This window comes from Lepidochelys olivacea (genome assembly GCF_965140295.1).
Source record: "Lepidochelys olivacea isolate rLepOli2 genome assembly, chromosome: 11".
Classification (NCBI taxonomy): domain Eukaryota; kingdom Metazoa; phylum Chordata; order Testudines; family Cheloniidae; genus Lepidochelys; species Lepidochelys olivacea.
Window position 1 is genome coordinate 32,432,602 of NC_140421.1, and position 242,102 is coordinate 32,674,703.

At 42.1% G+C, this 242,102-nt stretch overlaps 1 protein-coding gene and 1 long non-coding RNA gene across 5 annotated transcripts; one reads left to right on the plus strand and one right to left on the minus strand.

The window, feature by feature from the left end:
- Positions 1-491: 491 nt before the first annotated feature.
- LOC311528010 lies at positions 492-16,528 on the minus strand. The gene is made up of 3 exons (XR_014713492.1): positions 16,182-16,528; positions 7,020-7,183; positions 492-799 (listed from the first exon to the last, which is right to left on the minus strand). It is a non-coding gene; the product is annotated as an uncharacterized lncRNA (long non-coding RNA).
- Positions 16,529-16,659: 131 nt separating this feature from the next.
- On the plus strand, positions 16,660-233,171 carry TANC1 (tetratricopeptide repeat, ankyrin repeat and coiled-coil containing 1). Of its 4 annotated transcripts, none has more exons than XM_084642572.1 (26): positions 16,660-16,805; positions 70,332-70,405; positions 102,627-102,830; positions 127,584-127,688; positions 135,860-135,990; positions 136,876-137,065; positions 149,449-149,709; positions 157,894-158,019; positions 159,673-159,954; positions 160,936-161,087; positions 170,224-170,455; positions 173,026-173,192; positions 174,357-174,964; positions 176,594-176,702; positions 176,932-177,054; positions 181,260-181,496; positions 185,870-186,055; positions 197,906-197,984; positions 212,028-212,161; positions 212,660-212,783; positions 213,086-213,261; positions 222,805-222,937; positions 225,948-226,039; positions 228,127-228,273; positions 229,073-229,173; positions 230,443-233,171. In XM_084642572.1, the coding sequence occupies exons 2-26, from the start codon at positions 70,345-70,347 to the stop codon at positions 231,875-231,877; spliced, it is 5,595 nt and encodes a 1,864-aa protein (XP_084498698.1). In that variant the 5' UTR covers positions 16,660-16,805; positions 70,332-70,344; the 3' UTR covers positions 231,878-233,171. The 4 variants fall into 4 exon arrangements, with proteins under 4 accessions (XP_084498698.1, XP_084498699.1, XP_084498701.1 ...); XM_084642573.1 differs by having other exon boundaries at positions 102,630-102,830; XM_084642575.1 differs by lacking the exon at positions 149,449-149,709.
- Positions 233,172-242,102: the final 8,931 nt, after the last annotated feature.

The following is a 242,102-nucleotide window of genomic DNA, read 5'->3' on the forward strand; positions in this document are numbered from 1 at the left end:
ATACCCCTTCCTCCCCTTGCTCTCTATATTGGAGGAGGAGGGGACCACAAGCAAAGAAGCTAGCTGCATGCAATTATACATTGCAAGGAATTCCCCTTCAGAAGGGGAATTACCTGATGGGCATTTGTGGCCAGATTATGGTCACTGTGTGCACCCTGAGAAGTACGAAGGGGCTGTAATGCAGTAGAGATTCAGTCCCAGTAATGACCCCTCCCACCACCCACAACCTAGCCTCCACTGTCCAAAGAGGGGGTGAGATGGGATAGACGTTTCAGTCAAAGGATGGGCACAAGTGTCCCAGTCTCGACTCACTTCTGCTAAATCACTAATTGCAGTAGAGCTGGTTGAACTTTTTTCACAATTAATATAAATCAGAAGCTAGGAACTGTAGAAAATTGATAAGGGAAGCAAAGGGACACAAGGAGAACCATATGCCAACAGAATTAAGGGCATAAGGACTTTATTATTTATTTATATTACTTAAAATAATAACTAAACAACTTATTGACAATGTATGAAAATGACAGAGAAATTTGCATATTTTTTGAACTTCCAGGATTGTTCAGCTCTTCTCCCTGTTCCTGGCCAATGGGAGCTTCAGGGGCGGTGCTTGCAGGCAGGAGCAGTGCGCGGAGGGAGACCCCTGCCTCCCCCCCCACAGGACCGCGTTTGCCACTTCCAGGAGCGGTGTGGGGCTGGGGCAGTCAGGGAGCCCAGCTGCACCACCGGAGATCACAATTGACTGGGAGATTCTTTAGGATTGACCAGTTGATTGCGATCAGCTGGTTGGTGACCATTGCTATAAACAATGCAGAGTGAACAAAAATGAAATATTCTTGTCAATGTCCTTTTCATTTTTAACTTTTCATGACAAATATATTTCCCCCTGCCTGATTTTCTTTCATCATCTTGACAGATGGAATAACAGCAATATATTATAGTTTAATTCTTATAGTGGTTTGTCATCTATAAACCTCAAAACACTTTACACAAATGGGTAAGACCTCAAGCCAAGTACCAATGAATTCCATGGAAAAAACCGCCAAGGGAATTCAGTAAATACTGAGTTGGTTACTGAAGGTGAAATTTACCTCTGTTCAGAGGGTCTGCTTAATTCCCTCATTAGTCCTGTTTGAAGATTTTAAGTGATGCATAGGCCTTGTGCTGGCCTTATGCACAAGTATGAATTTTACCCTTTACAAGGCAATGGCTCTGTCTCTAAGCTCAGGGAATTCATAGTTTAGTCAGTTCATGATGGAGATATGATGGAGTATGGCAGCAACCATAAAACTATGCTTTTAGTAATATTGGAATAAGTCTTTGATTCATATGTAATATTGTAATTTAAGTGTATGGATTCATTGAAGACTTATAGAAGAATAGACAACAATTTGACATTCTCCCACAGATGGAATGAGAAAAAAAATCTAAGTCATGAAACTATTAATAAAAAAATATAAACAGCTTTACATAAGAACGTATCCCCTTGAGTCTGTCAAGCTCATGCTTCCAACCTTGAAAAAATGAACACCAAAGTACAAAGCCATTCCCAGCATATGAACCTTCCCCCAATATTAAAAATATATATACAGATCAAGATACACTGTAAAGTGTGTGTTACATCATCTTCTAGTGACTGGTCCACATACGTATAAGATAAGGCACCTGTTATAACTCCCAACTAAGCTCTCCTTTAGTTGAAGTGGCAGGGGTCTGGTTTTGGATCTCAATCAGGGTTCTAATTCCAGTTTTTTCTGTGTAATTTATATTGTAATTGTGTCTCTTGTTACATAACCCCCATAAAAAGTTCACAGTCAAGCAGGTAAATATGCTTTGAGAGCCCAATAATGCATTCTTGCAAAAATGTCTGTCCTCCCTGGTTGACACTCCTTGGGGTGCTGCTGTTCCTTATTTTCCCTTTCTGCAGCTCATAGACTACCCTCTCCTGTCCTCTTTGGTATTTACAGGATGAGTGCTGGTCTAGCAGACTTCCCAGTGGTCATTTTTGTATTGCCATGATACATAGTTTTTCTGGTGTAGGGTGTGTACGGTGGGATCTTTCACATACTTCCAATGATCTATCAGTCTTGCCTCTGGTTTTCTAGCTTTCCAGGGCGTCAAGCTTTCTGGATAGAGAGGGAGCCGCCAAGTCAGTTTTCTACAGAAGACTTTATTATACTAGGCAGGTACTTGGTATCCATTTTCACAGTCATCTGCAACTACTGAGACAAAGAAATTATAGTCTTCCTTTTACTCAGTAGCTGGTTTCCTCTTATGCAGTGGACACATGCTGAGATTGATGGATTCAGCTCTCTGACAGCCCTGTTTATTATTGATGGTACTGGATACACACTGTTAACTGACTCCATATCTCACTGATCTCAAGATCTTACATGATCTTGAGAGGTCTAGGTCTTCATATTCAGTATTTAACAAATACTCTGGTGTTCATTATTAGTTTGGGGATATGGAAAATATATATTCTGATTATACAACAATACAATTTACTCTTCACTGGAGCATAAATGATTAATTAAACAATTTATTTCACCTTCAAATATTAGGGCACTTTCTATATCTTATTGTGTTTGTCATGGAAAATTACTTTTGGAAGGTTCAGTCTAGTGCTCCAGAAGCCTTTGTTAACAAGAGATTGGAAAATGGAAGGACAGTCTTTTTATTCTGCGTTTGTACAGTGCCTACTACAACAAGGACCTGGTCTGTGAGTAGGGCCCTAAGGTGCTACATTAATAAAGTGGATTGAGGGGAATGGAGGGAAGGGGAAAGGAGACTAAGAAAAGAGGAGAGGCTAAGATTCTGAAGTTTTTGGGAGCACTTCAGACTCTAGCAGAGGCTAATTTTAAACTTGTTTTTCTTATTTACTGAGAGTTAAGTGGACATTATTCAAAGGACATGTTATTGATTCAGTCATGTCTAAAGAATCTTTTGATAAAAGATTAGAGAGACAAGGTGGGTGAGGTAATATCTTTCACTGGATCAACGAAATATATTATCTCACCCACATTGTCTCTTTAAAGTGCTGGAACCCACATGGCTATAACTGCACTTCAGAGAAGATTAACATTAGCTGTTAATTATACCTGCCTTTTTTATGCCACAAGATGTTGCTGTTCGCCTACAATTTATACAGCTTCCACCAGTTGAGCTGTCCAGTGATGACATTATAGTATCCTCCTATCACTGAGCCATTCTTTTTAATCCACACACCAATTTTATTGCAACAATTTTAAAGAGCAAGCATTAAAAGGAAAGATGTAGTTCTTTCAGTATCATGCTAGGGTTTACACAAACCACAGAGGACTTGACCCAAAAAATGAAATATAAACCTATATACCACATCATTTATGGGGGGGGGGGGGGGGAGGGGAAGGGGGAAATCACATTTCTTCTTACCATTCCTAGTATCTACCCACACATACAATCTTCATATTTGAACAAGTTAATTACAAATGAAATATGATCCAAATAAATTAGTGGCAAACATACTACACTGGCACTGAATTCAGAGGAGTAGATTTCAGAATCATGCTATTTTGCAGATCCCATTGTATTATACATTTCTAACAGAACAATCTCAACACCAAACTATTTGAATATAATACAGGTATTTTGGAGGGAGATGCAGGCAGTGAGATTTTAGGAGATTTATGAAAACGCAAAATAAAATGTTTGTGTGCAGTGTTGTGGTATCAGTGTTGGTTCCAGGATATTAGAAACAAGGATGAGGTAATGTCTTTTATTGGACCAACTTCTGTTAGTGAGAGAGACAAGCTATTGAGCTTGCACAGAGCTCTTCTATGGGTCTCTCTCCCCAACATAAGTTGGTCCAATAAAAGATATTACTTCACACACTTCGTGCCTATAATAAATATGTACATTTTAAAAGGCAAAATGATTTCTCAGCAGCACTTCTTCATAATCTGCTCTAGTCACTATCAGAGTTAACATAGACTGGTGCATGTAGATCTATTGAAGGTTGGATATAGCAGTTCAAAGTCAACACTGATGTAAACAGACACAACTTCATTGACTGCACCCATTTACACCAAGTCTGAATTTGGTCCAGTTTCTCCTCTGCCATTAATTTATTTCTAACTGTTGTTTCAGAAGTTCTTTTTTGTAACATCAAGATACAAAAGTGCAAGTGCTTTGGAGGATAGCATTAAAATTCAAAATGATCTGGACAAACTGGAGAAATGGTCTGAAATAAATAGGATTAAATTCAATAAGGACAAATGCAAAGTACTCCACCTAGAAGGGAACAATCAGTTGTACACTTACAAAATGGGAAATGACTGCCTAGGAAGGAATACTGTGGAAAGGGATCTCAGGGTCATAGTGGATCACAAGGATCACACAATATGAGTCAACAGTGTAACACTGTTGCAAAAAAAGCAAACATCATTCTGGGATGTATTAGCAGGAGTTTTGTAAGCAAGACACAAGTAGTAATTCTTTCGCTCTACTCCACGCTGATTAGGCCTCAGCTGGAGTATTGTGTCCAGTTCTGGGAGCCACATTTTAGGAAAGATGTGGACAAATTGGAGAAAGTCTGGAGAAGAGAAATAAAAATGATTAAAGGTCTAGAAAACATGACCTATGAGGGAAGATTGAAAAAAATGGGTTTGTTTAGTCTGGAGAAGAGAAGACTGAGAGGGGACATGATGACAGTTTTCAAGTACATAAAAGGTTGTTACAAGGGGGAGGGAGAAAAATTGTTCTCCTTAACTTCTGAGGATAGGACAAGAAGCAATCGGCTTAAATTGCAGCAAGGGAGGTTTAGGTTGAACAGTTAGGAAAAACTTCCTGTCAGGGTAATTAAGCACTGCAATAAAGTGCCTTAGAATCTCCATCATTGAAGATTTTTAAAAGCAGGTTAGACAAACACCTGTCAGGAATAGTCTAGATAATACTTAGTCCTCTTCATGTCCCTTCCAGTCCTATGATTCTATGTATTTGTATGACGCATTTTCAGTCTGGCTGCATTCAGGAGGTCGGGCTTCAAGATGGTTGTGTTGAAGGGAGGCCTTTGTTAACTTCAGAAACTACATGGATCTGACATCAGCAGCTCTACAGGACCGAAGATGCCCTCTGGTTAAGGGATTTAGAAGACTTGTTGGAAAACTGGAATTTATATTTTCTAAAGTTAGTAGGTCAAAATTGGCTTGTCTACACTACACAGCTTTTAGCAACACGGCTGTGTCGTTACAGCCATGCCGCTAAAAATTGGGCAGTATAGCACTGTTTGTCGGCTCTCCTGCCAACAAAAAACTTCCTCCCCCCAATGAGTGGTGTTTGCGTTGTTGGCAGGAGAGTGCTCCTGCCAACAATGCACTGTTCATACCAGCACTTGTCGCGGCAAAACTTCTGTCTTCTGGGGGGTGGAGGGAAGGTTTAACTCCTCTGAAAGACAAAAGTTTTGTCATTCAATTGCCATTGTAGACATAGCCTAAGAGCTTCACTGAGGAAGCTAGTAGAATTAGTAAGATGATGATGATCTCTCTCTATATATCAGAAACAATGGCGTCCAAGGTCTGTATTAGCAGCTAAGAAGATCAGTCTTTCCTTCAAGACTAATAAATTTCTAGATACATCTCAGTGGAGCAACGGACTAAATATTGCAAGTAGCTATTTATAATCGTATATGGGACCTTATTGCAGATACGCATGTGGACTGATGATTAAAGAAATTAATGGTGCTCTTGATAAACTTCTTAATCAAACAGAAACACTAACATAGGATTAAAAATTGTGTGGGAGTTTGATGTAATTAATGGAATCTTTGCAATGATGGAAAGTCATCTTAAATACCATTAAGAAGATTCTGAAGCTAACTTAGATTAGATGATTTTTGGATACAATAGATGTGGTGTCACTTCTTACATTCAGCAACATATTTTCTCCAGATTTGATGGCACATTTATTTAAAAAAGCCACAGAAGGAAAGAAAGACTGAGCAAGACTATATGGCACTTTTCCTTTCACATTTCCTGGCTGCATTTATCTTGTCTTTCTATTTATGTATTTAAATTTGGTACTAAAAAAAGCACTGAAACAGAAGGTGCAAGCAACCTGGCAATAACTAGACTTACAGTAACCACCCTACACCATTAATACTGGTACACAAATCAAACTAATTCTCCAAGAGAGTAGCATAGAATAATCAAATAGAAGTATCTGTCAAGAATGATGGCTTGCAGCTGCACCTACCTAGTCTCTAGGCACAGTGCCACCCAGAGGATTCAGGGGACCTGGGGCAAAGCAATTTCGCAGGCCCCTTCCACAAAAAAAAGTTGCAATACTTTTGTATAGTATAGTATATTGCCCTGGGGCCTGGGGCAAATTGCCCCACTTGCCCCCGAGCGGCTCTGTCTAGGCAGCCTATGAGCACAGCTGAGCCACAGCAGGGCTGTCTTATTGGCTGCTGAAGTCAGCAAGTCCACTTTTAAGCCCAACAGCAACAACCAATCTCTGGCTGCTTAATGCCCATGCCTGCAGCTGTGATCTCTTCTGTGTCTGTCTTCCCCAGCCCTGATCCTGCCTTGTTGCCAGCCTTGTTCCCGCCTAGCCCAGCCTAGTCCAGTCCATTCCACTCCACTCCAGCCCTGATTCCCGGTTCCTGACTCTGACATTTGGCGCTGTTCCTGGACGCTGACTCCAGCTCTGACTAGTAGGCAAGACTGCCTATGTCTTGGTTTGTGACAGTAACAACTAATCTCAGCCAGCAGACAACAGAAAAGGAAAACTCAAGAAAAAATTCCACCCCCAAACCTTACCCAGGAACTTCCCCCATCCATCTTTAAGAACATGGTTTTTGGTCCTGTCGACTGAGTTTTGTGTGTCACAGACTGTGTTTAAGGGCTTAGATCCTGGTGGTGTCTATTGCTGTTAAACATAGTATAGAGGACTGTGTGTGAGTGCGCTGGGGGCATGCCTATGACTTTCCTTCCACTGTGACCAGCTGTGTCAAACTGTACTGGGAGGAGAGAATGCTACACCTTTTCAGAAGGAGCAGCAGGGATCATTGCTGTGTGCGCTTTCCCCAGCTCACTTGAAGGATTTCTTCTGCCCTACATAGACATCATGCCTCCAGCCATCACCAAAAGGGCACTGAACTTTCTCTTTCCCGTGCAGCTTACGATCTGGGATCCTTCATTTGTCCCTAAAATCAAAAACAAATATAAAAAAAACACAAAGTATTTGTAACAAATCTTTGAAAGAATACTCCCCAACCCTCATTTATTTCCAGTATGGCTTTCTGATGGACACAATCACTGGCAGGGAGGAAGGATCATGGTAGCAATGAACTTCTCAACTACACCCTGATAGGACTAAATTAACATAACCATAAGAATGGATTATCATTTGTTACATCTGAGAAAGTCCAAAGGGCCCTTTTTGAGACCTTCTTTCTCTAGAGACTCTTAGAAATCTAAATGAACACATCTACCCTGCCCATCTGTATGTTGGACCCATGCCACAGATGTGGCTAATTCCTGAAAGGCAAAAATGAAATTGTAGGAATTATAAAACATCATTGTTCATAAGCATGGTTGTCCTTGTTAACAGTTTTACCGATTATTTTTTCAGTTAAATGTTTCCAGTGCTTCTAATTTTTCAAGGAGACTCAAAGATTTTTTTACATCTGGGGAATTTCCTCAGGATAGGGCTTAATTTTCTACTAATCAAAATCATTTGGCACTACTGAAAATAAATTGGAAGCAGAGTTTTCCACTTATTAATTGATTTCCAGACATATATCTGGTGCTTCTTCAAATTGAAAACATTTGCCTTTCCATTACTCTGATGTTTATCCATCAGTCTTCACTATTCTTTGAGTACTTATAAAAATGTCACATACAGTAAGTTTGTGATAAACTTTGGGTTCAAGAAATTCCTCCTGTTTGGAGCATGACTTTCTTCTAAACTCTGTACCATGGATGTTCTTCTGTAATCTGCTCATCTCTTAGATATGTGTGTTTGGTATGTCCCAAAGCAGAAACTTTGAGCTAGTACTACTGACACTCTTCACTAAGGCCTCACTTTTACAAAGCACTTAAGCACCTTCTTAAGATTAAGCACATTTTAAGTCTATCTCTATTCAGCAAAGCATTTAAGCACATGCTTCAGAATATTGCTGAACTGGGGCCAATGCTAAGTAAATGCACTGCTTTTGCCGTGTATGTACCATCCATAAGCAATGAAATTCTGCAAGTCACTAGATCTTATACATCTCTTATTTCCTCCTTAGATATCAATCATTCCTTGTGAAATCAGATTCATAAGTGAGAGACTGCCAAGATAAAATATAGGGCAAAGTTCATCTAATAATTTCTGTCTCCTGATCAAGATTCTAGATATAATCAGTTTTTTGATACTGAGAAGAGGATACGGAACGGAAAGGAGAGGAAGGGAGCCTAGCAAAGCATAATGACAAGTTTCAGAGTAGCAGCCATGTCAGCTCTCGTCCCCTAATGCCCCTACTCTACTTGCGCTACGTTGATGACATCTTCATCATCTGGACCCATGGAAAAGAAGCCCTTGAGGAATTCCACCATGATTTCAACAATTTCCATCCCACCATCAACCTCAGCCTGGACCAGTCCACACAAGAGATCCACTTCCTGGACACTATGGTGCTAATAAGCGATGGTCACATAAACACCACCCTATATCAAACCTACTGACCGCTATTCCTACCTACATGCCTCCAGCTTTCATCCAGACCACACCACACGATCCATTGTCTACAGCCAAGCTCTACGATACAACCGCATTTGCTCCAACCCCTCAGACAGAGACAAACACCTATAAGATCTCTATCAAGCGTTCTTACAACTGCAATACCCACCTGCTGAAGTGAAGAAACAGACTGACAGAGCCAGAAGAGTACCCAGAAGTCACCTACTACAGGACAGGCCCAACAAAGAAAGTAACAGAACGCCACTAGCCATCACCTTCAGCCCCCAACTAAAACCTCTGCAGCGCATCATCAAAGATCTACAACTTATCCTGAAGGATGACCCATCACTCTCACAGATCTTGGGAGACAGGCCAGTCCTTGCTTAAAGACAGCCCCCCAACCTGAAGCAAATACTCACCAGCAACCACATACCACACAACAGAACCACTAACCCAGGAACCTTGCAACAAAGCCCATTGCCAACTGTGTCCACATAACTATTCAGGGGACACCATCATAGGGCCTAATCACATCAGCCACACTATCAGAGGCTCGTTCACCTGCACATCTACCAATGTGATATATGCCATCATGTGCCAGCAATGCCCCCCTGCCATGTACATTGGTCAAACTGGACAGTCTCTACGTAAAAGAATAAATGGACACAAATCAGACGTCAAGAATTATAACATTCAAAAACCAGTCGGAGAACACTTCAATCTCTCTGGTCACTCGATTTCTGACCTAAAAGTGACTATTCTTCAACAAAAAAACTTCAAAAACAGACTCCAGCGAGAGACTGCTGAATTGGAATTAATTTGCAAACTGGATACAATTAACTTAGGCTTGAATAAAGACTGGGAGTGGATGGGTCATTACACAATGTAAAACTATTTCCTCATGTTTATTCCCCTCCACCCAACTGTTCCTCAGACGTTCTTGTCAACTGCTGGAAATGGCCCAGCTTGATTATCACTACAAAAGGTCCCCCCCCCCGCCCGCCCGTGTCCTGCTGGAAATAGCCCACCTTAAGTGATCACTCTGGTTACAGTGTGTATGGTAACACCCATTGTTTCATGTTCTCTATGTATATAAATCTCCCCACTGTATTTTCCACTGAATGCATCCGATGAAGTGAGCTGTAGCTCACGAAAGCTTATGCTCAAATAAATTTGTTAGTCTCTAAGGTGCCACAAGTACTCCTTTTCTTTTAGCAAAGCATAGAATCTGGATGACTCCAGTCGATTGGCTTGATCATGTTCTTGATATCTTGTTGTTATAGCCTTATTTTGTAATAACTTTGCTGCCACTAATTGTGTTGTTATATTGCTTTTTCTTCTAGTAGCCCTTCCAAAGCGATGGAATCTCTAGAGTGGCAAAAGGCAATAGATTAACTACTCTAGCAGGAATAGGGAAAGCCATGCAATCACTGGAGATAAAAGGACTTTAAAATCAGTGAGCCAAATCCTGTCCTCAGATAATCACCTACAGCAAAATTTAGCCCACTTAGTCCTTTAGGAATCTGAGCACCCAGATCAGCCCTTACTGACTGAATACAGAAAGGATGTAGCTTTGTCCTTAGGACTCATGGATTCAATGATTTTCACATTTTAAAATATTTATTAATGATTTTTACCGCTTAAAGACTCTTGCATCTAGGCAAGCAGATATAACAGTGTCAGGTGATCCATTTGATGAGGCAGATGAGGGCTGCCAAGTTAAAACCTGAGCTGCGTGGAAAAACTAAGAGTAAGTAGGAAATCTCACAGACCCCATGATTTGTCACAGGGGCTCATGTATTCCAAGCAGGAGGCTACTGGTGGTGCGTTCATTAACAGGCAGCTGCCATGAGTTACATGCAATCAAGTATATCTTAACAATTTAATTTTCCAATAAAAAGAGATTTTAATTAAAATAATGGTATCTATGAATTAGTATTTTTTACAATAAATTCATTATTTTTGTCTTTTTCCATAACAGACTAACTTATGTAAATTGCCACCACAAACCAGTCCCCCTACTAGGATGTTATTTAGTCCCACTGCAGAAAGTGAGCAAGAACTTCTGTAATCAACTAGCTTTTTTGCACTCCCTCTACTGGATGGAAGGTGAGAAATTTGTTAAAGTGTTTACAGTGTAATATATTGATGGTCACCTAGGAATTTAGGGTTGTGGTCACTATGCTGCAAACCATGGCCTCTTGGAGCTTCACCCTGGAATAGAACCCACATCCCACTTGCTCTGGAAGTACAGGTCCTGCTACTTTAACTAAAGTGTCAGCAGTATGTAGGACATGTGACACACTGTCCAGCAACTCTTACTCCATCCAATAGTGGGTAGTGGAGTACATATACACTCTAGCCAGTTCATTATATGTTCCCTGTGTGACCAGGTAAATTAGAGGATTTACTCTAGCCTGCTGCGGTAGATCCCTATAATATCTGGAACTTAAGATCGTGGGTTCTGTTTCTCACGCTTTATGTGTGTATTTGGCTGTTTCTGACCAGAATATCTCTGGCTGTATGTGTTCATGGATTGTAACACTTGCATGAACTGAATAGTGACACTTAATTTCTTTTTTTTTTTTTCAGAGAAGTTTAGTACTCATTGCTTCTTTTCTGGTTCATAAGAGCAACAACAACAAAAAACACCACTGCCTACCCCACCCCCAACCCAGCCTACAAAAAATGTACAAAAGTTAAATAAAGAATTAACATTAATGTGCAATTAACTCAAAAAAGGAAAAAGAGAATATGACGGGCCACTTAAGTCTCATCTTGCAGTACAGTATTTCTGACTTGACTTTGCTTTAAGCGCCATATTCATTGTCAGCTTTTGTTCTGGAGCATTTTATGAGGTTTTCAGTTTTCTTAGTTTATTTCCAAGCACTGACTGTTCCAGTGTGTGATCATTGATGTTGACCCTAGCTCAAGATGAGTTTTTAAATAGAAAAATGTAAGAACTTGGGTGTAGGCAGGCATACACACCCACAAAATACAGTTTTATCCCCTAAGGGCAACAATTCCTGTGGTGTAATGACAGGGTTTTATTTGTTATCTTTCCTCTGTATGCCTTGCAGAAATGAAGTGCTGGCAGACTGGCAGTAAAGCAAAATTTACTAGCACCCTGTTCTCTGAAGTGCTGTCTGCCAGGCCAGGCCTTGCACAGAGGTCAAGTTTCTGGTAAATTTCACTTTGCTGCCAACCTGTACACAGAGCAAACAGAACAGAGAACTGGAGGGGGTTGGGAAAGAGTAGACATAACAGGAGCAAGGGTTGGGAGAGGAGAAGCAACAGAGGTATCAGAACTGGAAAAGAGAGGATGAAAGAAACTGTAGGGAGCACATTATTAATTGGAAAAAATTATCAAACAGAGTGACATTTAGAGTTTTTTAGTTAATGTTTATTATTTTTATTATTTATACAGTGCCATAGGTTTGCATGGTATGCTAAAGCCAAAAAAGATAAATTCTGCCTCCAGGAGCTTAAAATTTGCTGCCTGTTCCTGCAAACACTTACTCATATACATAATTATTTGCGTGTATTCTGTATAGAGAAAGTGTTGCAGGAGATGAATTGCAATTCTGCAAATCCTCATGCATATGACTCACTTGATATGTGTGACTGGTGTTACTACTGAAGTCACTGAGACTCTGCACAGGGATCTGGTCATGCAGAAGAGCTTTCAGGATTGGAGTCATAGTATTTACCGATCACAAAGTAGTTTAACAAAGATATTATTTGTAACTTTATTTTATGTTTTATTTTCATTTTTGTGTTTTTCTCTTGTAAAGTCAATAAAAATATATTTTATTAAGAAATTTTCAGTAAGTCAACAATCTTCTAACAAAAAGTACATAGATGGGGTGGAACTAGGCAGAATAAAGCAGCTGCATCTAAAAAATAGCCCAACAAAACCAAAAGAAATAGAACTGAAACAGCAGCTAAAGATGTGAGCCCAAAATCAGAAGCAAAAATTTAGTGAAAATGGACAAAGACAGAGCAAAGAAATCCGATTTCTTAGCTCCCTGGGCCCCCATGTTGCTAGTCAGTCTGCTGCAGTATTTATCATCTCAGGATGAGGCTCTTGGTGATCAGAACAGCTCTTTAAAAACCTTGAGAGCTTGCATAATAAATTTGAGGATATAAGGGGAGCCATAACCTCTGTGGAACAAAGCTGGAAAATCCATTGGCTCAGACAAATTATCTGAACAACTGAGTTGAAGGGGCAGACGGGGAAATAGTGCAAGTGGAAAAACAGCTTTGGACACAACTCCTCCCATGAGGAAGCTACTGATGAGAGGAAAGATTTTTTTTTTTTTGTGGTCAAACGTATTACTGTACTGAAAGACAAGTAGAGAACCTTCACAATCAAGCTACAGCTAAAAATATCTGGTCTTGAGCTTCCCTGTGGAACAGCAGGACCTAAATCCAATTGACTTTATTCTTAATAGTATCCCAAAGCTCCTTGACTTAGATAGAGAGGACTATCACATTATTCAGCAATACTTCAGGATCCTGACCAGGAACACATCACAGAACACTGGACTTGTAAGTCTCGTGGTTTCTTGTTTCAGATTTCAGACACAAAGAATTGTAAAGGCTGCCAGATCCAAGAAAGACATCTCCTTTGAGGGACAGAAAATCTCCTTTTTTCCAGAGATAGGCCCAATCACACAAGCAAAATGGAGGGAATGGAATGTGATCAACAATGATTCTCTACAGGAAGGAAGAGAAGCTGATGTACTGTATCCAGCCATATGGTGAGTTGTGCACAACAACCTGTCCTTATTTTGGGATAATTTTTCAGCTACTAAGCTGTTAGAGAAAGTCAAAATGAAAACACAAGCAGCAGATAAAATTTAACTGCATCATGGTTAGGACACTAACACTCCTTGTTTCTATTTTGTTTTGTTTTTCTATTACCACATATGGCATTCATGTTTAAATATTCTGGTGGGGTGTAACTTTTGTAAATAATCCTATGACATGTTTATCAACACATCCATGGGCTCTATCCTAAACCTTTTACTGGCATAGTGGAAAGGCTATGTGTACACTGTGGCAAACTGGATGTTTTGGCACTCTAATGGTTATTCAGCAGCTTCATTAAGATTAAAAAAGTATGTTTTTAATTAATTAAAGATGAAAATTAATAACTCAGTCTGCACAGGAATCCCCTATTTTTTATATTAAATTCAGTTTATTTTCCTCTGTTTCCACATTTTCAAGGTCCTGCAAAATTTTTTATTGATAATGAATAATAGCATAATAGTAGAAATTGCATGGGGTGAAATTGGTATCTAGGCAGGGAATAGTTGGGGTTTGTGGTACCTGCAGAGGTGTGGGAGGCAGTTTGGGATTGTGGGATTAGAACATTAGATGGATGTTTCTGCTAAAATTATCAACTATGAAATAGCTAATGATGACATTTAAATTGCCATCACTAACATTATGTTTTCACTGTACAAAAAAGATGTTTTACATCAAGATCTAGCTCGAAATAGCTATCCTGATGTAAATCCTAGTGCAGATAAATCATAGAATCTCAGGGTTAGAAGGGACCTCAGGAGGTCATCTAGTCCAACCCCCTGCTCAAAGCAAGACCAATCCCCAATTTTTGCTCTAGATCCCTAAATGGCCCCCTCAAGGATTGAACTCAGAACCCTGGGTTTAGCAGGCCAACACTCAACCCACTGAACTATCCCTCCCCATCACCTGCTGATAAGGCACTATAGTGTTTATCTTGTTTAAAGTAACCCGCAGATGGGGGTACAGAGTTGGCCTCTACTTGTTACATTGAGGTAAAAGCTACCTATACCTTGTTTACACAAGGATTTTACATCAAAATAGCTATCTCGAGTTAGATATCTCAATGTAAAAACACACCTATTTTTGCAGTAAAGATGTAGCTTGTGTTTCAGAGTTAAAACCTTACTAGAATGATTGTAGCAATTCACGCCCTGGGCTCAGACTGTTTTAGGCTGTCCTTAGATACATCCGTACATCAGTACGTTCAGAATAGTGCTCCCCTTGACCTCAGTTGCAGTTGTGAAGGCTCAGTACTTCTGCAAATCAGACCAGGAGTCTCAAGTTGGGCATTCAGAAAATGAGGAGAACACAGATAGTGGCCATTTGTGGAATGTCTAGTTCGAGCAACTTGCTCAGCAGCACACAGGAACTTTGCAGCGGAGGCAATGATAGAATCCAGTTCTCCAGCATGGCATTCAACTCTCACACACACATTCCCAGCCCCGCTAACTCTCTACAAATCCACTCTCTGGCTTATCCTTTCTCTTCCTTCAGCTCTCTTATTCGCTACACACCTTCCAATTTCTGCAACAAATGAAGGAAGGGGTGTACAGATAATAGCCTCAATAACTACATGACCTCATTTCATTCCGTGACCACTGTCCATTCTGTGCAGTGAAAATAAAGTGTTGGGCAATCTTAGCCATAGGTCATCACTGCCTCTGCCAACTATAATAGCTACATGGTAGGTCAAACCCACCTTCTTCAATGTTCAGTGTAACAGAGTAATTCCAACCTGTGGGTTGTGACCCCAAATGGTGTTGAAGTATCAGGAGATGAGGTTTTGATGATCCTCAGTGTGCAGAGGATGCCATTTTGCTCCACTCAGCATGACTTCTCTTGTGTGGTGCCTGTGAGGTCATACTCTGTGGAAGACACCATTTTCCTCTACCAAATGGCATCCTCCACAGAGCTTGACATCACGTGCACCTTACATATGAGGTCATGCTATGTGGAAGATGCCATTTTGAAGGGGAAAATGGTGTCCTACATGAGGTGTCACCTCACACATACAGTGCATGTGAGGTCATACTGTACAGCGGATGCCATGTAGTTCGTCTAAATGGTGTCCTCCCTAGTGTCTAGGGTCCCAGGAGGAAATAATTAATTAAAATGGGGTCAGGCCAGCAAAAGCTTTGGGAACCCCTGCAAAGCTTCCTACTTGCTTTCAAACAAACAAAAATAAAAATGGGAGAAAACAGGATTATAGAATAAAAAGTATTAAGACGTTATGAAAGGTGATACAAATATATTTGAATTGAAACAGAAACAAACAGCATAGGCCTGTGAAGACTCAGTGATTGGAGGGAGATACCATCACATTTGGGTTGATTTTAAAGCAGTTTTTGAAGTTTCATCCTCTAATAATGAAGAATTTTTGCACTGTATTTCACAGAGACTTTAAAAATCTTCCCTTTTTTGTAATCTGCACTATCCAAATTATCTGGCTATGGTGTAGTACTTTATAGCACTGATAATGTGTGACATATGACAGCAGTGAACACCAGGGCACACACACCAGTTAGAACACAGATATAACATACAACACACACCTGAACAAGAACATGCAGTGCAGGAAAGTTAAGAAGGTATAATTACAACAAGCATCATACACAAGTTCATAACATGGAACACTGAGAGAAGGTAACAACAACATGATAACTCACAGATTAACAGCAGCGGGCAACCCACAAGTCCGGGTGCAAATGATTTTTTCCCCGGTGACCCCATCGGCTAGCCTTATTCTTTTAAATTTGCATTTGGCTTCTGTTTTGCATTGCTGATGTTAAGGATAGGAGGACGGGCAAGGCAAACCCTAGCTGGGACCCTCGCTACAGCAAAACCAGCCTGGCTGAGTCCCACTAGCGCTGCTCATCGCTCCCAATAGCTCCCTTATGGGTTGCCTCTTTCCAAGCAGTAGTAACTTTGGACCCTGAGGGCAGGGCTCTGTTTGCAGACGCAGCCCCGCAGAGGGGCTGCTCAGGGATCTCACGGGCCCAGCCCCGGACCGGAGGTGGGAGGCTGCAAGGCAGAGCATCGGGCGTATTTGGCGTAAGCTGGGTGCTATTCAGGAGCTCTCTCCCCTCCCCCAGCAGGAGTCTGTCCGTTCGGGGGAGGGAGGCGGCCGTAGGGAGACTGCGTAAGGCGGCGGTTGTTGTTGCCGCCTGCTTCCAATGAGCTCATCCCGCTGGCTGCCTGCGGAGGAGCCCAGCTCGGGACGCACCGAGGGCCCGGCAGAGGGGCCCGAGGTGGCAGAGGGGTTGAGGAGGCGGCCCCCGCGGGGAAGGGAGGTAAGTGCCCTCGCCGCCGCTCGAGCGGTGCCCCTCGCCGCGGAGGGTTTGCCGGGGCTGGGTGGGGCTGGAAAGTGTGTGTGAAAGTTTCAGGCTGGGAATGTGCATGGGCAAGTCTGTGCCCCTGGGAGCCCGGCTCCGCCGCTTCCTGCCCCGCCGCGGCTCCGCGCGTGGGGCCCCGGCCTGGGCGGGGGAGGAGGAAACCTGAGGGGGCTCCTGGCGCTTAACAGCAGGGCGCTCTGCTAACAGGTAACTGGCGGGTGGAGGCGCTAAGCTCTGACTCTGCTGAGCGGCAACGCTGGGCACGGGCCTGGGGGGGCCTGGGGCTGGCGCCTGGGCACGGGTCTGGGGGGGGCCTGGGGCTGGCGCCTGGGCACGGGTCTGGGGGGGGCCTGGGGCTGGCGCCTGGGCACGGGTCTGGGGGGGGGGCTGGGGCTGGCGCCTGGGCACGGATCGGGGGGGGGGCTGGGGCTGGCGCCTGGGCACGGGTCTGGGGGTGGGGCTGGGGCTGGCGCCTGGGCACGGGTCTGGGGGGGCCTGGGGCTGGCGCCTGGGCACGGATCGGGGGGGGGGCTGGGGCTGGCGCCTGGGCACGGGTCTGGGGGGGGGGGCTGGGGCTGGCGCCTGGGCACGGATCGGGGGGGGGGCTGGGGCTGGCGCCTGGGCACGGGTCTGGGGGTGGGGCTGGGGCTGGGGCTGGCGCCTGGGCACGGGTCTGGGGGTGGGGCTGAGGCTGGGGCTGGCGCCTGGGCACGGGTCTGGGGGTGGGGCTGAGGCTGGGGCTGGCGCCTGGGCACGGGTCTGGGGGTGGGGCTGGGTCTGGCGCCTGGGCACGGGTCTGGGGGGGGGGGCTGGCGCCTGGGTACGATATGGGTGAGTGGTCTGGGGAGCCTGGGCACGGTGTGGGGGGGCTGGGGCTGTCACCTGGGCACGGTATTGGAAGGAAGAGGGTGGGTGAGGGCAGTGGCTGGCCCCTGCACTTGGGATGGGCCAGGCTGGGCTGGAGTTGGCATGTGGACACTGTATGGGCCTGGCCTCAGACTGGAGGGTGGACATAGTATATGGGGGGCAGACACATGGACAAAGTTTTGCGGCAGAGGATAGGTTGGGGCTGACCTCTGGACGTAGTACTGGTGGGAAGCCGGGCTGGTACCTTTACCCTGTTTGTTTGTTTTTTGGCGGGGGGGGGGGGGAGGGGAGTGTTGGGGCTGACACCTGGGCAGAATTTGGGGGTTGGGGAGTTGAGCTCTGCCTGGCGTTTTGGCATAGGTGGGATATGGGAAAGGGAAAAGGAGGGCCATTGATGGAAATAGCCTTGCCTTTGCTCAAGCATTGTTGGGATGGGGGGCAAAAAAGCAGGTGTTGGTTGTAGCTTGGACTGGCATCTGGTGCAGTGAGGGAACAGTGATGTTAAGAAGCCTTGTCCCTTTCCAAACTGAAAGCTGAAGGCTCCTATTTGTGCAGTTTTTATAGAATCATCGTGTCCATGGATTTTACTCACAAGGACATGGCTTACCCCTATCTTTTAGTTCAGGATTTTTCTGATGTTTCCAGGAGAACAAATAAAATCTACTTTCTGCTTAGCCTGGGAACGACTCTGAAATCAAGAAATCTTGGTCTGATAATGTTTGCTCTGTTTTTAATTGATATTTGAGGGAGGGGTAGTTAAGAAGCTTACAAAATTGCTTTGCATTTGTTTCATCAAGTATATACAGCAACTGCAGCCACATAGAAAGAATGGGCATATGCCACCATGCCATGTGACATGCTGCTGTCTTTCCCTATTGTTAAAAGATAAACTGAGCTACCCCAAAGGAGGATATGAAGTGTTTTGTGGCAGCATGGGGGAGAAGGCAGGACTTTCAGTTAGTACCATCTCTTAATAAAGAAAAAGGTGAATATCAAAGATGGCTTTGTTGCCTGAATTTGTGAATCCAGGTCTCATAATCTCATCCTAACTAAAAAGAATAAAAAGATATGTTAGCTGATGAGTTACTGTGCATTTGCGGCTCTCAACATAATCTTCCATGAACTGAAAGGCATGGCATGAAACCAAATAGGAATAGAAATCATATTGGATTTGTTTCTTTAACATGTATTTCACATAATTTTCTGTAACCTCATTGTAATGACTTAACACTTCTGATGTCAGTAACTGGCATAGAAAGAGTGAAATAACTCTCTTTGTGTGGTGGATGGAGGGAAATCTGGGTTTTATGTGAATAAGTGTACTTGGAAATAGAACACAGCTGAAAGGTGTACTTCTGTGGGAAGGGGGCTAGGAAGAAGGGAGTCCGGCTCATCTAGTTTTTGATACTGATTTTGTTCCTGTCATGTGACATCTGCCAAAGTGACACTTTCGTAATCTACTTTGGAAGCGAATTATCCTGGTTGGCAAAGCAAGTGTGCTACTGCTTTACTACTGGGAAACCTGAGATTTCTTTTTACAGAAGACTTGTATGATTGGTAGGAGTGAAAGAATTTGCAAGCGACAGGAAGGTGCTCATTTATAGTATTTGAGTCCTTTACTCATCCAGACTATTTAAAGAGTCTTAAACTGGGTAATCACGTTGCATGTCAATTGTTTTTAAAGTTCCTACATCAGCCAAAAATTTTGGTGGCTATTGTCTTTAAATATATCCTGATGGCTTTAATTTTAAAAGTATCTGGAAGTAAGGGAAATAAATGTGGTATCTTACATCCTTCAGAATTTCCTCCCAGTGTAGTTTCTGATACATAACTGCCAAAAATGAACCTATTCAGAGATTTCCTAATTGTTGTGATTTGACAATAGGTGATGGGGAAATAGTGTCATTATTAAATTATGTTAGGAAAGCAAGTGAATACATGTGAATAAGCTTTAGGTTATCTGTGTAAACATACAGGTATGGGAATGTATATGCGGTTTCAGAGTAGCAGCTGTGTTAGTCCGTATCTGCAAAAAGAAAGAGAGTACTTGTGGCACCTTAGAGACTAACAAATTTATTTGAGCATAAGCTTTCGTGAGCTGCAGCTCTGATGAATCCGATGAAGTGAGCTGTAGCTCACGAAAGCTTATGCTCAAATAAATGTTAGTCTCTAAGGTGCCACAAGTACTCCTTTTCTTTTTATATGAGGTTTGTTTATCTGAATGCTATAATGTGCGAGCTGTCCAGCTTTCTTGGTTTAGTTAACCAGTGGAATGTCCAAATGATGATAAATTATGTCCACTCTAGAGCCCAAACATATTTGGTTCATAGCCAAGCTTGCTCAGCTTCCCATAACAGCTTGTATAAAGAGACATTTTGTCTCTCCAACCACAGTCTTGTAGTTGGTGCCATGGCAACTTTGTGATCTGATGGTATTATTTTAAAGACATCTGAGCAATCTCCACTGAATGCATCCGATGAAGTGAGCTGTAGCTCACGAAAGCTTATGCTCAAATAAATTTGTTAGTCTCTGAGGTGCCACAAGTACTCCTTTTCTTTTTGCGAATACAGACTAACACGGCTGCTACTCTGAATCGTTTTCTTAACTGAACTGTTCACTTTTTCTTTTATAGAATTTCATATTATCAGGATGAATACTTTCCTTGGCAACAAAATGTTAATCAACAACTCTTCAAACTCACATCTTTATAAGAATATGATCATGGCCTGTTGTGACTCCTATTAACACTGCTAGAAGTTAAAGTTTATGTCAGCGGTAGTATTCTAAACACCTAATTTTGCTCTAAAGGTTTTCTTTCGGCTAAAAGATGGTATTCAAAGCCTCTAACACTGTTTTTTCTTTTATCTTCTAGAAAATGGGAGGAAAAGTCAGTTCAGATGTTAATTACGAGAGTGTGCCTCACCCCTCCCCAAAAAAACAAAATAGATAATGGATGGATTGGTTGTTTGGGGTGGTGGTGGTTTTTTTGTTTTTTTTTGGTATTGCTCTGTGTTCTTTTGCCTTAACATGAAGGTTGGCAAGCTATTTATCCTGCACACTATAGTAATTGGGTATAAAAATACACATATATATCCTTTTACCTAACAAATATCTAATTTTTTTATATTTAAAGTAGTGTGCAGATACAAGAGGCATTGTCATGCTTCAGATTGTAGGCACTCCAAAGTAGTCATTGGGGCTTACTGTATCTCTAGTTTGTGGATGAAGAAAAGGAATGATGTGAAACAAGGACTGAATCACACCAACAAGTGGATAATTCTCAGAGACCATTTCATTTTTTATTTAACTACTCTTTTTGAAATGGGGGATTTTAAAAACTATCTGGGTACAAAGGGATTGTAAACTCTGATCTCGCCTCATGCCCTCCTAAAGAAGGGAGGTAGATAGAGGCATCAGTTTCCTAATATGCACAATAATCAACACTTTCTATTGCACTGGCAACTTTAGGGTGCCTACTCTTTATTGTATTGTTTTTATTGCTCTTTCACGATTGTTTTTTAACGCGTTTGGTGGAGCCTTTTGTCACTGTAAATCAGAGAAATTTTGTAAGGAGACACTCCAACACTTGTACCTGGTTATAATATAATTCATGGTTGTATGGTGCTGAAACATACATCCAAGGATCTCAAAATGCTCTGTCAACATCAATAACTTAAGTTTCGCAGCACCCCTTTTAGATATCCCTAATTTATATTGGATGAAACCAAGGGACATTGGCTAAGTGACTTGCCCAAGGTCTCTCAGTCTGTGGCAGAATCTAAAGTAGAACCCAGATTACCTTGAGTCCAATAATTCAGCAAAATACCATCTTTTCCCCTTGATCTCTTCATTTTTGAATTTTATTGCAACACCTAAACTAACATCCTGCCTTTTGCTTTTCTGTCCAATGGCTTCATAAAGAGACCGGTCCAGTAAAAAAATCGGAAATACATTACAAGCAGATTTTTCAGATCAGATGATACACATATTGTGGGCTTTTTAATTTGTTTTTAAAAATTCCTTTTCATTGGACTAATACAGTTGCTTGCCACTTTTACATCTTAAACCGGAAAACTTATCCATCTTATCTTAGTGTACATTTATACAACTTGATTTGGTGGTATGCCATCAGCACTTTCTATTTTTTTTTTTTTTTTTTTACTATCAGTATAAAATAAAATTATGATATGGTTTATCTAGCTAAATGCTCTACATTTCTACAAGGTAACTTTTTGATTGTTAAACTTTTAAAAGACATGCTTGATGCTTAAAGTATTTTGGAAGTATGACACCAGTGGAGGTAACACTAGCATTGGAAAACTAGGCGATTCCATTAAAGGGACACCTTAAACTAACCTTTAGCAATCAGCTAACTGCTTTATCAGAAACTGGATTTTTGTATTCTCTAAGTAATGTCCTGAACTACTTTATTAAAAATTCCTTTTTAAAAAAAAGTTGTTCTCTGCTTCCCTGCTGGTGTTCATAAGAGGTTTTTATAATTAATTTTTTCCCTCCAGCAAGGGAGAGAGTGACTGTATCCAAAGTGGTGTCAAATATGTAAAACTGGGATTTTATCAAAGGAGTGGAAGAAAGTTAGGCTCCCTGCTCTCATTGAACACCCTTTTAGGCTCCTTAGAAAATCCCTGCCAAAACTGTAAGCTCTTGAGGCCAGGGACTCTCATCATTTTGTGTTTGTACAGTGACTAACATAATGGAATCCTGGTCTGTGACTGGAGTTTCTAAGCCCCACTGCAATACAAACAATAGGTGAAAATAAGAAAGTAAATGGAAAATAGGGACCTTTTTAAATCTAATTTTCAGTTCTAGTAATCTTTGGTGTTATATAGAACCACAGTGGATACAAAATTACAATAAAGTGTGGATTTGTGGTCTCCCCCCTTTCCCTTCCACTGTTCTGTGTTTCTTTAAAAGCTGGAACTGGTAAATTATGTAACTCTGCTGATTCTGTGTTGCGCGTTTCCTAGATTCACTCTGAAGTCAGTGAAGTTACACCCACTTGCAACAGTGGAATTATGTTAGTTCTGAATTGGGCCTTTGGTATATATGTTGCTTTCTGACTGGAGTCCCAAGCATTGTTTCATTTACATCTTTTTTTTGTTTGTTTTCAAGCAGTTCTTCCACAAAGACTGTCAGTGTTAATCTACCAAAGAAAAGTGTACAACATAAAAATGAATAAGTGATATCTACTCGACTATGAGATTTGATTATCATGTCAGCAGTACTGCTGTTGAGTCAGTAGAAATTACTTGTATGAGTAGGGGCTACTCATGTGTGATAAGGGCCTACTTCTGCAGCCCCTTAAATCATAAGCACCTTGGGACAGTGATAGTGTGTGTCTTTGTGTTTACTCCACACTGAGCACACTAGTATTGCAATAATCAGACCACAGAAGGGTAAAATGAGTTGTTCTGACATCCACTGTGAATTTCTTTAACTTCAAGTTGGGCTGTGTGCGTGCATGTGTGCAGGTTGTTATGGTTTACTTTATTGTGTGTATGGCATTATGATAGATCTCTAAAAGTTACAATTTTGAAATGCGGGAGAGAATGATTGATTTATAAGGAATGTAGCCATTTACTTTAATTCTGCTGCTTTCCATAAAAAGCCATTTTAAACTAATAGTGTGGGGAAAATACATCAGCATTTAAAAATTCTAAGTGAAAGTATAACAAAATCTGAAGACCTTGTAAGGAGGGTCGTCGTCACCCCCCCGGCTTAAGTAAATGGATCTACTCTTGGAACTCACTGGTGACTCAGGTTTTGCTTGCACCTCTGACTTCCTTCTGCAAAGTTCATTCATTCACCTTTACATGTCTAATTAAACAAAGTGAATGCCAGTACTAGCTGCACATACTGGTATATAAAACACAGCATTGGGTGGTGATGGAGTAACTTTGCTATTTACTGAATCTCTTACAGGGACATACATGTAATAAATTGCAAAGAAGAAAACAGGGTAGCCAGTAAGATGGGATGTTTGTGTTGCTGTTGTAGGGCTTTTTTTTAAATTGACTAAATGTTAGTTTTGGTTAAATTTAGATCTTAAAAGAGAGAAGCTGAAACTTGTTACTAACATAGGAAACGCCCTGAAAGAAAGTTTGTTTGTTTAGTGTGTGAATGTAAACTTTGCAGTTTTATGGCTGAAGGCAAACTATAGGGAGCCCTGATTACTTTAGCAAAGTTTTGAAACTTCTTGTGTTGTATTGGCTTCTAGTAGTTTTGCTGAAGCATATTTAATGCACTTAATTTAGTTTTAACAAACCATAGGTATTACATACATTAAAAAACTGACAGCTAATAGTTCTGAAATTGACTTAGCACTTAAACTGCAAAAGTCTTTAATTGCTGGAAAATCTGGAGACTGAGAGTTTGGCTCAGAATTACTACAATTTTGCTTCATTTGAAGAATTCTTTACAATGCGAACTAATCTAAAGACTTTGAATTGTGCCCTTAACTATTTCATTCACTTACAATAAGATAAATTTGTTTCTTTCATTGCAAGTTTGTTTTCTTTTTTTGCTTTTAAGAGATGGGCCTGAACCAAAACTGTGAACACCCCTAAACTTCTGAGAAGTTAAGATCTGAATGATGGTGCTTGAGCCCATCACTAGTTTCTACATATTAAGACTTTTTAAAAAAAAGTTGCTTGGAGAAGTTATTGATAGGTAGAGCTGGCTGAAACTTGGAATTCCCAGTTTGCAGTAAATTTTGAAATTTGGTTTTATTCTGATTTGATCTCAAGCTGGGTTCCCTCAGGTTTTTAGGTTCCTTGCTGCGCAGCTGGAACCCAGAACACCTGGGGACCCTGTCCCTGGGCAATCTGCATTTCAGGGTTACCCCAGTCCCCAGCAGTCTGTGAGGTGAGATGGCAGGATACCAGGCTGGGTTCTGTCGGAGACCTGCCTGTGGTTCATTGGAAGTTCGTTGAATCCACTCTTGCTATATCTGTGACCATTTCTGGTTTGAGAAATCAGTGTTTTCCAATGAAACCCTGGTTTATCAGAAAATTCCCAGCCAGTGCTAGTGATAAGACCAATGTGTTCTGACTATTTTAAATTAAAGTGGAAAAAGGATTATTGGAAGCAGTTTGACATTTTTTGTGAAGTCACTCCATATGCACAGAACATTCTAAATGTGAAATTTGAAGAGGTGCTTCTTTTTTTGTGGTTTGCACCAGAAATATCTTTGTGATGAATCTCTATTCTTATTAATATACTTGGAGCACCATTTCACACTTGGACTAAACTCACTTTGAAGTCAGAGTGAGAGTTTTTTCTTAGTAAGAACAGGGTTCCTGGACTCTTCTAAAATGTTGGCCAGCAATTAACATAAAATAAATATGAAAAAGTAAGGGTCGGGTGAGGGGAGAAACCCCACAACAGTTCAGACTGTTGATAATTTCTAATCAGCTTTTATCGCTATAAAATAACAAATTAAATTCTCAGTAATTTTCTACTTCCTGTTCTATAAAATCCTTGCAAACATGAAAGAATTAGCTTTAAAAGTTGTGTGTAAGGGGCTGTCATAAATATAAAGGGAAGGGTAACCATCTTTCTGTACACAGTGCTATAAAACCCTCCTGGCCAGAGGCAAAGTCCTTTTACCTGTAAAGGGTTAAGAAGCTCAGGTAACCTGGCTGGCACCTGACCCAAAATGACCGATTTGGGGACAAGATACTTTCAAATCTGAGAGGGGGGAAAAGGCTTTTGTTTGTCTGTGTGATACCTTTGCTGGGAACAGATCAAGGTACCTCCAACTCCTGTAAAGTTAGTAAGTAATCTAGCTAGAAAATGCATTAGGTTTTCTTTGTTTTGGCTTGTGAAATTCGCTGTGCTGGAGGAAATGCGTATTCCTGTTTTTGTGTCTTTTTGTAACTTAAGGTTTTGACTAGAGGTATTCTCTATGTTTTGAATCTGACTGCCTGTAAGATTATCTTCCATTCTGATCTTACAGAGTTGTTCTGTTATGTTTTTTTTGTTCTTCTAATAAAGTTCTGTTTTTAAGAATCTGATTGGGTTTTTTGGGTCTTAAAAATCCAAGACTGGTCTGTGCTCATCTTGTTTATTCTCACACCTCCCCAGGAAAGGGGGTGTAAAGGCTTGGGGGGATATTTTGGGGAAATAAGAATCCAAGTGGTCCTTTCCCTGATTGTTTATTAAATCACTTGGTGGTGGCAGTGTTTTACCTAATCCAAGGGCAAAGACTTTGTGCCTTGGAGAAGTTTTAACCTAAGCTGGTAGAAATAAGCTATTTGTGCACAAAGCTATGGCCATTAACTATATTGTGAACCACTTACTGAGACGGAAAGACTTCAGGGCACAGATTCCGTGTTGCGCCTCCAAGAGGCACAGCACAACAGGAAGGGGTGCAAAGGTGGCTTTAAAGTAAACCACCTTTTTGTGCCAATTTCTTTCTGGGCTGTTGCAGGAGCTCAGAATCTTCACAGCAGCTTGCACCATGGAAATGCGCCAATACACTCCTTCTGCTAGGCTTTGCAAAGGTTGGGGGGTAATGCAGAGCTTATGGTGGTCCTGAGCTGTGCCTACACTGGGGAAATTCTTCTCTGATCCCTTGCAGTGCCTTTTCAGCTCCGTCTACTGCTGGAGTGGCACATAGGGATTGAAACAGGGGCAAGAGGCTTCTTGGGGGAGACTTTGTTTTATTAATTAGGTGCTCTGCTCTGGTCCTTCTCAGCAGTTTCATTTTCCATAACAGCTTCTGGCAGGTAGGTATATGATAAATCTAAAGGCTGCATTCTTCTGTCTGGCAGAAATTAGAAGAAACTCTTTCCTCATCCTCCTGTTGGTGGAAGTGGGAAGAGGGGATGCTTGCTCATACTTTGCCCACTATTGCAGCTTTTTTTTGGGGGAGAAGGGAGGAATCCATCCTGCCCCTGCCCCTACTTCATTTAATAGCTTTACCCAGGAGCAGAATTAAATTGATGTGATTTGTGCCAGTTTCTCTGTTGCCCGTGTACAGTTCCATCTGAGTCGATAGGTGAGTACTTGAGGATGGTTAGTTCCTCCTGCTGCTTGTGCCATCGTCCCCACATTTCTATTTTTAGCACACTAGATCAATCAGAGCAGTCTTGAGCTGGTCATCCAGGTCTAATGTAGACATACCCTCATCAGACTCCTAAGGGCTGAAATGCTTTAGGTCATGTCTATACTACGCTGTTTATGTTGGCATAGCTATGCCGGCATGGCCCCCTAGTGTAGATGTTGTGTATACTGACAGAAGGAGTTCTTCTGCTGACATGGTTATACCACCTCCCTAAATGTCATTAGCTAAGCTGACAAGCACTCTTCAGAGGGTTCTACCTGCAAAACTATGTCACCTAAGGGGTCTGAATTTTTTACACTCCTTCTTGACATAGTTATGCCAGCACAACTTTGTAATGTAGACCATTCCTTAGTCTAATCCAAGTTATTCTACTCAATGTACTCAAATGTAATGGCCTGTGATATACAGGAGGTCAGACTACCATCAGGGGTGCCCAGCCTGTGCTCGCTGGCTGTACACAGCCCACCAGAATATTTCATAAAGCCCTGCAGCCTGCTTCGTTACAGTATACTAAAGGCCAGTTCATCAGCGTTTTGACGCCATGTTTATACCATTTTAGTTTACGCAAGTGTATAAATAGGTTGTTTCTATGTACAGTGTCATCTGTCTAAATACATACAAAACAAATTGAACTTAAAATGTAAATCAGGTGACTTTAAATCTTTTTAAAATATGTGGAATCAGTTTGGCCCACACAAGATTGTGCTTAGGCTATATGTCCTTTCTGTGTAATAAAGTTGGGTAATACTGATTTTTATCCAGTGATCCCTTCTGGCTTAAGCTCTATAAAATCTGCCTTGCAGACATTGATTTCAAGGGGTTAATTATCCATCATACACTGAAAGTTGCTGGACAAATCTAAAACTTAGATAAAAAGTGGGCATGCCAGATATTCCATTTTCTGGTATGTGCATGTTAGTTTTTTTCCTCAAGCCGTTTCTGGACATTACACTTAAATTTGAAATTGGGGACATGAATATGTTGTTCATGTCCTGCAGGAGAGGAAAAATAATTGAAGCACATGTATAGCTTTACTAATGTGAATAATTTCACTGACTTCACTTGCTCACTTATGTGAGTAGTGTTCTGTAGTTAAAAGTTGTAGGATCAGAGGTTGGATTTTAAGATCTTTGGGGCTTATACTGTCTCAAAGTATTTGTACAGTGCTTAGCATAGTATAATATGGCTGCTGTATGCTACCTCAATATAAATTAGTTTACACAAATAATTGCAGTGAAGAGAGCTAGAAGGCAAATGAACTAGGAAGAACAGTGTATTGGAACTTTCCTTCTTAGGTTACACTATTGAGGTGGATATTTAAGTCTCTCACAAAATATAGTATAGTTGGATGGTAAATGCTTACTCTTGACAAGGACAGGAAAACAGACAATTGTCTTTAGTGTGCTACATTTAAATTTTACTGGCTGAATATTAAAAAAAATCAGACTATTTTGCCCCTTCCCACCTCTTCCCTATTGTAAAAGGTACTTAATAAAATATAATTAGAACAATAAACCTTTCTCAGATTGAAGAGCCCATTATATTTAATCAAATATTTAATTGTTGTCCATGTAGATACTTCTTCTCTGAACCCTCTCCAGTTTATCAATATCCTTCTTGAATTGTGGGCACCAGAGCTGGACACAGTATTCCAGCAGCAGTCGTACCAGTGTTAAATACAGAGGTAAAATAACCTCTCTACTCCTATTTAAGATTCCTCTGCTTATGCATCCAAGGATTGCATACGGTCTTCTGGCCACAGCATTGCACTACGAGCTCATGTACCGCTGATTATCCACTGTGACCCCCAAATCTTTTTCAGTCATGGCTTTCCATGCTAGAGTCCTGATTGTTTTGGTCAAATTGCCATCTCAGAATGGGCAGAAGCCTGCCTTTTATATAATGATGGTATTAGTTTTGCCAGTGTAAGCTTCCATTAAGAGGAATAAAAGACTTTGCAGTTTAAAAGAGAAATTGTCAACAGCCTAATTTTCAAATGTGTACCTTAATCAGGTGTCCAGACTCCATATTTTGACACCTAGATGCGTAAATTCTATTTTATATCTCATAGATCTTGAAAACATTTTAGAAAATAAATTAAGTAATTTTATCCAGAGAGATAAGACTGCAGGCAAATAAGTGTTTTGTGGTGATAACTCTTCATTTAGGGTAAATAACTTTGTCTGGGCTGTTTAACACAGGGGTTCTCAACCTTTTTCCTTTCTGAGGCCCCTCCCCAACGTGCTATAAAAACTCCAGGGCCCAGCCAGGGGGGCGTGGAGGGGGACTCAGGGCTTCTGCCCCATGGGTCACCAGGGCTTGGGGCTTCTGCTCTGCGTACAGTTACTGTGTTTCAGGTTCCCCAAAAGAGGACACTGCCAGAGGGGGAAGGGGAGCCAGGAGAGGAGGAATTGGAGGGGGGGTTCCTGTAACCCATCCAGCACCCCCTCCTCCCCTAACCCCTGCACTCCCTCATGGCTCTAGCCCCCTGCACTCCCTCCACCCACCCTCCAGGCACTCGGTGCAGCCTGTCTCTTACCTCCAGCAGCTGCACGTAGCTCCTCCCTGGGAAACAGCTGCACAGCCTGTCCTCCTTTTGTCCTTCCCACTGGGCCTGCAGCATGGGGATCAGCTCTCCCACCGCGAAGCACCGCCCCAGTCAGAGCCACTTCTAGCATGATAAAAAAAGAGCAAATGAACACGTGTTCCTGCAATATCAAAGCAAACTGTATACTTACCAGAGGTTCCTTCCCCTGCATCAGGCTCGCCTGTGCTGGTCTGGAGGGACTGGCTCGACTGCTCTGGAGTCAAAATAGATCCTGGCTTGCTGTTCCTCATACTCCTCTCCACCTCTTCCTTGTCCAACAGCACCTCCTTACAGTTCACTCCGGGGGCCTGTGACTCCAGCTCCCCGAAAGTATCCACAGGGTCTTGGTGGTGGTAGCGTCTTTGCCAAGGATGGCATGCAGCTCTTAGTAAAAGAGCAACTGTTAGCCTCCCTTGCCTTCTGGTATGCCTGCCAGAGGTTCTTGGCTTTCACACAGCACTGCTGTGGGTCCCTCTTGTAGCCCCTCTCCCCCATGCCCCGAACAATCTGCTCATAGATATTTATGTTCCTGTTGCTCTCTCAAAGCTGTGCCTGCACAGCCTCTTCTCTTCACAGACTCGGGAGATCCACAACCTCCTGTGTACTCAGGCAGGAGTGTGTCTGCAGTATGGTCAGCTGGGCAGTTTCAAGGTGAGCTCTCCAAGGCCAGCAAACAGGAAATAGAATTTCAAAAATGCATGGGGCTTTAAAAGGGGAGGGTCATGTACCTGTGTACCTGGCCGCCAGGCAGCGGAGTACAGAGCTTTCATGGTGGGGCATTATGGGACACCTCCTGGAGGCCACTAAAGTCGACATAAGTAACGCTGACACTGCATCAACATAAGTGCTACACCTCTTGTGGAGGTGGAGTTATTAATTCGGTGCAGTGGGCGAGTTACAACATTTTAATGTGGATGCTGAGAGCAGGGGTTCTCAAACTGAGTGTCGGGACCTGTTAGGGGGTCACAAGGTTTTTACATGGGGGGTCGTGAGCTGTCAGCCTCTACCCCAAACCCTGCTTTGCCTCCAGCATTTATAATGGTGTTAAATATATAAAAAGTGTTTTTAATTTATAAGGGGGGGTCACACTCAGAGACTTGCTATGTGAAAGGGGTCACCAGTACAAAAGTTTGAGAACCACTGGCTTAGAGAGTTAGGTCGACGGAAGCTGCCTTGCGCCGACTTAACTCCGTAGTGTAGACCAGGCCTAATCTCAAATGAGATTTGTCTCCTCCTCTGTATGTGAGTAATAGTGTTCCCTCAGAAGAAAGGTTCTCAGGTTCTACTCCCATCTTTATCGTTCAGAAGCATATAGGGGGAATCTGAGCAATTCTAGATCTCAAAAGGCTCAACCAATGGATAAAGGAAATGAAGTCCCAATGGAGACCCTAACCTCTACAGTGTCAACTCTGTCCCAGGTGGATTTTCCGACTTCAGTGGATCTACTGGATGCATATCTCCACATCCCTATCAGACCTGGTCAACACAGGTATTTAAGGTTTGCCTATGACAGGAAGCATTATCAGTATTGGAAGCTCCCATTTGGCTTGTCCGTGGTTTGCCTGGGTCTTCACAAAGATGTTGATGATAATTATAATTGGACTCAGATCACAGGGGATCCACCTATATTCCTTCCTGGATGACATCTTAGTCAGAGCTCCATCCTCTGTAATGGTTAACAGAGCTACAGTCCTTTTCCTTGAATCTCCTGCAGGTGCATGGTTTATCATCATAGTCAATAAAAGCTCCTCAATTCTGTTCACTCAAACAGCTCATTGGGAGTGGCCATAGACACCTCGGTAGCAGGGACATACCCATCTCTAGAGAGATTCCAGAAGATTCAAGACCTTCTTGCATTGTTTTGAAACTGCAAGATTGCTCATTATTGCATTGAGCCTTCAACAGCTAGGTCTGCAAGTATCATGCACAGGGATCACTCCATAGCTGCAGTCACACATCAGGTACCTTCAGGGCTTCATCTTAAAGGCATGGGACCACTCCTTGGAACATATGAAAGATCAAGTGAGAGTTCTGGCACAAGTGATCAGCCCCGTGTAATGTCCGCAAGGGCATGCCCATATGCCTTCCGGATCCCCTGATTCTCACCAATGTCAGCCTGTCAGGCTGGGGAGCACACTTCGGGTCCCAAACAGTTCAAGGAATCTGGAATCATAGAATATTAGGGTTGGAAGGGACCTCAGGAGGTCATCTAGTCCAACCCCCTGCTCAAAGCAGGACCATTCCCCAACTAAATCATCCCAGCCAGGGCTTTGTCAAGCCTGACCTTAAAAATATCTAAGGAAGGAGATTCCACCACCTCCCTAGGTAATGCATTCCAGTGTTTCACCACCCTCCTAGTGAAAAAGTTTTTCCTAATATCCAACCTAAACCTCACCCACTGCAACTTGAGACCATTACTCCTTTTTCTGTCATCTGCTACCACTGAGAACAGTCTAGATCCATCCTCTTTGGAACCCCCATTCAGGTAGTTGAAAGCAGCTATCAAATCCCCCCTCATTCTTCTCTTCCGCAGACTAAACAATCCCAGTTCCCTCAGCCTCTCCTCATAAGTCATGTGTTCCAGTCCCCTAATAATTTTTGTTGCCCTCCGCTGGACATTTTCCAATTTTTCCACATCCTTCTTGTAGTGTGGGGCCCCAAACTGGACACAGTACTCCAGATGTGGCCTCACCAATGTCGAATAGAGGGGAACGATCACATCCCTCGATCTGCTGGCAATGCCCCTACTTATACATCCCAAAATGCCATTGGCCTTCTTGGCAACAAGGGCACACTGTTGACTCATATCCAGCTTCTTGTCCACTGTAATCCCTGGGCCCTTTTCTGCAGAACTGCTGCCTAGCCATTCGGTCCCTAGTCTGTAACGGTGCATGGGGTTCTTCCGTCCTAAGGTGCAGGACTCTGCACTTGTCCTTGTTGAACCTCATCAGATTTCTTTTGTCCCAATCCTCTAATTTGTCTAGGTCCCTCTGTATCCTATCCCTACCCTCCAGTTTATCTACCTCTCCTCCCAGTTTAGTGTCATCTGCAGACTTGCTGAGGGTGCAATCCACACCATCCTCCAGATCATTGAAGATATTGAACAAAACAGGCCCGAGGACCGACCCTTGGGGCACTCCACTTGATACCGGCTGCCAACTAGACATGGAGCCATTGATCACTACCCGTTGAGCCCAACAATCTAGCCAACTTTCTATCCACCTTATAGTCCATTCATCCAGCCCATACTTCTTTAACTTCTGGCAAGAATACTGTGGGAGACCATGTCAAAAGCTTTGCTAAAGTCAAGGAACAACACGTCCACTGCTTTCCCCTCATCCACAGAGCCAGTTATCTCGTCATAGAAGGCAATTAGATTAGTCAGGCATGACTTGCCCTTGGTGAATCCATGCTGACTGTTCCTGATCACTTTCCTCTCCTCTAAGTGCTTCAGAATGGATTCCTTGAGGACCTGCTCCATGATTTTTCCAGGGCCTGAGGTGAGGCTGACTGGCCTGTAGTTCCCAGGATCCTCCTCCTTCCCTTTTTTAAAGATTGGCACTACATTAGCCTTTTTCCAGTCATCCAGGACTTCCCCAGATCGCCATGAGTTTTCAAAGATAATGGCCAATGGCTCTGCAATCACAGCCGCCAACTTCTTTAGCACTCTCAGATGCAGCGCATCCAGCCCCATGGACTTGTGCTCGTCCAGCTTTTCTAAATAGTCCCGAACCACGTCTTTCTCCACAGAGGGCTGGTCCCCTCCTCCCCATGTTGTGCTGCCCAGTGCAGTAGTCTGGGAGCTGACCTTGTTCGTGAAGACAGAGGCAAAAAAAGCATTGAGTACATTAGCTTTTTCCACATCCTCTGTCACCTAGGTTGCCTCCCTCATTCAGTAAGGGGCCCACACTTTCCTTGACTTTCTTCTTGTTGCTAACATACTTGAAGAAGCCCTTCTTGTTACTCTTAACATCTCTTGCTAGCTGCAACTCCAAACGTGATTTGGCCTTCCTGATTTCACTCCTGCATCCCCGAGCAAAATTTTTATACTCTTCCCTGGTCATTTGTCCAATCTTCCACTTCTTGTAAGCTTCTTTTTTGTGTTCAAGACCAGCAAGGATTTCACTGTTAAGCCATGGTCGCCTGCCATATTTACTATTCTTTCTACACATCGGGATGGTTTTTCCCTGTAACCTCAATAAGGATTCTTTAAAATACAGCCAGCTCTCCTGGATTCCTTTCCCCCTCATGTTATTCTCCCAGGGGATCCTGCCCATCAGTTCCCTGAGGGAGTCAAAGTCTGCTGAATCTGGAAGAAAGGACTCACAGCATAAACCCCATAGAATTAAGAGTGGTCAAGCTGATGCTATGAAGGTTCTAGTTCAGCCTAGAAGCGAACCATGTCCTGATTCAGTAAGACAACACGACCGTGGTCGCATATGGGAAAACAAGAAGCCCAGTGCTATATGCTGAAGCTGTAAAAATCATGCAGTGGATGGAGCATTCTCTCCTTTCTCTTAGGGCAGTTCACGTAAAGGGAGACCTGAACTAGAAAGCAGACTGGCTTAGTAAGTGGAAAGGAGAACTGCTCCTAATGGTGCCTGAATCAGGAAATCTGCAAGTTAATATTTCAGTTTTTCAGCTTGCCTTCAAAAGACCTATTCACAAATCACATGAATACGAAGAGACCAAAGTACTTTACTAGGGAAGTGGACCCCAGAGCCGGGGTACAGATACCCTATTACACAGATGGCCGCAGAGACTCCTCTGTTCGTCTTCACCATTCCCATTATTAGGGAAAGTGGTCCAGAAAATAAAACATGAAGAGGTGATGGTAATGGTAAAACCACATTGATGATAAGATCCTGGTTTTCAGACCTGATAGAGATGAATTTGGGGCCACCACTGTATCCCAAAGACACAGGCTATCCTCCACAAGGGCCTCTACTTCATTTGGTCCCAAACTGGTTGCATCTAACAGGCTGGATATTGAAAGGGAAGCAGTAGTAACACTGGGTCTGTCTTCCAAAGTCATCAGAATAAGTCTGTCATCGAGAAGAGTATCAACCTTGAGAGCATACTCCTCTCTCTAGACCAAGTTTCGCAGCTGGTGGCAGGAACATAAAGCAAATATTAGAAGTCCAGCAATTCCAGCTATCCTGGATTTTCTCCAATAAGGTTTTGACAGAGGTCTCCAACCCAACACCATTGCACGTCATGTGTCAGCCCTTAGTAATGTGGTGTTTGTAAGATCCATGGGTTCTCTGGCAGAGAACCCTGAAGTAGCCAGATTCCTCAGAGCAATCCAGTTGGCCAAGTTGGTGATTAGACCTGTGTTTCCTAAATGGACTATACTGAGAGGCCTAACATCCCTTCGAACCATTTACATCAATGTTTTATTTAGCCAGCAAAAATTGTTTTCTGATTGCATCTGCCAGGCGAGAGTCAGAGTGGGTGGTGCTCTCTAAGGAGGAACCTTACTGCGTGTTTCACGAGGATAGGGTGGTGCTAAGAACTTGGGAATTGTTTATGCTGACGATGAACTCTCCTTGGAGAGATGGAACACCTTTAGAAGTCAGAAGGGCTCTGAAAAATTACTTCAAGTGTATCCTTCCATATGAAATGCTAAGGACTCAGAGCTTGCACATTTTCTATTGCTAGGTGAATTAGTCTATATGTATTGTGGAAGTGTACAAACCATTGGAAATTGTAGTTCCAGAAGGGGTCAGGGAATGCTCCAAATGATCCCTGGAGACCTTGTGGGCAGAAAGAACTAATGCATCCACAGCAGAAATTAGAGAGGTAGCCACCTGGTCAAATGCTATCATCTTTATCAAATATTACAAGATGGACTTCCTGTCCTCTGCAGAGGCATCCTTTGGTGGCAGGAAGGCACTGTAGATGATGGCCTGGAAATGATTTTGCCATGTGAGCAGATATTTTAGAAGGGGAGGGATACCTTTTTCCTTGTGAACATTTCCATAAACCTTCCCATGTCTGTTCACTGCTTGCTATTCCCAGATGACAACAATTGTGGGAGATGCTGGGCCGCAGAATGGAAAATTTTTTTACTGATCATTTCCTTTCTGCTAGTAGCATTTCCCACAATCCTACCCACTCTGGATGGCTCATGAGTCAAAGATCAGATATTAAGTGGAATCATTACCATGTGACAGTTTCCTTTAGTCTAATGTACATAGGTATTTCATTATCTCTGGGATATTTATTAATGATATGCAAGTTTTACATCTCGGGAACAATTTATTTGGAAGCAAGCCGAGGCTGAGGGGATGTGGCCAGACCATGCAGCTCCAAAACTGTGATAGCCTCCATGAGCTGTAGAGAACAGCCCAGATGTCAAGACTTGTGGGAGATGCTTCTAGTGGAAAGGAAATTATCAATAAGAAATTTTCTGTTCCTTCTCTTGTCCCCTCATTTCCCAGTCTGACCAGCTGTTAAACTCCTTTGTGTGTCCTACAGCAGGTCGTTCTCACTCCTGTTCTACTTCCTGTGAAGATCCAGAAGCCTCTGGCTCACCATTAGTGATCCCCTCAGAGGATGCCTTCCCTCCCTTTGTATTTTAGGATGTTGGAAAGCAATAAGACTGTTTTTGAGTTCCTCAGAGAAAGTTTCTCCCTTTACTTTCTGCATCATTGCACAACAGAAATACAACTTGTATCTCACTTTTTTTCCTTTCCATTCCATTTCATTCGTACATTTCACCATTTGCGGCCTGCTCCTTCTTCTCAACAATAAAGGAGAAGAAGCACATGCGCACACACACGGTTGTAACTTCTATATGGCAGACTGACACAGTTTCCAGATCTGGAAAGAGGAGAAGCAGAACAGTACTGGTGATGATTTTAACATGATTTTAGGTTAGAGTAGGCTGATGTGAACTTGCTGAAGATCCCAGACTGGAAAAGAGAACAGCTCCATCCATCTATGCCATGGAATTTTTTTTGTCAACTGATGAGCAGATTAATGACTGGAGTGGACTAATGAGCTACAGGGATGAGAGGGGGAGTTAGCCTTTCCAGAAACCTGTCTGACTGGAGTAACTGTTGAATGAAAATTCCCTTGCATCATTCCATAAGAGAGGTCCAAAATTTCAACATATAGAAATGAGCTAGTGGCTTCATGCAAAAGCAGAGAATCACCATAAGTGGCTTGCAACCCCTCATCCCCACTCTGCAGTGTGAAATCAGGGTCCATAGTTGGGGCACTGCTAGGAGATCTGTCTAATAATAGTATAGGCATGTTCTCAGAATATTATTAGACAGGTGGTTATATTACTTGACCTTCCAGTTAGCGCATCTTAATTCCTCTGATTTTTCTCCTGGCACTGAAGTTCCATTCAATGGATTTCATGATCAGCCACCTTATTTGAAATGTCCTCATGCAGCTTGGTATTTCAATTCTTGCTCCCTAAACTGTGGATCCTGGAAGCATCACACCAAAGATCCACCAGTACCTTGATGCTGCCTCTGGTCAGCTTTCGGCACATTGAGATTATATCTTGTTGAAGGCTATCCTAAAAAAAACAGAGGTGTGTACTTGCTGTTGTTTAATGCTGCGTGCAAAAGGAGGGGGAAAATTCTGAGCAGGCCTATCTGCAGTGGTAGGGGACTTCCAGTTAGGAAACAAAATAGGTAGATGGCAAGAAAAGAGCATGGGGTCCTTGTGTTTTGTATGACTAGCAGCCTTTTTTTCTGGATGCAGGCTAGCACTACAAGTCTGCCCTATATCCCAGTCACGTGAACCAACTTGTAGTACTATATACTGCTACCACCGCTACACACAAGTGATGGGTTTTTGTGTGTTGATAGGGGTTGAGCAGAGGATGGGACTGAAAGTTCCTGAGAAATTGTGGACATTGATGACCGGGAGATATTTATCATGCTCATGGTGGCAATCCTTGTGGACACACGCCAAAGTGGGTAGTCAACAATAGGATAAAATAACAGCAGAGTAGAAAACTGGGTTACTGGTAGATAAAAGAAATATATAAAATCTGGGAAACCAAATCTAAAACCAGGCTGGTGTGAAAAGTGCTGTTGCAGTGCTTTCTTCTAGTTAACATGAGAGTGAGAGGAGGTTTTTCTCAGGATTCCTCATCTTTTCCCTCTTTCATTGTAGTTTAATACTGCATCAGGGTCTAATTCTCCTTTCAGTAGCTGTAGTGGTATATTGGAAGCCTCTGTCTTTCTAATTCTGAAGTCAGCAATCTGCTATTGAATTGAGGAATAGCTTTCATGTGTCAGTGAAGTGCTGGGAAGGTGGCATAGCTCATAGGCAAGGTTAATGGTTAGGTTGTTGAGTGAACAAAAACACAGAATTCCAGCATGGGATGTAATTTTAGTGTCTGTGTAAGTATCAGTCTTAGTATCTGATCTTGAGAAACATCTGCAAAATGTAAATATTTGACTATATGAATGTGTTTAAGAAAAAATGACCACCTATGAAACTACAAATAGTTATTAATACCCATTTTACAACAGTGGGTTTGTTTTGGTTTTGGCAGAATGCAGCCTGTCATGCAGTTATAGAAGTGCATTAGATGTTTCTGACTTTTAGTGCATGGAGCTTTTTTTCTGCATGTCTATAGCAGTTTTTGTTCATTGAATGAGGAATAAAGGATGCAGCTCATCAGATGTGGTGCCTTTTTTAAAATGAATAACTTTTTGTGAGTTACCCATTTGTTCCTGAAAGATGTGGGATTGACAGCTCTAGAAACAGGTCCTCTGTTTATCTATCATATATCAAAAGATTATGGCAACTTGATGTCTAATGAATTTCAAAAAGTGAATTTCAGGTACTACAGTTACCCCTGACTGCCTTGGCCAGTTATGGATTTTTTTTATTTTAAAATGTTTTTCTCTTCCCTCTTGATTTAACTATACAGGGGAAGCTATGAAACTGACTACACATAAGGAATGAAATGCTGGTCCCGTTGAAGTCAGTGGGAGTTGTCACTGACTTCAGCGAGGCAAGGATTTTGCCCAAATGCTTTGGAGTCCTATGGCTGTGCCTTAACCAGAATATCAGTAGCTCTGCCTCGTGATCTTATGTGACATTTTAAAGCTTTACTGAAATGTGTTACAAATATTTCTCATGACCCTATAGTACTTAAAGTAGTTCTGTTACTTGCTGGCTTCTGCTGGTATTTTTAGACTTGGGAAATCTCTCAAACTGTTGAAATGAAGGGAGTTAGAGCAGGAGAGTCTTCTGATGTCAAACTTTCCATTGTTTCTGTATGAGTTCTGGCTATAGTTTTTCTATTTAAACAAAAACAGTATAAAAATGTAGTGGGCCAGCCACACTAGTCTAGGAGACTTCCAAAAGTTGTATGATAGTTTGACTGATCATTGCTTGAAAACATATTTTTATCTAATCCAATGCTGCTTATTTGGATACTGGGCATGGGGGGAAAAGGGGATGTCCCTTTTTAAATATAGGACAGATGGGGTGCCCCTGAACCTTCAATTCTAAAGATATTTGATTGTGTTAAGTGCTCTGTTGCCACCAATAGCAAGACCAAGAGGGATATTCAGCATATGCCTTTTTTCCAAAGTAAAATCAGTTATTTACAAATTGCTTGTAATGATTTAGGAATGGAGAGGAGTTTAAAGTAGTAGAGATTGAGAAGCTAGCGAAATCCAGGAGGAAGCACAGCACTTTTGTGAGGGAGGATTTGCTAGTCGGTGAAATGGAATATTTGTGAGAGAGTGGTCATGTAGTAAAGCCTTTAATTATGAAGCCATGATAGTGACTCCGTAGGTGAGACTGTAGCTAGCTTTCTGTTATAAATCAATGTGATTTTATTTATTTATTTTTGGATCCCCATCAACAACCTCAAAAAAAATAAAAATAATAAAGCTGCTGCTTTTCTCTTGAAATTTCTCATACATGTTCTTTAGGGTAAATCTACACTGCACCTGGGAGTGTGTTAGATGATCGGATGTTTGAGAATGAGCTAGTAACAGGAGTAGGATTTGGACTCCTTGTCCAAATACTTATAGAATATTAAATGAAAATTCAGATACAAAGTATATATAAAAATATTGCTTATATCAGAATCTTATACTTTCCTACTCGTAGAAAGACAATGAATAAGTGGTATAAGGTAATGGAAAAGACAGAGCTAAATTACAGTGGCATCTGGAGTGGGAAAGGAGAGTGATCACAAAAAATATATAAGCTAACGTCTAAAGGCCTCTAACTTTGTAAACTTTGGTAGGGTATCTGATTTTTAAGAATACTTAATGAGTGTCTAAATCGTAAGGGAAAATTAATATTGTATGTTAAGGTAGTATGTGTCATTTCTCCCATTAATTAAAAATACTATAGGGCTGAATTACTTGGATGAATAAAAATGTAATCAAAACTTTATCATATGTGAAGATGTTTAATAATTACGCAGATTTAAAAAGTGTTAACATGTTCAATGTGGTAGAGTATTTGGTGCAGTAATAAATCACAAGAAAGTCTATTAATATAAAAAGGAAGTTAGGAGACAGTGGGTTACTAAAGGAGATGAGTGGGCTGTAGTGATTGAATAACATTCTTAAGAGCTTGAATGATTGCTTTGCCTCAGTATTCACCAGGGAAGCTGCATAGTGCTACATCAAAAATAGAGCAGAGGGCCAACAAATAAACTTATACAAAGGAAACTAAAACTCCGAATTTGGTTATTGCAATTCAGGCTAGCTACTTTAAACTCAGATTGGAGAGAATATGATTTTAAAGCTACAGTCATAAGGGTAGCAAAATACAGACCAATTCAGGGAGGGGAGAGAGAAATTTTCTGTTCTATATCAGTTTTTGGTAAAGGATGATATGGTTAAAGTATAGTATGGAAGGCATATTAAAATAGGACAAAGTTTTGGCTGTTTAAACTTTTTTACAATCGCCAATTCTGAAAGTCTTGGATTGAAAGTGATGGGGGAGGGGAAAAGGGGCATAGTGTACAAGTATTGTAGACTGAATTTTTTTAACTCAGGGTTTTCTGAAAAAATCCATTTGCTAAAGGTATCAGTGGAAGCAAGTAGTTTGATGAAGAAATGTTCAGTATTGACTTTAACTGAGGAACAGTTATTTTGTTGGATTAAAGTGCTAACAGCTGCTGGTCTCCTGGGCTAAATGTGGTCTCTGATAAATTGTATTGTCTTGGGCTGTCTCTTAAATGTTCTTGTATTTGTATTTTAACACTATTGTAAACCCTATGGAAATAAAGAAATGTAGCGTGTGGAGCGGGAAGCGTTGCCTCAGGCCTGGTGTACACTGGAAACTCTCGGTAGTATAGCAGTGTCAGGTGGGGGTGTGGCATTTTTGTGTTTTGCTACATTCTGTACTGATAAAAATCGTAATGTAGATGCAATTATAATGGCATAAAAGTGCTTTTGCAGTTATAGCTTATTTCTCTAGGGGAACTAGGATAAGTTATACCACCAAACCATTTTTAGTGTAAGAGCTACTTTAAGATGAGAGCAGGAGATGGAGTCAGGAGACTGAGAGTATGTCTACGCTGCATTTAAACACCTATGACTGATCCATATCTACTGGCTTGGGCTCAAGTTACTGGTCTGTAAAACTGTGGTGAAGACATTCAGGCTTGGACTCCACCTGGACCCTTGTGGGGTTCCAGCGCTCAGATTCCAGCCAGAGCCCAGACAACTACACTACAGTTTTACAGCCCCGTAGCTCAAGCCTGAGTCAGCTGACATGGGCCAGCTACTGAATTAATTGCAGTGTAGACAGTGGTGTTGGAACAATTTTTATAGTGGGGGTGCTGAAAGTTATTGAACAAAACTGTAAACCCTGAATATGATGGAAACCACTTCAAGCCAAGAGTTGCTGCTGCTCGCCTAGTTCCAGCATCTTTGAGTATATACATATCTCAAGGATCTTCCCACCTCTGTTGTTGGCTTTGTGTGAACTGGGCGAGTGGGGGGCTGTCACTAAACATGTCTGTTTCTGTTCCCATTCTATAAAGTGGAAATAACACCTTCCCTGCTCAGAGCTTTAGATGTAAATCACAAACCAATTAATGCTATGTTTCATATATCTAGTGCTCTTCATCCTCTTTAAAATGTTGTTGCCTACCTTTGTGCTAATATTTTTGTGAGAAGAACCTGCCATGATTGAATGGGTAAGAGAACTAATCAGGAGTGGATATTAGTCTGGCATTTCAGCCATCAGCCGCAGCATGTAATAAAATTTTAACTATTTAACAAGGCTCAGGAGGCTGTGATCAGCCACAGGGTTTTCAGAGGGAAACATGTGGCTGCTGGGTTCCCAGAAAGCAACTAGGAAAGAGAGAGTAGTATCTGTGTGAGGTAAGTTCTGAAGCAAGCTCAGGAAGTGTGCTGCCCACTGGCTGGCTGGCTAAAATCCACCTTAGCATTTTTACAGGTCTATTAAAAACTTTGGGGCAGACCAAGACAGTTGAGGGAAAGACTGTCCGAGAGAGTGTGATATGAGTTCCTGGACTGTGGGCATGATTTATGTTGCCAGACTACTGTTAAAGAGAAGTGGAACCTCATTGCTAAAGGTGACATTTACCAGGAAGCTGGCCAAAAGAAGTCTTGGCTCTTAAGACCCACATTTATATCTAGAAATAGTTATTTTCTGTTTGTGACCTTTGTGCAACAATATACTACTTCTGCAAATAAAATGGCTTACCTGAAGGACTCTTTCAAACCAAGACTCTCAAACTTCTTTGGGGAGGAGGAGGAGAGAGAGACATTCTGAAGATTATTTTATGTGGACACTGCAAAACTTGTGGCGCAAAGAGGGATTCATAGAGAGATGATGAGTATCTCAATTGGGAAAACAATAGGAGTCATTCTTAGTCATTGTTTCTGTAAGTGGATGCAAAATTTTAGAATTGATGTTTTCCATTAAAGGAGGCGATGGGGTGGGGGTGTATGAGGTGAATAGAGAATATGCAAAATATAAATCTGTACATTCAGCTGATGGTCTGTAAACTAACTCTAGTGTTCTGTGACAACAGCAAAAGAAATTCCACCAAGTGGATTAAAGATGCCATTTCAAACTTTGTTAGAACTAGAGCATAATTTCTAGTACTTAAAACATTGTTTTTAAGCACTTTATGTAAAAGAATTATATGCAATTTAAAACTTTCATTCACCAAAGACAGACAAACCATTTTCAATTAATGTTTGTTATGATTCATGTTTTTTGTTTTTTGTTTTTTTTTAATACAGTCATTGGGAGGGAAACTATCTCCAATTCAACGGGTTAATCATTAATATTTGGGGGATTTTCTTTCCATGCAGTATTAGGAGGAGAACATCACCAGACACACACTTAAATTGTTTTATTTAACTAAAACAACAACGTTATGTATTCTGGATTTTTTTCTTCAACAACAAACACCTAATATTTTAACAAAACAAGCATATGAATCTTTGAATTTAGTTAAACATTTGTTTTTTAAAATCAGGTTTGTTTTTGTTAAAATTGTTTTTAACTACAATAGTTAAATGAAATATTAAAAAAAAATTTAGTTGACTGTGTCGGCCAGGTCAACATGAGAAACTTAAAATATTGGCTTCTGCAGCTAATTCAGTAGTCTTCACCTTCATTTTCCTGTTGGTTCATAATCTGGGAAAAAAGAACAAGCTTTTCTGCTTTTTCAGGTCCCAAACGATTTTTCAATTTGGAATGAATTAGTCTGTCACGGTTCCTCCCCCACTCTGAACTCTAGGGTACAGATGTGGGGACCTGCATGAAAAACCTCCTAAGCTTATCTTTACCAGCTTAGGTCAAAACTTCCCCAAGGTACAAAATATTACATCCGTTATCCTTGGACTGGCCGCTACCACCACCAAACTAATACTGGTTACTGGGGAAGAGCTGTTTGGACGCGTCCTTCCCCCCAAAATACTTCCCAAAACCTTGCACCCCACTTCCTGGACAAGGTTTGGTAAAAAGCCTCACCAATTTGCCTAGGTGACTACAGACCCAGACCCTTGGATCTTAAGAACAATGAACAATCCTCCCAACACTTGCACCCCCCCTTTCCTGGGAAATGTTGGATAAAAAGCCTCACCAATTTGCATAGGTGACCACAGACCCAGACCCTTGGATCTGAGAACAATGAAAAAGCATTCAGTGTTTTACAAGAAGACTTTTAATAAAAAATAGAAGTAAATAGAAATAAAGAAATTCCCCCTGTAAAATCAGGATGGTAGATATCTTACAGGGTAATTAGATTCAAAAACATAGAGAACCCCTCTAGGCAAAACCTTAAGTTACAAAAAAGATACACAGACAGAAATAGTTATTCTATTCAGCACAATTCTTTTCTCAGCCATTTAAAGAAATCATAATCTAACACATACCTAGCTAGATTACTTACTAAAAGTTCTAAGACTCCATTCCTGTTCTGTCCCTGGCCAAGACGACTACAGACAGACACAGACCCTTTGTTTCTCTCCCTCCTCCCAGCTTTTGAAAGTATCTTGTCTCCTCATTGGTCATTTTGGTCAGGTGCCAGCGAGGTTACCTTTAGCTTCTTAACCCTTTACAGGTGAGAGGAGCTTTCCCCTGGCCAGGAGGGATTTCAAAGGGGTTTACCCTTCCCTTTATATTTATGACATAGTCTAAAGAAAGAAAATATCCTTTCTACACCAGCAGAAGAAGTTACTGCTGTTAAAAGTGAGATAATCACTTCAACAGTCTCTGAATCCAAGTGCTTAAGTGACTTCCATCAGTTCACTGGTGTGACTTTCTTTAAACATCATCAGCAAATATATATTTCTTGAATGGTTCTTATTCCCAAACTGGGTTTCTTTTACGGCCTGCTGCCATTATAGGTTTTCCTTTCTCGTGAGAGAAAGGTATGGTAGATCTCAAATCAATGAAGGTTACGCTCAGAAAGACCTCAAGACTTCTGGAATGTGCTGCTCAAACAGTTTTACTTTTGTTTCTACTGCCTGTCCCTCCCTTCTCACGTTTATCTCCAGACTTTTCTCCTTGTCCAGATCTATTCCGCTCCCAACAATCTTCTGTTCCGGGGCCAGCTCTAGGTGCCAGCTCTAGGCACCAGCTAAGGAAGCAGGTGCCTGGGGTGGCAAATCAGAAGGGGCAGGACTTCGACCGTTCTTGGGAGGCACTCCTTCCTCAGTGGCACTTCGGCAGCAGCCTTTTCATTTTCCCTTCCTCGGCAGCACTTCGGCAGCAGCCTTTTCATTTTCCCTTCCTCGGCAGCACTTCGGCAGCAGCTTTTTTATTTTTTCTTGTTCGGCAGCTGCTTTTTATTTATTTATTTAATTTAATTTAATTTATTTTATTTTATTTTTGCTTCGCTGCTTGGGGCGGCAAAAATGGTAGAGTGGGCCCTGTTCTATTCATTGAACTTTTTGAAGTTTTGCACTTTTAGAGAGAGGTAAGGGATTGCCTCTGTGTACACAAATTTGCATAGGGACCCATAGGGTTGAGGTCTGTTGTTTCTCACCTCTATAGATTTATTTATTTATTTTAAATCATTTTTGCTGTTAAGAAGCATGTTATCTCTGGTGACACAAATCTACAGTTTGAGAACTGCAAAACTAAGCATCTCTGATGGTTTCTTCTAGACTGAGCACCGAGTCCCATTGGGTAGATAGAAAGATTAACCTAAATAATCTATACAGAAGCCCCAGGAACCCCATAAAATTGGGTCCCTAATCCATGAGCTATTGGAACTTATTTACAAAATTTTTCTTAAACGTTACATGACTATATTGTCTCATACTATAGAATTAGAATTTATAATCCCTATTCCATGATGAGATATGTCTGAGCTATAATGTATCTTAATTAAAACTATCTTTAGATTGCTTTTTTCCTCAAAAAGCATTTTATCATAAAATTCCGATTTAAATAAAAAAAAATCTGTTTGTTTATTTTAAATCATTGATTTTTATCCACCCTAGATAAATCAAACAATAAAAATGTGAGTCTTACTCTAGGAAGTTAATAATAAATTCTGATATTTTAAAAAAGAAATGAAAGTAGGGCAAAAGGGAAAAATTACCATCACAAAAGTGAAAGCGAATTGTGGGGGTGGGGGTAAATAGGGGGAAAAAGTGGATTTTTGAGGAATGAGTTGAAGTAGGGGCCTTATTTCAGGGGAAAAAAAAAAACGGGAGTGGGGGGAGTTGCCAGCATATAGAACTTACTCTGTTCCAAAAAGCATGATGAATGAAAAGAACTAGGCAATTATTGGTTTCCTAATGACTGCATTTTAAGTCTGGGTGGGTGGCGATGCAACTGTCCCCATTGCTTCATACAAATGATGCCCCTGGATTTGAAAGACGATGGCTGATGCACAGGAAGAGTGATGTCCTTCCAGGTTTAGGGAGCAACATGGAAAAAGGTATGAAGGCAATTTTTTAAACAAAATCTATTCCTACAAGTATTTGGACATTATTCAAACATACATTCCTCATTCGAAGCAACAACTGTTGTAGCTGAAATATTTTTCTCTTCAGATGTAGTGAGTCATTGAATATAGTTTAATTGTGGGCAGAAGAGAAATAACATGGGCTTAAACAAAGACAAGCTTCCATTGCCAGCGGGAAAACATTTCCTACCAACATAACTATTAAAACATTTTTAAAAATATAGTACTCTGTCCTGCATTGGTTTCAAGGCATAAATCAGTGTGGACACACAGCATTGCTGTCAGTGTTGTTAAACCTCTTTCCCAAAGCTCAAATAGGGGCAGGAGGCGTTGGAAGAAAAATCTTTTCCTGATGCTAAAATTGCTGCTTATGAAAATATTTGCAAAAATGTTTCCCTAACCATACACACAAGTAGGATTTTTAATAGTTTGCAGTTCCTTTGTAATAAAAGTCTAAGATATTGCTTTGAAGCTGTCTCCTAAAATGTACGCAATTCAGCTACTAATAAAATATAAATGTTGTAAAATAACTAATATCTTGGCCTTAATAGAACAGTTCTTGTAACTATAGTGACTTCTGTTTCCATCTATTAGCATGTCAATTCATGGTAAATTTTCACTGCTTCTGTTTTGTTGATGAGAACCCTGATCAGTAAAGTCTGCTTCAGAATGTTATTAGCATATTAGAACTCTGACAGAATAATTTTGGAAATAGTTAAATTTGAGCTGTCAGTCGATTAAAAAAAATTAATCACAATTAATCGTGAGATTAATTGCACTGTTAATAATACAATACCATTTATGTAAATATTTTTGGATGTTATCTACATTTTAAAATACATTTATTTCAATTACAACACAGAATACAAAGTGTACTGTGCTCACTTTATAATTATTTTTGACCTCAAGTATTTGCACTGTAAAAAACCAAAAGAAATAGTATTTTTCAGTTCACCTAATCCAAGTGCTGTAGTGCAATCTCTTTATCATGAAACTTGAATTTACAAACATAGAAATATGTAAAAACAAAACCAAAAAACTGCATTCAAAAACAAAGCAGTGTAAAACATTAGCCTACAAGTCCACTCAGTCCTAATGTATTATTTTTTTAGCGAGCATCATCAGCGTGGAAGCATGTCCTCTGGAATGGTGGCTGAAGCATGAAGGGGCATATGAATGTTTAGCATATCTGGCACATAAATATCTTGCAATGCCGGTGAGAAAAGTGCCAAGTGAATGCCTGTTCTCGCTTTCAGGTGGCATTGTAAATAATAAAGTGGGCAGCATTGTTTCCCATAAATGTAAACAAAGTAGTTTTTCTGAGCAACTGGCTGAACAAGAAGTAGAACTGAGTGGGCTTGTAGGCTCTAAAAGTTTTACATTGTTTTGTTTTTGAGTTCAGTTAGGTAACAAAAGTCTACATTTGTAAGTTGCACTTTCATGATAAAGAGATCACATTATAGTACTTGTGTGAGGTGAATTGAAAAATACTATCTTTTGTTGTTTTTACAAGCAAGTATTTGTAATAAAAAATAATATAAAATGAGCACTGTACATTTTGTATTGTTTCATAATTGAAATCAATATATTTACAAATGTAGAAAAACATCCAAAAATATTTAATAAATTTCAGTTGGTATTCTACTGTTTAACAGTGTGATTAAAACTGCGATTAATCGTGATAAATTTTTTTTAATCACGAGTAATTTTTTTGAGTTAATTGCATGAGGTAACTGTGATTAATCGGCAACCTTAGTTAAAATAGATCTCCACGCTGTTGTCCTGGGCAACACAGTATGAGAAGGAGGTGAGCAGCCTTCAGTGGTGAAAGAACAGGTTAAAGACTATTTAGAAAAGCTGGACATGCACAAGTCCATGGGTCCAGATCTAATGCATCCGAGGGTGCTGAGGGAATTGGCTGATGTGATTGCAGAGCCATTGGCCACTATCTTTTAAAACTTGTGGCGATCGGGGGAGGTCCTGGATGATTGGAAACAGGCAAATTATAATTCCCATCTTTAAAAAAGGGAAGAAGGAGAACCCGGGTAACTAGACCTGTCAGCCACGCCTCAGTCCCTGGAAAAATCAAGTAGCAGGTCCTCAAGGAAACCATTTTGAAGCACTTGGAGGAGAAGAAGGTGATCAGGAACAGTCAGCATGGATTCACCAAGGGCAAGTCATGCCTGACCAAACTGATTGCCTTCTCTGATGAGATAACTGGTTCTGTGGCTATGGGGAAAGTGGTGGACGAGATATATCTTGACTTTAGCAAAGCTTTTTATACGGTCTCCCACAGTATTCTTTTCCAGCAAGTTAAAGTATGGATTGGATGAATGGACTATAAGGTGGACAGAAACCTGGCTAGATTGTCGGGCTCAAAGGGTAGTGATCAACGGCTTGATGTCTAGTTGGCAGCCGGTATCAAGCGGAGTGCCCCAGGGGTTGGTCCTGGGGCTGGTTTTGTTCAACATCTTTATTTATGATCTGGATGATGGGATAGATTGTACCCTCAGCAAGTTCGCAGCTGACACTAAGCTTGGGGGAGAGGTAGATACGCTGGAGGTTAGGGATAGGGTCCAGAGTGACCTAGACAAATTGGAGGATTGGGCCAAAAGAAATCTGATGAGGTTCAACAAGGACAAGTGCAGAGTCCTGCACTTAAGATGGAAGAATCCCATGAACTGCTACAGGCTGGGGACTGACTGGCTAAGCAGCAGTTATGCAGAAAAGGACCTGGGGATTACAGTGGATGTGAAGCTAGATATGAGTTAACAGTGTGCCCTTGTTGCCAAGAAGGCTAGCAGCATGTTGGGCTGCATTAGTAGGAACATTGCTAGCAGATCAAGGGAAGTGATTATTCCCCGCTATTTGGCACTGGTGAGACCACATCTGGAATATTGCATCAAGTTTTGGGCCCCCCACTGCAGAAAGGATGTGGACAAATTGGAGAGAGTCCAGCGGAGGGCAATGGGAACTGGGATTGTTTAGTCTGTAGAAGAGAGTAGTGAGGGGAGATTTGATAGCAGCCTTCAACTACCTGAAGTGGGGTTCCAAAGAGGACGGAGCTCAGCTGTTCTCAGTGCTGGCAGATGACAGAACAAGGAGCAATGGTCTCAAGTTGCAGTTGGGGAGGTTTAGGTTGGATGTTAGGAGACATTGTTTCGCTAGGAGGGTGGTGAAGCACTGGAATGGGTTACCTAGGGAGGTGGTGGAATCTCCATTCTTAGAGGTTTTTAAGGCCTGGCTTGACAAAGCCCTAGCTAGGATGTTGGTCCTGCTTTGAGCAGGGGGTTGGACTAGATGACCTCCTGAGGTCTCTTCCAACCCTAATCTTCTGTTGGACTATGACTATCACTTGTCATTTTAGTGGGGAGAGGAAGGGAAATGGACAGTATTGCCAAGTCTCTGTATAGTCTTGAAGTTATGGATTACTGGGTACCTTATGTGTATTATCTGAATAGCATTGCCCTCGTCTTCCAAATAGGAGCAAGAAGCTAGCATTTGTCCTTTTGGATCTTTTATTGTAAGGGTGGAATGGGCCTTGATTTTTTTAAATAAAGATTGGGTAAACACAGAAGTGGGAAACTCAAAACAGAATTATTCAAAGTTTTGCTGATTTAATGCCACATTGCCCCACACCTCCATCTTCTTATCTCTGTCAGACATGCCGGATGTAAAGAATTTGTTTTGTAATGATAGCTCAGGATTGTATAATAACTTCAGATTCCAGCTAAGTATCGAGCTTCTGCATTCATGGCAATAGAAATTGTACACCTGGCACACTCCTGAAGTAAAAAGTGAATTAAACAGAGTATGCAACTCTTTCTGTTCTTTCACTGTGTCACCAGCTTGGTTTTGTCATTCACAATATTGCTGTCAGATTCAATGAGACTGTTTTGTGATTAGGTAATGCAGGTTTTCTACAATACTTTTTTCTTTCAGCCAAGTTATTTAAAACAATCCTGTGAAAACCAAAAAGGTTCACTTTTTTTTTTTATTTTAAAAGATTGTGAAATAGGCATTTTATTCTTGTTGCTATAGCTTATGAGGCTATCCCATAGTTTGTAGGCAAAAATGTTCTAGTTCTTTATTTCTACCTTTTTTTCATTGGAATATGATACTGACACTTGGCATAGTATTTGGAGTCTTAAAAAAATTAAAAATGGGGATGGATGGGGCATGTACATTTCACTAGAGTACAAATAGTTTCTGTAGTGTTTCTTATTCTAGTCTGTCCCTTAAGGTTTTTCCCCTATTTCTGCCAATGGGACACAGACATTCTCTTCTCTCCTCAAGCCCTTAAGTTATTTTCTATCTCCATTTAGAATCAGACCCAAAGAGAGACTGCTTGGACACAAGAAACAATTTACTTCACATTTGAACCAAAGTAAGAGCCAGGGTCAGCATCAGCTATGAGGATTGGTCAGTTTTTCTATGTAAAATACATTCAGAGGCCCTTTTCTTTTCAGTATGTGTGCAGCACATTGTCCCTTCTACCAGTAAAGACTGATTAAAACAAGGAAGACAATGTCTTCTGACATTTGCAAGGTTAGAAAAGAAGTAGGAAATGCCATCCCACTCTATTTTTTTGAGAGTTGAGAAAAGCATTCAGGGCTGCTACCTATGCATTAAGAAGCAAAAAAGAAGACATGCACACTTCCTGTTTCATCCATGTCATTGTTTAATTAAACATTGAGTGCAGCATATCTTTGAAATGATAGTAAAGATGAATCTAACTTACTATTTATCACCTCTTACTGTAGTGGCTATAGGCCCTGTGACTGGGGACCCCAGTATAACTATCTGTTAGTAAGAGGCAGTCCCTGCCCCCAGTAGCTTACTGTATACATAGAGAAGACCTACAAAAGGCAGTTTTGTTAACACCATTCTATTGAGGCACAGAGAGAGTAATTGATTTGCCAAAGATCACACAAGAAGTCTGTGGCAGAGCTGGAAATTTTACCTGGATATCCTGAGTCCCAAATCGAATGCCTTATGCACAAGGTGATCTTTCCTGTCTTTTTGTTTTGTTTTAAAAGTTAGTGTCAGAGGGCTTATTTAAAATTGAAATTGTTCCTTTCTTTGCTGCTTTATGGTGTGTGAAGCAAGCCTGGCAGTTTGTCTGTCTGTGTGGTGGTTTATTCATTTGATTGTTTTTTCTCGGCTTGTTGTTTATCATGGCAATATTAGGTCTGGTTTTACTTGAAAACATCTTGTTTGTTGTGAGTTCTAACATTTTAATTGAGGGATTGGGAGTGCTGAATCTTGAACAAAGATATCCTATATCCAAGCTGTTTAGTATGAAGGTAAAACAGTTGCTAACAAAAGCAAACAAGAGTTGGAAACTAAAAATCCCTTCCCCTTCAAATTGTTCAACTTTCATTCTTGAGTTGCGATATGATGAAATCACTGGTTCTCTAATCTTTATTAGGGGATGCTTATTGTAGTGAACACTTTTTGTTATATTACTTATTCAGCCTTACCATCCTTAGTAATGTTGTGAACCTTATGCAGCTAGGATGCTGGCTGTTACAAGCATTCTAACTGATGTAGTTAAAATATCTGCAGCAGCTAGTGACCTCTCAATACAAGGGCTCCCAAAATTGCTGACACAGCTGGAGCAGAAAGCATTGGCAATGATGGGGAAACTTTTTTGAAAAATTTGTCAGTGGAAACATTTGTGAAGCATCTTCTAAAACTGACTGTACCTGAATTTGTAAGGTTTCGAAATAAGTAGAAAAAAAATCTTTTGAAAGTAGTCATTCAGGTCCACTATGTAAAGAAGCAAAAAAGGACAAAAATCCACATTTTCTATTTGTAGATCACCACTGAACAGACTGCTATCATGTCACTACTGAGTCAGGATTCAGAATAGGCTCCTTCAGTCTGAACTGTCTGAACAAAGACAGGAAAAGTCTAAAAGTCCACCCTACAATTCAGAAACTAATAATTTTAAGCAGTGGGCATGACCAGATTAATGCTTTCCCCAACCTTAATCCTTTATCAGAACTACTAGCTAACAAATGGATACTTTGTTGTTGAGTCTCTGTCCCCAGTGTAAATGCTGTCATTTCTGAACTGCGTTGGGGCTACTGATTTGGAGAAGGGTTTGGACTGAAATTTGTGTGCTTAAATACATGTTACTTCTATGCTCTCCATAAAAGCTGAGTTAAGCAAAGGATGTCAGCACAATTTTCAGTGCCCTTTTGAGTTCCATTTTTATTGCTTTCTTCAGTGCTCAATTTTCTCCTCATTTGTAAGCCTATTCTTAGTGGCCACTGTTTGGTCAAGTGTGTCTCACTAAGCTGCTGGCTCTCTGCTTTTTTGCAGGTCTTGCCAGACCATGTATCAGGGTGGAATCAAGCTTTGAGCTTTAAATTCCTACTGTTTTTCTACAAATAGGAAATTATATTTCACTCCATTGTATCCTAGATATTATACCCTTCTGCCTTGAGCCAAGATGCATTTCTTGGATGTTAATAGAACAATAAAGACTTGGCTACCTGTATAAAATGCTGGGGCCACATTTTCATAAGTGACTAATGATTTTGGATGCCCAAATTGATATGTTTTAAAGGACCCTGATTTTTAAGAAACTGGTGAATCCCTATCTTCTGAATATCCGGCCTCTTGAACATGTCTCCACTTAGGCACACAAAATCACTAGTCACTTCTGAAAACTTGGACTTAGGACTTCAGGAACTTGGAGAGATACTGTGATATAAAAAGATTCCTCAGGGCGTATGAGAAGGTTTACTGCCTCCGCCCCTCTTCCTGAATAAGGGTGCGATTTTCAAAAACACTCAGCATTGGTTTACTCTGCATTGACTTCAGAAGGAGCAGAGTTAGGTATGGCAATATTTATAAATCATATGAGCAAGTGGCGTTCAGCAGACACAGAATTTATCAGAGTCCCACATTTAATGACTGGTGTATTTTTCTCTTACTAAAATGTTAGTCTAGGTTTTTTGGGACCCCCCCAAAATGTGTAAGGTACAATCCAACTATTTTTTGTATTAACTAATGTACCATTTTAGACCAGTCCTCCCTCAAAAACAAATAAATGTCTTTTGTGTATATTGGCATACCTTTATTTTAGAAGGGTGTTTCTCATGTTTAGAAAAATAATTATCTATAATATCTATAATAACTTTATGGGTTTTATTTCTAATAATCTTCTGTGGAATGGATATCAGCTAGTGATCTGGAATGGAGGTGCAATGGGACCATCTTTTTCTACATGCTTGAAAGTAGTTTCTACATGCTGAATATTCAAAATGTGTATAAGCTAGCATGCTTGAAAATGTTCCTATAAACATTGTCATTGACAAGAAGCTATAGTCCTTTATTGGCATTTTATATAACTTTAAGTATTAATGGTGACCTGCAGAGGATTTTTTTTTTTAAATGTAGTTGGTACATTTTTGTGAGGGTACACTTTTTAAAAATTGTTGCTGCTTCACAATGAAAAAAGAAGACATGAAAGGGTAAGGGGTTGGGTTAATTTTTTCTTTTTTAAAGATTAAAACCCATTAAGTGACCATGACCAGAATCGTCACATAAGTGTTTAAAAATTTAAAACAGTCTCATTAAACAATACCTTACCATCACAGTATATGAATCTTCACTCTCTTGGCTTTTGTGGTGTTGTCATTTCACTAGTTCTTTTTCCCCCTTTTCTTTCAGTCATCATACAGTCTTCCAGGCTAGACAGGATCTGAATTTGCAATCTTAACCTTCGCAACCCCCCCCCCCCCCCAAAAAAAAAAAAAAGGGCAGTTTGTAATAGGCTCTGATAATGCAGAACTTTTTTGCAATTGACTTTTCATCTAAGGAACCTTGTTATCAGACTCCCTAACATTAGGTTGTCACTCTGTCCACCTCAATACCTCCATTGTGCCATAATGGACTTGGAGCAGTTTTGTGCTATGTCTTGCAATAATTAAGCTAATATGTGGACAAAGTTGAAACTTCAACTCAGAATATTCTGGTTTAAACTAGAAGCTGTCCAGAACCAAAGCTCTGGATCCAAACAGTCCTGACCTTTGTGGTTCAGGCCAGTTTACAATGACTGAGCTAATCCGGGGGAGGAGAGCATTTTGCAAAATATCACTTAAGTGTGTACTCTTATGAGGTACTGGAAGAGAAAATGGATGCTCCACTCAGGATGCTACTAAGAAAGCCAGAAAGTTCTATTAAAAATGTGTTTGTGAACTGGCAGGCTCTCATTAAGCAGCTCTCCAGTACTTCTTGATGTAAAGGGAATGGTTTCTTTCCTGAAAAATGCTATTGATTCATATCCTCGTTCACAAGATGGCGTGATCCTGTTGGGAATCCCCAAATGCTAAGCTGACTTTGGCTAAATGTTGGAAAGACTTAAAAGATAACCACAGAAGATAATTCCTTGTGGTTGAAACTCCCAAGGCTTGACTTTACAGTTTCAGCCTGTGCTAAATTCTCCTCTCATCCCCTGGACTCCAGTGTCTTGCCTAAAGATTCATTAGACCATAAAACTGAGTAAAATCTGAGGCACAAAAATAAGTTAGTGACCATTTAGCTTGCCACGAACACTAGCTACTTTTATATTTTTCTAGAGTGGCTTAAGCCTGGAAGGGGAATATTCAGGCAGATGAAATAGCATGTGCTCCATTACCCAAATAAGTCATAATTTTCCCCCACCTCTTATTAACCTTTGTCATAATGGTAGCAGCAATCACAGCGAAGATCTCTAGTGTCCTACTTATGATAACTGGCTTTTCCAGTCTCTATGAGCAGTTATCACCAAAGAAGAACTCCAGAAGTCTTTGACTTCAAAGTCCCATGCCTGAAACAGATTCAGTCCACAGAAATTCTTTCGGAAACAGGTTTCAGAGTAGCAGCCGTGTTAGTCTGTATTCGCAAAAGGAAAAGGAGGACTTGTGGCACCTTAGAGACGAACAAATTTATTTGAGCATAAGCTTTCGTGAGCTACAGCTCACTTCATCGGATGCATTCAGTGAAAAATACAGTGGGGAGATTTATATACATAGAGAACATGAAACAATGGGCGTTACCATACACTCTGTAACGAGAGTGATCAGGAAAGGTGAGCTATTACCAGCAGGAGAGCGGGGTGGAGGGACCTTTTGTAGTGATAAACAAGGTGGGCCATTTCCAGCAGTTGACAAGAATGTCTGAGGAACAGTGGGGGGGGGGGGGAATAAACATGGGGAAATAGTTTTACTTTGTGTAATGACCCATCCATTCCCAGTCTCTCTTCAAGCCTAAATTAATTGTATCCAGTTTGCAAATTAATTCCAATTCAGCAGTCTCTATTTGGAGTCTGTTTTTGAAGTTTTTTTGTTGAAGAATTGCCACTTTTAGGTCTGTAATCGAGTGACCAAAGAGTGTTTGAAGTGTTCTCCGACTGGTTTTTGAATGTTGTAATTCTTGACGTCTGATTTGTGTCCATTTATTCTTTTACGTAGAGACTGTCCAGTTTGACCAATGTATGAATAAATGGACACAAATCAGATGTCAAGAAGTCTTAATCTTGGAACAGCCAAGCAGGTGAAATCCCCTGAATGTACTATGGGATTTGGGAAGAATGCATCAAACTCCAAATGCTAGCTGGAGAGTTCACAGGGGCACCTGGATGGTGCAGATGATATGGTGTTGCTGGAAGAAATGACACACAAACATATTGTAGAGCAGGGGTGGGCAAACTTTTTGTCCTGAGGGCCACATCGGGGTTGTGAAACGGTATGGAGGGCTGGGTAGGGAAGGCTGTGCCTCCCAAAAACAGCCTGGCCACCGCCTCCTAACTGTCCCCCTCAGAACCCACGACCCATCCAACTCCCCCTGCCCCTAACCAGGACCCCACCTGCTATCCATCCACCCCCTGCTCCCTGTCTCCTGACTGCCCCGACTCCTATCCACACCCCCGCCCCCTGACAGGCCCCCCAGGACTCCCATTCCTATCCAACCCCCCCCAGCTCCTTGTACCTTGACTGCCCCAACTCCTGTCCACATCCCCGCCCCGTGACAGGTCCCCCGGGACTCCCACGCCTATCCAACACCCCTGTTCTGCATCCCCTGACTACCCGAACCCCTATCCACACCCCGGCCCCTGACAGGCCCCCTGGTATTCCCACACCTATGCAACATCCCCCCATTCCCTGACTGCCCCCCCCAGAACCTCCGCCCCATCCAACGCCCCCCCCCATCCCTTGACCATCCCCTCACCAGAACCTCCACCCCATCCAACTGCTCCCTGTCCCCTGACTAACACCTGGGATCCCCTGCCCCTTATCCAACACCTGCCCCCTTACCATACTGCTCAGAGCATCATGTCTGGCAGTTGCGCCGCCCGGACGGAGCCAGCCACGCTGCCCACACAGCGGCATGGCTGTGGGGGAAGGGGTAAAGCGGGGGAGGGGTCAGGGGCTAGCCTCCCTGGCCAGGAGCTCAAGGGCCAGGCAGGACAGTCCCGTGGGCCTAAGTTTGCCCACCTCTTTTCTACAGGGTGATGTTGCTAGTGATGCTAGCTGTCTTTAGCATGGCATGTGACTGCCAGAAACCAACACCTTTGGGTTGGACAGTTGCGGCTTCTGTAAATAGTGGCACACAAAGAGCAGAATGGTCCTGTCCTTTTAGGTGGGCAGAAAGAAGTCTAAACTCTGCATCAGTGATACTCAATTAGATCTACCCGTAGGTTGATTTGAGAATTTTATGACACGAAGCAGGCCGTTTGCATAGAATGCTGACAGCAACAAAAATTAGCTGCCAATAAAGACCTTTATTGCAACATAAGTATTAGTGTTTCTGTCTTTTAACCAAGTTTATAAATCAACATTATTACCTGTGTTTGTGACAATATCTGATGGGAGAGGTGACATCGTTGATCTCTGGCAAGTTTTTGAAGAATGATTTATAAAAGGTCAGGGAAAGGCACAGGTGAAGATGCTCATCTGTCAGGTGATTGCAGTATTGTTTTTTCTATGTTCATGGTAGAAAACCCAGATTCTCAGAGACACATTGATCCAAACATTGTTAAAAGATAGATGGCTAGATTCTGGCTATTCTGAAACTGGTCAGCATATTGAGTCCAGAAATCACAAAGTCCCACTTCTCTGAATTTTGCCTTCAAGGCATCTGAGCTCTGGAGCCTTATAATTTCTAATTGAAAGGCACCTTCATCAGTTGACTCAAGAATGGCCTTTGCTTCAGAAGGGCAAAGTCCATTGGCAGAGACAACAAATGGATCATGAACAAACAAAACCGAATCCTTTGGAATTTTAAAATTTCTCAAATCTCATTTTAAAATTTTTGATCAGATTGTTTAGGAATTCTTGCTTCGTTTTCATATAAGTTTCATGTGTAGTGACAACAGACGGTGTGGGAAAGTGCAACATCTTTCCTGTTAAGTCTGGCTGAAAGATTTCAAGATTCCTCTGAAAGGCGTGCACTTTTTCAAACAGATCCCCAATGTTGCTTGCATGGCCTTAGAGCTGCAAGTTGAGGGAATTCAAGTGACCAGTAATATCACACAGAAAAGCTACCTGTGACACAGAGGGGATATCCTTCATAAATTCCAGGAACTCACAAGCCATATTGGTCTTGTGGTTTAAAAGAAATTATATTATTTCAAAGCTTCACAGCCTCTCTAACACACTTAAGCAGCAAATGTCACTGTGCTGCAAGAGGTCACTGTTTTTGGCTGAAATGTCTTGTAAAGGAGCTTTAAAAAGATGATGTAGAAAGCTAGAAGTTGAGCGTATGTAGTTCCTTAATCTCATCACAATACTCATGGTTAGTCCCAGACAACTTAGGGTATGTCTACACTACGGAATAAGGTCGAATTTATAGAAGTCGTTTTTTTAGAAATCAGTTTTATATATTCGAGTGTGTCCCCCCACAGAAAATGCTCTTAGTGCATTAAGTGCATTAACTTGGCGGAGTGCTTCCACAGTACCGAGGCAAGCGTCGACTTCCGGAGCGTTGCACTGTGGGTAGCTATCCCACAGTTCCCGCAGTCTCCGCTGCCCATTGGAATTCTGGGTTGAGATCCCAATGCCTGATGGGGCTAAAACATTGTCGCGGGTGGTTCTGGGTACATATCGTCAGGCCCCCGTTCCCTCCTTCCCTCTGTGAAAGCAAGGGCAGACAATTGTTTCGCGCCTTTTTTCCTGAGTTACCTGTGCAGACGCCATACCACGGCAAGCATGGAGCCCACTCAGGTAACCGTCACCCTATGTCTCCTGGGTGCTGGTAGACGCAGTACTGCATTGCTACACAGTAGCAGCAACCCATTGCCTTCTGGCAGCAGACGGTGCAATATGGCTGGTAGCCGTCATCGTCATGTCCAAGGTGCTCCTGGCCACGTCGGCCAGGAGCACCTGGGCAGACATGGGCTCAGGGACTAAATTTGGAGTGACTTGACCAGGTCATTCTCTTTAGTCCTGCAGTCAGTCCTATTGAACCGTCTTATGGTGAGCAGGCAGGCGATACGGATTGCTAGCAGTCGTATTGCACCATCTTCTGCCGAGCAGCCATGAGATGTGGATGGCATGCAGTCCTTGTGCACCGTCTGCTGCCAGCCAAAGATGTAAAAGATAGATGGAGTGGATCAAAACAAGAAATAGAGCAGATTTGTTTTGTACCCATTTGCTTCCCCCTGCACCCGTCTAGGGAACTCATTCCTCTAGGTTACACTGCAGTCACTCACAGAGAAGGTGCAGCAAGGTAAATCTAGCCATGTATCAATCAGAGGCCAGACTAACCTCCTTGTTCCAATAAGAACAATAACTTAGGTGCACCATTTCTTATTGGAACCCTCCGTGAAGTCCTGCCTGAAATACTCCTTGATGTAAAGCCACCCCCTTTGTTGATTTTAGCTCCCTGAAGCCAACCCTGTAAGCCATGTCATCAGATGCCTCTCCCTCCGTCAGAGCAACAGCAGACAATCGTTCCGCGCCTTTTTTCTGTGTGGACGCCATTCCAAGGCAAGCATGGAGGCCGCTCAGCTCACTTTGGCAATTAGGAGCACATTAAACACCACACGCATTATCCAGCAGTATATGCAGCACCAGAACCTGGCAGAGCGATACCGGGCGAGGAGGCGACGTCAGTGCGGTCACGTGAGTGATCAGGACATGGACACAGATTTCTCTGAAAGCATGGGCCCTGCCAATGCATGCATCATGGTGCTAATGGGGCAGGTTCATGCTGTGGAATGCCAATTCTGGGCTCGGGAAACAAGCACAGACTGGTGGGACCGCATAGTGTTGCAGGTCTGGGACGATTCCCAGTGGCTGCAAAACTTTCGCATGCGTAAGGGCACTTTCATGGAACTTTGTGACTTGCTGTCTCGTGCCCTGAAGCGCATGAATACCAAGATGAGAGCAGCCCTCACAGTTGAGAAGCGAGTGGCGATAGCCCTGTGGAAGCTTGCAACTCCAGACAGCTACCGGTCAGTTGGGAATCAATTTGGAGTGGGCAAGTCTACTGTTGGGGCTGCTGTGATGCAAGTAGCCCACGCAATCAAAGATCTGCTGATATCAAGGGTAGTGACCCTGGGAAATGTGCAGGTCATAGTGGATGGCTTTGCTGCAATGGGATTCCCTAACTGTGGTGGGGCCATAGACGGAACTCATATCCCTATCTTGGCACCAGAGCACCAAGCCGGTGAGTACATAAACCGCAAGGGGTACTTTTCAATAGTGCTGCAAGCCCTGGTGGATCACAAGGGACATTTCACCAACATCAACGTGGGATGGCCGGGAAAGGTACATGACACTCGCATCTTCAGGAACTCTGGTCTGTTTCTAAAGCTGCAGGAAGGGACTTTATTCCCAGACCAGAAAATAACTGTTGGGGACGTTGAAATGCCTATATGTATCCTTGGGGACCCAGCCTACCCCTTAGTGCCATGGCTCATGAAGCTGTCCACAGGCTGCCCGGACAGTAGTCAGGAGCTGTTCAACTACCGGCTGAGCAAGTGCAGAATGGTGGTAGAATGTGCATTTGGACGTTTAAAGGTGCGCTGGTGCAGTTTACTGACTCGCTTAGACCTCAGCGAAACCAACATTCCCACTGTTATTACTGCTTGCTGTGTGCTCCACAATATCTGTGAGAGTAAGGGGGAGACGTTTATGGCGGGGTGGGAGGTTGAGGCAAATCGCCTGGCTGCTGGTTACGCGCAGCCGGACACCAGGGCGGTTAGAAGAGCACAGGAGGGCGTGGTACGCATCAGAGAAGCTTTGAAAACCAGTTTCATGTGTGGCCAGGCTATGGTGTGAAAGTTCTCTTTGTTTCTCCTTGATGAAACCCCCGCCCCTTGGTTCACTCTACTTCCCTGCAAGCTAACCACCCTCCCCTCCTCCCTTTAATCATTGCTTGCAGAGGCAATAAAGTCATTGTTGCTTCACATTCATGCATTCTTTATTCATTCATCACACAAATAGGGGAACGACTACCGAGGTAGCCCAGGAGGGGTGGTGGAGGAGGGAAGGAAAATGCCACACAGCACTTTAAAAGTTTACAACTTTAAAATTTATTGAATGCCAGCCTTCTTTTTTTTGGGCAATCCTCTGTGGCGGAGTGACTGATTGGCCGGTGGCCCCCCCACCGCGTTCTTGGGCATCTGGGTGTGGCGGCTATGGAACTTGGGGAGGAGGGCGGTTGGTTACACAGGGGCTGTAGTGGCAGTCTGTGCTCCAGCTGCCTTTGCTGCAGTTCAACCATACACTGGAGCATACTGGTTTGGTCCTCCAGCAGTCTCACCATTGAATCCTGCCTCCTCTCATCACGCTGCCGCCACATTTGAGCTTCAGCCCTGTCTTCAGCCTGCCACTTGCTCTCTTCAGCCCGCCACCTCTCCTCCTGGTCATTTTGTGCTTTCCTGCACTCTGACATTATTTGCCTCCACCATTCGTCCGTGCTCTGTCAGTGTGGGAGGACTGCATGAGCTCAGAGAACATTTCATCACGAGTGCGTTTTTTTTTTCTTTCTAATCTTCACTAGCCTCTGGGAAGGAGAAGATCCTGTGATAATTGAAACACATGCAGCTGGTGGAGAAAAAAAAAAAGGGACAGTGGTATTTAAAAAGACACATTTTATAAAACAGTGGCTACACTCTTTCAGGGTAAACCTTGCTGTTAACATTAGATACATAGCACATGTGCTTTCATTACAAGGTCTCATTTTGCCTCCCCCCACCGCGTGGCTACCCCCTCAACCCTCCCCCCTGGCCGTAGCTAACAACGGGGAACATTTCTGTTCAGCCGCAGGCAAACAGCTCAGCAGGAATGGGCTCCTCTGAATGTCCCCTGAAGAAAAGCACTCTATTTCAACCAGGAGACCATGAATGATGTCTCACTCTCCTGAGGATAACACAGAGAGATAAAGAACGGATGTTGTTTGAACGCCAGCAAACATACACTGCAATGCTTTGTTGTACAATGATTCCTGAGTACGTGTAACTGGCCTGGAGTGGTAAAGTGTCCTACCATGAAGGACGCAATAAGGCTGCCCTCCCCAGAAACCTTTTGCAAAGGCTTTGGGAGTACATCCAGGGAGAGCCGCAAATGCCAGGGCAAATTAATCCTTTCACATGCTTGCTTTTAAACCATGTATAGTATTTTAAAAGGTACACTCACTGGAGGTCCCTTTTCTGCCTGTCGGGTCCAGGAGGCAGCCTTGGGTGGGTTCAGGGGGTACTGGCTCCAGGTCCAGGGTGAGAAACAGTTCCTGGCTGTCGGGAAAACCGGTTTCTCCGCCTGCTTGCTGTGAGCTATCTACAATCTCATCATCATCATAATCTTCTTCATCCCCAAAACCTGCTTCCGTGTTGCCTCCATCTCCATTGAAGGAGTCAAACAACACGGCTGGGGTAGTGGTGGCTGAACCCCCTAAAATGGCATGCAGCTCATCATAGAAGCGGCGTGTTTGGGGCTCTGATCCGGAGCGGCCGTTCACCCCTCTGGTTTTCTGGTAGGCTTGCCTCAGCTCCTTAAGGTTCACGCGGCACTGCTTCGGATCCCTGTTTTGGCCTCTGTCCTTCATGCCCTGGGAGATATTGACAAAGGTTTTGGCATTTCGAAAACTGGAAAGGAGTTCGGATAGCACGGATTCCTCTCCCCACACAGCGATCAGATCCCGTTCAGTCCATGCTGGAGCTCTTTTGCGATTCTGGGACTCCCTCATGGTCACCTCTGCTGATGAGCTCTGCATGGTCACCTGCAGCTTGCCACGCTGGCCAAACAGGAAATGAGATTCAAAAGTTCGCAGTTCTTTTCCTGTCTACCTGGCCAGTGCATTTGAGTTGAGAGTGCTGTCCAGAGCAGTCACAATGGAGCACTCTGGGATAGCTCCCGGAGGCCAATACCGTCGAATTGTGTCCACAGTACCCCAAATTTGACCCGGCAAGGCCGATTTAAGCGCTAATCCACTTGTCGGGGTGGAGTACGGAAATCGATTTTAAGACCCCTTTAAGTCGAACTAAAGATCTTCATCTTGTGGACGGGTGCAAGTTTACTTCGATTTAACGCTGCTAAATTCGACCTAAAGTCCTAGTGTAGACCAGGGCTTAGTGTACAAGGCAGTCTCGTGAATGATGCAGTGATATATATTGAATGAAGGGTGTATTGCTGCCAAATGGGAAGCAAAGCCCACAATCATGGAGAGACCTCTGTCTGTAACAAGCAAGTTTACTTTCTGCCGATCTAAACCATTTTTTTCTCCCAAAAAGCCTTTTACCTTTTCAAAAATGATCTCTCCTGTGGTGTATGTTTCTAATGGTATTTAGCACAAAAATCTTCCTTGAAAAATTTCACCATCATAAAATCTAACAAACGGTGATTGCTGGGCAGTGTCACTTAAATCACTTTGTCTGTCCACTGCAAGAGACACATATTTGGCGTTTTTCAAATTGAAAAGCAGTGCTGATAAACAATCCTTGTAAATTACTTCCAAACTTTGCACTGCTATCAAATCAGATGGGAACTTGCTTTGCATGGTTCACAATGGCATCTTTGTTTTTATCTCCAGCAAAAACCTTCTCCAGCATTTCCAACTTGCACTCCTTCACAAGCTCAGCATCCAGGAAAGGCTATTTCTTTTTAGCTAGTACCAACATTATCCGAAGAGAAGCAGCTGTTGCTTTTTCCTCTAGTCACTGATGATGTTAGAATGACATTTTGAATTTTGATATGAAGACTTCAGATTTTCAGTTTTGTCACATCTTGCAGTACTGTCAGGATGATAGGCTGCGTTGAAGTTACTCTGCTTTGATTCAAAGTGTTGCCTCATGTTGACGACCTTACAGATGGATACAGTTTGCATATTAAACATGAAGGTTTTGCATTTAAATGAGGTGGCATAATAAAAAGAAAAACTGCTGTCCAGTTTGGGTTTAAAGCTTCATTTTTGCTGTTGACTTTGCAATGTTTAGTCACATTAATTTTTGGCTCAATTTCCATCACGAATGAAAAAACGGGTGGTGTCCTAGCTCAATCGTAGCCAATGCTATCGCAAGAACTTAAGATCCTTTAAGCAGTGCTTAATTTGTGTCGGAGCTTGCTGGGGCTGAGCTCTGGCACCTCTAGGATAGAAAGTTCATAGCCCTGGCACCTCTGGCTCCCAGCCAGCAGCAGCACCAAAGTAAAGGTGGTGATACACCATACCATGCCACCATTACTTCTTTACTGCTGCTGGTGGCAGTTCTGTTTTCAGAGCTGGGCATCCGGCCAGGAGCTGCTGCTCTCTGGCTGCCCAGCCAGTGCTTAATTTGAGCCAGGGCTTGCTGGGGCTGAGCGCCGGCACCTCTTTCATTACAAATTAAGCACTGCCATTAAGGTACTTACTAAGGAAGTCATTACAAATGATCCGCAGTGCATCACTGTTCATGAATTTAATTATAAACTTTTTTTAAGGTGAGCTGGTGGGCCACACAGGAAGACTTGGCAGGCCACGTTTGACTTGAGAGAGAGAGAGAGAATGCTTTTCGTCTGCTACAGGGGAGGATACTTACTCCAGTCCCAGATATGATATACTTAAAGCTGGGTGGGCAAACTTTTTGGCCCGAGGGCCACATCGGGGTTGCGAAACGGTATGGAGGGCCGGGTAGGGAAGGCTGTGCCTCCCCAAACAGCCTGGCCCCTGCTCCCTATCCGCCCTCTCCCGGGACCCCACCCTATCCAACCCCCCCCCCTTGCTCCCTGTCCCCTGACTGCCCCGCCCCCTATCCACACCCCTTTCTCCCCACAGGCCCCCTGGGACTCCCACGCCTATCCCACCCCCCCCCCGCTCCCTGTCCCCGACTGCCCCCCAGGACCTCCGTCCCTAACTTGCCCCCCAGGACCCCACCCCCTATCCAACCTCCCCCCGTCTCCTGACTGCCTCCGCCCCATCCAACCGCCCCCTGTCCCTGGACTGCCCCCTGGGACCTCCTGCCCCTTATCCAACCCCCCGCCCCCTTACCCTTACCAGGCTGCTCAGAGTGGCAGGACAAGCTTACTTGAACGCCTGGGAAGTGGGTGGGCGCAAGCCGCACTACCTGCTGGGGAGGGGCCAGGGGCTAGCCTCCCCTGGCCAGGAGCTCAGGGGCCGGGCAGGATGGTCCCGCAGGCCGTACTTTGCCCACCACTGAGTTAAAGGGATGCAAGTGTCAAGCAAGTCCTTTTGAATTCGGCCTTGCTCTTCTTGAGGCATCAGTACACTTGAGGCCTGCCTGCACTAAGATTTTGTTGCTCTCTGAAATAGTGGCAACAAAGGTTTTGTCCTGCCTATGTGAGCACTCTGACCATTTTAAATACTGGTTTAAAGGAACTAGTTATTAACAGTGCAAGCAGGTCCCTGTTGTAGTCTAGTTAATTTCATATTAATTGTTCAAATGTGGAAGTCATCATCTGCAGAGGAGCTGCTGGGAAATGCTTGAAGGACACACAGGTGTGAAATTACTGATCCTTCACTGACTGAGTGGCATGATGTCCTATGGCCTGCATTGGCACAACTGGATCACAGAAAACAATTAACAGGTGAGAGTTGCCACCAGAGGCACTACAGGTGAGAGTATATATGGGAGAAACTGTCTATATACCTTTGTATTATCTGTGTGTATGAATAATAATGGTAGAAGAAAGGAGCTGCCAACCTATGGAAATTGACTAGATGAATTTTTAGTAATTTTTTAGTGTTTTAAAAGTTAAAACGAGGTTAACACCTGAGTTGCCTTTGAGGAATCTGCAACATAATGAAATTTTGAAATGACAGAGAGAACCCTAATAACCTATATTTATACAGTATTGCTTCTGAGAAGTGCTATAAATATCCTTCTTTAAAGAAACAAAAGGAAGCATCTCTCAGCATATTTGTATTCTAATCTAAAATACCACACAGTGAATTATTCTTCATTAGTGTAGATTGCAACATTGTCTCCGACAATAGAGAGGAGAGAGATAGTTACAAAACTCTATATAACATTCAGTCCAAAAGATGGAATATGATGCATTTTGATGAAATTTTCTAAACTTCAATTATTCATGAGTATGAATTCAACAATTTTCAATTTATCCAACATACAAGGGATTATTAGTCTATTAGCACTAGATAACTAGATTGTCTATAGTATAAAACTCTATATTCTATATGGATGAGCTACATGATATCTTGTCTTTTAGAAAAGACTTGCCTTATAGCAGATGTTCGTTAGTTAGGAATTTGTGGAAGTATGTATAACCAGTTTAACCAGTTTGTGCTGCCAAGTTAAACACTCTTTCCAAATGCCATAATCTATATTGTTACACCATTATATAAACTTTTAAAATGTATAATTATCCAAAATATTTTTCTTATTTTTTTAGCATACTGCCTTTTATAGAAATCTTAGGATGACATACAAGGCAACACATGAAAACTTTTATGAACGTTTTGGGTCTGGAGTCTTGGATTTGTGTGAAATCTAGGTAGGGATATATGCCAGGAGTATAAGGAAAGAATTAGAACTGTGTTTATGTAGTACTAAAACACACACTTATTCTGTAGAATTTGCATATGTTAGTAGCAGCATATGAGCAAAGTGTTTTTGTAACTCAAAAATGTGAATTTTATTCTGTTTCAGGAAGAGGAAAAGAGTTTAGAAGCAGAAATCCAAGTTTTGAAGCTGCTTCTGCCTAGTGTGAGCTGTCCGTGTAGCAGCCTGATATTTGTTGTTTTTATTGTTTACTTCTTCATCTGCCCCTCTGCCCATTTATCCTAAGTCTGAGCCTACATCAGGTTTCCAGTAGATTTTTGTCTAACTTAACAAAAAAGTCTCCCTCTTCTAAATCTATCTACTATTAGGAATTTCTGCCTCCTGTTGTTTCCTAGCTTTAAAAACATTGCCCGGGAAACAAAATGACTTCTATAACAATAAATTAGTTTAATAGATTGTATTTGTGCAGCGTTCTATGGGTATTTGGTGTACAATTTCTTTTCCTAAACATATATAGTCATACGAAGTTTGAAATGCTAGACATCATGCATGTATCCATGTAGCAGAACTCGGCAAATTATTCAGCCTTTTAAAAGAAACTTCCATTTTCAAGTATTGTTGAATGTTTTTTTTTTTTTTCCCCTGCAAAGGAGTTGGTGTTCACATCTACGATAAGTGCTGGTGGTACTTGTGTTGTAGTATTTCAAAATTACTGCCGTAGGCATACACCTACTGGGAATTTAACCTACATCTTTGGTTTTACAAATAAATGGAGCTGTCTCAAGAGTGAAGTGTACAAGTAAAACTAGTCTCTAATGCAGGGCTGAAAAAATGTGCCAGATGTTTACTAATCAAAGGTCCATAGGCAATTCGTTGGAGGGGCATGAAGGGTCGAGTGGCCCCCCAGCAGCTGGCCCAGGCGGGGAGTGGATAGGGCAGGGTCAGAGCCTGAAGAGAAGGGGCGGGGCCAGGCCCTCTTCTAGGCACACTGCCTGGGACGCTGTCCGGTGCAGCGCAGTGGCTAACTGGAAGAGTGCCTGGCTGCGGCAGCAGCAGGCTGCCCCCTGCCCAGGCTCAGCTTCTGGGGACAGCGGCTGAGTGAGCTGGAGACCCCCCCCTTTTCCCCAGGCATGCTTGGAGTTGGCTCCTATGCCCAGAAGCTGAGCCTGGGTAAGGAGCGGGCTGCCACTGCCACCCCTCCCCAGCCAGGCTCTCTCGCAGCCAGCTGGTGGTGCGCGCAGAGCATGTGGGAGTGGGGGCTACGACTCACTCAGTTGCTGTCTTAGAAGCCAAGCCTGCGTTACTTCCTACGGTCCCTGCCTCTCCAGAGACATAGTGAAGTCCTGGCTAGCGGCTTCGACTGCACTGTTTCTCTGGAGAGGCAGGGATGAAGTCCTGGTTATTGGACAGAATTGCATCCCTGCTGGAAGGGAGTCATATGTTTCCTTCCTCTCTCATGAGCTCTCTCTCCTGCAGTGGCTGTTGACTCTGAATTGAGGTCTGCTTCAGGGTGGTGTGGGGCTCCTGCTCGATTCCTGCAGGAACTACCATGGCAGGTCTGCTCCATGGTGGGGGGTTTGTACAGAAAGCCCATCAATCATCTCCATGGTCATTTCCCACACTTACCAACATTTTCTCTCCCTGGATTCTGCTATGTCTTCATCCCTTCTTTTGGCCTTTGGATAGTGGGTGTAGGATAAACGTGAAGGTCCCTTTGCTCCCAAATAGTTGCTGGAAGGGAAAAGGGAACCTTATCACTGCTCACTGTGGTCTTTTCTTGGGTGGAGGCACACATGAGTCCCATATCTGTTGTTGCTCAGACCAAACTTTTGCTCATTTCCCTCTTGTGCTTCTCAGGAAAATTGTAAACAGAAACGGAGGCACTGGAGCAGGTTGTAGACTCAGAAGGACAACTTTAGACAGTTTATCTTCACAATCATTAGGGCTAGGTTCTAATCCTGACTCTTCCATGCTTTGTGACCTTCAGCAAATCATTCAGCCTCACTGAGCTTCAGTTACCTATGCCCATTGTTGAAAGAGGGTATTGCTTGCCTGAATTCATAAAAATGCTCAAGGTTCTCAGATAACTTATACTTCCAAGTGCTTTTTATCATTGTATTAAAGTATACTGTGTATGCTTATTATATATTACACACGAGAAACTATGTTAAAAGAACCCTGTTTGCAAAGTCAAGCACTCAAAAGTTAGGAAATGCCAGAACTGAGGCCTCACAGGCAACCTTAATTTGACCCGTTTGTGTATATGCATGAATAATAATAATAATATTCTACATTTGTAAGTTCAACTTTCACAATAAAGAGATTGCACTATAATACTTGTATTAGGTGAATTGAAAAATACTATTTCTTTTGTTTTTTACAGTGCAAATATTTGTAATAAAAAATAAAGTGAACACTGTACACTTTGTATTCTGTGTTTGTAATGGAAATCAATATATTTGAAAATGTGGCAAACATCCAAAAATATTTATATAAATGGTATTCTATTATTGTTTAACAACGCGATTAATTGCAATTAATTTGTTAAATCGCTTGACAGCTCTAATAAAAACATATTGGCTAACACACATCCTTTTTAAAGTTCCCTTTTCTCTTCACAAGGCCTAAAATACACCCCCAGTTTACTGGTTTGTTGGCACTGGTCTCACAATCTGCTGAGTAACTCCTATGTTTAATGTCTGCACTTATAATTAATATCTTACTATGTGCATCTTGTGGTGGTGGTAATGTATTCTCTTCTGAGGAGAGAAAATACAAATGATCAAGTATATTAAATCTAATGTAGGTGTATTGTTATATATACCGTGAAGTAGGCTTTTTATGGCAGTGGGTTTATAGTCCCAAATGTAAGTAGTTCTTTGACATATTCAGTGCAAAGGCATGGTTCTTCCTTTTTCCTCTGCAGCTACATACTTGATTGATGAGTGCTGTCTTTTCTTGAAGTTGCACCCATACCACATTTCCTGGGCACAGATCTGACATGAGGAATTATAACATTCAAAAACCAGTAGGAGAACACTTCAGTCTCCCTGGTCACTCAATAACAGACTTAAAAAGGCAATTGTTCAACAAAAAACTTCAAAAACAGACTCCAACATGAAACTGCAGAACTGGAATTAATTTGCAAACTGGATACCATCAAATTAGGCCTGAATAAAGACTGGGAGTGGTTGGGTCATTACAAAACCTAAACCTAATTTCCCCCATACTAATTTCCCCTTACTGTCACTCTCACCTTCTTGTCAACTGTTGGAAATGGGCCACTCTCATTACCATTACAAAAGTGATTTTTCCTCCCTTGGTATCCTACTGTTAATTGAATTATCTCGTTAGACTGACCTACCACTTGGTAAGGCAACTCCCTTTCATGTGCTGTGTATTTATACCTGCTACTGTATTTTCGACTCCATACATCTGATGAAGTGGGTTCTAGCACACGAAAGCTTATGCCAAAATAAATTTGTTAGTCTCTAAGGTGCGACAAGGACTCCTCGTTGTTTTTGCTGATACAGACTAACATGGTTACCACTGAAACCTGTTAATAATTACTTTATTTTGTTGCTGCATGCTGTGTTCTTGTTTGATGCCTAAAAGAAGAGAAAAAACAAAACCTGTAGAATTGTGTTTTTCTAATTAGATCAGTTAGCTGAAATGAGGTTGAGGACTCTCGGATATTTCAGGAAGTTTAATGGAAAAGTTAAGTTTAGGGACCATTATTCTTAGAGTAATACCCTTGTGCTCTCTTTCATTCATTGTTTCATATTCATTTCCATGAAAAGTAGAACAGTTGTTTAGAAGTTTCTGCTCCAGATGTTTCTTCTCTTCCTGTAGTCTGTAACTTTCTGAAATTGCAGAAGTTGATGATACAGAAAATTAGTTTTTTTACATTGTGGAATGGGAAATAAGGAACAGAAACTGTAATTTTATTTTTAATGCAAAATTTCTTGATAGTAATGGCGGGATTGTGGGGCAAAACAGTGCAAAGATGGTTTTAAATAAATTGACTTCTTAGTGGCATGAGTTGTGGTGGATTAAGTTAGTAAAAATATTTCTTCCATATAGAAGTTATATTGTACTTTCTCTTTATATCAGCGTTTGAAGGTGCCGATAAGTTTTACTGTCAACAGTGTTTTTTTGCCACCTTCACTCAACCTCAAGAAGGTATTGTTTTGTCTAAGTTTATTTTCCTCCTCCTTGATGAACTCTGGTCAGGAGCAGACATTCTTTTGCCAGAGTGTCTTATGGTAACTTATCCAGGTTTAGCCTCATAACCTTAATTATATGTGGAATGTGGAGAATGCTATGTGTTGTTTTTGCTTTATAACAAGATAGTGAACCCCTATCACTTGCTTCAAGTATTAAAACATTCCTTGAAGCTTCAGTATTTGGTTTGACCAATGTAACTTGGTTAAAGAAAAATAATGTAAACCATCAACATGTTTCAAATGAATACTCTTTTGTTTAGTTTTATCTTCCTCCTGTCTACTGCAGTTTTCTTTTTCTGTGAACTTTCATTATTAATGATGTATTTAAAGTTTTGTTTTTCTTTCTTCCTTCAGGAACAGTATTAAAATGTTAAAAGCGGTATTAAAAAAGAGCCGAGAAGGTGCAAAGGGGAGCAAAAAAGAATCAGGTATGAATATTTAAATATTGTTATACTGTAGATCTCATCATAACTCGTGAATTCAGCATTTAACATTTTTGTAAATTGATATTTTAATAATATTTTCTTAAGGAAATTACAATTTTTTAAGTATATTTAAATAGAGTTTAATTATTTTAAGAGTCAAGACATATTAATGATGAAAAAATTACTGAGATTCTTTGAGGTAAAAATTATTGATAAATACCTGTGCTTTAGACATTTGCTCTAAGTAACTAAATATTGTTTGAGATATTATGTCCCAATGTGTACTTGATATAGTACTGTCTGAAATCCATAAAAAAGTCTTTCTTTTATTTTTTGTAAATTGTAGCTGATGCCATAAACCCACTAATTCGCTAGTTGTCCATAGTTAAGGCTAGGATTTAGTCATGGGTATTTTTAGTAAAAGTCATGGACAGGTCATGGGCAATAAACAAAAATTCACGACCCGTGACCTGTCCATGACTTGTACTATAAATACCCTGACTAAATCTTAGCTGCGGGACAGGGTGTGTGTGGAGGGCTGGGGTGTGTGTGAGCTGCTCTGGGGGCGGGATCCAGGGGTCAGTGGCACCAGCTGCTCAGGGCCACTGAGGCCAGCGGCTGCTCCTGGCATCCCTGGGGCCAGCTGCCTGAGCAGTGGACAGTGCAGCTCGCCCCAGGGACACTTCAGGGCACTAGTGCAGCTGGCCCCAAGCGGCTGGCTGTGAAGCCGCTCCAACAGTAGCCAGTGTGGCTGTCCCCAGGGCAAGCTGCTTGGGCGGCCCTGGGGTCAGTCATACTGGCTACTGCCAAAGTCATGGAGGTTGAGGAAAGTCATGGAATCAACAGGGTTGCCAATTTTCTGATTGCAGAAAACCGAACACTCCTTCCCTAAGGCCCCGCCCCTTTCTCACTCCATCCCCCCTCCCTCCGTTGCTCATTAGCCCCCACCCTCCTCACTCACTCATTTCCACTGGGCTGGGGCAGGGGATTGGGGTGCAGGAGGGGGTGAGGGCTCTGACGTTTGGCCAGGGATGAGGGGTTTGGGGTGTGCTAGGGGGCTCAGGGCAGGGGGTTGGGGTGTGAGGGGGAGGGCTCTGGCTGGGGGTGTGGGCTCTGGGTTGGGGCCGGGGATGAGGGATTTGGGGTGTAGGAGGGGGCTCCGGGCTGGGGCCGAGGGGTTCAGAGCATGGGAGGGGGCTCTAGGCTGGGGCAGGAGCATGGGAGCAGGTGAGGGCTCTGGCTGGGGGTGCGTGCTCCGGGGTGGGGCCGAGGGGTTTGAGGTGTGGGGGTGGGGTGCAGGATGGGGCTCAGGGGGTGGGGTAGGCTATGGGTGGTGCTTACTTGAGGCAGCTCCTGGAAGGGGCAACATGTCCTCTGGCCCCTAGGTACAGGAGCAGCCAGGGGGGCTCCGCATGCTGCCCTCGCCAGCAGGCACTGGCCCCGCAGCTCCCGCAGGCCGTGGTTCCCAGCGAGTGGGAGCTGCAGAGTCAGCGCTCAGGGCGGGGACAGCATGTGGAGCCTCTCTGGCTGCCTCTGCGCTAGGGGCTGCAGGGATGTGTTGGTGCTTCCCATGAGCTGCGTGGAGCGAGAGCAGGCAGGGAGCCTGCCTTAGGCCCACTGCGCCGCTGACTGGACTTTTAATGGCCCGGTCAGTGGTGCTGACTGGAGCCACCGGAGTCCCTTTTTCACCAGGTGTCTAGCTGCTTGACTTCTGATTTGCAGAAGTGCTGGGCACTCATGAGTGCAACTGAAGTTTATAGGTTCAAATTGCTATATAATGCTAAGTATTCTGGAAAAAATCACATCCTAGGTGTGTCAAATTGGGCACTCAAAATTACTGTATACTTTTGGACCTTAATTTTTCTGTGACTCACTGCACTATCAGTAAAATAAGAATATTATCCCTTCATCTCACAGGGGTGTTTTGAAAATAATTTAATTAGTATTTGTGAAGCACTCAGATACTTCAGTGATGAGTGCCATAGAGAGCTCATAAGGAAATTAATAATTCTGTCAACAGAGTAGAGTTCGAAGTAGCAGGTGTCCAGTAAATAAGGCATGCGGCCACACATCGAACAAGAATAAAACAAAATACTGAATAGTTACACCGCAAGCGAGCACCATCCATCCTGCACTGTCAATAAGGCAAGGGTCCTGTGGAAAAAAGTAGTATGTGATCATGTAATTGGACTGTATCATAATGCACATGTACAAGGGAACAAAATTAAAGTGGCATGGACAACCTTAATTCTAGTTTTTCCTAACTTTTGAGTGCTTGACTTTGCAACCTTTAATGTTCTATTCATATAGCTTTTTGTATGTATTTTCCTAGCTGCTTTATTTTTTTTTAAAGAAGACTGGAAAAAACAAGAAATACCATCCTGTGGTATAATATGATATAGGTCATCAGAAGGGCTGGAACTTTTATCACTTGAGCTAATGGAGTAACTGATAGCAGTAGTAGATTGTTATCCTCTTTGGACCAATACCAGAGGGAGATGGAACATTATGCCAGTGGGTTTCAAAGACATTTGTTAGTCGCAGAGGAACTGTGAAACTTGGGGATCTTGGGTTCCATTCTAGACTCCGGAGGTGAATATGATCTGCTGGTACAGCTTTTCTGCCCATTTCCCCCTGAGCTTGACCCTTTCTGCTATGTCCCCTCCAACTTGTCCCAGTCTTCTCTCCCTTCGCCCACTTGCTTCTTGTCTTGTCTTGTCTTTTTTCTCTATTCCCCAAGCTTCTGATCCCAGTCTCCTTGCTTAGTAAGTCCTAATTTCACCTCTCCAGACTCCATGTCCCAAGCCTAGTCATCCCTAATCTCCCCTCCACCCCACTCCCAATCTCCTTGCCCATCTAGTTCCAGTTCTCTCCTTCTCTCCCTAATTTGTTTCTTTCTCCCTCCATGGTCTCCAATCATGTGCTCCCACACCCAAGTTTCTCATCTCCATTGGTTCCCAGTCCCTGTGTCCCTTCCTGGACTTCTCATTCAGTCTGTGCCCCTGCTCCTTCAGTCTGTGCCCCTGGCTCCTTGTCCCACTCTGTTTTACTAGCCAGTCCCAGTTATCCCCCATACAGCCTGTCTCCTTGTCAGATCTGTCTCCCCTTCCTGGCTCACTGATTACTTGTCCCAGTCTTCTTTCCTGGCAACTCCCAGTGCGCTCTCTCCCCTCCCCCCCCGCACCTGTTCTCATCTGTCCTGCTTTCTGCCCCCAGTTTAACTCACTGGCTCCTAGATGTAGTTTTCTTGCCATCCTCTAGTCCCAGTTTTGCTCTTCTCCCTTCTCGTCCTAATCTGCCCTAACCCTCCTGCTCAATGCTCTAGGTCCCATTTTTGTCCCCTTTGCATTTGAATTAGATGGTTTCATCCTCCGTGCTGCCTGTGTGCCAACATGGAGTTCATTAGAGCATAGGAGAGACAAGCTCCCTACTCTCAGTTCAGTGCCCAAACTCATCCCCACAACCCAAAACAGCCATTACAGGGAAAAAGAAAAGGAGTACTTGTGGCACCTTAGAGACTAACCAATTTATTTGAGCATAAGCTTTTGTGAGCTACAGCTCACTTCATCGGATGTATACTGTGGAAAGTTTAGATCTGTAGCTCACGAAAGCTTATGCTCAAATAAATTGGTTAGTCTCTAAGGTGCCACAAGTACTCCTTTTCGTTTTTGTGAATACAGACTAACATGGCTGTTACTCTGAAACCTGTCATTACAGGGAAAATATGACTTAGCTACTGATCTGGAGGAAGCATGTTGAGTCTCTCTGTGGGGATGGCACATGCACAGTCTGGTCACATGTAGGAGCTCTGAGGGGAGCATGCTTAGTGAGGATGGAAGCTTCAGAGGTTATAGCTGTTAAACTCTAGTAAGGCTCTAAACTCTATTGAGTCTCTACTTTGGCTTAAAACTTGCCCAAATTTGGGCACATTTTCCTTGGGATAGTAATAGGCTCATTCCTGACAAAAAGGCCACCCCTGCCAAATTTCAGTGCCTGTGCTCCAAAACACAGGGGATCTAGAGTTTGCCATGGAAATGGTCACCAGAATTTTTTGAATGTTTGAAAAACAGTGTATTTTGTTCTTGCCTCTTTCTCAAGAGGTTCTCTTTTTGAACCATTTTGGCTGAAATTTTCCAAACAGCAAAAAAAACCAACAAAATCCCCCACTCCCCCCTCAACAAAAAAACCCCAGCCTGAGTCAGGCACTTGGCATGGATGATAATTTCACCCCAAGTGGTTAAAATTAAGCAAAATTAAAAGCAAACGAAACAGGGTCTTATAATGGAAAGAGTCAGGCCACCTGTATAAGCAGTGCTGCCAGCCCCCGTATAGGCCAGTACAACATTTACAGTCTTTAGTCTAATTAGTGAGCTTTTTTTAGACACATACTTTGCCTATTATGACATACATTTCATTCTCATGGGTGGATGTCATGATGCATTTTAAATTATGCAACTCAGTTTTGTAGTAAAATGTTGAGGTTCTTAGTACTTTCACCATCTGCTTAGCATTTTTATGATAAACAGGAGATATCAGTGAGGTTTTTATCAGCTCAACCTACTTGCTCCATCTTTCCTCTTAGGTTTAATTTTTAACCTGATACAAGCAGTAAGTCTTCCATCTGTAGCCATTCTGTACATTCTGGATCTGTAGCCATTCATTCTTGTGGGCAACGCTTCTAAAGTGGGTATTTGTTTGTGCAGCCATAGTGATTGCACCAACTGCACCCAGCAACAGTTCAACACAGTAGGTGAGTAATGTGAAACTGCAGGATAAGTTAGTTAGGCAGAATATAATTACATATATTGTGATTTGTTCAGAACACTCCAATTAATGCCATTGGTCTTGAGAATGGTTTTACATCATCTCTTCAAAGAAGTAGTCATTAAATCACAAACTCCGCTCCTTCAACTCCCCAGTGTCATACTGGGGCATTGCTTAAATAGGTAACAATCTTCCTTTTGATTACTATTATTCTATTTCTTATTAGGGGGGCTGTGGCAATTGATACGCTTAAAGTTTAGAACTTCTGCATTGGCATAATATGGTGGTTCAGACTCAACCTGGTGAATTTTTTTTAATTCTTGTGATTTATACAGTTTTCTGTTAGATACCATAAGTGACACGGTAAGTATAGGCTTATTGTATTCCTCATATCCACTCATCCAGTTGAGTTGGCTTCTCTTTTACAAGGTCAAGCAGACTGAAGCAACTCGTAGAATATTCAAAATTTCATGTAACAGCAAATACGGTCTCATTCTATTTAATTGTGAGACCTCTGTTTTGTACTGCTTATATTCTTGTATGTATTCCTCATTTAAAGTAATATCTGATTAGTAGTAGAGGAGCATATTTTTCCTCTACCTATCTAAGCCATTTCATGCATTTTTTGACTTGAGTGTGAAAGGAAACAGGCCAACTATATCATTTTAAGTAGGGCTGGATTAATCCCACCATTAAAAAAATTAATCGTGATTGTTCATGTTTAATTGCACTGTTAAACAATAATAGAATACCATTTATTTAAATATTTTTTGGATATTTTCTACATTTTCAAATATATTGATTTCAATTACAACACAGAATTCAGAGTGTACAGTGCTCACTTTATATTATTTTTTATTTCAAATATTTGCACTGTAAAAAACAAAAGAAATAGTATTTTTCAATTCACCTAATATCAATACTGTAGTGCAATATCTTTATCATGAAAGGTGAATTTACAAATGTGGAATTATGTACAAAAAAATAACTGCACTCTAAAACAAAACAATGTAAACCTTTAGTGCCTACAAGTCCACTCATTCCTACTTCTTGTTCAGCCATTCGCTCAAAAAAGTTTGTTTATATTTGCAGGAGATAATACTGCCCATTTCTTGTTTACAGTGTCACCTGAAAGTAAGAACAAGTGTTCTCATGGCACTGTTGTAGCCGGCTTCACAAGACATTTATGTGCCAGATGCACTAAAGATTCATATGTCTCTTCATGCTTCAGCCACCATTCCAGAGGACATGCGTCCATGCCGATAACAGGTTCTGCTTGATAACGATCCAAAGTGATGCAGACTGACGCACCTTCATTTTCATTATCTGAGTCAGATGCCACCAGCAGAAAGTTGATTTTCTTTTTTTGATGGTTCAGTTCTGAAGTTTCTGCATTGGAATGTTGCTCTTTTAGCTCCTCTGAAAGCATGTTCCACACCTCCTCCCTCTCAGATTTTGGAAGGCACTTCAGATTCTTAAACCTTGGGTCGAGTGCTGTAGCTATTTTTAGAAATCTCACATTGGTACCTTCTTTGTGTTTCGTGAAATCTGCAGTGAAAGTGTTCTTAAAACGAACAACATTTGCTGGGTCATCACTCAAGACTGCTATAACCTGAAATATATGGCAGAATGCGGGTAAAACAGAGCAGGAGACATACAATTCTCCCCAGAAATTTAATTTAATTAAATTTTTTTTAATGAGCATCATCAGCATGGAAGTATGTCCTCTGGAATGGTGGTCGAAGCATGAAGGAGCATACAAATGTTTAGCATATCTGGCACATAAATATGTTGCAATGCTGGCTACAAAAGTGCCATGTGAATGCCTGTTCTTACTTTCAGGTGACATTGTAAATAATAAAAACAGCGAGGAGTCCTTGTGGCACCTTAGAGACTAACATATTTATTTGGGCATAAGCTTTCGTGGGCTAGAACCCACTTCATCGAATGCGTGGAGTGAAAATACAGGAGCAGGTATAAATACATGAAACGAGTTGCAAACGGGGGGTTGCAAATTTAAATAAGTGGGCAGCATTATTTCCTGTAAATGTAAACAAAGTTGTTTTTCTGAGTGATGGCCTGAACAAGAAGTAGGACTGAGTAGACTTGTAGGCCCGAAAGGTTTACATTGTTTTGTTTTTGAGTGCAGTTATGTAACACACAAAAATCTACATTTGTAAGTTACACTTTCACGATAAAGAGATTGCTCTCCAGTACTTGTATGAGGTGAATTGAAAAATACTATCTCTTATCATTTTTACAGTGCAAATATTTCTAATAAAAATAATAAAATAAAGTGAGCACTATACACTTTGTATTCTGTGGTGTAATAGAAATCAATATATTTGAAAACATGGAAAAACATCCAAAATATTTAATAAATTTCAGTTGGTATTCTATTGTTTAACAGTATGATTAAAAGTTCGATTAATTTTTTTAATCTCGATTAATTTTTTGAGTTAATCGCTGGAGTTAACCGTGATTAATCGACAGCCCTTCATTTAAGTATTCTCAACTTCTGAATTTGTCAACCTTATGAATCACTCCCCCATCCCCACCCCCCACACACACACACCTATGTATGCATACACACTACCTTCTTTTTTATTTAGTAAATTATGTAAACCTCCACCTCTTCAATTTGGAGTTTTTAGAATAATGAAGTTGTGTTGCCAGTCACCTTCATAGGTGATTTCAAAAACTGATTTAAGAACCAAGCTGTGTCTCTTGGCATCAAAAGAGACTACTTAAAAAAAAATCACCTTGTGCAAAAATCCATCCATCTGGTGGGCAATATATTCTCTGGGAACTAAAGAAAATTCTTGTGATCATTGTTAAAATCATATGAAATCCACATTTCCCAATGTGGTCTCTTTCTAAGTGACATAATGGTGAGAGCCATTCTGGAATAGAAGAAAAAATTGACAGCTGGATCAAAGATATCAAGAAATGATCCCAATGCAAGACCAAAGACATCTGGTTAACTTTGTGTGTGGTGGTGTTGCTGCTAACTTGAAGTCAACAGCTGGCTTTGTTTAAATATAGTGGCTTATAGATTCCTGTGGTAAGGCCCTGATTGGTGGATTTTCCATCTGCCCTTAAGCCAATTTCCATCTCAATATTTTAAAGAAAAATTAAGCTGTTTGAAATGGAGACTAGACCAGGCTCTGATAAAGGCTGAAGCTTGAGACGCATTTCTCCTTTAAGTGGGTTAGAAAAAAATATTTTGCTACCTTACCCCATCTGTCTGGACTGGTGTATGCAGAATGCAGATTTCATCTCTTTACAAACACAGTGCTACTTCTCTCATGAAAATTGGTCTTACGAGAAATCAAAGAGCTCTATTTTTATCAGTCCAGTGTTATAGGAGTCATCAGTTGGGCAGAGTCTGCTGATTAAAGTCTAGACCAGGGGTCGGCAACCTTTCAGAAGTGGCGTGCCGAGTCTTCATTTATTCACTCTAATTTAAGGTTTCGTGTGCCAGTAATACCTTCTAAAAACGGTAAAATGTATCTTTCTGTAAGTCCATAATATTTAACTAAACTATTGTTGTATGTAAAGTAAATAAGGTTTTTAAAATGTTTAGGAAGCTTCATTTAAAATTAAATTAAAATGCAGATCTTATCAGTTTAGTGTGATCCTTGCCCTTGCTTTTCCTTGCTGAGTTTTCCAATGTCTGGCACGTATTTGGATACTTTAAGCTGCACACAGGCTTCTGAGTGATCAGTTGTTAACCGGCTCTGAGAGGGACAGAGAACAGATTTCATGTGTGAAAATACTCGTTCACACAAGTATGTGGATCCAAATGCTGAAAGCATTGCAAACGCAATTTTCTTCAAACAGTTAAATTTCACTGGCAGGGATGTCCAGCAGGTCAGAATAGAGGCCCCATGATCTCTCTCGGTAGCTTCAAGTGCACTCTGTAGATCTCCAAACTTTGATGCTCACAATAATCCGGCGGCCGGGGCCTGGGACCGGCGAATGGAACCTCAGCTGGCAGGGGGCTGGCAGCCGGTACCCCAGGCCAGCTGCGGAGCCCCTGGGACTGGTGGCCAGGAACCGGGCAGTGTGAGTGCCACTGAAAATCAGCGTGCGTGCCGCAGGTTGCCTACCCCTGGTCTAGACCTTTTTCCTCTGATCCTATTTTTTTTAGAGAAGGGAGGATTCTTCTTCGAGTGATTGTTCACTTCTGTTCCAATTAGGTGTGCTCGCACGATGTGCATGGACGTCAGAAACTTTTTCCCTTAGCAGCTTCCGTCGGGATGGCAGGGGAGCCCCCTACAGTAGCACCCTTATGGCAGTGTATATAGTACCCTGCTGGCCCAACCCCTCTTCAGTTCCTTCTTACTGTCCGTGGAGGTGTTGGAACGTTCTCTCTCTCTCTCGCTTGTGAGTGATCCCATAGCCTTTCAGTCTTCTAGTTAGAGTTGTTCTTAGATAGTTATCAGTTAGTTAAATACCATTGTATTCAGGTGTCTGGAAGCTAGTTCCAGCACCAGCCTTGGACTGCGGGGCATGCTGCAAGTACAGGCTTTCAAAGCTTGCACCAAGTGCCGCGAGTCTATGCCTAACAGCGACCCCCATGACTCCTGTCTCCGGTGTCTGGGAGAGGCTCATCAGGCAGAGCGCTGCAAAAACTGCAAGGCCTTCAAGCCGTGCACTAAGAAAGAAAGACTTTCACCTTAAGCAGCAGGGCACTATCTCCAGAGCCTCTAGGTCCGGGCACTCCATGCAACGCCATTCCAGGTTGCCAGACAGACACGGATCAATGACAAGGGAGGCATCTCTCTCCAGGCTGCCCCTGGACCCCCAAGAGCAACTGGTGATGCCAGGCCCAATGCCCAACGCGGTACCAAGCACTGTGACACCTCAAAGAATTCAAATAGATGGGTGAGACATGATTTCCCTTTACAAAAATCATGTTGACTCTTCCCCAACAAATCATGTGTGTCTGACAATTCGTTCTTTACTATTGTTTCAACCAATTTCCCCAGTACTGAAACCAAGCTCACTGGCCTGTAATTGCCAGGATCACCTCTGGAGCCCTTTTTTAAAATTGGCGTCACATTAGCTGTCTTACAAGTCATTTGATACGGAAGCAGGATATAGTGTACTTAGAAGTGGATATAGTGTACTTAGATTTTCAGAATGCCTTTGACAAGGTCCCTCACCAAAGGCTCTTAAGCAAAGTAAACTGTCATGGGATAAGAGGGAAGGTCCTCTCCTGGATCTGTAATTGCTTAAAAGATAGGAAACAAAGGATAGGAATAAATGGTCAGTTTTCAGATTGGAGAGCAGTAAATAGTGGTGTCCCCCAAAGGTGTACTGGGACCAGTGCTATTCAACATATTTATAAATTGATCTGGAAAAAGGGGTAAACAGTGAGGTGGCAAAATTTGCAGATGATACAAAACTACTCAAGATAGTTAAGTTCAAAGTAGACTGTGAAGAGCTAAAAAAGGATCTCATAAAACTGGGTGACTGGGCAACAAAATGGCAGATGAAATTCAGTGTTGATAAATGCAAAGTAATGCACATTGGAAAACATAATCCCAACTATAGATATAAAATGGTGGGGGTCTAAATTAGCTGTTACCACTCAAGAAAGAGATCTGGAGTCATTGTGGATAGTTCTTTGAAAACATCCACTCGGTGTGCAGCGTCAGTCAAAAAAGCTAACAGAATGTTGGGAATAATTAAGAAAGGGACAGATAATAAGACACGAAATGACATATTGCCTCTTTATAAATCCAAGGCATGCCCACATCTTGAATACTGCATGCAGATGTGGTTGCCCCATCTCAAAAAAGATATATTGGAATAGGAAAAGGTTCAGAAAAGGGCAACAAAAATGATTCGGGGTATGGAACAGCTTCCGTATGAAGAGAGAGTAATAAGATTGGGACTTTTCAGATTGGAAAAGAGATGATTAAGGGGGGGATATTATTGAGGTCTATAAAATCATGATTGGTGTGGAGAAAGTAAATAAGGAAATGTTATTTACTCCTCCTTCTCATAACACAAGAACTAGGGGTCACCACATGAAATCAGTAGGCAGCAGTTTTAAAACAAACAAAGGGAAGTATTTCTTCACACAATGCACAGTCAACCTGTGGAACTCTGTTCCAGAGGATGTTGTGAAGCCAAGACTATAACAGGATTCAAAAAGGAATTAGATAAATTCATAGAGAATAGGTTCATCAATGGCTATTCGCCAGGGTGGGCAAGGATGGTGTCCCTAGCCTCTGTTTGCTGGAAGCTGAGAATGGGTGACAGGGGATGGATCACTTGTTGATTTACCTGTTCTGCTCATTCCCTCTGGGGCACGTGGCATTGGCCACTGTCAGAAGAGGAGGATACTGGGCTAGATGGACCTTTGGTCTGACCCACTATGGCAGTTCTTATGTTCTTAAAATGAATAGGTTTTTTTTTTTTTTTTTAAGTTACAAACAAACAGAAAAGACTGTAGGAACTCTGAGAATAGACATTGATTTGAGACAGTCTGATGTAGGAATTTCCATCTTTCTGTATCCTGTTCATTCTCAAATGTTGGTGGTTAGATAGCTAAATTTACCTTTGTGTTACTCTATGCCAGAGTTTTTCAAATGTTCATGGGCATGTAGATTTGATTCACTTGTTATGAAACTCAACTAAATTTTCAAGTATTTGGAGCTTCAAAAACCAAGTGGGGGCAGAGGAGATGAGGGAAAGAAACATGTTTTAAAGGATTTAAAATGCAGCTCTGCTCTGGTGTTTGGGCCTGGTCTAACTGAAAAGTTATATTGGCATAGCTACACTGATCAGGGGTATGAAACTCTTTCTTCCCCCCAACCAGTGTAGCTATGCTCACATAATACCCTCTGTAGCGGCAGTTACTTTGACAGAAGAGGGCTTCTTCTTTGAGTGATTCCTCATTTTGATTCCAAGTAGGAGCTCCCTGGCTGCCCCTACATTTAGGAGCCGGAGGGGGAACATGCTGCCGCTTCCGGGAGCTGTGCAGAGCAGGGCAAGCCCCCAACCCTGCTTCCCGGCGGGAGCTTAAGGGTTGGATTAAAAGGTCTGATAGGCTGAACGCGGCCCGGGAGCTGTAGTTTGCCCACCCCTGACCTACACCTTCACTCTACGCCAGACACCTTTTGAGGTGGCTAGTGACCTCGTAGTGATGACAGTGCAGTCCCTGGCACGGGTGCCACAAAGAGGCACTGTGCCCTCTAGGGGCAAGCTGACGCTGTTGAGGCACTATTCACCCTCACCTCGGCACTGCTCCCCAGCGCCATCTCGCTCCATACCTCCTTGGTCACTGAGGTCAGCGTCCTCGTTGGACTCAGAGGCGGAGTTGTATGCCTTTAGGCAATGCCGGCACCGCTCTAGACAAGAGGAAGGGCAGCCGCTACCCGTGATGCCCTGGCCTCTGCAGTGGCAGGTGCCAGCTCAGTGGCCCTTCTGGACTCTGTGGGCCTACCACCAAGCCCAAGGGCTGGGGTCCAGGTTCTTGTTGGTGGCTTTGGAGGCACGGGCCCCTCCATCGTCGACATCAGTTGCCTGGGAACCTTTGCGAGGGCAGGAGATGGGCACGTAGGCTGGCACCGAGACCGCTGCGGGGCTTGGGGCCGATATCAAAATGGGCACAGGCCCAGAAACCAGTACCCTCCCAGCACTGCACAAGGCATTTTGATGCAAGGGGATCCCCACAAACCAGAGAGTCAGGAAGACCCAGTGCTCCTGCGGGCATCTTCATTCTCTCCGAATGATGCGGTGGTGGACATTTCGACCACACTACCTGCCAGGGACAACTGGGCACCCCAAGACTTGCTCAGGAGGGTGGCTCAAAATTTGAGCATGCAGGCAGAGGAAGTGTCAGAGGAGACTGACCCTATGGTTGACATTCTGGTCCCTGAAGGTCCCTTGAGGGTGGCTTTGCCTCTCATTAAGACTATCCATAACACCACTAAGGCGTTGTGGAAAACACCCACCTCTCTTCCCCCCATGGCGGAAGAGGTGGAGAGGAAATATTTTGTGCCCTCCAATGCGTATGAGTACCTGTTCACTCATCCTCAGCCAGGGACTCTGGTGGTGGAGGCTGCAAACCAGAAGGAAAGGCAGGGACAACAGGGGTCAACTCCTAAGTCCAAGGAGGCTATCTCTTTGGTAGGAAGGTTTATTTTACGAGGGAACTCATGCTTCGCATTGCCAACTAGCAGGCAGTCCTTAGCCGCTATAGCTTTAATTCCTGGAACATGCTGTCCAAGTTTCAGGAGCTGGTTCTGGGGGACTCCCATTCAGAGTTTGCTGCTGACCTGGAGGAAGGCAAGGTCATTGTGAGGACCTCCTTACAGGCCTCCCTAGATTCGGTGGACTCAGCAGCCTGTATGATAAGTGCGGTAGCCATGAGACGTAGCTCAGGGCTTCAAGTGTTGGGACTCGCACACAAAGTCCAACAGACAATCCAGGAGTTGCCTCTTGACTGTTTGGGGTTCTTCTCAGAGCAAACAGACACTAGGCTCCACAGCCTGAAAGACTCGTGGGCAATTCTTAAGTCCATGGGGCTTAATACGCCAGGCCTCCAACGAAAGCAATTTAAGCTGCAACCCACCCCTCGCCTCAGCTTCTCCTATTCAGGACTACAACAGGAAGTGAGGCAGGAGTAATAGATGGAGGCCCTCTCAGTCCTCCTGTAACCAGGGCCAAAGCTCAGGGAAGCAGCCCTCAGCCTCCAAGCCAAACTTTTGAAAGTGCACCTGGGGGTGATGCACTAATTCAGATCCCGGATCCTTTCTCTCTCTTTGTGGGTGGTCTATCCATTTCTACCATGTCTGGGCACAAATCACCTGAGACCAATGGGTCTTGAGCACGGTGGAATTGGGATAGTCTCTCCAATTCTGTTCCCTCCCGTCTTCTCACTCACCTTCCCCGTCCCTCTGCAGGGATGCTTCTCACAAACAACTCCTAATGTAGGAGGTGCAAACACTCCTACAACTCGGGGCTGTAAAGAGGAGGTCCCTCTGGAGTTCAAGGGCAGTGGTTCTACTCCTGGTATTTCCTAATCCCAAAGGGCTCATGCCTATTTTAGACCTTGGAAACCTAAACAGATTCATGAAGAAGTTAAACTTCTGCATGGTCTCCCTGGCTTCCATAATTCCCTCCCTGTATCTGGGGGACTGTACGCCACCCTTGACTTGAAAAACTTTCACGTGTCCCTAATCCCGTCCCACAGATGGTTCCTCTGCTTCATAGTCAACAACACGCACTATCAGTTCATGGTCCTCCCCTTCGCCCCCTAGGGTGTTCACCAAGTGCATGGCAGTCGTTGCCGCCTTCCTGAGGAGACAAGGGGTTCATGTTTATTCATCCTCGATGATTGGCTGGCCAGAGGTTGGTCCAGACTTCAGGTAGAAGCAGATGTGAAACTAATACAGTCGACCTTCCAGAACTTAGGTCTGCTCATAAATGCGCAGAAATCCACCTTCTTCCCAGTTGAGAGGATAGAATTCATGTGGGCAATTCTAGACTCGGTACAGGCCAGAGCTCTCCCAGCAGCATGTGTCCAAGCAATAAAGAGGTTTATAGAAAGCCTCAAGAATCACCCTGTCACCACGGTGAGAAATTGCTTACAGCTCCTGAGCCACATGGCATTTTGCACCTATGTGATTCAGCATACTAGACTTCAGCTCAGACCTCTCCAAGCATGGCTGGCATCTGTATATTCGCCAAACCAACATCATCTAGTCTCAGTCATTACAGTTTCTCCATTGGTGATTACTTCCCTCGAATAGTGGCTAGTCCCGCTAGTGGGGTGTGCTGGAGTCGCTTTCTCAAGATCCCAACCCTCAGTGTTCCTCATCACAGGTGGATCAGCAATGGTATGGGGAACTTACTTGGACTCATTCAGGACTTGGGGCCTCTGGTCTCTGGAAGAGCTCTTGTTGCACATCAATGTCAGAGAGCTCAGGGCAATTCACAGGCGTTCCAACCCCACGTAGCAGGCAGGGCTGTGTCAGTCTTTATAGACAACACAACAGCCATGTTCTATATCAACAGGCAGGGTGGAGCGTGTTCTTCTCACCTGTGCCAGGAGGCACTTCGCTTATGGGAATTTTGCATACCCACTTGATTCACCTCAAGGCCTCCTATCGACTGGGTTCTCAGAATGAACTAGCAGATCATCTCAGTAGTGTATTCACCAGCCACCATGAGTAATCCATACGCCCAGAGATCCTACAAATCATCTTCCAGAAGTGGGGAATTCCCCAAATGGATCTATTTGCAGCAAGGCACAACAGGAAGTGTCTCCAATTCTGCTCTTTCCTGGGCCACGGTCCAGGATCTCTGAGAGACGCCTTTCTCTTTCCCTGGACAGTTATCTGTTCTACATGTTTCCACCCATTCCTCTCATACATGAGGTCTTGTTGAGGATCAGACTGGACAGAGTGAGAGTCATCTTGATAGCCCTGGCCTGGCCACGCCAGCATTGGTTCGCGACCCTCATGAACGTATCAGTGGAAATACCAATCCGACTACCTCAGGTGCCAGACCTGATATCCCAGGACCACGGTTGCCTGTGTCACCTGAACCCCTAGTCCCTTCATCTCATGGCCTGGAAACTCCATTGCTGAACCCCTTGGAGCAGGCATGCACCAGACCAGTTTGAAAAGTTCTTTTAGGAAGCAGAAAGCCATCCACTAGAGCTACATACCTGGCAAAGTGGAAAAGGTTCTCAATTTGGTCAGCACAGAAAGGTGTCTTGCCCACGTGGTCATAAGCTCCATTCATTCTGGACTACTTGCTATGCCTCAAGCAGCAGGAGTTATCGGTGTCCACCTGGCTGCAGTTTTGGCATTTCACCGTTGCTGAAACAGCTGATCTGTCTTTGCAAACTCAATCTGCAGTTGGTTTCTCAAGGGGCTTGACAGGCTGTACCCCCAGGTACATCAACCAATCCCGCCCTGGGATCTCAACCTGGTATTGTTAAGGCTCATGGGTTCCCCATTCGAGCCATTGGCAATGTGTTCTTTGCTCTACTTGTCCTGGAAGGTAGCCTTCCTGGTGGCCATTATTTCGACCAGAAGGGTTTCAGAAATTAGAACCTTACTTCAGAACTTCTATACATGTATCCTTCAAGGACAAGGTCCAGCTACATCATCATCCAGCCTTCATTCCAAAGGTGGTTTCACAATTCCATAGTAACTAGGACATATTCCTTCCGGTCTTCTATCCAAAACCACATGCCAACAAACAGGAGCAGAGGCTTCACTCACTACATGTCAGACGTGTGCTGGCCTTCTAGAGAAAAAGGACTAAATAGTTTCAGAAAACTACTCAACTTTTTTCAGAGTAGCAGCTGTGTTAGTCTGTATCTGCAAAAAGAAAAGGAGTACTTGTGGCACCTTAGAGACTAATAAATTTATTTGAGCATAAGCTTTCTTGAGCTATTAGCCATCACCTTCAGCCCCCAACTAAAACCTCTCCAGCGCATCATCAAGGATCTACAACCTATCCTGAAGGACGACCCATCACTCTCACAGATCTTCGGAGACAGGCCAGTCCTTGCTTACAGACAGCCCCCAAACCTGAGCAAATACTCACCAGCAACCACACAACAAAAATACTAACCCAGGAACCTATCCTTGCAATAAAGCCCGTTGCCAACTGTGTTCACATATCTATTCAGGGGACACCATCATAGGGCCTAATCACATCAGCCACACTATCAGAGGCTCGTTCACCTGCACATCTACCAATGTGATATATGCCATCATGTGCCAGCAATGCCCCTCTGCCATGTACATTGGTCAAACTGGACAGTCTCTATGTAAAAGAATAAATGGACACAAATCAGACGTCAAGAATTGTAATATTCAAAAACCAGTCGGAGAACACTTCAGTATCTCTGGTCACTCGATTACAGACTTAAAAGTTACAATTCTTCACCAAAAAAACCTTCAAAAACAGACTCCAACGAGAGACAGCTGAACTGGAATTAATTTGCAAACTGGACATCATTAACTTAGGCTTGAATAAAGACTGGGAGTGGGTGGGTCGTTACACAAAGTAAAACTATTTCCCCATGTTTATTTTCCCCCCCTACTGTTCCTCAGACGTTCTTGTCAGCTGCTGGAAATGGCCCACCTTGATTATCACTACAAAAGGTTTTATTTCTCTCCTGCTGGTAATAGCCCACCTTACCTGATCACTCTCGTTATAGTGTGTATGGTAACACCCATTGTTTCATGTTCTCTGTGTATATAAAATCTCCCCCCTGTATTTTCCACTGCATGCACCCGATGAAGTGAGCTGTAGCTCACAAAAAGCTTATGCTCAAATAAATTTGTTAGTCTCTAAGGTGCCACAAGTACTCCTTTTCTTTTTACTCAACTTTTTGTGTCTGTTTCAGACAGGAAGAAGGATCTCCCAGTCTCAACTAAGAGAATTTCATCGTGGATCATGTCCTGTATCTGTATGTGCTATGACGTGGCAAAGGTCCCTGCTCGGGCCCGGACAGAATAGTCCGCAAGGGCACAAGCATCTTCAGCTGCGTTCATGGCACAGGTCCCTATCCAGGACATCTGTCAAGCGACAGTGTATTCTTTGGTCCGCACTTTTGCTTCTCACTATGCCATCACTCAGCAGGCTAGAGACAATGCTGGGTTTGGGAGAGCGGTGTTGCAATCTGCTTGTCAATAAACTCCGAACCCTCTCCCTACATCTGCTTGGGAGTCAGCTACACTGGAATGGACAAAACAAGTGCTCATAGAAAAAAAAAATGGTTACTAGCCTTCCATAACTGTTGTTCTTCGAGATGTGTTGCTCATGTCCATTCCAAAATCCGTCGTCCTGCTCTGTTTTCAGAGTTAGCAAGCAAGAAGGGTCTGAAGGTTTGGCAGGGTCATTTATACCAGCGCTATGAGAGTGCCACTCTAGGGGGCACCGGAGCCATCCCAGCAGATACCACTGAAGGAAAAACTTCAGTGGGGGGCAGGGAGGGAGCACCACCAAGCTCTGCTTCTAGCTCTGTCCATCGGTTGTAGCTGCTGGCTCTGGCCACCGGCCCCACCCTCGGTGCTCTGCTCCTGGTGTGGCCCCATGCCCCTGGCGCTCCGGTTCCGGCCCCAGCTGGGGCCCCAGCCTTGGCCCTCTAACCCCTGTCCGTGTCCCGTACCACCACCCCCACTCCCCCCCCCGCACGGAGCTGTGGCTGGAGGGGCACGGACAGGGGTAAGGGAGGTGCGGGGTAAAATGTTTGGGGACCATTAGTATAGGGGAACCCGGTGCCTATCCCTAACCTATCCTTCAGTCCAGGACTATACACAGTGGAGTGCCATCCACTCTGACAGAAAGGTTCCAATCCTCCCATCTTGGGGACTACTTCCTTCTTTGTCTCCAAGGCCCTTTCCACCATCCCTCCTGGGCTGAGTGCTTCTCCACTTCTCTCCTCAAGCCTCTTTAGGCCAAATTCCACTTCCCTGTCTCCATTTCCCTGCTTCCTCCTTAATCACTGTAGAGAGCCTCTAACATAGCTGGCGTGAATCAAGAGCCTTTTTTATATAGCTCCTGTAGGCGATCACGTGATCCTTCTGTCACATGTTTTAGCAGGTGACTGTAACTGTCTAAACTCAAGGTTTAAGTGCAAATGCCTTCCTAGAAGAGACATGTTGGCTACACCCATGCTTACACGACTAGCACACTGTTACACACTTAATGTTCAGAGGTTTAAGCAAAAATAAACATTTAATTATGGAAATTGATATTTTTATAGAGTTTTAGATAGTAAGTTTATTTAAAGTTCTTTAAAAATATTACAGATATCCATTGGTATTTCCTTTTGGTCTCCTATACTGCCTATTCTTCACTAGTATGTGGTTTGTTTGTTTTTCCCTTAAACATGCCACACTATTGTTTCATGGAAAGAATAGGCTATATTTAGGAAAACTCAGTTTTTGAATATAATTATCCAAATAAATAGCAGCGCTGGATGCAAAATATAGTTATATTGGACTGAAGCTTGACCAGTAGGTCAGAAGAAGGGTGACTTCTTTTAAAAATTTCACACATAGACCAGTCAGTTATTTCAGTTAGTTTTTAGTAACATGAGCAGTGTTGTTCTGTTGACTCCCCTATCAGGCCTGAAGGAACAAGAATAATGGAAGTATTGTGCTTAGCCTGCACTGTTCTTCCTGCAGAAAATGTCATCAAAGTTTAACATCAAATGTAGCACAAGGCATGCATGAAAAATGCATTAATTTTAATAAAAATTGGTGTCATTTGTGGGTTTTTTGTTTTTTGCATTTAATTTGTTTCTTTGACAACTTATATTGTGTCCAAAGCAACCAAGATATGCCACAGAAAAATTATTATGGTGTATTTTCTAAATAAGTTCCACAAAGGTATAGAATCTGAGGAAATCAAGAATCAGATTGAAGTTTTTGGCTGTTTGTGAATGGACATCATAGTGTTTATTGGGATATGCAGTAAATCTAGTGATTTGAATCTTTTATTTTTTTACGAATGTTCTGTATTTACAATCTGTCAAAGGTTCTTCTTAGTATAAGTTTTGACCTTCTTAGTTTTCAGTTTCTCTTACCTTGTTTTACCATCTCCTCATATCCTAGTCTCTTTATATAAATATATTTGACCTAAATGTATAATATAATACAGAATAAGTATTTGAGTGTACAAAATCTGAGTAACATTTTTACTTTTAGTAGTAAATTCTATTATGCTTGAAATATTCAAACACCTTTTAATTTTTATATTCTGAATGATAATATAGGTAAAAAGTGTATTTTGACAAAATACACTTATTCTTGTGTTGAGCAAATGTTATGTGAGGTTGGAAAGTAGATTTTAATTAAGAAACTTGGACATTGCTCTCATTTTAATACCTTTTTTTGAAAAAAAATTTCAGTGACTTGTGCTTTTTGGGCATTTGCTTTGGAGTCCTTAGTTTTGATTGCTAAAATAATGTCCAGTCATATTGTTTTGCTTTTCCTCCTCCATTTAGGATTATTTTATTCTAGGCCACAATTAAAAGCTTGACCTACACTACAGGCGCAGCACTTGAATACCAAATACAAATGCACTTAAATTCGCTGACATGAGAATTTTGTTAAATCATTGTAGCTAAATTGCCACTTTCATTTATAATAAAAGCAAAATGGAGTTGTTTGGCAAGCAAAAAATTATTTATTAGGCCATCTATTTAGTCCTTTTATAAAGAATGGCTACACCTTTTTGAGAAGACTTCTCTGTAACAGTAAGGATTTGTCTCAGCTAAAGCTGTTTATTTAGAACGTGTATTTGACCCTCACCTTCCCTATGTGATCTCTCATTAAACATCAGTGTTTGATTAACACTTGTAACTAAGCCAACAGTAAGCAGAGCTTCAGATACCCTGTCATCAAATTCAGGGCTTGCAAAATCATTAAATAAAATATGTTTGCATTTTAAAACTAAATATGCAAATCCAGTTTGCTTTTGGTACGTCAGCCCTGTATGGTAGGCTTTGAATTTTAAGTGAAAAGGGTCTTTCTTGTGCATGAGGTTCTGATACCATTAGTGGAATGTTGAACTTGTGCTGGAATCCTTTCAAATTTTAGAGTGACTTTTGGTCAGTCTTCTAAAAATGTCTCACAACAGAAGATGCTTTGTTTCATGCTAAAAATATGGAACTGTTTTTGATTATTCTGCAACGCTTTGCCCATTTTCTGTGGCGGTTGGCTATTATTTAAGAGTTTAGTACATTGCCTTTTTTTGCTGAGCAAGTAGGTATTTTGTGTGGTGAAGCCATTCTTTTTTCCATAAGCTAACTCCAAAGAGAACTTCCAAGTGTCAAAGCTAGCTTTGATATTTAGATATTCACAAGCAATCGTTATTTCAAATGCTCTAATTTCTATTTCTCACTTTAATTTCTTTTAAAAATAGTTGTCTTTAACAATAACACTTTAAAGGAAACAATTTTTGCTAATGCAAAAACCTCAGTTACTGTTAGTGGTTCAGATTTGGGGCTGTTGGAGAAGTAATCAGTGGGTGGGAAGTAGATATTGAGGATGAACAAATGGGTTCAGATAAAAACAGACTGGTTCAGATTTTCATCCAGGCATTGAACTTCTTGTTTTAAGTTTTCCCTGGGTTGGTTCTGATTTAATACATTTTGACTGCAGTCCAGGTGCCTAACTCCTGATGAGCCTTCTCCTCACAGGCTAGGTCCTTCCTTTGTCTTGTCCCTCCATACTTGGTGTGACAGGAAAACACATAGTTGAATGATTTCCCTACCTCACCCCACCCCTCAGAGGTGTCTCTTACGTGACAGAAGTTAGTTTCCTTTTCCCAGGGCCAGGGCCTCATGCTCTGGCCTCTACTGTCTTGGGCAATGTGTTGGGGTAACTTCTCCTCCAGTTCCCCAATGTTGATACTGTTGTTGGTGGGAGTGGGTCTCAGGTTCCCAGGGATTGGGACCTGATGCTCTGGTGCCTCAAAATCTTCAGGTAATGCTCTGGAAGCAAATTATCCTCCCCATTCCCTAACCATGAGTCCGGAATGAGTCTTTGTCCTGGGGACAATGGCATGATAGCTTGTCCTCTCCTGTCCCAGGCAACATTCTTACCTGCTTTGATTTTACCTGGTTTTAATTTAAAAAAGATGAAATCTCTGTAAGAGACAACTGAAGCTTTGTTATCAGCACATAATGATGAAAATAATAGGTGTGTAGAGAACAGATGGACCATGCCGCCCTACCCCATATACTGTCACCTGTTCATTCCCAAGAAGAAAAAAATCAGGATGGGGGTGAAATGTGAAGCAAATTAGGTTTAAAAAATCATTTTTGAATCTTCAGTAATCTTTGTGGCACCTGGAATTTAGAGATTGTGATGGCACACTTTGGGGTTTGAAATAGCATCTGACAATGGCATGTTATGAGGGAAACCAAATCTTTTTTCTTCAGCACTCAGAGTTCCCCACTAATCTGTGGAATCTCTTTTCTCCTCTATGCACACTCATTAGCGGGAGTTATATATATATTCTTGTGTATTTCACGAAGAATCTCATTCAGCTGCATGAGACAGTTTTTAGCAAAGTAGAAAGTACTTCAGGATGTTGGATAATCAATGGTATTGTATGGGCACACAACATGTTAATTTGTTGGTTTCTGGGACTTGTCTTCACTGATCACTTAGAACTTTAACAGAGAGATCACTGAACTGTTGGTGGCAAGAGAATAGGAACATATGCAAAGAAGGCTAAATGAACTGTTACTGGTTTTTATGATTTTCACAGTCACGCTCTCTCCCATTCTCCCAAATATAATTTTTGTCCTGTCTTAACCAAAACCATATATTAGTGCTTCTTTCCAACCAGCAAAATAATTACTGTGATGATAATCTGAGAGAGAGATGTGGAGTTTGACTATAGTATTTCCTCTGTGGGTTATTCTGTAAAATAACTTCAGAAAATATATCTAAAAAATAGACTACGGTGATTATCTGTGGATACCAAAACTTCAGCAGAAATTGCAGCAAGAGTTCCCTTATTTCCTAAAGGCCGGGGGAAAGATATAGGTCTTGCATGTGCTGTGAAGGCTAATAAAACTTATGCTCAGTCAGTAAGGGCACAGTTGTGAGGTCTAAAGGTCTGGAATCGTGAAAAAAGAGTTCCAAGTTACGGGTTGTTTAGGACATTATAAGTCAACATCGTAAAATCAGTCCAGAAGCCAATAAATAACCATTGTGGATAATGGAACACAGGTTTAATGTGCTTGTGAAAAAAAATGACACTTATGAAAAAAGAAAAGGAGTACTTGTGGCACCTTAGAGACTAACAAATATATTTGCGCATAAGCTTTCGTGAGCTACAGCTCACTTCATCGGATGTATTCAGTGGAAAATACAGTGGGGAGATTTATATACACGGAGAACATGAAAAAATAGGTGTTACCGTACACGCTGTAGGGAGAGTGATCAGGAAAGGTGAGCTATTACTAGCAGGAGAGCGGGGGGGAGGGACCTTTTGTACTGATAAACAAGGTGGGCCATTTCCAGCAGTTGACAAGAACGTCTGAGGAACCGGGCGGGCGGAAATAGTTTTACTTTGTGTAATGACTCATCCACTCCCAGTCTCTATTCAAGCCTAAGTTAATTGTATCCAGTTTGCAAATTAATTCCAATTCAGCAGTCTCTCGTTGGAGTCTGTTTTTGAATTTTTTTGGTGAAGAATTGCAACTTTTAGGTCTGTAATCGAATGACCAAAGAGATTGAAGTGTACTCCATCTGGTTTTTGGATGTTATAATTCTTGATGTCTGATTTGTGTCCATTTATTCTTTTACGTAGAGACTGTCCAGTTTGACCAATGTACATGGCAGAGGGGCATTGCTGGCACATGATGGCATATATCACATTGGTAGATGTGCAGGTGAACGAGCCTCTGATAGTGTGGCTGATGTGATTAGGCCCTATGATGGTGTCCTCTGAGTAGATATGTGGAAACAGTTGGCAACGGGCTTTATTGCAAAGATAGGTTCCTGTGTTAGTGGTTCTGTTGTGTGGTGTGTGGTTGCTGGTGAGTATTTGCTCAGGTTTGGGGGCTGTCTGTAAGCAAGGACTGGCCTGTCTCCGAAGATCTGTGAGAGTGATGGGTCATCCATCATCCTTGATGATGTGTTGGAGAGGTTACAGCTGGGAGCTGAAGAACATGGCTAGTGGCGTTCTGTTATTTTCTTTTTTGGGCCTGTCCTGTAGTAGGTGACTTCTGGGTACTCTTCTGGCTCTGTGAATCTGTTTCTTCACTTCAGCAGGTGGATATTGTAGTTGTAAGAAGGCTTGATAGAGATCTTGTAGGTGTTTGTCTCTGTCTGAGGGTTGGAGCAAATGCGGTTGTATCGTAGAGCTTGGCTGTAGACAATGGATCGTGTGGTGTGGTCTGGATGAAAGCTGGAGGCATGTAGATAGGAATAGCGGTCAGCAGGTTTCCGGTATAGGGTGGTGTTTGTGACCATCGCTTATTAGCACCATAGTGTCCAGGAAGTGGATCTCTTGTGTGGACTGGTCCAGGCTGAGGTTGATGGTGGGATGGAAATTGTTGAAGTCATGGTGGAATTCCTCAAGGGCTTCTTTTCCATGGGTCCAGATGATGATGATGTCATCAATGTAGTGCAAGTAGAGTAGGGGCGCTAGAGGACGAGAGCTGAGGAAGCGTTGTTCTAAGTCAGCCATAAAAATGTTGGCATACTATGGGGCCATGCGGGTACCCATAGCAGTGCCGCTGATTTGAAGGTATACATTGTTCCCAAATGTGAAATAGTTATGGGTGAGGACAAAGTCACAAAGTTCAGCCACCAGGATTGCCGTGACATTATCGGGGATAGTGTTCCTGATGGCTTGTAGTCCCTCTTTGTGTGGAATGTTGGTATAGAGGGCTTCTGCATCCATAGTGGCCAGGATGGTGTTTTCAGGAAGATCACCGATGGATTGTAGTTTCCTCAGGAAGTCAGTGGTGTCTCCAAGATAGCTGGGAGTGCTGGTAGCGTAGGGCCTGAGGAGGGAGTCTATATAGCCAGAAAATCCTGCTGTCAGGGTGCCAATGCCTGAGATGATGGGGCGTCCAGGATTTCCAGGTTTATGGATCTTGGGTCGCAGATAGAATACCCCAGGTTGGGGTTCCAGGGGTGTGTCTGTGTGGATTTGTTCTTGTGCTTTTTCAGGGAGTTTTCTTGAGAAAATTGTATAGTTTCTTTTGGTAACCCTCAGTGGGATCAGAGGGTAATGGCTTGTAGAAAGTGGTGTTGGAGAGCTGCCTAGCAGCCTCTTGTTCATATTCCGACCTATTCATGACGACGACAGCACCTCCTTTGTCTGCCTTTTAGATTATGATGTCAGAGTTGTTTCTGAGTCTGTGGATGGCATTGTGTTCTGCACAGCTGAGGTTATGGGGCAAGTGATGCTGCTTTTCCACAATTTCAGCCCGTGCAGTCGGCGGAAGCACTGTATGTGGAAGTCCAGTCCAGGTGTGGGCAGGCAGGCTTAGCAAGGCAGGATTCAAGTATGGGGGGATCCAGGTGTGGGCTGAGAGAGTTCTGTGTGGGGGCAATCTGGGTGTAGGTGGCTCAGTGGGGGATGCAGGGGTGTGTGTGTGTGTGTGTGTGTAAATCTGGTTTGTTGGGGGGCGGGTTCTGGGTGAAATGGTAATGGGACTCTGCAGGAGGGTCTGGGTGTGGGTGGTTCAGTGTGGGGGCCAGATGCTGGGGAAGTGGGGCTCAGTGGGGTAGGGATTCAGGTGCAGCTGGTTGGGGCTTGGTAAGATGGGGATCCGGGTGTGGGTGGCTCGTTGGGGTGGTGCAGGGCGAGTGTGGCTTGGTGGAGGGTCTGCGTTTGAGGGGATCTGGATGCATGAGGGTTGGGCGGATGGGGGAGTAGCTCCCTGTGCAGGGATCCCTCCCCCTGCAGCTGAGGAGCAATGGGTACAGGAAGGGTGGCAGTGGGGAGTTTTTTTGCAGAGCTTCCTGCAGCCTGGGGAGAAATCTGGGGGTGGGTCTGACCTGGCCCCAGATACCATGCAGGGGAAGAGGAAGTCCAATCCTGCCCAGCCCAGCGGGGGCTAGCAGATGAACCTGGCACAGGGTAGGAGCCACCAGCTGGGTCTTTCCCTGCCCCACCCCCTGCCCCACGGTGATTTACCTCTCTGCTGGCTGCCCTGGGCACCCAAAACATACTGCTGGGGAGGGTCGCATGACCAGTGTTGTGGCTTCTTTTTGCTTTCTTATAGAAAAGTCATTTTTCTGTGGGGAAGCAAAGAAATCTGCGGGGGACTTAAATTCTGCGCATGCACAGTGGCTCAGAATTCCCCCAGGAGTAAATATAGATGATGTCAAGTCCATTAGTTTGTATGCATGAGCTTGCAAATAAAGAAAATGATAGGTTTCTGCTGGAAAGATCTTATAACATAAGGCAGTGGTCCTGCAAACGCTGTGGGATAAACCATTTTCGACCATGAGTTGTCCCATTGGCATGTGCCTGGTATTTAGTGTTTGCAGGATTAGGTCCTAAACTACCTTTAACATGTTAAGGGATGGGAAATAAAGGAAGGGAATATGGGAAGTTGAGGGTTTCAACTGTGAATAACAGAAGAGATCAAAGAGTGATTTTTTCCTAGCTTACTTGGGGCATTTAGCATGTTAATGCAGGTATGTTCATAATATGGTTTGTTAAATGTACTGGTCATATTTAAGATAAAAAGATTATCCTTCTTTATTGACTGTCATCCGAGATCAAAAGAGGTTTACAGGAAAGATCTATAATTGGCTTGGTAGAATGCATGCTGAAAATTTGTCATCCTCAACACTGTTATTGATTGTTCTTCCATAAAAGGAGGACTGTTAGCTGCAATTTTGAAGGTTTTCATAGTTTCTCCCCCCAATCCCAGTTGGGATACTTTTTTTTGTGTGTGTGTGTACTGGTTTCCCCTCCCCCCCCCCCCAAATGTTTGCTTTGTCTCCTAACAAGAGACTATGGCACTGTACATTAGAAAGGTGACCAACTAAAGGAATAAGTCTGTTAAATTGGTATAGTTTTTGTGTATCATGCAAAAATATTTTAAAACAATGGAGGCTTGTTAAAAGAGCAGACCTATTAGCAATGCATCTTAAAAAAGGGGGTTGGGACAGCATTTCTGCTGTTATGGTCCATTTTTACATCCTTTCTATACGGCAAGAAGATTGTTTTTGTTATTTTCTTATGTGGCCTATCTCAGTTCAGCAGATGTGGCTGATTTTGCTTTTCCCTTGACATCTCAAAAATATCTGTAAAAAAGAGTCCATGGGATATTTGTTGTCCTTGGTATTCAGACCTAATCAAAGTATTGACAGAGCTTGTATTTTCATTAACTTAACCATTGGTGTTTGAAACTAGATCTTCTTCTTGAATGTTATAATAATTAGAATTCCAAAGTCTCTTCCACACTATACAGCTTATATACTGAATGAGGAAATAAAATAGTTTTTATTATGCTTAATCTTGAAATATATACGAAAAAAGCCAGTAAAGGTTTTCATTCCTGTTATCCTCTGTTTTCAATAGGATTAGATAAAGCATTTAGTTTTAGGTCTGTTAAAATTCAAGTTCTGCATTAAGTATAATCAGTCTTATATAATCATTACATTGTAGTCAGCTATCCCCATCCCTTCTCCCCCACTTAAAATTGTTAATCTTATTAAACTTTTCAGTTGCGTCCCAATATGTCAATAGGATTTGAGTTTCATTTTCAAGGCACCCCCCCACCCTTTTTTAAATTGTGGCAGTTTCCATGGTTACTTTGACCATTGAATAGGACCTCCTAATTCCTTGTGATTCATGGCCATGAAACTATGTTGGCCAGAGACACATTGGCAGTGGAAATGTGTACAAATAAAAGGTTTATAAGATAGAGAATGTGGTTTCACAGGACTACTTGTCTTTGTTTAGTTTGACATTATTAGAAAACTTGTAAGCTGTCACCTTCCTGTTATTCCAGGGCTGATGTGTAGACACTGGGCTGGAGATATAAAATATAAAAATATCTAACACTGTGAAAACATGAAGCTATAATTATTTGAATTATTTTTAAAATGGTGGGTGAGTAATTGTAGCTTTTAATATGTTTATGGCAACTGATTACATCCTGGGATACAGGTGCAAACTGGTGTTTTGGCAGTGATTATGTATGTATTTCTAAAGTGCTCATCTCTCTAACATGTAGGTGCTTTCTAGAAAGCAGAAAAGTATTATTTCTCACACCCTATGTGGTCATTAATTTTTGATCTGTACTATCACCAGTCTATACCTCCCACTCTGAAGACTGCTAGTGGAGTTGTGAGAAACTAAACAATTTACTGCTTCAAAATATTGTATTTATTTTTCTATGGCATTAACACTGTGCATCACTTTAGATCTGACAGTAGTCCCAATTTATATTATAACAAATATATAAATATCCGTGAAACATGCTTCAGAGTAACAGCCGTGTTAGTCTGTATTCGCAAAAAGAAAAGGAGTACTTGTGGCACCTTAGAGACTAACCAATTTATTAGAGCATAATGAGTGAAACATGCGACGTTCACTGAGACTATTGCCTTTATTTGAAACACTGAAAATGCTTGAAACACTGAAAATTACTTTGTTTTCTGTGGGCAAATTCCATTCTGAATTACTTCGGTATTTGTTATACTGAAATTTGGAATACCTAACTAGGTTTGCTTGTCTGTATTCCAAATACTACTTGTGTTGGTGTTTAAAGACCACTAAACTGAATAGTGCTGTCTCTTTCCGGCCTCATCCTGGGCAGGGCGTATTTTTGTTGTTTTTTCTTTTGCAAGTGCCCAGCTGTCATAGTTGTTGCATACAAACTGGCAAATTGAAGTGGCATTGGTGCCAGGGCACTGTGACGCTGTTTTGTTCCACAGGGAAACCGCTTTAAGATGGTATGTAGATTGGCATGGGGCAATTGTTTAAGAACAATCAAACAGCTAGAATGCATTGTATATAACATTTGGTAGAAATGAATAAGATGCCTAAGAACTGATTCTTATAGCTATTTTAACTTTTCAGTGTCGTCAGAATTAATGGGTTGCTAGCAGATAGCAGCCAATCTGGAAGCAGGATTTTCATACCCAGTTCTTTGTCTTTCTCCCCTTTGGGATCAACTATGCCAATTATTTGAAAATACTATATGAAAGTTGTACCGTTCCTGAAACTAACCATTCCACAGGTCCAGTCCCTTCTTGTACTGTTTGAAAGGCCTTACAGAGGGTACAAGGCATTCAGAAATGTCATTTCCTCAGTGGATTAGAGGCCCTAACAAGCCTCCCTCACCTCAGAGGAACTTTGGGTTTGCTCTATCCAAGTCATGTCTATGTCCTGGGACAGAGTTCAGGATGCCTCAATTGATGAGATCTCTTGGGCTGCCTTCTCTGCTAGGCTCATACTTTCTTGAGAAACTACTAGCTGAATTGCTTGCATTAGGTAATGCAGCCTTTCGTCAGTGGGTTTTTGGAGGGGTCCTTCAGGAGCAGCCAGAGGGCTGATTCTTTCCTGGGGTGTTTTGCTCCCTTCTGACTGTGCTCCTTCCCCATTGTTCCTAATGGTCTCCCCTTTTAGATTAGCCTATCTTAGGTTCTCAAGAGCTGTTTTCCCTTCTGGGTACAAACACTTGCTAGTCAGATCCATTCATCCATAATGGTGGGAGTTGCATAAAGTGAGGTAAGAGAAATTAGTTTTGTTTTCATGTCCCCTCTCCCTCCCCTACCCTCCCCCCCCCAAATATAACTGTTTAATTATGGCAACAATGCACTCAGTGTCTTAGTGAGCAAGGATCTGTGAATGAACATAAATGAGAGCTTGCTGTCAAGCTGAAAGAACTTGAGTGCAGGTAGAAGAGTTTCTGTGTTTTAATTTTGTGTTGCTCTTGAAATTCAAGTAATAGAAATTTGGTGTGTGCTGCTGTTGCAACAGACATGATCATGGGTGTAATCAAAGTAAATATCGGCAGCATGCTGCTATAATAAAAATTGCTGAGACAGGATGGTCTATGTACAAATGTTAAAAATTCTTGTAAAGTTACTGTTGTAGCCAAATATATTTATCATGTAATTTCATTGAAGATAGTAGTAGTTTCACTCCTCTGAATTTGGCCCTATTGCACTAGTTTTCATTTCACAGCCTAATCTTTCAAAGAGTTAGTAGGCAGCAAAGGCAGACTAAAATAATTGCTGTTTTTTTATTAAAAAATATGTGAATATAAAACACTGCTAATTTATTTCACAGCAATAAAATAGAAAAAATGTGTGATCCAATGTTTTCTTGTTTTTTGTTTTGCTTTTATTTCCTGCAAGAGGAAAAACTCTTTTTGTTCCTCTTTCTGTATGTGTTGTCTGTTTTTGCACTGTCGCACTGCCATCACAGCTGGAATGCTTGCACAATTTCCCAATTGCAGTCTCTGTAACATGTCTAGTGAAAACCTTAGCAACAATGTCAATATTTTCAAATTGCAGTTAGCTGCATTTACATTTTGCTTGCTTGCTCACTTTTTTTCTTTGTCCAAAGACATGAATGGAATGTGAGCTCCTGCTTCTATGTGTATCCTACATACACCTAGTCCAAAAAACCCCTCATTTTATATTCACTGGTTTTGTCTTTACGGTTATAAATGAGCCTGTCACTTCTAATCTAAATCTGTATTTATAGTGTACCAGTTGCCAAGGTTGACGTGCAATAGGTGCAGAGTTGATACTAAAAGTGTGGGTTGGATTTTCAAAAGTGCTTAAGGGAGTTAGCTGCCTAGCTTCCATTGAAAGTCAATAGAAATTAATTGCCTAGGTGCTTTTGAAAATCTCATCCTGTGAGGTTATAAATCTGTAAATTAAAATTACTGGTGTTTTGTTTCATTATTTCTTTGGAAATATCTTTTTACACACAGTACGTTGCAACTTGCTACACACGGAAGTGTCTCTTCTAGTTCTCAGGGGGTTTTGAGCCAGTAGCGAAGCTTCAACAATAGTCATGAAAGGGACTTTAGATAAATGTAATTGTACATTTTCCTTAGTTTTTACAATTTCTATTCTTCATTGTGATTGAACCTAAAACTCAATCCCTAAAAAAATGTACCCCACCACCAACCAGTTCTAGCTTTGTTGGGGCTGAAAATTAAGAGAGGAGCTGAAGATAAACTTAACATTAGGAAGGTGGTATGTTATCCTGCTATCGTGTTTTAATTGTGTTTTAGGACTTACAACTCAGTGAGAGAACTTCGAAAGCCAGAGTGAAGTTTTTGCAGTTCATTCATCCTTCAAAGAGAGAGCATATTTCTCACTGTATAATTCCTAGCGGTAAAGTTTGACAACAGGGTAAGTCTGGCTATATGAACCAGACTTCTTGAGATGTGCTCATTTTTGGAAATAGGAAACCACTGTGTATTTAGACTTTTTGCTTGTTAAATGATTGTGCATTTATCTCAAACTTCCATGTGTGCTGTTTCAAAGCTTGCTAGTTAAATTGACAAATACATCCCATTTTTTTCCCCCAATCTAGGAAGATTACATACTCTCTGCAATCTTGTTATTAAAAATGATAAGAGGTTTCCTTATGGTACAGTATGAAAATACAAGAAGATGCTTTAAAGATTGTATTAATAGACTGCATCTGATGGAAAGCGCTGAAGAACAGCTGTTAAAAAGGTTGTAGGTTTTGATGGCTACAAAATAAACAGGAAACTTGACCATACAAGATTTGAATCTAATTGAAATATCGAGTTTATTTACTTTCAATAAGATAATATGAGGAATTGGTAAGAAGCGTCTGTTTTCTCTATAACTCTAATTTATCTAGGTTCTTTTACGGCAACCATCCTTGTAGTAACAATGTGCCTTGACTGTGGTAGCTGAGCATGTAGGCTAAACTTTACTCTAGACTTTTCTTTCTCTCTCATTTTTCAGGATATGTATAATATTTTTGCTTTACTTTTTATTTTTGCGAGACTGGTTCACTTTTAACTATAGTTTTGAGTTTACAATTATCAATTTTTTATTATTTATAATTTCAATAATTCATAATGTCTTCATTAGGAAATAAAATATCGGATGCATTTTGGTATAAAGCTTTGTTTGTGAGTTTTGTTGATTTCTATTTTAGACACTGAGGCCTGAAGAACTAATATGACCATACACATCTGGCTTGTCTGCCTTGCCTTCTTGTTTTCCTTGCTTCATTGCTGTGAGCAGTCAGGCTTTTGAAATGTATAGCAATTCGGTCTGCTATTGAACTAAAATGTTTTTTCTTGATAAGTTTCCCCTCTATTAGATATACACACTAGTTTGTCATTGTATTGTGAACCAACAATTTTTTATTTTTTCTTAAATAAAAAAAGCATTTATTTATCAAACCCCATGTCTTGGATTTCACAGATACAAGCAGAAAAAAAGGCAGGTCAAATTTGGACTTGCCAAATATGAGGGTCCCTTACTGTTGCCCTTATTTCATAAGGTTATTCCTGGCATAGGTTGAAAACTCTTCCAGATTTCCGCTGTAGTTGTGATTTTGCAGACAAGCATGGCTTTCAGGGCATCACAGCAATTGTAAAATACCTTTTCATCTATAGAAATATTTGTGTCTAATTGTGGTAATATGGTTTTGCCTCAAAGGGTAAAATCTAAACGATAGTAATCTTATCTATAAGCTTGTTTTCTGAATGATGTTAGAAACAAAATTCTGCTTACTTGCTCTACGTTCTGTGTGTTCACAGGGCTTTTTGTTGATTCCTAGATACTATAGTGGTAGGAATATTACAGAGAGGTGGTCTTTTCCCGACCATGGTAGGAGTGGTCTAGTAGACTTTTGTTAGTGGATGGTGCATGTTCATACCAATATTGTAGGCTATATTTCAGTGTAATTGTCTCACCTTTATTTCAGTGCATTTGGTAAATCACAAACCACATTTTATTTTCAGCAGGTGACTCCTGCCCAGAGAATGCACTGCACATTATTGCGACACCTGGCTACAGTGCAGATTCTCCCACTGGTAATCAGCAGGTACCTGAGGATATGTATAGACTAAACTTGACTAAAGGCGTCTCAATGTCTTTGCCATCATCACCTTTGCTGCCACGCCAGTCTTTCTTGATGCAAACAAGAGCAAACAAAAAATCCCCAGGTAAAACTTAATTGATAAACTAAAATATATTTGCAATATTTCATATCAAGAGCATTATAAATTTCCCCCCCTATTTCAAATAGTGTTAATAAAGCTACTGTAATGAAACCAGGAAAAATTGATGTGCGTTTGTATGGGCCTGCGGAAAGACATAAACAACTTGTGTTCAAATGGAATATTTAGCACAGAATTGTTCTAGCTGGTTAAAGTTTAATACAAAATCTGTTTGCCTTGAAATGTCGTCTGAATATGTTTAAAAATTTAATTGTTAGAGTATGAGTTTGTACTTCAGATATGCAGAGATAGCTATAAATCTGTATCCTGTTTTTGCTTGATTTTTAAGTGTGGTAGTGACTATATAGTGTCATTGTGACATGCATTTAGTGATGGCTATAGCTGTGTTTAATTTGAGAATAATCTTCACAGTTTGTAGCTACTATTTATTTTCCAAAATAAATAAATGGATGTAAAATTTTAAGCTGTTGAAATCATGGCAACTAATTTGTTACTACTAAGAATACAAGTTTTGAGAAGTAATGCGCATGTCTCTTACTAAATTAGGTATACCCTCTAATTTCCTTTTTATTTGCATTCTGTGGAATTCAATCATTCCAACACACTAGCATCACTTGAGTTCAGGTGGCTTGAGCATCAGATGAAGCTTTCCAAACTGCCAGTATCTAGGGAGATAGGTAATGGTTTTGAAGTTCTGTTGTCTTAGTATCTGCATCTGTGAACTTGAGTATCATGACAAAAAATTGTTAGGTTTGTCAGTACAAGATGCTTCTTGGCAACAAGCCATGATATTTAAAAATGAAAGAGAAACATTTGTTAAAAAGGTTATCAGACAAGTATTCCAAAATACTATTAGGGTTTTTAAACAAATATTCTTAGAGGATTTACTTACTTTATCTAAAATTCTTTTATCATCCAAATCCTTCTTGTAACCTTTCTTTTTGGCTCTTGATGTTTAAAGGACCGTGTTAACTTTAAGAGTTCAGGTAAAATTACTGAACCAGCGAATAGCATGTTTCAGTTCTGTTTGATTTTTACAAAGGATTGTATATTGACTTTAAGACCTAAGGTAAAATCTTGGCCCCACTGAAGTCAATGGCAGTTTTGCCATCTGCTTCAGTGGGGCGAGAATTTTACCCCTAGTTTTGAACTGTTGCGGATAGTTAACAATATTTCAGAAAGATAGAGTGTTTTTAAGGTATCTCAAAATTGTGTGATCTAATGCAAAGTGACTGAAATTTTTATGGTTAGCCTAACAGACTACTTATCAAGGTGGATAAAAATCAATGATTTTTTAAAAAAAATCAAAACAGATTTTTTTTATTTAAATTGGAATTTTTTGATAAAATGCTTTTTGAGGGAAAAACTAAGATACATTATAGCTCAAAGATATCTCATCATGGAATGGGGTTATAAATTCTAATTCTATAGTATGAGACAATATATTCATGTAATCTTTAAGAAAAGTTTTGTAATTGAGTTTCAATAGTTCATGGATTAGGGACCCAATTTTATGGGGTTCCAGGGGCTTCTGTATAGATTATTTAGATTAATCTTTCTATCTACCCAATGGGACTCAGTGCTCAGTCTAGAAGATACCATCAGAGATGCTTAGGCCCCGTCTACACTGGCAAGTTTCTGCACAGTAAAGCGGCTTTCTGCGCTGTAACTCCCGAGGTGTACATGCTGCCAAGCCACTTAATGCCCAGAAACTGCGCAGTTGTAGCGCTCTTAAAAAAAACACCCCGACGAGAGGCGTAGACCTTTCTGTGCCAGAGCTACAGCGCTGCAGTGCCAGTGTAGACACCGTGGCGATTACAGCGCTGCGATTGGCCTCCGGGAGGTTTCCCACAATGCCTGTTCTCACCTCTCTGGTCATTGGTTTGAACTCTGCCACTCTGCCCTCAGGTGACCAACCGTCAGTCCCACCCCTTAAATTCCTTTGGAAATTTGAAAGTCCCCTTCCTGTTTGCTCGGTGATGCGTGCAGTAGTCTCAGCACATCTTTCCAGGTGGCCATGCCTGCTCCCCACACCAGGTGATCCCCTTCTTGGAGCAATGCCAAGCTGCTGGATCTCATTGGTATTTGGGGAGAGGAGGCTATGCAGTCCCAGCTGTGCTCCAGCCATAGGAATTATGACACCTACGGACAGATTTCTCAATACATGATAGAAAGGGGCCATGGCTGGGACGCATTGCAGTGTAGGGTAAAAGTAAAGGAACTGCGTAACGCTTACCACAAGGCGCAGGAGGCAAACTGCTGCTCCAGTGCTGTGCCCACGAGCTGCCGGTTCTACAAAGAGCTGGATGCAATACTCGGTGGTGACCACCTCTCCACTACGAAGGCCCCTGTGGATACTTTGTTGGCTCATATGCCAGTCAAGAGTGGACCGAGCTAGGAGGAGCAAATCTTGGACGAAGAGGGGGAAGGGGTCCCAGATGCATAGGATGGCTCGGGGGCCAGAGATGCATGCAGTCAGGAGCTCTCTTCTACCCTGGAGGAGCCTAGCCAGTCAAAGCAGTCGGATCTTGGCGAAGCACAAATAGGAGAGGAGGCCCCTGGTAAGTGGATCTGATTTTGGGAATTGCCAAAGCGATTTGTTGGGGGCAGGAGTGTTGCAGAAAGCAGGCTTGTGTCCCACCACGTGCCTATTCTGAGCAGCGGAACAGGCTGTTGATACACTACCTCACTTCACGAGAATCTCCCTCAGAGATCTCCTGGAAACTCTTGTGGAGATAGTGGGAATTCACTGCTGCAGGTTCCTCAGCAGAGCTGCTTTGTTTCTTGCCTCATTAATGGTAACTTTTCTGCACCACTGTGCTGGCCGGGGCCGGGACGGGGCGGGCAGGGAGGATCATTGCTGCACACAGGCGAGCCGCATAGGGGCCAGGGTAGGAGCCGCAGGCTTGGAGAATACCCTCCCTTGATTCCCTGCTCACGCTCAGCAGCAAGATGTCTTCCATAAGGAACACAGCTTGTGGAAAATGTGGGGACAGGAATGATTATCAAGCCCCCCCCCCCCAGTGCTGGATCTCCCCAAGAGCCACGTGCCCAGTGTACAGTAGGGTCTGGGAAGAGTGATTCACCGTGCCTTGCGGCTACTCACCATTTTGGGGGTCTTGTGCCTTATGTGTGCTTGCCTGGGGTCAGCCAGTTAATGACAGATGTGTGACTACTGGCTGTGTTTTAAAGCACCGAATTAGTGTTGTCTGTGCTGCAAACAATACTACTTGTAAAATGTTGCATTTAAACTTCACAGAGATGACATTGGGAGGCCAGCCTCCCTTATCGGCAGTAGAACGGCTGCGCAGAATTAGAAAGCAGCCACGAAGAACTGAGGAGGACTTTCTGCGTGAGGTTATGATGCATTCCGTTGCTGAGATACAGGAATTGAAGGAGTGGCAGGACAGCGAGAAGAGAGACCGAAAGGAGAATGCAGCACACACCAGAAAGAAACCACGGAGCGGCTCTTAAATGTTATGGAGCGCCAAGTGGACGTGCTCCAGGCGATACTAGCTCTTTAAACCGAGCAGCTCTGTGCCCGCCCTCTCCTGCAGCTGCTGTCGCAAAACTCTTACCCATGTGCCCCGCACCACCAACACACTGTTATCAACCTCCTGGCTCCATTCTCTACCCGCAGCATTCCACTCCTCCCTCCTCACAGTCCAGCAGCGTGGACTCCCACTGCACTCAACATCCATCCCTCTGCAGTTTGGCCCTGCTAAAGTACGGCACCCGCTGTATTGTACTCCAAAGGAGAAGGTTGGGTACGATTCCTGGACGTACACAAATCTGTAGCTGTCCTGGGACCCCTCCTCCTCTGGAGACCATCTCTTCCCCCATCTCCCTCCCTGCTGATGTATTTTTGTTGTTTGACTCTCTCCTTCGGTTGTTTTCTTTTAATAAAAGCATTGTGTTGGTTTGAAAGCAATCTTTATTCTATTACGTGAAAGCAAAAAGAGCCCTGCAAAGCAACATACAATTACGTTAAACCCCCTTATTGCATCATGTGTACCAGTCACCTCATAGCATTACAAGCACTGCAATCCCGAGTATAGCAGCAAATTGTAGCTCACAAAAGCTTATGCTCAAATAAATTGGTTAGTCTCTAAGGTGCCACTAGTACTCCTTTTCTTTTTGTGAATACAGACTAACACAGCTGCTACTCTGAAACCAGCAAATATTATATTTAAATATTAAATATTCAGCTTCAAATTGCTGCCTCAAGACATCCCTGATCCTTCTGGCCCCACGCAGTGCCCCTCTAATAGCCCTGGTCTCTGGCTGTTCAAACTTAGCCTCCAGGCACTGAGCCTCTGCGTGAAGCTTTCACCCTTCTCTTCACAAATATTATGGAGAATACAGCATGTGGCTACAAGCATAGGAATACTGTCATTGGCCATGTCCAGCTTCCCATACAGGCATCGCCAGCGGGCTTTTAAATGGCCAAATACACACTCAGCAGTCATTCTACACTTGCTCAGCCTGTTGTTGACCTGCTCCTTGCTGCAAGTTGCCCCATGTATGGCTTCATAAGCCACAGCATTTAGGGGTAGGCTGGGTCTCCCAGGATCACAGTGGGCATTTCGACTTCCCCTACGATGATCTTCTGGTCTGGGAAGAAAGTCCCTGCTTGCAGCTTCTTGAACAGGCCAGTGTTCCGAAAGATGCATGCATCATCACCAGCCTGCATTAGTGTCCATGAAACGCCCATGGTGATCCACAAGGGCCTGGAGAGCCATTGAGAAATATCCCTTGCGATTAATGTACTCGGTGGCTAGATGGTCTGGTGCCAGAAGTGAAATGTGCATTCCAACTATCACCCCTCCGCAGTTAGGGAAGCCCATTTGTGCAAAACCATCCACAATATTACGCATGTTGTCGAGAGTCATGGTCTTTTGAAGCAGGATGCGATTAATGACCTTGCACTCTTCCATCAACACGACTCCAACAGTTGACTTTCCCACTCCGAACTGGTTAGCAACCAATTGGTAGCGGTGTGGAGTAGCCAGCTTCCACAGTGCAATCGCCACATGCTTCTCCAATGACAGGGCAGCTTTCATTCTTGTGTCCTTGTGCCACAGGGCTGGGGGGAGCTCATCACACAGTCCCATGAATGTGGCTTTCCTCATGCGAAAGTTCTGCAGCCACTGCTAGTCATCCAAGACGTGCATCACAATGTGATCCCACCACTCAGTGCTTCTTTCTCGAGCCCAAAAGCATCATTCCACTGTGGTCAGCACCTCCGTGAATGCCACAAGCAATCTCGTGTCATAGCTACTATGTGTGGTGAGATCGTTGCAGTCCTCTTGCCTTTGTAGTTTAAGGAATAACTCCATTGCCAGTCGTGACGTGTTGGTTAGAGCGAGCAGCATACTGGTCAGCAGTTCGGGATCCATTCCTGCAGCCTGAAAGAGGCAGGGTGCACAGTACACAAACCATTGAAAGATGGCGCCAAATGTGGATGGAAGCACAGAGATTGCTTGGATGTGAAGGAATGCATCACTGGGCATTGGGACTGGACCCAAAATGCCCTGTGGTCCCCTCTGCCTTCCCACAAGTCTTAGCGGCAAAAGAGAAAGAGCTGCTCTGTGGGATAGCTGCCCAGAGTGCACCGCTCCAAATAGTGCTGCAAGTGTGAACGCGCTATTGCTCAGGCAGCTGTCAATGTGAACACACAACAGCGGTTTGCCTTCTGCGCTCTCTAAGCGGCACTGTAACTTTGCCAGTGTAGACGTGCGCTTAGTTTTGCAGTTCTCAAACTGTGGATTTGTTTCTCCAGAGATAACATGCTTGTTAACGCAAAAATAGTTTAAAATAAATAAATAAATAATATATAGAGGTGAAAAATAAGACCTCAACCCTTTTGCCCTTCTGCAAATTTGTGCACACATAGTCAATCCCTAACCTCTCTCTAAAAGTGCAAAGTTTCAAAAAGTTTAATGAATAGAAGATTGTTGTGGGCGGAATAGCTCTGGAGAAGGAGAAGAAGTCTGGAGATAAATTTGAAAAGGGAGGGACAGGCAGTAGAAACTGTTTGAGCAGCATATTCCAGAAGTGTTGAGGTCTTTCTGAGTGTAGCCTTCATTAATTTGAGATCTACCATACCATTCTCTTACTAGAAAGGAAAACCTATAATGGCAGCAGGCCGTAAAAGAAACCGAGTTTGGGAATAAGAACCATTCAAGAAATATATGTTTGCTGATGATGATTAAAGAAAGTCATACCATGAACTGATGGAAGTCACTTAAGCACTTGGATTCTGAGACTGTTGAAGTAATAATCTCACTTTTAACAACAGTAGCTTCTTCTGCCGCTGTAGAAAGAATATTTTCTTCCTTTGGACCAATTCATTTCAAATTGAGAAATAGTCTGGGACCTGAAAAAGCAGGAGAACTTGTCCTTCTTTTCCAGATTATGAACAAACAGGAAAACGAAGGTGAGGATGACTGAGTTAGCTGCAGAAGCCATGTTTTAAGTTTCTCATGTTGACCTGCCTGCATAGTCGATTTACATTTTGTTTTCTGTTTTTAAATATTTTATTTAACTATTTTAGTTAAACAATTTTAACAAAAACAAACCTGATTTTAAAAAACTTGAATGTTTAACTAAATTCAAAAATTTATTTGCTTGTTTTGTTAAAATATTATATGTTTGTTGTTGAAGAAAAAAATCCAGAATACATAACGTTGTTGTTTTAGTTAACTAAAACAATTTAAATGTCTGGTGGTGATCTCCTCCTAATACAGTATGGCAAGAAAATCCTCCAAATATTAATGATTAACCTGTTGAATTGGAGATAGTTCACCTCCCAATGACTTCATAAATATCTGCTTCAATTACCTTTGGTAAATGAAATAACCAAACAATCATTCATTTTCTGATATAGCTGTAAAACTAACCTGAAAAGTTTTCAAAATAAATCACTTAAAAATGTATAGTGTGTACCTTCTAAAAATGAAACCTACATTTATCTCTGAGTTGTGAAGAATATGTATTAAGGTTATAACAACCAACAAGAATGCACTTTTGTGTATAAATCCATGATTCAATTGAGTCTTCCTGACTAGTGATTTTAATCAATTTGATTTAAATCAAATCCACCCTGCTACTTATTGTTTTGTTTACCCTGTGACTTTCACACACAAATGTTGACTCATTCAAAACATTGAGAAATCTCAAGAAATCTTCTTGTCTTGTTGTTTTGTTTGACTGTTTCACAGTGGAATAATTTTGAAGTTTTTGGGACTACTGCCTGTCATTTAAAAGCTAGCAGCTGTTAAAACATTTTTCATTAGTGGATATGGCTGCTTTGTTCCATAGGAATATGCCAGACGTATACATTATCTTGGTATGCTATTCCTTTTGAATGTTGGAGAATTTGAACTGGCAAAGGAGGAAGATTTTACATAAATGAACCGTCATCTGGGATGGGGCAATAAGAGATGAAGAGGATTCCAGCAGTATGGCTTTCACAGCCATTTTCGGTGTTATTGTATCAGCAGTTTATGTAGCATGGTGATATTCCCATCTCAGAATGTGGTTGACTGAAAAGAGAGGGAGAAGTGAGGAGAGCACAGAAGAAGGTGGGGGTTTTTTGTTTTGTTGTTTTTTTTAAAAAAAACAACAAAAAATACCCATAGTTGAAAATAATCAAATGTTAGGAGAGATGGTGGAAGCAAATGTTAATGAAATAAAGCGATACCTATCCCACTTTACTGGGAGACAGGTATGGCAGAGCTTCCAGATGGTTTGTTTATTTTGTGTCTGTGATTTTATCAATTTTAAGACGTGGCCCTGTACTGCTATAATTGGTCACGTGTCTTAGAACTGCTCTTCTGAACTAGAGTTTGTATGTGGATTTCTTAAATTGAAACTCCATTAAGTATCTGGCTAAATAACATATTATCTGAGTCTTGAAACTCTTAATTTACGTTAGTTTGTTTAAGGAATAGAATAGCTGTATTGTTGCCAGCATTTTATGGACTGACTTTCTTACCTTGTACCATGTCTGTATATATTAATAATATGAAACCCACAGGGTAAATTATGTAAATTTGAGTTGTCCAGGATGTAAAACAGACTTGTCTTATTTTTTGTGTGCTCCTGCCATCACACTGTTATAAATCACAGTTTAAAGCTTTCAACAATATTGGTAACTTTCCCTTCCTGTGTAGGAAAATTTGGTTGGCACTTACGTTCAAGAAAATGACAGTATTTTTGGCCCCTTTTATTTAAAGTAAATTTTCACACTTTATTTTAGGATACATTATTGTGTACTTTATTACAGTCTTTTTCCAGTCCCATTGCTATATTTACTGATAAAATAACATTTAGTTTGCTGGTTAAGTACACTAAAGACAATTTTATGCATAAAAGTACTTGCATAGATAAATAGTTTTAAAATAATTTGAGGAGAACCAATCTGACATAGAATCTTTTCTATAAAGTAATGATACATCCTTGTGTCATTTTAATGGTTTAAATTAAAATTCAGTCGCAGAACAGGACTCTAGTTTGAGAAGTCTGAAACAAAGAAAAGTTCAGTATAAAATAGCTTGGCAGCAGCTGTCTCCTTCCTTTCCAATCTCTCATCTCTTTCTCTTTCCCTGCCCTCTCCTCTGTGTCTTGGCTTTTTTTGATGTTTCCCAACACCTCTTAATATAATGGTGACTGCAGGTTTTTTTGATGGTGCACGCAATATTGGAGTCAGATATCTGTCTGAACAGGCACTGCATCAAGCAGCACTTTGAGTGGAGATGGAGAGACCATTTCTTTCCTACTCTCTTCTTTCTCCCCCATAATAGTCCTAAATTGTGTGGGAAAACTGTGGTCTCAGTTGTTACAATTTGACTGAGTGTTATCCAATTAAACAGGAATAAATTAAGTTTAAATTTGGAGGGGAAAGAAAAAAAGGCAGGACAGTATTGTGGGTCTCATAGACTCATAAGTCAGAGGGGACCATTGTGATCATCTAGTCTGACCTGCACATTGCAGGCCACAGAACCTCACTCAACCACTCCTGAAATAGATGCCTAACCACTTGTCTGAGTTAATGAGGTCCTCAAATCATGGTTTAATCACTTCAAGTTACAAAGAATTAACCATTTACACTAGTTTAAACCCGCAAGTGACCCATGCCCCATCCTGCAGAGGAAGGTGAAAAACTCCCAGGGTATCAGCCAATCTGACCCAGGGGAAAATTCCTTCCTGACCCCAGATATGGCAATCAGTTAGACCCTGAGCATGTGGCAAGACCACTAGGTCTTTTGCTGCTGGCGGTCACCGATAGGCCACATGCCACCCCCTCCATAAACTTATCAAGCTCAGTCTTCAAGCCAGTTAGGTTTTTTGCCCCCACTGCTCCCCTTGGAAAGCTGTTCCAGAACTTTACTTCTCTTCTTGTTAGAGACCTTCACCTAATTTCAAGCCTAAACTTGTTGATGGCAGTTTATATCCATTTGTTCTTGTGTCCACATTGGTGCTTAACTTAAATAACTCCTTTCCCTCCCTAGTATTTTTCTCTCTGATGTATTTATAGAGAGCAATTATATCTCTCCTCAGCTCTACATGAGCGCAAGGCCTGCCTGGCCATCTACCATAGCTGGCCCTTCACCGAGGGCTGTGCCTGCACCCCAAAGCAGATGGCTGCAGCCAGATTCATCCACTGCCCCAGTGAGAATGGGCCTGATGTGGTTCAATGCTGCTGCTGCTTCAAGGAGCTGGAAGGCTGGGAGCTTGATGATGACCCCGTTGATGAGCAGAGGAAACACACCTCTTGCTGGGCTTTCCTCTCCCTCCATAAGAACCCTGTTGACCTGACACTGCAGGAGTTCCTGAAACTGGACAAGGAATGAATGAGAAATGTGATTTAAAAAGCAAATCTTTCAGAAAGTGACGGAATTTAAAGAAGAATCAAAGTGTTCACGTTGTGATATTGAGGTCTCCTAGGCCCCTGCGATTTGCCTGTGTGCGGCATCTGACTTGTGTATATGGAGCTTTCTGGAGCTGCCTCTTTGTGCCTGGGTAGTGCTAGTAGTTCAGGTCCCTTTCATGCAAAACTCAAAGGGATGTATACTTATAAACAAAGGGGGAAATTTTCAGAATCACGTTAAGGGATTTAGGACCACAATTACCATTGACTTGGACTGCTTCACCTTGGCTTTCAATGAGGTTTGTGTTCCTAAATCTCTTACATGACTCTGAAAACCTCCCTTTTGAAATGATTTTCTGTCTCATGTTGACACATATTTCCTCTCAGCCTTCTTTTGGTTAGGCTAAATAAGCCAAGTTCTTTGAGTCTCCTCTCATAAAGTAGGTTTTCCATTCCTTGGATCATCCTAATGGCCCTTCTCTAAGGGTCTAACTTAAACCTACAGAAGGAAAGCACTTTAGCGAAAGCTAGCACTTGACTATCCTATTGTGTAAAAGATACTGCAAAAGTGTTAAATCTGACTGAGTTCAGGTAATCTGCTGTCATATACAGCTATAGCACAACACTTGAAAGTGACACAGTTACGACCAAAATTTAGGTTTTATTTACAAAATTATATATAGGAAAATATATAAATCAGAACAAAATGTTTTAGTTGAAATTAACACATTCATGGAAAGAAATGTACCTATTTTTTCCATGTGGCGTGTATTATCCCTACTATGAACACTTTCCTAATTCATATGGGATATTTAGCTTCAAGGTTGTTCTGTTTTCTTGTAATTTATCTAGACTTTATTGAATTGCTCCCAATTACTAACCTAAATGACATTTTGGTGATGTCAGTCTCTTTCAGTTCATGTATTCCTCTCTGCAGCACTGTACTACATATGACATTGTAAAGAGACAAGGTTAATCTCTCCATTGTGGAAAGATTAATCAAAGATGTAATTAGTGTGTGAAGTATATGTTACTTCAAAGAATTAAAGAATTCCATTCCATCATATGTATCTTTTTGATGCCTATAATGTTGTAATTTAACAATTCTGTTTTTTGACCAATCTGTGCTGGGGAGGGGATGAGAGAAACATGACAGACGTTAGCATGTTGCTTAATGTACTACTGGAAGGTACTTGAATACCATTGTGACGAAGGCGGAATAAAAACCTATACCGAATGTGTTGGCCTTTAAAGCTAAATTTGCCAGCAAGTATTTAGACTGCAGTTCCAACTAAATGAGATATAGGCCTACTAACCAGGCTAAGCCATGTTGAAAGTGTGTTCAAGTATATGCAGGAACTGTTTAAAAAAAAAAACACAAACACACACACATTCAAAAATACCCTGGTTCCTTACGACTGTTGGAGCCCCAGTACCCACAGGCTTCTGGGGGTGAGGCAAAGGAATTAGTTTTTTTAACAAGTTTACTTCTAAGGCTTGTATATACAGAAAAAATCCACACACACACACTGTCACTGTGTCTCTGTCTCTCTCTCTCTCTCTGTTTATTTAATAAATATCAGGCACTGTTATAAAACATATAGTATATCAGGCAGCTAAGTACATGATGTTCCATTTTTTATTTTTTTTTGCTTCACAGTGGAAGACTATATTATTATTTTTGATGGGCATGTGGAAATCCTATTAGTGTTAAGCATACATCAAGAGGAGACTGTATGCTGACATCTATTAGGTAAACATTATACCTGTCTTTGGTGTGCTTTTCTAATCTTGGTATTAGATTTGATTTGTGTGTACTTTGGGCTTACGCTAACGTTACTAGTACAGTAGCTACAACAGGGTTTTTAGTTGTTTTTGTTTTAATATTTCTGGGTATGAACTTAAAGCTTGTGAAAGGTTCTGCATTGAGAACCATGGGGGTTAAGACCTCTTCTCCTCCCCACCCCCTAAAAGGCAGAGCACAGGAAGTGTCAGGGCAAGTTTCTTACCACTGTGCCTCATCCCTAATTTGGAGGTTTGAAACTGCATTAGTACCAATTATGTCCTCTTGTAATGAGATGACATGCTGGGAACTGGATTGAGATCAAAGTCATTTCACGTAAGGCACGAAATAGTCAGCAGGTGGTAATAATGTTCATTTACTAGACTTGGGCAGGAACTTGGATATGAAAAACTAATTTCAGTAGTTTAGAAAGTACAGTGTTAGGAGACCAGCATGTTTCCTCCACAGTGGGGAAGTCTTCCACTGTATGGAGAACACTAAGTCAGTTTTTCTTAAGCTGTAGTCTACAAACCACCAGTGATCCACTGAGCACTTGTGGATCATGTGGGGCTGGCTGCTGTGCTCCTCTCTTACATCTGCTGCTTTAAATATCCAACTTACTGACCTATGTGGGGTTCTCCTGTGTATGAAATGATTCGCAAAAAGAAAAGGAGTACTTGTGGCACCTTAGAGACTAACCAATTTATTTGAGCATGAGCTTTTGTGAGCTACAGCTCACTTCATCAGATGCATGCCGTGGAAACTGCAGCAGACTTTATATATACACAGAGAATATGAAAAAATACCTCCTCCCACCCCATTGTCCAGCTGGTAATAGCTTATCTAAAGTGATCATCAGGTGGGCCATTTCCAGCACAAATCCAGGTTTTCTCACCCTCCACCCCCCCCACAAATTCACTCTCCTGCTGGTGATAGCCCATCCAAAGTGACAACTCTTTACACAATGTGCATGATAATAAAGTTGGGCCATTTCCTGCACAAATCCAGGTTCTCTCACCTCCTCACCCCCCTCCCAAAAACCACACACACAAACTCACTATCCTGCTGGTAATAGCTCATCCAAAGTGACCATTCTCCCTACAATCACTTTGGATGAGCTATTACCAGCAGGATAGTGAGTTTGTGTGTGTGGTTTTTGGGAGGGGGGTGAGGGGGTGAGAGAACCTGGATTTGTGCAGGAAATGGCCCAACTTTATTATCATGCACATTGTGTAAAGAGTTGTCACTTTGGATGGGCTATCACCAGCAGGAGAGTGAATTTGTGTGGGGGGGTGGAGGGTGAGAAAACCTGGATTTGTGCTGGAAATGGCCCACCTGATGATCACTTTAGATAAGCTATTACCAGCTGGACAATGGGGTGGGAGGAGGTATTTTTTCGTATTCTCTGTGTATATATAAAGTCTGCTGCAGTTTCCACGGCATGCATCTGATGAAGTGAGCTGTAGCTCACGAAAGCTCATGCTCAAATAAATTGGTTAGTCTCTAAGGTGCCACAAGTACTCCTTTTCTTTTTGCGAATACAGACTAAGACAGCTGTTACTCTGAAACCTGTCAATATGAAATGATTGTGGTCTCTATGAAAAGCCTGGACTCCTACCTTTCAGCTGCTTCTATAAGAGGACCAAGTGTAGCAGCATCCTCTGGGGAACCCTGTAGCCAGGGCTAAGATTGAGCCAGTACATGGGCTTTATGGCATACCAGTATCTCTCTGAAATGACTGTATTTTTCTTCAGAATCTCAGTTTTTATTTTTGAAAAAGTGGCTGTTATGGTTGCAAAGAAACCTCAAAAATATGAACAGTGTGTACTTGATACAGAGATGTTTATTGGTCAAGGCACACAGCTCTGAAATGTATGATTATGTCCTCATTCATCTTAATGAGATGTTAACTCAGATTCCCAGACATGAAACTTAAACACTAACACCATTAACTATTTTATTCCTCATGTGAGAAAGGAAGGCCTTGATTACAGATCTCCACTATTTGTTATGTCTGAGGTCTTGTTTTGGTGTCACAAGTGGATGGTGGTTGGTGATAGCTACACTTATTTTTTTTTTGGTCCCTCAGTCAAGAAAGAGCCAAGCCTACGGAGCTTCGTAGAGTCCATGAGCATATCCAAGACCTGCCAAAGAGCTTGCAGAATCATATTCTGAATATCTGTAAAAAATATTGCGATCGGCATCCCATTTTGGTTAATCACATGGGCTGACCGTAGTTTGTGAGCAGAGCAGAGCCTGGTGAACATCACCACCTTTTTTCCTTCCTCCCTCCCAATTCAATCCCAGATTACAGTCATAAGAGGAGGGGACAGAGGAACTATAACTTAAGTGGGAAAAGAACCAAGAATTGCTGGTGGAACTGAAGTTCCTGGTTCATTTGGAGTCAGGAGCTTCCTTAATGCAGTACTTGAGAGAGGAAGTTGGCAAAAGAACGGAGGGAGCAAGGGCAGGGAGGAGCCTGGGTGAGAAAGTGAAATAAGATGGTGAGGTGAATCTATTTTGTAAAGGAAATTTAACATTAACAACATAAACAAATTATGCGCAGGTATACAAAGTAGTGTAATCTTCAAAGGGATGATATGTAATTAGATATTGAATAATAATTGTTAAGGGAAATAGGAACTCAAGTGCATTTTGATTGGATGAGTAGATTACTGGCGAAGGTATTGGACTTTACTATAGTGCAGATCACAGTGGTAGATGGGCCATCGTTGATATCTTGGACTTGGCCAGTTCCTCCTGCTGCAGTGACGATAGTGCTCCAGGCTTGAACTAGGGAAAAGCCAATTAATATTTTTAAAGACATTAAACAAATGCAGTTCATCTTTCAGGAGGAGTAAATTTCCTCCTATCACCCCACTACAAGTGTAAAATTAAAGTTTTGTTTAGCAGTAGGTGCTGAAAGTTGTAACTAAGAAGAATAAGAGGACCATTCCATACACTTCAGAGGTGAGATATCTGTTTTAGGCCCCACTCCTCTGTGTATTTTCTCACAAGCTTAACTTTACACATGGGAGCAGTCCCTTTTGGTTGTTTGCAGGACGTTGGGAATATTCATAGATTATATTAATTTTTCTTAAAGGCTGGAAGGGACTGTGATGGTCCTCTAGTCTGATCTCATTCATGACACAGTCCATAGAACCCCCCAGTAATTCCTGCATTAGGCCCATAACTTTTCTTTGAGATATTGCATATCTTTTAGAAAGATATCCAGTCTTGATTTAAAGACTTCAAGTGATGGAGAATACACCTCAGTGGTTTGAGCATTGGCCTGCTAAACCCAAGGTTGCAAGTTCAATCCTTGAGGGGGCCATTTAGGGATCTGGGGCAAAAAATTGAGGATTGGTCCTGCTTTGAGCAGGGGGTTGGACTAGATGACCTCCTGAGGTCTCTTCCAGCCCTAAGATACTATGATTTTAACCTGGAACCTAGACATTCATTTTCACTCCTGCCTCCAGGCCTTCCCTAGGATTTGAACTCAAGATCTTCGGCGTTGTAAGAGAGCACAAGATCTGTACAGATCACTAGACTACCTCTGTTGTTAAATCCAAAGAAATCTTGCTGATTTTGATCTGCTGAGATGCCCCAGCATGTATCTTTTAGTGTCATCGCAACCTCTGGTGGGTTGGAGAAGGGTGGAGGTGTCAGTATTTTTAAGTATCTCAGGCTTTCAAAGTAAGACGCTCTGAAATCTCTTGTAATTGTCCTGTATGCAGCATTAAATAATGCATTCTGGAACATCACAGCTAAGTGGAGCTGGCCAGTGTGGAATTTGGAGAATGTTTGTTAGATGTTAGTGTGCCCAATACTTTTCTTATCATGATTGGTTGCAATATTCAACACGGTACTTGAGTAAACAGAATTTTCATTTTACATTTACAATTTACTTTTGAATGGTTTATCTTTGAGCCACAATTAAACTCTGCTAATGTGTCCCTTTCTAGAGTAATATACTAAAGTTTATTACCGTTTGCTGCTCTTCCCTGTAGTAATTCATTGTATCTGTTGGGGGCTGTAAGCGTTGCTAGTCAGTTTAAAATGGCTAAAGAAAAAAGTTATTTCAGCAATGAGTCCCAACTGCTCTGCAGCTGAAAAGTGAGATCAAGGTGTTAAAATATACTTTGAGGATATTTCAATTCTGAATTGTCACTTGACAGGCTTTTGCTTATTAATCTTGTTCTGATTAGAATATTTTCTCATAGAGCAGAGCAGAAAATCAATCTAATTATAGTGCTATTTGCAGTTGAGAGTTGAATTACTGTCTTCTGAAAGGAAGTGGTTATGTTTCTGAGGAATGCATTTTGAGATGCTTTACATATCACAATTTTTTAAAGTGTCGAAATAGCACCCTCTGGTGGTAAATGGTAACTAAACATTTTATTTTATTTTTTTTATTTATAAAATTTACTCTCATACTCCTTGCGCACAAATGGATTTATTTTTAATTACTAAATTAATTTTCCAATCCATAAACTCCTGGGCCACAGATTAGGCTGTAAATATATTCAACAATCTCCACCCTGAGTGGAAGTCTGAAAGAAGAGAGGGGCTTTAAGCCATACCATGAAAGAGTTCAGGACACTGTGTGCAGTTGTGGAATGACACTCTCCCTCCAGAGCATCCAGTTTGCAGGCCCCAATCACTGAAATCTAGACTTCCCATCTGATCTCAACTGTTGCATCATAGATAGAAAGATGGTCTCTCACTGGGCCAGTAACCAAATGGTAAAGGGTTTGGGTTTCTTTAAGAGCAGTTTCAAAACCTTGAATTACACCTGGAAATCAACAAGAAGTCAACGTAGTCTTCAGGGAATTAGTGTAATATGGTCCCTGATGCTGATGCTGCCATGCAGGTGAGCGGGATCATTCTGCATAAAATGCAGATTGAGTGGCCTTCAATGGCAGCCCCATTTATTACATTACAGTAGTCAAAGCAGAAGGTCACAAAGGCATAAATATCCATATCCAAGAGCAATGATTACATTTGGGTTTTCATATATGGATTAAAAATATAGGTGCCCCCTGAGAACTGAGGAGTAGTTGGGGACCTACAAGCATTCCTAAATTGTGTGCCTCTTTTCCTAAGGGTGGGCAGAGAAGAAGACAGCGCATGCACCACCCTTGCAAACTTTTGTTCTGATCCTAGGCTCATTTGTCATCAGCGTAGCATCTCCCGCCCCAGTAAAAGGAGTCAAGAGACTGGAAAACTTGAAATACAGTCTAAGCTAAATGGAAACAGATTTTACTCTGAAAGAAACTACCGAAATTATCAGTATTGTGTGGCATTTAATCACCCTTCAATAAAATACTCATCAACTTTCATCCAAACATTTCACAGCACATTACAAACATGAATTCAGTCCTGTGAGGGTAGGTGAATAATTATCCCTATTTCACAAATAGGGGAACTGGTGCAGAGAAAGGACAAGGTATGTCAGCAAGGCAATGGCAGAATCTAAGCATGCTGACTGGGTTGTGTTGTGGTTCTTTTGTTCATTTGTTTTGTATTCAGATCACAAGACATTATGGCCTACTTTAAATTTAAAGGGACACTTTCAAGGACTTAGGGTCTACAGGATTTTTTTATATATAACTCAATAGCAGAAATGTTTTCCTTTCTTTAAAAACAAAAGTTTTTTTAAAAATGTAAACATTTCCTTGCAGTGTCCTTAAGTCATACATTGCAGCATTTTAATTGTACCTGAGAACTAAAGAGTGAAACTGAGTAGTGTACTTATTTCCCTTTAAATATTCCTCTCAGTGGCCAGGGTGTGTATGGAGAGGAACAGTAAAAATTGTGAAAGAAAACTCGTAATTAAAACTAAAAAAAAAAAAAAAGCATAAATTAATCTAAAATAGTGGTAATAGTGTAGGTAGAGTTAAAAATCCATTTCCCCTTTTCTTCTGGGAAATATCTTGAGAATTTTTAAAGGAGCAAGTCCCCGTCTGCTTACTCTCCACTCCTCTCCCTCCCCAAGGTTACTCCCACCCTGAAACTCTAGATATTGTAAACTTTATGTCTGTGGGAGAAAGGAAAAACCAGGCTGATATGGAAGACAGCCAGCCTGTCTATCTGTCTATCAATAGTGATCATTTAGAAGATAGGGGAAGAAAAATAACAGAGGAAAAGAGGTGGTAATGGCATGATTTCATTTAGCCTGTTGACTGGATTAACTGATTTGAAATCGCTGAAGAAGGGTCTAGTGTTAAGGCAAGTCATCGGTCCAGTAGATACCCTAGTGAGAAACCAACAGATAAAAAACCATTCATAGTCATATCCTAAAAGGTAGAAGTCATGCAGTTCCTACCAATGCAAGGTAACAGTTTTAAATCTAGGCTGGATGAAACCCTAGAAAAATTCAGAGTAATGGGGTTTCTATCATGTCTCATGGGAGTTATTCCATAGCTTACATTTCCCTTTTCTTGATTTCATGTCATTACTCCTGGGTAAACCCTATATATCCTCTCCATCCATAGGGTCTCTATTCTTCTTGGTCATTTTCACTATATTCTGGCTGCACTTGTACAGGTGGATGGAGTAGTTACAGGCAGTTTGCACTTTTTGTGCATCTGCACGATGGACAGCCAGAATTCTATTGGTTGAACTCAGAGTACAAGATGTATTTGGTAAATCTTGTTAGCAATGGCGCTAGATAAGCCAAATGGACAAGAATGTGGCCGTGGCCTCACCTCCACACCACACACAGTACATGCTAAAGCAGTAGTTAACCTTGACTGTAGGGAACTTCTGTGATGCCACTCCCCCAAAATAAACTTTCGCTGCTTATTGCTCTTGGTTCTGTTATCCTCTAGGACTGACATTTTTCAATTAAAAATTATTAATTTTAATGGGAATTGGACATCCATATCCCTCAGGCAGCTTTGAAAACCTAAGCCCAAGAGTTAATGCTCTTTCTTAATATTCCATTAGTTACTGAGGATAGAAGTTAGACTTATGGAAGAGATTTTGACAGAAGCATCCTTCATTCCTCTTTTTGAAAATGGATTGTAAATTTACAGTAGAAGCCATTAAAAAGATTAACATTTGTCAGCTGTTACGAAGAATTATCACGGAGGTACTACAGCTATCTCCTATTAATCTAGCATCTAGATTAATGCTAGAAAAACTGGTAATCTTAGATGCTGCTGCATGGTAAGTGTTGCCAGATGCAGGGTTGTGAGTTCAATCCTTGAGGGGGCCATTTAGGGATCTGGGGCAAAAATTGGGGATTGGTCCTGCTTTGAGCAGGGGGTTGGACTAGATGACCTCCTGAGGTCCCTTCCAACCCTGAGATTCTATGAAATGTTGACTCTGTAACGGTGAAGTGCTACTTTTTTGCCAAATCTTTGGTAACTCACCAGTTGCCTTTGATTGATTTTTTTAATATCACTTGGTACATAAAGTTCAATTAATTTCCATAATACCCTAGGATGCATGTCATATGATGAGGCTGATCTATACACCTTAAAAGTTTACAAGTATGCTCATTTAATGGGGTCTTTCTTGCTTACTAATTGTTCAAACTTTTTCATATAAAGTTAGATTAATTTATAACAAGTGACTTTGAACACCAAACTTTGGAGTAGTTACTCTTCAGATTAGGGCTGTCAAGCGATTAAAAAAATTAATCGTGATTAATCGTGTGATTAAAAAAAATTCATTGCGATTAATTGCAATACTAAACAATAATAGAATACTATTTATTTAAATATTTTGGATCTTTTCTACATTTTCAAATATATTGATTTTAATTACAACACAAAATACAAAGTGTACAGTGCTCACTTTATATTTATTTTTATTAAATATTTGCACTGTAAAAAAACAAAAGAAATAGTATTTTTCAATTCACCTCATACAAGTACGGTAGTGCAATCTCTTTATCATGAAATTGCAATTTATAAGTGTAGATTGTTTTGTTTTTGAGTCCACTTATGTAACAAAATAATGTAAAACTTTAGAGCCTACAAGTCCACTCAGTCCTACTTCTTGTTCAGCAAATCACTCAGACAAACAAGTTTGCTTACATTTGCAGAAGATAATGCTGCCTGCTTCTTGTTTATAATGTCACCTAAAAGTGAAAAGAGGCATTTGCCTGGCACTGTTATCGTCAGCATTGCAAGATATTTAAATGCCAGATAAGCTAAAGATTCATATGTTCCTTGATGTTTCAACCACGATTGCAGAGGACATGCGTCCGTGCTGATGATGATGGGTTCTGTTCGATAACAATCCAAAGCAGTGTGGACCGACACATGTTCATTTTCATCATCTGAGTCAGATACCATCATTAGAAGTATAGTATTGTAGTTTCTGCATCAGAGTATTCTTCTTTTAAGACTTCTGAAATCATGCTTCACACCTCAGCCCTCTCAGATTTTGGAAGGCACTTCAGATTCTTAAATCTTGGGTTGAGTGCTGTAGCTATCTTTATAAATTTTACATTGGTACCTTCTTTGTGTTTTGTCAAATTTGCAGTGAAAGTGTTCTTAAAACGAACAATATGTGCTAGGTCATCATCCGAGACTGCTATAACATGAAATATATGGCAGAATGCAGCTAAAATAGAGTAGAAGACATACAGTTCTCCCCCAAGGAGTTCAGTCCCAAATTTAATTAATGCATTATATTTTTAACAAGCGTCATCAGCATGGAAGCAAGTCCTCTGGAATGATGGCTGAAGCATGAAGAGGCATATGAATCTTTAGCATTCTTCTATTCCACCATTTCTTTAATCTAGTTTAGATAGATAGGGCTGCTACTTTCCTGATCTGGAGCTAACTTGCATCAGTTGAAACTAAAATATTCAAAGTTTTTCAGCATCTTACATTTCTATGAAAGATGTACAAAAGATTAAAACCTGTTAAAATTCTGGTGCTTGCTGCATCTGCAGACCATCAAAAACTATTCTAAATAGCACTAGAATGGTTCAGGTAATGTTGAAAACCAAGCATCCTCTGAATATTATTTTAGCTTCCATAAATGAAAACTAACCTGTGCCCTTCCTTTTGCACAGCCTGGAGAATATATTCTAAGCAAAACCTTTATGTTCTCATCATTCCCAAAGCATGCTTTATTTGGTTGTTTCAGCAAGATGGGACCTAGTTAGTTAAAGAGTAAAACAGGCTTCAGGGACACACTTATTTGAGTGTTTATATGAAAATGAAATCTGTAATCCTAAAAATGAATAACATGCCTTAAAGCAGTGATACTCAGACTTCAGCATTCAGGAGCCAAATTAGCAATCAACATTACACAAAAGAGCCACAGTAGTGTGAATTCATTGTTTAATTTACTATTCTATCTAATCTAATCTAAAAATATTCTCAGAGTAAAATGACTGACCAAGTATTCTGCAATTGGTTAATAACATAGTAAAAGCATCCTGATTGGTTAATAATTAAATCAATGTTTTTATATCATGTGGTGTGAAGAGCTGCAGGAGGCGCATTAAAGAGCCTCTTGCAGCTCCCCAGCCTCTGTGTGAGTATCGCTGCCTTAGAGCAGTGGTTCTCAACTTGGGGTACCGGTACCCCTGGGAGTACTCAGTGGTCTTCCAGGGTGTACATCAACTCATCTAGATATTTGCCTAATTTTTCAACAGGCTACATAAAAAGCACTGGTGAAGTCAGTACAAACTAAAATTTCATACAATGGCTTGTTTATACTGCTCTGTATACTATACAGTGAGATGTAAGTGTAATATTTATATTCCAGTTGATTTATTTTATAATTATATGGTAACAATGAGAAAGTCAGCAATTTTTCAGTCATAGTGTGCTGTGACACTTTTGTATTTTTATGTCTGATTTTGTAAGCAAGTAGTTTTTAAGTGAGGTGAAACTTGGGGATAAGTAAGACAAATCAAACTCCTGAAAGGGGTGCAGTAGTCTGGAAAGGTTGAGAGCCACTGCCTTCGAGTGTGCAAGCATTCACAGCCTGACATTTGCCTACTTAAACAGCCTCCGGGCAGATATAGACCAAAGCAGACAAGTAGCAGCAAAGACATCAACATGATGTCTTTTCAACTAGCAAGTTCTATATTTTGGGACTGATTCTCCTTTTATTTACTGTAAAACTGTGGGAGAGGAGAATCAGACCCAATGATGCATGCAGACATCTTTTTTGTCTGTCAAGTAAACCTCCTGTGTAAAACCTGTTGTTCATTTGACGCATTACTGACAATACCTTAGTTTCAGCATAAAAAAGCTGACTAGCTGACTAGCCTGAAACCTTTTTGTACTTCTTGTGTGTGTTTAAAGAAAAAAAGTGCAATAACTAAGAGGCAAACCATGTAAGAATATATTGTTCAATGTAACATGAATTTAGAATACAAAAGTGTTATGGACCATTTAGTTTTTAAATCATCCTTAGTTAATTCCATTGTGTTTTATGTGAAATCTGCGTGAGCTGTAGTATGAATCTTATGCACTTCTGTCAAAAGTTCTACAGTTAACATTTATCCAAACTGTTCTTTTGGCTTGCAGAATTCACAAAGATGATCTGTTGGTCAAAAATAAAATGTTTTACAAATGTAAGATAACAGTGTGAGGTTTGGGGCAGGTACGGTTTTTTTGTTTTGTGCAGTGTCTAGTACAATGGAATTCTGATATCCAATTGGGATGCATGTATGCTACCAAAGTAAAATAATAAATGGGGAAGATTGAACATTCGATCCAAAGTATTTGACTCCCTTATGTATGGTGCTTTATAATGTACAAAATTATACAATATATTGTACCCTGAAGGTAGATTGTCCCTAGGCTAGGAGGAAATTCTACTAGTCTGAAAGATAGTGGGCACAGAGGCCGAATTCTGCCAGTCTTACTTATAATGAGTAGTACCATACTCTGAATAGGATACTACTTAATGTGCGAAAAGTGGCAGAATCTGGACCATAATCTCCCCATCTGCAAAGTTTATATGAAGAAAAGAATTGGTATAGATATAAATGATTGTTTGTTTTAAAAAAGTGGAATGTTTGGAATGCAGAGGCTTCTTTATTTGCTTTTATTGTTACTGTGGTCTAATGTAGGTATTTCAAAAATAAGAATAAACAATTATGCAACCATTTCACCTTGGCCAGACTTCCAAGAAAGGAAAAATCTTCGTCAACTTCCATTATGGCAGTATGGGATTGGACAGAATCTGAGACTGTGATTGTCTAACTCCATAACACAACTGGAGGCTAATATCCAGGGAGGAAGGGAAAATGGAACTACTCAGGCAACCAGCTCTATCCGTGTCCTCCCCCAGGTCCAGTAAATTGGACTCCTCTGACTGAAGCAGTGTAGCACCTCATGTCTCAAGCCCATGAAATACACTCTGTCCCTTCCCTCAAATCATCTTTCTGGATTTTAAAAGTGGTTGTATGGATTACCCCAGTTACATGGAGAGTGTACACAGGGAATATGAGAAGAGAATTTTGATTGTTTTTAATATCTCGACTTTGCACTGGTATACGTGCCAATACTGCCCGCCACTCCCCTGCCCCAGAATGTCCTGGGTTTCTGATATGTTTATAAATCTGTGTTTTGTTCAGTTTTTCTCCTTAAGTAAGTGTAATATATTTGCCACCTTAACTAAAGCTTCATAAAATTTTCTGTCTGGGGATATATAAATATAAGGCAGATGCTCACTCCAATCCTGCAACATGTTGTGTTCAGGTACAGTAGTCTGCCTGCCTGTGCTATCTATTGTACTATTAAGACAAGAATTCAATCCTTCAACTTCCTATGTAGTGCATACTGTAGATAATGAAAAGGTGACTTGCATAATCACCACAGGTTATGCTGCTGCCAGAGTCTAGTGAGTTGAGAATGGAGTTCCAATATTAGCTTTGAATTTTGTCCTGTTGCAGGTGTAGGTCAAACTTGTTAAATTTTTGCCACAAAACAAATATATTTTAATAGTTTTAATCTACCTGTCATTCTTAATGAATAGAAAATAGAAGTTAAATCATTCACTGTAAAATTAGTATGCTAAGCATTATAATTACAATAAATGTAAAATACATTAATCTGGAACAATTTTCTTCATAGAAGATCAAATTTATTTTAACTAACAAACTCAGAATAGATATTTTTATAATGGTGTTTTCTGTACAAGTGCACATGAACTGAAAATGTTAAGGGCTAAATAGATAGAGTTAATTTATGTTGGTTTAATATTACTAGTATTCTACTTTTAGTCAACCCTTAGATGGCAGCATTGTTCTCATTGTGTTGATATTTTTCTGACCAGAAACTCTGTTTTCATCTAATGTTTCCTGTAATTGTTAAATCTCATTTAGCAAAGTATACTCTCATTAATAATCTAAGAAAGAAAACATGAAGCTCAAACTAAGAATACTTTAGGTATCAATTTAATTCAAAATTTTTGTTCTGTATTTTTTTTATGATGATAAAAGGTAGTTTAAAATACCAGGTACAAATTAATTTAATTTTTAAGCAAGAGCTGGGAAAGCAGATGTCTTTATAAATGAGAAACAGTTGGTTGACAAGAAGATATTTTTCTCCCTCAATCTCACCTTCCCCTTGCAATCAGACTGTGCAGCATTGATTGGATAAAATACCCAGAAATATAAAGTTGTTGGACTGAAGTATTCTGAGTGTTAGTGTTGCAAGTTGTCTGCTTACTGTAATCTTTGTCTACTAGCTTCAGAGATATTAGAGTTATCTTCATACTGAGCTGGAAAATTTAAGTTCTGAATAGAGGAATGTAACTAGCAGCTGTCTGGGTTGGAATATGTCTAAGTCACCCTCTTTTTACATATACTGGACACTGCTTCAGGAGCGTCACAGCAAGCAAATTGCTTTTGTTTTCCACCAGAGTTTACATTCCAAAAAGTGAGCGTGACTCAAGTTTTTCTTTCCTCAACGGACTGTAAGAGAGGAAGTGCAGCAGTTCACTGACCTTTATTATAGTAGCTCTGTGTGTGTGTGTGTGTAGTAGGTCGTCCTTTAGGTTTATTTAGATCTCTAAGGGTACACACTGTTCATTCTGAAACGTGCTTTCCATCTGGAAAAAATTAGACACACTAAATTTTTTCCCGCTGCAGGTCCGATCAGGAAGCCCAAGTACGTGGAAAGTCCCAGAGTGCCAGGAGATGTGGTTGTTGTACCATCGAGAAAAGTATCAGAGCCAACAGAACCCAATCAAAATGGTAAGAATGTATTTTCAGTGCTCTTTTATTTTATTTAATGGCTAGCTTTTCATTTCAAAGAGAGCTGCGCTATGCAATCATGGGACTTGAGTCTCTCTTGTAAGACTGTTTTGCACAATTAAATGCATTTGTAGTAAGGAGGAAGAGGTTTCCTGAAAGATTGTGATCTTTCTAAAGTCTAAACTCTTGGAGCTATGTACCCTGTGAGGACAAAATTTGACTGTGAGGGTTGTGGGTCACTTCTTATGCTAGAGGCCTGCTTGAATTTTTCTGAATTGGTTTTTAAAAAGTTGATTCAAAGTGTATAGTTTTATATTGAATACAATACTGCTGTTAAAAAGTTCAGTGAAAGCTTGCAAAATAGTAGGGTAATATCAACAGATTTCTGTGTTGGCAAAGCTGGTAACAGATATCCCCCTCAAGTTAATTGGTATTCCTGAAAAGTTTCAAGTTCATAAAATTTGACCAGCACATAACGAAGTGTAGTTTCGATGAATGTCATAGAAGAAAATGACAATCAAGTCAGTATGTAAGTATACATACTGAAATGAGCATTTCATTTTCATGGTTGCATTTTTGATCAATTTACAGCTTTACTGACCTCATTAAGGTCATTGCATATAATCAATCCAGTTACAGTTGATCAAATCTCTTTTTCTTGTGCTTCAATTTAAAAGGCATTCTTAGGTTTGAAAAGGAATTATTTATTTTTAAAATAACGTTACTAATATTTATTATATCTTTATTCAATGAAAATAGGCAGGTCGGTTATAGTTAGTTTTGCTTTGTGGTTCCAGTTCTTCTTCTTCCAATGCTGCAATGATTGAGGTTGTTAAAACTTCAATGAGAGTGGTTAAAACCAAGCCAAAAAAAAAAAATAGTGAAACTTCGGTAGAATATTCTGACCATTTGTGGGTTTTTTGTTGTAAACCTACTTTTTTTTAAAAAAAAATCTTATATTTGGGGACTAAAACTAACATTTTCTTTCTCAACATTAAAAACAAAAACACTTTAAATAATTCACCTTTTAACCTATTTATATTTCCAATTTAAATGCACCAGCAAAATCTGCATTGTTATATTTTACTTATAGTTAAGAATGGAAAAATTGGAGACCTTTTTAATGGGCAGGACATCTCAGTAAATTGGCTTTTGGTTTCAGGTTTTTCTTTTTCTTTTTGATCAACTAATGTGATCAGTCATCAAGCCATCTGATTGATTGACCAGCATATATCCTATTTGGTATAACACAGATAATCTGGGAACACCTTGCCCTTCCTTACCAGCTCTGTTAATAGATGCATAGAATACATTATTCTCCCTCATTTCAAGTGCCACATCTAACAGTGACCCTCCATCTAGCAGAGTAGAGCCACATTCTCTGAGCGTTAGACAGAAACCTTACTCAAGATTAATGCTAAGCTCCCCACCGTCTATGACTGAGCAGTATTTGCTGGGTTGAGGAGTTTAGACTCTCTCTCTTCTGAAGTATAGCAGCAAATTTCACTACCGCTTGACCGCAAGCCTGGAACAAAATACTATTTTTTAAAATAATCATGAATCACAGAAAGCGAAGGAACCAAAAGCTCATTATTAGATGCTCTGTCACTGTTCCAATTGTTCTGGGGAAAAATTAAGGCTCTGAGAGCACTTGCTGTAAGGCCAATGGAAATTTAACAAAAAGGAATCAGTGTAAATGTGGATTAGTTGTGGTCCAACACAATTAAACATTAAATGACAATTGATAATAGCCAATTGTCAAGGTTTTTCCCCCACTCTGAACTCTAGGGTACAGATGTGAGGACCTGCATGAAAACCTCCTAAGCTTACTTTTACCAGCTTAGGTTAAAACTTCCCCAAGGTACAAATTAATTTTATCCTTTGTCCTTGGAATAACCACTGCCACCACCAAACTCTAACTGGGTTTACTGGGAAATGTAGTTTGGACATGTCTTTCCCCCCAAAATCCTCCGAACCCTTGCACCCCACTTCCTGGGAAAGGTTTGGTAAAAATCCTCACCAATTTGCATAGGTGACCACAGACACAAACCCTTGGATCTGAGAACAATGAAAAAGCATTCAGTTTTCTTACAAGAAGACTTTTAATAGAAATAGAAGTAAATAGGAGTAAAGGAATCACCCCTGTAAAATCAGGATGGTAGGTACCTTACAGGGTAATTAGATTCAAAACATAGAGAATCCCTCTAGGCAAAACCTTAAGTTACAAAAAAGACACACAGACAGAAATATTCATTCTATTCAGCACAATTCTTTTCTCAGCCATTTAAAGAAATCATAATCTAACGCATACCTAGCTAGATTACTTACTAAAAGTTCTAAGACTCCATTTCTGTTCTATCCCCGGCAAAGCAGCATACCAACAGACAGAGACCCTTTGTTTCTCTCCCTCCTCCCAGCTTTTGAAAGTATCTTGTCTCCTCATTGGTCATTTTGGTCAGGTGCCAGCGAGGTTACCTTTAGCTTCTTAACCCTTTACAGGTGAGAGGATTTTTCCTCTGGCCAGGAGGGATTTTAAAGGGGTTTACCCTTCCCTTTACATTTATGACACCAATGCATTTTGAAATCTATATAGTATCTTTGAAGTTTCTGTGGGGTTTATCAATTTGGTTTTGTAAGCCAAGTATCTAAATCTGACAAAGGTAGAAATAATTGGAACAGATATAATAATAAATATAGGTTTAACACAAGTGGAAAAGCAGAATGAAGAAGTTGATTAACAAGAGAACCATTTCTTCTTTTTGTTGAAGTGTGGTCCTACTCTGTAAAATGATTTTAAAAGTATTTGGAGGTTACATGTTTCTCTCAGAGAAATGGCTATTCCAACTACCAGAGCTGAAAATTTAATCTGCAGGCTGGCTTCTTTCCTGTCAGTCATCAACACCTATTGCAAAAGTTCTGGAGGCAAAAACCTGCTCTTCTACACCATGGCTTTCAATTCTATTTGAAGAACAAAAAAAATAGCTTTTGACTCACCCTCCCAGGGCTAACTTCTGTTTGTCACTAAAGCAGCGGCAAATATGAGATTGAATACACACAGAGAACAATTCTTTTTAACATAGTCATTTTTCCTAGTAGAACTTTGCTTAAAATAACTGATGGTTAAAGGGATTTTTGCAAACTTAAATTATAGCAACTTATAGACGTTGTATTGAGATTTACTTGTAAATACATTGACATAATGGCCAATTAGTTATGTTCCAGGTTATGAGCTGTCACATGCTGTATTCAATAGAGTTGCTGTCTTGACATATCAAGAGGTAACTTGGAAGATTAATTTGCCACATACTGTTTATACAGGAGTTGTCTCTGACCACCATTAGCTCCACCCCTGGTGGGCAAGGGCAGGGCTCATTCTGCTCCTGTCTCTTCTAAGGGCTTTCACCTAGCTATGACATTTTCACAACCGTATCTTCCAAAGTGGTTAGTGACCAAACCCAGGGAGCATCCCCAGGGCACCTCTCCTTTGTTGGCAGACACTCATTTAAAATTGTTTGTGTGCATTCATGCACGTCCACATCCACCAACTTATGTACATCAATTTACTACTCAGGTACACTTTTATGCCAGCTCTTTTTTGGCTCTTTCGCAGATCTCCCAGCAGAGTTCTTGACCATAAATGCTAAATAGCGCTGCTGTTTTCTGTTCTTGGAGAACAGCAACTGCAGGAGTTTTAAGGCACCTGGATCCCAAAAACCTGCACTGTCCCAAATCTCAGTTGTAATTGCTAAACAGGACCAACAAGGCCACACCACAGCTGAAGTCTTGTACTCAGTTTTATAAACCCAATTCCTATCAGCACCTCATCTGTAATTACAACATGCAAATTAGCAGAATATAACTGTCTTGAGTTCCTTTTGGTGAATGCAAGATCGACTACAAAAAAAAAAACAAAAACAACCAGCACCATCCATGAACTGATTTTGGACAAGACACCTGACATCTTTTGCAAAGACCTGGTTTAATGCCAGCACCAGCTCTGTTTACACAGGTTAATAAATGCAACAAAAACCAAGAAGGATTTCAGAAGAAGCCAAAAGGGAAGGAGAATGGGATGGGATAGTAGTTCTGTCCCCTTACAATCTCCTAGGCAGCAAACATCCCCACCCAGAAACAAAATCCATTTGTATGTATTCACACGGGTGTGAAGTGAAAGAAGAAGAATTTAGGGCTCCTAATGGTTTACAGGCCTCTAGGTGAAGATTCCTGACAGTTTCCTAGACGAACTATTAGCCTGCAATTTACCATTGGAAATCCCAGGTTCGGCTTCTTGGCAACATACACATAAATGTATTTAGGGTATTCTTGATGTTAATCTTGTTGTCCCATAGAAACAATGTATTTCATACAAGACCTCACTGGCCTGAAATCCAATGTGGGGCACAGCCTCAGGGTTCAGCTGGACTGTTTGCTAATTTTATATGACAGGTAGCAACAGTATCAATTCTTTAAGTCCTTTTTTCTGAGATGAGGATCTAGTAAAAGAGATCTGTGCAGTTGTCACCCCAGACTGAATTACAGCAATTCACATCTTTGGGGATCAGCACACTTTTCTTGCCAATTCAAGGCCCTGATCCTGATATCTTTTGTTAGCTATCTAATGGCCAGGACACAACTGCCTGAGCAAGCTCATCTCCATCTGTTGTCCCAAGAAAACAGGAATGATGCAGCTTCAGAATCAAGCACAAAGGTGTGAGAGCTGAAGTTAGAGGGATAAAGGGGGTTTATCTAGAATGATAAGATGAGAGTATTTTGGCTACTTTTAGGGCAAACTGCAAGATTTTCCTTTAAGATAAAGCTCTTACCACAATAAATACAGGGCTTTGTATTAAAAGAAACCAAAATCAAACACTCAGAAAAATACCCCCAAAAGATTTTCGTAAAATCTGGGAAGGGTGAAGAACAGAAGTCCTACCATGGACCCAACAATGCAGATGTAATTTACCTGTGCAGCTTTTAGATATGCCAGAGGTCCTAGGTTCTCTAGAAACTAGATATTCAAAAAAGGGCCCTCGTCCCCCCAGAAAACTTAAAACAAAACTGTTTTTCATGAAAAATGTCAACTTTTTGGTGAATTATCAAAAACCAAAATGTTTTGGCCAAAATTTTTTTGCATTTTGAGCCTTTGGATTTTTTAAAACAAAATATCAAACATTTTTACAGAAAGCAGACGCTTTTCATGAATAAATTTGTGTAACCAACCCCCCAGATTTCTGTTTAAAAACAAACATTTTTTTAATGTAAAATTTTCAACCAGCTCTAACAGAAACTCAAAGATTTCAATTCCTGGCTTCTCTAAGCAGATAAGAAGGCTGTCAGTTGTTGTGGTCATGTGTGGTGAATTATGGGCACATGTTTGTTGGGAAAGGGACAAAAACTGCTCCCCCTTTAAAAAAACAACTACTACTTTTTCTCTCAAATTTAGGGAGGCACCACAAAGTAATAGTGTCTATGAAAAGCAAAATCCTCATCTTCAAAATGGATTTGTTGAGGTTTACGCATTTGAGGGTTGTAATACTGAAAATAGCTTGACAGTGTCCACCTAATGCCTTCTGTTAATTGGCATGGTTAAAGTTCATTTACCTTTTTAATTGAAACTTGGCTTTCCTGTCAGAAATATCATTACTGACTGTATAATATTCAACAGCTATAAATTTGAGAGGAAAGCACTGCTTATACTCCAGCTGCATATAGAATCAAAATGAAATTGAAAAAAAGTCTACATTTTGCATTCAAATCATACTAAGAAACACATACGTGTGGAAATCCAAAGAATAATGTATGATGACAACTCTTGCTGTTATCTTAGTTACAGAAAAATGGTACCCTAATGCTGTTCACCTTACAGATATCCTCTTCCCAATATCATTAGGGGAGAATTAAATACTTTTAAAATACTTAGATAATTCTTCATGAAGCTTCAGATGAACTGAAACAATTACAAGAAATGTATAAATTAGAAACAAACAGGTGTGTAATCAGTTGAAGGATGTTAAACTTGTAAAGTACAGCTGTTGGGGGACTGGATGGTTCAATGCAGCTCAAGACAAACAAAGTAAAATTTAGTTATTGCCTTCTGGGCAAACTGCCGAGCTGTACTTAATGTTGTTGGGTGTTTTGACTTGTGCATCTTTTTGAAGCTGGAAATCAAAACTAATTTTGTGCTTTTTCCCTGCAAATGCCACTGAATGTCAGGTATGTCTAATACTGCAATTTTGAGAAGTGTGTGTACTCTTCTCAAAGAGCACATTGAGGTGCAATTGATAGTGTGAAACTAGAGGAAGATGATGACAAAGTAGGTCTGGTACGAAATAATCCATTTCTTCTTTTTGGTAATGTACAAGGCTCAGAGATGAGGCTTATCTTTATTTCTGGCCTCATTTTGGATACATCAGTCGGTCAGTGCACCAGGACTTTGAAGTGCAGCTCAGCAACTTCTTCCTGTCTCGAGAGATGGCAATATAACACAGTTTAAATTTAAAATAATACATTTTGGCTTCAAAAACTGTCAAATAAACAGGTTTTGTGATTTGTGTTTGCATAAATTGATGTATTTGTGCATTCATGGTGAACGTCTTTGAGCATCTGATCCTCCTCCGTAAGTTTAAGTGCAGAGGGCAGCCTGACTTCTTATAAGAATCCTTTAACTGTCTCCAGATCCTCCCTAGTGTGCTTCACCAGCTAGGAAGAGATCCTTACTCTATTAGTATGTGCAAGTCACTTACTCTTTATCTGTTTTTTCCATCTGTAAACTTGGGTATAATGATGCTTACTTAGAGCCAGCCAAGTACACTGAGAAACTCTGCTAAAGAAGTCTGAGTTTTTACACAGTCCTCCTCTGACAGTATTGTTGGAAGATTGAGGGTGGAGGCCCCGTCCTCTGATTTGATCAAATCTTCTCTCCAAAGAAAGATAAGATATTGCAACATGGAACTGCTGGGACCCTCTGACTGCGCGTAATCCAGAACAAGCAGACTGCCATAATCCAAGCGGTTTAGTTGGTTAGTTCTTTGTCTTCATGATGGAAGAAGCCAGAGAAAATCTTAGCCTCCACCACTGCATGTGTGCCCCTGACCTGGTCTCTGTTTAGAGCTCCTGATTGGATTTGGAACAGGTTACCTTCCGCTAATGCATTTGAACAGTAGCCTGGATCATTAACTCTCTCAATCCTTGATAAATTGAGTTTTTGCACCTAAGTGGTTGGATGCCACAGTTTTTTGAATTGGCAATAGAGAACTATATTGTGTACAATGTTGGTTTGAGGAGGGGAGTTTTTGTAGTTGGCTGGTGACAGTGCTGATAACAGACGAGAAGACATGGGGAGGTGGTTTGAGGATGTGTGATTAGCACATCAGCTAGATATTTTTCCTTATCAACAATGAAATAATTAACAATTTGGACATTTTAAAAATGGCATTTTTAGATTTTGGCATTTACACCCTGTTTAGATGAAAGTTACCTGTATTAGAGCTTATTGCTCCAGTCCATCTGCAAACTTGGGAAGACAAGACTGCACCGATTAAATTAAATTATTTTAAAAGTTTTCTTTGCAGTCATAAGGTCGAGAAACTTATGCACTGAATGCAATAAGAAAGCACAAAAATATGTTGTTTTTGTTGTTATATCTGTAGTTGGGACTGCAAAAGGTTTAATTAGTAACCTCTGTTTTTATACACATAACTTTCCAGAATACTGCTATTAAAAATTACTGGAGTGGAGTCATAGTCTTACATGAACCTTCACAAACACAAGGTTTAACTATACTTGGAAATGATGTTGAATTTTATCCTGTTTACACTAACACAGTGTCAAACACGTTACACAGTAGACATGAACTGGTGTGTTCAAAATGCTCTCAACTAGTTGTGGCTAACACAAGGTTATCGATTACTGAACATATCTGACAAGTTGGATAAAAATGCAAATGAACATAAGAGAAATCTACCTTTTTAAAGCTTATTAGACAAAAAAGTAAGATGTTTGTCTGCTGCACCTATTACATTCAGTTAACTAAAATCTTGCAGATAGAAAAATCAGTGTTGAGATTTGATTGCAGTCTTTTAATTTTTTATTTATTTTTTTACCTCTAGCAACAGTTTCCAGGTATAATACTGTCATTCTTCATCAAAGTTCAATCTTTTATTTTGGTACAGAAGGAAAGCCTAATAAAGAATCAAACTGTTCACCTGCAGCACAAGAACTGATGACAAGATTGGGATTTTTACTGGGAGAAGGGATCCCAACCTCTGGACACATAATTGTAGAAGAAAAAAATGAAACCATGGTATGATAAAAGAAAATACCTTAACTCTCATTCTAACTCTGAGATAAGAACCATTTTCCTAAGAGTTAATTGCAGTCATTTGATATTTAACAAAGCACTTTTGACTGTATTCATAGAAAGGAATGTCATGGAACTTGTAGATGAATCAGAACTGTAGAGACTTTTTAATTGTGAAATGATCTCACCTCCTTCCCCTAAGAATAAAGGGCAGTGAGATTTTTTTTTATAAATAATTGGCTTATACAGTCAATTTTAGAATGATTTGTTAGGGGAAAATGTTAGTAATGGTTAAAATAGCAGATCTTGTGATGGGCACACATTCTCCCCCCAACGCCCCACCCCCTGTTGAGCCTTGTTTCACTTCTGCTTTGTGATGTCTGTGTTTGGAAGCAGTGAGGGGAGAGGAATGCGCGGCTGATGTCCTATCTCTCTGCAAGAATGTCATGGTATTGCCTGGTGGCTATTGGGTGATCTCAGTCTTTATGCTTATCCCAGGCCTCCTAAATCTTATAGCATCAACTTAGGTTTCAATGGTGGTTAAGTGTGAGCAAGACAACGATCCCAGAGTTTAAATGGAGAGAATGAATAAAGCATTTGTTTTCAGCAAAATGTCTAAAAGAAAGGAAATCTGCCTAGCAGCAAATGTTTCCTTGAACAATGTGTTTCTCCTTTATTTCTTCAAAATCATTACTTTTGAAAGGGTATTTCAGGAACATGTCTCTGAATCTGCCAAATCACTGAGAATAAAATGTAGAAATTAAAGTTCTGCACAAAAATGGGTTCTTCAGGTTTTGTCATCCTTCTATTTCATCTCAGTAATTCTAATGTTCAAGAAATGATGTGCTGTCTTCTGTGCAGTAATTGTTTGTTTCATTCATGTTGTAGTGCACAGTAACCAGTCAAGGAGTCAGCCCCTGCTCTACACTAACAAGCAGCACTACGTCACCCAGCACTGATAGTCCCTGCTCAACTCTGAATAGCTGTATTGGCAAAACAGCAGCTAATAAAAGTAGTCCCTGTGGGACCATTAGCAGCCCTAGCTCCACACTGGAAAGCAAGGACAGTGGAATTATAGGTAAGCAACCGAATTCTTAGTAATGTAAAAACTTAATGGATATCTTCTCTTGTTGTTTAGTGTTTATATATAGCTAGAAGGACCAGACCACAAGATGTTCTCCTATCTAATTCTACTTAATAGTTTGAGTATGCTTTCCTGTGCTTGAGAGGATTTAAAAGTGCTGCTCTTTCTCTAACAGCATTGTCGTTTCAGGTGTGCATTTTCACCTTTTCCTGTTCATGTTTCTAATACCCCTTATTTCTTTTTCTTTATCACTCTTGTTGGTTTTCTCTTCAGTTCTTTCTCTGTTTTCTAATAACTGCCTCCACTTCTACCCTTCCCTTGTCTTCTTGGCATGTGCTTCTTCTGCACAGTAGTGTTTTGCCATGGTGATGCCCACAGTTGTTTGAAACCAGTCTGTTAGCTTCCAACCAAAAAGTATTTAGTATTGGTGATACAGGGAAGTGCTGCTGTACTGTTCATGAGCACAGTCAGATCATGCTAATTAAAAACAATGCAGGTTTTTCCAATGTTAATGGGTATGGAAGGAGGATTTAAACAGGGTGACAAGGGACAAGTGAAATTCTGGTGATTCTCCACAAAATCGATAACTTTGGGCAGGAGGGAAAGTAGAGGCCCCACAGTTAGTCACAGCAGGGAAGGAACATCTCTCTAGCGAAAGCTGCCTTCACAGTAAACGTCAAGGATTAATTTCTTTACCATTGCTAGATACCTTAATATTTAAATAAGAATATGTGTCTGAAGAGAAAATTCAAAGCTCTGGGCCTTTGTGTATTCCATCTTCTCTTTCTGTCCTCTGTCCTGAAGAGCTTAGTCTTATTTTTCTGTCTTGTATATAGAGCCCTACCAAATTCATGGTCCATTTTGGTCAATTTCAGGGTCATAGAATTTTAAAAATAGTAAATTTCATGATTTCGGCTATTTAAATCTGAAATTTCACAGTGTTGCAATTGTAGGGGTCCTGACCCAAAAAGGAGTTGTGGGAGAGTCGCAAGGTTATTGTAGGGGGGATTGCACTACTGCTACCCTTACTGCTGCAGGCGGTGGTGCTGCCTTCAGAGCTGGAAAACTGGAGAGCGGAGGCTGCTGGCCAGGAGCCTAGCTCTGAAGGTAGAGCCAGCAGCAGCACAGAAGTAAGGATAGCATGGTATGGTATTGTATTGCCACCCTTACTTGTGTGCTGCTGCCTGCAGAACTAAGCTCTCAGCAGCTTCCATGCTCCAGCTCTGAAGGCAGCGCAGAACTAAGGGTGGCAATACGTCCACCCCCCCACCTCCCAAATAACCATATGACCCCTCCCCATATGACCACCCCATCCCCCGCAACTCCCTTTTGGGTCAGGACTCGCAATTTGAGAAACGCTGGTCTCCCCCATGAAATCGGTATAGAATAGGGTAAAAGCGCGCACAAGACCAGATTTCATGGTCTGTGACACGTTTTTCATGGCCATGAATTTGATAGGGCCCTACTTATTTAGCACTGAGCCTACTGATGCTTGACAGAAACACATAATGCAAACAGTCGTGCAAAATATTTGTCATTATTTCAGTACCTCCATTTAGAGAACTGGCTGGTGAATCCCTGAGTGCAGGCTGCTATGTTAGTGTTACTTCCCAGCAGGGTCCCGAGTAAAATGGAAAGATCATCTTTCGTGTTAAACAAAACTTGAATTGAGCTAACTTCAAAGCTGTTGTAAAAGTGGGGTTTGTTTGTTATGTTAGTAGTTAAACCACGTGTTAACTCATTAACTAATTAAGCCCTTTTAAAAATTATTAATTTCTATCATGACTGCTAACTTTACCTACAATAAGAAAACAAACATAAAATATCCCCTTAACTTGAAGCTACGACGCTTTCTGTGTTCCAATGCCTTCTAACTGGAAAAGTGACCTTTCAGTTCTACATAAAATCAGTCAGTTGTCAAGATGGCAGCTTCTTAATTGACTTGTGTAAGGCACTAAACATTTTTAGTAATCTCTGTATATAGAGATTAGAATATAGAGATTAGAACATTTTATTATAATGAAGGTGTGATGCTGGCAGACCAGGTGCCATGCTAATTCACTTGTGTATACGTTCTTCAAAGTGATTGTTAAATTTATAGGAGTGTATTTGGCGTTTAAACTTCATGAAAACTAGTGGGATGTTACTTGCATTGTTTTCATTTATCTGTATCCTGTTATAATGTAGTAGCAAACATCTACAATGTGTATACCCCTATAACTTAATAACCTATCAAACAAAGCATCAAACAAGAAAGAAGTGTTGGGGAATGCAAATGAAGAACTTTAACAGAAAATTGCTAATTTCAAAGCAAGTGGTCGGGTAGTTGAAGACTCAAAAATGCATCCTCACTCTCCGTCATCAAAGGAAAAGCCCACGTGGGTAGTGGCCCTGTCAGCTTGTTTTCTGTGAGAAGAAGCTATAAATATGGATTCAGGGAAAGATCCTTCATCTCTGGACTGTTTGGACTCTTAGAGAGAAGTGTACCGGATGCAAAGCAGAGATCCCCAGAGACAATCTGGGAACCCTGAAGAGACTTTTGAGAAACTGGTAGTTTATTACATCACTGCCACCATTTGGAATTACAAACTGTGATTCACCTGTGCATATGTTTTACCTGCTTTAACCTCTCAATAATGCTACTTACTTTTATTAGCTAATAAACCTTTAGTTTACTATAGAATTGGCTACCAGTGTTGTCTTTGGAGTAAGATCTAGAGTGCCAATTGATCTGGGGTAAGTGACTGGATTCTTGGGACTGGGAGCAACCTGATGTGGTGTGATTTTTGGTTTAAGTGACCTTTTATCACAGAGTCTAGTTTGTCCGGGTGGCAAGATAGACTAGAGAGTCTAAGCAGACTGTCTGTAACTCCATGATAAAACTGGTATAATGATCAAGAAGTTCACATTTGTTATTGGCTTGGTGAAATCTAATTCTAGAACACACCACCAGTTTGGGATGTCTGCCCTATTTTCTGACAGTCTGCCCTGAGGTAGGCACTCACAGTCATGAGCCACTCCAGACAGCATGACAGATTGGTCTAGTCGTTACAGAATTCACATACCATAGGTCAGTTAACCTTAAAGATCGTAACCCAACACTGTTAAAAGTTAAAACTCTCAATATCAAATTTAAAGGGTTAAAGTTTAGTTACAATGAGTGGATCAGAATCGTATGAGGGTCTTGACGCAAAAGACCTTTTAAAAATGTGTAAAAATAGGGGAACATCCCATAAAAAGAGACTCAGACCAGGAACTGAGAGCTTTGCTCACTGACTTTGACCAGAGAGCAGGGTCTGAGCATCCCTATACTCTAGATGCCACAGAGACCGCTGCAACAAAACTGGTTTGGCTGAGGCACCTGGAAGCCAAGAAAGAACGTGAGCATGAAATAAGGATGAGGGAACTCTGGATCAAAGACACACAAGAAATGGAGGAAGCTGAGGAGAGAGCCTACCAAAGACGCAAAGCTGACGCTGAAATTGATATGGAAGCCCACCAAAGACACATGGAGCAGCTAGTAGCCGAGAACAAAGTGCATGCCATGAAGCAACAAAAGAAGCAGCCTCAGACTGTGAGTACATCCCCTCTCAACAGCAGGGAGTGGGAAAAAGCCTGCTCAATTTATCAAGAGACTGACTGCATTGAGCAGTTCCTATCCACCTTTGAGAGACTGTGTGGGATCCATAAGATTCCAGAGGATGAATGGATGCCTGTCCTCTTAACCCAGTCAACTGGGTAAGCCAGATAAGTTTTTAACTATATGGAGGAGACTAATGCTAAGGTGTATAAGAAATTTTGAAAAAATGTATTGAAGAGGCCTCTGAGTCCTATCAGTTCAAGCAAATAACGTAAGTATTACAAGATCTACAGTTAGTCAGAAAGTCAGTGACATGCAGTGTAGTAAAGAGGGCTACATTCACCATCTTTTGCTGATGGAAAGAATTTCAGATAAATGCATTCCCTCTTTCTACCATTATGAAGTTTTTGCTGATTTCCACTCTGGGATCTAGTGATGGTGATGATAATACGCTCTTCTATAGCACATTTCACTTTGCAGTTTGACCGTTCAGCTATTTTAGCATTTCATTGCAAAATGGAGGAATAAAACTTAGTAATCATGCCTTAGTAATCTATTTTAGTGTGGTTATCTCAGAAACAGATAGTCTTCCTGAGAACATGTTGTCGTAAGATAGTTAACAAAATTGTCCTCCAGTCCCTTATCATGTGTCAAGTGACATCCATATCTTGGAAGAGAGATTTTCTATTTGCTGGTTTCAGAATAGCAGCCGTGTTAGTATGTATCCGTAAAAAGAAAAGGAGTACTTGTGGCACCTTAGAGACTAACAAATTTATTAGAGCATAAGCTTTTGTGAGCTAGTAAGCTGTAGCTCACGAAAGCTTATGCTCTAATAAATTTGTTAGTCTCTAAGGTGCCACAAGTACTCCTTTTCTTTTTTCTATTTGCTGTCACGTAAGTTAGAAGAAGGAAAAGAATACATTAATAATTGTATTCTCCCTTTCTCTGACTTGTTTAGCATTGTGGCTTCTTCTACCTTGGAGATAGGTCAATTTTAAAATAAATCTTGGGGCTCACAATTTCTCAAAACCCAGCATCTGCAGCTGATAAGAGGGAAACTCCATTGTGACTCTTAAATATTACTTATTGTAAACATTAAGTGGATGTTTTTTACTTTTCTCTTTAGAAAATTATATGAACTCGTTTCACAACTGAAAACTCTAACATGTTAGTAGAGGTCACTGTTAGCCAGAAGTTTAATTGATTAAGCTTTAGGATATGCCTGTGAGGTAAAGTAGGTAAGTACTTTACCCTGTTACCTATCTGTTAAACTGAGTCAGAGAGGTTGTCACTAGCCTAAGGTCATACATCAAGTCATTAGCAGAGCTGAGGGTCAATATAAAAGTTTTGTCAATATAAAAGTGCTTATAGCAATATAACTAATTCAGGAAATGATGTAAGCTACACCAGTATTAGGCATCTTTATGCTGGTGTAACTATTTTGGTTTAAAAACAAAAAACCCCACGCTTCCAACTTGAAAAAGCTTGACGGGTAAAACTGTTAAGTGTAGATCAAGTCTTGGGCTCTTCTGGTAGATACTCCTTGCCAAAGTCTGAAAATTTTTATAGCTTCTGTAAGATAGTGGTAAATAACTATATCCAGTTGTTAAAAAGTTAGTCATTTTTATTTGAAATTTTCACTTGTCTAGGGTTTTTAAATAAATGATTGCGCTGCTCACTGAATGCTCAACATTTTAGATGTATTTTATTGAAAAAAAATTGATTTTGCCAATTGTTTAAGGGCTATGCGCCATATTAATTCACTAATAATTTAAGAGCTATTTAAGTTAATAAGTGACATTCATTTGAGGGCAAAATTTGGCCCTAACAATGGACTTAAATTATCCTAATTTTGTGCCGGCATGAGCTCTTACTTCCCCACCTTGGAAATAACCAAAAAGTCTAGATTTTAGAAAACCAGACAACTGCTCACTCTGGCAAGTGAGATGGGGTTTCCCCCTCTCAACTCACGTTTCATACCTTGGCATAATTTCCTTTCTTTTAAAAGGAGCCTCTTCCAGTTATAACTCATTTCATTAAAGCAATTGTCTCTTCTTCATCGGGTTAGGGAACACACTCAAATGGAAGTTTTGACACCACTTCCTATAAACGTTTTAAAGAGGCATTATAGAGTTCTCTTTAAGTCTCTTATGGACTCCACTATAATTAAAATTTATACTGTCAAAATTATCTTAATTATACCCTAACCTACATCATTTTTTTTTCTGTTTATTGTTGTGGCTTTACAGTTATTTGCTGGAAAAATGGGGTTCTCCTTTCTTGCTTGTAAGTCTTGCAGTATTTCGTATATACAGCTCTGCAATCCAGTAGTAGTCTATGTGCATACTATATGTATGCAGCTTTATTTTTATATCGTTGAGCACTTACAATACAATATGTGCTCAATGTTGTGTATAATATAAACATTAACTCAAACTAGGTACTTTTTAGTTCGCTCCAGTGATGAGGGGTCTTGTTGAATAATTGAATATGGGTTTGAGGGGTGGTGGTGGAGGGGAAAAGCAGTGTTTGAATTTAGTGGCAGCATGAAAAGAGACTAGGAATGATCCGGTTGGAAGGAGTGCAGAAGGAAACTGGAGCAGACATAGGAAGGGCAGTATTGTATAGTGTCTTGAAATTGTGTGTGTGTGTGGTTTCTGACCCTGAGACCCTCATAAAAATGATTTGCTATAGTTCATGATGGACATATTCTACTGAGCTTAATGATTGATTTAAAATATAGCCTTCCATCTCTCACATCTTCTCCCAAATCCATGGAAAACAAATTCCTTGGGAATACATTTGGAGACTGTTTAAGGTCTGTGTGGCCCAGACCTGCTCCATAGATGAGATAGGCAGAAAAATCGGGAGTATAAATTACTGCTCTAAAAAATTCTTAGTCACTGTTACCAGCCTATGAATCTGTGTGGAGGGGTATTTTCCAGAAGTGAAGGGGGAGGGGGGATACACCTCTTATAAATAAACTTTATTTTAGTTTTGTATAAAAAATATGTATAGTTGTGCATTCAGATTTGTTAATAGCATTAAATGTGCATTTTGAATAGAGTTTAGCAAGTATATCTTTTGTAAGGTTTTCGGCACAGTTCACCCAACCATGAAAATAGCTTGTTCTTCCATGCTACTTAAGAAGGCTTCCATTGTATTTCCATTCCCACTTGGTTATTCTGGACCAGCAGGCCCTTTGATGGGAAAGCTTCCCTCCCCTCCCCTACTGCTAGCTCAGGCTTCTTTTAGTCTTCTAATGCTTTACTGACATCGTCTCTGCTTCCATTGAGTTTGACATAATGGAGGTGGAGGCAGGTTTTCATCTTTAGCAGTGAGCTAAATAGGAGAAAAGCCTGGGCTACTTGCCAAAACATAAGCTTTCCTGGAAAAATGCTATCCTTTCAGTATGGAAGGCTTGAGTGGAACTCTTCACTGGCATTATTTTTTGAATCCAAGGGGAATCTTCATTTATAATATTTCAGAAAGGGCCAAGTTGTTCAGACTCAAGAATAAAAATGCAGTAACTGTGTCATACAGAAATGTGATGAGGATTACTGAATGCTTTATAAAAGCCTTAGCCTTGACAGTCCATAATTATTATGCCAAATTGTTGGTATTTCTTTAAATAAGGTCCTTTTTTAAAATGTCACTTATAAATTCCTTTAAATGTAATACTCAAGCCTGGTTAACACCTGAAACTTAGGACAACCTAGCTCCATCTCTCAGGGCTGGGAAGAGTTTCACTCCCTGTGCGATGTAGTTAGGTCAACTTAGCTGTGTTGACTTAATTATCACCTCTAGAGAGACTGATTTACTTTATACACAGCATGAATTGTGAACATCATCTAATATTTTTATCTAAAGCAGAACTAATTATTTTTAAATGTGTTGATTTTATAAACATGGCTGAAATAACAAACTTTATAAGCCCCCAAATGCATGGGTGAATAAGCTAGTAGCTTAGTTTGGTAATCAGCACACCTGTACATAATCTTAGGGCTTGTCTGCACAGCGCATTAGTGCACACCAGCGTGTTGCATGCAGTACTGCTTGACTACATCAGTGTGCACTAGGAAACTTTTACTGTATGCCAGCAGGGTCCATACAGACAGTGCATGACGTATTGGTGTACACTAGAATTTACACCCCAGCTGATGTGCACCAACACACTGTGTAGACAAGCCCTTTGAGATTGACCTAAGTGCACTTGCTTCTGTAGTTGCTCAGTCCATAGAGGCTCTGTGAGCCTCCTGGGTTACTTATTCTGAGGAATCACCTCTCTCTTACCTGCTGTTACCTCCCACTCTCTTGGATGAGGGGAGACAGTGCCAGTTTTAGTCTTACACTGATGCTTAAATCTGACTCTTTAATCTCATTTATCCCCAATGGAGGATGCAGAGACTAGATGAAAAAAAATCTGTGGGACGCATGAATTCTTGAGATGTGCAATGGTGCAGAATTCCCCCAGGAGTAAATAGAAATGGGATGAAATTTAATAGTGCGAAATGCATGGTCATCCACTTAGGGACTCTCAACAAGAATTTTTGGTACAAGCTGGGGAATCTGTCAGTTGGAAGAGACAGATGAGGAGAAAAACCTTGGTTAATCACATAGAATCATAGAACTCAAGAGTTAAAAAGTACTGCAAGGGTCATCTTGTCTAACCCCCGCCAAGATGCAGGATTTGTCACAGAAGTTGCCAATGTGATGTGACTGCAAAAGGCTAATGCAATCCTAGGACACATTGGGTGAGGTATTTCCAGTAGAGATAGGGGAAATATTACCATTATGCAAGGCACTGGTGAGACATTATTATTATGTGCAATTCCAATCTCCCATGTTTAAGAGAGAGGAATTCAAGCTGGAACAAGTGCAGAGAAGGGCGACTAGAATGATCAGAGAAATGGCGAATCTACCTTATGAGATGGTTGCGGGCTCTGGGAGGGAGTTTGGGTGCAGGAGTGGTCTCCAGGCTGGGGCAGTGTGTTGGGGTGCTGGAGAAAGTATGGGGTGCTGGCTCTGGGAGGGGGCTCAAGTCTGGGGGTTGGGGTGCGTGCTTACCTTGGGCAGCTCCCAGTTGGCAGTAGAGCGGGGCTAAGGCAGGCTCCCTGTCTGCCCCAGCCCCATGTTGCTCCCTAAAGTTGCCAGCATGCCACAGCAGCCCCTGGGGTGGGGAGCATGTGACTCCTGCAAGCACTGCCCCCGCAGTTCCCATTGGCCGCAGTCCCCTGTTCCCAGCCAATGGGAGCTGTGGGGGTGGTGCTTGAAGGCAGGAGCAGTGTGCAGAGATGGACTTTTAGCAGCTGGAGATCACGATCGACTGTCAGAGGCTCCAGGATCGACCAGTTGATCGCGATCTACTGGTTGGTGATCACTGGTCTATGGTATACCTTCATGCCATAAAAGTCTATTTTGTATGGGAAATTATTTGTTGTTGCTTTCCTGTTTTGCATTGCTTTAATTGAAAAAACCGCACAAAATTATAATTAATCCTTGGTGTTAAATGCATTCTGTACAGATTGAAATGTTTCTGAAATTGGTAAGCCAAATATTTTGGGATGTTTTAATCTAAATTTCATTTACAGATACATCAACATTCTTTACACCAGGATTTTAAAAAGATGATTAGGGAAATATTCCTTCTGATATCTTGAGTTGAGAGCCTTCATTGTTACTTCATAATAAGCATATTGAAACAGCAGCTGTTTTTTTCATACTTGTAGTGGATTGTCAGGTGGCTTGTTTACTGAACAAAAATTGATTAGAAAAGGAAGTGGGTGGTGCAGTTTGCTATTGTATGTTTGTAGACAGCAAAGTTATAATCTGTGGAATTGTTACAAAGCTAGCCATGGGAAAGATATATTTCAAATTTTAAAGTTTGGTATACATCAAAACCACTGTATTAAACACCTTGTCTTCTGTGAATGGGAGCAGATTATGTTATTACTGTTTGGGTTTTTTGTTTTTGTTGTCACTCATTCTGTAATCTCTGATAAGCAGAGGTGCCTTAGGATAGGATAGATCGGGGTGGGCAAACTACGGCCCGCCGCATCCGCTCCTTCAGACTTTTTAATCTGGCCCTCAAGCTCCTGCCGGGGAGTGGGGTCCAGGGCTTGCCCCGCTCCATGTGTGCTGTGGCTCTGCGTGGCTCCCGGAAACAGCAGCATGTCCCCCTCTCCGGCTCCTACGCGTAGGGGCAGACAGCGGGATCTGTACACTGCCCTCTCCCTAAGCGCCGCCCCTGCAGCTCCCATTGGCCGCCGTCCGAACCCCTTCCACCCTCCGAACCCCTCGTTCCTGCCCTCCTGCACCCAGAGCCCACACCCCCAGCTGGAGCCCTCACTCCCCAACCCCCTGCACCAGCCCGGAGCCCCCTCCCACACCCTGAACTTCTCATTTCTGGCCTCCAGCCGGAGCCCTCACCCCCTCCCGCACCCCAACCTCCAATTTCATGAACATTCATGGCCCGTCATACAATTTCCGTACCCAGATGTGGCCCTCAGGCCAAAAAGTTTGCCCACCCCGGGATAGATTCTTAATCTGCTTTCTGTTGACCCAAGTTTGGAAGCTACAATGTTGGCCACGCTACGTGTGCCAGAATACACCAAGTGTTGTACCAATCTTACATCTGGTCCAAAATCCTACATATCACTCAGATTATGAACCTGCTTGCAGCAAGACCGAGTGCTTAAGCACTAGAGCAGGGGTAGGCAACCTATGACACGTGCGCCAAAGGTGGCATGTGAGTTGATTTTCAGTGGCACTTACACTGCCCGGGTCCTGGCCGCTGGTCCGGGGGGCTCTGCATTTTAATTTAATTTTTAAATGAAGCTTCTTAAACATTTAAAAACCTTATTTACTTTACACAAACAATAGTTTAGTTATATATTATAGATTTATAGAAAGAGACCTTCTAAAAACATTAAAATGTATTACTGGCACGTGAAACCTTAAATTAGAGTGAATAAATGGAGACTCGGCACACCACTTCTGAAATGTTGCTGACCCCTGCACTAGAGGACCAACGTGTCATAATTAGTTTTTTCTTTTGCTTAACGAATTACCGTATCAAATTGATATTTTAAGATTTTTCTTTTTGCTTTACAGCACTTTAGATTGAAATGCTAACCTAATGTGAAGATTATGTTATTAGAGATGGAGGTTGGAGAACTCCTCTCTGCTGTCAGTTTAGGCCCTTATGTACTTAAGCATATTTTTAACTTTAAGCATGCGAGTAGCCCCACTTAAGTCAACAGGGCTACTCACAGGTTTAAACTTCAACATGTGCTGAAATATTTTGCTAGACGAGGGACAGTAAAAACTAAAGAAAATGAAATATACTTCGTTTGTAATTCAGCTCTAATGTTTTTCTGTTTAAAAAAAAAAAAAAAAGGTTAGGAGTCACAACGACCTTTTTAAAATAGGAATACTGCTCTATTCTCCCTGCCCCCAAATTTCTACCCAACAACAATAAATCTCAGAATATGAGATCTTTTGGTCATCCTTTTTGTTTGTTCATAAATGTATAAATACTGAAAATTGGAAGTATTAGTGCAATGGGTGAGGAAGAATAAAAAGCGTTAGGCCAGAGTTTTTTAAGGGCTTTGGAGGTATCCAGATTATCAAAGGCAAAATGAGAACCACAGCTGATAGAGCTGGAAAGAGAGCCCCCCACACTAATCTAGAAGCAAAGGACAGGAGCTAGAGCATAATTATTCTGAATTTCCTCTAACTCTAACATAAGGATTGTCCCTTTTCATTTTGATTTCACACATACTTCACTATGACATATTCTGTGTTGTTAGACTGTGAAAGAGCTATGCTAAATCCCCAGCATGCAGTTTTATGTGTGCTTTGCTATAGATTGCAGCATGCCTAGGAAAGTTGTATATATATCTAAATTCGCATGGTATTCTCAAAAACTTATTATTTTGCAAAGAGACATATGGAAACAAATGTGGGAGGAACTGTCTGAATATTTTGGCACACTTAGCTAGGTCAGCATTTTAGCTTTCCATCTTGGATTTACAGAAAGCAGGTCAGGAATCTGTCCTGTCCTAAAGTTTCACTGTTATTCAGAAAGTACAGAATGGTGACTTTGGTAGAACTGTCCCAGCCTACTCTGGAGTTGAAAAGTGACCCTTTTGTAAAAAGTATATATTTGGAAAAGTGACTTATCAAGAATTTATTTAAATTCTTGATTCTTACTTTTAAAATGCTTTATTGTTTTATGTTTTTCTATTAGATTTTATTAGTTGATCAAAATTTCTTGTTTATAAAAATACTTGTAGTAGTTTGTTACATTATTAAATTTAATTTTCAAAGGAATTTGAGATTTATTCTTTAAAGGGTAGTTTGTTCCCTCATTGAAAAGAACTGGATAAATTATCTCCCACACATTACATGGATTTAAAGGAGTTTCCAAACTGCCTTTTCATTATCTGTTTTATCAGACTTTCTCTTTTCCTGTAGCCATAGAGTTTAAGGCCAGAAGAGACCACCAGATTATCCTGACTTCCTGTGTATCACAGGCCGCCGACACCATTCAGCACTCTAAACCCAGCAACCAAAATTAGACCAAAATATTACAGCCCCCTGTAGGAGGAATTGAGCAGTTTGTTTTCATGGACAAGGAGCATTCTTCTAATTGAACAGAATACATTGTATGGAATTTACTTGGATGTTACCTGTGTAAACTAAAATGCCATTTGAATAGTAAATGTGTCATGCCACTGAAGTGCCATTGTGGTACTTCATCCTCCCTAAGTTTTTAGGATTTTTGTTTCTTCAGCAACCATAACAAGTTCATCTGAAAATGATGATCGCAGCGGATCCAGTTTGGAATGGAGTAAGGATGGGAGTCTCAGGGCTGGTGTACATCAAGGAATTATTCATGATCGAAGGGCAGATAATTGTTCACCGGTTGCAGAAGAGGAGACAGTTGGGTCTGCAGAGAGTTTGTCTAAAGTGGAAGTGTGTACTGGAGATGGGCCTGTTTCCTATACACCAAGTTCTAGCTCTTTAATAATGCCTCGTCCCAACTCTGTTGCAGGTAAGGAAGCACTGAACTAGAGGAGGAGGAATTTTTCGTGATCTAATTGTACAAAATGAGGTTTTGTATTAAAGTTACAACATTGCTAGTAAGATATTTCTTTGTAGGAAAAAGGCAATTACTCTGCAGTGAATTGAATACATGTTTATTACTTTAAATTGTTTTCAAGTTTGAACATGGATGTTATTGTTGAGACACTTATAGTATATAGTGCCATCCATAGGAATATGTTTTTCTTCTACTCTGTGGGCTTTTTAATCCGGATATGCACTTATTTACTGGGTTTGTAAATGTACCATTACTATTTTAAATTGTTTCTGGTGGGGGGGTTTACTTCAGTGTTTTTTTTAACTACTGTCTGTTGGCAATGCACCTTCAATACAGCTCTGGAAGAGGTGAGGTAGATTAAGTTATGGTTCGAGTATTGTTGCTAGAATTAACTAAATTCCAGTTGCAATGCCATATTTTCCCCTCACTTATACCTGTGTAAACCCATTGACAATTAGTATGATACAAACTTTCCAGAACTGGCAAGGGAAACAAATATAATGACAGTAAACTCAGTTAAAACAAATGAAAATTAAAGTTTATAAAATCCAGAAGATGTAGACTGAAGGAGCCCCCCTAACATAACCAGGCCTTGCCAGGAGTTAATGATTTATGGAGGGGAAAAGTATTATGCTTGACTGGGAGTTGAATATAGTCAGCATTCCACAGTTTTAAAAAAAAAAAAAGGAGCTGTAGTTTGAGATGTGAAATAAAAATTGCTGACTGATATTGGCGGGTCTTAGTTTAAAGTTTTAACTGAAGTTTTCTGAGCCTTTTTCTCTAGGGAAACATTTTTTGCAGTGAGTGGGAAGTTACTTCTGTAACCACTGGGATTTCCAGTGACAGTGCTCTGGTGCAGAATATATTAGCGGTGCTGGTCTGAGCTTAAAGATACAACAGTATCACCACTCTATTGCTCAATAATTTACAGTGATAATCTGTGATAAGAGTATCATGTTTTGCGGTGTTTTTAAATTTGAAGCAGCAAATAAGTGGGGCTGCACTGGAAAAACACTGGGATCCATTCTTCAGTTGATTTTTAAAGGAAGTGTAATGTGGCCCTATTCCAGAAAGGATATCCAACAAAGTGCAGTAAGTTGGAACTGACATTTGAAAAATACACTAGTATATGGCATAGTGAACATAATCAAGAACTCCGAATTTGTCAGCAAGGTACTGGATGGGAGGTTTTTTTGTCTTTTAGGATTATATTTTTCTTATTTATTATAACTAGATTGAATGATTCAGTTGTATTGTGAAATTCAGTAATGCATTTGAAGCCGACAGAAAGCACAGTCTTGATGTGCATAGTCTGACTGAGCATTTAAAATGCCTTGAAAATCATTAGTACATTAATTTTGAAACAATGAAGGCACCACTGTTAAGTGAAGGATTACATTACTTCTGAATATTATATTGTGCAGGGTCTTTCTGTTAAAGTCTACAGAGGGAGGGAGTCGAGATTTTTTCCAGTAGACTGCTGTGATTACAGAGCATAACTTTCCAGTTTTCTGCTATGCTTGCTCATTAGCTTCATCCTATTCACTCAGTTAGACCTCCTGCGGAATGAAAATTTTAGTCTTAGACTGTGCAGTGACAAAGAATCCTAATGAATTTGCATGACTTTTCCATTATCCAAAGATGAGTTAAAAAGAGCAAACTGATGCAGCAGACTCTTTTGGTATTGGACCCAGTACTGAAAACTGCACTGAGTGAACAAGTGTGGAACTGCCATCAGCACCAGGGTGTCCATTGGTACCAACACCAGCACCATGGGAACCACACCCATTAGCATCACCTATAGAGGAGATATGCTCCTCGTCACCATCCTTGGGGCACAGCGCCTTACCAGCATCGATCAGGGTGTCATTCCCCATATAGTCCCCAAGTACCACCAGAAGACCAGAGGAATTCTTCTGAACTCCACCACCACGAGACTGGCAGTGGCCCAGCCAGGAGCCTGTCAACCATCTGTATCAATATAGGATGCTACCCCCTTCTGGGGTTGCTGGAGGCTTCCCAAGTCTTGATGAAACATTCTCCTCTTTTAGAAAGAGAAGATATCCCTCTACCATAGCATTATTGGCAAGACCACAGATACCAGAATACCAGGAGGAGTGGGACCCACAGGCATAACTTATCAGTGCCCAGTGTTGCCCCCTAAAGACATCTCCTCCTTATCACTGGACAAGGCAATTGCCTCAGCACCGATCCTGACTCTGGATGGTTTCAGTGTGTTCCAAGAGTTCCTGCAATGGATTGCAGACACACTGGAAATCGAGACTTGCGTTAAATCTGAACAATCTCACAAATGATTGGAAGTTCTGTGGTCTGTGAATCTTGCCAGAGCCCCTCTCCCTATCAATGAGGGATTACGAGTTCCAGCCAGAGCTTTGTGGCCACTATACCACCACTGGCAAAATGTATTGAGAAGAGGTCAGATGTCACCTTCCAGGTTCAAATACATTTACTCACACTCCAACTCCAGATCTCTAGTAATCTCTGCCATCCAAAAGAAATCACACACTAGCAAGAATGCACCAAAGGAGGAAGATCCAAAATGTCAGTTCGGGAGAAAGTCTTCCTGCTCTGCCTATCTCCCGCTATGAGTGGCTAATTGCTGAGCTCTACTCGCCAAATATGATTTTCTGACATGGGGCAGAGTGATGCCATTTGTCAACAGTCTCCCATATGAGACTGGACAAGACTGTAAGGACATTGTAAAAGAAGGACACTAGTGGCAAAGATGTGCCTACAATGGATACAGCTGATAGTGTGGCTAGGCCCATGGCCACCACTGTGACCATGAAGAGAGCATTCTGGCTCCCGGCTTGGGCATTCCTTGCCAAGTGCAAGCCACAATCAAAGGTTTTCCATTTGAGGGTTCAGAATTATTTAGTAAGAAAACAGGAAGTGCCTTCCACTCTCAAGAACTTTAAGGCAACCTGTAGTCCCTGGGAAACTACAGACCTCTAGTGTACTGCAAAATGTACTGCACTCAACAGCAACATCAGCAGAGACAGAAGACACCTTCATACCACAGGCAGCTGGACTGTCAGTCAAAAAAGGAAATGAGATATGATAGAGGATGTCAATCCTCTTCAACTCCAGCCATGCATACAGTTCTATCCACATAGCAGCAAATTTGATAGCTCAGTCAATAGCTGTATCAAAATCCGTCATATGAGCGCCTGTAGTAGAAGCTGCCTTGCCTCATTCCTCCAGACATGGTCAGCCATCTCCACTGACAAATGGATGCTTAGACCATCAAATTCTCACTATATCCCATTCCCTTTCCACATCCCTTTTGAGGGACTCTCCTGATAGGAGAAGAGTTTACCAATATTGGGTTCTGCCCTTTGGACTTTCCACGGCATGGAGAATATTCATCACATCCACAGCAGTGGTTGTGGTGTACCTAAATGGAAGAGGGAGTACATGTCTACCTGTACCTGGATAACTGGCTGTTCTGGAGCAGATCTCATGGGAAGACCAAGATAGCCCTAGATCAAGTAGACTTCCCTGTTCTTTCAGTGTAGGTTTCTAGCAAACTGCAAGAAATCATCTCTAATACCATCCCTGATTATAGAATTCATAGGAGCTCTACTTGACTCATGGTGAGCATGAGCATAGAGGGGCTGGTGGAAGATGGATTGATACCTACCGTCCCATTTGTACGGACAAGACTGTCCATAATGATTTGCATGTGCCTAGGGTTACTAGGACACATGTTGTCCTGTACCAACTTGACCCCACTTATATCCATAACAACACTGGCTAAAGCTGGTGTAATGCCTAGCCAAACACAGTGTGAACAAATAATTCACAGTACTACTCCAGGTCTGGTAAAAACTTACCTGATGTCTAGAACCTTTAAATGTGAGAAAGCTAGTGTCCTCCATGTCCCTTCCCTGACAGAAGTGCTTATTACAGATGTATAAGGGGCAGTTTTGGTGCCCATCAGAGTTGCCTCCAAATGCCAGGTCCTCTGATGATCCAAAGCTGCTCATGAATGTCCTAGACCTGAGAGCCATCAGGCATTCCTTCTTGTTCTGTGGAACTGTAGTACAAACCTGACAGACAATATGTCAGCAGTGCATTATGTCAATAAACAAGGAGGTGTTTGTTTGTCCCCCACCTGCCTGGAAGTCATAGAGTTCAGGGAATGGTGTCACCACCATGTTGTGACCACACTGGCCTTTCATCTAACAAGGGTCAAAAATGATCTTGCAGACTTTATGAGCAGGAACATGGTAACTAACTATGAGCAGTCATGGCAGAAATCCATCCTGGACCCAGTATTCTGGAAATGGGGAATCCCGACCGCCAGCCTGTTCCCCAAATGTAAAGCCTTTTGATCTAGGACGGTATGAGACTAGGATCTTCACCGGACACCTTTCTTTTTCAGTGGTCTTGAGACCTCCTCCACACCTTCCCACAGATTCTCCTGATTCTCAGGTAATATGCAAATCAGAAGGTACAGAGTTATTGTTGTCATACTAGCCCCTTATTTGCTGAGAGAACTCTGGCTGTCAGCCTACGTAATGTCTAGCCAACCTCCCATTTGCCTCCCTGCCTGCCTGCACAGATATAGTGTCTGAGAGTCAGGGTCAGATACTATATCCAGACCCACAGTTCTTGCATCTGATGGCCTGGCCTGGATGCTGGCTGGATGACCATCACTGACTGAGTGCTCCAGACAAGTACAAGGAATTATTAAGCAGAGAAGGATGGCTTCCACTCTGCAAAATGGGAAAGGTTTTTCATATGTGGGCAACTCCAAAACAATGTGAATCTGGTTGAAGGGCTAATCCCAAGCATCTTGGACTGAAAGTCTACCTAGCTGCAATACCAGCATACCATCCACCAGTTCAGTCATGTTCTGTTTTCTCTCATCTCACAGTGTTGAGGTGCACAGGTGACCTCATCAGCCTGATTCAGAAATGTGCCAGTTTCAGAAGTTTGTAAAGCAGCCACCCTTCGTTAACATTACGGACTTGACCTGGCAGCTAGGACAGATACCAAGTTTGGAGGAGCAGCACTTCAATCTCTGTTTGATTAACACAGCTGATACTCCTCATACCCACCATCCAGACTGACTGCCAGTCACGGACAGTGGAATCCACACTGAAACCTACTCAAAGAAAATAAGGTTATTTACCCTTCAGTATCTGTAGTTCTTTGAGATGTGATAGTCAGTGCATATCCCAGAACCTGCCCTCTGTCCCTGCTTTTTGCAGTCCTTAGCTGCCCAAGCTTTGAAGAGAACTGAAGAAGGGTCTGCCCTTCGTGCCAGAGCATGAGGAGACTCAGGGTTCATGGGCAAGCCTGATGGATACTTCTAGCAGAAAGAAACTGATCTTGTGCATATGAGGTGATGTGTACTTACAGTGGAATCCTCACAGATTACATCATCTCGAAGAACCACAGTTACTGTAGGGAAGTAAATGTGTTATTTCACTGTACATATGAAGCACAGCTTTGTAAAAGTTGCTTGAACTGGGAATAACCTAATGACTTGGATCTTTGTAATGCTAAAAACCCTCCTTTTTGTTAATTTGGGTTTACTAATGTGCATACAGCACATTGTTAACATTTTGTTAACTTGGGTTACTGGACTAAATTGGTTGATGTTGTTACTGACAATGCACTAGGCACTGCCCACATGTACAGCAAGGCACAGTCTCTGCTCCAGAAACACTCAAATGAAGGCCACCATGTTATGAGTGTGTAATTAAGATGGCGTACCTATGACACCTCTGAAAAAATGTTCCATATAAAACCACAACTCTAGCACGTTGTCTGTCTGTACACAAGAGGAATAAAAATGCTCTGATTTTAAACACCACTATTATAAAAAGGTTACCTTATTACAATTTTTTGATGCGCTAATCCATAAGCGGTACATTAGTAAGCTGCATTTACGACAGAGTAAGATTCTGAATTTTTTTTACTAGTATTAAATGATAAAATGACAGGAATAATATTTCACAGGTCAGTTGGTAAGCAAACCAAACACAATTCTAAAAATATGGGAGCCAAGGAACCACAAAATATATGCAAAAATAACGAGGAGTCCTTGGATGCATCTGATGAAGTGGGTTCTAACCCACAAAAGCTTATGCCCAAATAAATTTGTTAGTCTCTAAGGTACCAAAAGGACTCCTTGTTATTTTTGCTAATACAGACTAACACGGCTACCACTCTGAAAAATATATGCTGTTCATTTATATTGTCAGTTGTCTCTTTAGTAACATAGTAAATATGCTATACTAGTAAAAGTTTGCTTAGCCAGATATGGAGGATCTGGCCCTACATTGTTCAGTCTTTACTGAGATATGGAATGAGACTGCTGTGCATGTGTGAAAATTATCATTTGTGCAGATGAGTGGTTCCTATTATAAATAATAATTTGGAATTTTATCTAGATTATGAGAAATACTTGTCCTTGTAAACAATTGATTTATGAGGCCTGGAAGGGATAAGTGTGAAGAACCAGGCTTTGTATAGGGTCAGCTTACAAGGGTCTGGGAAATCCTTCCCTGCTCCAACTGCAGAGCAGCTATTACTGCAACGGCTCCCGCTTTCCCCTTCATAGAGGGAATGGCTGACAAGTCTGCGTAGCTGTTGATCCACTGTTCCCGGCCTGCCTTGCTTCTGTTACTCAGGGCTACCCAAACCTGAGCTGAGCTCCTTTATATCCTTCTGCTCCTGGTAGCAGAACTACACCATCTGACTGTGCACAGGGCCCACCACTACTGTTTTATGAGGAAGCGCAAGAGGGGAAAGACTGCACGATCTACCCAAATGTGAAATGTTGCTTTTGAAGACACTGCTAAGAGATTTAGGCTCAGAATGTGCCCCCCAGTATAACTGTTTGGTAAGTCCTCTGGGTCTTTAACATTTTTTTTTATTTCTGTCCCTCTTCATAAAATGTTTAAGAACAAAAGGGAAAAATTATGCATCATTTTGCTGGACCCAGGATCAGTTGCATTTATGAGCTCTCTACGGATATTGCAAGCAGCAGTTTACCAATGTATGTTCCTAAAGCTCTACTGACATCATTGATAGTGGTCTCAAACAACAAAGTAAAGAAGAAGCCATATTAATGTTGGTTTTGTTTGAAAAACAAGGGGGAGAAAGGGGAAATGAATGCCTGCCAAATGGAAAAAGACCTAAATGGTGGTAGGGAAAGAAATGTAATCTTCCACTTCAGTGCATTTGATCCCAGAGCACTCTATAAACTACATATAATGTGAATGACTTCAACCCACCACTGCAATAATAGTTCAAGGTTTCCATTTAAATGATGTGCAATAGTAAGTGTACTACAATATTTGTATATTACTTTTCTCAGTCCTAGAAAGAATTGGTAGTGTGCCAATACGTTGTGGAATTATCGGTACATTTTAATCCCATGAATACAGAGTGTGATCACGTGCTGTTGCAGAAGATTTCTCTTCCAATCAAGAACTTGTATAGTTAAGAAATCTATTTAGCTTTGCAAAGTAATATGAAGAGTCACATAGTTAATGGGGTGATTGTTAATGTTCTGGATGCGGTGAAATAGTGCACACAGTGTCTGCTTGTCTAATTGCAAGATCTGGATTGCCAGCAACTATGAATGAAATCACTGGGGCAGAAGATTCATCTAGCTACCTTGCTGTGTTTCTGCTTGGAAGTATTGAAGCTTTACTAAATAATTTCTGACTGCCCAGGCTTATCATAAAAATTCAACGTAAAGCTTTCTACCCCCTCACCCTCCTTAGCTTCTCACTAGGAATTTTAGCATAATTTAAAATTCTGGTAATATTTCTTATTAAAAATATAAAATAAATAAAAGCATATCTAATGAAAATGACTTTTTTTAAATGGACAGTTCATGGTGTGGGTAGGACATTTAAAATCTTTTTACTATCAAAGACTTACATTTACAGAGGAAAATGACCATGCTCATCAAAAATATTACCTAGAATTTGCGGGTGTAACTGTGCAGGAAAATTTATCTATGAATTCCATGTTGAAAGCATAAATATAATCATAAATAATAATTCATGCTGATATACAGTATTTAGTTTAGTTTTGTGTCATTATTTATTCAGATGAAAAAATAAACTTCAGTTCTTAATATCCTAGCAACAAGTTCAACCAAGTTAGAAGATCTGAGCTATTTGGATGGACAAAGGAATACTCCATTACGCACCTCAATTCGCTTGCCTTGGCATAACACTGCCGGAGGAAGAGTACAACAAGAAATTAAAGGTATTTATACATTTGTGGTTATTTTAGAATGGATACACAGTAGTTGTTTTAGTAATATCGTAAAGCTGCAAAAGCCTTTGCAAAAGAATTTGTAGGTGTAATCCTATATAAGCACAGGTTCTTGGGCTCCTCACGTGTTCAGCTGAAGCCAGAGGGTCTCCATGCAGGCATTCAGTTCTGCACTAGTAGATTCTATTACAGGTTCTGGGACATTATTGATCATAAAAAAGTGCTTGCTCACACTTCTTTTAGTATGGCATACTGTAGATCAGAAACGGAATATTTATTAAAAAATAAACATATATTTATATAATTAACATGCATGTGCAGTAAAACCTGGATTATCTGAACCTCGCATATTCATAACTGAATGATGTGCCTCCAATGTTTATATTGAAGATTCCTTTGATCAGCTAAGCAAGACTTCAGATAAACTTATTCAGTATCCTCCATGGCATTCAAATAACCAGGATGATACTGTATTTTAAAAAACAGATTTATATGCAATCCCAAGGTTATCCTTGCACCTGAATCTTGTTTATGGAAGAAAAGTAATTCATTCATTAAGGATTGGTGTAGTGGTACATAAATAATCTAGTATGGGATGCCCTTTGGGAAAATAGTGGCATTTTTTTCATTGCAGATTGTGTGCAATTTTTATTTTCTCATCTTAACTTTATTTTGGTCAATTGCTTTTTCTGTTCAGATTACCATTACAAACAGAAAAATGTAAGCAATCAAACTTCCATATTATTGCTCTTCAGTGAGTCGCTGTGTAGATGTTTTGGTGCCCTCATTCATATTCACTTTATCTTCATGAGTTAATTGCTGAAAAAACAGTTATGAAACAAATCTTTTCTTGAGAAATCATTTAATAATTGTGTTTTTTTAAAAAAATTTTCGCATGGTTAAAGTTATCTTTCCAATCAAAACCAGATTCATTAGCCCCTATAGCTCTTGCATTATCTGTTTGAGAATACAAATGAGAACAAGAAGATATATGTCAGATTTTCAGAGGTGTCGAGCACCTGCAACTCCTGTTGACTTTAAAAGGGCTGTATGAACTCATCACCTGCTGAGAATCAGTTCAGTAATGTCTCATTTACATGGCTGACTGATTTTGGAAGTCAAATAATCAAACTTTTTCATGCTTCTCAGTATTTCTTTACATTTCTCTATATATGTTGTTGCTGCTTCTAAGGACCTAACCAGGTGAAGTGCTTAGCACCCACAACTCCCTCTGACTCAAAACATTTCACAGGGCCGGGCCCTCAATTAGAAAAATTTGTTATGCATTTTCAAATATATAGAAAAAAATTGTTCTTCATTAAAAGTCAAATTATCACAGTTCTACAACATTTTAAATATAAAGGCTGAACCCCTGTCCAAAAAGAAAACCGCAAGAATTATTTGCATTTTATCATGAAGTGGTTTTAATCCACACTGAAGCTGCTAATTTATAGACAGTTCAATAAGTCATTTGTAATTGTTTGTTTTTATGATAAAAGTGCTGAAAAGAAATCCTCTCAAATTGTAAACGTACCCACCAAAAGTTATTGAAATTGTCATCTTAAATACTGCTGCAAATAAATAGGTTTTCATTACATAACAGTACTTGCTTCTAATAAACGTTTTTCCCTTTCCACTACTCAGCACGTTTTGTCCCTTATAAGCCTCAAGACATTTTGCTAAAGCCACTATTGTTTGAAGTGCCAAGCATAACAACAGACTCGGTGTTTGTCGGAAGAGAATGGCTGTTTCAAATGATCGAAGAAGCCTTGAAGAATCCAGAGCTGGAAGAAAACAGGGGAGCAGTTATTATTGGAAATGTGGGATTTGGAAAAACTGCTATAATTTCAAAGCTGGTGGCACTTAGCTGCCATGGAAGTCGCATGAGGCAAATTGCTTCAAACAGCCCTAATTCATCCCCGAAAAGTATGTTTCTTGTCTAAATAATTGTTTCAGTTATTATACTATACAAAGGGTCAGAATATTGCTTACTTTGCAGACATAAGTAATTACTGGCCTTCTTGTCCCCTGCATGAAAAGCTCTCCTCGGGGTAAAGGAAGTTCCAATAACCTGCAAGAGAATAGACCAGGGGTTCAACTTCTTAAACACACAGGCACCCACACATACCAAAAAAATCCCCCACTCCCCGGGTAGCTATGGAAACTCTGAATCTCCACCTGGCCTCCCAGCACTCCAAACTCACTTGGCAGCATGGCTCTAATGAACTGTGCTACCTAGACTCTTCTCCTCCTCCCCACCCCCACCCCAAAGCTATTGTTGGTTTGTGGAGGGAGGATGGTGCTCTAGTATAATCATACCCTGAAATGTGCAGCGCAGATTTTTCAAAGGCTTCACAGAATCTGAGATGAAGGGGAAGGTGATGCTAGGAAGGTGACACTTATCCCTTCCGTGCCCTTCTGTTGCCATTGCACTCCCTCAGTTTATTAGAGGTGACAGGATGATATAGTTCTATGTATTTACTCAGAGTACTTCCAATGCTGACACTTTTCAAATGTCCCATATTGATGATGTGACGAAAAGGCTATTATGATAACATAGTTAGTACTTTCCACACCAGTTGAGCTCTGGTACATTATATGATATAATGAGTTCTTGCATTTAGAATTGTACTTATTTTCACATCACTGTATTTATTTTCAGTATTTGGTATTTCTTCAGCTCAGAGGTCAATTAAATCACATAGAGAGTATAAAGATGAAAACATGTATATGCATGTCATGTTGTAACGCTTTACCTTTGAGGATGGTATATAGTGTATGTTTAAAAATCATGTATCTTAATAGTAAATTTTACCCAAGACTTTAAGAACTTCCATTATCATGTATATATTTTACCACACAGCAGTAGTCTGTAATCATAAGTTTGGTCTGTGCACTTTTTTATAGGCAGTGACCCCTGTCAAGAGATTCCCCTCACTAAATTACCACCGCCTGCTCCTTTCACAAATGGTAACAATACAGTGAAGATCCTGAGTTGTCCTGGTACTCCTGAACATCAAAATCAAATGGACAAATCTGTGAGATGTCTTGCTTCAAAGGTAAGCTTTCACCATTCAGTAGACTTCTAACACACTAAAAAGCGTTTAAACTCTGAGACATGGTGCTTTGCAGAACTCCCTGGTTGCGGTAGGGGTGAGACGGGAGAGTGATTTGGGACATGCTCATATAAGAGTGTACCACATGCATACACCCTGCACAGTTAGCCAGGTCTTTCTCCCTTCTCATGAGTTGCAACCTGGTAGCAGCCCCATTGCTCACTTGAGTCTGTGTAATACCTGACTCCTGCCTCTGCTGTTGCTGCTTTCTTGTCCTCTGTGTAATCTAGGTTAAGAGAAGGTAGAAATGTGAGAAAAAGTTCCTTTTGTTCAATATCAGTCACTGGCATCCCTAATTCCTTAGATGTCTACTGCTCCCACCAGATAGTTACTCCGTGTAGCTTCTTATAGTGCAATTTTGCATGAAACAAGGAAAGACAGAAGTTTTGCTCAAAGCAATTTGCAATGCACTCGTTGCTATTGTGTTTGGGCAAGGGTTACAGAAATTAAGATTAACAGCAAATTGTCTCTTGGATGGGACCGCATCCTTTGGATTCTCTTTCCCAAGTGAATGTTGCTAGGTCTTTCTGATGCAGTTGTTATTGTGGAAAAACTTGCAAAGTGAGGCCTGCAACATGCCTTAACCATGGCAGAATTTGGTCTCATCTCTTTCTCCTGTGATAGAGAGTTCCAGAGCAGTGAGTTCTCTATCAGAAATGTTCTATCCTTGTCTTCCAAGAGCCCTCAAGGCTGTCAGTTGTTGAGTCCTGGTTCACTATAGCTTCTAAATTGTGTCATTGGGGAGTGAGGTGGGAGAAAGGTAGTATGTAAAATAGCTTGAAGAGTTCTTCTAGGGTTTTAAAGATTAGGATCAATACCTTGAAACCAATTTGGAGTTGAATGGAGAGCCTGTGCAGGTTGTGGAACACAATCTTTGCTCTCTCCCATTTATAAGACAAGCCATCGCATGATTGATTGTTGATAGTTTGTAGGTGGTCTGTGGTATCTCAAGGTAAGCACATTTTGCAGTAATCTAGCCTGAATTTCAAAAAATATGGATCATTTGGGCTAGAGCTTTCAAAGATAAAAAGGCAAAGATTTTAACTGCCAAAGATGAAAAAAGATGTTTCCACTAATGGTCAAGCTCTCAAGAAAGAGATCTTTCCTATCCTAAATCCTCTTTCTGAAAAAGAAGATTCAGTACTCTCTGAGCTTCAGTGAGGAGACCTTACCTAGCTCATACTTTTTATAATATATAGTGCGTTTGTGAAATTTATTTTCCAGTATTGCCTAGAGATCCAGCCAACATCAGAGCTCCATTGTGTTAGGCACTATGCAACACACAGTAAGAGATGTTCACTGCCTTGAAGAGTCTACAGTCTAAAAACAGACAAAACTTACATAGGGTGAATTAATAACTATTTCTCCATACCTTTCCCAATTATTCGTTCACTCAATGTTAGAACTTTACATATGGGGTAGGGGGGAAGTGTGATTATTAATATAATTAGGTTCAAACCAAGCCCTTTGCTTGTGAAAATCCTAGAACTTTGGGGATGTTCCAGTGCTTAGGCCCACCTAGTGCCAGATACTCCTATGCTTTGACATTTTATGGATAGATCTATTGTTGATCTCTAGTTGGAAATGTTTCCCTGACACTGACTATTGCAGATTGGTTTTGCTAAAATATGGAAAATCATTATAAGTAATAAGAGCTTCAGCTCTTCTAAACATCAGAAATATGATATTGAACAAAGGAGCTAGGATGTGATCCTGTTCCATAATTATAATAAGGAGATTTTTGGCTGGTGATGTAGGCATGATATCATGTAGACACCATCCAAAGTTGTCCAAGACTTCCTTCAAGAAAACCAGAGCAAAGACTCAATCTCAGTCTTGAGAGCAAAGAGCATGCTGACAATGCCCTCATGATTCTCCTCAGATCAAATCAGTTTAAAGCTCTGCCACAGGGGCAGAAGAGTGTATTTGAACGTGATGTAAATATGTAGGGAATCTTGTGCTCATATTATAATATGTTCTGTCTAGTAAAATGTGTCTTGTGCTTGAGAACCAAAACAAGCTACTCTCCCCTGAGATGGAAACTACTTCACATCTTAAATTAACTCTTTTCTCAATTTGAAAAAAGTTTTTAAAAGCTGTATTACTGTAGTTTAGACTACATACTGATGATAATCTGTGACTATCTAGAGTATTTGATTACAACTGACTTCTGTATTAGATTATATTATGCTGAGAAACTGATTTTGCCTAAAGGATAAAAATATTCTACATCAGAGTTCCACATATTTTAAAAATATGTTTCTCATATTACTCTAAAAATAGGTTTCCTCAATCATTTGCAAAATTTTGTTTTAAAGGGGTGTTTTAAAGTATCTACTTGCATCCAGTGGAAAAGGTGTTAAAGCAGAGGAGGGCAAACTACGGCCTGCGAGCCACATCCGGCCTGTGGGACCGTCCTGCCTGGCCTTTGAGCTCCTGGCTGGGGAGGCTAGCCCATGGCCTCTTCCCTGCTGTCCCCCTCCCCCGCAGCCTCAGCTCACCATGCCGCCAGTGCTCTGGATGGTGGAGCTGCGAGCTCTTGCCAGGCAGCGTGGCTGAGAGAGCCACCAGCCTGCCTCTGTGCTCTAGACTGTGCAGTGGTGTGGCTGGCTCCGGCCAGGCGGCGTGGCTGCCAGTCCTGGTGCTCTGAGTGGCAAAGGAAGGGGACAGGGAGTGGGGGGGTTGGATAAGGGGCAGGAGGTCCTGGGGGGCAGTCAGGGGACAAGGAGCAGGGGTGTTGGATAGGGGGCGGTTAGAGGTGGGGGGTCCCGGGAGGGGGACAAGGAGCAGGGGGTTGGATTGGATGGGTCGGGGTTCTGAGGGGGGCAGACTGTGGGTGGCAAGTGGGAAGAGGCAGATAGGGGGTGGGAGCCAGGCTGTTTGCGGAGGCTCAGCCTTCCCTACCCGGCCCTCCATACAGTTTTGGAACCCCGATGTGGCCTTCAGGCCAAAAAGTTTGTCCACCCCTGTGCTAAAGAGTTTCAAGCCATAAAAACCACTAAATGACACACTTGTGTGAACTGTAAACATTGCTTTTCATTGTGATGGGTTGATTTTCACAGAAATAATCAGAACCCTGAACCGTGACTCCTCCTCACTTTAAGGCGCATTGAAGTCTTTTCTTCTTCGAGTGATTGCTCATGTATATTCCACAATAGGTGTGCGTGCTTGCCATGTGTGCTGGTGCTGGAAGTTTTTCCCCTAGCCATACCCGTAGGGGAACACCCCTGGCGACCCCTGGAGTGGCTCCTCCATGGTGCGGCGCCTCCATGGCGCACTCCCTCCACCCTCAGTTCCTTCTTGCCGCCAGTCAAGGTGCATCGGAACTGCTCTGCTCCAGCCTTGCTGTAGCTCGTCCCCAGAACTGCTTGTTCGTTCAGTGTTGGTACCTGTAGTTAGTTTTAGTTTAGTTTAGCTAGACAGCCTGGGCCGGGGCAGGCTCTGTGCCCCGGGTTTTAAGTCATGCGACACTTGTACGTGATTTATGCCTGTGAGTGATCCACACACAGACTGTTTAAGCTGTTTGGGGGAAACCCATCTCAGTGATCACTGCAAGATTTGCAAGTCTTTTAAACCTCGGACCAAGAGAGAAAGGGACATGAAGCTCCGGGCTATTCTGATGGAGTCGGCACTGACCCCGGCTCCAGCACGCCACTCTGAGTCGGCACTGGGCACCTCAGTGTCGGTGCGCAGTGACTCTTCGGCACCATCAACTAGTTGGCACTGCTCCCCGTCCATAGGATGCACCAAGAAGGCTAGGAAGAGGCCGCCTTTGCCATGGCACCGAAGTAAACCTGGGACAGAGGCTACACCCACGTCGGGCAGCCCTCGATCCCCACCGGCCTCTAGGCCTCCGACTCAAGTCGAGTGAAGTAGCCTGGCCCATTCAGAACAGGCCTCCCTGGATGTCTGGAGGCCCTGCAGGCGGCCCGGGATGTTACGTCCATGCCAGTACCAGGAGCACCGCCGATGTCGGCCCCGTGCTTCAGAGGCAGGCCGCTGCTGGGATCTCCGCAGTCACCCCCGGCTTGGTACTGGTCTCAGTCGAGGGAACGTTCCCGACGCCGTTCACCGCCCAGCGACCACGTGGATCACCCTGGACGCCCACCAGACTGTCTGGTTGGGTTCCATCCGATCGGGACTCTCAGCACCGCTCTGCCTCAAGGAGCGAACACCAGTGGGACGGAGGGAGATGACGCCAAAGGTCCTCACCGAGGAGGGGCTATCGCAGCCGGTCCCAGTAGACACTGTGGCCTCCAATGCAGCCCCCAGTGGGGGCTTGCCCGGTGGCCGGAGCCTCGGAAGGACCATCGGCCTCCCTCTCCAGACCCCTAAGGAAGGCGTCGGTGGGATGTACATCCTTGGCACCGTGTCCAGAGACTGACCAGGTGGTGGACCCTCCGGTGTCAGTGGACACGCAAAGTACTGTGCTGGCCTCCTCCCCCTCCCCAGATGAGACGATTATGGCCCCTCCGTCCCACAGGAGGACTTTAGGGCCCAGCAAGAACTCTTAAAAAGGGTGGCATCAAGCCTCCACCTCCAGGCAGAGGAGATGGAGGAGCCTTTGGACTCCATGTTTAATGTGCTGTCCTCCTCGGCACTGGGCAGGGTGGAAGGAAAATTTATTTATCCTCGAGCTTCCAGTTGTGGGTGGCGAACCACCAGACTCTCCTGGGCTAGTATGAGTTCAATCTGTGGGGCTCCCTGCCCAAGTTGGAGGACTCCCTCAAGGTGCGCGACAGAAAGGAGTTCAGAGCGCTGGTGGAGGGCACAGCGACTGCCTGGGCAACCCTGCAGGCAGCTTCGGATGCAGCAGACACGGCCATGCAATCCATGGCCTATACGGTGTCCATGAGACGGGTGGTCATGGCTCCTGCTATCTGGGTTGTCCAGCGAGGCGCAGACTTCGTGCAGGACCTCCCATTTGATGGCAAAACTCTGTTTGCAGAACAAACGGATACAAAGCTGCATGGCCTGAAAGACTCCCGCACAACCCTCCAGACTCTGGATCTGGCTAAATTTAAGTTCAAGCAGCATCAGACTCCCACTCAGGCCACCCACTCAAAATACAAGACTGCTTATATGAAGTTGCGGGACTATAAGAGGTGCCCACAGAGGCAATCTCGGCCTGCCCCCCCAGCCTGGGTCTTCCAAGGGCAAGCAGGCGGGGAAAAGGCAGTTTCGATGGGATGCCCGGGGGCACCCTGCCAGTTATCATCAGGGGTCTACCTTCAATAAAGCTTCCCTTCTCCAATCGGATGTGTGCTTTCCCCCAGAGTGGTCACGGCTACACCCTCCAATTTACTTGCTCCCCGCCCAACCACCCCCCCGCCCCTGTCCTTCCTGGGGGACCCCTCGCATGAGGCTCTGCTCGAGAAGGAGGTGGGTCGGCTCCTGGGCGTACGAGCGGTGGAAGTGGTACCGGGGGAGTTCAAAGGCAAGGGGTGCTACTCCTGCTATTTCCTTATCCTGAAGGCCAAAGTGGGGGTCAGGCCCATCTTGGACCTGCGAGGCCTGAACCAGTACATGGTGAAGCTCAAGTTCCACATGGTCTCCCTAGCCTACATCATCCCCCAACTGGATCCTGGGGACTGGTACGCCACCCTCGATCTGCAGGATGCGTACTTCCACATTCATATATTTGAGGGGCACAGATGCTTCCTCTGTTTCATGGTGGGGCAGGAATACTACCAATTTGCGGTCCTCCCATTTGGTCTGTCCACTGCCCCCAGGGTATTCACAAAATGTATGTCAGTGGTGGCGGCCTACCTCAGATGCTATGGGGTCCCGATCTTCTGCATCTGGATGACTGGTTGGTCAAAGGCTGCTCCCGGTCGCAGGTGCGGGATCACGTGGCGCTCCTTCTGTCCACATGCACCACTTTGGGCCTGTTGGTAAATAACCCCAAGTCCATGTTAGTCCCGGTACAATGCATAGAGTTTATCAGGACGGTCCTGGACGCCTCGTTGACCAGGGCCTCCCTCCCACCGAACAGGTTTGAGACTCTGAAGGGGCTCATCGACACAGTCACAGGTCACTGTTTTCTGGTGAAAACAGCCAGAGTGTGCCTCCAGCTCTTGGGTCACATGTTCACGTGCATGTATGTGTTCTGTCATACCAGACTCAGGATGAGGGCCCTCCAGCTCTGGTTGGCCTTGGAATTCTCCCAGGCCAGGGACAGGATGGGCAAAGTCCTCACAGTGCCCAAGACAGTGGTCACCTCGCTAAGGTGGTGGTCCTCCCTGAGAAATATGCTCCAAGGGGTCCCATTCAGGGTCAGGGCCCCATCACTGGAACTGGTGTCTGACACGTCGGACCTGGGATGCGGGGGCGCATGTGGGGAATGTTCAGACCCAAGGTCTGTGGTCAGCTCAGGATCTGACCCTCCGCATAAACGTCAAGGAGCTCAGGGTGGTATGGCTGGCGTGCATGGCCTTCCGCTTGCACCCAGAGGGCCAGGTGGTCAGGGTCCTCATGGACAACACGGCCTTGATGTTCTATATCAATAGGCAAGGCGAGGCCAGATCCTCTGCCCTCTGCCGCGAAGCCCTCAGGCTGTGGGACTTTTTGTATAGCCCATGACATCTGCCTACAGGTCTTCCATCTGCTGGGTGCCCAGAACACTCAGGCAGATAGCTTGAGCAGGAACTTCTTCTCTCAGCACGAGAGGTCTCTCCACCCAGAGGTAGAGTACAGACTTTTCCAAGTGTGGGGAACTCCCCATGTGGACCTGTTCGTGACTCAGCAGAACCGTTGCTGTCCCCGGTTCTGCTCTGGGCCGGGAGAAGGAAGGGGCTGGGAAGGGGCGCTATCTCAGATTCCTTCCTCCTGTCCTGGTCCAGCCAGTTTCTCTATGCCTTTCCCCTGTTCCCGCTGATCAGCAGGGTCCTGGAAAAGATAGACGGACAAGGCCCAGGTTCTTCTTAGTGCCCCAGCATGGCCCAGGCAGCATTGGTACAGGACCCTCACAGGCCTGGCAGTTGCCCCACCGTGGCCATTGCCCTCCTGCCCAGACCTGCTCTCCCAGAATCAGGGCTGCCTTCTCCACCCCAACCTAGTGGCACTCCACCTCACAGCATGGCTGCTCAATGGTTAGGTAGGTAGGAAAGGACGTGCTCGGAAGGGGTTCAGTGCGTCCTCCTAGAAAGCAGGCAGCCCTCCACAAGCCAAGCCTACTTGGCAAAGTGGTCTCGTTTTTCCAGGTGGGCGGACAAGAGTTTCCCTGGTGGCTGCCCTGATCCATCTTATTCTGGATTACCTCCTTCACCTTAGAGCCCAGGGTCTGCCTCCCTCGTCAGTCAAGGTGCACCTGGCGGCCATATCGGCCTTCCATCCGCTGGTGCAGGGCCACATGGTATTCTCTGATACTATGACCGGCCGATTCCTTAAGGGGTTGGATCGTCTCTTCCCGTACGTTAGGCCCCCAGTCCCGCAGTGGACCTAAACCTGGTGTTGGCCCAACTCACGGGGCCCCCGTCTGAGCCACTAGCCACGTGCTCCTGGTCACACCTTTCGTGGAAGGTGGCCTTCCTGGTTGCGATCATGTCGGCTAGGTGGATCTTGGAACTCAGGGCCCTGACCTCCGAGCCCCCGTACACGGTGTTTCATAAATATAAGGTCCAGCTCCTCCCATACTCTTTGTTCCTCCCAAAAGTGGTCTCCGCCTATCACGAGTCAGGACATTTTTCTGCTGGTCCTCGGCCCCAAGCCCCATGCGTCCAGTGAGGAACGCCGCCTCCACACACTGGATGTGAGATGGGCTCTGGCTTTTTACCTGGAGTGGACTAAGCCATTCAGGAAGTCCTCGCAGCTGTTCATCGCTTCAGCCGAGTGCATGGAAGGTCGGCCAATCTCCACTCAACGGCTCTCCAACTGGATCACTTTGAGCATCTGTACCTGTTATGACCTGGTGGGACTCCCTCCGTCACCAATTGTGAGGGCACGCTCAACTAGGGCACAAGCCTTGTCGGCTGCCCATGTCCCATTCAGGACATTTGTAGGGCTGCCACATGGTCTTCTGTCCACACGTTCACCTCTCATTATGCAATAGTCTCCCAGACTGGGGAGGACACTGGGTTCAGCAGGGCCCTACTCTGTCTCAAGAGTTTGTGAACTACCCACCTCCAACAGATGTAGCTTGGAATCACCTATTGTGGAATACACATGAGCAATCACTCAAAGAAGATAGTTACCTTTTCCGTAACTGATGTTCTTCGGGATGTGTTTCTCATGTCTACTCCACATCCCGCCCTCCTTCCCCTCTGTCGGAGTTGTCTGGCAAGGAGGAACTGAGGATGGGGGGAGCGCACAGCGCCCCTTATGCCACACCATGGAGAAGCCACTCCAGGGGTCATAAGGAGCACTCCCCTACCGGTATTACAAGGGGAAAAACTTCCGGCACCAGTGCACGTGGCGAGCACGCACATCTACTGTGGAATAGACATGAGCAACACATCTTGAAGAACACAAGTTACGGAAAAGGTAACTGTTTTTTTCTGCAGCAGTCAGCTACCTACAGTGATACTGTAATATTCAGCTGATCAGCTTGCTCAGATAGAGCTTTCACAGATTTTCAGGTTTTGTTCTGGAAGTTTTTTTTGTGTTATGGCAAGGGCCTCAAGTTCTGCCTTACCTGCTGAACTCTAGTCATATACAAATGCCAAGAGGCAGGGACTCAAATTAGTCATTTATTGATTATGTCCAGAATGGATGTTTCGATTTCTGTGTATCTTCTTTCCACCCTCTGCTGTAGTAACACTGTTTTCCCTGTTGTTTTTTTCTTGTGCCATGATTCCATTAGGCTCATCTTTCACACAATATAAATCAAGATAACTTTTCTAAAATTGAACAGAGCTTGGGGGGTGCCATTCAGCTAAATAAATTAGCTAAATTTTTTTGCTTTTTCTACAGTTTTCAGAGTAGCAGCCATGTTAGTCTGTATTCGCAAAAAGAAAAGGAGTACTTGTGGCACCTTAGAGACTAACAAATTTATTTGAGCATAAGCTTTCGTGAGCTACAGCTCACATTGTTTCTACAGTGTCATCCACAAAAATGTGATAACCTGACTTTCTTTTTTTAGGTTGTTGCCTACCACTATTGCCAAGCTGACAACACATATACATGTCTTGTCCCAGAATTTGTGCACAGTATTGCAGCTTTACTTTGCCGGTCACATCAGTTAACAGCATACAGAGATCTTCTGATAAAAGAGCCTCAGCTACAAAGTATGCTTAGCCTTAGGTCCTGTGTCCAAGATCCAGCAGCAGCTTTTAAAAGAGGAGTGTTGGAACCACTTGCAAACCTCAGGAAAGGTATGCCAAGTAGCAGTCTACTCAGAAACTTTCTCTGAACTTTATAAATGACCAAAAAACCCTAAAGTGATCTGATATACGTATTTAATTATCTGAGGGAGGTGATTAAATGTATAGGAATGACTTCACTAGCAGGAATGTTTTTCTTTAATGTCTTTCAGTTATAATCATTTTAGATGTCACTTGTAAGAATAGTAGACAATTTTCAGACAGAAGTATTTTAGTTATAAAATAATATCCTCCAATACCTAATATTAAAAGTAATGTTTTCATGACTTTTCTGAAAATGTCAGTGAAAACATGGTCACACTTATTGTTAAGGATACATTTATAAGTTATAGGCAGGACGCCTATCAGCCATTAAGGTTGCCCACCACTTCCCATTATAAAACCCAGTTTTTAGCTGTGTATAACTTTGCCATACTTTAACTGTCTAGGCTGAAATTTTCCATGCTGGGTGTCTGGCTCCGGTTGAATTTGGAAAACATCAGCCAAAGCAATTTGGTGTTTCTGAATACAAGGCAAAAAGAAAAAAATATATTTTGCCCATGTGACAAAATTCTGGTATCTTTTATTTGAAAAGCTCTAGCACTCCCATGCTGTGGAGCACTTGAAATTATGTAAATCTTGAAAATATGTGTGAGGGATCTGTCTTTTGCTGTTCTCATGAAAATCCACTCAAATTTGGCCAAATTGTAAGTCTTTGAAAAATCACAGTTCATGCATGCTCAGTAGAAACTTCTTAGATTTTAGCAGCTAAATTCCCCAAGATTCCATCTGCACTGGTCATGGTCCAGCCCAGGGCTGAGCAGGACTCTCCCTGTAATTACCGCACAGACCTGCTATGTGCCATGCCAGGGCTGGGTCTGAGCACCTGAGCTGAAAGCAGAAAGCCCGTCTCCCCCATGCTCTTGATGACCTCCCTGCTGGGCCCAGGCAGCGTGCATGAGGAAGCTGCCCAATTCAAATGCAGAGGAGACAAAAGCCAGACCTCCAGGGGGATGTGGGGAGAGTAGATTGGGACAAGGAACCTGGGTGTGGTGGGGATTGGAGGCTGCTGGGGGCAGGGGAAAAGGAAAAGGGAGAGTGGGACTAGAAGTTGGGATGTAGGGGGTGTGAGTGATGGTGACTGAGATTGGATGAGGAGTCAGGGGAGAGATTGTAATTGAGGAACAGTGGGTGGGGGAGGGAAAAGGTAAGATGGGAGAAAAGGCAGATATGATGAGGAGCCAGGTTGTGGGGGAAGGACTGAGACAAGGAGCTGGGGTTTGGGGAGGATGGGGAGTGTGGGATAGACTGTTGTGGTGCGTTGAAAGGGGTGAGGCTAGGACTTATTGGGACTTGAATGAGAAGCCTGAATGTAGTGGAGTCTGGGACTAAAGTAGGTGAGGACAATGGGGCTGAGATAAGGATTTGTGGTGAGGAAAGGACTGAGTGGGTGGGGATGAAGGGGTCCCTCTCTGAAGGAGTATGCAGAAGAGTTTTGGCCCACTAGAGCATGCTATCCTCCAGAGCTTGGAATGGAGCCCAGGATTCCCAAGTCTCACCATTGTTTTGTTGTCAGCAAATAACTGTGAAACCCACTGGTAAAGTATCTCTCATCCCTCTTTAGTGCTGGTCCGCATAGAGGGTGACGACACACTACTGCTATTAGTTACACCATAGCTGAAGTGGCAGAGTGTGCTCTTTTAAAAAACATAGGAAATTACATACAAAAAGTTATGTTAAAAGAACATTATAAAATAGAAAAGTCAAGTGGCCCAAAATTAGAAATGTCATAATTAAGATTGCCTGTGGAACATTAATTCAGCCCCTTTGTGCATATGCATTATCATACTTTCCTTAATTCTGTGGTCACATACTGTTTTTTCCACAGGATCCTTACCTCATATGGTGCACAGAATGGACAGTGCTCACTTAATGAGCAGCTATGTTTTGTTCTCTTTTTTCAATAACTTGCCCCATGTCTTATTTACATAGGTGTTTTGTGTTATAATGTTTTGTAAAGGTTTAATAAATTATTAATAAAAGTTCTAATAAATGGTTATTTGTTAGAATCTAAGGGTCAGTAAGTGCTTGTAATTACATATGGAACCTTCTATTGATGTGTTTATAACCATCTAGAACACCTACTACTCATGTCTTTAACATGCTTGTAACATCTGTTAATCATTTAACCTTTTCAATATACCATTTACAAAATGGAGCTTTAATATAAAGTGTGACCAAAACACAGCTGGAAATGTGTAGAAGTTCCCCTGCAGTATTTGTAACCCAGACATTGCAGCATAGTGCTAGTCATAAGATCTAGAAAATGAAACTATGAACTATTTTCGTTGGCTAAAGAGGGCAAAGTGCCAAAAAGCAGACAAACAGCATAAATAGTAAATTAGATTTTAAAAATTCAATTTTAATCTAAAGTGAGATTAGTGAGGGTGGTGATTTTTGGTTGGATATTCTGACTTGCAAAATTTCTCCTGATGTATATAAAGTTACCTTTACTGCCAAGATTTTCAAAATTGTGCAGAAAAATGTGCAATCTCCTGTTGTTTTTTACTTTTGTTATTCAGAGCAGAGAATTCCAGAGGAAGAATACATCATTTTGATAGATGGTTTAAATGAGGCTGAATTCCACAAACCTGATTACGGTGACACACTTTCTTCATTTATCACAAACATTATCTCTAAATTTCCTTCCTGGTTGAAGCTGATTGTGACTGTAAGAACTAACTTTCAGGTAAAAATCATATTTTTAGTTTAGCTTATTTTTCTCTTAAAAGTGACCTTTTACACTGCTATAATTATATTACTTTGAATTAATGCACTTTTAGGTGAATTCAAAGACATAAATAAAAATTGTGCCATGTGTTCTTTCTTTATGGTGGATAAATAGTTTTTTTTCTGGAGTATGCCAATGAGATAAGTGACAAAACATGAGCTACAGTTTTCTTAGACCTCAGGTGAGATGAGAATGGGATATTGAATCACTAGAAGTTAGGAATTCTCAACATCTTATAGAAATTGAGGTGGTTAGTTCCTAACTAAAGATTGATTTATTTGGGATTTCTCCTGAAAGGATCACCCATTTAGAAGTCGTCTTTCTCTAATACATAGTCCGTGAAACAACTATCTGGATTCTGGGAGGTTTGCAGCTACAGTGTTTTCATAATGTCAATGCCCCCAGACTGAAAGTTCAGCTTTTTTTATCAATTTAGCTGTTTTTAATTACATAGGAAATGCATTATATTATAAAGGTGCTCATTTATACTAAAGATGTTTGCAAAGTTTGCTAGACTATACAAATATGTATTGATCTGCCTGAAAAGCAGTTGTATGTCTATCATCTGAATTACTGTTTTTTATGTACCATAAATGTGTGTTCAGGTAAAACCACTATACCTAGATGATCCATTCTGTAACTGTCAGTTCTCCTTAACTAAGTAGTCATGCGTGCCCAGTCAGTACTTGGATGGGAGACTTCCGAGGAACACCTGCTGCAGGAAGTGGTGGTGATGGTGCTCTTCTCTCTGGGTCATTACTGAACTATTTGTAAGCAAAGAGATGTAAAACTGTTTCCTGGCCAAATTCCAGTTCTAGTAACTTTGTATTCTGCTGCCCTAAATTTGAAATGACCACTATATATCCTTCATCTACCCTTCAGGGGTTGGTTAATAAAGTGTTTTGAGATTCTCAGAAAAAAGATGATGGTAGTGTAAAAATATAAAATGTTGTGTTACCTGTTGTCAGGTTACTATATCTACAAGAGCATACTAGAGCTAATAGATCTTTCTCATCTCTATCTAATGCCTCTCACAAAAGAAAAATATAGTGAAGCTAGACTGAATTTTCAATTCTGAAATGCTATAATGCGCGTGTGTATGTATGTGTTGTTCTGTTGCAGGAAAATACGAGTTCACTACCCTTTTTCAAAATATCCCTAGATGACTTCCCAGATAACAAAGAAATCCATGGTGATTTGAATTCATATATTCAATACAGGATCAATAGCAGTCAGGAAATTATAAACAATATAGCTTTAAATGGGAAAGCTGATGCAGCCATAATCGGGAAAGTGAGTAACCACCTGATCGTGAAGAGCTTGGGATCTTATCTCTATTTGAAACTGACACTGGATCTTTTTCAGAAAGGTCACTTAGTGATAAAAAGTGCAAGCTACAAGGTAGTTCCTGTGTCTCTATCAGAACTTTATTTGCTCCAGTGCAACATGAAGTTCATGACCAACTCTGCTTTTGAGAGAGCACTGCCCGTGTTAAATGTGGCTCTAGCATCCCTTCATCCCATGACAGATGACCAGATTTTCCAAGCTATTAATGCTGGTCAGATAAATGGTGAACAGGACTGGGAAGACTTCCAACAGAGGATGGAGGCCCTTTCGTATTTCCTGATAAAAAGGCGTGACAAAACACGTATGTTCTGCCATCCTTCCTTCAGGGAATGGCTTGTTTGGAGAGCGGATGGTGAAAATACAAACTTCTTATGTGAGCCAAGGTAAATTAAGGCTGTAATAAGGTGTAATATGTACAGATAGCTGCTGTTACAGATTTTACTAATCAATTTTGATCACTGATGGGGGGAGAGTAATGTTAAACAGATGCATTTTTTTCAAAGGAAAAGCTGTGCATATTTAGAGCCAAGTTTTGTCTTCTGATGCCTAGATGTAACTCCTGATGGAGTCAATGAGAACTGGGCCTATATATCTGAGAGCAAAATGTACCCTTAGTAATAGTTAAGCTGTGTGATTTCACTACATTGGTGAAGAAGTATAATTTATGAGAAGCCTCCTATTTTTATCACCTTGGCAAAATCTGCAATAGGAAAATACTGTAAGGCTTCTTACAAACTCCGAATTTGAAAGCTACTTTTTCTACTGGGAAATAGGGCAATAGATCATTTTGTCTAATTTTCTTCTGTTTTTTTTTTTTAAATTACTGAGACATTCTCAGTCTCATTATTTCAATTTGACCCTTCTACTCCCCTTTCTTGGGTTGTATAGTATGGGTCATGTAGGTCAGAGCCACTGAAAAACACTGTGTGTGCACATTTTGCCAGTCTGCATTGTCCATTTTGCCACACTATTCAGGGCGTTGGAGTTTAGTCCTTTTAAAAACATGTTAGGATCATCACTCATACATAAAGTAGATTTTGGTGATAATTCTAAACATGGATTTACCAGTATTGCACCCAGCTACCTCAGAATTTTAAGAATTCAGTTCTCCTGCGTTTTACAAAACCATGGGTTGTACATGATAAAACTGATCTAATAACACTGGAATAGTGTAGTTATGTAAAATTCACCACTCTGTGTTTGTATGTTAGGCATATGTTTCAAGCTGGTGGTGGTTTTTGTGTCTGCGTGTGTGTGTTTTTATTTTATTACGAAAAGAAAAGGATGCTCTGTCATTTTTTAAAGGGGCTTGAGGATTTTAACAGAATTTCATATCTTATTAGAGGTATGGAAAGATGCAACAGTCAGATTTAGCAGAACATTGCAATATCTATTTACAGTGTCTTGTTGACCTCACCCCTTCCATCTCCAGTCAATGGAGATTCTGATCTGGTGCTTGAGACCTGAACGCTTTTCATGAGGCTACTCTTTAGATTTCCCATGACCCTGTTCAATTCAGATATATTCTTTTAGAAGTGAATTCACTGTACTTAGAGACAGAGCTCTGTTGTCTCCTCTCCTAATGTCAAAACTTATGAACTTAGGACAGGTTTCAGAGTAACAGCCGTGTTAGTCTGTATTCGCAAAAAGAAAAGGAGTACTTGTGGCACCTTAGAGACTAACCAATTTATTTGAGCATGAGCTTTCATCATCCGATGAAGTGAGCTGTAGCTCACGAAAGCTCATGCTCAAATAAATTGGTTAGTCTCTAAGGTGCCACAAGTACTCCTTTTCTTTTTGCGAACTTAGGACAAGTATTAAAAAGTTTTCTCTCTTGTGACATTTGAAGGTTTTAATATTTAAATTGACACATGGAGATATTTTAAAAGTTTAATTGGGTGAAACAAAAAACGTTGAAGTTTGCATGACATAAATGTATGAACGTATTGGGTGATGTAACTAAATCTTTACTAAATATATGTGCTGCTCTCTCATTTCCTTCCTTTTGTTAGGAATGGGCATGCTCTACTGGCATTCATGTTTTCTCGGCAAGAGGGAAAATTAAATCGCCAGCAAACGATGGAACTTGGTCATCACATTCTTAAAGCGCACATTTTCAAGGTAAAATCCACATATTTTAAAAACACAGTTGTATGATATCAGAATAAATGCACAGGTGTCTGAGATGATTCCAGACTGGTTGCTTTAATAGTTACAAACCACCTTTATAAACACCTAATATTCTTACAAATAAAGTGATCCCTTTTATGCCTCATCCACATAAAGAAATGTAAATTCTCTCTGCAATCCTATTTCTAAAAGTATCTCTTTATTTTATAATTTCTCCCAGGGTCTGAGTAAAAAAACTGGAATTTCTTCCAGTCACCTTCAAGCCCTGTGGATTGGATATAGCACAGATGGATTGTCAGCTGCCCTTGCTTCTCTGAGAAATCTCTATACACCTAATGTGAAGGTAAGAAAATAAGAATTATTAACTGAGGATGCCACCTGAATCACAAATGGGTCTGAACTTGCACCGATGAAATCAGTGGGAGTTTGCCACTGACTTCAGTGAGGACAGAATTAGACCTAATGTGAAAATATCATGCATAATTAAAACACCAGTGATGACTAAATATCATCCAGAGATGGTCTGTGAATAATATTTAAGTGCTATGAAGTCAGCAAAGGGAGAAGTAAAGGTTTGCTTTTCTAGGGCCAACTTATAAATTGCAATGAATACCTTAAGATTGTTTTTGCCCAGAAAGTCAATGTATTTTTAAAATAGACACTGAGAATCTGGAGGACATTACTCAACAAATCATAAACATTTTTATGAGATTAAATATCAGACCAAATTTATGGGAAGGTACCCTTGTAAATTTGTTGCCCTGCAGCTGAATGAATGCTATCTGTGTTGTGCTCTTTTTTAGCTTTTATGTTTTATTGGGGAATTTGGCTTCCGTGACTATCAGAAACAGTCTGTTCTTCACTCTGTTGCGTTTTATCTCCTTTTGGATTATTCCTAAAACTTAATCCAAATGGATATTTAATACATGAATCAATTTAAACAAAATAGAAACAACTCTCTACCCCAAGAAGCAATTTTACTCCAGAATAGAAATGTCAGAGACTCCATGAAGTCTACTAGGAATTTTGCTGTTGCTATCAATTTTACAAAAAATTTTACAAAGGCATTTGGATTACTGTGGTGATGGGCAGCAGTTTAAAACCCTGACACAGAGAGAGAGAGAGTAGAAAATGTGCTGAGTTTAAACATTAAACTGAGAAGATCTGAATTTCAACAGATTGCATGGATGCATAGTCAAGTATGAAGACTCCTGATTTCCACACCTGTTTCTATTTTTTACTTCGGGACAGATCACTTAATGCCTCAGTTTACCCGTCTGTAAAATGGATGTGGTGCTTAGTTGTTTGTAAAGTCATTTGAGATGCTATGTTAAAAGCTAAGTATTATTTTATCACAAATGATTCCCTGTGGGAGGAATTGAAAATAAAACCCACCCATCTAACAGGTGTTGTGAGGTGGTCCAATATATATTGGGTCCGTAGTTGTTATTTATATAACTTAAATTTAATCTCATTTATCTTGACTCTTCTGAAACTTTGCTGAAACAGCTAATGTGGGATCATTTTAAAGACTGTGTGTTTAATAGGTATTGTAAACTATCTGTTTTTGCAGAAATCCGTGTAAATTATTTGTGGCACCATGTTGTCTTAACTGTATTGGTTGGCTTTGTACATCCACTGTTTTTTAAAACAGAACTTGCATAAATTATGCATGTAATTAAAGGAATTTTCACAATCATAATGGTGAATGAATATCTACAGTTCTTCTGGATACTAGAGTTTGTTGAGGAGTATTTCTGTGAAAAGCCTTAATTCATACAAAAATCTTTCACTGGTTGATTTTCATTTCAGCAGAGAGCTGATAATGTCATAGATGCCAACGTTTAATTACAGCCTAAAAAACAGTGTTCTTTTAAAGGAAAATATTTTTAATATATAATTTAAAGCAAGTCATAAATTGGCTGGAGAAAACCCATATATTGGAAAATGAGTTCAAAATATGCCCTTGCCAGTAAGGTTAAGTATAGTTCTTCTGACTATAATTCCACAACCGTGCAATTTTATTTGGTAATTGTAGAAAACCTTATTTTTTGAAAATCTGACATAAATGTGCAGCAACTTCAGTTACAGATTCTTCTGTTTAAATCTTACTATTGATTGTGTCTTGGAGACTGATCCAATTCTCATTAAAGTCAGTGGAGTCTTTCCCTCCATTTTGACTGCCCACATTTATGTCTGAGTGAGCGCTATATTGACAATTTATCAGGAGCCCAAGGACCACACCCAGTTTACTAATTTAGAGCAGAATTCAGTCTTCCTTGTCTTAAATATGCTGAAGTGTAGTACCAAAGGTTAGTTTCTAGCATGTGATGACCTATTTTAAACTATACAGATCCAGCATGGAGAAGGAGTTGTGTCCCTTCCTGAGGTTCAGTATACTCCTCCCTCTTCCTCCTATGAATGCTAATGCAGGGGAGTGTGACATGGCCTTGTCTGTCTTTACCCCAATTGCAGTAGACTGTGCCTCAAGGGGTGCAGAGAGAGACCAGGCAAACATAAGGGGAAAGGAAACTCCTTATACTCACTGCTCTCACTTTGCTCATACTAAGAGCCATCTACAATCTGGCTGTTGATTAAAACAGAAAAAAATTGCTAGCCATTTAGCTGTCATTTACCCACATAGTCAGACCTTGGCTGTGGTTTAATTGTAATATTAAAAAGAAGAAACCCCTGACTTGAAACACGTATGCCTGTTTCAGATATTTTCAAATATGCCAGTAAAACCCTAAAGTGCAAATGAATAAGAGAAACAGTAAGGCATTGAAACCACAGTGATGTCAACTAGAGGTAATAATAGATTTCATAGTTGACCATTTTAGGGACCTATCCTATAAATATGTATGCATGTGAGTAACTGTATTTGCAGGACTAGGCCTTTAGATTGCCCTTCTTTTGTGTGTTATCTGGATTTTCATAATTTTAGCACATTTCTTTTATGTCTGTGTTTTATGGTTAGAGAAGAATTTAACAGTAACTTTAAGCCAAATTCACCTACCCTAAAATTATTATATTCTGCTGGAAGGTGTCATTAATAGCAATTTAAAAAGGGGGGGGGGGGAATCCTTCCATTTCCAAGACAGTAAATTAAGCTAGTCAATGTTTTTGTGGACCTGACGCACATGTTTTCTGTTCTTGTACTTTCCTGCTGATTCTTCAGCAAATTTAGTTGGGGTTGGTCCTGCTTTGAGCAGGGAGTTGGACTAGATGACCTCCTGAGGTCTCTTCCAACCCTAATCTTCTATGATTCTCTGAAACTAACTCTGGCCCAGTGATGCCAAAATCTTAACAACTGGTTCCCTCCTCACCCCACGATGGGGTCGTAGCCCGCCCCCGCCCCCTGGGACTCCTGCCTCATCCACCCCCCCACGTTCTTTGATGCCTCCCTGCCCCCCCCCCCGGACCCCTGTCCCATCCATCCCCCTCCCCTGTTTGCCCCCAGAACCAGGCAGGAAGGTCTCATGGGCCACCATAGTGGGTGCCCACTGCACCCCGCCCCTAAGAGCCAGAGGGACCTGCCGGGGGGCGAGGTGGGGAGTCCCGGCGGTGCTTACCTGGGGCGGCTCCCAGGAAGCATCTGGCAGGTCCCTCTGGCTCCGAGGGGCAGGGTAGCGTAGCTGGGGGAGAGCAGGGGGAGTGGCTGCTCCCCCCACCGATCACATCAAAAGTGGTGCCATAGGCACCGACTCCCTGGGTGCTCCGGGACTGGAGCACCCACGGGGAATATTTGGTGGGTGCAGAGCACCCACCGGCAGCTCCCCGCCCCGCGCCTGGCCCCAGCTCACCTCCATTCCGCCTCCACCTCCTCCCCTGAACACGCCACCGCGCTCTGCTTCTCCGCCCCCGCCCAGTTTCCCACAGATCAGCTGTTCGCGAGGGAAGCCAGGGAGGCTGAGAAGCAAGCGGTGGGGCCTAGCTTTGTGCTCATATCGGTGATGTGGTAAGGCAAGTAAGGGAACAAAGCTATGCACACAGAAAACATGCTAATTTCAAGGAACACAATCTGTGTTTTGCAAAATGGAAAAAATCATGATCTGCAGGGAAATAATTGTTGTTTTCTGAGAGGGAACAAACAAAGATACCATGGGGAACTTTAAAGATGAAAGAGGTAAAATTGGGGAAAGTGGGAGGTGTAGGGTCCATTATTGGAATTGCTAACGCAGGGAGGGGAGAAGGTTGCAATTTTGGCCAACTGCTAAGTGTTTTCAAAGGTGTTTTTTGTGTAATGATATATGTTGTGCCATGGTAACAGATGAAACCATAATGGTGAAGACGATATAAAGATTTTAAAGTTCATGATATTGTGGATTTATAGCTAGAACTTATAGCTAGTAACCCAAAGATATAACTGCTAACCAATGGCTTTTAAACTTTTTTTACTTCACATTAGTATCAATATGTAATAAATTCAGTTTCCATTTATAATTTTAATACCAAAATCAGAATAGAAAATGAGATACTTCTGTAGCCTCTCGATGATATGCTATGATAAATGTGGAGAAAAAATAGCTTGTTTAAATTTTCCTTCAGGTGAGTCGTCTGCTGATCTTGGGGGGAGCAAATGTGAATTACAGGACTGAAGTTCTAAATAATGCTCCAATACTGTGTGTTGAGTCTCACCTTGGTCATGAAGAAATGGTCACTCTTCTGGTGGAATTCGGAGCTGCTCTTGATGGGACATCTGAAAATGGAATGACTCCACTTAGCTATGCAGCAGCTGCAGGTCACATGAACTTGGTTTCATTGCTCTGCAAAAAGGGTGCAAGGGTAAGCTATGACACCAAAGGATGTTTTTAACTACAGTACTCATGGCTAAGAAAATATTGTATAGGCATGTTTTATTATATTTATTAGCAATTTATATAGAGTATGGTGTGTACATATCATTTTTGGAAAAAAAAAAAAAAACCCAGATAACAAAGGCTTATACATTCTTATATAGATCCTTGCCCTGAAGAGCTTACAATAGAAAGCTGTGATTCATATATGTAATTATCTTTACACTTGTGAGTCGTCCCATTGAATTTAATGGAACTATTTACATGTATAAACCTCTCCCAGATTGTGGCCGAAGAGCTGAAGCTGACTGATGAAATCAGTGGCAGTTGCAGATGTCCTGGGGCAGGCCCCAAGTTTGTGATGAGCAATCAATGTCATGACAATTGGGGAGGGAAATAAGAGTGGAATTGCAATAAGGGGAGAGGAAACATGTTCATGGGCGAGCATATTTGTTTATTTCCTACTTGCAATCATTTCATAGTGGTTTATTGTTGTTGTTTTTCCATTTAATTGTATTCCTTTCTCATGTTGGTGTAGATAGATCCCAACCCTTCCTAATTTTCCGTAATCCTTCCAATTTTTGCTCGTAATTACAAAACTACGAATTCAGGTTTAAAACTACTACATTTGCAAGCACACATTTTATACATATATAAAACACATGTGTGTGGGTCATTCACCACCACTCAGGTCCAACAAACAGCAAATATTGCTGGGGCATTAGGGGGCATTCTTTTCTACTTGTGGCACATGCGTAGATTGCACAGTGAGGGTCTGACTGGAGGCAAGCTGCAGTGATTTTGAATGGGTTTTGGCATTGCTAGATTTACTGACCAAGCCACAGGCTGTGTATTGCTCTCTAACTGCCCTGTGTGGACTCTGATGGTGCACTTTAGGACCTACAGCACTCCAGCAGGGTCTACACAGAGCAGTTAAAGTGCAACATGTGGCCTGAGTGGTGACTCCAGCACCCAAACCCCACTGGCAATGGCCGTGGCTTGCCTTCTGTGAGACCCTTACTGTGCAGTCTGCAGCAGAGGATAAGCTATAGGGGCAGGAGGAGGAGGAGAGGAAACATGACAGAGGAGGGAGAAGAGGATCATACCAGGAAGGAGGTTCAGCCGTGGGACTGGCCAAGGTAATTAAGGGCCTCTCTAGGTGGCATAAGAGGGTAGCTTTCCTAGGGCTGATTCTCCCCTTCTTCCTGTTCAGGAGTAGGAGCCCAGGCTCCCTCCCTTGTCCATAGATAGGGAGGGTGCTGGGAGAGATGTCCCATTTTCTGTGAGGGGAGAGGAGTGGAGGAGGAGAGCAAGAGGTCCCAGGCCGGGGGAAGAGAGTTCTAAGCAAACTCCCTGATTCGTCATCAGCTGTTTTCATAAACATCTGTAAAAGTCTCAAAGCAAGATTGGCGTCTCTGGCTGAGTGCAAATACAAAGATACAAAGCACTCAAGTGGAAATTAGTGCGGGGGAGATAGCCAAAATAAAGGAGGTTGGAGGAAGGATTTGAAGGAGAGAAGTTACAATTACTTGGTGTGCAGGAGGAGAGAAATTGTTTCAGGCGTACGTAGGGACATGTATGTGGGAGAGAGAAGACATAGAGTGGAAGAAGGAAGTAAATAGAGAATGCAAATATACGTGGAACTAGGCGAGTACAGGATATGAGAATGAGAGAACAAAGGCTGAGATGTACGTATGGTGCAGAGCTGTGGAGAACTTTGAAGATGAGGAATGTTGATTGATTGATCAGCGTTTTCCTGAGATGTTTTTATATACTGATTTATTAGGGTTTCATTTATTTCTCCTGTGTCAAATTATGAGTAACAAAAGTGCAGTATGAACAAAATCCTGTTGTTGTTTTTTCCCCCTACAGATTAAACACTAGTTTTGGAGCTGCAAATACTTGGCAGAGAATTTGACTAGTTAGTATTTGTCACATGTATAAAATGCTCATTAACAGATACTTACTCCTGTTACTTGGATTGTAGGCTCTTTGGGACACGGACCAGCTCTTTGTTATGACTTTATATACTACCTAACACAATGGGGCTCTGATCCATGACTGGGACTCCTAGGCACATAATACAAGGAAGAATAATATGCACCCAGAACGCGGAGATTTAAAGGCCAAAAGGAGGGACTCTTGTGATCATCTAGTCTGGCCCCCTGCCTAACACAAGCCATTGGACTTCCCTGAATTAATTCCTGCTTTAAATCCAATAGCGGTGGTTGCACTGGAATAATGGAGAGGCCTCTAAATGGGGTCATGCATTATTTAGTTCCTCAGTTGCTTGCTGATGGCAGAGATGTTGCTCTACACATCCTTTTCATTTGGCTCATGTTTTGTGGCTATACATAATCACTTTCCATACCTAATGGAGATGTATGAGAGACCAAAGGTAGAAAAAATAAATTAAATGCTTTCTACTCAAATTCTTTTGCTGTTATAAAAATATAACCCAATAGCAGATTTAAAATAATCCCCGAAAAACCCACAATGCAATTGCTATGCCAGCTCTAATGGATTAGTTTTACTTCTTACATTGAAAAATAGAAAAGCTCACAATCTAAAATGGAAACAGACAAAATAACTAGATACTGGAGAAGTGGTGGAAAGTTCCTGTTCTTTGTTTGTACTGACTATCACTTTCAGCATGCAGATGAGTAATTAGACAGGCTTGATCTTTTAGTGTTTTGGGGGAGGTGTTTTTAATTTAGCAGCCCTAGACTGACCCTCTCAGCTACTTTTTTACAAACTGATAGCCCAGACAGACACCTGCAGTATTAGCAAGGGGGTGGACAAGCTGGGGAATCAGTGATTTCCTTGAGGGGTGCGGTATAGGGCTCCTTCCGACCCCACCTGCTTTCTCCTCTCCAGTGGGGTCAGATGCAATGTTCCTCACTTAAACTGTATCAGTTTCTCTGTGGGGGGATGAGAGTGCTCTCCTCCGCTGTTCTTGTTAGGCTGATGTAGCCTCTTCAGGCAGTTGCTGCTGCCCCAGCTGGCACTACCCTCACTGTTGATGCAAGAGTCTGAGAGTAGTGATGGTTTTCAACATGCAAAAGAAAAAATAAAGAAATGGTCAGTCAGAAGCCTCTCTAAATGTAAAATATACCTTTAAAAAAAAAAAGTCCAGGGTTGGCCATTTACTCACCCTGACCCTGACTTTAATGAAAAATGACAGCATTGACCCCTTATTTTAATCCTTATCTATCATATAGGGCTACAGGGTGTAGATCTGGAGGTGTAACAGAGCTAGATTAGAGTACTCCTTGTGTTTCTGGGAGAGCAAAGACTAACATTGTGTGTGACCACTATACACAGGTAAAGGCAGTGATACTTCTTGCACACCCCAGAGGGTCTAGGCATAATCAAGGGTGTGTGTGTGTGTGTAAGTCCTATAGCAGGAAATGGAGGGAACCCACAAACACACTGTGTCTTCTGGTAATCATCTTTTTATTTAAAGTTATTCAGTAGGAAAGCTGTTTTTATGTTAGCCTCTCCTTGTGTTTCTTTAATTTTACACAAACAGGGGAATTGTCACATAGTATAATAGAAAAGTAGGACTGGAAGAGACCTCAATTGGTCATCCAGTGCAGTCCCCAGCACTGAGGCAGGTCTAAGTATTATCTAGACCATCCATGACAGATGTTTATCTAACCTGTTCTTAAAAACCTCCAGTGATGGAGATTCCACAACCTCCCTAGGTAATTTGTTCCAGTATTTAACTGCCCTGACAGGAAGTTTTTCCTAAGGTCTCACCTAAATCTCCCTTATAGTAGTTTAAGCCCATTACTTCTTGTCCTGTCCTCAGTGGATAAGGAGAACAATTTATCATCCTTTTCCTTATAACAACCCCTTATATACTTGAAGACTATCGTATCTCCCTTCAGTCTTCTCGTCTCCAGACTAAAGAAACCCAGTTTTTTCAATCTGTCTTCGTAAATTGTGTTTCCTATACCTTTACTCATTTTGTTGCTTTCTTCAGTTTGTCCACATCATTCCTGAGGTGTGGTGCCCAGAACTGAACACAGTATTCCAGATGAAACCTTGTCAGTGCTAAGTTGAGTGGAAGAACTACTTCTCATATCTTGCTTATGCCATTCTTGCTAATGTTTCCTTCCTCTAAATTCTAGCTCTGTGTTGAACCATAATTCCAAAAATATCACTTATAAATTAAAAGAAAAATATTTATATAAAACTGATTTATGTAGTACATAGTGTTCTGAAAGTATAATGAGAGTCATCAAACTTCCCACAAGATTATTATTAATTGCTTTGAGCTGAGTTTTGTTGTTGTTAGATCTGTTTTGAGAGCTCTGAGATTACTTATAACATTCAAATTTTTGTTTTTGCATACAGGCTGACTACCTAGACAAAAAAGGCCAATGTGCTTTGGTCCATAGTGCATTAAGGGGACACTGTGATATCCTTGATTATTTGCTCAACATTGACTGGACAGTTCCTTCCCATGAACAAATTTCACTGAAAAAATGTCATGCACTTCAGCAGGCATTGACAGCAGCTTCCAGTATGGGACACAGTCAGGTAGGTTAGTGGTTGGAATGTTTCAAAACTAATTTGAACTATCAAAATGGTTTAAATCATGCTTTATAATAATAAATACAAAAAGGAAAACTATTGCAGCTTCAAATGACTTTAATTGGATATCATCTTAGGTTTTAACTGTATATAGTGTTCATGGTTATTTAACCAAAAAGTCCTTTGTGTCTTGTTTTTGTTGATATGTAATTGTCAAATTACTTTTTCTTCACTATTCTTAAAACTGTTATATAGAATTCCTAATTGTGATTACTGTTAATCCATACAAATGAATCACTTCCTACCTTAATCAAAGGCTTATTCTGCCTAGGATGGATTTTTTAAATTTTTCTTTTAAAAACCAAGAAAATACCATGCAGAAAACTACATTAAAAGAGCATTAGATTGCTTCACCTTCCAGCCTTAAACGTAGAAAGTACTAAAGTTAAGGTTGTATATGTAACCTTAACTCTGCACCCTTGTTGCATATGCAGTGAGATGCAGGGCTAGATCAGGGATGGGCAACTTGGAGCTACATCCAGCCCACCAGATAATTTTATTTGGCCTGCCAAACCCACTTCAGGGCAGGTGATCTCCCTGTGCCAAGGCCAGGAAGGGGGCAGGGTGTCATGGGAAGAGGGCCCTGTCTGCGCCCAGATGCACGCATCACATAATACTCTGGCAAGAGCCAATGGGCTCGAGTGGGATGACATGCCCAGCACTGCGGGACAGGGGCTGCTGCTACGGGGTGAATATGGGTTGGGCTTGCATACCAACTCTCCCTTGCCCCACAGCCTCTTGCACCTTGTGGGCAGGATCTGACCCCTTCTGCTCCCTCCTCAATAACCCATGACACACACCCTAGCCCACCAAAGTGTTTTAGTGGATTCTGTGGCTCTTTGCTATGTTAAAGTTGTCCATTCCTGGGGTAGGTCCTCAAAACTCAGTTGGACCAGCTTTGTCTGATACCCCAGTATGACTGAAAAGGTGGTTTTAGTCCACCTTATACAGTTTTCTAGTTCTGTGGCCAACTGGAGGCTGTTTCAGTTTTGACATGATTTAGAGCAGTCTTGAGACTTCTCTAAGTTGCGCCCAGGCACAAAGAGCTGATGATAAAAAGAACTTAACAGCACCTCCTTCCCTACTTACACCTCCAAAATACGTCCATCTCCAGAGGCTGCAAAGAAAAATGTAAGACAGGCTATGGTGGCTATACACTGCTGGAGGATTACAATTCCATTAGGAAAATCTTCAGCTGGCCATTTAGGCTAACTTTAAGGCCTCATTCACATGGCTGCACCGGTTTAACTCAAATTGTTTTATAAACTGTTTGTTAGTTAAGCTGATACAAAACCCCTGTGTGGACATGGTTAAACTGATTTAAACGTGGTTTATATTGATTTAGCTTAAGTAGTTTCTTTACTGAACTAAGCCAAATCAATATAAAGAAGATTAAAATTGATTTAAGATTGTTGACCCAGCAGTTTGCACTGGCTTAAATGATTTATTACAAAATACTTGTTAAAATAATATACATTGCACTGCCTTCCAAATCTGCCTTAAATAAGGATATATATTCTTTCACTATAGGCTTTTCTAAAGCGGTGAGCATCATAGAATCTGAGTGCCACACAAGCACTAATGAATTTATCCTTTACAACACTGTTGTGAGGTAGATAAGTATTATGCTCCCCATTTTGTAGATGAGACCTGAGGCACAGAGTGAATTGTTGGAGGTCATACTACAGGTCATTGGAAAAGCCGGGGGGGGGGACATAGATCTCCAAAGTCTCTAGTGCCTTAACTAGAGGACAGTTCTGTCTGTAATCCCCTGCTTTGTTTAGTGAATGCTGTCCAGCTTCTACAATATAGGAGCCTGGGATACTTGGAGTGAATTAGGGTTCCTGCTGAAAAGATGGGATGTAATCATATTAATCTTTTTATAGTAATGCATATGCAAAAGGGAGCAAAATTTAAGGCTGCATAGACAACATTGGTTCTTCTTCGAGTGATTGCTCATGTCTGTTCCACAATAGGTGTGCATGCTTGCCAGGTGCACCAGTGCCGGAAGTTTTTCCCCTAGCAGTACCCGTATGGGGGGAGTGCCCCAGCAACCCCTGGAGTGGTGCCTCCATGGCCGGTATAAGGGGAGCTGCGCACTCCCCCCACCCTCAGTTCTTTCTTGCCGCCAGTGAAGGTGCGTCAGAACTACTCTGCTCCAGCTTTGCTGCAGCTCATCCCCAGAACTGCTTGTTTGTTCAGTGTTAGTACCTGTAGTTAGGTTTCAGAGTAGCAGCTGTGTTAGTCTGTATCCGTAAAAAGAAAAGGAGTACTTGTGGCACCTTTGAGACTAACAAATTTATTAGAGCATGAGCTTTCATGAGCTACAGCTCACTTCATTTAATGCATACAGTGGAAAATATAGTGGGGAGATTTTATATACACAGAGACATGAAACAATGGGTGTTATCATACAGACTGTAACAAAAGTGATCAGGAAAGGTGAGCTATTACCAGCAGGAGAGCAGGGGGGATCTTTTGTAGTGATAATCAAGGTGGGCCATTTCCAGCAGTTTACAAGAACAGTAGGAGGGGAGATAGTTTTACTTTGTGTAATGACACATCCACTCCCAGTCTTTATTCAAGCCTAAATTAATTGTATCCAGTTTGCAAATTAATTCCAGTTCAGCAGTCTCTCGTTGGAGTCTGTTTTTGAAGTTTTTTTGGTGAAGAATTGCCACTTTTAGGTCTGTAATCGAATGACCAGAGATTGAAGTATTCTCTGACTGGTTTTTGAATGTTATAATTCTTGACGTCTGATTAGTGTTGCAAGGATAGGTTGTAGATCCTTGATGATGCGTTGGAGAGGTTTTAGTTGGGGGCTGAAGATGATGGCTAGTGGCGTTCTGTTGTTTTCTTTGTTGGTTGACGGAGCCAGAAGAGTACCCAGAAGTTACCTACTACAGGACAGGCCCAACCTTTCCAACGCATCATCAAGGATCTACAACCTATCCTGAAGGATGACCCATCACTCTCACAGATCTTGGGAGACAGGCCAGTCCTTGCTTACAGACAGCCCCCCAACCTAAAGCAAATACTCACCAGCAACCACACAACAAAAACACTAACCCAGGAACCTATCCTTGCAACAAAACCCGTTGCCAACTGTATCCCCATATCTATTCAGGGGACACCATCATAGGGCCGAATCACATCAGCCACACTATCAGAGGCTCGTTCACCTGCGCATCTACCAATGTGACATAGTGTGCCAGCAGTGCCCCTCTGCCATGTACATTGACCAAACTGGACAGTCTCTACGTAAAAGAATAAATGGACACAAATCAGACGTCAAGAATTACAAAGTAAAACTATTTCCCCATGTTTATTCCCCCCACCCCAACCCCCCACTGTTCCTCAGATATTCTTGTCAACTGCTGGAAATGGCTCACCTTGATTATCACTACAAAAGGTTTTTTCCCCCCTCTCTCCTGCTGGTAATAGCTCACCTTAAGTGATCACTCTCGTTACAGTGTGTGTGGTAACACCCATTGTTTCATGTTCTCTATGTATATAAATCTCCCTACTGTATTTTCCACTGAATGCATCCCATGAAGTGAGCTGTAGCTCACGAAGGCTTATGCTCAAATAAATTTGTTAGTCTCTAAGGTGCCACAAGTACTCCTTTTCTTTTACCTGTAGTTAGTTAGCTGTTTGTTAGTTCAGTTAGTTAGAACACCCAGGCCAGGGCATTCCCTGTGCCCCGGGTTTTAAGTCGTGCAACACTTGTAGGCGATCTATGCCAAGGAGTGACCCCCATGCGGACTGTCTCTGCTGTGATCGTTGCAAAATTTGCAAGTTGTTTAAGCCTTGGACTGAGAGAAAGGGACATTAGGCTCCAGGCTATTCCGATGGAGTCGGCGCTGACCCCGACTCCAGCGTGCCGTTCCGAGTCGGCACCGCGGTGTTGGCACGTGGCATCCCTCCTGCACCATCGACCAGTCAGCGCCGCTCCCTGTCCATGGGGCACGCCAAGAAGGCTAGAAAGACGCCTTCTTCGCAGCGGCACTGAAGTAAACCTGGGACAGAGGTTAGACCCATGTCGGGCAGTCCTCAATCCCCACCGGCCTCTAGGCCTCTGACTCAAGTTGAGCAGAGTAGCCCAGCACATTCGGAGCAGGCCTCCCTAAATGTCCAGATGCCCTCCATGCTGGAGACCCTGTAGGCAGCCTGGGATGTTATGTCCATGCCAGTACCAGGATCACCGCCAGCTCTGTGCTCCAGTGGCAAGCTACTGTGGGGATCTCTGCGGTCACTCCCGGCTCTGTATCGGTCTCGTTTGAGGGAACGTTCCCGATATCGTTCACCACGCAGTGACCATTGAGGGCAAAGTCCACGGGGAGCGCCCTCGACTCCCACCAGGCTATCTGGTTGGGTTCCGTCCGACTGAGACTCTCTGCACCGCTCCACCTCAAGGAGTGAACACTGACTGGACCGAGGTAGACGTCGCCAAAGGTCCTCGTCTTGGAGGAGTTATTCCAGCCGGTCATGGCATGGACGTCAACACCGTTCCTGCTCGGAATCCTGCTCCGAGACCCCGCCAAAGCATCACCTCCACAGCCCCGGGTGTCGGTTGCCAGCGTCTCGCCGGCGTGGTTCTGCCCATCGGAGCTGATCACAGAGTAGCTGTTACTGACAGTACTGGTCCTCCACATTGGGATCGCGGTCTCGTGGTCAGCGTCACTCCTGGCACCACTGCTCCGCCCGGTCCAGGGACAGCCACAAGTCATATGTCACCGCGGCCTCCATTCGTAGCTGACCATCGATGGGCCAGGCCGAACAACTGGCTCTGCAGGTGCAGTGGCACCGGGCCCCATGGCTGGCCCAATGATACCAGTGGACACTGTGGCCCCCAATGCAGCCCCTGGTGTGGGCTCGCTCGGTGGCCTGAGCCCCAGAAGCACCATTGGCCTTCCTCTCCAGACCTCCGAGGAAGGAGTCGATGGGATGTACATCCTCGGCACCGTGCCCGGAGAGCGACCAGGTGGTGGACCCTCCGGCGCCAGCAGACACCTACAGTACCGCACCAGACTCCTCGTCCTCCCCGGATGAGGTGATTACGGCCCCGCCCCCGTCCGTCCAGCAGGAGGACTTTAGGGCCAGCAAGAACTCTTAAAAAGGGTGGCATCAAGCCTCCACCTCCAGGCAGAGGAGATGGAGGAGCCCTTCGACTCCCTATTTAATGTGCTGTCCTCTTCAGCACCAGGCAGGGTAGCCTTGCCTCTCCATGAAGGGGTGGCAAAAATTTCAAATGCCCTGGGGCAAACACCGGCCTCATTGGCCCTCATCTCTAAGAGGGTAGAACGCAAGAACTTTGTACCTGCCAAGGGACACAAGTACTTATACACCCACCTGGCACCCAACTCCCTGGTGGTCGAGTTGGTCAACCATAGGGAATGGCAGGGTCAGCCAGCCCCTATCCCGAAAAATAAAGATTCATGGAGGCTGCACTCTTTTGGAAGAAAAATGTATTCATCCTCAAGGTTTCAGTTATGAGTGGCATACCACCAGGCTTGAGCAGAGACTTCTCCTCTCAGCATCAGTGGTTTCTCCACCCAGAGGTGGCTCACAGGCTTTTCTGAGTGTGAGAGACTCCCCAGGTGGACCTGTTCATGATTCGACAGAACTGGCGCTATTCCCGGTTCTGCTCCAGGTTGGGACTGGGATGGGACACTATCTCCGATACCTTCCTTCTGTCCTGGTCAGGCCAGTTTCTCGATGTCTTTCACCCGTTCCCACTGATCAGCAAGGTCCTGGGAAAAATAAAGACGGACACGGCCCGGGTCCTTCTGATTGCCCCAGCAAGGCCCAAGCAACATTGGTACAGGACCCTCACAGACCTGGCGGTTGCTCCGCCATGGCTATTGCTCTTCTGCCTGGACCTGCTCTCCCAGGACCAGAGCCGTTTCCTCCACCCCAGCCTAGTGGTTCTCCACCTCACGATGTGGCTGCTCAGTGGTTAGGTAGGGAGGAAAGGACGTGCTCAGAAGGGGTTCAATGCATCCTCCTAGAAAGCAGGCAGCCCTCCATGCGCCGCACCTACTCAGCAAAGAGGTCCTGGTTCTCCAGATGGGCAAATGAGCAGGGCGTTTCCCCGGTGGCTGCCCCGATCTAGCTTATCCTGGACTACCTTCTCCACCTTAGAGCCCATGGCCTGGCGCCCTCGTCAGTCAAGGTGCACCTGGCAGCCATATCAGCCTTCCATCTGCCGGTGCAGGGTCACACGGTATTCTCCCATGCTATGACTATCCGGTTCCTCAAGGAGTTTGACCATCTCTTCCCATGTGCTAGGTCCCCGGTCCTGCAGTGGGACCTAAATCTGGTGTTGGCCTGTCTCACTGGGCCCCCGTTTGAGCCGCTAGCCACATGCTCCTGGTCCCACCTACTCGTGGTCGCAATCATGTCAGCCAGGAGGGTCTTGGACTCAGGGCCCTGACCTCTTAGATGTCATACCTGGTTTTCCATTAGGACAAAGTCCAGCTCCGCCCATACCCTGTGTTCCTCCCGAAGGTGGTCTCCGCCTATCACATGGGTCAGGACATTTTTCTGCCTGTCCTCTGCTCCAAGCCCCACTCGTCCAGTGAGGAGCACCATCTCCACACGCTCGATGTGTGATGGGCTCTGGCGTTCTACCTCTAGTGGACCAAGCCGTTGAGGAAGTCTTCACAACTGTTCATTGCCTCGGATGAGCGCATGAGCACTCAGCAGCTCCACTCAGCAGCTCTCCAACTGGATCACTTCGTGCATCCATACCTGTTATGGTCTGGCAGGTATCCCCCCCACCACTGATTGTGAAGGTGCACTCGACTAGAGCACAAGCCTTGTCGGCTGTCGTCTTGACCCACGTCCCCATCTAGGACATTTGTAGGGTTGCCACATGGTCTTCGGTTCACACGTTCACCTCGCACTATGCAATTGTTTCCCAAACCAGGGATGACACTGGGTTCGGCAGGGCTGTACTTCATCCCGAGAATTTGTGAACTCCTACCCACCTCCAACAGATCTATTCCAACTATTGTGGAATACACATGAGCAATCCCTCAAGGAAGAAAAGACAGTTACCTTTTCCGTAACTGATGTTCTTCGAGATATGTTGCTCATGTCTATTCCACATCCTGCCCTCCTTCCCCTCTGTCGGAGTTGTGGCAAGAAGGAACTGAGGATGGGGGAGCGCAGAGTGCCCCTTATACCGCGCTATGGAGGCGCCACTCCAGGAGTTGCTTGGGCACTCCCCCCACTATGGGTACTGCTAGGGGAAAAACTTCCGGCACTGGTGAACGTGGTGAGTACGCACACCTATTGTGGAACAGACAGGAGCAACACATCTCGAAGAACACCAGTTACGGAAAAGGTAACTGTCTTTTCCCAAATGACACACTCAATTTAGAAAATAATAAAATTAATCTTCTTTAAGTGTGTTTTTGTTTATAGAAATAAAAATAAACATATGATCCATCTATACTACTGTGATAGGCACACTAAAAATGAATATAAATAGAATGTGCACATATCTTATTCGTATTTAACTATGGATGCATGTGATGTGTTCATTGAGAAAACAGATTCATATATTCCTCTTGGGAATAGAGTCTAGACAGTAACTTGAGATACATTTAGAAAGATCAAATGGGGAAGATTCAGCTTCTGTGTATGTGTCCAATATGTGATGCAACAAAATGACACAGGAAACTTAATATTATAGAAATAATGTTTATGTTGTAGGAAAAGTTTTTCCTATTGTTTTAGGACTCTGCTCTTTTAAAGTGGTTTACACTAATAAAACTGACAGCTAAACACTCTCACTATGAGACATAGAATGAACTTTTCAGTTTCTTTACACACTCTTTCATGGAGAATCAATATGCATGAAGTATTTGAAAATCCACTTTACCTTCCAACAAGTGTTTGGTCCATTACTGAATACATTTGTTTTTGAGGATAACACTTACTATTGTGAGGGGAGCGTTAACTTCAACAGATATGAGGCCACTCATGACATACACTACCTAGTGAAGATTATCTCCACTGCTGCATCTTAAAGATGAAGTGAAGTGCTTTTTAAATTAAATAAATCCAAAAGTCTCTGAAGCTCATAAATCACTAAACAGATTTTAATATAAATGTATTTTAAAACAGAATAATTGAAAGTCATTTCCTCTCTTACATGACAAGACATGAGTTCAGAATTCTGTTTCTCTTGCCTGTTTGATTAGATCAGTACACCTAACATTGTATAAGGAGCCTATTTAGTAGCTGTTAGGGTTATCCGGTCTGGCAGGTATAACATTCATTAATTCGCATTTTGGCAGGTGAAAAAACGCTCTTGATTAACTTTTCAAAATGTTACATATTTGTTATTTTAAGGTTTTGTGAATATTCAGATAAGATAGGGTTTTTTTTAAGCATTTAGTTCCCATTCTAAGATTTACCACATCCTACAATCAGTAGTGAAGTGAGAAAACTAGATTTAGAGAAAAAACATTGTGCTAAAGCATTTAGTAATTTTTCAACAATTAGATATATTCTTTATGTGCTAGGGCTGGGATTTTCCAAGAGTCCTTAGGAAGCTAGGCACCAAAAACCCATTGTTAGGTATCCTAAATCCCTTAGGCCTCTTTGAAAATCCCACCTAAATTGACGTTTATATATCCATAGGACCCTACCAAATTCATGCCCATGAAAAATGCATCACGGACCGTGAAATCTGGTCTTCCCCTGTGAAATCTGTTTTTTTGTGTGCTCTTACCCTATACTATTCAGATTTCACGGGGGGGAGACCAGTGTTTCTCAAATTGGGGGTCCTGACCCAAAAAGGAGTTGCAGGGGGGTCCCAAGGTTATTTTAGGGCAGTTATAGTATTGCCACCCTTACTTCTGCACTGCTGCCTTCAGAGCGGGGCGGCTGGAGAGCAGTGGCTGCTGACTGAGGGCCCAGCTCTGCAGGCAGCAGCACAGAAGTAAAGGTGGCTATGCCATCCTTACTCCTGCGCTGCTGTTGACGGTGGCTCTGCCTTCAGAGCTGGGCTCCCGGCCAGCAGCCGCTGATCTCCAGCTGCCCCGCTCTGAAGGCAGTGCCACTGCCAGCAGCAGTGCAGAAGCACAACCCCCTACAATAACCTTGTGACCACCCCCACCCCCAACTCCTTGTGGGTCAGGCCTTCTACAATTACAGCGCCACGATATTTCAGATTTAAATAGCTGAAATCATGAAATTTACGATTTTAAAAAATCCTTTGACCATGAAATTGACCAAAATGGACTGTGAATTTGGTAGGGCCCTATATATTAGGAAACACAGTTCACAAAAAACTGTATTCAAGCCAACTTTATTTTGTATAGTATCTTTCATATAATCTATATCCAGTGGTAGAGTAAGATAGTACATGTGAGCCGTCTCCATTTATCTTAATGGTGTATTAACTCTTAACCTTAGTGACAATTTAAAGGTAAGCATTAAGTATCTCACTGATCATTTCTGCAGAAAAATCCATAATTTCTGGAGTTCTTCATTGGCGTTTGACTAGAATATCACTATTTTTCACTAATCTGCTATCTCTGTTCCCTAGTCTGACTGTATTTTAGAATGCTTTAAAGAATTAAGGTTACAAAATAATAGAATTAAGATGTATCATTGAGGGAGAAAAGAGGTCTTACATCTGTGTGAAATATGATGGAGAATCAGTGAGAATGGGAAATACAAGAAGGATATTCCAGATGGCAGAAGCTGAATAGACTCTCCCAGCAATGTTGCAAAAGTTGAAGGGAGAGAGTGGAGGCAACTGCTAAAAAAGTGAAGGGAGAGGAGTAGAGATATTTAATATCTGTGTGATCAAGTTGTAGATGTTTATAAAAGCAAGAGTGGCATTCCTAAATTGTGTTTTGGAATGTTGAGTTAGTAGAATTGTTCTAGTAGAGGGTTGATATGGTGGTTTTTGTTAATGTGTACATTTAAAAAAAAAATGAGCAGCAGCTTGTTGTGCATCTGGCATCTTGCAAGTTGGATTTTGAGAGGTCGCAGAGAAGGTGATAGAAGATAGTGATTATGCTGTTCAATATATTTTCTTTTTTTCTTTACATATTGGTGGCTGAGAATGAAATCCCAGATGTGTATTGCATTCATAGTTGTATTTTCGTCATGGCTGCTCATCTGTTTGATTCTACACTTAACATATATCTTTCAAACTTATTTTGCAACATTTTGTATCTCATTTAATTTCCTTAGGTAGTTATGGATCCAGTATTTTAGCCAGCATATCTTCCAAGTGCCCTGCAGAAGATCTGGTTGAAATGTTGAAGGTGTAATTATTTGATACAATGATAAATTTGCAATAACAAATACTGCAGAGCAGTATGAAATGTGAACAGTGTTATTTTAATTCCTGAGTAGGACCCAGGACTTGAGAAACTGGGCTAAAAGAGAGAGAAAGATAAAAACTTGTCTTTTGCCACCCTTGGAATTTATTGCCACTATCTGCTATCAAACATATGGTAGAGAAGTGTTTTGTAAGGAGAAGAGCCTTGACAGACCTGGCAAACTTTTGATTTAAAAGCTGGAAGTGCTCTGCAAAATGAGTATTGGGTCATGGATTGTGGTAAATTTGAGATGAGGTAAAAATTCCTTCACACGAATAAAAGTTTATTTCCAATCCATTGATGAAGGTGAAACCTGCCAGTTCCTTCATAGTACAAAACTGGCCACAGTAATCATTCAGTACCAAAACATTTTCTTGCCATCTAAAATCTCTGCCTTTTCGCCCTCTCACAGCCTTTATAGAGCAATAGGGTAGCTAAATTCCTCATTGCTGGAAAAATTCCACCAAGCAGGTATGAAAAAGTGCAATAGAATTTTCTGACTTTAAGATGAATGTAAAGAATAGAATTAATCCACCATACGTTCCACACAATATTTCTTGAAATACGTTCGGTGCTCATGCAGCCTGGGGCTCTTCTCCACACCATTCCTCCTCTCTGACATCCTGTACCTTAGTTGACACCCAAAACTTCTGCTAACGTGGATTCTCTTTCTCCCCTGCCCCACTTCCTTTGCTGCAGTCTCAATGGTCCTATCCACACTGCAGTTTACACTGTTAGGAAATTGCTTTAAATAAGTCATTTAATGCTATTGTACTTGCTAGTGCTAAGAGAGCATAACTTTATTAAAATGCTTTTTAAAAAAAACATTGCAAGAGAGGTCTTCAGTGTTCTTAGAAAAAACAAACAAACAAAAAAAACCCACTTGTAACAAAGTTATGCTCTGTCCGCACTGAGCAGCATAACTCTCTAAAGTGGAAAAAGATTTTAAAGGCTGCATCTAAAAATTGTGGTGTAAAGTGAGCATAGAAGGGGCATGGGAGTCTATATAATTCAAGATGGGTCTAAAAACATGCTTTTTGATTATAACTGGAGTGGAAAGTGTTGTATTCCTTGTAGGAAAACACGGTATTAACCAACCCGTACAGGACTTAGGCCAAACTGGCACTCTTTTTTGCATTGTCTGTCCTTGATTATGCTGGCATATTGAGGAGCTCATTAAAATCATTAACATGTAAAACACCCTAAAATGATTTATAGAAATATACTGGGTTTATTTTTTTAATGATTTTGAATGATTTTATAGAGTAGAAAATTAATCTTAAAATGAAGTTGTACCCCAAATAATACTGAACTTTTGCTTGGTCCACATGTGTTAGGAGAGAAGCAATCTCATTGCTGAAACTTTAATCTATTTGTGTACGCAGCAAAATGACAACCTAATGGTTTTTTCTAACTCTTTAATTTCTTTAACTATTTTTGACAGGTGGTTCGTTACCTCTTTGGGGTTGAAAAGGAACATGAAATAGACATTAATAACACTGATGCATTGTGGGGAGAAACAGGTATTTTATTTCTTATTTTTCCTAATGAGAGTTGCCCGCATAAGATTATTGAAAGAGATTTTAATTTGATTTAAACTGCTTTGTACTTTCATCACAGGAAATTCACAATAAATCAGCATATAAAAGATTTTGTAATGACAATGCCAAACTTAATAAAAAGCCCAACCATTGTTTTATAAATGGGGTGGGAGATAAAATTTATACACAGTATGGAAATGAGTAATTTCTTAATGAAACTACAGATTTTCCTCTGAGGCCAACAGTGCAAAAGAGATGTTTTTATTATGGCGTTCACTTGGAGTGTTAAAATAATGCCCTGACTTTATTTTAATGCCCTAGCCTTTGTATTTTAAAAGGAAAAAAAATGTTGGGAAGTTGCCTAGTCAATTCCAGCTCGGTAACAGGTGCAAAATGTTCACATTTTCATGGTCAGCAAATGCCTTTTCAAACTCGTTCGCGAACAAAGTATATGTAAAAATATGGCTGTAAGAATAGCCATATTAACTTCATTTAAGTAGCTGAGATTTGCGTAGTGTGGCTTGCAAACAGTCTAATTTTATGATTCCCAGAAGCCTCTTTGCAGATGAGAGACAAGTATGCTTCCTCTCTGTGTTCTACACAAAAACTTCATTTTTATTCTTCATTGCTAATATAAAATCAGATAATGCTTCCCAATAAAACACAATTTTTTAAATGGATCACAAACTGCATCCTTGGGTAATGTTGGATTTGGGGGTTTTCGGGTGTGATTTTGTTGAATGAAGGCTTTTGCTTGGTGCCTCTTAACTTTGCTGACTTGATATATTCATAAAATTGGATGCATTAACACTTATGAGAGTAAACTACAGTGCTTTTAGCAATCAGCTGACTGAAAACACCATTCCCTGTTAAGAGTATACTTGCTTAGGAAAACCAGTCTGCTTTTTTTTTTAATTTAGCAAACACTAGAATCTCTGTGAGGACGGAAAGCTGCCTTTAACAGTGTGATCTGAATGCTTAAACAATACAGATCAGATTATTTTACCTTTCAGTGTCTTTTTTCTTTTTTAACGGATTTCCACAAAATCCAGTTTGCTTTTCCATTATTAACCACCAGGCACTTTGAAATCACTCAACACATTTTCCCCCTTTCTCCAACCAATCTGTAGCCATATGAGCTTGACTTTAGTTGATTAAAACTCTTCATGTACCTGTGTTGCAGTGTTTCTGCTCCATTACATGGCCATGAAGATAATTCTTGTACAAGAAGGTGGAAACTGGAACAAGACCACTTTATGTGCATTCTGTCTCTCTCAATGTCCTTTGTCTTGCAAGGGGAAAGCAGTTCAGGAGGGGTTTAATCACTGGATGAGCAAAGGGAAACATTAAGCTTTGTAAGCCCCTCAACACTTGATTTATCTCTCATCAGGATATCCAAATGGAACACGAGGTGAGGGAGGAGAAAGGAATTTAGATTATTAGCAGAAAATCTTCAGTCAACTCTTTCCCCTTCACTTCTCAATCAGAGATCAGCCTAATCCTGAGTTTGACCACTTTCAGAACATACTGCAAGATCCTCTTCTTTGACAAGGCATTTCAAGCATAACAACAATGCTGTCATGCAAATGGGTGCTCATGCACAAACCACACACACACAGATCCTCCATCTTCCTGTACAAAGTTTAATAGAATGCTTCACCATTCAAATGTCCTTCCTTTCTCAGTGGCCTTTATGTTGTTGCTCTGCCCTGCCTTCATCATCATGTCTAATACGAGTGTGGCTAGCTATAGAAGACATAGCGTGAAGTGCACACAGGTCTTGCAGTAAGAGTTTCTGAAGGACCCAGTAATGGACAGATAGGGATGAAGCTAAAAGTTTAGTACTTGGGAGTTCCTGCCTTTCAGCCTTATTACTCAGTCCATTGGAGCATGTTTGCCATTAGAAAATTGCTGGGGGAGGAGGAGGTAGGATAGGACCTCCCCCCCCCAAAAAAAAACAAAACAAAACAAACATTCGCTATTTGTGGGGGTGAAGTGCATGCAAGTTCAGGAAGGGATTTAGTAAAGCAGAGGACAGAGAGGAAACGGAAGATAAAGGAATTATAATTAACCAGGAAAAGGAAAATACACTAATGAAGAAAACTGTTGAAAAGACAATGCGGGGCGGGTGGGGGGGTAAGTCGGGATGGAGCTAGAGCAGGGGTTCCCAAACTATTCTGTGGAGAACTGACTGGTTGCAGAGTGCTGGCTCCTTCTCCTTCTTTCTAGCTGCTAAATTGCTTTAAAATAAATGTATAAATACACCCAGTATTTTCCTGTTGACTTCTCCATGTAAGCAAGAGCAGTCATTGGTACAAAGATACGACGATTGTGAAAGGAAGGGGAGAATGGACTGGGAATGGGGCTTATGAGGCCAGCTGTCAGTAAGAGACCTGTGAGCTTGTAGCCCATGCTTTGGGAGTTTGAGAACCCCTGAGCTAGAGGACTGGATATCCTGGTTCCATAAGGCCACTGTGTAAGCAGCTTACAGGATCTGGAGAAGGCCAGCGTTGAATTAATCCTGTTCAGGGGAATTCTCTGCTGGTGTAAATCCATCTTGTACTGGTCACTTAGTGTAAGGGAAATGGCAGGGGGAGGGGGACATGCAGAGAGTGTTCTGGGGATGAAATACAAGTGGGAGAGAGGAGAGGAGGCAAGGTGGAGCCTAATCCTCCATTGGCATATGGTCCCTGAAGGACCTTATGCCAGTGGGGTGAGTTAGGGCCATCCCTGGGCAATCCTAATTTATGCCAGAGTTGAACAGCCTTGAATCAGGTTTCAGAGTAACAGCCGTGTTAGTCTGTATTCGCAAAAAGAAAAGGAGTACTTGTGGCACCTTAGAGACTAACCAATTTATTTGAGCATGAGCTTTCGTGAGCTACAGCTCACTTCATCGGGGACTCACCCTGCGGCACCCACCTCCACTTTTTCTGAGAATAAGTCCAGAAAGAATTAAGCTGCAGTTTTGAAATGGGCAGTTTTAGAAATATAATATAATTAAGAAAAACATAGAGGGAAATAAGGGACTGTGATAGATACACTTCTAAAAAATTATTGGGTCTCATCAGATTAATATGGCTTGTGAAAAGATATGCTAATTTATGCACTCTGGAAACTTCTCACATTTTCAGTGTGCCTATGTGAACTCATATTTGTGCTGCACACTCTTAACTAGAGCTGGGCAAAAAAATCTCGGTGGATAAGGCACTCACATAGAGATGAGAGAGACTCAAGTTCAGGTCCCTGCTCCAGTGACTACTGCCAACAAACTAAAAAAACTGCATAATTTTCACAACTCTGCTCTTACTGCATTTAGAAATGTATCATGCAAATATATCTTGCCCAGGAATTTCTGAAAGGTGACAATCCTGTGTAGCACAGTTGAGAGAGAGGTTGGTGAAGTAGGGGGTTGCGAGGTGTCAAAGATAGAAAGGGCTGGAAGAGGGAGTAAAGAGTGGCCAAGGGAAACAGTGTGTTTTGTGTGTGCTTGTTTTAAAAAGAAAAATTGTATAAATGTTAAAAACATGGAAAAATAATAGGAGTAAACAGCGGAAGGATGGTGACATGCCTATGAGGTACTAGATGGTACCAGATATGAGAGAGGAGTTCTTTGAGAGATTGCATATGTCCATTGCACTGTATGTGTGTGCGTGTCCCGAGCATAGTCACCGGAAATTTTCCCATCTGTGTGCCTGGCAGGTCGGCTCTGTCACCCTCTGGTGCTGCATGTGCACAGCACCGGTATAAAGGGCCCAGCTGACTCCGCGCCCCCTCAGTTTGTTCTTACCAGCCAGACAATCGCTGGAACTGCCGTCCTTGCTACAGCAAGATTTTCTCAGTGGTCTTCGTTTTCCTAATAGTTGTATATAGTTAGTGTTTTAAATAGTTTTTAGTCTTAGTTAGTATAATTCGTTTTTTCTCTGTTAGCGGAGTTTCGTCCGTTCCCAGTGCTGAGGCGTGCCTCAGGTGCTGGGCTTCAAGCCCTGTGCCTCCTGCAGCAAGGCTATGCCTTTGAGCAACCTGCACTCTAGCTGCCTAAAGTGCTTGGGTGAAGCTCGCACCAGGGATAGCTGTCAGATCTGCAGCAATGTAAAACCCCGTACGAAGGAGGACTGGGAGGCTAGGTTAAAGTTCCTGCTGTTGGAGGTGGTGCTGAGACCTTCCTGCGAGCTGTGCCAGTCGGACTTAGCATCAAGCATCTCAGTATTGGTGAGGAGCACTCCTCCCACCGTGCAGGAGTCCCAGCACCATTTGCCATACCCAGTGCCTCGGCAAAAGCACAGGAAGCTGTCAGCCGAAAGGGGACATTCCCCAACTCCGAAGAAGGCCAGGCACGGGAAGCAGAGCAGATTGTGACCTAAGTCAGGCCGCTCCTCTGCCTTGGAATTGCAGTTGACACCTTTGTTTCTGGCCCTTACACTGCTACTGTTGAGTCTGGTACCAGAGAAACCATCAGCGCCAGAGGGACAGTGCGGCACCAGCACTATCGTGGCCATCCGAGGCGGAGGCACGTGCTGCCGCTAGAGACCTGCTAGATCGTCGCCGGCAGTACAGGAGTCGGTGGCATTGGTACTGGGGGCAGGAGGGACCATGTAGCCCCCACTGGCCGCTTTCTTGCGGGCCGCATGGTACCGTTTAGAGTGAAACTGACAATACTGGCCCCAATAAAATCTTCCCTGCCTCGGCACTAATCTCCGGCCCTGGTGGCAACCGCAACTCCGTGGCCACCGGAGGAGACTTGTCATTGGAATTGGAGGTTGGGTCATACTCCTCTCGGCTGACCGCCCCCTCCTCCCCCCCGCTACTTCAGTCCTTACCCTCCCATGGACCATAGCACAGGAGTGCCATCAAGTGCTTGGCCTAGTGGTCACTGGCCCATGTCAATGCCCTTTTGGAACCCTTGGGGGTTTCCCCCAATCCCAGGGCCCCATTTGAGACATTCATAGTTGGTGGCCTCCAAGAGAAGGGCACTTCCATCCCTTCAGGCAGCACTTGATCTAGACTCCAATTCCAAAGCTGGTGCCGAATTTCAGGAACCGGCTCTGTGGGATCCTGTTGGCCTCTCCTTGAAGGGGAGAAGGAGTGTCCTCAGTCAGTGCAGGCTGCCTTCTCCCTAGATGAGGCTGTGTCAGGAGCGGGCGTGTCGCCTCCGCAAGATCACTATAAGGCCCACCAGGAGCTGCTGAAGAGGGTTATCTCAAACTTGGGTTTACAGGTGGAGGTAGTGAAGGAATTCTCCAATAGCCTGGTTGACATTCTGGCCATGGCGGGCCTGTCAAAGGTAGCCTTGCCTCTCAATGAGGCCATTGTGGACCTGCTGAAAGCCCTTTGGCAACCACCTGATTCCCTTTCCACCACCTCAAAAAGAGGTGAAAGGAAGTACTTTGTACACACCCAGGGTTATGAGTTCCTTTATGCTCATCCCTCCTTCTCCCCCGGATCCCTGGTGGTGTCTGTGGCCAACGAGAAGGAGAGGCAGGGTCTGCAAATGGTGACATCTAAGGCAAAAGACTCCAAGAAACTGGACCTTTTTATTAGTTTACCTTACCAGGGGGGGCTGCACCTTAGGATCTACTGGGCAGATATGACTTCAACATGTGGGACTCCATGTTGAAGTTCAAGGTCTCGCTTTCTGAAGAGACTAGGCAGTAGTTCTCTTCACTGGTGGAAAGGGGAAGTCGCTAGCCAAGGCTTTCTTGCAAGCTGCCCTGGATGCAGTGGATTTGGCAGCCAGGTCCATGGCCTCCACCACGTGGTGGCCATGCATAGAAGTTCATGGCTTCAGTCTCCTGCAAGAGGTCCATCAAACCCTTCATTACCTCCCCTTTGATGGAGCATTGCTCTTTTCAGAGCAGACTGACATGAAGCTCCATGGACTGAAGGACTCCAGAATGACCCTCAAGTCCATGGGATTGTATACGCCAGAGACTTCGAGAAAGCACATCAGGCCTAAGCAGTCTTCCTGGTACTCCGCCCTGCTGTCCCGTCGAAACCCACAGAGGAGATGGAGCAAGGGTTTTAAAAGCAGACCGCCACCCCCTTCTACCTTGGCATCAATGTCTGCCATATCCAGATATCCAGGGGCTCTAAGCAGGCTTTTTGATGGGATGCTTGAGGACGTTGTACCAGGTCCCGTGTTTCCAGATTCTGTTTCCCCTTTATTTTTGGACTGCCTATCCCACTTCATCATGGCATGGCCCCATATCACCATGGAATGTTGGGTGCTGAGCATGGTGAAAATGAGATACACCCTCCAACTATTTTTTCCAGGCCTGTACTCTACATTTGCAGAATGCTGTTTGCTGTTCTAGAAATCCACATCAGTGCTGTTTGATTGATAAGAACATCATTGGGAGGCCTGCTTCAGAGGTATTTGAACAGTCTCACAGTTTTCCAAAAGCATCTCTGTATGAAGATAGATGGATATGTAGGGGGTTTGGAAGATATAGGCTGAAACATTACCCACTTTGTAATAAGACTGATCAAAAGCCTGTAATTCGTGGCAGCTGTTGCAAACATTTCAGTTACATATGCTGCAGTTCAATCTGAATTGTCTGAGTGCATTGTCTTCAGCATACAGGAACTTGTAGATGAGAACTTCAAGAGATAGTTAATTCTCTTGATTAGAGGAAAATAATTCCTTGTAACACAGTGAAGGGGAGATAAATATTTTAGTTCTTATTTTATTTTTTGTTATGTTTATGTGCCAAATCTAAGAATGCGTCCACACACTTGTTCCATGGTTATTGATAGCAAGAGAACTCGGGACTTTCAGTACCAAAAACACAAGCCTGTCCGCCAGTCACTAAAGGAGAGGGAGACATGTTCATATACACTTAGCCAGTGTTATTACAGTATGCTTATTCAACTAAGTGTACTTTTCTTTTTTATTAAATGTAGTTTGTATATTTTTGTTTATAATGGTTTAATGTGTCTTAGAATAGTTAACATATGTAAGATCCACTTATTTGAAGGCCTGCTGCACTAGCACTAATCACCTCCTAATTTTTTTGTTTGTTTAAGAAATATTAATTAGAATGGTATTTTGTCCAAAATGGGAATCCAGTCAGGTGATAGGTATGTGGGGATCTGATAGAGTGGAAGGTGGGGTGGAATGGCAGCGAGAGGAAGTTAAGTGGGAACATGTCCTAGGTTTCTTCTCTCAATTTCTCTTTTTCTCACCTTGAAAAAGGTAAAGGGCCCTTTCATGCTGTTGCTCTGTCTTCCCAGTCTCTCTTCTGTCCACACTCTTTCCCTTTGGGCCTCACATCTGTCTCTTTATCCTGTATTTATATGTCTGTAATCTCTTCCCCCCCTACTTTTCTCTTTCAACCTTCTGGAAACTCTCTGCAAGCACCTATGTACTCTGTACCCTCTGACTTCCCCAGCTGGTATCTCTGCCTCTTTTTCTTTGCATTGCAGTTTAGTATCTTAAACCACCTGATATGTCTAAAAGCGTATTGGCAACCTGAGAATATTATTACAATATTGTCCAGTTTGTATTTTGTGATGGACTAGGCATTTTAAGTTGCCATATTGCTGTAGTTCTATTTAACACTGTAGACGTACACAGCTTTTAACTGTCTGCAGAATATGCAAAACAGAAAACCCAGTTCGTGCCTTGAAGAGTTTACAGTCTAAGCACATAAGATTGCTTAGTGTCAAATCAATAAAATATCTCTCTATATATTTTGAGTGCCCTGAAGCATGAGGAACTGTGCGCTTATCAGTTCTTACATTTCAAAATGGATTAACCTCTTAGAACATTTTGATCATGTCATCCTTTGATTTAGTTAATTAATTCTCCTATACCTGCAATGCAAGGAATTTATCTTATGGAGATGGTTAAATTAAATGAAGAGTTTAGTGACAAACCAGTTGGGAGTTAATCAGCTGAGTAAAACTATAGGGTGGCTGTGTAAGCAGTCTGGATTTGAAGGATTTTATTCTAATCACAGCTAAAGAGCTACAGCTGCTACATGTCTTTTATAATAATAGACTTAAATATCAGTTAATTTTGTAAGAACCCTGGGCACAGTTTGTGTAATGCAGTTCATGAGTGTCTAAGAAGAGGTCCTGACCTTTGCACACTAGTGTGTGACCTGAAATTTCTCAGTGTAAATTGAAAAAGAAATGGTGTGCCTTCATTCACTAATCACAAACGTATGCCCAAAGTGGGATAGTGTGTGGCAGCCTGTAATCTGAAGGACTCGTTTTAGTGAAGCGATATTACCGATCAGATTAGGCTGAAAATTTGTTTTAGCATTATTTTTTAGAACCAGCGAGAGAACTCAGGACTTCCTGTATCAATGTAAAATATTTTATAACCTGTTGAACATATCTTTCAGATTCTAAATAGCTACTGTATGTTTTTCTTTTATTCACTGCTGTCTCTGTTTAAAATTAGATTTTGAAAAGTTTTGTTTTAGAACCTACAATAATTATGCTGAGAGTGCACAGTCCACAACTGAAACTCAAAAAAGTTACTCCTGGAGCTTTGCCTAGCTGACATAGTTGATGATGTTGGACTACGAATGAAGAATTAAACACAAATAGTGTGTCATCTTCAAGCTTCAGTGACATTAACCGATCAGTGTTTGCCAGATAAAGGAGAATAAAACTGATAAGGAAAGGCATGATACTGCTCAGGAGTATCTGAAACAGTGGAGAATGAAAATACATGATTTTCAAACAGTATTTCACTTTGCTTTTTAAATTGTGTTTTAAGACTATATTTAACAGCTATGTTAAAAACTCTTGGAAGGAATTCATTTGGAAGCGTTGTATTGCTTCTTTTAATGGGATGTTTGAAATTGAAAGTGTTTTAAAAACAGTGCCATAAATTTAAATGTACTGTGGGGAACAAACAAGACTAGCAGGGAGTTTGAATTAGATGGATCGTCTCCATATCCAAAGTCCATGTTGCATTGGTGCCCCATTGCAAAATCTGTGACCTTCTGTATAAATTTCAGCAGAAGGCTGGCAAATTGGAGATAAAACTTTATGATCCTTCAGTATTTCAAAAAGTGTTGAAAATAAGTATAATAAAAAATGTGAAACTAAATGACTTCTCATGTGACTCTCTCACTTCTAGTTTTCAGCTCAATGTGTAAAGTGTGGATTTAAAACATGGTAGTGTGGATTCATAAGGTGAGAATTGATCACACGCATCAGAGGATGAAATTCAGTAAATGTTTTAATAATGAGATTGGAATAAAAGCCGAAAATGAACAATAATGGAGGGACATATAATTATCACTTGTGCCACTCTACCAATAAAAGGCTGAAAATATTAATGTCAATTAATTTGTCAATCTCTTCTTAAAGAAGGCTCTAGGATTGAGGTCACAGAATGTGGCATGTGGCAAACTACTGTACAAGTGGTGTTTGATTGACATGACTTCTAAGAGTTGCTGATGAAAATAGCCTTAGAATATTAAATAACTTGATTTAGTACGTGACCTTGAAAATCCTTGATTGTCTTTGGGAGCAAAAAGTGGTTATTATTGCAGGGCCCTATTTCTTTTACTTCAGACATGCTCACACACTATAAAACTAAATATAACAAAGTATCATCTCATTCTTTCTCTTGAGGTCGTCTTTTTTTATTACTTTTTAAAATCATAGACATGCAAAATCCTTAACTCACCTTGTTTTTTTTCCTTTGTAAAGGGCTCTGAGCATAGTGGCTTTTATTTTTTGTGTTTATATTTATATTTTTATATTTATATATCTATATATATAATTTGCAAGTATGCAGTATGATTTAGGTAGAGATCTATATTTAAAACTAAGTTTTGATTTTAACACCCAGTAAAAACAGAAGATTTAGATTTGAAATGTTTTTACTCTGATCAAATTCACATCTTTTTGCAAAATGTCAACTCAGATTTTGAACCATAATGCAAAGTGTCATTGCTTTTTGGTGTTTGTCCTTTAACATAAAATTATTCAGCAAAATTTTTTAGTGTTGTATAAATATTTGTATTTTTCATATAAATCATTGTGCCATTAAGGTAATTTTATCCTATCTTCATTTTTTTATTTTATCTTAAAACCAAAAAGGACGCCAGTAATGCCAATCTGAGTTTCTAAGTGAAATACATTTTGTGGGGATTTTTCTGTAGTATGTTTAATCACCAGCTCTGTTTCATTCTGCCCTTTGCATGTGTAGTAGGAGATAGAGCTTTTTTCTGTCAGAACTAAATAGGATTTTGTTAGGATAGAAATTTTCCACATCACATAAATCCACTGTAACTGCCATCCTCATCTCTGAAAAGTGCTGAGGATTGAATATGTATGGGCACTAAATTATTCACTTATCTTTAGAGGTTAAGTGAGAGGTGTCTTTGGGCTGGAGTTGAGTCGCATCGGGGAGTGCATATGTTCTGTTTTTGTTTTCTGGCTAAATGACAACCTTAGAAAATGAAGGCCTCCAACCTGGCACCTTTTCACATCAGCACTATAAGAAGATCTTGAAATGCATTATAAATATGTATTGGTAATATACTTGCATCATCAGCTGGATCAAACTTAATTCTAATTGCTTACTTGAAATTTAAAGAGCAAAATTATTTTTTTCCAACTTTTGGTAAGGGGAAGAGGGATAATTGCTTGTGGGATGAAGCAAATTAGTCAATATTTATATTACAATAGCATACAGGGGCCTGGTTATTATTGGGGTCTCATTGTGCTTGTACAAACACAAAGACAGACATGCACCAAAGAAGACAAGCAACATATAAAGGATGGTGGGAGAGGGAGGCCTTCAACTATATATTTTTTAATAACAAAATAATATATTTGTATAGTTTTGTAATTAATGACTTTCCTGGAGGCCCCTCAGCTTAGGCAACATACAGTGGCTGATTTTTTAAAACTTTTTTATATATAGTTATCACGGCAGAAGTGGGTCTTGAGGAAGGAATCTGAAGAGCGAAAAGAGTACTAGCAATCCATATCAGTTTGGGATGGGGCGGGCAGATTTCCCGTACACAAAGCTGGCATCACTGGCAAAGAAGAGGGATGGGGAGGGTCAAGGGCAACATGAAATAAAAATGGATTCTTAAGAGTGGTGTAGTGTGAATGAATGGCTTAAAGTTAGGAGACCAGGTTTTAAGTGGATATCGTGGAAGAGGGGGAGATAGTAGAGGGATTCAGAGAGACTGATTATGTGGTGAGAGTAATGTGCAAGGACATGTCAGCTGAAAGCAGATTCTTGGTCAAGATATAAACCTCTGAAAATGAATTTACAAAGGAAATACAAGAAAGCCCCTTAGAAGTGTCATTAAAGCTGAGGTAATGAAACATATTGAAAAACAGTCCTAATGTTGAAAACTGTAAATATTTTTATGCATATACTTACACATAAAGTTTGTTTAGGAAGCAGTTTTTTGTAGGCTGTGAAAGTCTGCATGTACCTATTATGATGATTAAAACAAATAATGCTCTCAAGACAAATGGTGATCTTTACAGGATAAAATTCCAGAGTCAAAGTCCAACACACAACTGTGTGCTTCAGTAGGTATTATTGGCATCTTAAGGAAACTTGAATGACCTTGAAATACAATATTAAATGGTTTTTGTATCAGACATGTTGGATAGTGCACTTGGTGCAAGCCATTTATAATGCAAGCCATTTATAATCATGTTTTCATATAGATTTCCAAACTTTGTGTCTGTCTTGTTTCAGATAAAAAAAAAAAATCCTTTTTTCCGTCCCAATTACTTTCCATCTAACATCGTTGGCTGTAGACCAAAGATCTGCCAGATTATTAGTTTTCCTTCAGCCTAATGGGTTGCTCTCATATTTTCCATTCTGCATCAGTTGCTTGTTTAGCTGCTCATTTAAATTCTTTCCTTTTTTTATTAAGGCAGAGTGGGTTGAGCTTTTGCAGAGTACATTAGGCAGACCAGAGGTGGTCTTTTCAGTAGAATACTCGGAATTCCTGAACATAGTTTTGCCATGATATTGTTTGTTTTAGCTTGCTGTAGTGCTATTCTTTAGTCTTGCTTGTGGCCGAATATGGTATGCTTTAGTCATGTTGTTGCTATAACTTCAGAGTTACACCCTGAACTCGAGCTGGAAGTGACAATGAGATAAATGTGAAGTCTGTTTTTAAAAAGGTGCTTTTGTTTGCTTTTTTAGTAACTCGACAGTTCTATCTGTACATTGGAGATCTTCAAGAAGAACCGTCAAATTGTTTAGACCAAAACATTTGGTCTGATTTTAAAATAGGTATCTGTAAACTGGAGGGGTGGGTATGTAGGTCAGATGTTTTAAAAATTAAAAGCAGATTTACTACATCCTGCAATGATGGTACTTTTATTACTTTTCAGCACGTTTGTGCAAGTTTTTAAATACTGTATTTAAATATTTTCTAATTGAAAATTATTTTTAAACAAGGAAAAGAAATGCACTATTTTTTTCACTGAGCAACTGAACAAAGTGTGCATTAACTCTTTATGCTGGATTTAGATAGAAGCACTATGTGTGGTGGTGAATCATTTGCTAGTTTTAGCTGAAGTTAGCTAAGAAGTACTATTTCCAGAACAGTGCTTACATCACTGGTGATTCTGGTACAAAGAATTCAACAACAACAAAACCTGTTAATTTCAAGCTTCATTTAAAACACACAAAAAAGCTGGTGTGTGCCAAATGGAAGAGAACAAAATCATGATGGGAAAATATTTTATTTTCAAGCTTCAAAGAGTGTCACAGTGGAAGTGAAAAAGCATAATAAACCATGGGAAAATATGATTGAGTTGTTTAAATGATAGCCTAACTGTAAAACTATTCTTTTTAAAGTCATGATGCTGACAGGGATTACAAACTCTATAGCTCCCTATAGATAGGAATTATCTGCCTCAATATAAACCATGAACAATGCATGCAAATGTACAGTGATGCTCACCTTATCTATGCCTGTAATAAAGGTCCTAGCAACAGTTTTGTAATTATGCTGCTTGTACTCACATGCTACCATGTTGTGTAAGGATGATCAATCACAAAGGCACATGCATGTGCCCACAGAATGTTTTAATCCAGTGCCAAATTGCTGTTCAGTGCACCTGTTTATTTGGGTTCTGTGCATAGACCAGCCAATGCTCTAATGATCTATCACACCAATATCAGTCCAAAGTTGCAAGGAGGTTGCAATCTAGTAGAAATCAAGAGTTGAGAATATTGTAATCTTTTGTACTATTCTAAAATATTTTTAACAAGAGACTAGCTAGAATGTTAATATGCATTGGCAAAAGTCATTTGAAGCCTAAAACAAATACGGTCAAGTTAAGAATCAAAACCCTTATTAGAGAGGTAGTGTAACTTTTCCTATGCAGTCTGCTGCAGAAATAGACAAAACAGCTTTAACTCATCCATCAGGAAGAAACCCAGTTATATGAGACATACAAACTTCCTGGGAAATGTTGACTATCTGCTGCTTAGTAGTTGCAATAAATAGTGGTGCTGTCAGTCAATGAATAAGCAGCATTCTGAGAAGCTGTGATAGTCCTGGGATTCACTACAGGACCATCAGCTCTATAAACCTCTGAGAGACGCATGGTCCAGTAGGTTTCAGCTCACCTATCTTAATAAAATGATTAACCTAAAATGAAATATAATGGACTTATCAAATTGGTTGATCTGTTTTGTTCTGTCCATAAACACTCTTCTTATATGCAAGCTATGTACATGATTTAATCAGTGGGTTTGAGACTTAGCTTTTCCTCAGTCATAGTATACTTCGGTGCTTTAACTTCCCATCTTAGTTCTGCTCTTCCTGATGCTCTGTAGAGAACACAGAGTTGCCTTTATAAATGTGGGGTGGGGGGCATTTAAAAAAAAAAGTCAGTGAAAAAGTTTGAATAATTGAATCTGGAGACAATTTGATAAGAATGCTGTGAATACTGCACAGAGGTGGTATTAGTTGAAAAACTTGCTCTTTTTTCCTCCATAAGAGGCTGTGTTTACCAAAGCTAAAAGAAGTTTGTGAATAAGAAATAATTTCTTTTGACTTTCTTTAGCCCTGACAGCTGCTGCAGGAAGAGGGAAATTGGAAGTATGCGAGTTACTGCTTGAACATGGAGCTGTTGTGACAAGAGCCAACAGGAGGGGAATCCCTCCACTTTTCTGTGCAGTGCGGCAGGGACATTGGCAGGTGTGACAAATGCTCATGAATAAAATGAATGATTATGGGAGATGTTTCCTGAATTTTAAAATTCTTTCTCCATCTTTATGCATGTAATAAATTGGTGCAAGTGTTCAGACATACTTAGTTCCCAAAGAAAACCTCACCACTTGAGTTATTTAAGATGGGACAAAGCACTTGAAATTACTGCATCATTCTGAACTAGAAAATTGTGCTCCCTAAACTGGGAGCAGAGGCAGCATAGGAGCTATTATGCTGGTGCTGTACTAATGGAAGATCAACCTATTATGGGGGGATTCTCCCCTGGCCTGCTACACTTGGTGGTGTGTTGCAACATGGCACAAACTGGCCCTAGCAGAGTGGAAAATACTAGACTTAGAACTGCAAACTTTTGGAGTTCTAAATTCATCATGAATTATCAGACAGAATATAAATAACACATTATACATCCCATTAGTGCATTTCTAAAAATTAAACTGCTTATCTAAGTTTAAATTGTGTTTTCAGATTGCTAAACTTCTGTTAGAGCACGGATCTGATGTGAATTTAAGTGACAAGCAAGGCAGGACACCACTTATGGTGGCTTCTAGCGAAGGACACTTGAGCACTGTGGAGTTTCTACTTTCCAAAGGTAAAATCAATAATTGTACAATTGCATGAGGGATTTTTCTGTCTACTTAATTACAGGTACACAAGTTAGATAATTTTTCAGCATCAAGTACTTTGATTGTTTTCAATCATATCTTCTTTGCAAACGGTATGCCGGACTATACAATAAGGTTTATTTTATTGTAGCTTTTGATGGAGATTAGAGGATGTGAAAGGGTTTTATTATTACTCATATTTTGAAGTTCACATCAAATTTTGGTTTTAATTTTAAAAGTTAAACATGGAACTTTAATTTTTAAAAAAACCATTTGCATTTTATTTCAGGTGCAGCCATTTCATCCCTGGATAAAGAGGGGCTGACAGCACTCAGTTGGGCCTGCCTAAAGGGCCATAGGGGAGTGGTTCAATATTTGGTTGAAAAAGGTGCAACAATAGATCAGATGGACAAGAATGGACGAACACCCTTGGATCTGGCAGCTTTTTATGGAGATTCTGATATTGTAAGTAAGGTTAATTTGTAGAAAATCCTCTAAGCCCACTTTAAACTTTCACAGTCTGAATTGGAATCTGTCAATCAAAATGTAAATGGAAGAAGTGTAGGCAAATAGTTAAGAAGGAAGTTAAGCCTCTTTACTTACGTCATTTAGACCTGGACACCAGTGCAGGTGTTTATGCAGAAAAAACATTTTCCAACAGATTTTTAGTACCTAGATAATTGTACTAGAAATCCAGTGTTCTTCAAGTAGTGTCCCTATAGATGCTTCAGGTGCATATACGCTTCATGAGATATTCTGTTATAGCCCTCTTCGTGCCACACATCAAGGCTACATAAGGATGCATGGGTGAATCGTCCTCAGTTCCTTCTCAGCTGACTCAGCCTGAGATGAAGTCTTAGCATGTCCGCCTTGAGCATGTGTCAGCTATCTTATATACAGTTCATACTGGGGGTTTGTTTAGTATTAGTTATAATTAGAGATTATATATAATTATTAGTTATAATTAGAGATTATAATTTTCTCTCTCTCCCTAAGGGAGCCTTATTCTCCTGACAGGGCTCCCTCTCCTGATGAGAGACTGTATCTGTTAGCGACAGCCACTCTGTGTCCATTGCTTGGGGAAGTCCCATGTCTCCCGGAAGTGCAACTTTTGCCTGGCCCTAAAATCCAGGGCAAGGAAGAACAGGGAGATTAAGCTGAGACTGCTAATGGTAGAATGCTCCCTTTGACCAACTTCTGAGGGTACATCTACACTTAAAATGCTACAGCTGCAGCTGTGCTGCTGTAGCACTTCAGTATAGACACTCACTAGTTATGGAGGGGCTCACCTGTTGCTGTCTTTAATCCACCTCATCGAGAAGCATTAGGTAGGTTGATGGAAGAGTTCTTCTGCTGATCTGGCACTGTCTGTACTAGGAGTTAGGTCAGCATAGCTACGTCTGTCAGGGTATGTTTTTTTCACATCCCTGAGAGATGTAGCTGTGTTAATGTAAGTTTTCAGCATAGACAATCCCTGAGTCAGGTCAGGAAACCCAACCCCACCTGTGCCTCTGTCTTCGGACAGATCCAGTGCCCTTTAGACCTTGGTTGCAGGCTTCCCCTAAGAAAGGAGGCTTTTGGAGACTTCAGGGAAGGTTCCAGAAAGAGGACTCTTACCTCAAGGAGGTTTGTTCCTGGACAAACCCCACCACCCCCAGCACCTGTTGAGCCCCTGGGCTGGCCCCGCCCTGCTCAGCACTCCTGGCCTAAGTTTTAGTTAGGAGTATATAGTAGTATATAGGACAGGTCACAGGCTGTGAATTTTTGTTTACTGCCTGTGACCTGTCCATGACTTTTACTAAAAATACGCATGACTAAAATGTAGCCTTAATCATAAGCACTCTGGACTATCACCATCTGGCGTAGCCCCGCTGTCAGTACCTATCCATTCAGCATACTTGGTACTGAGCAAGCCCGGGCGCCACACACATCAGCACCTGCACTGGTACTGCCCCAATCAGCTTTACAGTCTGCTTCGGCTACTGCGTCAATACCGATCCCTTACTTGGTACTACGAGAATTCTGATAGGCTAAGGACCTGTCTGTAACTGACTAAATGAAGTCCCTGCTCCTCATGGGTACTGAGTATCTCTTGGTTCTGACACCCCGATCTCCAGATCACCATTGTCCTCTGGTACTCAAGGACTCTCAACCTTTTCTTTGTGTGCTCCCCCATTGGAGGAGATTGACGAGGATGAAGAAGACTTCCAGTCAGTCTCTTCTATTTCTGTGTAAGGTTCTCCAACATAGCCTTATAGGAACCCATTCTTTGACGGTCATAAGGAAGATCATCATGCTTGGCAATGAGGATGGTGGAACCAACCCTGCATACCACCTGCACTTCCATATGTCCCCACTCCCCATGACTACATTGAGATCCCGGGCTGCTTATTGGCAGCAATTCACAACAGGTGCTGTCTCATAGGAAGCGAGAACTGTACAGTCCTCTCCTCTCCAAAAAACCCCTCTCCCCAACAGGAGGAGACATCTGAGGAGCAGCAGGCCACTTCTCAAACACCTATTTCATCCTTGTTTCTAGATGAGGTGGTTATGCCCCCACCACCTTCCATGGCCGACAATTTCCATAAGTTTCAGGACCTTCTAAAGAGAGTAGCTGACACACTTCAGATTCCATTCATAGCACAAGCTGCTGGATATCCTACGATCACCAATACCCTCCAGGGTGGTGTTACCCATTAAAAAGGTGCTCCTGGATCCCACTAAGACTGTGTGGCAGACACCTGCTACCGTTCTGCCAACATGTAAACAGGCAGGTAAGAAATATTATGTTCCCTTATGTTCTCCCACTTCCCCTCCCCTCCCCCCAAACTCCCTTGTGGTGGATGTGATAAATAAGCATGGTAAGTAACACTTCTGGAAAGTCTGCTTCATATGACAAGGACCAAAAGAGACTGGGCCTTTTTGGATAGAAGTTCTACTCATCCGCAACCCTGCAATTTAAGATTATGAACAAAAAGGCAATCATGGCCAAATATAATTTTACAAACTATAATAGATTTACAGCCTTTATTGAACATCTGCTGCAGAAACATAAGGAACACTTCCAATCCATCATTTCACGGGGCCAGAACCTCTCTTCAAACATCCTTGAATGCTGTGGGCACTACTGTCAGGAACATCTTCATGGCAGTTGTTATGCATAGGGCATTTTGGCTCCAACTCTTGGGGATTCTGAGAGAAATTCAGAAAACTGTTGAGGACCTCCCCTTCAACGGTCATAAGCTTTTTTCCAGAGACCAGGTATGAGTCCTTGCACATACTAAAGGACTCTAGGGCTACTTTACGATCGCTGGTCATGTACAAATAAGAAAAGATTTACTAGGTTACAAACTGCCCAGAGATAGTGTCCTGCTCAGTTCTCTGGATTCCGTAGATCCCCTGAACATCCCAGAAAAAGACTTAATTCCACAGAGAGAGTGCCATTCACCTGCACTACATGAGCACTCAGTCATCTTCAAAGCAATAGTTCTGACGGGTCAGTCAAGAGATTGAATCCTCGCATGCCTCTGGTTTTACAGCTTCATCCATTTGCCCACCTTTCGCCCCCCCCCTTTTAGAGACCTTCTTTCCCATTTCCAACATGCTGGAAGGTGGATCACTACGGACAAGTAGGTCATAGAGGTCATAACATTGGACTATGCCGTCCATTTTATGACCTTCCCTCCCTTCTTCCCTCCCCATTTCCCCATCCCTTTTTACAGACCCTGCTCACTGGTTTTATTGGGACAAGAAATGAACTCTGTCCTTCAGTACGGAGCAGTAGAGCCAGTTCCACCTCCTCACAAGGACAGAGGGTTTTACTCAAAGTATTTTCTTGTGTCAAAGAAGGATGGAGGATTGAGACTGATCTTGAATCTAAGACTTTTGAACAAATTTGTAAAGTGTCAGAAGTTCAGAATGGTGACTGACAATTATAATTCCTTCACTAGAGGAAGGGGATTGGTTTTTAGCCCTCGATCAACAAGATACCTATTTCCATATAACGATACTTCCATCACACAGGAAATACCTATGTGTCACTATAGTCTGGGATCATTTCCAGTACGGAGTTCTTTCCTTCAGCCCCAAAGATGTTCTCAAAAGTCCTGGCGGCAGTGGCTACTTACCTCAGATGAGAAGCAATCCTAGTCATCTTGTACCTCAACAAATGATTACTCAAAGGTTGTTCCTACAAAGCAGTGCTGTCTTCCATCCAGACATCGCTTGTTCTTTTCCAGGAATTGTGTCTCCAATTGAATGTAAAACAACCATGTTAATCCCTGTACAGAAGATACAGTTATAGGAGCATCCTTGGACTCATTGACAGCCAGGACGTACCTTCCCAAAGAAAGATTCATAAGCCCCTCTGATAGGCACAGTTCTGGGAGCCCTCAATGCATGATAAGGAGCTGTCTGTAGTTCTTGTGACACATGGTAGTTTGCACCTCCATGACTGATCGATCAAGTCTATGTGTCTGCTTCCAGAGTTGTCTTAGAATGACTTGTTTTCCATCCAGAGACACCCTACAGGCATGTGACAGTACCTTTTCAAGTGAGCAACTCCTTGGACTGGTAGAAAGATCAACTCAACATCTGTGCAGTCATTCCCTTCTGTCACCCAGCTCCATCAGTAACTATGACAATAGATGCACTGTTGTGATGGGAAGCGCACCTCGATGCTCTGATGACTCAAGGCAGATGGACGTCTAAGGAAACCAGTCTCCACATCATTCTGTTGGAACTCAGGGCAGTCAGGAATGCTTGCTTTCATTTCCTATCTCTCATTGGGGCAAATCAATCACGGGCATGATGGGCACATGTCCTGCATGTATATCAACAAACAGGGAGGAGCAAGATCCCCAACCATGAAACTATAGCACTGGTGTATAGCCCATCAGATCCAAATTTCAGCTCTCTACCTCCCATGTAGTCAAAACACCACAGCCAATATTCTCAGTAGATGCTTCTCCCGGGACTAAGAGTGGGAGCTACACTCTCAAATTCTTCACAGCTATTCTGAAGATGGGGACTTCCAGACATGGATCTCTTTGCCATCTCCAGGAACAAGAAGGTCTATTCCGTTCTATTCTGCTCAAGCTGGGGAGTAGGCCACCACTCTGTGGGAGACTCCTTTCTTCTATCTAACTGGGGAACTAGAGGGGTGTGTGTGTGTGTGTGTGTGTATGTGTGTGTGGGCTGCAGCACCGCCACATTTTATGCAGGACCTCGCTGCTGGCCCCCACACCTAGGGATCTCTGTTGCCGGAGTCCCGGCTGCTGGCCCCCCAGGGCAGCAGCGGAGTCCTGGGCTCTGGCTAGCAGTGAAGTTTAATCATTAACCAAAACTGATAAGTCTAATGCTTATTGGTTAAACTTTTACATCCCTACTTGTTATGATGCAACCGTTGTTCATCCCCCACAAAGGGTGAGAGCACGTTCTGCCAGATCACCAGCAACATCCACAGCATTAGTCAAGAATGTGCCAGTATCTGAGTTATGTAGGGCTATTATGAGGGCTTCAGTACATACATTTTCTAAACTTGGTACTACAGTACCGCCTTCAATTCTAGACTCTGTTCTGAAGCTCCCTCTGCTTGTAAGCAACCTGAAGTGGAGCACCCATAGGGACACTACTTGAAGAAGAAGAGGTTACTCACCGTGTGTAGTAACTGTGGTTCTTCCAGATGTGTATCCCTGCGGGTGCTCCACTACCCACCCTCCTTCCCTTCTGCTTCAGACAGTTCTCTATGGGATGTCCAGGTGGAGAAGCAACTGAGGACGGTTTACCCATATATTCCTATATAGCCTCGGTGTGTGGCACGATGAAGCATAGGGCACATGCTTGGGCCAAATGGACAGTATTAGCAGAAAATATCTGAACAAGATTCAAGAGATGCATGCGTAGCTGAAGTGGAGCACCCGTAGGGACACGCATCTTGAAGAACTGCAGTTACTGCACAAAGTGAGTAACCTCTTCTGTTGCCCTTGTGTTTTACAGTATGTTGTAATATTTCATAACGGCTATCTTAAATCTCCGTAAGAAAAACACCTAGTTTGTACATCCGATCTACTGGAATTAAAAGAAAAAGAAAGGAAACAAAACAAAAAAGTCTGCTAGACCATGGAAAATATCCTTTCTCTTTGTCTCTCTGTAACTCTTTTTAAAATAGCCTGCCGATGCCCAGGTTGGGTAACAACGTTGAGCAAAGACCCTGAATGAAAGGGATATATAAAGAAAATAATGGTGCATGAAGGCTGAAATTGAGTGGTTCATTTCTGTATCATATAGAGCACTTTCTCTAATCCTCGTGTAGGTATCCTGCATTCTTGATGTGCTAGTATTTATGATTATGATGATAGTACCACGTAGCGTTCATTACGCTTTTTTTCTGTAAGTCTCACAACACTCTATAAAGGTGGATAAACATTACTATCCAGTCTTTATAAGTGCAGAAAACTAACGTGTTGTGGTAAATTTGCTGCATGAACTAAGGCAAATCAGACACTTCAGTACTGGGATTACAGCTGAGGTCTCCACTTCCAGTCCTGTACCCTATCCACTGCACTCCACTCCTTCCTTAGTTTATAATATAAGTATTACAGTGGGGCAGTGATTAATTTGAATCTGAAATAAGAGATGTCTCTAACTGAGACAGCCAATATATGGTAACTTCAGAGTCCATGATTTAAACTTTTCAAATTTGCAAGCACGAGGTGAGGCTCTCAGCAATAAAACATAATTAAGCCAAAATGGCAGAAGTTACGCTTCTAGGAGTTAACTGGTATGGACAGGTAATGTTCTTCTTACCTGCCACGAGATGATTCACTTCAGGTTTGAAGATAATGTCAGAACACTTCTGGGAAGGACATGCACTATACCAAATCCAGCAATTAAACCTAGAGTCTGAGCTTTCAATCTCTTACTCATATGGAGGTAGCCTTTACTCAGTTTAGGGCATGTCTACCCATGCAGTTGCTTCAGAATAGCTATTTAGGAAGAGTCAAACCTCTAAAGGTCCACATGTGGAGTTACTCAGAAATAGCTATTGTGCTTTAAATTCACACCCCACCTTAATCTGAATTAATTTACACAAGCCCATAGTTGATTTTGAATGAGTGATTGTTAATGGATTTTGGAAGGCACTACGCTCAGCCTCCTCATGAGTGTATTTCTAACAGGCAGAAGGAATCCTCAGGCCTCCCAGAAGGATTCTGGGTGTACCCCTCTGTTCAGTCGGGCACCTTTTTGGAAGTACTGTCGTTGACATACTATATTAGACACTGTGTAATAAAAAACATTGGTATTTCAGGATTTGCACATATACTTCTCAGTGAATAGTGGCTTATTAAATGACATTAACAAAAATTAAATATGAAGTAAATATTTCCAACCAGCACATGTTGTGTGGGAACGTAGCTGTTAGATTGTTTAAAAATAAATCTCTTTTTTCCTCTAACTGGTGTGTCTCTTGCATGTTAAAGTTCCAGTATTGCTACTTTTTTTTTTTACTAACTATATATTTTTGGAGGGTAGGGGTGTTGAGTGTACTGAGTCTATTGTGATACAGCATGTCCAGAAGGCAGCAGGAGAGTGATATAGGAGGGACATGTAAGCCCCAGGATGCGGAGAAGCCTTATTCCCTTTAGAGGGAAGAAAGTTGCTATAGATTAATTAAAAGCACCTGAAGCCAATTAGAGCACCTGAAGCCAGTCACCTGATAAAACCCCCCTACTTCAAGCAGCCAGGACAAGGAGTTGGAGTAGAGTGGTTTGGTGTTGGAGCAGAGAGCAGTTTGAAGGAGTTGGAGCAGAGGAGAGTTTGGAGAAGTGCTGTGGCTGGCTAGAAGACAAAGACCCTAAGTAAAGAGACACCCAGCTTGTGCAGAGAGAAGGCAGGAAGACCCACAAGCTGAAGAGCAGGAGAGGGAAGTAGTCCAGGGGAAGGAAGTACTAATTCAAGTGGTTTGCCACTATCCCTAGGGCCCCTGGGCTGGGACCTGGAGTAGAGGGTGGGCCCGGGTCCCTCCCTCTCCACTACCCTTCTCTGGGTTACTAGTGGGACAGTAGATACCCTAGTTCAGGGGTGGGAAACTGCGCCCTGAAACCCCCTCCCCCCCCAAAAAAAAGAGGAAGCGCAGGACCCATCATAATCATGCCAGCAATTTGCCACAGTATATTCATGAAAAACACTTAGTCCATATGTGCTGAAAACAGCGTGATGAAGCTCAGAAACACATAATTTACTTGGAACAGTTTTCCTGCTTAAATGACTTCAGAATCCTCGGAATTTCCAGTAGTAGGAAAGCAGTAGTAGCAGCACTCTGTCAGGAGGAGGACATTGACCAGAGTTTCCATTGCCGGCTTCTACACGCACCGCACCTCACCTCAGATCCAGAATTCCCATCCAAAAGCAACAAGAGGAAGAGAGAACTAGTCTTTAGACTCCCCAGTTTGGATGGTGACATTACATCTTGTGTGTGACTTAACATCTCCTGTGCTACCCAAGGTCCTTACTGTTATCTCTGGGACAAGATTGGTCACCAGCTGGAGCAGCTCAAACTGCCAGTTAGTCTAGCAGACAGCTGCATCAGGAGTTACCATCTTCTTTCACCTTGTATGTCCGGGCAGCTTGGTCTGTGGGCCAAGGTGGCAGCCAACAGCATAGACAGTTGGAGGTAGTGGTAGTGGAACAGCTTATCCAGCAAACCAGCAGCACCAGGACCTGGGAGCTGTGAGTGGCAAGGGTACTGAATGCCTCCCTTCAGGTTAAACCACTATCAGCCATACATAAGAAAGCAATTGTTAGGCTCCTTATTCAAGGAACTATATCGCTGGCCATTAACCACTTGGCTATTACTGTCATTTCTTGTACTTCCCACTTTAAGAATGGTTATTGAGAAGTTAATGATGGGTCAATTCCAGCTACTCTTGGGTACCAGAAGTTTCTGATGCATTTATTTTGTTCAGCATTTGACATTTTTTTTTACTCTTTTACATTTCTGTTCTTACCACTTCATGTTTTAGTTTATGTCTACACTGCATTTTAAAACTTGTGGTCCCAAGTCTCAGAGCTCAGATCGAGCATTACGGAACCAAAAACAGCAGTGTAGATGTTTGAGTTCAGGCTGCAGCTTGAGTTCTGAAACTCTCTCTCCTCCTGGGACTTCAGCCCCAGCTCCAGCTGCTATGTATACATAGCTGTTTATTTTAAGCCTGAGTTTGTAGACTCTGAGACTTCCTAATGTGGGCTTTAAAATGCAGTGTAGACATACCCTTAATTTGTTAACTGCAGCATCAAACTGCTCCAGAGACAAGTGGTATAGAAATTAATAAATATTACTGCTTTAGTTTTCTTCACTTAGTCCAAAAAGCCAATGTCTGTTATCACAAAAAATTGAAGCATATAATTAAACTTGGGCATTTTAAATAATCCATGTCTAAGTGAATGTTACTTAAAAACAGCCTGTACATTCTTCTTTATTGTATTTGTATGCCATTCTTCCCCAAACACATCAGAACAAATTCTGGTACTATAGTTTCACACTTGTCATTTTAATGTCACAACATACTGTGACATGCTATCAAAACCTTTGTTAATTATCCTGAAGCCCATATGGTCTGTGCAGGGCTTCTCTATATTTTCATCCCAGTTTTATAATCTTGGACACTAGCAGCCATACCAGTATTTTGAAGCTCATGATGTGAACAAATGGGAGAGTGATCATGCACTGTTGGCCTTATGGTGTCTTGTATATATTTTCTACCGACATGAAGACAGGAAAAGATTATTATTCATTACTGAAGTTAATGCAGTAAAGTTAGAAATGTGGCTATTGCCTTTTCCTCCCTTCCCTTCTGGGGTCAAAAGACAAAAGAGAATTGAACTTATTTTAGATACTAACTTTATTTAATGGGGACTCCCAAGTAGGATTAAGAAGTGGCTTCACTATCCTGCCTCCCATGCTGAAAGTTTTTAAAGGTTTTAATCCAGTCTCCTTCCTTTTCCCAGGTGCATTATTTAGTAGAGAAGGGTGCAGTGATTGAACACGTAGACTACAGTGGAATGCGTCCATTGGACAGAGCAATTGGATGTCGAAATACGTCGGTAGTGGTCACACTACTTAGAAAAGGTGCCAAATTAGGTTAGTAAGCCCATCCTATATCGTCAAAGCACAATTTTTGTGTGTGTTGTTTTTGTTTAGAAGGGAAATAATTGAATGTCTGCTATAGTGCAATAATTGTCATTTTTCTAAAACAGAGTTTTAGAGAGTCTGTCACATTCCTTTTGAATGGAAGTCTATAAAACATTATATACAAAAATTTGTACTACTTTAAAAAAAACTCTGTTTAAGTTGCCAAATCAAGGACTACAAAGTTAGAAAATGCCAGTTTTATGGTTACCCATGCAACTGTAATTGTGTCTCCTTGTGCATTGAATGCTGAACATAGTGAACATTTAATTTAACAGACTGAATCAAAATGCTTACGCACAAGGGCAGGGGCTGACTTACTGTTACGTGGGCAACCCTAATTCTGGTATTTCCAAATTTTTGAGTGCATGACTTTGCAACCTTAAGAATATTCATTTAATGTAGATTTTGTATGGAACTTTCTAGAGTTTTTTAAAAGGAGAAAGGTAAACAAAAATTCTATGGTATCCTATGTAACAACCCCCATTATCATCAGAGTTCAAACTCTGAACCCTCAACACTGCAAGCCAAATTGCTGCCGTTTGAACTTCAGGATCTAAATATTTTAGTGTGTAGATGCTCTCCTCCTTTCCTCCTTACCTCCTTTATCTCTTTCCCCTGGAATTGAAGGGAGCTCTGTCCCCATGTGGTTCCCCTTGAGACGAGCTGTGAAGGAGAATGAGCCACTTGGGCTAGGTGCGAGGTCCGGGTGCAGTGGGGAGGAGGCCGGGACTGGTTTGCTCTCTCCTTCTGCCACATGTTGCTGCCACAGGGGCATGAGCTACAAACTAGTTCCCACTAACTACATGTGCTCTGACAGCTCATGGGAATTCCCAGTGCAGTGTGTGTAACTGGTGATGCTGATTTGACAGCAGCATTGCCAATCCAGACTTAGAATTTTTATATTCAGTTGTTATTTTAGTGTGCTGAATTTTTCTCAGGAATGCAAACATGAGAAGGAAATGGTGATTTTTTTTAACAGTTTATATCTCAGCAAAAGCTGAATGGAATTTTATGGGAAAAATAAAAAGGCATTTATGTAGTCTGAGGGCATTCCTGCTACCAAAATAATGCTGCAAACAAGGGAGGGGTGAGAGCTTCTCAAAGAAAATGTCTCTAGAATAATTTGTAATGCAAGCTATTAGGCAACCTAAATATAGGGGCTGTTATTAGAGCTGGCCTAAAAAGGGAATTTTCTGCCCCAGGGAAAATTTCAGAGTTTTTTTAGGTGGTGTGGAGGTGTGAAAGGTAAATATCTAAATTTTTCACTAGACAGAAATTCTCAAAAATTCTGTTTTGGGCGAACCAAAACAGATTTTTTTGGCTTACTGACTGCCCTACTGGAAGTTTGTCAATTTTACTCTCTCCCTGTAGGCAGAAAGTGAAATTGAGCCTTCCAGGCAGGCAGTTGGGGAGCTGTCATTTTGATTTTTTCCCAGCAGAAAACAGAAATTTTTGCTTGGGAAAATTTCTAATTGTGCAAAAGGGGATTTTTCATTTGGAAATCATCTTCAGCCTGCCCTACTTGCTTCTAGCTTCTCTTCATAATGTTTTGGTTCTAATAAAAGATTCCACTTTCATAAACTTTTGGGGCTTCCATTAATTTAAATAGTTGTATAATAGGTATTTAGCATATGAAAATCTTTTCCAGATGTTAACTCACTGCATAGCTCAAGAGCTAGGTGATCAAAGCACTTTGGACACTTCTTTTCAGGTGATAGCCACATGTCTTAAAGCCAAAGAATCTGTACCAGGCTTGCTGGTCAGTTGCATGAAATATATGTAGTGTGTTAAGCAAGCAATCATTTGTTTGTTCCCACTTCTGTATTTCCCTTCTTAACACTTTGAACCTTGGCTGTAGCAGGAGGCTGTAAAGCCTCAAGAAAGCAAACTGGTACTAATGGTCAAGAAGGGGCTTTTTCCCTTTAATACATACAGAAGACATGATGGTATGGTAAAGATTTTATCCACATTTATTTGGAATAGGGCATACTAGTGGCTAGACATGAATTATGAAGTTATCCCAAAAGGGTACCAATAAAGCTGTTTATACCACACTGTAGGAGAATGTTCTGAAAAACGACTTTAGAACTGTTTCAGAGGTTATTTAAAATTGTATTGGTATTATTTTTAATCTTCCATCTGCGAAACCAGGTGCCTTACTCTGCAGTTAGGATTCGGAGGATAGAAATAATTTTTAGAGGTTTTTAAAGTTACAGTCTAAAATAGCTTTTCTATACACACTACTGTTCTGATTTTAAGGTTCCATATCTCACTATCTACTAGGATGGGCTAGAATCAAAAACCTTATATCTCTGTTATAGGGAGAGGTGAGATTACTGGCCTTCTAATAACATAAAGGCCCTGTTTTTAGCCCTCATGGATTAAGGCATGAAATCCAGAACTGATAATATTCAATCCTTGACTCATGAGATGTTTATCTTTTCTGAGGAGAAATTCCATGTTTGGGTTTGGTGTTAAATTACAGCTGTTTGAAAATGCTCAGAGATTTGGAAATTAACAGTTCTGGGGGCAACGGATTAGAGGGCAGAGTACAGGTGAAGTTGTCAGATGCATGAGGAATACAATTAATTAATAGCTCTAATTTATCCTGTGGTTCAACAGTTAATTATGTGGCTATTACTACTGTGTGTTTCTGTATGTGATTGCTACTGAGTCTGGGGCACCTTTAAACCACAGTGAAGGAAAGCATCCTTATTTAGGACTGCACTTAAACACATGCTTCAGTGTTTTCCTGAAGTGGGATCTAAAGCGGGGCAAACACACTTTGAACAATTAATACCAGGCTTCTGTATGTATAAACATTTGTACAATCATTCATCACTTGTGGAATATCCACTGAACTTTTTGAGTGTGAAACTATGTTGGAAACAAGCCCTTAGGTTTTTTCTAGTAATATCAGAAATGTCCTTTGAAAAATATATAACATTTTAACTTGCAGGAAATGCAGCGTGGGCAATGGCCACTTCTAAACCTGATATTCTGATTATTCTACTGCAGAAGTTGATGGAAGAAGGAAACATAATGTACAAAGTAGGTAGATTCTTAATTTCATTGCTAACTGTGAATGTTGTAAGTGTGCTATTACTCAAAGGTAGGTAATGATTGTTAAAACACCTGCTGCTTTGTCTTTAAGAAAATATTGCTAATAAGTTATATGTAAGCCCCTTCCCTCATGTTGTGGGGCATGGGAACCAAGGAGCTTTGAGAGTAAATATCCTTCCCCTGTAAGAGAGAAATTGATTGGGAACACTCAGATCTTGGAAAAAAATGGATAAGAGGGTTTGACCTGGATTTCCTTTACTATGTATTAAGTTGTTCATTGAAATATTGGTAATATTTAGTTATTCCCTAAGATGGCAGGAAGCTAATGTGAAGATATCCTATTGAATTAGGTAAGAACAAGGTACATAAAGCATCGAGTGTATCCTTTTGTTGAGATACTTCTCTGTATGTCATTTGTTTAAATATGAATTGAGCAAACTGTAGCATGTTTGATAAATGCTTTTCTCTGGAGAGGTATTGCTTCACAAGAACTGGATTGGAAATATCTTAAATTGTGCGACATTCTTTCTGTATTTTGTTTGTGTAACACAGCTTCCATGGGTATTACATGGGCATCACTCAAAGGCCATTTTAGGCATGGGATTTGAAATCCAGTGGGTCACTCCTTGGAAGGACTGCAAACGTCTGCCCCTTTAGCTTTATTGCTACTCTGCATCTGCAAAAACCAGAAAAAAATGTGAGAGGCTCCTTATGACCTAAATTAATGTATTTCAAACCCATTTTATTTTTATATATTTTCAGGGGTTGTTATTTTAAAGGTGTAACTGATCCTAGGGGAAGGGCTGATCTTGTGTTTTTTAATTTTTGTATTTGTTTTACTGATTTGTGTTGTCTTTTGTGCACTATGGCCTAAGCCTAGTGAACTCAAATTCAAAGCTTCATTGGTATACAGTGTTCATGGCTAAGAGTTCTCTCCCTGATGCCTTCATGAGGCTGTAGTAGCATATATTTAAGGCAGTTACATTAGTCTTCCCTGCTCCTTTAATTGCTTTCCTTTATAGCCTAAATTACCAAAAGTGATGGTTTTGAGGCACCCAACTTGAGGCATCTTAAAAGAGCTTGATTTTCAGAAAGAATTGAGTGCACAGTCTCTGAAAATCAGGTCCCAATCAAGTATCTCAAGTTGGGTGCCTAAAAATTGATGTACCCACAATCACTAGTCTCTTTTGAAAACGTAGGCCTATTTTTATAAACAGACACACCATGAGAGAACTTATAAAACAAGTTTATTATTTAGTCTAACCCAAAGTACAAAGCAAAGGTTTATTAAAACAAGAAATTAACTATAAAATATTTTTTAAAAAGAAAAGTACTTCAGTTTTATAAATTAAAACCATTGCTAGCCCTTATCTAAATTCTGCTTCTGTAAGAAGTGTTAGTAGCATCTTCTCATAGACATTTGTCTAACCACATAGATGTTCTCTGAATATCTTTTGGATTCTTTTAGAATTTCCAATACTTTGAAATTTTTTGGTAGTCACTGGAGAAGGTTAGCTTCACTTTTCAATCTCTCTTAGGCAATTCAAGATGTCCCCGCTTCCCTCCCCCTGAAATTCCTTCCCTCCACCCCCACAGCAAATCACACAGTAGCAAGACATCTTCATCGTTTCACTTCCAGCTCCTAAATGAATTTGGGAGGTGTTGGAATCTACATTTGTATGTTGTTCTGGATATAGGCTGTCCTTCCTCTGAGTTTATCCTGAGATTTTACAGGTAGGCACCCCCCTAATAAAAGGTGTGGCTTAAAGGCATCATCTGGCCTTTAGAGTTTTGCTATTAAGACTGTAAGCCAATTGTTCAATTGCCCTTTGTAAAACTGTTCGACATCAAATACCAGACCAAGAAGTTGTGTTATCAACAAGACCTTACATGTCTGAAGAACTCTGCTTTGGCACCAGTTGTACATAATTTATATATACTTATTTGTAAATACAAAATTTATAAAAATAGACTCCATTTGAAGAGCATCTATTTAGCAAACATCAAATAGGAATGATTACTATTGAGGAATTTACAAATCCAACTTCTAAAGCTCTTGTGTTCTAAACCTATAGAAAGGGAAGATGAAAGAAGCAGCTCAGCGATATCAGTATGCCTTAAGGAAGTTTCCTCGGGAAGGGTTTGGAGAAGAAATGAAAGCTTTCAATGAACTAAGAGTTTCCCTGTATTTAAACCTGTCACGGTGTCGCAGAAAAACAAATGTAAGTTCTTATTGTTGATCTGTTGCTCATATACTTGGAATACTGGAAACCTCAATGAAGCTCAAACCCCATAGATGTATAAATGGCTAGTATGCTGTCCTTGCACCATGATGCTCTTGTGATTCTTGCTCTTCCTGCTGAGGTAAAGGAGAGGCAGGAAAAGCTACCATTGGGAGGATGTACAGAATACCCCTGTGGTACTAGCATGAAGTGAGGGACAAGGAGAGAGGGGAAAACCATACAGGTGGGCAGATTACCTGTTACTCTAGAAGTGATTGCTAGTGTCACGGGTCACTGCACATGTAAGTGGTGGGACCCCTTCCTTCCCAACCTCGAGTATTAGTAAACTCTTTATCCACAGTTATTTCAGCCATCATCTACTGATTTTGTGCCCTATGTTGCCACAACCAATGGGACTCTTCATGAAGTAAAAAAGTACTCAGTACTACATGGGCAAAATTGACCAGCATAGCTATTCCAGAATAACTGCCCTGCTTTTATTCTGGAATAGAGTGTTGACATGGGGGGCTATAACAGAATAGTTATTCTGGAATCGGTATGCTGGACAACTTCCCTGTGTAGACAAGCCTTAGGGATGGCAGAATAAGGTCCATCCTGATCCCTTTTTTTAACCCTCCAACTTTCCTTTTGCCAATTTAAATAGTGCTGTCTGAAGTGGCTAGTCTATGGGAGCTCTCGAGATTGTTTCTGGTAGTGTCTGCAACTAACGTGCATGTAACATTTAAAAAATATTTATATGTCACTGTATACATTGAAAATATAATTGCTATTAAATTAGGACTTTGGCATGGCAGAAGAGTTTGCTACCAAGGCACTTGATCTGAAACCCAAATCCTATGAAGCCTATTATGCTAGAGCAAGAGCCAAGAGAAACAGCAGGTACTGTCTGTGACTGTGTCTATACACACAGATCTTTGTTTCATAACATTTTTAAACAGCTAATTTTCAGGTAAATTTAAGGTGCTTTAAGTTAGATATACTTGCAAATTCTTTGTTCCCTTTTCTTCTTTTCCATTTGTGTTTGTTAATTTTGTTCGGAGTTAAGTGAATTTAATGCAAGTGAAAGGTGCTAGGTAGGCAGCATATTAAACACAGTTGTTTCTGGAATTCCTGATGACATTTGTTTAAATAATGATGGTCAGAGTGAGTAAATGTTCAGTTTTGGTATCTGCCTTTTTATAAATGACTGTAAATTAAGCTGTATTCCCTTCTATCCTAGCCTTTTCCATAGACCAAAAGCCCTCTATGGGGTTTGGCTTGATGTTGACAAGCCCACCCCCTGGACTGAGCCAGCAGTAATCCATCAGCATTCTTTGCAGGGTACCAAAACTAGCTAACTGGATGGGTCAGCAGTAAAACCCTGGAACTATAATAGGTGACAGAATGTAAGAGGACAAGAAGCTGTTGAATGAGCAGCAGTCCAAGATGTAAGGAAGAGCAGGGCAGGGAAGTAGGTGTCAGCTGTTGGTAGTACTCCTGAGGGCATTCTGCACAAAATTTTTTTAAAAATCTGTGCACAATATTTTAAAATTCTGCAGATGTTATTTGTCAAATAAATGTGGAAGCTCCAGCATGGCATTGGGGAGCACAGGCCACTGGCCGCACAAAGGTGGGAGATCACTGTGCAGGTGTGTCTCTCTTCCTCTCCCTCTTCCCCCCCGGGAGATGGCCTCAACAGTGAGGCTGCACCCAAACCTGACACAACACAAGGACTGGGACTGCCCCAGAAACAGCCCAGGGCCCTGCCCCTCCATGCCAGGTGTGGGCAGGAAGGCTCAGCAAGGCAGGATCCAAGTGTGGAGGGACTCAGTGTGGGGGTATCTGGGTGTGGGTTGAGGGGATTCAGTGAGGGGCAATTTGGTTGTGGGCGGCGGATCTGGGTGCGGGGGAGATCTGGATGCACAGGGGCTCGCTGGGGGGTTCTGAGGATTCCCTAATTTCCTACCACGACCACATCAAATAGCAGATACTGATAAAAGACAATAGATCAAAGGACTGCCTTGATGGGTAATAGAGATGACAGCCAGTACCTAATGGTGGAAGTTTAATTGCCCAAAGTTGTATTAAGTTTTTTTCTTTTAGAGGGACAAGGTGAGTGAGGGGTTCTTTTGCAATAGTTTACTTTTATTTATTTTTTCCTTCACGCAGACAGTTTCTTACAGCTCTTGCTGACCTACGTGAAGCCATAAAATTGTGCCCCAGTAATCAAGAAATCAAAAGGCTCCTAGCTAGAGTAGAAGAGGAGTGCAAACAGTTTCAGAGAACACAGCAACAAAAGCAGCAGTCTCCACAGCCAGCACAGCAGAATGAGTCTGACAATGAGGAGGTTCTTGTCCAAGGAGTGAATGATCATTTCAATCTTGAAGAGAGAAAAGAAGAATTTCCACACCATGATGACCCCTTTCCATCTTCACAGAGGCTGCAGCGTTCCCAGACAGCTTCTCCCTACAGCAGAACCCTTCAAGAAGGCCTTCAGCAGAAAGCCAGACCCATGTCCCCCCAGAAGAAAAACGGGAGTAAATATCTGAGAGAACCAGGGTTGATCATGCAACCTACAAAGCAAGCACAGATCGTGAAAACTAACCAGCATTTGAACTCCATTCAGCCTGGATCAAGAACTGGAGCTACGCTGTGTAGTGCAAAGTCACAGTCTCCTTTTCAGCATCTTCCCCCAAATGCTATGCCAGCCCGACACCCTGGAAATCTAACCAATAAAAGTCAGCATTTAGATGGGCCAAACATTTCAGCATCTGGAAGCATTCCTACAGGTTTCAGCTCTGGACTGTACCATGAAAAGTTAGCATCCAACCAGTGTCCCCATTTACAGGATGGTGAGAGTGTCTCTTCTCACTCTTTCACAAGCAAGGCCAAAACCACTGATAGGCTTACTGTCCTTGCACTTTCAGTCAGGGAGAAAGCAGCTCCAATTCAAGGAATTCAAATGAATTGCAGTGAAGCAAGGCAGCAAGGCTCTGTAACTAGTGTCATCTCTTCTGGCTCTCCATCTAGCAGCATGATCATTTCCAGCTCAACCAACAGTTTAACTTCAAGCAGCAGCTTTTCAGATAGCGTGAAAGGGTTAGGGCCAGATGTTCGAATCAAGGAAAATAAAGTTAGTCAAGTTCAGAGTGGTACGACTGAACACAGACCTCGGAATACACCATTTATGGGTATCATGGATAAGACAGCAAGGTTCCAGCAGCAGAGTAATCAAACCAATCGCACTTGGCATTGTCAGACATCTGAAGGGTTACTAACAGATGCTTTTGGTGGGTTTGTTCAATCTTCAAACTGTGAGCAATTCTCTGCCAGACAGACAGGTGGATACAGTAATCAGACTAAAACTTCCTCTCCTGCTATTGCCCTGGGAGAAAATATCCAAAATGGAATGCAGCATAAAGAACTTGAGGAGCTCAAGTGCCAAATGCCTGCCCACTGTCAAGATACCAGGACATCTAAAACTGTTCCTCATTTGTATCCAGATGCTATATCTGAACAGCAGTTTCATGTTAATAAGGAGGGTCATCTAAGTCCTGTCACTTCTGCAAAACCAAAGCGATCATTCATAGAGTCTAATGTATGAATATATCATTTTATATAATAATAAACTGGTTGTAAAACTTAGCACATAACAGCATATTGATTACTTACGTTAATCACTACTATAGGGCTGTTTCATCATAGAATATTGTTTCTCCATAACATATTGATTATCTGGCCACTTTTCTAATTATGAGTAAGTTATCCGTGTTGGCCAGTATTATTCATAGAAATATGGGATACAACCACTTTCTTAAGAAGCTATACATACCACCATGGAACAAGAATATTAACTGGAATGTCAAATGTAACTAGAAATGCATTTACATGGTTAGCTAAGATTGTGAATGCACCAAACTGGGACTTTGAAAGAAGAAAAATAATTTACTTTTCATTATATTCCATCCTTATTGTAAGACTTGTAACATTTTCCTCTTATATAGGGCTTTAATCTTGGCTTCTGATTGTATTAAAAGTCATCACTTGCATAATAATTATAACTATGCCTCCTTCTAGTAATGCTTGATTCCAACAAAGTTATGAGGGTAAATACACAGTATGTAACATCCAGATCTGTAAATGACTGTTTTCTTATAAAAAAGATATAGTATTTCATTAGTTTTCTAGAGGGATTTAATTGGGATGCATGATGTAAATTTAGGAACATTGAGTCACTTGTATATGAGTAAACTTTAAGCAGCTATGTTTTGACATGTAAATATGATATTTTTAATTACTGCAAGAAACCAAGTAAAATCCAGTAAATTACAGCAACAGATTTGCATGCATTTTTTTAAAAAGCTTCAACCATACTGGTTATTGCACTGAATATTATATTATGGCATGTTAACAGTATACCAGTAACCGCACTTTATATAGTTTACCTAAAACATCTTTGAGGTGCTACCTTAATACAGAATGATGTATTGTACATTCACAAAGAAGAGGTACAGGAATTAAATACTTTATAGAAAAAATTTTATAGGAAGCCTGATGTATTATTTTGAGACTATTAAGATGAAAATTTGAGGAAAAGGGTAGGTGTGCATTTGCTTTGTAGGATGGGGTTGAAAATTTTTTTTCCAGAGCTTGGGAGGAAAAAAGTTCTATATTTGCAAGAATGTTTTCAAAATGAATAGTTGTAATGACATTCCTCTGTGTAAGAAAGATTTGTTTTGTACAAGTTGGAATTTTCAACTTTTATTCCCATGTACAGTATGTATGCACATTGTAAAACAACCTTACACATTTTTACAAATTCCTTAGGAGTTTGCATTATTACACCCTAGCTTATTTATTGTTTACTGTTCCTTCGATATTTGTACAAGTCTTGTTCTCTTCTTCTATAGTTCTTTTTGCACTGCTACTGTATTTTTCCTTATGAAATAAAGACTATTAATATAGTGGGTTGAGAGGTGCACTCTTATTTTGTGTATTGTGGTACTGGTATAAAACCACCAACAGATGCACAGAAATTAAATTGATGTGTCTGTAGTACAGTTATAGAAAAAGGTCTGTTTCGTAACTGCATTATATGATTCTCCCCACCCTGTATTTTTCCTCTGAGGTCTGTATAGCTTCATCAGTATCTTCTGAGGGTAAATACTGATGACTGAGAACTGGAGAATATGCAGGATGATCTTTTGAAGGTGAAAGACTTGTCTCGATTGCCATCAGCTTCTCCAGTACAGTAGAAACTCAAAGCTATGAACACCAGTTAAGGACTGATGGTCAACCAGCCACCATGGGGGAGTAAGCTATCAGGCAGCAGTGGAGACGACAAACCCCCAAACAAAAAAACCAGCAAATTCTGTACTGTACTGTGCCTGTATTGCATCTTAAAGGTAGGCACATCTGGGCTGCCTGTTGCCACCCACCTCCAGCCACTTACATGTAGGAGGTGGTGAATGCTGTTTTCCCCTCTCCCTCCCCACTAGCAGGACAAGCTTTCAAACTCAGTGCTGGGAAAGAAACTTCCCGAACTGCTACTGAAACCTGGCCTGGAGTGTAAGCTGCTGGAGCTGGAGCTCCTGCCTGCACACTGCGCTCTGGCGGAGCAGCTCAGTTTTAAAGGGCCTGCACTGCGCGCCAGCTGACACTGCGGTGCCCCAGTGTGCCTCACTCATCACCCTTGCAGCCAGAGGGCTAGAAACAGCTGCCTGTATCCACCCCCACTTCAAGCAGTCCGCCCTGAGGAGCATCCCATAACTGCTTGTTCAGAGTTACAAACATTGCAGAGTTATGAACAACCTCCATTTTCCTGAAGTGTCTGTAACTCTGAGGTTCTACTGCACCACATCTGTCTAGCCTGAAAATATCAGTCCTCAAGCGGGAGGCCTAGAACTCTGACTTCATCCTCAGGTGATTAGCTGCCATTGCAGAGCCAAGCATGCCTCCTTGGAGTCACGGCAGAAGCAAGTGAACTGGCTGCTCTGTCAGAGAGATCAAAAGATGCTCTCAAGGCATGCTTAGTGTTCCTAGCTCTAGATAGAGGAACTTCTCTTTATTTTCCAGAATATATTAGGCCCTGGAGATTACCGTGGACAATGAGTAGGAGTATCTGGTTAAACTGCTCAAATTTTATTTGTTTCAAGGACTTGTCTCAGAGGTGAGCAAAGTATGACCCGTGGGCCCCTCCTGCCCGGCCCCTGAGCTCCTGGCCCGGGAGGCTCGTCCCTGGCCCCTCCCCTGCTGCCTCAGCGTGCCGCGCTGCTGGTGCAAAGCTTTGGGTGGCCAGGCAGCACAGTTGCAGAGCTGCGGCCTGACCCATGCTCCAGGCAGCGCAGTACCGGGGCAGGGGGGTTGGATAGAGAGCAGGGGAGTTTGGGGGTGTGGTTGTGTCAGGGGTGTGGATAGGGGTCAGGGCAGTCAGAGTGCAGGGAACAGGGGGGTTGGATGGGGCAGGAGTCCTAGGGGGGCAGTCAGGAATGGGGGGGGGGTTGGATGGGGCGGCAGGGGGCTGTCGGGGTGGGGGGTCCAGGGGTGGTCAGGGAGTGGTGGATGGGGCAGGAGTCCCGGGGGGCTGTCAGAGGACAGGGAACAGTGGGGGTTGGATGGGGTAGGAGTCCTGGGGGAGCTGTCGGGGTGAGAAGTGGGGGGGTTGTATAGGAGGCGGGGGGCTGGGCCACGCCACGCCTGGCTGTTTGGGGAGACACAGTCTCCCCTAACCGGCCCTCCATACAATTTTGGGAACCTGATGTGGCCCTCAGGCCAAAAAGTTTGCCCGCCCCGACTTGTCTGCACAGAGAAATTATAATGGTGTATAAGATCGGGGTGAATATAACGTGCTGTAACTGCCTCAGTAAAAATCAGTGTGTGGACATTCCTATTTTGATACAAGTGTCTTTTTCCAGTTTCCCTTATGTTGTTTCAGAAGCAGTTTAAGCTAAACTGCAAAAGGCGACTATTAATCCAGAGTAAGGGTGTGTCTATGCCACCCACGTTACAGCACAGCCGTGGCAGCGCTGTGACGTGAGCACTGTAGAGACACTTTATCGCTGGGGAAGAGCTCTCTTGGCGATTTAAAAAAACACCCCTAACAAGCAGTGAAGCGCTGTCTATACTGACGCTTTTCAGCGCTAAAACTTTTGTCACGGAGGGGGGTGTTCTTTCACACCTCTGAATGACAAAAGTTTTAGCGCTGAAAGTGGCAGTGTAGACACAGCCGAAGAGTCTTTGTATAGGGGAGTTATAATTGCATAGTTTAACTTAAAGCGCTGTAGTTATACTGGTATAATTATCCTTGAAAAATCTCCTTTGTAGGCAAGCCCTAAATTAGAATAGGTCTTTCAGTCCCAAGCATCAAACTGCCTGGATTATTTACCTCCTAGAACAAAGGTTTGACTGAACTCAATTTACTTCCGTTAGCCAAAACCAGCGAGTGAACCTGATGCCAGGTGCTGATAAAATAAGTCAAACCACCCTTTGAGACCTGATAAAAATGACAGCAGTCTTCAACTACCTGAAGGGGGGTTCCAAAGAGGATGGAGCTAGGCTGTTCTCAGTGATGGCAGATGACAGAACAAGGAGCAATGGTCTCAAGTTGCAGTGGGGTAGGTCTAGGTTGGATATTAGGAAAAACTATTTCACTAGGAGGGTGGTGAAGCACTGGAATGGGTTACCTGGGGAGGTGGTGGAATCTCCATCCTTAAAGGTTTTTAAGGCCTGGCTTGACAAAGCCCTGGCTGGGATGATTTAGTTGAGCTTGGTCCTGCTTTGAGCAGGGGTTTGGACTAGATGACCACCTGAGGTCTCTTCCAACCCTAATCTATGATTCTATTAATCAGATTTACAAAAGCAGAGCCACTCAGACATTCCTCAGCTGTCTCAGATCAACAACCATTGTTAAGGTGGGTTCTTATAGAGAAGAGACAGACTTCCAATGTTCATCTTCTCTAGCTTTGGCAGGGTCAGGAAACATTGCTGAACATGGGAAACTGGGTGACAAGGGTCTAGCCAATATTGCAGGAGCCATTTTAGGAGAAGACTTCCTATGACGTTACGGGTATCTTGTTCTTCATCTCTTGCTCTTGCTGAAGATGTAGTGGAAAAGCAGGTGAGGGTTGGGAGTAATCCCTCAAAAACCCTGGGATGTGAAAAAATAACAATGAACAAATCCTTAGGGAGCCCAGATGACTATTCTTGGAGGGCTGTCAAGGGGTCTGACTGAGACTATGCTGAGCCAATTGATTGGGAGCCACCCTCTTTATTTGCAAAAAGGGAGCAGATGTGGACTGAGGTACATTTGGCAGCACTGTTACACAAGCTAAGTGTGTCATTTTCCCAGAGCCCTTCTCTAATGTCTTGTTCAACAGTGCCTTCTGCATAAGGAGACTTTCTTTGAAGGAAGTATCTACATCCCATACAAGTTTTAGCAGAATAACATTTTAGGCAGTAGAAAAATGCAGCAAACTCTCAGAAGGAAATGTATAGCGGCAAAAAATACACTTCTTAAACCCATTTTCTCTGCAGGGTTCACCATAGGGGTGGAGTAGAACTACCCTACTTTTGCCAAACTAAGCAAAAGATTTTTATTTTAATAATACATTATCTCTCCATCACTAGAATTAACTATGTATTTAAAAAAAAAAGGGGGTGGTGGTATTTAACCCAACTGCAGATCAAAAAGAAAAAGTGGGAGCATGTACTGACCTATTGAGACCTTCAGTCCCCTATGCATTTGACATGTGTACTCCTAAAGGGCGAGTGGTTTCAAATAGGGATGTAAAAGTTTAACCCATGCCCAAGACTCTGTTGCTGGCCTAGGCCCAGGGCTCTGCTGCTGCCCTGTGTTGGCAATCCAGGCTACTGGCCCCGGCGCAGAGCCGTCAGCGCCTCCCCATGTAAAATGGGGGTGCTGCAGAACCCTGAGTTCCCTGCCTTTGTGAACTCTGTAAAGGTTAACCATTTCATAACATTTTAATAGATTACACAGTAACTATTTTTAAACCTACTTACATCCTTAGTTTGAAAGGTTATGGGGTTGCACATTGAAGCATGAGTGTGGAGGGCACTCATTCTCCTCTAATTCATAGCCATTTAAATAATTAATTGCAATGAAATTACACTCCTAATTCACAGTAGAGGGCAGGCAGATTTTTTTTTTTTAATCAGGCTCACAGTTTACGGTGCATGTGTGGGGGAAGGGGGTAGAGAAGCTTATGAGGCAACTGTAAGTTGGGTAGGGTCTGATGTTTGAGTGCTACATGTTGGTTGCTTTGTTGTGTCATTTGCATATAGTAGAACAGCATTACTTCCAGGCATAGGCTGACATACTGTATCTGAAAAATGGGTGGAATTGTTTGAAGGTCCATTAAAAAAATATGAAGAGGCAATATGGGACTAGACTATGCCCTAGATCCAGCAACATCACAGTGGTAGCCTTCCACTATGGAAATTAGGTCAACTCCCTCTCTGGGCCCCTTGTGTCCCACCATCCGCCAGAGAATACTCCTGGTGCGTAACTAACTGGACAATGACGTGAAAAAACACCCAGGGAGAAGGCTACGAAGCATTGTAGTACAGTTATACTGGAGTGGGTGAGAGAGACACGCGGTGCAATAGGAGGGCACTTTTCTCAAGTACCAAACAACTTTCCTTCCTCCCCTTTTTAATTTGATAACCAGCAGACTATATGTGCCCTGAGGCAGCTGTGTGCTAGCCTATGCCTCTGGCTCAATGTGAGGCCAGAGCATGAGAGACCGTGGCAGGGTGTAGGAAATTCAAAAGTCACTGTTTGTGAAGCACAGGGGCTGGGGTCAGTCTGGGTCTTAATGCCCCAGCTGCAAGGATTTGATTTCAATTGCTTCAAAGGGCGGGGGCTGTCATGGAGTACGTGCCGGGGCTCCTCAAGCAGAGGTCCAGGGAGCCACGCTGTGGTTTCAGGGGGCCAGAGCTACAGGGCACCGTGGGACAGAATAACCAAGGACACGCCCCGCAGGGCAGAAGCTCCGGCTGGGGCCCAGTGGCTGAATCCCCACTGCGGCGGGTAACGCCTCATGACCGCCCTCCCCTTTCCTTCCCCCACGGAGAACGTACCGCGGGGCGGAAAAGGGGGAGAGCCTCACACCACGGCAGTTACCGAAGACTGGCTGCAAGCGAAAGCCAGGACCACACCGCGCGTGCTGCTCCCCAGCCCCTGGGCCCGCCCCCACACACCTGCCCCCGGGCCAGAAACGCGCCGGGTTATGGGCACCCTCGTCCCCGCAGTAACCGGCCAGCGGCGCCGCCCCGCACAGGCCTGGCCCCCAGCGGCGGCCCCAACGTAAACTGCCCGTTTTCCTCAGAGCCCGGGGGCGCCGGACAGGCGCAGCGGCGAGGCGCTCCAGGGCAGCGTTTCCCGCCCACGCCTCGCCCAGCAGCGCTGCCGCGGCCCAGGCGGCGGGGGGGGGGGAAGCAGGGGCCCGAGCGACGCGGCACCGCAGGTGTGACGGGAGCCGCCGCGCCGCCCCCCCACCCCGCTGGGAGGGGCACCGCGTCCCGTAGCCGAGGCGGCGGCTGGGGCAAAGACCCGGCTGCGCTGTCTCGCCCTCGCCCACCCCAAGCTGCTGGGCCCAGGTCCCTGCTTGGCGCCTGGCTGCTGCTCAGCGATGCGGTGGCGGCACCGGGCGAGTCCCCGGGCTCCCGGCAGCCCGTGCGGCGGGGGGCGCCCAGTGTACGGTACCATAGGTCAGGGGCCCAAAGAGAGGCCGTGGGGGTGCGGGGGGGGGCGCTGTGTCTGCCCTGTCGCGGTGGCACGGCAGCTGCCACAAGCCCAAGGCGCAACCTCTCCGCGAGCCTCGGGGGGCGGCCGCGGCCTGGCGCCAGCCGCTCTGGTTGGCAGGGGCGGCACCAGCGCACTCGGCTTCTGCCTCCCCTCCTCCCCCCGGTTCATGGTGTATAAAACCCCGCCCACACACGGCGCCGGCTCCGACACCCCCACATGACCCGCCCCCAACTTTTGCGTGCAGTGTGTTGGCGTCAGAGCAGTGCCGCGGGTCCAGGGCTCGCTCCGGCGTGGGGGCAAGAAGTTCCTGGTTGGGTGGAAAAGTGCCAAGGCAGTGAGGGAAACAGCGCGGGGGGGGGGGGGGGTGCGGACAGCATGCAGGGCTGCGGTGGAATTGATGGCGCAGGGGGCTGGAGAGCCGGGCCATATTTGTGGGGGCAAAGGAGCATGGTGTCGGGAGGTACTTCCCCTCAGCAAGAGGCCAGCCAGGGGCACGGTAGGCTTGGCCCCTCTCCACCCTGCCCAGTGCAAGGGCACTGTATACAAACTGGCCCCTGCCAGCATGCCCTTTCGCCTTGGGGGTGGGCCCATGCCCTGCCACACAGCCCCCGACTCCCTTTGCCCAGCAGCCCCCAGAACTGATATGCCTAGCAGCCCCCCCCACACACGCACCCCCGACCCTCCAGCACAAATGCACAGGGGCTTGCACACCACAGCCACCCGCCTACTGCCCAATACACTTCCCTACATCCCACCACAACTACACAGCACCCCACTCGGACACCCCCAGCCTCCGCCCTACTGTGCGTGCGTGCACTCCCCCCCCCCCCCCTTCTGCACAACTTGCAGCCACTTTGTTTCCAGACCGGGCAAAGGAAACATCTATACACACTCGTGCTCCTCACCCTTGCGTCCTGCCCCGCCCCAAAGTGGTGGGACCTCCTGCCACCGTTAAAAGGTGAGGAACCCCCGTGGGCCAGCCTATACTCTCCCCTGGTCCCAAGCCCTGCCAGGGATAGCAGTTGGTGGCTCCTTTATGAGGCCGTGAGCATGGGCGTGTATTTGGCGCACTTTACACCTGCCCCTTCTGCATTGCGAGGGAGACCCTGGCGCACGTTTACTTGGAGCGCGCCAGGTTGCAGCCCCTATTCTGGCTCCTCACAAGTATTTTGTTATGTTTCTGGCTACACTTTCCCCCTCACCTCCTTATCTATGCACTCCCTATCCGTGGCCCCACAGAGCCACGGGACCTCCTGGCCAAAATGGCCAGGTGTAAAACCCGGGAGAGGAGGTTGGCCAATGGAGACTCCTATGACTGTGGGGCCTATTTCCAATCCTCCATCTGTTCACACATTCAGGCAGCGTTCCTCTGAGCGGCATCCACTCACTCTCTTGCCACCTTCGAGGAGCAGTGGGCGCTGTCCGGGGTTCTCTACTCGGTGTCCCCGTCGCATTCCCTTTGTTTGACCCTTTGACCACACTCCTGTTCCTGTTATTTTTTTAGTTGCCCTCTGAAATCACTTGGCTTCCAGGTCCTGTGAATCCCTTGCGGGGGAGGGGGTGGCAGGGGGGAGGTGGGAATGGACAACCCTTTAGCAGTGGGTGGGCTTCTGGTCTTCTACTTCCTGGATCCCAGTAGGATCCCAACACACAGACCTCCCCCACGAACCCCCAAGAGACCCCTCACTGGCCAGCAGCCCCCCACCCCCGCCACACGCACACACACCTCCAGAGACCCACTCCCTGGCTACACTCACCGGCCCTGCTGGAAGGTGACTGTCTGCCAGGCTGAGCTGGCAGCCCATCCGCAGGAGGTCCAGTGCCAGGGCAGGGAATCACTCCGGTGTCTCAGGAGTGTTGCCATTAATGAGGTCAGGGTCTGTCCCTCTGCTGAACAGACTCCCTCAGGACCCCACTTGCCTGGAGATAGGATGCCCTTACATCCCTGTTTGGCTGGGACAGTTCCCTTTTTCAGCTCTGTCCTGGCCCTCCTGACTTTTTTGACAAAAACGGGCATTTATCCCGTTTGCTCTTGCCAACTGATGAGTTGGCAAGATCCAATGCCCAGTTTACCAAAAATGTCCAGTGCGCCCCACTCGCAGGGCATGAAGGAATGTGGGTGTGGTGGGTAGCAACATGAGGTGTCAGGCAGCAGGGCTTGGGGGGGTCAGCCCCTGCCCCTAGCAGTGATGTGGGGAGGGTGTCAGCCCCAGCTCCTGGCAGCAGTGCAGGGAGCTGGGGCAACGGATGGATCAGCCCCTGTCCTGGCAGCAGCATGCAGAGCTCGGGGAAGGGGGGAATCAGCCCCTAACTGCGGCATGGGGAGCTGTTGGGGAGGGGGTCAGCCCCAGTGGTGGGTTTAGAGTTAGTGTGGCTCTGTGGTCAGCTTCATATTTGGGGCCCCTCCTTAGGACCCAGCCAAGAAAAAGAACACTATTTCCCCATCCCCCGGTTTTTCATTCTTTTTTTCTTCATCCTCCTCCTATAAGTAACAGCAAGTAAATGAAAATAAAGTGAGGTACCTTGATTGTTTTTATAGTCTAACATTTTTCCACAGACCACTTGGAAATCGCTGAGGGTCTCAGCAGACCATTTAATGATCTTTCCAAATACTGTTTGTACTGTTATCCAAAGCGCTTTACAGTAGTTAGCTAAGAGCACTTTATAAAAAAAAAAAAGTGTAAAAAAACTTTGGGGTGTGGGGGTCTGGCCAGGACTTTGGGATGGGGCTCAGGGTTGGGGCAGGAGGTTGGAGTGTGGAGTGCTTACCTGGGGCAGCTCCAATTTGGTGCGAGGGGTGCAGGAGTCAGGGAGGGAGTCGGGGGAGTGCAGAGTCTGGGAGGGTGTTAGGGTGCAGGAGCAGGCTAGGGGTTAGGGTGCAGGTCTGGCCAGTAGTTGGGATGCAGGAGGGGGGCTCAGGACTGGGGCAGGAGGTTGGGGTGTGCAGTGCATACCTGGGGCAGCTCCTGTTTGGTATGATGGGTACTGGTGGGAATGGGGGGGGGGGTTCAGGAGCTCCCATTTGGTGCTCAGGGTGGGGATGGGGGGTGCAGGAGCCAGGGCA

What these genes read in the sequence shown, in the direction of transcription:
- TANC1 (XM_084642572.1), top strand. Translation starts at nt 70,345, where the DNA reads ATGTTAAAAGCGGTATTAAAAAAGAGCCGAGAAGGTGCAAAGGGGAGC. An exon ending in AGTACAACAAGAAATTAAAG is followed by an intron (nt 158,020 to 159,672) that starts GTATTTATACAT and finishes TCCACTACTCAG; the next exon opens with CACGTTTTGTCCCTTATAAG. An exon ending in TCTATACACCTAATGTGAAG is followed by an intron (nt 177,055 to 181,259) that starts GTAAGAAAATAA and finishes ATTTTCCTTCAG; the next exon opens with GTGAGTCGTCTGCTGATCTT.